Below are 288,358 nucleotides of genomic sequence, written 5' to 3'. Positions count from 1 at the left end.
TGCTTTCATTCTTTCCAAAGCATTTTAACATCTATTGTAGGGGATACAACAACCCTATGGAACAGACAAGCAGAAGTAGTGTTCCCATGTCACAGATGCAGAAATCGTGATCGATTTAAGAGCCCAAGATCAGATGGCTAACTAGTGACAGTGCCAGGGTTAGAATCCAGGTATGTTGACTCCCAACCAAGGTCTTAGAATATTGCTTAAGTAAAATATCAATTTCCTAGTTGGCAAAGGCTACTTATTCTCTAAAAATGCCAGTCATTTAGTCAAGTCTTAGAGAAATGACCTTTTGCTTAGAGCAGGCCTTGAGCTCCCCTTAAAGAGGAGTGGACCAATGGCCCCAGTCCAGGCCATGCTCTTGCTGCTTTGCAGGTTGGGCTTGTACTACAGCTTCTAGTTGTTCTAAATTTTTTCACCAAACAATTGTCACAGCCTGTGATGTTTCCATCCAAATCATTTTAAGGTCAGAACATGTGGGCTCAGTAGCACATTGGAAAGTGGGTACTGATGAAAGTGGGTACATCTCATCCTGCCTACGGGCTGTCCATCAAGGCTCAGAGTAAGCAGCAACGTACGTTTTTTTTTTGTTTTTTTTTGTTTTTTTTGCGGTACGCGGGCCTCTCACTGTTGTGGCCTCTCTCGTTGCGGAGCACAGGCTCCGGACGCGCAGGCTCAGCGGCCATGGCTCACGGGCCCAGCCGCTCCGCGGCATGTGGGATCTTCCGGGACTGGGGCAGGAACCCGTATCCCCTGCCTCGGCAGGCGGACTCTCAACCACTGCGCCACCAGGGAAGCCCCAACGTACATTATTGATTAGTCTTTCAAACTTTTCCACCAAGGTCATGGTCCACATCCCCATTAGTAAAGCTCCTCCGAGTGTCCCAGACCTTAGAAATGAGAGCTTCCTGGCTTTGGAGAAGACTGTAGTTATCTAGGGACATCACCCTTCCCACCACTCAGCAGACGCTCTCCCTCCCTGGAGGGATGACTCGCGCAGACAGCATGAGGCTGTTTTTGCAGGATCGATGACCTGAATACATGGGAGTAAAACTCCCCCAGAGAATTAGATTCAAGAGACTTGAAGCTTCCCAGGAATCTGAAAGAAATGGCATTTCAGTTTTCATGGCCCACTAGAGCCGGTTAAAAGGTCAGAAATAAAAGGTTATTGACCCGGGAGATCTTCCTGGGTGGAGAAGGGCACCACAACTGCAGCCCCTGAGTTCCTCCAACTCAGGGATCATAAAGGAGCTTGCAGGTCACTGACTCTGGAGAAAATCAAAGTGGGGAAATGATTGGAAAATCTAGTCTGCGCTTCACTGGATTTTTATTGAAGGGAGTTACTAGGGAATGTTCTGCTTTCAGAAAGAATAAGTTGTATTGGTTTGTTTTGAGTTTTGTATTCAAATTCCTATTCCCTTAATAACTTCTGCATCGGGGGAATTCCCTGGCGGTCCAGCGGTTAGGACTCAGTGCTCTCACTGCCGAGGGCCCGGGTTCAATCTCTGGTTGGTGAACTAAAAATCCCACAAGCCGTGCGGCCAAAAAAAAGAGGATACCTAATCATTTCTGCATTGGGACTTCCTGAGGTTCACACAGCTCAGTTCCTGGATTCCAAGTAAGTAAAGAATGGGTTTCTGGCTGGTTCTCTGTTATCTCTTAAAAATTACCCCCTTGTGGGCTTCCCTGGTGGCGCAGTGGTTGAGAGTCCGCCTGCCGATGCAGGGGACGCGGGTTCGTGCCCTGGTCCGGGAAGATCCCACATGCCGCAGAGCGGCTGGGCCAGTGAGCCATGGCCGCTGAGCCTGTGCGTCCAGAGCCTGTGCTCCGCAACGGGAGAGGCCGCAATAGTGAGAGGCCCGCGTACCCCCACCCAAAAAAAAAAATTACCCCCTTGCCTTGCAACCAGGAAACATAGCAAACATAAAATTCTCCTTAGCTTTGATCAAGACAAAATGCCAGTCATCTGAAACTGCATTTGACAGAGGGCATGTCCAATAGGAAGCGAACTAGTAAACTGGGTCGTGAAATTGGAGAAAAGGACAAAAGAAGAAGTTCACTGATCAAAAAGCCGTCACAGCCACTAAGATCCAACGTCTCCAGACGTGACACTGGACACCCTTTTGGAAAGATTAGCCTTGTGGAAAGTGCAGTTGTAGATTTCCTTAGCATGTTTGAAACGTTCTCCAGCTCAGAACAATCAAGAGGTCGTGAAAATGCCACTTTCCCTCGGAACTGACAGAACCTGGAAGAGCCCTGTTCCTGGTCATTGATTACACCCCGCCGGAGCCATTAACATGCAGCTTCACACTCTTCTTGGAGTTTGACACAGGCTGAGCTTGTTTTTATAGTCCCCTGGGGCAAAAACTAAGCAAGCACCACAGTAATTTCACACTTTGAAATGGCCCTGTCTCTCCTAAATTTCTCCCTCGGTCACCGTGCAGTACCTGAGCTCATAATCAGGAGAGAAACATGAAACACACAGCTCAGCAGCCAGTGCTCCCCATGCAAACAATGGGGCCATTGGTCATGGACAGTTGATCACCAACGGCTGGACCAGGACCAGCAAACAGCTATGCATAGGCCTCTAAGCAACCATTAAGTGCGGTGGACTAGGGACTGAGTCAGGCTTGAATCAAGTGACTTGTTAAAGGCTCTCAATCCACCATCAATCTCTAGGCTTATAGTTCCCTGTGACTTCTGATGGTTTCTGATCAGTGTGACATGTCCAAATTTAAGCTTTTCCCTTGGGTACACTAGAAATGCTGAGGGACAAAAATATACTGTTTGCATAGCACTATATCCAGGATAACAGTCACAGGGGTGTCATTCCTACAACGGCAAAACTAGGAAACGTTAGTAGGAGACAAAGCCACCAATGTGTATGTTTACAGCATTCCTTTCTCTCCTCCAAGCCTAAAAAGAAGTAGGTTTTTACCCCTCCAGTTCTGGTCTCTGCTTTTGTGATGCAGAATGAGAGAAATGGATGAAGAAACGCAGAGGAGAAGGAATGAAGGAGACAGGAAATAAAGGGGGAAGAGAGAGGCTGGACCCACTGGGTGTGGGAGAGTTTTTGCTTGTCGGTGCCTGGGGTTTTTTGGTTTTTGTTTTTTTATGGTTAGGAATTAAGCATGGGAGAGAGAGAGATGTGGGAGGTCCACTCCTTTCTGCAGAGTCCCCTAAGAGAGGCTGGAATGGGAAGACAAGATGTTGAAGATAATTTGGCATGAGTTAAGGGCATATTTCCTTCTGTCCTTTTGTGGTTTCTCCAGACACAAGTTAGAAACAAAGTCGCTGTTATTTACATTTTTTTTTTTTTCTGTTCGACAATTGTTTCTTTAAACCACCCTGAAACTGGACCACCTGAGGCCCCACTTGTAACAAAGTTATCCTTGAAACCAGCAATGGTAAAAGCGGAATTCAAATAGGACTTTATAATCATGGCCGCTTAGAGCCCCTTGCAGTTCAGAAAGCCATTTCTGCCAACTAGCCCTTTCTTACCTACTGATAAGGATGCCACCTGCGTGACTGCTAGCCCTTGATGTACTTGAAAGATAAAAGTATCCTGGACCGACACTGACCATAGCATTACACTGATAAAAGTGTTCAATCAAGCAGATGTCTGCCCTTGAGTAAACAGAAGATCTAGATGATGAACTGGAATTTTCTTTTCATCTGGATGTTTTCTGTGAGGAAGATGTGGTCACTGACATCTCAGGTGTCAAAACCTTGGTAGGTTTGATGCAAGGCATGCGGGTATCTCAGCAGAGAATAAGCTAAGAATAAAAGGACTAAGATGGATGATGAAATGGGTCCCTTGGGGGAAAAGATGGTCCACAGTCCAAATCATAGTATTCAGCAAGCACCGTGAGCTCAGCCTCGGTGCCGTATCTGGAGTATTTGACACGTGAAGTGTATCCTTTTTGAACACCCTCTCTCTCTTCAATACAACAAAATTATTCTTAGTGACAATCATGAAATAAACCTAAGAAGAAAAATGTCCGGAAAAGGAACAAAGACAGTGAAAATGCTTTTATTGAATTGCCTGTGCATAATCTTGCCGGTAAAAAATAAAAATAATAGTAAATAATAAAACACATTCAGGTATATAAAAGGGGAAAGCTAACGCATTAACGCTCTCCAGTTTACATTACTGATTTTTTGAAAAAAGAAAAATCTCCTACATACATAGCTGTCTGTTGCAGTAACGAATCTCACAGTTCACACTGTTTCACTGTTTAAAATTTTAAACACAAGTAAAAACTCCAAATGATCGTGTTTCTTCACGATCACGTTGATAATCACTGTGCCATCATTTTTATTTTGAATCTACTCTTTTTTTTTTTTTTTTTTTTTTGCGGTACGCAGGCCTCTCACTGTTGTGGCCTCTCCCGTTGCGGAGCACAGGCTCCGGACGCGCAGGCTCAGCGGCCATGGCTCACGGGCCCAGCCGCTCCGCGGCACGTGGGATCTTCGCGGACCGGGGCACGAACCCGTGTCCCCTGCATCGGCAGGCGGACTCTCAACCACTACGCCACCAGGGAAGCCCTGAATCTACTCTTAAACGCAGGAATATCTGGCCCTGCAGGGGTTAGAGAACTAACTGGTGCCCTGAGCTACCTCAAATGATTCTAAATTGTTACAAACTTAGGAAACAAGCATACCTCTGATTCCGCCTGTGTTGGAGGCCTACTGTATAACTTAGCAGTCCTCAGAATTAAATTCCATGTTTTCATGGAATGTGTAGTAAAGCACGCTGATAAAATATGTACTACAATTGTATTAAAATGTGTATTACAACTGTATTAAATGACGATGTGTATTAAAGGACAAGAATAAAATGTGCTCATTTGGCGCCTACATTATTAAGAGTCAATTGTTTAGAGCTTAGAAAATGTACCCCCTTGTTTTTTGCACCCTGGGGGAATTGCTCCCACTGCCCTGCCCTTAAAATGCAACTGTGCAGGCTCCTTCTGGCCTGATGCTGTCTGTTTTGATGAAAGGAGCCCAGCTGCAGGAATCTCAAGGTAGTTTCAAGATGAGGGAAATGAAGTCTAAATCAGAAACTGGACAAACACAGCGGAAGTCAGAAAGGATTACTGAGTGCTCATTAGGGGCTCAAGACTGACTCTACTCCTTACCTGCTCATAAGAATTGGATGTTTAATTTCCTGCTAAGTTTGGTCCCGAAGGCTCAGGACCAAGTGGGTGGGGCGGACATCTGGGGAAAGTTCTTTGATCCAAATTTGAGGGGGGTGGGACCAGGCAGAGTCAGCTTGGAATGGTCCTTAAGGGGGTGTTTTATCAATATCAGATGATAAAAGGAAGCCGGTCAAACTCTTCCAATCAAGCAAGTGTGTTCACAGTATTATTCCAAAGTGTGGTTATTTACAAAGTGCATGTTAATTTTGGGAAGTCCTCGTCTGTCTTTTTTCATAGAAGAATTGAAGAAATGAAAGGGATAAATAAAAAGATGCTACAGCACATCATTTATTTGACTGCTTTCCCTTGGGTTTCTGATGTGGCCACTCTTAAAAAGCTTTCCGGATTTCCCAAGTTATTATGTGACTGGAGTGCTTCAAAAATCGCCTGCCCAGCAGGTTCCTGAGCAAACCTTGATTTTTAATGATCATACCCACCATTTATTTATTGAGTACTATGTCCCAGGCACAGTGTTAAGCTACATCTACAAAAGTAATACTAATAGTTGGTCTTCTCGGTGCAGATTTACAAAGAGATAGTTCCCCATCACAAATAAGAACAGACAGAAAATAGCTCAGAGGAATTAGTCATCATCCAGCTGATAGATATAATCATACCAAAGTATGTCAGAGTCAGGAAATACCACAAGGTTAAGAAGATTACAAAGGACGAAGATGACTATAATTACCTACGTTTAACTGAATAGTATAATTGAATCACATAATTCTTTTCCACTATTTAAGTTCCTGGCTTAAAAGTCAGGACTGACCTATACACCGCTTCACTCTTGGCTGGTCAGAGACTCTGGGGGGAGCGAGGGGGCGTGGCATTCACAGCGGCAAATAAGGCTCTCCGAAAAGTCTGTGGTAAGTGAAGTCTCTGACATTGTCAACTACAAGAGGACAAGCCTTTGACTTCTCTGGGGTGTGAAGAATTCTAGGAAACAACTAGGAAAGCAACCATCTGTATGACCATGTACTGAAGCAGGGCTGTGTGTTAGGAAGAAAGCAGGATGCGGCAATAGATCTGATATTGAGTCTCCATTCACACCTAACTGGCTTGGGACCTTAGCAAGTCACAGTCTCTCAGATTCCTGTCCATGAGAAAATGACAATGCCTCTGTTCTGCTTGCCTCGCCGGTCACCTGTGAGGATGACATGGGTGGTGCACCTGAGCTCACCGGGGTAGGTCACAGAGTCTACAAAGGGAAGAGGCGTCATCCACATATGTATCCTACCTTCCATCCCAAACGCATGCTAATAACCACAGTTTTTCTAAGCGATGGATAATATTCAATTCAAAATACACTTCATCGTAAAAATTATTTCAGGCCATGCAATCTTTTTTTTTGGGGGGGGGGAATTGTCTTTTATGAGAAATGGTTTAGTCATTTTGCTGTCATCCAGTCTTTTTTTAATCTTGTTATTCCATTGGGCCAAACGTAGAAGCTATAAATTAGGGAAGCAATGGGAGGCTGAACAAAGTTCTTGCATGGTTTCAGTTCCACAGAGGACTCTGTGAGAATGATGCAGGTTTAGGACTGGGCGGAAGAGGTGGCAGTGAAGGAAATCCAGGGAGAGTGGGAGGGTATTTCCAGCTCTGTGAAAATATCCCGGCCAAGACACAAAGACTCAGGGCCTCAGATTCCAGGGTCAGCTCAAGCCGGCCCCCCAACTCAGTCCTCAGCTCTACTGCTCTTTGACAAGCATCTAGTTGGAAAGCCCATCCTTTGGGTCATAGGACTTGGTGCATTTTGCTGCAGTGCATGGCCTGGAGGGCAGTATCAACACCAGAGCATGTTTACTTCTGATGTGACAAGGCTGGCTTCGCCACAGAGTCGATGTTTGCTTGGGCCTCAAAGCTTATTAGGTAGATTAGGAGGCAATTGGCCTACCCCGTCAACCCCTCAGGTTGTCTCATTGTTGTGGTGTCTGGGCGCCTTGGTGTTTTGTGTTCATTTGTTTGTGTGGCTGGAGGGGTGTGGGTTGTAGAGCCTGTGTGTGGGAGGAATCTCTCCATCGATTATTTCAAATAATGGTTCATTTCAGATAAGCTATTTTTAATATAAAATGAATCTTCCACTTAGAAGGACTAGGCCATTAGCTAACTTGTATTTCTGGGTCCAGCACACTTCTTGTGAGAGTTTTGACCACGTTCACATTTTCTGATTTCCATTTTGCTTTGATACCATAAATATTATCTTGCCTGGGGATATACAGTAAACAACAAGGGCGAAATAAGTCAGATCACTAAACATGGATTCTCTGTCGTTATTCACTCAACATTATGTGCCCAAAAGAGGTGCCCCAGGATGGAACAGAAGCATGCATATATTTGGAGGAAGTCCTTGGCTTCCCCTCAACTCAATCTCCTCACCTTACTCACCAGGGGGCAAGAGAAAGCCCACTCACCCAGCAGTGACACGAGTGGACCCTGTGCCCGGAGACCACTAAGATCAAAGTCACCATTACAAAACCCTTTCGGAGATTCTTATTGGAAGGCTGGACCCTTTGAAGAAAAGCACAGCATCACTAAGAACCAGATTGTGTGTTTGAACCCTAGTTTGCCTAATCAGCTATTACCCTCAGGCAAATTCTTAACCTCTCAGTACCTCAGTTTCTCTATTTGTAAATTGGGGATAATCATGGTATTTTATGATACGGTTGTGAGGAGCCACTGATATAATACATGCGAAGCAATTAAAGCAGTACCTATGGGGCTTCCCTGGTGGCGCAGTGGTTAAGAATCCACCTGCCAATGCAGGGGACACGGGTTCGAGCCCTGGTCCGGGAAGATCCCACATGCCACAGAGCAACTCAGCCCGTGTACCACAACCACTGAGCCTGCGCTCTAGAGCCCGCAAGCCACAACTACTGAAGTCCACGTGCCCTAGAACCCGTGCTCCACAACAATAGAAGCCACTGCAATGAGAGGCCCGTGCACTGCAACGAAGAGTAGCCCCCGCTCACTGCAACTAGACAAAGCCCGCGTGCAGCAACGAAGACCCAACGCAGCCAAAAATAAATAAATAAAATAAATTTATTTTAAAAAACCCAGTACCTAGGTTATAGTAAATGCTCAATAACCATTACTACTTCTTCTTTCCTTCCTCCTCCTTCTTCTCATTATTAATATTATTATAAAAATACACTATTCAACAATGATAGCCACCCCAAAATCTTTTCTTCTTATCTCTCTAACCAAAGAGATTAAAACTAAAAGAGGTAATAATAGAGAAAAACAGGATTTCTGAGCTCATAGAAACAGTCAACACGGTAGCCATGATCTTAAAACGATGAGTGGCAAAAATCGGCCTTGTTAAGGCAGAGTTCTGAAAAGAGGATTTGCATCCCTGGCTTCGCCCCCTCTGAATCCTGACGTTGACTTTCATTGTCCTGGAGGAACTACCAACCTGGCACCTCTGTCGAGCCCAGGGTTTTCGATTATGAGGGCCCTTGACCTTGAGTCCATCTTCCCACCCTCAGATTTAGCTAATATGGGTGTGAGAGGAAGATTGATTAATTTTATTTAGAAGCAATATTAGTGTCAAGACGTCAGCCACACGCATGAACAAGTTTGCAACTAAAAAGATCAAGAGTAAACACAATAAAATGGAGAAAAGAGAGTCTTTCCAACAAATGGTGTTGGACCAACTAGACATCCACATGCAAAACAATGAATCAGACCCAGACCTCAAACTCTTCACAAAAATTAACTCAATATGGATCATAGACCTAAACATAAAATGCAAATCTCTAAAACTCCCGAAAGATAACATAGGGGAAAACTTTGATGACCTTGGGTGCGGTGATAACTTTTTGATATGAAACCGAAAGCACCATCTATGAGAGAGTTGTTAATCTGGACTTCATTAAAATTAAAACTTCTGCTCTGCGAAAGACATTGTCAAGAGAATGAAAAGACAAACCACAGGCTGGAAGAAAATATTTCCAAAAGGTACATCTGATAAAGGACTCATCCAAAATACACAAAGACCTCTTAAAACTCAACAATAAGACAAACAAGCTGATTCAAAAATGGGCCAAAGACCATAACAGATAACTCACCAAGGAAGATGTATAGATGGCAATAAGCACATGAAAAAGTGTTCCACATCATCAGGAGAATGCAAATTAAAATGACAATGAGCTACCACCGCCCACCTGTTAGAATGGTCAAACACTGACAACACCAAACGCTGGCAGGGATGTGGAACAACAAGAACTCTCATTCACTGCTGCTGAGAATGCAAAATGGTACAGCCACTTTGGAAGACAGTTTGGATTACAAAACTAATCATTCTCGGGCTTCCCTGGTGGCGCAGTGGTTGGGAGTCCGCCTGCCGATGCAGGGGACACGGGTTCGTGCCCTGGTCCGGGAAGATCCCACATGCCATGGAGCGGCTGGGCCCGTGAGCCATGGCCGCTGAGCCTGCGCGTCCGGAGCCTGTGCTCCGCAGTGGGAGAGGCCACAACAGTGAGAGGCCCGCGTACCGCAAAAAACAAAAACAAACAACAAAAAAATACTAATCATTCTCTCACCCGATGATCCAGCAATCATGCTCTTGGTATTTATACAAGGAAGCTGCAAATTTATGTCTACACGAAAACCTGCACATGGATGTTTATAGCAGCTTAGTTCACAACTGCCACAACTTGGAAGCAACCAAGATGTCTTTCAACAAGTGAGTGGATAAATCAACTGTGGTACAAACAGACAATGGAATATTATCCAGTGCTAAAAAGAAATGAGCTCTCAAGCCACAAAAAGATATGGAGGAAACTTTAATGCATGGGACTTAGTGAAAGAAGCCAATCTGGAAAGTCTGCATATTCTAAGATATACGTCATTATGGAAAAAGCAAAAACAAAAACAAAACCCTATGGAGACAGGGGTTAGTGGGAAGAGAGGAATGAATAGGCAGAGCACAGAAAACTTTTAGGGCAGTGAAATTACTCCGTGGGATACTATAATGGTGGATGTATATACGTTTGTCCAAACCCACAGAATGTACAACGCTAAGCGTGATCTTAATGTAAACTGTGGACTTTGGATGATAATGATGTGTCAATGTAGGCTCATCATAATGAATGTGCCACACTGAAGGGAGATCTTTTTTTTTTTTTTGGCTGCGTTGGGTCTTTGTTGCGCAGGCTTTCTCTAGTTGCAGCGAGCGGGAGCTACCCTTCATTGGGGTGGACGGGCTTCTCATTGCGGTGGCCTCTCCTGTTGTGGAGCACGGGCTCTAGGCGCGCGGGCTTCAGTAGTTGTGGCACGCGGGCTCAGTAGTTGTGACTCGCGGGCTCTAGAGCACAGGCTCAGTAGTTGTGGCGCATGGGCTTAGTTGCTCCCCGGCATGTGGGATCTTCCCAGACCAGGGCTCGAACCCGTGGGCCCTGCACTGGCAGGTGGATTCTTAACCACTGTGCCACTAGGGAAGCCCTGACCATCCAATTCTTCCATGGTTAGAAGAGATCTGCTAGTGCTGGAGGGTCTCCTGCAGAGGCAGGGGGTGGCTGTCTCCCACCGTGAGGACAAGGACACTGGCAGCAGAAGCCCTGGGAAGCACTCCCTGGCGTGAGCCCTCCCAGAGTCTGATGGGGGATCTTGACAATGGGGGAAGCTATGCATGCGTGCAGGGGCAGGGAAATCTCTGTACCTTCCTCTCAATTTTGCTGTGAACCTAAAACTGCTTTAAAAGGTAAAGTCTTTTTTTAAAAAACAATCAAAATTTCAACTTCACCTTTGAGCTAGAGGCCCTAAGCCAAAAGGCCTGCTCATCCCTACACTCTCTTGTAGGATCTATGCATATTCCCATATATATCATTCTCAAGAAAGTCTGTGCAGCAGAAATGTGCATAAAGTAGTGTTTCTTAACATCTTGAGCATAAAGATGTTTGAAGCAATGGACTCATTCTCCAGAAAAATTGTACATCACAAATTTGCATGAAATTTTGGAAAGCTATGCATCCACCACTCCCACAGCAATTCTCAGCCTCCAAGAGGACAGTGGGACCCGAGCTAGAAGTGGGAATCAGAGTCAGGGACATAAAGTACTTGCTGCCCCAGGAGAATGGGAAGCTAGCTCTCACTTGCACTCCAAAGTCTATCACCCCATCTTCTGTACTTGGTTGATTCTTCCTGGAAACCAACCATGAAAGACCTCAGCTCACAACAGCAATGAATTTGGTGGCTCCCAAGTTTTGGGAAAAGCCACACTGTGATCACCTAACTCTAGCCCAGGTCATCTCTGAGGTCCTTCTCGGGGACTTGTACCAAGGAGAGAGAACCTCCAGCAATCCCCTGCCTGCCCACCACAGAAGGCTTCAGTCACAGTCCTTGGAAACTTTCACTTTCACCCTATCAATCAAATTCTTATGAAACATGTACTCTGTCTCCAGCATGAAACTAGGTATTATGGGAAATGGGGCATTTCCCAAAAATGTCTCCTAATCTCGGCTCCTAATCTTGGGGGCTACAAAACAAATACATATTTTAAGAGAGAGAGAAACGATGTGGTCAGAGGTTCATCATGGTCTAAGACCAGAATATTTTCTAAACGTCAGTGTGCTGTATGAGCTGAGGGCCCATAGAGCATAAAAGGCTTCCAGGAAAAGGTGGGGCTTGCTCCAGGCTTGTTCTATGTGCCCCTGTAACAACTGTTCTCCTTAAAGTACACTTTCTTCTACCCACCTCCACCTTAATCCACTAGAATCAAATATTGTCTTAGCAACCTGTTTCCTGATTGACCCTAACGAGCCAGGCAGGTCAGGATGAATCCTGCTGCCGAAACTCAGACCTTTGGCTCTGGGCTGCCTTTATTCCATCACAGAGTTTCAAGGTCAGGAGGGACGCCAGAGGTCACCTAGTCTAAACTCTCTTCTGTTGCTTAGGAAAGAGACATCTGGGGACATGTTCTCCAAGCTTCCGAGGAGAGTAAATGTGGGAGCTGGGGGAGTCTGGTCAACGGTGGAAGCCCTGTGCCCACGAAGAAGCAGGAGCCGGCAGGACACAAAGCACACCTGGACAAACTCAGCGGTGCGCGAAGGACACAGTCAGCTCAAGGTTCAGGCCATGACAGCCGCAAATTGTGTGCCAATGGCCATCCATTGAATTACCCCTTCAACCAACCAAAGTTTATCAGACCATACGCACGGTAGTCATCAGTATGTGGATAGAAGAAGAGGGAAGAAATATGAGAAGATATCGTCAGAGGGGTAAGAAGAGGCCAGGACACAGTGATGTCCCAGCAGCCAGGAGGAGTTTCAATGGCAGCAGGCTCAGCAAATTAGATAAGGACTGAACTTTCCATTCAAGGTGGCAGTTAGGAGGTCAGAGTTGACGTTAGCAGGAGCAGGAAATGAAAGAACTGAGATGGAAGCCAGATTGCAGTGGCCAGACCAGCAATGAGAGTCAGAGGCCCCGAGAGGAGACCAGTTTTGGGGTCACTTGGTGCTAGTAGCCTGACTGGGGGTGGAACAGAATCAAGAAAGGTTCTTTATAATTAGAAAGTCTTGACCTTTTTCACAGGCAAAGCAGCAGGATCAGTGAAGTGGGATCGGTTGGGAGGCAAGAGAAAGAGGGAGGGTGCAGCTGGAGGGGGGATTTGCCTTAGAATGCATGAACATATGACAACAGAACATCATGCACCTCGGTAACCATCCTCTTCCCACACCCCATGCACAGATTTTCGTGAAAAAAAAGAACTCGTTTTGTATTTTTTGCCTCTTAAAAAACAGCAAAACGAAAACTCCCCCTCAGCAAGTGTGTATTCTCTGTCAGACTTGGTACTAGGTAACTTGACACTTTTACTGGGTCATTTCAAAGTCTCAGAAGCTCAGCTGGCTATAGGAGGTGAGATGCCAGTGGGGTGACATCTGGTCCCAGTTCTGTGAGACTGGAGTTCAGGGCATCAGAAATGCCTGTGCAGAAGGGCCCCGACAGAGCAGCAGCCCACTGCCATCTGCCCACTGAACGTTCCAGAATGGCAAAGACAGAATGACTAAGTCCCTGGCACACCTCCAATGACCCTCGCCTCCATTTGTCAACTTCTAAGTCAGGCAACGTGATCACAAAACATTCTCTTTTTTTTTCATCTTGTAGAGGAAAATAAAATATTCTCAAGTGTTCACAACTTGCTTATTCCGAACGCTTATTAAGCACCTATTATACACCAGTCTGCACCCGTTTGCTTTTACTGCATAACAATTCACCCTAAAGCAACAAGCATGTATTATTTTCCCGATTCTGCATGCCCAGGTAAAAATCAAGGATCCTGATGAAGGGACAGGGGTGCCACAGAGATGGGAGCGGCCATTTCTTCCTGGGGAGCTCAGGGAAGGCTCTGAAAAGAGCAGCACTTAATGGAGGTCTCAGACCTCAGACATGCGATAGAAGCTCGTTAGGCAAATAGGGGGAAAAAGGAGGTCATTGAAAGAAAGAGAAACGATGGGTAAAGTCAGAGCAAAGTGAAACAACGGTGAGTTTGGGGAACTGTGCAGAAATCAGTGTGAGTAGAACACAGGGTGAGGCAGGGGTAATTAGGAGATGACAGGAAAGGTTGGAAGAGTCAGGTCATGAAGGATGGTAAGCAACGCCGGTGTTGTCTTTGCTGAACTAAGGGAAAGACAATGGAGAAGGGGAAACATTTGCAAAAGCCACACTGAAGTAGCTTGACAATTGGATGCAAAAGGTCATCCAAGAGAGAGTCAATCTCAAGAGAGAGAGAAAGAAGGATGAGTCCCAGGTTTTGGCCTGTGTTAGTGAATGGACAGTAGCACCATCAGTCAGGGTGGGGACATGGGAAGAACAGGAGTAACGATGATGAATTTGCAGCATCTCTGCCACATCCTGGAACGGCTGTGCAATGGGTGGTGGTAAACATTGGTTTGGACTCCAAAGGAGAGTTCTGGCCTGGGGAATTCAATTCGCAAGCTGTCAGCATATGCAGTGCTTTAGGGATATTAAAAAGGATAGCGATCTTAAACCCGTGTTTCATCCCAGCTAGCAAAAAAATGAATAAAAAAGAAGAAAAGTAATTTCTTTTTAAAAAACGAACAATCATTTTCAAATGCTTTTCTCTCTCAGCAAAGGAACTAGCCAAGGGTTTGTTTCAATACCAAACAAAAAGAGGGAAGCGATCGGCTTTCTACATGAATGCAACGGGTAATTCATGAAGCTCTGAAAAATATAGCTGCAGTTTTGCCAATAATTTCCTGTGCCCATGTAAACAGTACCATATTCTCTGAAGCTCTTTCCCCCTTCAAAAAGGTAAACTGTGCTTTGCCACTAAGTAGGGACAGAACAAGTATGCAATCTCCAAATTCTTTCTGCTAAGACCATGTTCTTTCAGAAGAGTCTTCAGATATTAAACAGATGGTAACCACTTTGGTTACCTGCAGAACTGGGTAGGAACATAAGTCCAAGTGGCCAAGTATAGTGAGCTGTTATTACTTACAGAGCTGAGGACAACTGAGGAGGAAGAAGATGGATCCTAGTAACAGATTTCTTGCTGTATCATTTCCCCACATGGCAGGAATTCCGTGTTCCTGCTTGAGGAACATTTTGCTACTCCACCAAAAAGAAAAACAAAAACCGTCAGTTTGCATCATATAAATCTGGGGAATACTGGACACTAAATCCAGTGTCCAGTAGAGAACCACAATAGTGAAGAATCTTATTTAACTTTATTTTATCAGTGTTTCCCCAGATTCATTTGACCGAGGAAACATGGGCTCTGCAGAGCAACCAGAGTTCCCACTCGGCCTTTCTACCAACTCTGACATGGATTTGTAACAAGAGGGCGGTGCCTTCTCCCATCCTCATAAACCTGGGGACAGGATCTCAGCTCCAGCCATCTCTCCCAATTTAAATTCTGAATTTGAGTGGTCAGAACAGCTGTCTCCCCTCCCCCAAACCTGCCCAGCTCTGGGAGGGATCCCTATTGAAGAGGAAATCCACCATTTCCTGTCCAAGCAGCCCCTTTGGTGAAGTGGGCCTTTGACCTGCTGAATTGGAGGTCTGTCTTTGGGAGTTTTCCAGGACAGGGGAAAGACTCCTCTTAGAAAAGATCCTTTGTCCTTGAGCAGCACAGCCCGAGGGAAAAATCGAAAATGAACATAGTCAGATTTTTGTAGCCTTCTCTTCTATTTTATTCTGTATGTTAAGTCAATAGGAAGCACCGTTTTAAAAAAAAAATCCAGTCAGGAAAAATAAAAATGTTTACGACAGCATTTTTTCTCTTAGATATTATATCCCATTTTAAATCAGGAAATACAACATCTGCATCTGCTCTTAAGGATTCTCTTTTTATTTCCTCATCACCAGAGATTTTCTTTTCTGGCTAAAATGTCAGACACTATAAATTTGAATGCACGTAAGATGAGATCAGGGGAGCTGAGAGAAACTACTTAAGAAAAATGGGAAGATGGAGGGAATTGAGAAGGGGGTGTAAATTGGCATCCAACCTCAGCCATGAAAAATAAAGAAATAAGCAAATAAACCATTGCACTGACCTCGTTAGGAGATTCTGGGCGCTGGAGCAGTGGGAAAAGAGAAGTAGAGAGAAAGAGGGGTGTCTGGGTGAATCATAGAATGGGCCTGTGATGGGCAACGGGGTGTTGCAAATACTCTATGGAAAGCTGAGTTTTCATTTTCTCTCAAAACAATAAGATAGTTAGACCGCAACATTCTTATTGCATCACTTCCCCATGTGTGTAATGGAGGCTGGGAAATCATCTTTCATCTTTCTTTCTTAGGTCTTTGACTTATGCCTTCAACCTACACTATTATCATCCATCCTGTGCTTGGACCCAAATGCTACCTCCCAGGCCTGCATGGATGTCCCAACCCATGGGAGACCCCAGGTGCCACGACGGAGGAAGGAAGGTTAAATGAGTTATTCAACTCAGGAAGACTGTCTCAAGGCAGATACAAGTGTATAGGGTTTATATCAGTCAGTTACTATTGCTGTTACTGAACCAGACTTGGGTCCACTCGCCCTCATGCATAAAGCCAACCTCCTGACACCGGGATGCAGTGAAGGAAAGTGCCGCATTTATTGCAGGGCACTAAACAAGGAGTCCAGCTTGTTGCTCAAAATACCTGAACTCCCCGATGGGTTTCAGCAAAGCATTTTTAAAGCCCAGGTAAGGGAGGAGGGTCGCAGTGTATGTGCTCAGCTCATGCACAGTCCTCTGATTGGTTGATGGTGAGGTAACAGGGCGATGTTACAGGGGTTAACATTATCAGTCCTTAGGCCCCAGTAGGCCTAGGGGCTACTTGCCCATGGTCATCAAGTAGTTAAAGTCTTCCATTTGGTGGGGGTTTTAGCATCTGTAAAACAACTCAGGAAATGTGCATCAGATACTGTTATCTAGGTACTTCAGAGAGGAGCTACAGCAGAGGACATGGGGGAGGGGTCTGTCCCGGGAAGACCCCCATAGGGTCCTGCTTGGTTACATTGCTCTCAGCTGCAAGTAACCGATAAGATGGCTTAAATAGGAAGAAACCTAGAGGGAGGAAGTTGTTGGTTTTAGTCTAGTACCTTATCCAGTTAAGGTTAATGTCTGCAATTTTTATAGGCTTTCCTTTATGGTCATAAGATGATGGCCTGTGCTCTAGACATCACATCTACATTCAATCTTTCTCTTAGGGTCTAAGAAGGAGAAGGAAGTAGGTCTGGTGATGTCTTTCCCTTTTATCAGGAAAGAGAAATGTTTCCCAGAAGCCCCTAGCAAGCTTTGACTTTTAACTCATTGACCAAAACATGTGACATACCTTCAAGCAAGGCTGGAAAGGGGGCACTGAGCTTTCCCAGCCTCTAAAATGGAGGCTAAGTCAATATGCCAATAACATTTTTAATAAATAAATAATTTAATAAATAAATAAATACATTTTAAAAATGGAGGCAACAAGAAGATTGAGTAGGTCTATCGGCTCAACCGATGATAACTACCTGCCACCAGATTATTATCCACTAACTCTATTATTACTGGATGCTCATTCCTGAAATTTGATCAAAGACCCACCCCATCATGAAGCTCTTAAGGCCGCGTTCTGCTCATCACTTGACCACTTAGAGTTGAGCTATGGTGTAAGTGAACTGATGGTATGCAATAACTTTGTTCCCACTTAAATTAAAAGCTTTTAAATTAGTTGAATTTTTTTTTTTTAGGACCACTCATGTCTTCCAAAAACTCTCAAGTTGCTTTGGTTTACATCAAAGTCCTATCTAATTTGCTCCCGAGAGGAAACCTACCACAATAGTAAAGTTGTATATTTCCACAGGGATTTTCCCTAAACTGTTAATGAGTTGTGACTTCCTTATATGTACATGCAGAGGAGACTGGTACACTCCAAGCAGGTAGACAGAATTCGAACCAGATGGTTCAAGGAAAGGAAACTGGATTAGCACATCATTTCAGACACCTCCATGTGTTGACTGAAATCCATAAGGGGAATGACAAAACATGTACCTTATTTTCTAAACAAACTGTGCACCATATTGAATGTTAAGCATTAAACTGAGGGAGGGGTAGAGCAAGCTCTGGTTTTTCTTTCCTTGTCACTAGAGCCATAAGCCTAGTTTTGCCTGATTCATGTATCCAGAGCCGGGTGGCGGGGGAAAGAAAGAAGTGCATGGTTGGTTCATAAACTCATACCACTGAGGTGGTAATTCTATAGCACAGGCGTTTGAACAAATCGGAGGTGGCAAGGGTGTGTCTAATTTCCATGAGTTCCTGTATGGAAAGCAAATCCCATTTTGCTTGATTTTCCAGTTTAAACAATAAACCATAAGAGTCTCTCATCCCCCCCCCCCTTAAGCCAATTTCACTGAAACTGGGGCCGATGCAAATTAAGGCACTTTCCAGTATTCAGGCTCCCAACCCCCCACCCCCAGTTTAATTAAAGCCCACTTTGTTTGAGGAGTAAACTGGTATTTACACATCAGGAGAAAAATCTGGTTCCAGTAATTAAAGGGATTTTCTAAATCTTGTCCCCCATGTTAGAACACCCGTTTTAATAGTTAATTAAAGACTCCTTAACCATCCTCTGAAGGAAATTTGAAAAAGAAAAGATTAGGGACCTGCCACAAAGACATTACTGACAACAAGGACTGAAATTCTTTGTTAGTCCCTTTAAGGAAAACTAAGGTCTTCATTTACCTAAAATACTGTGGGTATGCAGACTTTTTTTTTTTTCTTTTACCTAAAGGAGATACTTATCTGCCTTTGTGAACAAGTACAATCTGAGGGTAACCCTGCAAGTTTCACAGCTGTTCCACAGATATAAGCCAGCTTGCAAGTCACCTGCATACCACCCCCATTGCAGTGAAGGTAGGTTGGGAGCACAGATGCCTTCTTCCTTTGGTCTCTTAAGGTACGGCTGGTGCCAAAATGGCAAACTCCATAGATAAGGCCCACCCCACCGCCGGCAACAGGGAAGAGCAACATTTCAGGAAGTTACTTAAAATCTATTTTGTCAAATGTGTCATAAAATATGTATTTTAATTACAATCAGTGCTCATCTTATTTCAAATTATAATGTGTTTAACACTTTCTACCTCCCCTGACAAAGAGTGAACTTCTTTAAATCCAGGATGAAAACTGTTAGATGTTAATTTAAATGTTTATAAGAGAGTACAGGGCTTCCCTGGTGACGCAGTGGTTGAGAGTCCGCCTGCTGGTGCAGGGGACATGGGTTCGTGCCCCAGTCCAGGAGGATCCCACATGCCGCGGAGCGGCTGGGCCCGTGAGCCATGGCCGCTGAGCCTGCGCGTCCGGAGCCTGTGCTCCGCAACGGGAGAGGCCACAACAGTGAGAGGCCCGTGTACCGGAAAAAAAAAAAAGAGAGAGTACATAGTTTTGAAAAACTCTTTTGGGAGTGCCCTAGCAAATGAGTTTTAAGAAATCCGATTTCCTTGGGATGTCAGTACAAGTTGGGAAGGGAAGCAAAGTGAGGGGAGGTTGGTCTCTGTGGTAAATTAAGTTTGAGAGGTGCTGAGTTACAGTGGCACAGGCCTCAGAACCTTTTAATAGGCTAATAGCGTTAGGATCCTCTCCAGAGAGCAATAACCTTCAGTTTTTCACAAGCTTTGACCATAGGAGAGGGGCGGTGGCACCAAAGGGTAACTTGAGAGCATTTTACACCTCGCCCCACTAACCTCCATCTCTCCAACCTCCCCCCCATAAAACATAAGCTAAGTAAATACATATCTTACTATAAAGACGAGCTTCAGGCAGTGGTGTGATGAAGCCTGTTCGCACGGGCTCATACCAGCAACTTGGGCATAACTGGCGATCAAAATGTGATCGGCAAAAAAAGTTCTGGAGCAGTAGGTCAAATCAACCCTGACCATATTTACATCATGCAGGAGAAGTAAACAGTTGAAGCACTTGCGAAGATAATGCCAGACCCCCGAAAATGTCTATGTATCAATACTTTCCTTAGAATATCCAGACGTGCACGTCAGATATTCTTCTGTTGAATTATCTGAAAACTTGCTTCAGTTCTTAACATCATTTTGTCTGAATATGTGCAGCCTCTGTTCATAGAATACATAGATCGTTTCTGATTTGGGCCTTATTAGTGGCATATTCCTCATACCAAAAAGTGTGTGGAAATAAACCAGTTAGCTAGAGGCATGGACCAGCGGTAGAGACAAACCATGATAAAGAACATCTTCCTATTTCATCAATTCATGCTCCACATCAAATCTTATCCCCTATGTGTATTTCACATGGTCTTTCTAGAATGCTTACAAGTATTGTCTTTGCTTTTCTCGAACAAAATTCAAAAAGGGTACTTGGTTATCCATCTAATGCCCCCAAACACCTCCAATTTAGTTAAATCACTGGATTAAAAGATGTCTTTTCAATCCCGAGGTTAATAAAAATCTCTTGTTTGATATCAATTCGACAAGATAACCTATTGATTGAACCTTTGACTTTTCAACTGAATATTTTGCCTTTGTGTCTGACGATGACATATGTCATTGTGCAAAATGGAAAGGCCATCTGGCAAGAGCTGTCCTGCCAGATAAGGAAGAATGCTGGCATTCTTACCGCAGGGATGCTCAATATCAAACTATGTTGAATGTTGTGAAAATGAAAGCTTCAACAAAAAGTGTCCTTCAGATGCAAGCTTCATATCTCCCCGTCACATCTGTGCTGTCTCTGCATGATAACGAGTGATTCTGACAGAGCATTCCCTTGCCCTCAGAGTCCCCAAAGAGCAGTGCAAAGGACGTGGATAATTCTCCAGTGCAGGGCAAGAAACATAGAATTTCAGAAATGAGGTGAAGGCCCTTTTCAACCTCCAGTTAGAAAATAAGCCACAGGGGGCTTCCCTGGTGGCGCAGTGGTTGAGAGTCTGCCTGCCGATGCAGGGGACACGGGTTTGTGCCCCGGTCCGGAAAGATCCCACATGCCGCGGAGCGGCTGGGCCCGTGAGCCACGGCCACTGAGCCTGCACGTCCGGAGCCTGTGCTCCACAACGGGAGAGGACACAACAGTGAGAGGCCCGCGTACCGCAAAAAAAAAAAAAAAAAAAAAAAGCCACGGGGATGTAATATACAGCGTAAGGAATATGGTCAAGAATACGGTAATAAATTTGTATGGGGACAGGTGGTTACTAAACTTATCGTGGTGATCATTTCATAATGTATGCAAATGTCAAAGCACTATGTAGTACACCTGAAACTAATAGGATGTCAACTATTTTTCAATTAAAAAAAAAAGTGCAATTGTCTCTGAACTTTCCTTCCTCACAACACATCATTACATTATTTTGTAATCATATATTTTCCAAGCCATCTGTTTTGTCTGCTTGACCAAGAGCATGTGCTGTGTGGCTTTACTTATCTCCATAGCCTCAAAGCCAGCACAGAGACTGACCCAAGGTGGGCACTCAGTAAATATTTGTTAAGTGAATAAATGGAAAGTTGAGTGAATGAATAATGAAGGAGGGAAGGAATTCGAGATTTGAAGTCCTGTCTTCTGGATGACACAGCGTGTTAACTCTAAGAACCATCCGAACAGCATCTTTTGGTCCAACTGTTTATCGTGACCTGTCTGCACCATAGTGTGACAGGCAACACCTGGCACGTCCAGGTCGAGGAAACTTGCTCTGCCCTTTATTTTCTGAACAGTTGGACTAAAATTTATTCAATATTGAGCTTTTCTAGGCTTAGGTGCAGTTTTTTGTGCTTCGACATTATTTAACCTCCCTTTTTTTCCAGATACTAACTATTATTTAGTATCATCGGCTGCTCTTGACTTTCCTTAAATGTGCATTTCTCCCCTATTTGTCTTCTCAGTCACTTTTAGAACACACCAATACTTCCTGTCTTTCCAGCCTGATATTGTTCTAATTAAATCTCTCCTTTGTAAAAAAATTTTATATCTTGTTTCCTTTATTTCTTTTCTATAATTTGTTCCCAAGGCCTTGACCCCTGAACTTACACTGAGTTTCCACAGCCACTTCCTCAGCTGGCCTGCCGGGCACTATCTCGAAAACATTCCTAGAATTGCTCCTTGCTGAGATCGAAACCCATGTGCACACCTAATCTCAACTTATCTTGACAGGTCCGATTTTTCCATACATGGTCCGCATACCTCCCTATTGTCTGACAGTCTGCAGATGAAAATCCCATGTCTGTTCCAAATCCAAGAAGTGCACGTATCACTTCCTTGGTTGTCCGCGTCTCCCGGGACATTTGGGGCTTCTCTAGGAGAGCTGCCGTCTTCAGATCTGATATGGCTCTTCAAGTTATTTCATTAGAGCCAGTGATCCCATGTGGAGACTTGTGTTTTATTTTGTTTCCCCCCAGCTCTGCTACTGACATGACAATAAGCTGGAGACAAGGTACTGAACTTGACTCTCTCAGTTGGTATAAAGCAGGGATTTAAAATACTTGGCATTCATCCATTTTGGAGTGTAGCTCTAAGGATAAATGAGTCTGTAGCTATACTCAAGATTTTATTATTATGGATCTCTATTAGCAGTCCTATAATTTTACTGATGTTGTTAATGGAGCTCATAATAATATAAGAAATCCATCAGCAGGCCTGGAAGCTCACTCAGACAGGCTCTACTACCACAGCCTTTAAGAATGATCTGCCCGGGGCTTCCCTGGCGGCGCAGTGGTTGAGAGTCTGCCTGCTAATGCAGGGGACACGGGTTCGAGCCCTGGTCTGGGAGGATCCCACATGCCGCAGAGCAACTAGGCCCGTGAGCCACAACTACTGAGCTTGCGTGTCTGGAGCCTGTGCTCCGCAACAAGAGAGGCCGCGACAGTGAGAGGCCCGCGCACCGCGATGAAGAGTGGCCCCCGCTTGCCACAACTAGAGAAAGCCCTCGCACAAGAAATGAAGACCCAACACAGCAAAAATAAATTAATTAATTAATAAACTCCTACCCCCAACATCTTAAAAAAAAAGAATGATCTGCCCACTGTGCTCCCTCCCTTCACTAAACCCCACTGAATTTTTTTTAGCACGTGTCAAACTGCCCAGTGATTAATTTTTATCTTATAATTTTCTGTGGGTTAGCTTTGTCCTAATGAGATTGTAAGACCCTTGGAAGTAAGGCTCAGGCTTGGGCTTTCTCCTGAACCTCTGCAGTACCAGCTTCAGGATGGGTCATGTAAGTTCTCAGTAACTTTCTTTTTTTTCAATTGAAATATAGTTACAATGTAGAGATTATCATACTCAGTGAAGTAAATCAGACAGAGAAAGACAAATACCATATGATATTACTTATAGGTAGAATCTAAAGAAATGATTCAAATGAACTTATGTACAAAACAGTAACACTTTTTGATTGGCAATATAAAACAAATTTCATCCTGAGGATTCTCTTCATCATAGTGAATAAAGGATGGCTTATGACTTCTAATGAGGTTGTGAAATTGAAAGATAAGTTCAATGCCTTTAAAAAAAATATTTCTCTGGGGGCTTCCCTGGTGGCACAGTGGTTGAGAGTCCGCCTGCCGATGCAGGGGACACGGGTTCGTGCCCCGGTCCGCCCCGCCCCACCAAGCCCTGAACAAAGTCCCCAATAATCCCGCTACTTGCAGCCAAATTTCCCAAGAGATTTCCCTGCTCCAGCCTGTCTCCTGCTTTCAGGAGTTGATGCTAAGTGGGAGCATCTCTCTTTTCAACTCACATTTTCTGGCCACATCCCTCTCCAGACTCCTCATTTTTATACGCCAACCCCTGAAAATGCCCTATTTATCAGTGACAATAGACCTGTAGCCAGAATGCTCCCCCAGCCCCAGCCCCATGTACTGCTATCGTGGTAGCACTCCTCTTGTCTGCTGCTCAAGGCAAGGAGGAAATTGCATTATCTGAGCGCCGTGGGTCTGGACTCCTCTGCTACAGGTGGGGAAGTAATGGTAAACGTGTAACAACCCATCTGCAGGAGGGAGCCCTGATTTGTAGCCTGGGCAGATGGTCCTGGTGTAATTAGCGCCACCATGGCCAATTGCAAGTTACGAATGTGACACCACTGAACGGAGCCGTAAAAAGCCGTGCTCCTCTGCACCAGTGAACAGGGTGGAACGGGCTCCAGTTCGGGGGAAGGGTAGGTAGTTCAGCAACTCCAAATGCTCAGCTCATAAAAAATAAGCATAACTTTGGCTTCTTTGTTTTGGTATCTCCCTTTTAAAATTTGACTTGGCTCCCTTTTTATACATGGAAGACTATTTACCCGGAAGGGTAGCAGAATATGCCATCCCAAAATATGCCACCCTCTGCCCAGGATTCATTACAGAAGGTCTGCCTCAGCTTGCAAAAGACATTTTTCTCCAATTTCTCCAGTGCAAAGCATGCAGGGTAATTTTAATAAAAGGCACTTAATAACAAATAAATAATACCTTAAGACCATTCATGCAGACACTTCCTGACAATCCCTGGAAGTGCTGACTAGCCTGTGAGCTAATTATCCTGTAAATTTCCTTTTCTTCCCCAGTGTGGAGGTGAGATCTAATTTGAAAGATTAAAATCTTTGCATGATTACACTATCTGGTAATTGCTAAGCTCTGTAGTTACATGCTCAATAGCTACTAACTAAGTGCAAAGAATTACAAGGTGATTTGTGCCTGTAAGATAAATTCCAAGAATTTTGCTTTTACAAAAGGCAAGGAAGTCCAGGTGGCAGAATAACAGATGTGCTAAGCGGAGTAATTGATCATGAACTTCAGGAAAGAGGGACTTAGGGGTCTCTGGATTCATAGAGAGGCCAAGTCGCAGAATGCCTTCCTGTGCATTTCTGAGGTTGTGCTAAACTTTATTTATGTAAAAGCCCGGCTCAAGTGGGTAACGTTATCTAAGGTGTATTTAGCCTAAGCTTCTGGAGGGTTCCGAATGTCTGCCCTTCTCATGACAGAGGACCCACCCTAACCACGCATTCATCACTTTTAAACACAAAAAGCCAAAACCAAACTTCTTGAACTCAATACTAGAGCAATGATATGAGATTGTGTGTGTGTGTATAAAATTAGAATTTTAAAGAAAGAAGAAGAAAAACTAACAAAGCCTTTAGCATTTATGTTTCTGACTCCACCACTATTTGATTTTGTGCCAGCCATTCTTTCTCTGCTTTAGTAGGTCACACCGGAAAATTCATTCATTAAGCAAATATTTATTCAGTACCCAGTGCATACCAAGCTCCTGTTCTTGGCACCGGGGACATGATGATAAATAAAATAGATAAGGACTCTGCTCTCATGGACTTAGAGTCCAGCAGGAAAGAAAGATTTACTAATACTTACAAGTATTCATTTCAATTACAAATACTTATAAGTAATACTTAGAGGTCCTGGGAAAGAAACGGGCAGCCCACCATGGAGAGTGTAGGGTCTATCCTAGATTAAGAGTTAAGGAAATCAGCTATGAGGAAGTGATGCTTAATCTGAGACCTTAAGATTGGGTCGGCATTATTAGCTTGGAGAAAGGGGAAGGGCAAAACCAGTCTTTTTTCCAGCCAAGTAATGCAAAAGGAGTTTTCAAAATGATTATCTTTTAAAGCTTTTCTCCCTCCAAACCTTGAAGCTCCCCAGCCCAGTTTGTTTGCTGTAGCTAAGATTTTTAAGATTTTTCTAGCTATAACTTCTAATGTTACTGGTAGCTGCAGGCATAATTCTAAAAGAACAAGAAATATCAGATCCGATGAAACCAGGCCTTTATGTAAACAGGCGATAATGAATCATTAGAAATTAAACTCAGAATGGCCTGGGAGTGGCCTGTTCCAGAATCCACTCTGTGGAGTATCCTGGAGTCAGGCCTCCCTGGTAAAGAGAAGGAAGGGGACACATGGGCAGGCCAAAGAAGGAGGGGCTGGTGGACAGGGACTGAGTCAATCTGGGCTCACACAGGACAGGGTAAATGGTGGTGGTTAGTCCACAGAACCATTTCAGGCAAACAGAAAGAAAAATGCAGAATACTTCCTTTCCTTGGAGGTTTGTTCACATGTGCAAAATGAGAAACATAACTAGATAACTGTCAGTGTTATGCCTCCTGTTTGATTGTAATGACTCAGCTTAAACCACGTCAACATCCAGCAGTTTTGGAAAATTCACCCATTTCCCTTAATGGTAGGACTTTTCATGTGATACCAGTATAGGAGCCTCACCACTCACTTATCTTGGCCTACAATCATAACGTGCTATTATTGATAGTTTTTATATTTATATCTTTAGAAGTAGTTTTTGTTTTTTTCAAGAAAATGAGAAGTGTAGGGAAAAAAGGAAATACATGATCCATCTTTCAAACCATCACTCAAATAAAAGTCATAGTTTACATTTGGGTATATTTCTTTTCAATCTTTCTCATCCATCATTTTCAGGTTTTACTTTTTCTTCTTTTAAATATAACCATTTAATAATCCACATATGGCTCTGAGAGCAGCTTAATTTTTATTTAACATTCTATCATAAACATTGCCCTCTGTTATAACTTTAGTAAACATTACGTTTAGTGGTTGCTCAATATTCCATCAAGTGGAGGTGCCACCAATCTTCTACTGTTGGACATTTAGGGCTTCCATAAGCCTCTTAACCTGACACTTTTTGAATAATGAGGACTATGTCCATAGTAAGGACTCTTGGATGTGGCATAACTGGGTCAAAGGTATAAACTTTTAAAGGTCCCTAAAATTTATTTCCAGGTTGTGTCTTAAAATATTGTCAATTTATCCTCCCGTTGACAATGTATGAAAGCACTTGTTCTACGACACACTTGTCAGTTTCCTCTCCCTTCCTCTCTTTTTCACTCTTAACTTTTAGTAATTTGTCAGCCAAAAAGAGTCACGGATGGTATCCTGTCTTTTTTTTTTTTAATATTTATTTATTTGGCTGCGGCGGGTCTTAGTTGCAGCACGCTGGATCTTTTTTTTTTTTTTAGTTGCAGCATGCAGGCTCTTAGTTGCAGCATGTGGGATCTAGTTCCCTGACCAGGGATCGAACCCCGGTCTGCTGCATTGGGAGTGTGGAGTCTTAACCACTGCACCAGCAGGGAAGTCCCAGTAGCTTGTCTTAATTTGCATTTCTGTGTGCTTGATCATTTTCCCATATTTTGTATTAGTTGTATTTTCTCTTTGATATGTTGTTCATTTGTGCTCTTTGTTCATTTTCAATTAGTCTTCTTTTATGCTTTGGGGGAAAAAATTGCCCAGTTTGAGCCTTAATATTTTTTAACATATTGAACATTTTCATTTTTGTGATGATAATTCTAAACTATGACCATAACACAAATAATGCAATTTTTATTTGAGATACTATTTAAATACCGCTAATTTTTGTCTCAAATTAATTCAACTACTCTGAGACTGACACTACAATGTATCTTTTTACTAGGCTTAAGTCTTTTCCTGCTTATGTTCTTATAGCTTGCCTCCTTACTTTAATGTATATAAACACACACACACACACAGACTCATACACACCATGTGCAGGCAGAGACAAAAAAAGGAGATAAATTTTAATTTGCTCTTTTTTCTTTTAGTCACCAGTCCAATAAAATATTTGGGTAAGTTATAGGTGTCAATTACCTATGATATTCTTGTCCTTAGAAGCATAGAAAATTGAGAATTGAATATAAAAAATTAATGAGAATCTTTAATTTTAAAAATAGATTAATCATGTAATTTACTTAAAAAAATAAGTATTTGAAAAATTGTGCATTAATTTCACTGAAAACATTTTTTTACAATCCTCTTTTGGAATTGACTTCCAATTAGTTTCTGAGCCTCCTTCATTTTTATTGCAAATGATATCACCCAGGTTGGTACAATTCTTATTCACTTATTTTGGTTTAACCTACTTTGGGAGGGTTCCAATGGTAAAGTTTCTCTCATCTCCAGGACTAGAGAATTACTACATCAGTCCATAATCCCAAGAATCTAAGTCCAAATCTGAAAACCAAAGTAGGAGGAGGTTTGGGGTAAGAAAATGTCCTTGAAATAAGCATAATGCTTTTAAGGGCAGCTACTATGAAGGATTCCAGGTTCATCTGCATATGTTGGTTCTGGCTGGGATCTCTGTGAGCAGGTGTGCCATGCACAACCTGTTCCACTGAGTGTGATGGCCCTACTTCTAAAATATGCATTTGAAAAAAAATCCATTTGAGTCCTCACTTGAAGCTCAAATACTCAGAATAGCTTTTATTATTTTTTCAAAAACTAAGAAAAGTTGTGTAAAATCAAGATTAAACTGTAATTAGTAAGGCTGCACCGTATCAGATTTAACAAGGTTTTGTTACAATTAACTGTGTACACATAATTTTGAGCACTGCTTTTTCTGATGAGACGTGAACTAGTGAAGTCTGTAAAGGTGTAATACCACGATTTAGAACATTATCACGCTGCAATCCTTGGCATATAGAATGGGGCTTATGTCAACATACACTTATTCAAAAATTCCTAAGATGCTCACTTTCTAAGGTAGAATCAGCAAGGTGATTGATTATTCATTTAAAAAAACACTCTTGGGCATCGCAGCAACAATGAACTAATGTCTTTGGTAGATCAATAATTTTTCACTCTAATCCCAAGAAGAAACCCAGTGCATCAAAAGAGTCATCAGGGGCTTCCCTGGTGGTGCAGTGGTTGGGGGTCTGCCTGCCGATGCAGGGGACGCGGGTTCGTGCCCCGGTCCGGGAGGATCCCGCGTGCCGCGGAGCGCCTGGGCCCGTGAGCCATGGCCGCTGGGCCTGCGCGTCCAGAGCCTGTGCTCCACGGCGGGAGGGGCCGCGGCGGTGGGAGGCCCGCGTACCGCATTAAAAAAAAAAAAAAGAGTCATCAGCAAAAACATAAAAAGTTATGTGCCAACTGTTTCTGGCAGCCCAGCGAAAAGGGGACAGAGCAAAACAATAAGAAATTTTTGCGATGTGTTGGGAGAGGAGCAGTAATGGAAAATATTCATAAACAAATGACTAACACTTGTCTGTGTGTTATTCAGGTGTGCAGATAAAACATATGCATCTCTTGCATGGTCTCTTCTGGATACAAATTACTCTAAGGCTCAGGCAGTCAGTTCCAGGGTCTTGTAATTCTTTATGCAGCCCGAGCCATCATGGGTATCAGCAGTTTTGTTGCATAAGCACTTTAAGATTAAATCCTAACATCGAAACTAGCATAAAATATTCTGTGTAAAATAAGTCACATCAGAGGCTTTCCTTTTCAATTTCCAAATTGGTGTTGCTATTATCTGGTACTTTGAATCAGCCTAGAAACATTTTCCCTTCTCTCTAATTCCATTTCCTTGGTGCTTGGCCTGACAGTCCCTTCAGGCAGGCTACTTCCGCTGTGTTTGTTGGGACAGACGTTTGATGCAGGAGGAAAGGAATATGGTGTCTGCCCCACTAAGAGTCAAATCAAGCACATGGGAAAACCACCATTTCCTTTGCTTGTATTTAAGTAGGTATGATAGATTTATTTCTCCTGAAATCGAGCTTTCCCACAGCAAGAAGCAGCGGAGCAGCCACAGTGGGCAATACAAAACCCTGCTAAGTAAGACTCGCACAGCCCTTCCTGGATGCTAGAAATCGATAAACCAGATTGCACCTTTGACAACCTGCTTGGGCTTCAAACACTTGAGGGAGACATCCCCGGGCCTTGTGGGAGGGCCAGGGAGGCCCGCCCTCAAGACCATGGGATCCCAGGTGTGACCTTGACTGCGTGTACACGTAGCCATGGAAGCTCTTTAATTTGGACTACTTTGCTGAAACAGGGACCGATCAGAGGTTGCCACATCTCTTGCTTTACAAAACCTTGAGAAGAGAAAACAGGTGTGTTTAGGCTAGAAGCAGAGGATTGACCAACTCAGTTCTCAAGGGAAGGGATAGTACCCTTTGGGGAAATATGGAAATCTGTGGGAGTATTTTTTTTTTTTTTTGCGGTACGCGGGCCTCTCACTGTTGTGGCCTCTCCCGTTGCGGAGCACAGGCTTCGGACGCGCAGGCTCAGCGGCCGTGGCTCACGGGCCCAGCCGCTCCGAGGCATGTAGGATCTTCCCGGACCGGGGCACGAACCCGTGTCCCCTGCATCGGCAGGCGGACTCTCAACCACTGCGCCAGCAGGGAAGACCCTGTGGGAGTATTTTTCATTGCTGATTGGGAGACACCACTAGCGTTCAGTGGGTGGAAGGTAAACACCTTGCTAAGTATGGGATTTGGTCCACATGACAAAGAATTTTCCCATATCCCTTCCTAACTTCATATGAATGTCCAATTATGTAAGTGAAAAACTTGATAAAATTATCTGAGCCTAAGGTCTAACTCCATTTAACCTGGAAACACAATGTATTTTTTCACAGATTTAATATACATTGAATTTTTCTAGAATGCCACCACGGTGAGCAAACACCTGTTTTGTTTGTAATTTGACCAAGACTGATCACCCTTTGAGTAAATCTCTGATGACAATGTATCAGTCTGCCTGTATAACTTCTGTATAGATACAAATATACTTCCCTGGTCCTTCTTTCAAAATGCCAAATACAAAGAAAAAGTGTTGACAATACTCAGTTGAGTGTTGTTTTCTCTTAAGCCCAATTCACAAGAAGTAGTTGTGGCTACACAGTAGAATTCAATTCCAATAGAATTGAACTATTTCCTAAAATCTTTTAGTTTTTTTTGTTTTTGTTTTTGCGGTACGCGGGCCTCTCACTGTTGTGGCCTCTCCCGTTGCGGAGCACAGGCTCTGGACGCGCAGGCAGGCTCAGCGGCCACAGCTCACGGGCCTAGCCGCTTTGCGGTATGTGGGATCTTCCCGGACCGGGGCACGAACACATGTCCCCTGCATCGGCAGGCAGACTTGCAACCACTGCGCCACCAGAGAAGCCCATAAAATCTTTTCGTTTTGCACACCAAAAATACATATGCTGGGCTTCTGTGGTGGCACAGTGGTTAAGAATCCGCCTGCCAATGCAGGAGACATGGGTTCGAGCCCTGGTCCGGGATGATCCCACATGCCGCGGAGCAACTAAGCCCGTGTGCCACAACTACTGAAGCTCACATGCCTAGAGCCCACGCTCTGCAACAAGAGAAGTCACTGCAATGAGAAGCCTGTGCGCCACAACAAAGAGTAGCCCCCGCTCGCTGCAACTAAAAAGAAAGCCTGTTTGTAGCAACGAAGACCCAACGCAGCCAAAAATAAATAAATAAATTTATTTTTAAAAAATATATATATATGTGTGTTTAATATGAGTTACTTTCCTATTATTTTCTCCTATCTATCACAGGCTGTGCTGGACCCCGTGTGCCCCACCCCAATCCCCACTCCATGGCTTCCTCAGCTGCTGGAGTGTGGACCGCTGACAGCCCAGAGCTGAGTGCCACCACCCTCTCCCAGCAATAATTCCAGAGGGCTGTCTCTGCCAGGGTCCCGCCCTATCACTCCTCCCTAGGAGCTGCCTACATCCACTGACTGGTTGCTGGGGGTATAATAAAGCTCTAATTTGGCACAGTTCTGCGGGAACACCCCAGCTCCAGAGCTCCCTGTGAGATCTGCTGAGTCATTGGTGGGATTGCATCAAGGCAGAGCCCAACCTCTGCCTCCGCCCAAACCTGCCGCCTTCTCTCTCCCACACGTGCTGATCCTGAGAGCGTGCCCCATGTACTTCCTCCCACCTAATGCCACCTCAGGTTCTCTTTCCCGGGCAACCTGAACCGTGACACAAGTAGAGCATTATAATGGCATTTGGATGTTGGGTGGTATGTTATCTGGCAATTTTAATTGAGGATAGTAAAGGTGGAAATTACAAAACATTTGTAATTTTTAAAAAAGAAGCACTGGATCTGATGGGCCTGAGAACCTCTGGACTAGGTGATCTCTTCAGGGTCCCTCCACCTCAAGACCCTTTCCTTTAGGGCAGGAACACTGGTTGCCCCAGAAGGGCTGCAAGTAACCCGGACTCAAAATGACACCTTCTGTAACTCTTTCTCACGCACTTGAATAGAACAAGTGGTCCCGTACAGCATCACTTCACATAAGCACCTTTTCCTCCAGATTACCTACCTACCAGGCCCTGTATCCTTCGGCAAGCTCTTGCTATTATATGATGCAACCAGCAACCCCCGGGAGCGCGTGCCCTTCCTACATTCCTGAAGCCTCACCTGCAAGTGGCCGGCGCCTCTTTAGCTCTCTGAGAGACACGAGGTGCCTAAGGAAATAGCAAACTGTCTCAACAGCATCAGGCACTTTGCCCTGTGAGACTTTTTTAGTTGAAATACAGTTTTAATTTAATTCTTAATATCACAGAACGGTGTTCTCCTTAAACTATCAACTGAAGAAGATTCACAAAGCCAGAGGAGAATTGGAGTGTGTGTGTGTGTGTGTGTGTGTGTGTGTGTGCATTAGCGTCTGTGCATGTGTGTGTCTGCGGATGCTCTATGTGTCTGTGTGGGAGAGAGTGCTTGCTGGCTTAAGGGGCGGCAGAGGAGGACAGTCCAAAAGCAAGATCGGTGAGCGCTACATTTGTTCCTCTGGTCTAACCTTCTGACCAGGCTGCCTCAAACCAATGATTCAAAGTCTTTGGAAAGAACTAAATTTTTCCTCACGCCAGGCAAGTGTTCCTTTATAATCAGTAAAGCCACAATGAGGGTTATTTACCTGGCTCTGTGACCTCATTCAAATTGACTGTTGACATAATTCTTCAGCGTGCCACAGGGCCATCAACTATCTTAGCTGTCAGACATTCCACACAGAAACACAGATCAGTGTCTGAAAGTGTGATCCCAGTTCCTCAGGGCTGGCATGCTGCCTCTAGGTTGGCTGCGTATTAGAGGCTGTCTTGTCACTCAGTATTTCTTAACTCCTTCACCTGTAATACTAGAATGCAGGTCAGAGTTTCCACCTCTGGTTCCTCCTAGGGGTGAGGTGATGATTAAAGCAATAATAGTTTTCAAGTACAGAGACATTCCAGATTAAAGACGCTACATAATGGAACACATTCTGCTTCTAATGACATAGACTGATGTAATAGCAAGCTAGGAAAATAAGATTAAGTCAGGCGTCCCTATTACAGCAACAATGCCATTTGCCTTACTCTCATGACTTAGGGCCTGCCTCAATATAAGAAGCCCTAGTGCCCAAGAAAGGAGACACCAGGTTGAGAAAGAAATGCTTTCATTCACTCAACTTCCATTTCACCAATCAACAAAGGTGTACAATTCTATTCCAGTCACTTAGTTCAAGGCTAAAAATCGAGTTGAGAAATAGATGGTCCATCTGTTTGTTCATCGTGTCATTTGTGCTTCAGAGAGAGCTTTTATTAAAGTATTCATGTTGCTCATGGATGGACCTAGAGATTACCATACTGAGTGAAGTAAGTCAGAAAGAGAAAGACAAATACCATATGATATCGCTTATATGTGGAATCGAAAATATGATGCAAACAAACATTTACGAAACAGAAACCGACTCCCAGACATAGAAAACAAACTTATGGTTACCAAAGAGGAAACGGGGTGGGAGGGGGATAAATCAGGAGTCTGGGATTAGCATTTACAAACTACTATATGTAAAATAGATAAACAACAAGGCCCTACTGTATAGCACAGGGAACTATATTTAATATCCTATACTTGAATTTTAAAAAAAATCATGTTGCTGTTAAGGGCAGGAAGACCACATAAGGTCTGCCAGTTAACCCAGACAGATGCATTGCACGTTCATTTTCTTCTCTCACATATACAATTGGCATACTATGCTGTGGCACGGCTACTCTGCTGCCCCACACAGCAGCTCTTAGCCGAACATCTTACATCCCAGGACAATGTTGATTGACATAGATCCTGGCAAATCACTGTTAGAGGTTCAGCAGTGCCAAGGCTGCAGACCACGATGGTGGTATCAAATGTCCTGCAATGATATCAAGAAAAGTGGTTTGGAGGACTGAGCTATTGGCCAACAGACTGTACTTATATAAAATGATGCTTATCAGAGATTGTATTAAGAAGTTCTGTCCATAGCCAAGCCACTGAGAATATATTTTCTGATTCCATTCATTCAAATATGTTTGAAGTCCCAGGTCTGAACTGGCAAAGGAACCCAAAAAAGGCAGTTAGAAATACAAGCGTTTATTAGGCAGCTTGGATTAAGGGGGCCAATAGAACGTGAAACAGAAAAGAACAAAGTCTGTTTCTGGTTGGGTATATCTGTTGTTGAATGATATATAAAACTTGGCCATAGGGCTTCCCTGGTGGCGCAGTGGTTGAGAGTCCGCCTGCTGATGCAGGGGACACGGGTTTGTGCCCCGGTACGGGAAGATCCCACATGCCGTGGAGCGGCTGGGCCCGTGAGCCATGGCCGCCGAGCCTGCGTGTCCGGAGCCTCTGCTCCGCAACGGGAGAGGCCACAGCGGTGAGAGGCCCGCATACCGCAAAAAAAAATAAAATAAAATAAAAAAACTTGGCCATAGTGCCTACTATATTCCGAAGGTCCTGATGCCCAGCCTGCTTCCAGAGGAAAAGAGAGCAAGATTAGAAGAATATTCACATGGAAAGAAGTCAATGACGTATTAAAAGAAAAATGCAAGTTGCAGATTCAGTTGTGTGCTTGACCCTCCTTGCTCCAGCCCATGACCAAATTTACCAGAATCCAAGCAAGCACGGTATTATGGATCGGCTGCATTTAGGCCACAGCACCTTAGAGGCCATCACAGAACGTTCACCCGTCAAGGATGACACCTTCTCTGTGGAAAGGTATGTCCCAAATATCAAACAATTCTTGCTTATCAGCTTTTAAACGTGAGTCATTCTTCAAGGCTTCCAAAAATTTGTTACACAATGGCTTAACTTGGCCCTACCTTGATTCTTATTTCTCAAAAGCTGGGTGGTTTATAAAAATTATTTCCCAGGAGCAAGCTAACATGTTCTCATCATCTTTCATTCAGGCCTTTGGTGCATTTCTGTGGACCCTCCCACCACAGGCGGCCCATGAAGACCCAAACCTCACCTCCAAAAATATTTTTTCAAATCCCCTGGAAAATATTCCCATCTGGAATTATGATTAACAGGTTAAATAACAAGTTGAGTATGTATTACTATTTAAATAAATCTAGTTTTGGGCATCACACTATACAGGGAACAGGCAGAGTTACTTAGATTTTTTAATTTTGGTAAAAAGAAGTTTGAGGGGCTTCCCTGGTGGCGCAGTGGTTGAGGGTCCGCCTGCCGATGCAGGGGACGCGGGTTCATGCCCCGGTCCAGGAGGATCCCACGTGCCGCGGAGCGGCTGGGCCCGTGAGCCATGGCCGCTGAGCCTGCGCGTCCGGAGCCTGGAGCTCCACGGCAGGGGAGGCCACGACAGTGAGAGGCCCACGTGCCGCAAGGAAAAAAAAAAAAGAAGTTTGAAATTATTTTTATCAAGCTGCCACATGAAAACCGTCCAGTCCACTTTTTTCTGGACTTAAAAAATTTCTTCTTCATCATCTGTCATTTCTCCTTCAGTTAAAATTCTAAGGATGAGCTTGTGACAAGCAAGGCCTGTGGCTGTCTGTGATTCCACTTTAGCTCCTTGCACCATTTCCAGCGGGTGAAGGATGGCACACTGACAAGGCTTAACTTCATCTCCTGCTGTTAACGTTTCAGCAGAAGGGGATCTTCTTAGTGGAAGCATTCGATAACTCTCCCATCACAAATAACTTTACCGTGTAGAAAGGGAGGCCCCAAACTTTTTTTTCCTGTGACTAATATGGTTTCTTCTCCTCCTTTCTTAAAATTTCTAAGTGAATCACAGAGATGAACTGAAGGCTGAAAACAATGTGTCAGCTTTTTAATAAACTCTGTCACCACAGAAAATTATGCACAGGCTGAGAGTCAGGATCCAAGGTTGAATATAAACCCCAGAGTGGTAATCAGCTCTGATCCCATGATATTGCGAAAGCTTTGTCTTTGGGGTAGAGAGAGAAAACCCGTGATGAGCACTGAAAGGGAACTTTCAGCTCTTCCGTGGGGCCCCAGTTGAGACCGCTTTCAGTCACCCCTGCCCCGTGGAGTTTGTCCCGGGCGCCCTAAGGCAGGATGGGAGCGCAGCGCACAAGACACTGGCATCCGTTAGTGGCAGCTTCCAAGGTGCTGTCCTCCGATCATCTTCCAATTCTATATCCCGACAACAGAAAACTGACCTTGAAGAAAAACACTTGCTAGGGGGTCAGGATATTTAATAAACAGAAGGTGACCAGTGTGGGCTTCCTGCTGCTTCTAAAGCTGTTAAGATCTTTGCAGGTGCATTCGATCATCATGCTGTTCCTGAGTAACATTATAGCCGGGGGGAGAAATAGGAGGAGAAATAACTGTGGAACTCGGCCTGCTCAGCATCTATTTCATAACCACGCTCAAAGGTCTCCACTGGAAAACCTTGAATAGATGCGATAGTCATGCTTTTAAAACTGATCAGAAAGGGATGGGATGTGGTGAAACCACGTTCTTGTAAAATGCACATTAAATGCCTCCCAAATCCTTTTTATTTATTTATTTATTTATTTATTTATTTATTTTTGGCTGTGTTGGGTCTTCGTTTCTGTGCGAGGGCTTTCTCTAGTTGCGGCAAGCGGGGGCCACTCTTCATCGCGGTGCACGGGCCTCTCCCATTGCGGAGCACAGGCTCCAGATGCACAGGCTCAGTAGTTGTGGCTCACGGGCCCAGTTGCTCCGTGGCATGTGGGATCTTCCCAGACCAGGGCTCGAACCCGTGTCCCCTGCACTGGCAGGCAGATTCTCAACCACTGCACCACCAGGGAAGCCCCCAAATCCTTTTATTCAAAACCCCCAGATAAAAGGAGTAGTCTCTTCTCAAAGAAACCAAGACTGCTTCTTCCTCAAAGAATAAGCTGTGAGAGCTGGTAAGACATTAGCAAATGGTCCATCTGAGGTTTGGTTTTGTTAACATGGAGAAGCGCCATTGCATTTAAGGCTTTGTTGTAGACTCTGCCCCTGGATGATTGCTGCTGCTATTAACCAGAGTGTTCTAATTGGATATAAGCTCACTTATGGGGCGGAGGGAGGAAGAGTGTTTGCCCAGGTGACTTGTAACAAAATGAACTAAGCAGATGTTAGGCATCCTGAAATTACCGCCAAGTTTTCACGAGTTGTTAGACACTGAGATGCTCTGAAAAGCCTGCCTAAAATTGCAGGTGTTTGTGAGCAGAGCAATCATATCACTCTGCTCAGGCAGATTGTTGCCAAATGCTAGGAAGTTTTCAAAACCATTTAGTCATCCCCCCAAATATAAAAAGGAAAGTGAAGAAACTATCCCTCTGAAAGTGACATACTGAAAGCTGGGCCACTGGGGTGATCTCATCCCTATTCCAAACCTTCCCTCACCTGCTCCTACACCTGCTTGGCCCACATGAAATCACAGGGCCACGGGGTGAGATAGCAGGTAGGGGGTGATTTCAATCTTAGCCTTCAGCTGTAACCCTCCTGAGTTAGTCGGGTCCTCCGAGAAGCAGACATCAAGACAGGAGGAGCCCAGCAAGAGACGTTCAGGAGAAAGGCCTGTGAAGAATAAGGGGAGACAACCAGAGAAGGCGGAGATGGCACTCGGACTGCATCCCAGGTCGGACACCTGGGAAGCAAGGCAGGAAGGAGGGAAAGCACTTTTCTAAACACTAACGTTTCCTGTTGGTAGTGGGTAGAGGGGCCGCCGTGTCAGATACCGGCTGCTCTGTCTACTCATCCCACTTCCCTTTCGTGCAGATCCTATCCAGTGTCGTAGGTTACCGAGACCGATGCTATGCCCATCACAGACTCTGATACCTCTCCAGGTCCACCTGTGAACACGGGTGTTCATGCGTAAGCCAGACCCCGGAGAGGGGAAGTGGGCAGGTCTTCTCCACTCTCTGTCTCTGCTTTTCCCCTTTCTGCTCCCCACTGAGGGCTGCTGCCTGGCCCCTAGTCTCCAGGTGCAATTACAACTTCCCCTTCCCACCTCAAGGGTGGCTCCTTTCCTCTCTGGTTCTGAAAGAGCCCCTACAAGCTTTCTCAGAGATGCAAAAGGAGGGTTCCTGCCCATCCCTTGCTCTCAGGAGGAAGGGATCTCCGCCCAGCCTGAGTAACTCACTGAATGTTGAATGTCAGAGCACAAGCAGTGCCAACCCAGAGGCCCCAGGACTCTGTGGTTCTCTGCCCTTGGACATGGTTCTTGGATGGCAAGAAAAGCTCTGAGTGCATTCAGAGGTTGTACAGGCAGTCACCCCCCTAGACCCATTCTCCTCACAGCCTTCTCTCTGGTCTGCTGGAAGCAAAGGGCACCCGGCAGTGTTACCTGCCTCCATGGTGCCTCTGTGCCCCATCCCGTTCTCCAGCCCCAGCGATGCCCAGGCGGAAAGGTGCCTCTTCACAGAAAGTTCAAGGAGCCTGCCCTAGGCCAGGCCAGCAAGGCCCACCTATGTCATCCGAGAGAGAAACATTCTGCTTCCCCCAGCTAACTTTAATCAGCTCCACCAGAGCTTTCTGAAAGACCCATTGTTTTTCCCAAATGGTTTGGTTTATCTCTGAACATTTCTACATTTCCACCTGAGATTATTATCCCTTCCTTCTCTGATTGTTTTTAAATTTTTTTCCTAGCCAATGAACCAATGAATGACGAAATGAATTTCTAGTTATATGGGCGTTTGGACACCCACACTGCCACGTATGAAGTTAGCTTTCTGCTCCAGAGAAACACCTGAAAGTGGAAATAAGAATATATTACAGTAATTAAATTTCAAACACAAAGTCTTGTGGAGGAAAAACATGTGCAGAAATAAAAAGCTCTGAATCAGCATTTACACTGTGAGTGCAGATACTCACTTCAAGGTATTTGCTAAAATACTGACCGTCATTAACCTGTGAGTCAGTCAATTCTAGCAGTGTGGATTCTAAGTTTGCCGTTTGGAATGTGGGACAAATCCTCCTAGCGACGATGTTATAATTGGTGGCTGGTTCCCCAGTTACCCATCATGACTCCACGTCCTAAGCCTCCGCTAGGCGGGCTGATCCTGGGTCCCAGGACAATGAATGCAGGGATGGGAGGAGGGTTTTCCTCTCTTTCCAGTACATGGAGTCCACCCATGGTAACAGTTTAAAAAATATATATATATATACTGTATACTTTATTAGATTTAACAATTTATTTGACATCCTTAAAAGACTCCTTTTGTTTCTTTTTACTTTTTGGCATTTAATAGACTTTCTTTTTTTATTTATTTTATTTATTATTATTATTTTTTGCGGTACACGGGCCTCTCACTGCTGTGGCCTCTCCCGCTGCAGAGCACAGGCTCCGGACGCGCAGGCTCAGCAGCCATGGCTCACGGGCCCAGCCGCTCCACAGCATGTGGGATCTTCCCGCACCGGGGCACGAACCCGTGTCCCCTGCATCAGCAGGCGGACTCTCAACCACTGTGCCATCAGGGAAGCCCATAGACTTTCTTTTTTAGAGCAGTTTTAGGTTCACAGCAAAATTGAGGGCAAAGTACAGAATTCCCACACACCCCCTTACCCGCTCCCCTGGCCAGCACAGCACACAACCTTCCCCTCTATCAACCTCGCCACCAAAGTTAGTCCGTTTGTTACAGCCTGTGTGTGTTAGGGACCTACAAGGGCACATCATCATCACCCACAGTCCATAGTTTGTTAGGGTTCACTCTTGGTGTACATTTTATGGGTTTGGGCAAATATAGAATGGCATGTATCAATGATTATAGTATCATACAGAATAGTTTCAGGGTCCTAAAAATCTTCCATGCTCTGCCTATTTATCCCTCCCTCCTCCTTAACTGTAACATTTTGAAGTAAAATATTGCCTTTCTCATCCTTCTCCCACCTGCTACTGACTCACCAACAGGCCTCCTGACTCCCAGTGTTCCCCTGGGTGTGTCTTTCTCTTCGAGCCCCCCTCGGGCAGCCACTCCCCCCAGGGTTCCCAACCCCCGGCCACCCTCAGAGTGGCCTGATTCACAGGAAGGGAGGAATGACTAACAGCCCCCCAATGGAGCTGAGGTATTTCCATTTTGAGAAAGGGTGCTGACTGACCCCCTCCACCTCTTGAATAGCTACACTCTCAGGAGGTACCAGAAAGGGATGTGAGGTGGACCACCACCCACCAGACATGTCTCCCCGGGGTTTCTTCTGCTTCTTCCTCTTTCTCCCTTCCTTCCCTTCAGAGCAGACACATGCGAGTACAATTCCTAGATCTGTTCTCTCAAAATGGTTCTCGTGGCAGCAACGCCTCGGCCAGAATGCGTGGAGATAGCTGAGTGGGACACCGGTGTTTGCAATTTAGAGTTCGCGCCTAGATTAGTTAGATCCTCAGAGAGAGACATTTTAGTCCTTCACTTTACAGGTGCCCAATTTGTGTCTACTGATTTCATCTTCTTTGTAGCTACAATATTAGCAAGTACCCTCAGCCCTTCTAGGATGTCCAATAAACGCTCCCAGCAGCATCTAAAAGCTGGGTGTAAAATCACTTTTCGTAACAAGACAAATCATCTGATAACCGAAGAAAAGGATTAGTGAGAGACTGGGCTGCACCTCCAACTGCCTTTCCTCGATGCAGTCCCCCATCTTTGTGCAGATAAAGATTATGGTTGCCAAGGAAACAGGACCAGAGAGAGAAAGATAGAAACTTTGTCTCATTTGGTTTTCCCCGGATTCACAAAGCAAGCTGGGTTGTAAGCAGAGCTGGATGAGATTATGGTAGATTTGTAATTTACTTAGTCAAATTGCTTTTAATTCCTAGTCATGCCTTAATGTACACTTTTTTTTCCCTCTGAAAGTTAGGTCTTGCACTTAGCGGTCCAAGGTTGGACAAATAACAGAGCTTTAAAATTCATTGTCTATGATTAAACTCAAATACAGGACAGATGGCTTGTCTAAGTATGTGTCAGACAGGCAAAGCACTTAAGATTTGTGACAGGCAAGACCAGGAATTAACTGCTAAGTTTTTGCATTTATCCATACATTCATGGGCACCATGAATACAACTATAAAACTCACTTTAGCGTTCTCACTTTATTCAAAATATTCCCAAACAAAGCCACGGCTCTCCGTTTGGCAAACCAGATGCCCTAATCTCAACCCCATTAACTCAAAATCCATTTTTCTCATACTATATGTATTGTGTACATTTCATCTTACTCTGACATTCAGGATGAAGATAACATCCCTTTGAAAGCCCAGCTTGCCCAGAACCCAAAATGTTGGTTCCCACCTCACTTTTATGAACCTTTTTGTTGAAATATTTAATTTTTTTATTGAACAAACATTGGCCTGTCAAAATAAACAAAAACCGACCAAATGAGAACAGGCAAAGGCTATATTTATTTAGAGCTTGCTATAGCAGGGGAGTCAGCCACTGTCACTTGGTTTTGGCAGAGACTCAAAGGCAGGCTCAGAAGTGGGAAAACTGTGTAAGTGGAAAAAAGGGAAGGTTTCAGATATGCCCTGATTGAAGGCTGGTGGCCTAGGGAAGCTGGAAGCAGGCTAACTAGAAGTAGGTACCCTATGTGATAGTTAGGGGGGCATATCTGATTTTTTTCTGGTTGGTCCCAAGTTGGAAGCAGTAACAAAAATTAAGGAAGCTGGAAGTTATTAATCAAGTCCTGGCTGTTTGGGGCCAATCGTTAACACGGTTATTGTTTGGCTTCCGGGACCAGTTGCTAGAGATAGTAATCTGACTTCCGGCAAGTCTGATTTGCAGATTGCAGGCTGACATCCTGGGCTGGTTACCGCAGATAATGGGGTTGGTTTCCTGCGCTGGTTGCTGCAGATTGTGGGTCAGAGTTCTATTTTTATTATGCTCTGGCCTTTGTCCATTTGTATGTTCAATCTCTCAGGCAATAAACATTGTATGAACAAAAAAGTACACTGAGCCTAAGTGTACAGCTTAATGAATTATCAAGTATAACAACCACCCAGGGCCCCCATTTATTTTAAAATTCTCCTCAATCAGAATCTTAGAAGCCTGTTGTCAAGGAACACTGTGAGTTGGAGGGCAGATTCTTTCCCTGTGCTTCTTTAGTCCTGGTGTCCAGGGGCGGGACACACCAGCTGCAACCTTCTCGGCCCGTGTCACAAAGTCAAGTCTTCCCAGACACAACGGACATGGGCAGCCCTGGGTTTCCCACAGTCAGGCTCAGCCCCATGAATCACCGTTCTCCACATTCCTGGACAGGTCAGAGAGTGTGCCTTGAAATCCAGGCTTCACCACTCCCTTGGGCAAGTTAATCTCTCCAAACCTGTTTCTTTTTTTTTTTTTTTTTTTGCGGTACACGGGCCTCTCACTGTTGTGGCCTCTCCCGTTGTGGAGCACAGGCTCCGGACGCGCAGCCTCAGCGGCCATGGCTCATGGGCCCAGCCGCTCTGCAGCATGTGGGATCTTCCCGGACCGGGGCATGAACCCGCGTCCCCTGCATCGGCAGGCGGACTCTCAACCACTGCGCCACCAGGGAAGCCCCAAACCTGTTTCTTAATCTACCAAATGGGGGTAATAATTGTGCCTGTTCTCAAGACCTCCCTGGAAGTCCAGTGGTTAAGACTCCGTGCTCCCACTGCAGGGGGCATGGGTTCGACCCCTGGTGGGGGAATTAATATCCCACACAGTGTGGCCAAAAAAAAAAATAGTGCTTGTTCTCATTGGATTGCTGTAAGGATCAATTAAGGCGATGGACATACAAACTTTTAACACAATTCCTCACACAGAATAAGCACTCAGATTTTGAGTTATTGGATGTTTAGCATGTCTAAAAATGACAGCTGAAAATTAGTGAGAAACTACTATGTGCCAGGCACTGGGCTTGGTGCTTAAATGTATATTATTAAATGTTTCTATTAGAGAATATTAATCATCCTTATTTTATAGAGGAAGGAGCTGAGGCTTACAGATGTTAAGAAACCTCTCTGTACTTATCTGCATTTTTTGTGAGAATTAAAAGAGATGAAGGACACATGTCCTTAGTGCAGTCCCAGCACATCGTAATCACTCAATCACCGGGGCTATTGTTTAAGCTGACCCTTGGATTATCCACTGTGACAGACCCTAGGCAGCAATTAACTGCCTAGCCAACGTCTGTTCTCCCTTTCACCCTTGCCAACAAAAATCACCTTTTGTGTGAGGCAGCATCATGCCTCCATAAAAGTACTTCTCTTATCAGGCTCCCTTACTTCTTCGGAAGTTCGTGAGACCCAATTCTGGCCAATGAGAGATAAGTGTCAGTCTCCTAGGTGGGCCTTTTGGGAAAACTGTTACTGTCCCAAGAAAAAGGAAGTTTCATCTGACACATACTTCTTCCCCCTTTGTCCCCATCTTTGCTGCCTAGAAAGCACATGGAATGCCATGAGGTACAGCTGCCATCCTGTAAGCGTGAGGACTAAAGGCCCATGCCCAGGATGCCAAGGCAGAAAGAAGAGCTGCAGACCCCTGATGGCCTTGTAGGGATACTGTCCCAGCCGTGGACTGCCAGCCTCCAAAGGGTTTCACCACTGTGGCTAAACCACCATGGCCAGGTTTCTATTACATGCAGCTGAAGGCAATCCAAATGAATACAGCCGCTGCTTGGGGTGACGTGAATCTCTGAATGAACTGAAATTTCCAAACAACTGAAAATTAGGAATTTGAAGTATCTTCTTTTAATCTGTCTACACATCCCAACTGAGATGATCAAGAAAAAAAACTCCCGAGAATGAAGAGTCGGTTCCCAATCATCTCTACGTGAATTATTCTCAACCCTTCTGAGGACTGGTGTCATATATGGTGTCATCAACAGGGTTTCCATGGGTCGTCAGCACCGTGCACCAAGGTGTCTGAGGACTCTTGTCAGAGTCATTTATTCTCAAAGCTTGGCTCTAGACCAGCCTCACCCAGCACAGGACTGAATGATGCTTCTGTAAAACCTGAGGCATCTGCTCTGGCATCTTGGTCAAAGTCCAAGGGCGGTAATTGTATTCTGCCTACTTGTGAGATCTCCTAGATTTCTAATTAGGTAGTATTTATGTTCTCTCCAAAAAAGCTTATGCCCAATGTTGCTCTGCCCATTAAAACAACAAGGGGTCCACCCTAAGTGATAAAGGAGCATCTCATTGTGACACGAAGCCGTCATGAGGTGAAAGCAGGAGGCTTCCTCTGGCTTTACAATGAGCCAGCTGGGATGGCGGCTTTCCACTTGGAAGAAGCTAAGTATTACCAGAGGGGTTAAACTTGTGGTTTTCTGTGCCATTTCAGAGAAATAATATGCACGTATTTCCACTCACTTGAAATGATTCTAAGGTCATGTCAGATGAAAAGAGGACTGAACTACAGCCCCTTCTCTCACAGCTTTCCTAACAAAATATATCCCACACGATGAGTATAGAAACTAAATTCCTTCTATATACTAAGTATGCTGTCTCATCATTGCATAGTACGTGACTTTATATTCTAAGCTATCAATAACCCTAACTGAGGTAGTTTTGGTTCGCTTAAATATTTTAAAAGGTCAAAAATTTAAATTATTTAATGTGCAAAATTGCTTTCATAAACGGACGTAACTAAATGGTGAAATAGAAGACATCCAAAAAAATTTGAAGGGCTTCCCTGGCGGCGCAGTGCTTGAGAGTCCGCCTGCCGATGCAGGGGACACGGGTTCGTGCCCCAGTCTGGGAAGATCCCACATGCCGCGGAGCGGCTGGGCCCGTGAGCCATGGCCGCTGAGCCTGCGCTCCACAACGGGAGAAGCCACAGCAGTGAAAGGCCCGCGTACCGCAAAAAAAAAAAATTTGAAATGCTCCTCTTTTGGATTAAACTAGAAAAAGCACAAGTTTTCAGTGCCTAAAATTACGTTGTATTCAAATAAAGACCCATATTCACGATGAAGAGAAAATCTCTAATAATTTATTTGACCTTCAGTTTCACATTGTGAAAAAAAAATAACAGTTTTACAAAACCTCAAAAATGTAGTAGCAAACAAGTACATATGAACACGAACACTTTACTTCTTCAACTTATACAGTTTTGTATGTGAACCACATATTCAATAGTCAAGAGAGGGATATTATTCAGCTCTAATCATTCTTATTCAGACAGGTGTCAAGCCCAGAGAAAAGGGGGCTACACAATTATACCAGAAGTGGAAGGCTGCCCTTTGTTATCCGTTTCCACAGCAACCAGTCCACAGAATAAGAAGAACCTTCTCTGTCTTATGCCAAGGTTTTTGTGTGCACTGTGCTGTGAATTGTATTTGCTTCAAAGTGTAGGACGTTTCACAGGGTGAGAATGGTCAAGTAGTGAGCCCAAATGCCTCCATCAATTCAAAGAGCGGGGAGTCCAGAAAGTTCCCTGCAGGCTGGGGGCCCACCCTGACCACAGCTCCCTCTGGCTCACACACAGCAATTAATAGAGAATTCAAGGACAGACCACAACTTTGAAACAACTGCAAAAAATTCACCCTGCTTTCAAAAGCCACGCAGTGACACCCACATGTTGGCAGATTTGCATCATAAACTACGGAGCTGTAACTGCTACAATATACTGCCAGGGTACAATCAGACGTTTGCATTGTTTAGAACAGGGGTCCCCAACCCCCGGGCCGTGGACTGGTATCGGTCCTAGGCCCATTAGGAACTGGGCCGCACAGCAGGAGGTGAGCGGAGGGCACGCGAGTGAAGCTTCATCTGCGGCTCCCCGCCGCTCCCCACTGCTCGCATTACCTCCTGAACCGCTCCCCACGCCTCCCACCCCGGTCCGTGGAAATATTGTCTTCCACGAAACTGGTCCCTGGTGCCAAAAAGGTTGGGGACCGCTGGATTAGAACACACCTAGAAGTGAGGAGCTGACTACCGCAAAGTATTAAGACCCTTTGATTCCAACCGTTCATTTATTTTGGTCCAACTATAACCCATTTATTCACGGCACGAACAGACATGTACAATTAGTCTAATATATTCAGGTGGAGAGAAATGTGAAGGATTCATCTGTCATTAGACGATGCAAACACACGATGTCAAAGGTTATTGGTCTTAAACCCTATTTTCTAAAATACGGTAATGAGAGAAACAGCAACGAAAGCAGTGCGAATTGCAAATGCTGAGCTTCCCCGGACACCTGTGAGGAAGCACCTATGAGTCTACCACTAATAACTATCACGGCACGTGTTTAGGAAACAAGCACTTGAACTAGCAAAGAACGTATTCACAACTGATTCCCAACTCTCCCAGAAAGCCTCTCAGCAAGGGCCACTGCTTACAATTCTTTGGTGTTTGGGGGCCATATGTGTCACTTTTGTGCACCAAAGAGTTCTTTTAGAGACTTACCTAAGAGGGAGCACTAAAGTATACATTGTACCCATGTGAATATTGCCTTGGAGAACTTTTAGCACTTGCTAAACCCTACAGCAGGAAGAGAGAAGGACACATCCAGGTCAAGTAAATCTGGTGAGTGAATTAATTTCCATCGGTGAGTGTTTCGTTTTCTCCTGTTAACTGTGGTTATGGCCAAGCATTCTCATAGGGTAATAAATAGATAAATAAATAAACTTTGGACAATGCCTTTGCCTGTACCCTATATACAGAACTAGTCCATAGCATTTTCCAGGATTTCAGGATATTACACAGAGGAGAAAAACAACAACAACAACAAAAAAACAACTGCCAAGCGATTTGGTCCTTTCCAAATTTCAGTAGCTGAGATTGAAGCGAGTGAATCGGACAGGAAGGAGAAGGGCAGAAAGAAGCCTTCTCTTGCCCCAGGAGCCATTGGCAGGACCACAGCCCACAAAACCCCAGTCAAAGTTGATGAGTCTGAGAAAAATGACCTTCATGCTTTCTCTACCTCTAGGATGTAACTTCAGTTTCTGTCTTGTAATCCTTCCCTGTCTTGACATTTACAAAATCCCACCCCCCACCCTTCCCAACCCACCCTCCAGTTATATTCCTAATTGTAACTCCAAAGTTTTCACTTTTGTGCAGCAGAGCACATCATAACAGCCACAAAATTGTGCAAAACGTACAACCATTCACACGCGTCCATACACGTGAAGACAACTGTAAGCATTGTTTCAGCATGCAGGCCTCAAACAATAAATAGCTAAATCTACAACAAATTTCTTACCAGCCAAGGGAAAGTTTAAAGTCACTTATAAATAGAAAAGAACATCTACCAAACAGCTACAACAATGTCCCCATTGTTCAGAAACGTTCCTGGGGAGCACAGCCCCTCGGAGATTATCGTGGAGTCCACTGGTCCTCACTCTGCAGCCAGCCCAGCAAGCGTCCCTCCAGGCCCCCCAGTCGGGCTTTCAATCTCCAACAGCAGCTGGTGTGGAGGCTTCAAGCTTGCTCCTCAGAGAGAGGTGACAACCATTTCAAATTTTACACATAAATGGTGGAACCCATGGAAATCAAATGCTGAATATGGTACAGCAAGGGAAAAGGGCCGGCTTTTCTCTCCCTTTGAGGGGCTGATTAATGCTGACATTAATCCACAATTACAAGACAAGGACTAGATCACAGGTTCGTTCATTCATATTTAAACCATGTGCCTCTTGCACTGAAAACCCCACCCCCCTCCCCCTCCCCCCTTCCTTCAAGTCCAGTTAGAAGCATTTACAAGGTGTGGTGTATTGGACTGTAGCAACTTCTTTTCCTTTTTCTTTTCTTTCTCTTCATTCAACTTGGCCTCTCCAAAGTAGAGATCCCATCTTGTCTCATTGAGGGATGGAGTCAGCTAAACTAGAGGAAAAGGAAAATGTTTTGTTAGTCTCAAAATCTGAAAAAAAATTAAACTTGGGACAGAGGTCAATATGGCTTCCAAAGGTCTTAATGACACATTCGGTAGGTGCATTCATGCATGCAGATGGCCCAACAAAAACCGTGGTATCCGAAGAAAGATCTTTGCTTCTTTCCTAAACATATATACGTTTAAAGTTCAAACCTATACATCTAGGTGCTGTTACGAGTTGCCTTCTTCTGCTTCCGACATTCATAATTCCTCTCCACAGTTAAACAAAGCCACGGTAAAGTGATCACCAGAGGGTCACAAGAGATTCCTTGGCCAATCCCCTCCCCGCACCCCCCCCCCCCCGCCCGCCTTGGGCCCATTTACCATAAAGGATTCCAAATTAAATTTATTCACCATATAGAAGGCAGACATATTAATCCTCTTATTTAAATGCATCTCTGCTATTCATTACGGCAGAAATCAGTCTCGCTTTCTTTCACATGACAGCATACCAGGCCTCACCAGCCCAGGGCTGGAGTTTATTCTCCAAGTTCATCAGTCCACACTTAGGAGACTCGGGCTGTGGTATGCAGTGTTATTAGCTACAGAATCAACCACCATCAAACGTGAATATAAATTCAAGGTGCCATAACCACGAAGCCTGCACATTTCATGGGACCTGCTGTTTCCCACACCACCCATCCTTCCCGTTTAGTTAAGTCTAATTTTACAGAAGGAGACTTTGCAGAGGGCTTTTGTCTTTCAGATGCTCACCCTGTCTGTTCTTGGAGCCCATTTCCAGCCCTAGCATAAGAGTCTGCAGCCCCAGTGCTGAAACTCGAAGTACAGACAGAGGGAATTCAGGAGGGGCGCTCATCCCTTGCACTGACTTCTTGCTCCTGTGTGTCCGGAAGTCTGATCCATTTCATTAGTTGTTTCTTTTGGCAGTTTCGTAACGGTGATTCAAGCTTTCAAGACATTCCTTAGACTACGGGTGTCATCGCCCACCCTCACCTCCTTGAAACCTCTACAGCAACATTAGGCCTAAAGAATGTATCTTGTGATAATATGAAATGTCAAGATGTTGCACACTCAAACAGAAAAACAAAAAACCCCCAAACAAAACCACCACTAAAAAGGGGGGCCGGGAACAAAGCAAACCAAAATCCAAACGCCGTCAAGTTGGGGGCCACACAGCACCATGAAAATGGAGCGAAATCAGAAGTAATTTCCTCTTTGTCCCTTCCCGGCAGCTGGGAGCAGCTGGAGAGAGTTAAAATCTCCTTGGTGGATAAGTTTTAGACCTAGGGAAACCTTTTGTTAACACTGTATTAATTCGGGTAGCACCTACATGTGGAGGGCGAAGCCAGGTCCCGGAAGCGTCCGCACCTCAGGACTGATACCTACACGGCACCTCTTTTAAGTCACTGCATCCGGCTCAAGTGTTTTAACGCTATCTTGTGTGTAGTAAACTTTAGAAATTTAAACCAACATTCTCTCCGTCGGAAACTCCAACAGTGGCTTTGATCAGCTCCACGCCACCCTTTAAAAAGGCGAACCTGGCCCTGTCGAATTTCCTTATTCTGTGCTTGACTCTCTGGCTAAGAGCACCAAGGGCAGAGGGGATGTTGTTTCGAATATAACCGAACACTTTATTTGTTCCATTTCCCAGGGACCGGACATGTGTGATTAGGTTCAAATACCCAGGAGAGGGTGAATTCGAGTGTTTGCCAACATACTCACTCTGGGCTGAGAGAGGAGGTACCAAAAATGAAGTATAAAGATAACAAGCTGATAATAGTCAAAGAAACCTCATTTTCGCATGACACACAAAGCTAATTCCACTGCGAGCTAAGGTCTAAATTGAAGGGAGGAAAGAAAACTAATACGAGTATTGAACACTTAATATGTACCAGGCACTGGCTAGGTATTTTCACGCCTTTCTTTTCTTTTTCCTCATTTATCAACTCACCCAAGTCTGAACTGGGACAGATCTCAAGGAAAGCACAATTCGAATCACTCATTTGACAAAGGAGATCTCTGAAGTGCAGAGAGGTCCAGACTCCACAGCTAGAAACAGAAATGTACATGTGGTCTCTCTCTTTTCTACCTATATGACATGTAGGATGCCAGCCACTTCCAAGGATGCCAGCCAGTTACCCTTTGGATGTACCGCCACCATCACTGGCAATTTTTAAGGCTCTCCTATGCAAATATAGTCAGTTTTGGACTAACACCCAATTTAGTGCACTGTTAATTGACGCTTTTGCCTAGAAGGTCCTTTAAACCTTCTTTAGAGTTGAGTAATGCATTCATATCGCAAATGAAATAACCCCTTTCAGAGCATTTGTTTATTCAGGATTATTGAGATGCCAGCAAGGCTGCAAAAACCAGTTTGTAGCCCCATTTGCTCCCCAGAGGACGGTTCTGACAGTTCCTGCTCCTTTGAAGGAGTCTCAGTCCAGGAAAACATTACATTACTAAGAACTGTACTAACTGTAATGGGCTGGAGGAGATAACTGAAGCAATGAAAGAAACAGAACGATTACATGTGAAAGGGAGGCCAGTTTTACTGGTGTTTCTAAATGAGCTGTAAGAGATGTGGAAAGAAAAGACAAATGAGTCCAAACCCCTCTTTGCTAGAAGGTCCCCTTCAAAGGTGTGAAACATACTAGGGAACACAGAACCAAACCTTTCCAAGGAAGGAGTTCATTTTCCCAGCAGTTCCTCCAAAGCAGATTTTTAAATTTTATTCTCTTATTATTAGTAATGAGCCCATTAGTCACCAAAACAAATCAGTCCATGTGTTCTGTGCTACACTTAGATACGCTTAAGTGATTCCGGGGCCAATCCTGAGAATGCTTTATTTTAACAGCAGCAAAGCGGCCATTAGCTTCCCGAACCCTGAACTGGGTAGGCCTATTAATTATTTGAGCCAAGAGTATTATATACTCTTAAGTACACAAGACAACCATTATGTACCCAGATATATGACACAGAAACACAACTTTTGTTCGCCCTGACAATGGGGTCAGCTTGACTGATTAACTCTGAAAAGCTGCAGGAAGGGCAGTTTAGATGGCTCCGTGTGTCCATACATCAGACAAGCTTATACAATGCAGGTGCAACCTTTTATAAGGACAGACCTAGACTTCTCAAAAGTTAATAAATGCCCTAAAGGGGGCTATTCTGGGGTGGGGGGGGGAAGAAGGAAAAACCTTTAAAATAAGCTAATGAATAATTCTGGACAGAATACAATGGGAATAATTTTCAGCATTCAATTTTTTAAACCCCACTTCATTCGAAAAAGGGTTTGAGGAAGTTAAATTTAAAAATCTACAATTATTTCCTGGGGTGATAACAATGTGAAGTTTATTAAGTAGCCATTCGGCGCGACCTCAAGTGCTTACGTTCTAGAGCCAGACTGCCTGGGTTGATGTCTTGACCAACCCTTCTGCCTGCTAAGCCCTATGACCTTGAGCAACTTACTTAACCCCTGTGCACATCAGGTGTTTTCATCTACGAAGTGCTCTCATAATAATATCCCACAGGGTTGTTGTAGGGACCCAATGAAATGATCCATGGGAAACACACAGCCCAGCTGCCGGCACACAGGGAGGGCTCGGGAGACAAGGTTCCCAACCTGGCCGTAATTAGAATCCCTGAAGAACTTTCTAAAAATGCTAATGCCTGGGTCCCACCCAGACCTAATGAAACCCAGCCTCTGGAGTGGGCAGGTTTCAAAGAGCTCTTTGGGAGACTCTGAGGCCCAATAAAGGCTGAGAAGCACTGCCTTATGTTGGGTTGCAGCTGTGGTCAACACAAGTGTTTAAGTTCCGGGGTACAAGTGCTCTTATTTGTAGTTCATGTAGAACCTCTATAAGATGCGCTATATATGGAGCCTGTTTCACTCATGTACGGGCTCACACAGCTAGCTCAACTATACGGATACTTACAGCTAAACTGGCTCTTACCTTACGCTCACTCTCTTTAGGATGCATTGTGTTTAAGAGGGCAGATGTTTCCAGGTGCTGACGAACGCAGTAGGGATCAGCGAATACGGGACCGTGGTTATGCTGTTCCACGCGTCCAACGTTGGATCGTAGCAGTCCAGAGTTTTGCATCGTTGAATGCCAAAGTACCCTCCAACCACGTAGAGTTTGTTTCCGGAGGCCACAGCGTGGCAGCTCATCCGCTTTGCTGTCACGTCTCCCACCTTGGTCCACTGGTAAGTCTCGCTATTGAATTTATAAGCAGAGCAGGCGGAGAACTCGGTATCTCCCCCCATAATAAAAATCTGGTTACCCAGCACAGCTGCCGCCGTGTAACGCCAGGGTTGGGGACAGGTGGCCGGGACCGTCCACCTGTTTTCGCACTGATCATAACACTGAACCTTGGGGAGCTTGTCATGACTGACGCTGGTACCTCCGAAAGCAAACAGCTTGAGCTTGGCACTCACCACTGCGGCATTGCTGACCCCTTCTCGGAGAGGGGCCACCATGGTCCATTTGTTGGTTGTGGGGTCATAATGTTCTACTTGCTTTAGAGAGACTGAGGGGGAGGCCGGGAGGCAGCCAGTGGCGGCAGTGTGCCCCCCGACCACGTACAGGCAGTGCTTCAGTTCAGCAGAGCCATGGCCAAACCTGGCAACCAGCATGGGGGCCGCCTTGGACCACTCCTCATGCAGGGTATCATAAACCCAGACATCTTTCGAGACTCCATTCTCAGACCCTCGCCCCCCAGTAATGTATACTTTGCAGCCGATTGCACAGGCACTGAACTCTTTTCTCGGGCTGGGGATGTCGGCCTTGGGAATGATCTCTTTGGCCTTCTGGTCGACCAGATACAGCTTGTCACACATGAAAGTCTGTCCTCCCAAGAGGAAGAGGGCATGGCCGGTTTTCCGGGGCCGGGCACAGAGGCTGGTCACCACGCCGTCGTTCTGCAGGATTTTCAGCTTGCACCTGATGGCCTCTTCCACGATCTCCTTGCTCTTCCTCTGCTTAGTGATGAGCTCCTCCATGGCCACATTCTCCATGAGATAGATGGCCGGCAGCAGAGCCAGCCTCACCGTCTGCAACAGCTCCGGGAGATAGCAGTAGCGCTTCTTCAGGTCGTAGCTGATCCAGTTAATTGCAGACTCGTACACAAGTCTTTCGTCTTCCGTCTCCAGCTCTTCACTGGACAGGAGCTGCACTACCATGTCCTGAGGCAGCTGGAGGAAATCTTCATTCTTCCTGATGGTCTGGAAATTGCTGAGACACATCCTCCAAGAGAGCTCGTACAGCTTGGTGCACTGGTGCGCGTCGGACAGCAGCAGCATGCCCAGGCAGTTGGTGGGGTGCAGGTTCTTTTCTAGGAACTCAGCGCAGGCATCCCGGATGTCTTGAAACTCCAGCATGTCGCCAGCTTCCAGGAGCGATTCCGCGTTTTCTTCATTGATGATGACCCGGGAGGAGTAAGCGTAGTCGAGGAGCAGCTCCAAGACTTCTGGGTGGATGGAGTTGTCGAAGTTGACTTCGCTGTCCTGGCTCTCCTTCAGGCCACCGCTGAACATGGCTTCAAAGTAGCGGCTGCACGCGGCCAGCACTGCCCGGTGACACGGGAAGGTCCTATTTCCGGCATGAAGAAGGACGTCGGTGAAGAGACGCTGCTGGCGTAACAGGTTCAGGTGAGTGAGGACACTGTCCGCGTAGGAAGACTTGTGGAACAGATAGATGTTAATGGAGCCACTGCTGGCCCTGGACTTGCGGTTCTCGTGCACGCTGACGGACATTTTGTTTCCACTCCTGAAAAACAAAACACAACTATTGAACCTGATGCTCTCAGTGTTCAGAACGGCCGAACCAAACCAGCAATTGTTTTGGACAGAGGAAACAGAACACTTTGCTGTTGGCCCTGCCACCCTGCTGTTCTGAATATTGGACAGTCAGGCCTATACAAAGTCAGAGACGGCTACCTACCTATAAGGAAAGACACTTATTATAATACTGTTGAGCTATTTAAACTATACACTGTTTAAAAAAAAACAAACAAGCACTGCTTAAGAGCAGGTTCATCTTGGAAAACCTGATTGCCAACTTGCAGGATATTGAAGTCCTTGAGAATGTAAGTCAGCAAAAGCCAAGAGGAGCAAGGTCTCATTCTCACAGCTCCCTGCCCTGGTCCAGCTGATTCACTGCTGGCCACCTGAAATGCCAGGCCTCCAGCTCTTGTAACGCCAGGATGGGCACAGGCTTTAATGCCCTATGCAAGCATCATAAAGCCATGTGTAAAACAAATACCTACTAATTAATTCCATTAAGAATTCCTTTGGTAAGACCCAGTGTCTTACCAAAGTAAGTGCAGTAAATGGGAAATGTAACATTAAAACCACAGGCTTAGGCCAACTTCTAAAATGACCAAACCTTTATTTATCATTACAAATAATTTGTAACCAGACACCTCTACCACTACAGCATCCTGAAAGAGCCCCAATATAAACACAACCATATACTGATCAGCAAGCTATCGTGGAAACAGGATAGATTCTGGCCACAGTCACCACTCCCCTTTCCTGCTCCGGACAGCTTCCAAAGTGGCGATTCGGGCACAGAAAGGGAAGAATATTTTGAGTAGCAAAGTCAGGAGTTCTGTTGTTCTGTTCTCCCTGCTTTAAATCAAATCTTAGAAAACCAGTTGCAAGAACAAAGGATGTATCCACCCATCTCTCTTGATTAAACAGGGCATCACCAGGACCATTCTTGTGTACCTGCAAACGCTGGCACCTGCATCTAGGGAGTCCAAAATGCAAATGTCGCTTTATCTAAATCAAAACACACACGTGTGTGTGTGTATGTGTATTGCCTGCCATTGTTAATTTAGGGCCACTCTAGAATTTATTTGCTGACTAGAGTTTTCCTCAGTATCTAAATGGAAATTATAGCAGAACCGAATGCTCTCTTTGGCTTTCCTCAGTAATCAAACTGTAGGCTAAAGATACAGGACATGCCTATCACCTGTCTTCAAAAACTGAACCATCTTTTTCCTTTTTCACCCTACCCTTCTGTTACTTCAAAGAAATAATAGCTTCAAGAACCTGCCTGTCAAAGGATTCCTAGGGAAACTGTTTATCCCAGGAGGGTAAACTGCGTGGTTACAGTATCTGTTCCAAACACGGAACAGCCAGTCCTTAGGGCAGAGCTGAAACCCAAGGCCTGCTTGTTTCCTTCAACCTGAGCAGCGGAGGCAAGGCAGGCGCAGAAAACAACAGAGGCAGGTACCTAACTTGCCTTTGACACACAGGCCTCATACTATTAGGAGTTGCAACTTGTTTTCTTTCATTTTGGGCATGTAACTTTTCACTGTGAGTAAACGTGACTTAGTGGAAGAAAATAAACAACAGAGTCCTAGGGCTCTGGTGTTAAGAAGCCTTTACGAAGCACCCATCAGTCTCCACAGTGACTTGGGCTTTGACAAATGGTGAGAAGGCAAGCATCACCGCAACCCTCAAGCTAAGCCTCTATGGTCTAGTCCATTTTACCCAATGCCCAATGCTCCTAAGAGCAAGTGGCGGGACCCTACGTGAATACACTAGGTTCTCCAATGTGTTAAAACAGTATTAGCATCCCTGCTGTTCTACTGCTGTAGTCATCACTTGCATTAGTACATTCAAGCTGAAATTCTTTGAGAAAGATTTTAAGCCTAAACCTCAAAAGATGGTATAAATATTCCTATGCCTTATACAGAAAGGTGCAAGAATTCCAAATGAGTAGCTATGCTTTTTTTTTTTTAAGCTAATGCTTCCAAAGCAACCTCCAAAGCTTCCTCCTGTGGATGGACCTAGAGATTATCATACAAAGTAAGGGAAAGATAAATACCATATGATATTGCTTATATGTGGAACCTAAAAAAAGATACAAATGAACTTATTTACAAAACAGAAATAGACTCACAGACAAAACAAACGTATGGTTACCAAAGGGGAAAGGGGGAGGAGGGATAAATTAGGAGTTTGGGATTGAAATATACACACTACTATATATAAAATAGATAACCAACAAGGATCTACTGTATAGCACAGGGAAATATACTCAATGTCTTGTAATAACCTATAATGGAAAAGAATCTAAAAAAGTATATATATATTATATATATAATATATATATAATGAATCACTTTGCTGTACACCTGAAACTAACAGCATTGTAAACCAACTATACTTCAATTAAAAAACAACAAAAAAAAGGGCTTCCCTGGTGGTGCAGTGGCTAAGAATCCACCTGCCAATGCAGGGGACAGGGGTTCAAGCCCTGGTCCGGGAAGATCCCACATGCCACGGAGCAACTAAGCCTGTGCGCCACAACTACTGAAGCCTATGCGCCTAGAGCCCATGCTCCACAACAAGAGAAGCCACCGCAATGAGAAGCCCCCGCATCGCAACAAAGAGTAGCCCCCGCTCGCAGCAACCAGAGGAAGCCTGCGCACAGCAATGAAGACCCAACGAAGCCAAAAATTAATTAATTAATTAATTAATTAATTTTTTTTAAAAAAGTTGCCTTCTTTCCGGCTAACAGTGAATGCAGCTCTGACGGAAGAATGAGGCTGCACAAGGTACATAAGCACCAAAGTGCCTGCAGACTGAGCTGGAATTACACCCACCCGGCCCGGAAGGCGTTTCCCTAAGCAGTGTAAAACAACACTCACAGCCAGGCTTACGCTTAACAAAACAGTTTAGAAGACCTTGGGATATAGGATCTGCATCTCTTTGCATCCTGTGTTTATGCTCCTGTATTTCCCAGGTAGGTTCATAAAGCCAGCAGAATAGAGCCTAGCCTGTCACCTTGGATGCCACCCAGATGGAGAAGTGTGTCAGTCAAAATCCAACAATCTTGCAGCAATATTTGATTAAAATAAAAGGTAAACTTGAAGACCCAAGGGAAACGACTTGCCTTCTAGTTTAAAATTATGCAAATGTGAGAACGTCAGCAGAAACAACGTATACAGCCACTAAACACACCTTCAACATGAAATGAATCATCCTTCTGGCATTTTATTAAGTCCCCAGAGAAATAATATTTGCATGCCAAGTTAAGTAGCAAAAAAACACACACATATACTTAACCTGCCTCTACAAAGAAGGGGAAAAGGGCTGCTATTACCAGTGAACATCAAAAGGGATTCTAGCTACAGTAACTTCAGTTCACTAATGCTCTTTAACCAGGCTCTGGGCCTCCAATACTTAGCGGCGTGTCACATTTCTTTGGGTTTTAAACCTGATCTCAATGCAATCAAAGGAGAAACTAGGCAGATTTTCTCGGACACTCATATTATTGATAACAACGGAACATTATAAAGAGATTGTTAACAAGAAAAGCATTTTACTATACAGTCCTCTATAACACCTGTAACGCTCTTTAACACTCTGGCCATGCCTGTGAGGACGACACCACACACACGCCAAGTTCAACGGTTCATCTCCACCCTGCCCACCAATTCCTCTCCTTCGAAACTAAGCATGGTAAGACTAAATACTTCCATGAGAAAAAACTAATTTTTCAGAAACCAGTTTTCATTCATTCCCTACAGACATCTGGCCGCAGTGAACGTGCCCTCACTAGGGGTGTCTGCGCGTGGCCCTATTGCTCACCGTGCCGGGTAGGGTGCAACGTGGACCAACAATCCCGCGCGCTCGACAATGCTCTTTCCGCTGGGGGGGAGGGGGGGAGGTGCGGGGGGGATTGATCGTATTCCGGCTCAGCTCCTAGCTCTCCAGCAGCTCGCCCGGGCGGCGCTCCACCGAGAGGAGCCCCCTCCAGCAATGCCCGGCTCTTCTTGCTGTGGGAGGGCAGCGGTGGACACCAGGTCTCCGCCCCGAGAACAGCTCCCCACCGCCGCCTAAGTCGGAGCTCCAGGCTCCGGGGCGCACACACACCCCTCGCGATCACACCCCGCAGGCCAGGCAGCCCCTGAAACCCGGCGGCGCCCGCAACAGGTCCGCGGCGGTAGGGGAGACTTACAACAGTGGCGACCAGCCACAGTGCACGACCGGCTGGGTTCTTGCCTCGGTCACCGGGTAGGGAGGGGACGGAGCGGACGTCTCAGCCCCAGGAAGCAACAGCGACTGACCGGGCGAAGGGAGCGCGCATGTAACTCTGGCTCGCGGTCTGGTTACCGCGGGCGGATCGCCGCGGCCTCACGATCCCCACGTCGCGGACTCTGCGCCCGCCACCCGCGGAGCAGCTTCCGGAGTGAGCTCCGGAGGCGAGAGCGAGCCCCCGGCTGCAGGCGCCGCTGAAGGAGGCGGGCTGTACCCTCGCGGGAGGGAGCTGGAAAGCGCCTTGCGCGCCGGCGGCCGCCTGGCGTCTCGACTCGGCCTCTGCAGCGCCACCGCCGTGCCGCCTCCTCTCCGGCTTCCCGAGCACTCTGCGCCCGGCCGCCCAGCGCCCGGCTATAAGCGGAGCGGCGGGGAGGGAGGGGAGGGGAGGGAGGGGAGAGGGCGCGTAGGCAAAAAGTGACACCAGGGGAGGGAGGGAGGAAGCGCGTGAATGCGGCCAGCGGAGAAGAAGGAGGAGGAGGAAGGGAAGGAGGACAAGAGTCGGAGGAGAGTGTGTCGAGGGAGTTAGTCGTGAGAGGAAGCGGGGGAGGGGGCTGTGGCGAGTGGAGAGAGACAAAGCGCACGCGGAATCTCAGCCAAGAGCAGCTGTAACCCTCGGGGATCGCGAATAAAACAAGTTTTCCTGCGTCGGTGTGTCTGCGTCTCTAGCCCAGCCAGGTGCTGAGGGATCCTCGGCCGGGGAGCGCAGCCCCTCGCTGTGCGCTCCGAGCTGCAGGAGCCCCCCTGATGCTCAGGACAGGGCGGCGAGGGGCGAGCCGGGTGTCCGCGGCACGCGCCGTGGGCACGCACAGCCCGCGCGCCGGGTGGGATATCTGGAGGGAGGACGGTGGCGAGGTTTGGACACCCCGGGGACACCGCAGGTTGGGCAAAGCCGGGCCGTAGGGTTTCTCGGTGGCAGTGGACCAGAAAGACTTTAGCCCCTGGCGCTTCCCGCCCCCTCAGTCCTCCCTCCCCACCCCCGGCGGGTGCTGCCCCCGCGGCTGGACTCTGCCCCACGCCGCCCGGGGCAGCAGCAGCAACCCGGCGCTCTCCGGCGAGGCGTGCACCACGTGCTTTGCAGCCAATCGCCGCCGCCGCTTTATTCAAAGCGACCCGCTCCTAGGAGCTGCCCAGCCGCCGCCTCTTCGTAGCGATAAAGCGTCAATCGCCCTCTCAGTCTGGGCCCTTTCCTGTCTTTTATCGCCGGGTCGTGTTAGTTAGGAGTTCAGCAAAGAAATGGTTCAGCACACACACGTTTGAAGCGCCCTTGTGCCACGAGAAGGGAAGGCGATTAGAAAACTAATCTCGAACGGCGATCACTATTTATGAAGCCCACTTTTGATCTTTGTACCAAGGGCTTGTCTTTCCACTGGGAGCTGAAATGCCTGTTTTTCTTTTTATTGGGTATTTGGAATAAAGTATATGAGGGAACTGTAGAGATTACCGATCCAGCTCCCTCGTTTTACAGGTTAGGAAACTGAGGCCCAGGGAGATGTGAATTGTCCAGCTAGAGGGCGCACAGCTACTTGCAGTGGCCCAGCCTTATAGCTGGAGTGGGGACCCACGACGGAGTTTTCTCTCCCCACTCCACCTCCCAGCTTTCTTTTAAATATTAGATGCAGAAATGGTTTAACAGGCAGAAGAGGCTCTGCCTGGCGCGCCCAGAGCCCAGAGACTGCCGAAACCAAGGCTCTGTCGGTCCTTTAATCCCACTTTCCTTTACACGCGGTCCCTTCTGGTATTCGCGCTGAGAAATTTCGCTCCTTGCAAACAAAGAAAGACAGTGCCCTCTGAAGTCCTTTGTTAGCATTAACTCGTCAGCCTCACCACGAGCCTTTACAAATCTGCTTCGTATTTTAACGCATTATGCAGAGTCTCGGCTCGAGACTGCTTCACAAAGCCGGAGAGGCCAGATCAATTCCCGGTCAGACCCACGTGCAGGGGTCTGCCTGCTGCGAGGTAAAGACAGGGGGAGCGCCGCGAGCCGACCCGGTTCCTAAAGATGTGGATAAAATCAGCGAAGACCAGACGGATAGAAACACCGTAGACGTCAGAGATAGGTGCTGAAAAGCCGGGTGAGGGAAACGTGAAGCTATTGCACATATGTCTTTGAAAAAACATGCTTCTGTAGCCTTCGGCAAGGAGTGGGGGGAAGGTGATCAGTGCAGCCCCCCAAGGCACCTCCTCCAAGCGCTTTGTCTGTCTGGGTTGTGGGTCAGAAACAAGCAGCTTGGTTCTGAGGACCAAATGTTAATGTCTTCCGCGGGGAGTGGGACTGGGGTGGCGTGGGGTGCTCTGTTTAAATTAAGAGATTAACATTTTTTTCTCATTAAGAAGTATTTCCTTCTTACTTAAATTACCTAACAAATCTGCTGGGAACTGCACCTAGATGACCCTGCCTAGGAATAAAACATGTCCTCAGTTCAGCTGGTTGGCTGGGGATTTTGCCACAGAAAGCCACTGAGCTAGGAACAGGCCATCTATTTTGGTTGCATCTTTACCACCCGGAAACTGCAGTGTCCTTAACCGAGGGGCCCGGGGGGGGGGGGTAGAACAAAGTTTACATGTCTTTGCAAATAGCTTTGCTAAGGAGGCAGGGCTAAGAGTGAACTCGTCTGGCCATTGTGTCATCATCCACCGATGCTAATTTCCTGTGTCTGTTCTACCTAACGTTGCCACCTTTCTACGCTTCAAGAAAAGAGAAGGAAAAAAAAGTTGTGGCCTGGAAAATCTTGAAAGTATTCAGTGACCACATACATTTGCTTCATCTGCCTTAGGGAGATAAGCAACATGGACGAAGGGAAAAGAAATTACTTCTTATATGGGTTATGAAAACTGGAAGACAAATGACCTGCTGCAAACCGTACGCTGGTTTGCTTGAACCGATATATGAAAAGTTTTCAGGCCTATGGGCAGTGGCTAATGTTTATTCCACAGCTGAAAGTGATTTGCAAATTAGCATATTACAATCACAGCAACTAAAACTGTTATTCCTCCGGCATCTCTCAGCCAAACCTAATTCTTATCACTTCACTTACAGGAAGAAAAGGTAAGTCTTGTATGTGTACAGGAAGAACTCTAGACAGACTTGTGATCAAAATGGATGATGACAGACGTTGTAGATATGAGTCATAAACAACTTGGGAAACACTACAGACATCCCTGTTGTACAATGGCCACCACCTCCCTCAAGATGTTAGGCCGGTCCCCTGGGCCCCTGGGAGCTGGTCTGCGCCTCTGCCTTGTGACACCAAACCAAGGTCTTGTTTTTAATGCTATTAAGAAGCTGTGCCCAAGGCTTTGGCCTTGTTATCTCCCTTAACGATGTTATTTTGTTAGGCTGAAAAATAAACAGCATGGGGTTAAATGTATTAGCTGCCTTCAAACGTAATTTATCTTCATTCCATCCTAATTTACACTCTGTCTGAATTAATGAGAATGATTTAATTAACACCGTGTGACCATAGTACCAGGGACAGGACAGCTCAGGGGATTAGACCAAACAGTGGCTAAGCAGCTGCCATCCTGCCTCCTGTGGTTCCCCGCACCCGAAGCCCCACCCGCATTTCAGACACATTCCCTGCCAGTCTTCCCAAAGTGTCCCTGTTTGTTCTTTGCTCGTCTTCCTGAATGTGTGACGAAGACGGCTCAGCTTTCCTTCCTCCTGTGACTTGCGAAATGGGCCTCAAGACTGTGGCCTGTCGTCAGTGTGGCCGAGAGCCTAACAGCCTGACAAAGACTTGTGCTCTTCCTCCCCTAGTGTCAAGTTCGTGCTGCAAGTGGATACCCAGCCAGGGACGACACGCCTCACCTTCCACCCCGCCCCCCAGCCCGCCGTGGCGCACACGCGCGCATGCGTGCTTACATCTTGGGCGCAACACCTGTGGAAGGAAAGGGAGGGAAGCAGAATGGGCAGGGGAAGAAGTTGAGCTGGCGTGCGCCCTCAGTCAAGGCCTTGGCCGACCCCAGGTGGAGCTCAAGAGCGGAAATGACCCCGCGGAGTTGTCCTCAGGTAAGGCGAGAAGGCCAGGCTTTAGAGGGCTGCTGCATTACCAGTTGCTGAATGCAGGCTGCCCAGGAAGGGGGCCACGGCCACGGTCGTGTTCCTCAGAGGCAGTTCTGAGGAGAGCAGAGAGCTGTGTGCCTTCTGCTGCCAGCACCCCCAGGGGCCTTCATTCTCCAAGGAGATTCTGAGGCGCTCAGTGCAATGCCCGCTTTGACCCTTCACCCTAACACAGAGATACAAACCTAGGAAAATGAGGCCTCAGTTCCGCCAGCAATCCTCTTTCAAAAAGAGGGAGATTTTTTTTTTTTTTTACTCTGGCTGTTTATTAAAAAGACAAGGATAAGAAAAAAGTAAGGTAATCAATACAAGAAGTCATCAGCATTGTCTAAGTCAGTAATTTGTCTCTCTGGGCACAAACAAGAGGTCTAAACTGGTAGTTGTCTAAATTTTGGTTTACCACCTGCTGCATTTATGTCTTTTTAACTGTATTTGTGTTAAACACGTCATGATAAACTTTGAGAGTATTCTTAGAATTGGATCCAAATTGGCATGGTCATTTTTTTTTTTTTTTTTTTTTTTGCGGTATGCGGGCCTCTTACTGCTGTGGCTTCTCCCGTTGCAGAGCACAGGCTCCGGACGTGTAGGCCCAGCAGCCATGGCTCATGGGCCCAGCCGCTCCGTGGCACGTGGGATCTTCCCGGACCGGGGCACGAACCTGTGTCCCCTGCATCGGCAGGCGGACTCTCAACCACTGCACCACCAGGGAAGCCCGGCATGGTCATATTTTAAAATTTTAGTTGCTTCCTAAATCCATTATATGTGCTACCACTTTATGTGTATTTTGTGAATTAAGTTGGATTATAGTGTGACTTTTTAATTTCCAATTCCAACTGCTCATTGCTGATATATAGGAATACAGGGGACTTTTGTATAACGATGTTTAATGGAAAGTTTTCTGTGACAGTGTATTTGTGTCCTTTCAGTGCTGAGCGCTACCATCGGGCTGAGCTCCTTTATTTGGGGTTAGAGCTGGGGAATTCATTCTTCCTTTGAGACTCTGTCACTTTCCACACCCCCAAGTGACATTGCAAGTGGTAGATAGTTTATTGGCTGCTTACAGGACTGCAGAGGGTCACATTTGAGGCACTTTTCCTTGGTATTCCTCGCTAAGGTCCAGTCATTAGTAAATCAAACCATTTAGGATGCTTCTGCTATTTCTATTGCAGGACCCTTCAAAACACTGATCTTCACAGCCTGTGGCTGGTTATATATTTTAGGGTCAGGCTTTTAAAACTGCATTTATTATTTTCTCTCTGATCACAAAAGCACTGCATGATAGAAGGTTGGAAAAAAACAGAAAAGTAAAAGAAAAAATTAACCATAAACCTACCACTTAGAGATAATGACACCTAGCATTTAAATTCTAGTCTTTCTGGGACTTCTCTGGTGGCACAGTGGTTAAGAATCCGCCTGCCAACGCAGGGGACAAGGGTTTGATCCCTGGCCTGGGAAGATCCCACATGCCACAGAGCAACTAAGCCCGTGTACCACAACTACTGAGCCTGCACTCTACAGCCCGTGAGCCACAACTACTGAGCCCACGTGCCACAACTACTGAAGCCCGCGCACCTAGAGCCCATGCTTCACAACAAGAGAAGCCACCACAATGAGAAGCCAGCGCACCACAACGAAGGGTAGCCCCCGCTCGCCACAACTAGAGAAAGACCGCACGCAGCAACGAAGACCCAATGCAGCCAATAAATAAATAAATAAATGTTCCTTTAAAAAACAAATAAATAAATAAATTCTAGTCTTTCTGTATCCACATAGTATTTTATTTTTAGCAGTTAAGTGGTTAAGGACAGAGACTCTAGAACCAAGCTGGAATTCCTGCTTTGACATTCACTAGCAAGGCTCCTTAACAAGCATATGGAAAGCGGGTAGAACAGAGCCCAGCTAGTGGTAAGTGCTATATAATGGCTCCTTTTATGATTGCGGTAGACTCTTTAAGGAGAATGATATTCCTGCAACCCCATAGCTATTTCCTAGGAACTCTCCTAAATAAAAGTGACTTGAATCCTTATTAAAGTTGCTGTTTCCACAATCTGCCCAATAGCACTGGATTAAAGGACACTTCTGGTCTTGAATGAATTTACATACTCTTTTGGAGTGTTTATCTGAGGCTCTGCTTCTCTCAAACCGAGCTTGTGCAGTGAAAGCTCATATTCATGGGAATCACCTTTGCTTCCTTCCACCTCTTACAGACACTGTCTTCTTTTTGTCCTGGGACCATCGTTCTTCAGTTGATGCTGGAGAAACAATTCTTTTTTTTGTGTGTGTGTGTGTGTGTGGTACGTGGGCCTCTCATTGCTGTGGCCTCTCCCGTTGTGGGGCATAGGCTCCGGACGCACGGGCTCAGCGGCCATGGCTCACGGGCCTAGCTGCTCCACGGCATGTGGGATCCTCCCGGACCGGGGCACGAATCCATGTCTCCTGCATCGGCAGGCGGACTCTCAACCACTGCGCCACCAGGGAAGCCCTGGAGAAACAATTCTTAATTCTCCATTACCTTAAAAACTAAGCTGCTGAAAGGGAAAAGTATTTAGGAAAGCACATTTTTAAAAAGCAGCTAGCTGTATTTGGAAGGCAGCAGGCCAAAACAGAGCATACGTGAAATACAGGTCCCTGCTTTTTCCTGCCCTGAAGAGCTGGTAGAGGGCACTGGGTAAAAGCTTACTCATATCTGTCAGAATCATACCAGGTCTCTGCGGGGTGTGGCCTTTCACAGCCCAGGGGCATCTGAACCATTTTCCTTCTCTTTTCCATAATTTTTGAGTGCACCAAGCCCCTGGATCTAAACTCTTAATTTGTTCTCAGTAATTACATTGAAGAATTGACCGTTGTTCCGAGCAGTGAAAATGAAGGTTTTGTTTGGCCTATAGGCTTTGCTTCCAGGGCAAGATGCCAAGTCTGAGCATGTCTGGGCATGAAGAAGGCCCCAGAAGAAGGGACCTTTGTGGCCCAAGAGCTCGTACCTTTGAATGAATGAATATTCAGAGGATTTTATGGCACTCTGTGAGCACACACTTCACTCAGACAGGAGTCTGAAATCAGGGAAGCTGCAAGTCAATGTTACGAGAATGAAGAAAGACTGAAAAAGGAGAGACATGCTGGTGAGGGTATTATCTTTATTTTTTTATTTTTATTATTTTTGCGGTACGCGGGCCTGTCACTGTTGTGGCCTCTCCCGTTGCGGAGCACAGGCTCCGGACGCGCAGGCTCAGCGGCCATGGCTCACGGGCCCAGCCGCTCCGTGGCAGGTGGGATCTTCCCGGACCGGGGCACGAACCCGTGTCCCCTGCATCGGCAGGCGGACTCTCAACCACTGCGCCACCAGGGAAGCCCGAGGGTATTGTCTTTAAGTTCTCATAACTGTTCCTCCTTGTGCTTTTGAAAATACAACCTGAGCAAGGATATGAAGTCACGTGCATTTTACGGTCTCAAGTTTCCCTTAGCCACGTAAGTCATTTTTGACAACAGTTGCTATAAAATCCCAAATAAAGTTGGAAGACTTGCTATTCCTTTATCTGAGGATATTTGGAAATATTGAACTATCAGGAGGAAATGATAACTTTAAAAAATTATGTATATTCACATAGTACTAAATCTATTTTCATACCCACAATTATCTGAGAAGTTGTGGTTCCATTCATTCATTCGTTATTCAATCTGTCATTCATCCAGCGAATATTTATTTACAGGCGTCGTATTAATACTGAAGGCTGGGGTATTCCCCAGTCCCATCAGGGTTTTTCCAGCCTTCCACTGTGATTTCACATCCTGTAGGCTTGGCTTGCCATCAGTGTTCTCATATTTGCATTTTGAATGTCTCCTCCCAACTCTGAAACCCCGGAAAGAAGTCATATAGGGAAACTTGAGAGGAATGAGGAGGAAAAGAAGAAAAGCACAGGCAGAAAAGGAGCTCAAGTTCTGTCACCCTTATTAGACCGTTAGTCTAGAAGAGAACCAGAAGAATGCAGAGTGCCTGGGTTGTGAAATGGTGGTCTCCAATTGCCATTTTTCACCCAAGGATTATAAATAAAGCCGTTATAGCCTCATTAAAACCTGGCCTGTTAAAAATGGTAACGTGGCTCAGAATGGCACCAGCCAGGAAAGGAAAAGGGAAACGTCATAGGCAGGAGGTGAGAGTCAACATTGCACCTCCTTGCTTTTCACAAAGGCTTTTGTTTTCGAGAGGCTCCGAGTTTTGCCACAGTGTGAGGAAACATCCCAGGGGTTCCCAAAACTGTGCATCAATTTCTTCTGCACCTTTTCTGGGTCACTTGTGATGCCCCCGATGAGCAAAAATGAGCAAGGTACACTCTGATTTTTCTGATGGTGGTGGGGCTCCAGGCAGATCCTTGATCAGTTTCATCTGCATGCCTTTTCTCTGTCTCACTTGTGTATTTTTAAAATGCCATATACAATGTTACCTAACTTAAACAAGTTAAAACTTTAAAAAGTGTCTCAATATTGTTTATATATATTTTCCTGCTACAGACAAAAGGTTGGGTTTTTTTTCACCCCTTGCTGGTTACATAAGAAAGGAAACTATCATCCCGGACAAAGCCAGGAATGGGACACTAGTGCAGGACAAAGATGCAGGGCCACAGAGCAGAATTTGAGTGAAGCAACAGTGCCCTCTTCTGGTTACAATGAAGAATCAGCCAAAATTCAAGACGATTAAGGCTTAGCGATTCTACTGTACAGCATAGTGCCCATAGGTAAAAATACTGTATTGTGTTCTTGAAATTTTGCCAGGGGGTTAGGTCTTACGTTAAGTGTTCGTATCACAAAATTATAATAATAAATAAAGAGGGCGGGAAAAAAAAAGAGGGCGGGAGGAAACTTGGAAGTGATGGATATGTCCATGACCTAGATGGCAGTGATGGTTTCATGGATATATACTTACTCCCAAACTCATCAAGTTGTATATATTCAAAATGTACAGCTTTTTGTACATTAATAATACCTCAATAAAGTGCTTTTTTAAGAAAACAAACAAACAAACACCAAGATATTGGAAAAGAGTGAACACAGCGTGGAGCCTTTGAGCAGCTGCATAGCCCTGAAGGTTATGACTCGAATGAGCACGGCCAAGTGTAATCTGGAGGCCAGTCTGTCTGCAACAATGTGATGCCACTCTTGTGCTCGACAGGCTGGCAAACAGAGGGCACAGTTGGGCCATCTGTCTCCCCAGCACAGACTGGGCGATTCCCACTGTCCAGTCCAGTGCCATTGCCCCTTCTGCACACAATGCTAATATAAGTTGTCCTCAAGGCTACTGGACAGGGACCCGTTTGTCCACGGGGATGGTCTTGGAGCTAATAAGAATGACGAGAATGCCTAGCATTTATTTTTGTCTTATCGTGTGCTAAACACTACACATGCCTGTCTCATTTAATCCCTGCAGCAACCCCAAAAGACTGAAAGTCTCAGTGGGTGAAGCCAGAACCCAAGGTGGGTTTTATCCCACTAGAGTTGCGCTCCTAACCACTGACCTACCCTGTCTCCTCTACTTACCTGATTAGCTAGGGCCCCTGCTTTTCCACCCCCTGGAAGGCCAGGTTTGGACCCCTGGCACATATGCAGAGCATTTACAAGAGGAGGAGAAAAAGTGACTTGTTTGGTTTTCTTTGCTTCACGTTGACAGGTCTGATAAGGAGGTGACAAATGAGAAGCTGGAATCAACTGACTAAAATTGCATGTTTTTTTAAAATTCATTTTTACCCTTTAACCACAGTTGATTAAACGTCTTACCAGATCATTCTTTCATTCTGGCACACTGTACCCACTAGAAATGGGTACATCAATTCACAAGCAAAATAATGTCCTAATCAAGTTGCTTTTAAAAATGTAGTTCAGGCATAGTTTCTTAACTATGGAACGAAACACTATTTCCCCAGCTATGATTAAACACCGAATATTGAGAGTCACATCTCTGCTCACTTCAGTGTCTGCAGTCCAAATATCTAGGGAAGCTCTGTGTGTGTTCCTGGAAGGATTTGGAGAGAACATGCAATGGAAAATGAAGGAAGCACTGAACTTCTTGGCTATATCCAACAACTGTGAGATTATAGTTAAAAACCTAAGATATGGGGCTTCCCTGGTGGCGCAGTGGTTAAGAATCTGCCTGCCAATGCAGGGGACACGTGTTCGAGCCTTGGTCTCCCTGGAAGAACACGTGTTCGAGCCCTGGAAGATCCCACATGACGCAGAGCAACTAAAGCTGTGCGCCACAACTACTGAGCCTGTGCTCTGGAGCCCACGTGCCACAACTACTGAAGCCCGCGCACCTAGAGCCTGAGCTCCGCAACAAGAGAAGCCACCGCAACGAGAAGCCCATGCACCGCAACGAAGAATAGCTCCTGCTCGACGCAACTAGAGAAAGCCGCGCGCAGCAGCAAAGACCCAATGCAGCCAAAGATAAATAATTAATTAATTTTTTAAAAAAAACCTAAGATATACAGATTATGCTAAAGTTTGAAATCCTTAGATTGGACAGTGGTTTACAGATGGGAAGGATGTTGTCAGTGAGGAGACATGGATCCTCCTTGAGAGTGTCACGGTGCTTTTCACTCCCTGAAGAAGCCAAACACAATAAACCTCAATTGTCTAGAAGCCAACTAGACATTAATAAAACTAGATGACTAATAAAACATCTAGAATGATTAATAAAACATTTTCCTGTGCTGAACTTTTAGAGGAAAGATGCTAAACACAAGAAAATACGTCCCTGTTGGAGCTTTTTTTATTATTTATTTACTTTGGGGGGGGGGGCTTTTAAAATTTTCTTCTTATTTTTTTTTTTAGCCGCACCATGCAGCATGTGGGATCATGTGGGATCTTAGTTCCCCCCACCAGGGATCAAACCTGGGCCCTCTGTATTGGGAGCGTGGAGTCTTAACCACTGAACCACCAGGGAAGTCCCTGTTGGAGCTTTTTTTTAAAAAGCAAGTAACATCTACCCAAGAAACAAATCAGTAAGAAATATCTCAAATTGAGAAATAAAAATGAACAGTATGAAGGCAATATTGACAGATGTGGGAAACAGCTGAAGAACAGAAAACAGAAACCATCCCACATGGCCACCTCTGCAGAGCGGGCTGGAGCTTGTGGGGTGGGGACCGGAGACACTGCCGTTCCTGTTGTCCTTCTGTGCTGATTATGCATCCACTAGTTTGGTTAATGTTAGGAATTTTTTTTTTTTTTTGCGGTACGCGGGCCTCTCACTGCTGTGGCCTCTCCCGTTGTGGAGCACAGGCTCCGCACGCGCAGGCTCAGCGGCCATGGCTCGCGGGCCCAGCTGCTCCGCGGCATGTGGGATCTTCCCGCACTGGGGCACGAACCTGTATCCCCTGCATCGGCAGGCGGACTCTCAACCACTGCGCCACCAGGGAGGCCCAATGTTAGGAATTTTTTAAAGTCAACAACAAAAATTAAAATGTTATTTTAAAAAAATACCCATTTATTATCTCACAGTGGGTCAGAAGTGCCAGCACAGAGTGGCTCAACTGTTTCCTCTGCTCAGAGCCTCCCATGGCTGAAGCTGTGGTTCAGCCAGCCTGAGCTCTTATCTAGAGGCTCTGAGGAAGATTCTCCTTCCAAACTCATTTCAGTTTGTTGACAGAACTCAGTTCCTTGAGGTTGTAGGACTGTGGTCTCCGTTTCTTTGACTCACAAACCCCTTCATCTTCATGCCAATGATGGTGCATTGAATCCTTCTCCTGCATCTATCTGTTTGCCTTTTCTGTCTGCCTTTTCTGCTTTTAAGGACTCATGTAATTACATTGGGTCCACATGGATGATACAAGATAATCTACCTATCTCAAAGCCAGTTGATTAGTAACCTTGATTATATCCACAGTGTCCCTTTTGCTACATAATACAACATAACCACAGGCATGACAATGGAGGGCAGAGGCCGTGGGGGCCAAGCTACTATAGAAGCTTAAATATCGAGATAAAATCAACAGTTCTTGGAAATGGATGAAGAAACAATAATTATATTCTTCTTCCTTGAAGACAGATGCAAGTGGAGAGAAGTTATAGCCCAATATCAGGTAACAGGCTACTGTTCTTTGTCAGCTAGTATCATCAGATGCTTTGTAGGTCTGGCACGTAACTGTAAGTGATGGGAACTGGATCAGAGCAAGAGTGGCCTGAGCTGTAGTCCCAGCCCTGTGGGTTGTTAAATACAAGACAACAGGCCCAAAATGGAATCACTTATGCTAAGCCCCACATCACCAAACCGAGTCTTAATTACAATTTTGGCTCTCCCAGAAATGGAATTTTAAACCAGTCAATCAGGAATGGCCCGATCAGCACTAGTTAGGTCACCTGCCTGATAGCCCTGTCATCCCCTAAAGGTTGCTATAACCAACCTGCTTTTTGCCTACTATAACTTGCTTGTCCTGCTGCCTTCTGCCTGTAAGGCTCTTCCATTCTGTATAGCTCCTTAGAGCTCCTTTCTATCTGCTAACTTGGATGCTGCTCAATTCAAACAGATTTTCGCTCAAATAAACTCTTAAATGTTTAAATATGCCTCAGTTTATCTTTTAACAGCGTCCTTGGGCTTCCCTGGTGGCGCAGTGGTTGAGAGTCCGCCTGCCGATGCAGGGGACACGGGTTCATGCCCCGGTCCGGGAGGATCCCACATGCCGCGGAGCGGCTGGGCCCGTGAGCCATGGCCGCTGAGCCTGCATGTCCGGAGCCTGTGCTCCGCAACGGGAGAGGCCACAACAGTGAGAGGCCTGCGTACTGCAAAAAAAAAAAAAAAAAAAACAGCGTCCTTGAGCAAGTCAGTCCATCTCTTGAGGCCCTGTTTTCTTAATTTGTAAAAGGAAGGAATTGAACCAGATAGTTTCTTCCAAAGAAATTCTATTTTTTTTTAACATCTTTATTGGGGTATAATTGTTTTACAATGGTGTGTTAGTTTCTGCTTTATAACAAAGTGAATCAGTTATACATATACATATGTTCCCATATCTCTTCCCTCTTGCATCTTCCTCCCTCCCACCCTCCCTATCCCACCCTCCAGGCGGTCACAAAGCACCGAGCCGATATCCCTGTGCTATGCGGCTGCTTCCCACTAGCTATCTACCTTACATTTGGTAGTGTATATATGTTCATGCCTCTCTCTCGCTTTGTCACAGCTCACCCTTCCCCCTCCCCATATCCTCAAGTCCGTTCTCCAGTAGGTCTGTGTCTTTATTCCTGTCTTACCCCTAGGTTCTTCATGACATTTTTTTTTCTTAAATTCCATATATATGTGTTAGCATACGGTATTTGTCTTTCTCTTTCTGACTTACTTCACTCTGTATGACAGACTCTAGGTCTATCCACCTCATTACAAATAGCTCAATTTCGTTTCTTTTTATGGCTGAGTAATATTCCATTCTATATATGTGCCACATCTTCTTTATCCATTCATCCTATGATGGGCACTTAGGTTGTTTCCATCTCCGGGCTATTGTAAATAGAGCTGCAATGAACATTTTGGTACATGACTCTTTTTGAATTATGGTTTTCTCAGGGTATATGCCCAGTAGTGGGATTGCTGGGTCATATGGTAGTTCTATTTGTAGTTTTTTAAGGAACCTCCATACTGTTCTCCATAGTGGCTGTACCAATTCACATTCCCACCAGCAGTGCAGGAGGGTTCCCTTTTCTCCACACCCTCTCCAGCATTTATTGTTTCTAGATTTTTTGATGATGGCCATTCTGACTGGCGTGAGATGATATCTCATTGTAGTTTTGGTTTGCATCTCTCTAATGATTAATGATGTTGAGCATCCTTTCATGTGTTTGTTGGCAGTCTGTATATCTTCTTTGGAGAAATGTCTATTTAGGTCTTCTGCCCATTTTTGGATTGGGTTGTTTGTTTTTTTGTTATTGAGCTGCATGAGCTGCTTGTAAATTTTGGAAATTAATCCTTTGTCAGTTGCTTCATTTGCAAATATTTTCTCCCATTCTGAGGGTTGTCTTTTGGTCTTGTTTATGGTTTCCTTTGCTGTGCAAAAGCTTTGAAGTTTCATTAGGTCCCATTTGTTTTTTTTTGTTTTTAAGAAATGCTATTTTTAATAAAATATAGAGTCAAAATAGAAATGGCTTTTCTTTTTAAATGTCCTACTGTTTGGACCATTTAGAATGATTTTCATAGAGCAATGCAAGATTCTCAGGCATCAAATAATATGACCATTCACAGAGAACTGCAATTTTTAGAGTGTTTTGTGCTTTATAATCCTCAAATGTCCTTGGCAACTAGACATTATGGTTATTGGGGCCCATTTTCCTGATGAGAAACTGAGTCCGAGAGAATATATACCTAGCCCAGGATCACATAGTTGTGAAGTGGTGGTGTAACAGCCGGCACATGGGTTCTTTTGACCTCCGTTAGACTACCTTTGTCTTTTTTCCACCATGTGTCTAGCCCCTAGCCCAGCACCCAGTAGTAAAACAATAAACATTTGTGGAATGAACAAATGAATAGTTTAACAAATGAATGACTCTCCCAACTATCTCACAAAGAAATAACCAAAGTATGCTCATTGCTCTGTACTTGCTAAGTCAAGAAATCTAACAAAACATTTAAAATAGATGTTCAACTTGGGCTAAGCCCAGATGATTCGTCTGACATGATCTGGAAAACCCCATTTCCAGAATATTTTGCCTAATCAGAGTTTCACTGGATGCCTCAAGAAATAGGACCACATTCAGAGCCATGAATTAGAGGAAAGTTCCCCCAAACCTCCAAAGAAGAACCGTCATCAGCATGTGATGAATGGACCTTTGCAAACAACTTGGGTTTCCTTGGAAGCATGGACCATTCCAACTGTTAACTAACCAGCATCTCTGTGCTTTTCCTCTCGAGATAAGAAGTGTTAAATCACCCAAAGAGCAAGCCACCCAAAGGGGAGGTAATTTATTTCTGCTCCTTGGTGATTAATTGGTCTGTACTCCTTGGTGCAAGAAATGATAAGACTTAGGTAATGGAAAACCAGAGCATATCTCCCGGTGGGAAAGCCTCACAGTAAGTCGTGGGTTGTTAATTCTAACATGCCAGCACAAATCCTCCTGGCCTGTGGTCTGGTAGGTAAGTCTATTCACCAGCTCTATGTAACAGTACCTTTATGTCAGACAAACTAGGAATTCCCTTAAAAGTCTAACCCTAACTTTTTTTGCTGGGTCTAATACTTAAGTCTGGAGTGAGGAGCCTACACAGAAATTAGTTTGAAGTCCACAGGTAATACAATACACATGGATCACCTATCAATAATAATTCACGTCCACTTACAGTCACACCACGGCTTACAGAGTGTTTTGAACGCTTAGTCATCCTGGGAGGTAGGTACTATCATTATCCCTGTTTTGTTAATGAGGAAACAGGGGTAACAATGTATTTTAATTTGCCCAAGAGCCCACAATTAGTAAATGGCAAACACCAGACCCCAGACTTTTTTACTCAGAACCTGTGTTCTTCCTAATCTGTGTGTCTACTGGTCAGCGAAGCCGCTCGCGCAACCAGCAGGCAGCTCGTGAATACAGAGTGGCTTCTTACCTTCCTGTGTTTTCTCAATCGGTGGATACAAAAATCACAGCACCTCTCATACTTGGGGACATTCTGCAAAATTTTTTACACTGAAATGGGTCCTTATACTTGGGTGGTAATTATGACTCTTAGGACACAAACTTAGAAGTATAAGAAATATATTTTTCTCTTTCTAGAATAGAACTTGATTTTTATTATAAGCCCCTAATCTGCTGGTTTGGTGAAAACTTAATCTGAGTCATTTCAGGGATTCCCTCCCTCACCACCCACCCTCCCACTTTTCCCCTAGGGCTGTGTCCAAGTTCCAAAGTGCTCTATAAGAGCCAGAAGGTCAAGGATAGAGGCCCATCTGGTGCCCTCCACCATCTGTCCATGGTACCACTGCCAGAACAGCCATCCCCCCTTTTGATCTTCATTAGGTGGTCACTGAGTCAGCCCAGCTTCCCTGACCCTGTGTCATCTCGCTGCCCTGTTCACACTGGAAACTCTGCCCTTTCAGCCCCAACACGCCACACAGCTCGCTTCCTCTGAGGTCATGTCACAGCCCCAGGCCTATCCCATCAGGAGTAAGGGGGAAACGCCTCCTTCTCAGGGAAGTACCCCCACCTACACAAGTGACGGTCTCTTTTTATGTCAATTATTTTTAATCCCCCCTTTGCCTTCCTAAAACAGAATTTGTAGACAACATAATCTATCAAATATAACTTCACAAAAACTCAATAAAATTCCTTAACTGTAACGTAGAGGAGAAACAAATGGAAAATTATAGTAAAATCATATACACTTAAATATGTAAGTGCCCTAGCATGACTCCACTAAAAGACATCAAAAGAAGTCAGATGGCCGAACACGTATGCAGAATCATTGTGAATAAGGGTCTCCAGATGTAGCCTGACAATGGACCTTATATTGGCCATTCAAGTACCGTGACTCACGTCAGCAACGTGATTTAACAAAATGATGATCAGCTCTTGCTAAAGTCCCAAACAGAACAAAGAGCTGTCTCTCAGTCTTCACAGTAGTCCCCCTCCTGAATAATCTGGTGGGTATTAAAACACTGCAAAGGTACTATGTGTTTATAAGTAAAGTAGGTAACATCCACTTCTGGCCAAAATGGAATCACAGGGACCAGATTTACCTTCCCACTTGAAACAGGTAAAACCAGAAAAAACATACAAAACAAGGGCCTTCAAGACCTCGGGTCATCAGGCAACGAAGGCCACAGGACCTCTAAGCACCTCCTCTGCCTTTGCTTGAATGAACAGACACACATTTACAGTTTACTAAGTGAGGCTTCCACAGGAACTGTGATGAGGTTGGTGGTGGCGTCGATGTAGACTGTTTTGGCTAAAAGTGATAGCTTTAAACCCTGATAAAGTCCCTGGAATTCCGTCATGATTGACTCATTTCTGTTAATGACTGATTTCTGTTCATCACAGTGGGATTGTGCACTGTGCTGGCCTGAGAGGCATGAGAAGACACAACGTTCATCACTTAAGCCAAAATCCACCCGTCAGCATTTATGGAGCCCCCGCTATGTGTCTGGTTCTGGGGGGGTCGGAGGATACACCTCCAGGGAGCTCAGAGACTAGCCTAAGCGTTCTAAATCAGCCATAAGGCCACCTCGTGCCAAATACCTCAGTGTCCTGTGCAACAAAAGATAAAGATGTCGCATATCCCGTGGACGCCCGCCTGGGCGGCTCCAGGGTGTAGGCGGCGAGCCCGCCCAGCTCTCTCCTGGTGAAGCAGCCTTTGCTCCCTGTGCCCCACTCAGACACGTGCCTCTGGAGCCAGGTGTGGCCAGCCATGCTAGTGCCCGGTGTGAAGAGCCAACACATCTTTGGAATCTGGCCAACTTGAAACATCCGCGCCCAGGAATTAGCAGGTATCGTGCACCTTCTATTTAATCCTCACACCAGCGCTTCTCAAACTTCAATGCGTGTACAAATCACTCATGGATCTTTTTCAATGGCAGATTCTGATTCAGAAGGTCTGGCGTAGGTGCAGAGATTCTGCTTTTCTAACAAGCTCCCAGGTGATGCCCGTGATGCTGGGCTGCAGGCCACACCTGAGTAGCGAGGCCTCACGAGATACAGCATCATGGAAGCCATCTGTAACCACAGAATCACGCAAAGACATTCCCGTGAGTTTTACAGACAGCTCTTCAATCCCCTGGGACTATGACTTCTTGGAGATGAGGTTAGCCTTCATTCCTTAGTTAAGGGGATCCGACACATAAATAAATACATTACATGGAATGTAAGGAGAATGACGGACTCTCTGGGGAGGTGAGGGAAGGCTTCTGGGAGGAGGTGATTTCTGAGCTGGGTGTGTAAAGATAGGAGTTCAGCGGGTGGAGAGGAGGGACAGCCATGGAGGGGTGAGTGCCTGCAAGGCACGCACAGCCACACTGAAAGGTTAAACTGGAAAGACTCCATGGATCATGTATTTCAGAGACAGCACACTGACTTCTGTGTAGGGAACCAGCTAGAGAGGAAGCAGACCAGGGAGATAGCTCTGCCCAGTGCAAGAGACAGCACAAGTCTGGACTAAGTAGAGAGAGCAGGGAAGCAGGAAGCGGGATCTTCATAACCTTTGGATGGGTGCCTGGTGCCTTTTACTGGGACAGTTGTGGATGTGGAAGGTAGGGGCACAGCTGTGCAGGTGCTGAGGCTGGGTGGGGTTGAATGTCCAGGAGACGGACACCAGCTATCTGACCTTGATCCCATGAGCACAGGAGCAGTGGTGGAGTCGGGGCACTAGTCCTCCCAGGGAAGGTGCAGGTGTGGTGAGGCACTGGGAAAGCCACACAAAGTGGTTCTTTGGCTCAGGGTGACCTTTCCCATTTCAACAATACCGAGTATCTATTAACATGAGGATATAAAATGATATGTTTGCTTCTGCCGGGCACTAATAAGGGCTGTGATGGGAATATCAATGTTATTTTAAGAATGTTCTAACCAATATCCAGGTAAGCATGGTGACACTAACCCTTAAAGTGTTGAACCTTTTTTAAAAAATTTTTGGATAGAATTTTAGACTACTGACGATCCCTCAGCATCTATAAGAATCACCATTCATTATCGTGTGGCAAAACCAGTTAGTTAGAACCAGTCGGCAATCAGTCTCTATGCTAATTCACACAATTAGGTACTGCACTATTATTAAATGCAAATGACTTGCAGCAATGAAAAAAATCAGTTTATTTTTAAGGGAGTCAAATCCAATTTTCACAGCAAAGCCAGTCTTCTACCAATGATTATTCTTGCTACTTTATGTGTTATTTGTCAGAACTTCTACATAATAGGTTCCCCCCCCCCCGCAATGGATATGCATATCTTACTGGTGTTTATTTTTTTAAGTTATACTTTCAATAATCTATTATGCAACTTGAGATATACAAGTTATAGTTTGGAAGAATTTATTTTGATTATTAGTAAAGAAAATTTATTCACAGGATTGCATACTCTGAAATATGAGAGAAGCAACGTTTTCTATGTCTTTCTTGACTTATGGAGGATAAAAAAGAGATTCCAGCAATTTGATAAAATTTACTGTACTCTGATACACACATTTTCTCTCTTCTGACCAAATCAGTCTACTACTGACATTTATGCACAGCTAAGCTGACAGTGTACAGAATCATTCATTTTAATTATTTCTTAAATTTATTTCACATCTATTTAGTGAGCACACAGTAGTATCCAAATTGGTAATTAAAGGAAAAGTGATCAGTTAAAATGATGACTGTCATTTGCATTATTTTTTACATGCACAGTAGCATTTAATTCTCAAGATTCTGGGTAGAAATTTTTTAAAATTATCTTCATTTATGGATAAGACTACTGGCACTCAGACAGATCAGTTGACTCATCTGAGATAACATGGCCTCCCCCAGTAAAGCCTTGCCTGAAACAAAAACAAAAACGAAACACAACAAAAAACATGGCCTCAATAGCAAATCTGAGACTCCAGCTGAAGTTACTTGCTGCGCGATGACAATTGCATAAATATTCTAAAGTGACCCACAGTGTTTTTTTCAATTGTTCAAGGAAAAAGACAATATTTAGAGTTGACTAGAAAAGGCTGTTGAACAGCTAGGTCATTGATCTCGTCATGGACACTATAAATAGAAATGAAACCTGAATAAAGCTGGGCCACGTTGGGGCTGGTCTTGGCACAGTGTCGTGTCCAAAAGAAACACGAATCCAGCTGCAAAAAGCCTTGCAACGTGATGTAAGGAGTCTCTTGGAGAAGCAGCATGACACTGGGGAGTTTCCCTCATCTCGGTAGCTGCTCCCCTTAAAATGGCTCTTCCCCAAAAGACCAACCTCCATACCCCCTCTCTGCCGCTGTGCTGCCCCTTTGCCGGCCACCCTTACCTCTCATGCCTTCCGGAGTTCATTTCTTTTCATGGTCATTCCACAGCCTTTCTAATATAAATCAGTGTAACACTTCAGCTCCCTCTAAGGCTCTTCTGCAGTTACCTCTGGTCAAGATGATGACCATGGGACCAGAAGACAACACAGAACTCAGGCTGAGGATGGAGACGCGGAGATGGCCGTGTGTGTGTGTGTGTATGTGTGTGTGTGTGTGTGTGTGTGTGTGTGTCTGTTACACGAACCCTTGTTGTCCCTGTCACGCAAACTTACAGTTGACATCCTTCAGTGGTTCCCGTCTCCTTTCTACAACCATGAGGCCTAGTTTATCTGGCTTCATCTCCGCTCCAGCCACACTGCTGCTTCATAGTTCATCACCAGCCACTCTCCAGCCTCAGGACCTTTGCACTTTACTGTCCTGCCGAGAACACTTTTCCACAGATACCCACATGACCAGGTACCTCCCTTTACTCAAATCTCTGCTCAGATCTCTCCTGATTAGTGGGGCTGTCCAGAGGCTCCTGATCAAAGATAACAAGCTCTTGTCTCTCCATCTCTTCACCCTGCTTATTTTTCTTCAGCACACTTATCACCACTTCAGGGCGTATATTTATTTATTATTTGTATCTTCCACTAGAAAGCAAGCTCCATGAGGGAAGGGACTTTGTTTTGTTCTCTGCCGAATCCTCAGCGCCTAGAATGTTGCATGGAAATAGTAAATGCTCAATAAATATTTGTTAAATGAATATAGAATGTTGCATGGAAATAGTAAATGCTCAATAAATATTTGTTAAATGAATATAGAATGTTGCATGGAATAGTAAATGCTCAATAAATATTTGTTAAATGAATATAGAATGTTGCATGGAAATAGTAAATGCTCAATAAATATTTGTTAAATGAATAGATGGCAATTATTCATCAAGATCTTATGAGAAGGCTAATAAATCCTTCACTTAAGGAAGAATATATCTTCCTTCTGAAACTTGACACTAATTGTGTAGTCACAAGTTTCCTAACGAATCTCTGTGTTCTATTTGCCCCCTTTGGCTTCTTTAGTTCCTGACTCTGTGCCTCACGTGTTGTGTGGTGCCTTCCACCCCCAGCCTGCCCCTCCCACCTGTTGTATATAAGGTCCAAGTTTTTCCGTCCAGTTTCCAAGTCAAGCCGCTTGGTCTCATTGAATCCCCGAAGGCTTCGTGCCCCCAGATCTCCAGTTCAGGTGTTCACAGACTCTGAACTAGTTAGAGCTGGTCATTTGCCTCCAGAAGCATCAACTATCTGTGAGTCCCCAGGGCACTGGTGTCTTGAAACACAGAAGACTCAGGAGCCCTGGCTTCTCAGCATCTCTGATGTCTGTGAGCAAGCCGCGGGGAGTGGTAGCTGGGGGCTCTGGTATGTGTGGCCCCCAGCGTCGTTAGGGCGTTTCTGGTGAGAAAGAAAATGGTTCAAAGCAACTGTGTGTGATCACCAGCACCGCTAACAAACTGCTGCTTCCAGGATGGCCCCATGCCTCTCTCACTTCGCACTTTCCTGGAGACAGCACCATGATGTCAACGACCAGCAAGAAGCAAAGCATCCTGCTAGTAAAGAATTTGGCTTTGCCCAAAGAGAGGTCTGGCCCTTGCCCCCTGCTTCTGGAAGGCAGTCTGTGTCATTCCTGATAGAAGTGTCTTTGTTTAGGGCAGAGCCTGGACACAGCAGATCTTGTGGGGTGGGGGTGGGGCAGCCACACCCCATAGTTTTAGGGTGGGAGCTGGCCAGGCCGGAAAGACCAACCTTGTGACTTAGGATAGGAGCTTTAGGTCACACGGTATCAGTGGACCTGGAAGCTGGGATCAACTCATGGGCAGTTGGTCAGTCAACCATGCCTACAGAATAGGGCCTCCATAAAACCTCCAAACATCGAGGCTCAGGGGAGCTTCCCTGGTTGGTAATATTCCTTGTGTTTTGTTGCACATCGATGTCAGGGTGGTAATGTGTCCTAAAGACAGAAACTTTGCTCTCAGCACCCTCTCAGACTCTGCTTTCTGTGTCTCTTCCTTCAGCTAATTTTAATCTGTAGCCTTTTCCTGTGGTGTTCCGTAACTGTGAGTATAATAGCTTTCAGTGGAGTCTGTAAGTCCTTCCTTCTAGTGAATTACCAAAACTAAGGGTGGTTTGGGGAACCTCCTCCCACAAACTGCAGTTGGTGTCAAAAGTGAGGGCAGGGCTTCCCTGGTGGCGCAGTGGTTGAGAGTCCTCCTGCCAATGCAGGGGACACGGGTTTGTGCCCCGATCCGGGAGGATCCCACATGCCGCGGAGCGGCTGGGCCCGTGAGCCATGGCCGCTGAGCCTGCGCGTCCAGAGCCTGTGCTCCGCAGCGGGAGAGGCCACAACAGTGAGAGGCCCGCATACCGCAAAAAAAAAAAAAAAAGTGAGGACAGTCTTGAGGACTGTGCCTCCAAACCTTGCAATTAGGCTAACTCTGGGTCCGTCTCCGTGCCATAAGGAGACTGACGCTTCTGCTGCAAGGTGTTTCAATTCAATACAACATGCATCCTCTCTTTTTCCATTTAGCTGTAACTTTTATATTTCTTTATATCATGTTTCAAAGCTTTCATAGAGGAAAGGGACTTCTAAAACAGGAGAGAAACATGTCTGGTCTTTTTTTTTTTTTTTTGTGGTACGCGGGCCTCTCACTGTTGTGGTCCCCCCCATTGCGGAGCACAGGCTCCGGGCGCACAGGCTCAGCGGCCATGGCTCACGGGCCCAGCCGCTCTGCGGCACGTGGGATCTTCCCAGACCGGGGCACGAACCCGTGTCCCCTGCATCGGCAGGCGGACTCTCAACCACTGCGCCACCAGGGAAGCCCCATGTCTGGTCTTTATGTAATATTTGCATCAGTAAGTCCCAAGATACTCTAAAAATATAAAATTTCAAAATGATTTCCCAGCACAGTATTACTTTTTCAGCATAATTCAATCACCTGCCTAAGGCCTCATAACACTCAGAGCAAAACTGAGAATGGAACGTGAAATGCCTGATTTCCCTCTGCCCAGCAGACCATGGTCAAGACCAGGGACACACTAACCTTAGAACACACTGGAAAGGACACGAGCCCCAGTGCAGAGCAGGTGAAGGGGCCGAGCCAGCAAGAGATGAGGGACAAATACAGAAATGCTGAAGTGGGAGCCGCAGGCAGTTCTGAACTCAAAGGGATCACAAGGTGATACATGAAGTTCCCACCAGCAGGCGATAAGAAAGCAGAAGGAAAAAAGGAGGGGGTGAAGAAAGACCCAGAGACACTTAGTAGATGTGAACACAGAGAGAAAGTGGGGAGGAGATCATAGAACTGAGGAATAAGCCCAGCTCATCCCTGTTCTAGGAAAAAGCAAGGATTGCGCCCAGTGCTTTCTCCCTTTATCTTTTCAGCCAGCCAACATGTAACACTAGGGGCTTTTAGCAGAACCTAGCATTGCCTTATTGTCAGCTGAACATGAGTGTTCTTCCTCAACCCCGGAAATTGCATTTTGATGAGAATAAATGGAATTCAAACCTTAAAATCCTGACAAATAGCTGGAATTTAGCACCATACCTCAGAAGTCAAAGAAGGCGCTTGCCTTAGAAATCACGTGCTTTTCCACCCTGAGGGGGAAGGGCGAGAGGGGAATAACCCTCTCTACACCCCGTCTATAACTGATGGAGTGGAGAAGAAGGGGAAGAGCCCAAAGGCGGAGAGGCAGTTGCCACATTACCTGAACAAGGAGCAAAGGGAGAAGGAGGCTCTGACCCTCGTCGAGGAACAAAGGGTCATTTGGGAAAGAAGCAAGAGGATAGGGCATGTGTGGCACAGAGACCCTCAGCCTGACAGAGCCCACTATCAGGTCCGACTGCAACCCCAAACACGAATGTTATGCCACTCAGTGTGCCCAGCTGTAAGTAATGAATGCTGCTTGGTCTAAGCCAATCATAGCAACCCTCTTCCTCTTACCAAGTGCTGGTTGCCCAGCCTCCCTCTTCAGCTAGGGTAGCTGTGTGACTCAGTTGGTGCCAGTAAAATATAAAAGGAAGCCTGCTATGAAGTTTCTGGGAAATGTTTTGCTTTTTTGTTAAAAGTAGACTCGTCCGCCATCTTGGACCTATTTTGTTCTAATCAGTTTATGTCGTGTCCTCGGGCTATGTAATTCTTTTAAAGGTTGTGCCCTGCCCCCTTTCCTCCTGATTCATATTGAATATATAATATTTACCAGAGTATGTTTTAATAATTAATACATGATATATTGTATAATTAATTTATATATCATATATATAATGATATCTATAGGTATTTGTTCTAATAAGTCATTAAAAATAAATGAATATTCTTTTTCTTTCATAAAAAAAAAAAAATCAATATGGCTGGCTGGATATGCAATATGGAAGCTGCAGCGGCCAACATGCAGCCGCAACGGACGGGACAGGAGAGTCACAGAGACTCCAGCCCTGACGACGTCAAGCCACTGAATTGAGCCAGCAGCTGCCCACCTGCGGACGTCATGGGAGGTAAGAAAAACCAGAACTTGTTTGCTTAAGCTACCCTCGCTTGTGTCTGCTCTTCCCAGCAGCCGCTGAGTGCAGCCTCAATACAAAAGTCTTATTCCAAGAAAACATCTTTCAATCTTGATAGCCTTTATAACTGGTAAAACCACAGTTTAGGGCTTCCCTGGTGGCACAGTGGTTGAGAGTCCGCCTGCCGATGCAGGGGACACGGGTTCGTGCCTCGGTCCGGGAAGATCCCACATGCCGCGGAGTGGCTGGGCCCGTGAGCCATGGCCGCTGAGTCTGCGCGTCCGGAGCCTGTGCTCCGCAACGGGAGAGGCCACAACAGTGAGAGGCCCACGTACCGGAAAAAAACCCCACCACAGTTTAGATGATCACAGGCGAAATCCTGCAAAAGAAATAAAAGGAAAACAGAAATTTGTCTTGGAGCTCATGGAATCCACCAAAGAGGCCTCTGATTCTCAGGGCTTCACACACTCCAGTTTGAGAACTGAACTAGGCCAGAGACGCCATTACAGCGAGGGTAACAAAGACAGGGCATTGACTGGAAGAAAAGGGTCAGCTCAGGAAAGTGAGAACATGGGCACTGGAACATGGGCCGGCCCAGCATCCCTCCGGCAGAAGGAAAATGACAGTAAGAAATCCCTTTTGTCTCGGTCTCTACCCTTCAGGCCAAACAGCAGTGGAGTGAACCGCCAGGAGCCAGGGAGCCTTGTCTGTTGGTGTTGACTGGAGGTCGAGGCGCAATCAGCCCGCCTCTGGCTCCCAGCACAACAAGCCCAGAGCTGGAGCAGAGGCCAATTGCGTTTGTACTGAGCATTCATTAGATCCCCAGAGCATTCTGGAAACTGAACATAAATTGAAGTTTACAGCCCTTGACCCCCAAGAGTTATCCTCTGAAGGAGCATGAGAATAAGGGAAAACCAACAGGGAGACAGAGGGGTGGAAAAGAAAAGCCAGAAAAGGAGCAGATGCTAGAAAAACCAGCTGAGGGCTCATGTCTTCCTCTAGTTTAAGAAGGCTTTTCTTTTTTTTTTTTTTTTTTTTTTGCGGTACGCGGGCCTCTCAGTGTTGTGGCCCCTCCCGTTGCGGAGCACAGGCTCCGGACGCGCAGGCTCAGTGGCCATGGCTCACGGGCCCAGCCGCTCCGCGGCATGTGGGATCTTCCCGGACCGGGGCACGAACCCGTGTCCCCTGCATCGGCAGGTGGGCTCGCAACCAGGGAAGCCCAAGAAGGCTTTTCTTTTTGAGTTCTGACTATATTTTGAAACTGACATATTTTAAAACTGAGTTCTACTTAAAGGAAATTTTATACATAAAAAAATGTTGAAACAAGATCATTCACATTGTGGATGGAGAGTTCATTTTACATACTGCAGAGGTTGTTCATAAAATGCACTCTCATAATACCTTTACTGCAAGATCTGAATTCAGCAGAATTCTTCAGTATCGTCTCCATGTACAATCATAATATCTTACCTGTGTGTAAAGCACTTCATACTTTACAGAACATGTCCACAACTTGTTTGCCCTCATGACAATTCCATTTAAAACTTATGATAACCCTATGATTATGAAAGGAACATATTTTTCCTTTCATAATTATGTTTTAGTTCAAAGAGGACATATTCATTTTAAAAGTGGGTTTACTTTTAGCTGAGTATAAAACTTATATGTGTTCATTGCACGAAATTGGAAAATACAGAAAAGTAGAAGGGGAAAAATTTACCATACCCCAAAGAAAACCTCCATGATTTTAAACTTTTCTTTCTTTTTAAATAATTTTTTAATTAAAATATTATTGACAGATAACATCATATTAGTTTCAGGTGTACAACATAATGATTCAGTACTTGTATGTATTGCAAAATGATCGCCACACTAAGTCTAGTTAAACTCCATCGCCATACATTGTTACAATTTTTTTCCTTGTGATGCAAACTTTTAAGGTCTACTCTCTTAGCAACTTTCAAATATACAATACAGTATTGTAAACCACTGTCACCATGCTGCACATTATATCCCCGTAAGTTTTTCTTTTAGTCTTTGTGCTGTGTGTGGTATTTTTCCATAGGCATAATAATATTGATTAGACCATTTTATTTTCTGCTTTTCTTTCACCTAACATTATAACATGGACATTTTCTCAGGATATTGTTACTCTTACTAAATATCATTTTTTAATGATTGCACACTATAATTTACTTACATGTTTCTGATAGTGAAATACTTTACTAAAATAAATACTTGCTTTGTTTTGAATTGCCCTATCAGTGTCATTTAAGCAAAAATCTCAATGAATTATGTCATTATAAGATCTTCCAAGCTAATCGTTCTCCCTACTATTGAGATTTTCCTGGTTTCACTCGCTCTCCAACGAACATCATTATGTGCAAATCTTTTTTTTTTTTTTTTTGTGGTACGCAGGCCTCTCACTGTTGTGGCCTCTCCCGTTGCGGAGCACAGGCTCCGGACGCGCAGGCTCAGCGGCCATGGCTCACGGGCCTAGCCGCTCCGCGGCATGTGGGATCCTCCCGGACCAGGGCACGAACCCGTATCCCCTGCATCGGCAGGCGGACTCTCAACCACTGCGCCACCAGGGAAGCCCTGTGCAAATCTTTTTATATACTTAGATGAATTTCTTTTAGGCTAAATTACTAGAAATGGAACTACTGGTCCCAAAGGAAAAAAATGTCTTAAGGTGCTTGATTGTAAAAATTGCTTCCCAAAAGTACAATAGCCATCTATACGCCAAAGTTTCCATTTAACCACACCCTCACAGCACTAAGCAGGTGTTTAAAAAAAAATTTCTTTATCAGTAAAAAATCATATCTCATTATTATATTAATTTACCTCATCTTTGATTACCACCGAAGTTGGTACATCTTTCCAGAAATTTATTAACTAGCTCTATTTTCTCTTTTGTGAAGGATTTGGTCCTAGGTCAGAAACGGGGAAAAAAATGCTAGCAGAAGTTAAACCATTCCCCCAAGACTACACAGTTATTAAAATGATTAAGTGAGGGATCCAGTTCAAGCATTTAGAGGCCTACTTAAGTAATTGCCCCTCCCACCACCACCAGGGTTTTTTTTTAATACCTCAAACCTAGTTGCAAATATTAGCAAGATAAGTACATTTTAAAGCACACACTTCGGGACTTCCCTGGTGGCGCAGTGATTAAGAATCTGCCTGTCAGTGCAGGGGACACGGGTTCGAGCCCTGGTCCGGGAAGATCCCACATGCCGCGGAGCAACTACGCCCATGCGCCACAACTACTGAGCCTATGCTCTAGAGCCCACGAGCACAACTACTGAGCCCATGTGCCGCAACTATTGAAGCCCGCGTGCCTAGAGCCCGTGCTCCGCAACAAGAGAAGCCACTGCAATGAGAAGCCCGTGCACCACAACGAAGAGTAGCCCCCGCTGGCCACAACTAGAGAAAAGCCCACGCGCAGCAACGAAGACCTAATGCAGCCAAAAATAAATAAATATATATTTAAAAGTTAGTTCCTTTAAAGCACACACTTCAAGCTTGTAGCATCTCTGCAGGTTTATCATTGAGTAAACTGAAGCCCACAGACTCAAGTGGGCATCTGTTGCAGACCTAGAGTCGGCTCTTCAACTGGAAAGAGGACCTGTTTCTAGTTGTGTGCTGTGTGACTTCTCTTAGGCTTAAGGCTTTAGGTGCTTACACAACAGAGATGTATATATTATGGTGAAATGTAATGGGCAAGCTAGGAGCAAACTGAGAAGAATTCATTTCTAAACAAAACTCTTAGGAGTCAAGGATTTCAGTCAGGCAGAGTTGTGGTTTGCCATCAGTGAAAATAGGTAAATCCTATTTTCAGGCAGAGCGATTGCCTAAGGAAAAAATTAAATATTGGTGAATTATCTGTGAGAGTAAATACACTTAAGAAAGACCCAGATAGAGAAATAACACAACTTCTGCTTTTAATTTTTAAAAAATGGATTGTTTTTAAATGGAATATTGAATCAGTGGTGCTGATACAATCCGTTAACCACTTAGAAAAGAATAAATTATTCCCTACTTCATGTAATATGCCCATTAGTTCTGGATAGATTGGTGTTACATATGAAAAGGAAGCCATTAAAGAACTAGAAAAGCACAAATTGAAGAAAAGCCTAAATCTAGGTTCTGATTTCAAGGTGGGAAAGCTTAAAAGCCAAGGAAGCCTCCAGAAAGGAAGAGACAGAGGAAAGAAGTTTCAAACTTCTAAACAAGGGAGAGGAAGGGAAGAAGACTTGGCAAAACAAATAAAAAGTTTCCAGCTCACCATCCAAGTTAAAAGGCAAATATCAAACTAGGGAAACAGTAGCAACTTAAACAGCAATCACAGGGTTAATATCTTTACTATGGAACTGTTACTAATGGGAGGATCCAGAGAGCATGGAAAGTAGAACATCCTTATTCTCATAGTGGGCGTGTATGACATACATCATTACACCCTTTCTGAAGAACACTTGGGACAGTATGTCTCAAGTAAAGTCTTAAAAATAAAAGCTCATACCCTTTGATCCAGCAATTCTACTTCTAGGAAAGAATCAGAGATCTGTGAAAAGATTTTTATATAAAGATATTTATCATAGACTTTTTTTAAAATTGAAGTCGAGTTGATTTACAATGCCGTGGCAATCTCTGCTGTACAGCAAAGTGACTCAGTTACACACAGAGACTTTCTTTTTTCATATTCTTTTCCATGATGGCTTATCACAGGATACTGAATATAGTTCCCTGTGCTGTACATTAGGACCTTGTTTATCCATTTTACATGTAATAGTTTGCATCTACCAACCCCAGACTCCCAGTCCATCCCTCTCCCTCCCCCGCTCCTCCTTGGCAACCACAATATCATAGACTGTTTATAGTAGTGAACATTTCTAAAAATTCTAAATGTCCCCAAGTAAACTAGTTCAATAAGAATGGTCTGGGCTTCCCTGGTGGCACAGTGGTTGAGAGTCTGCCTGCCGATGCAGGGGACACAGGTTCGTGCCCCGGTCCGGGAGGATCCCACATGCCACGGAGTGGCTGGGCCCGTGAGCCATGGCTGCTGGGCCTGTGCGTCCGGAGCCTGTGCTCCGCAACGGGAGAGGCCACAGCGGTGAGAGGCCCGCGTACCACAAAAAAAAAAAAAAAAAAAAAGAATGGTCTTTCCATCAAGATTCATATTTTAAAAGAACATTTAATACAAGGAAAAATGTTTGTGGTATTTGAAGTGACAAAACTATATAGAGCATCATTGTAATTTTATAAAATGAAAAATACTACCTATACACACTGTGGTGATAACTGGATACGGTTACAGATGATTTTTTAGTTTTCTTCTTGTACTTTTTAAAAATTTTTATTTTTTTAAATTGAGGTGTAGTTGATTTACAATGTTGTGTTAGTTTCAGGTGTGCAGCAAAATGTCTTCTCGTACTTTTCTGTGTTTTCCAAACTGTCTAAAATAAGTCTGTGTGTGTGTTTCTGTCTGTGTGTGTCTTTGGTGGTGTGGTGTACAGTAGATCTTTGGAATAGTAGCCCGGTGGACAGTGCTCTAAATATCTTCGTTTCCCTCCCCCCATACACACACACATGTTAAAAACATCTTGTTGGAACCCCACAAAGGCCTATAAAATGGAGACTACACAGGTGGGTTACCAGATAAGCTTTCTTAATGAGAAACTGGAAAGAAGTGAACAGCAGGTTTGAAGAAATCATTTTTTTCATAAAGCTGTAAATATTCCAGAATACAGATAAGAACATAAACGATGGCAAGATCAAAGACCCTCTGGAACAGATCCACTAGGAGAGAAGGTAAACTTTATAGACTGAATTCTTCTTCTTAAGCCAGTTCCCCGTGGGTGTCCAGTGTAATGACGGTTTAAATGATATCTGCAATTTTCTTAGCGATTGGCTTACTTTTCAAGTTTGTAAACCAACACATCAACAATTCCCAATCAATGGGATAGCATTTCTCCAGGGAGCTATGAAAATATACCTTGCATTTAAAGGTAATAAAAAGCATGACTAAACATGCCTCTGTTCTTCATAACACAAAAGTACCACATCTGGTCATTAAAAAAAAAAAACATGCATTATACAGAGTTGCAAGGATGCCAGATACTTATTACAGAGAACTGTTTTATCCATTTAGCCCAATTTTCCAGATGTTTTATTACTTGGACACAGGACAATTGTTGAAACTGGTTATTGAAGCCCATTGATTTCAAGGGGTTCGTCTGCAAGCCATAGGAAGTGTTTGAGGGACAAGTAATTTATGACAGGCCACAAGGCAATGCTTGAGGAGGGCTGCTGTCTCACTGGGTCACAAATAATCACAACAAAGGACAAACTACCCTATTTTGTTAACTACCAGCTTCATTTGCAAAATTTGCCTCTTAGGCCAGCACTTAGTTGTCATTTCACATGTAAATGTGATGCACATAATTGGAGCAATTTCCATAATAGTAGGTCAAGTTGACTGTGACAGTTTAGCTGTGATTGGAGGCCTGGTTCTCATTGTCTACCAGCAACAAAATACTCACTTGGACCAGTTGGAAGTCTTGTCCTCATAAAGACAACAGGATCAGGTTCCACCGGAGCAGGTGTGGCTTCCCCCAGCCCTTCAGCAGCCGGGTGTCCCTATTCCCGCCTCCCCCATCCCTTCCCAACACCCCACACAATCAGAACCTGCAGAGTACTAGCCTTGGGACATCCGTGGAGCTGGTCCTGGCAGCCACAGTCATTGCAGCTAATTAGAAGGCATCTCACTGTGGTCAATTCTCTCCACATGTCTATCAGCGTAGGGATTTGAGCAGGGAGCAAAATCTTTTTTAGCTTTGCATCTCTGAAATCACAGCCAGACACAGTCACTCTGTGTCTTTGCTTCACATACAGATGTAGGAGATCTCAGTGCATCTTGTAGGTATGTTTTCAGGCTAAAAGGGCCGTGTTGCAAATTACCCTAAGCCAAAGCATTCACGAGCAAGTAAGTATTGGGCAATTTATTTGTTGTTGTTTTTGGTATTATTGTAAATGCTGGTCACCTCTGGCATTCGAGAGAGTGGAGACTACGTCTTCTTGACAATTTTGCTGCCAGGTTGTTTATTGCAATGAAATGGAATCTGAGACCAAATTCTGCTAAGTATGTCAGTGTTTATTAACAAGCAGGTATAAAAATGATCATATAGTGCTCTCTCGTGAGTGGGGGAAATGTCCCCTCTCTCTTCAGGCATTCCAACTAGCTCTTTGCTTGAGAAGATTCACTCCAAGGAGGAACAATATTTTTTAGAGCAGGATTAGCCAACTTACTGGTTGGGTCAGGGGATGTGGTCACAGGGATGAGGAAAAGCGCAGAGTCAAGCAAACGTCTGAGGGTCAAGTACTGCTCCAAAGGCTTGGGCTGGGCTGGCCAGATCCTCATGTTACCCAGTCCAAGCTCACTCTGCTTGCCGCATGACAGGCCAATAAATCGGGAGACAAGGTGTTGAGGCAAAAAATACGACTTTATTTGGCTTTAAGCCAGCAGACTGAGAAGATGGCATACTAACGTCTCCAAAAGAACATCTTATGGGGTCTGGATGCCAGTTTCTTTTCTAGAACAGAGAGGGTGAGGAGGTCAGGAAGTAAAGTGAAAAGGCCATTTATCTCGCAAAACATCTCACAGGGCCTGCATCAGGGAGGGGATGTGTTAATTTCTTCTTTTCTGCAGCCATTCACAGGTGGGCAGGGTTCCCTGTGGCAGGCCATTATGTGTGATTATAATAACAAAAGCAACAAAAGCAAAGGTTAAAGTCAAAGAAACAGATCCTACCTGGAGTCAAATTGGCTCTTCCCTGTTACACTCATACTTGCTCAGGTGAGGGCAGTAGGGCCCAGGACAGTCTTTCTAGCCAGCCACAGATTTCAACTCTGCGTTTCAATGGGGAATCATTCCAGTCATTACTTCCACTAGTTAACCAACCCTCTACTGTTAGATTTCAAAAGCAATATTCAAATCCATAATTCTGGAGTGTATCTTCTTGATTAGGGTGCTTTAGATGCTCACTAATCATCCCCGAAGTGTGGATTCCTGATTAGGGGGCTTCAAATGCTAACTGGCCCCTCATGCATCACACTGTTTACCGTGGATAATATTAAACTAAATGATCTCAGGTTATATGACATCCACAATCCATAAGGAGTGGGTTGGGAAGGGAAAAAGCCTCCCAGAGAATGGACAACTTGTTCTGTTGCTCCACAAAGGGACGGAGCCTGGCTCTTTGATATTCAGCCATAAAATGCCTTGATTGTGATCTATTAGGAGGCTGGACCCAGCCCAGGCAGGGTTACCTGATGGAGATAGGGAACAGGTGCAGGGGTGGGGGAATGGAAATCCCAAGAGCTGTAGCAGTGTGCCTCATCCAGCAGCTTTTCTTTTTGGTTTGTTTGTTTTTTGTTGTTGTTTTTGTTTTGTTTTTACTTTTTACGTGGTGTATCTTTTTTTTTTTAATTGGGGTATTGCTGTTTTACAATGTTGTGTTAGTTTCTACTGTACAGCTAAGTGGAGTTCCCTGTGCTATACAGCAGGTTCTCATTAGTTATCTATTTGATACATATTAGTGTATATATGTTAATCCCAATCTCCCAGTTCATCCCACTCCCCCTTCCTCCCTTGGTGTCCATACATTTGTTCTCTACATCTGTGTCTCTCTTTCTGCATTGCAAACCAGTTCAGCTCTACCATTTTTCTAGATTCCACAAATATGCGTTAATATACGATATTTGTTTTTCTGTTTCTGACTCATTTCACTCTGTATAACAGTCTCTAGGTCCATCCACGTCTCTACAAATGACCCAATTTCATTCCTTTTTATGGCTGAGTAATATTCCATTGTATATATGTATCACATCTTCTTTATCCATTCATCTGCTGATGGACATTTAGGTTGCTTCCACACCGTGGCTATTGTAAATAGTGCTGCAATGAACATTGGGGCACATGTGTCTTTTTGAATTATGGCTTTCTCTGGGTATATGCCCAGTAGTGGGATTGCTGGGTCATAGGGTAGTTCTATTTGTAGTTTTTTAAGGAACCTCCATACTGTTCTCCATAGTGGCTGTATCAGTTTACATTCCCACCAACAGTGCAAGAGGATTCCCTTTTCTCCACACCCTCTCCAGCATTTATTGTTTGTAGATTTTCTGATGATGCCCATTCTAACCAGTGTGAGGGATACCTCATTGTAGTTTTGATTTGCATTTCTCTAATAATTAGTGATGTTGAGCATTTTTTCCATGTGCCTCTTGGCCATCTGTATGTCTTCTTTGGAGAAATGTCTATTTAGGTCTTATGCCCATTTTTGGATTGGGTTGTTTGTTTTTTTGATATTGAGCTGCATGGGCTGTTTGTATATTTTGGAGATTAATCCTTTGTCCATTGATTCGTTTGCAAATATTTTCTCCCATTCTGAGGGTTGTCTTTTTGTCTTCTTTATGGTTTCCTTTGCTGTGCAAAAGCTTTTAAGTTTCATTATGTTCCACTTGTTTATTTTTGTTTTCATTTCCATTACTCTAGGAGGTGGGTCAAAAAAGATCTTGCTGCGATTTATGTCCAAGAGTGTTCTTCCTATGTTTTCCTCTAAGAGTTTTATAGTGTCCGGTCTTACATTTAGGTCTTTAATCCATTTTTGTTTTTTTTAAACATCCGTGCCCATGAGCTTCTTTTTTTTTTTTTTTTAATTAATTAATTTATGTTTATTTTTGGCTGCATTGAGTCTTCATTGCTGCGTGCAGGCTTTTCTCTGGTTGTGTTGAGCAGGGGCTACTCTTCCTTGTGGTGCACGGGCTTCTCATTGTGGTGGCTTCTCTTGTTGCAGAGCACAGGCTCTAGGCGCGTGGGCTTCAGTAATTGTTGCTCGTGGGCTCTAGAGTATAGGCTCAGTAGTTGTGGCACATGGGCTTAGTTGCTCCGCAGCATGTGGGATCTTCCTGGACCAGGGCTTGAACCTGTGTCCCCTGCATTGGCAGGTGGATTCTTAACCATTGTGCCACCAGGGAAGCCCAAGAAGGGCTTTTAAAATGATAGCTTCTCTCAGCCCCCAGGAGCCTCCTGCTGTGAGAAATACTGAAATGAAGCAGGACCCTATGAGGCCTTCCCGGGACAGACACTTCCCCCTCATATCCTCTGCTTTAGCTCCTCTCTGAATTACTTAGATAATAGTATCTGATGCACATTTCCTGAGTTGTTTTACAGATACAAAACCTCTCACCAAATGGAAGATGTTAACTATTTAATGACCGTGAGCACATAGCCCCTAGACCTACTGGAGCCTGAGGATTCATAATATTAACCCCTGTGACATTGCCCTGTTACCTCACCATCATCCAATCAAAGAACTGTGCAAGAGTTGATAACATACCCTGCGACCCTCCCTCAGCTTGCCTTTAAAAATGCTTTGCTGAGGGCTTCCCTGGTGGCGCAGTGGTTGAGAGTCCGCCTGCTGATGCAGGGAACACGGGTTCGGGCCCTGGTCCGGGAAGATCCCACATGCCGCGGAGCGGCTAGGCCCGTAAGCCATGGCTGCTGAGTCTGTGCGTCCGGAGCCTGTGCTCTGCAATGGGAGAGGCCACAACAGTGAGAGGCCCGCGTACCACATAAAATAAATAAAATAATAAAATAAAAATGCTTTGCTGAAACCCTTTTGGGGAGCTCAGGTTTTTTGAGCACTAGCTGTCCTGGACTTTTTGCTTGGTGCCCTGCAATAAATGCTGCACTTTCCTTCACCACAGTCCAGTGTCAGTAGATTGGCTTTACTGTGTGAGGGCGAGTGAACCCACATTTGGTTTGGTACCAATACTATAACATGTATGAATCTTAAAAAAATTATGCTGAGTAAAAACCAGGACCAAAGAAGAGAACATACTGTATGGTTCTATTTCTTTAAAATTTTAGAGAACGCAAACTAGTTTTTGTTTACAAAAGCAGATCAGCAGTTGTGTGGACAGGAGGTGACGTGGGAGTGGGGTGAGGGTAGAGAGGGCAGGGGCAGGGGGCAGGGACTGCGGAAGGCAGGAAGAAACTTGCGGGGGTGATGGATGTGTCCATTATCTTGATTGGGGCGGTGGCTCCACTGTGACATCCCTAAAACTTACCAAACTGTACACTTTGAATCTATGCAGTCTATTGGATGTCAATTGTACTCAAGAAAGTTGTAGAAGAAAAAAAAAGAAAAAGAATCGCCCTCATCTTCTACCTGCTGATTCTTAATGAATAGATCTGGGCCTGAACTCCAGCATCAGTGTTTTTCCTAAGCTCCTAGGTGAGCCTGAGGCAGAGTGAGGTTCAGGACGGCTGGATATCTGAGCCGCTTCCTGGTTCTCAGATTCTGTCTCTTTGGAAAGGGAGAACTCCTTGGTGGATACTAGGAAAGTATTTGCCCGTGTGGAGTCTGGCACCTTGGTAAAACCAGCAAGGAACCCCTCCTTTGCTGTTGGTTACTCCTGCCTCTCTTCTCATGCTGGGACTTGGGGCTGATGAGGTCTATGTGGTTTGTTCTCCTGGAGGTCCCTGTCTGAGTTCCTTCTGCTGTCCTAACGTATGTGACGCTTATTCTCAGGCCGTATACTCTACCCCAACCCACTCTGGTCCCATGACACGATGAAGTGTCAAAAGGGGTCACCATGTGTCCCCTCATCCCCATGTCTATGCAGGCCATTTCAGGTACATGCCCCCTTGCTCAGATGGGGCAGTTCTCCAGGGGAGCCCATGGTTCCTTCTTCTAACCAGCACATTTTCAACAAAAGGAAGCAGTTCCTGTTTAGCGCTCTTCTGAAGGCTTCTAGCTGAATTTTCTGGTCTTCCACACACCACACCACACTTCCCAGAGCATTTCCATGAGCGCCAGCTGCCTGCAAGTCCTAGTGAGAAGTGAAGCCTCACTCAGTGTCAACTTCACATTTCGTGTGTGGGTCTCTTGCAATCTCTCAGCCTCCGGAGCTGCAGACCAGACTGGATGACTCTGGCAGGGAACAAACCAAATGCTAGTCCGTAACTCCCAAGAACTTGGCTCTTCCCTAGAAAACAAACTCCTCACCTCTCTCTAGACCTCTTCCTGTGGAGAGCAGGGCAGGTTAACATTCGGGTCTGGCGGCAGTGCCCTCCTAGTAAACCCTGCCCTGGGTAGCTAGTGCCATCTCTTCTCACGTAAGAGATGTTATCTGACAGGCCCTGGTTCATCTCCACACATCAAATCAAGTCCTTCGGTCATTACGTTTCTCATTTCCCCCCAGTTCAGATTCCTCCATCATAGCATCTCACATTCCATGACAAATTGGGGATGGTGGGAGGAGGGTAAGAAGGAGGCATAGGTGGGCTTCCCTGGTGGCGCAGTGGTTGAGAGTCCGCCTGCCGATGCAGGGGACACGGGTTTGCGCCCCTGTCCGGGAAGATCCCAGATGCCGTGGAGCAGCTGGGCCCGTGAGCCATGGCCGCTGAGCCTGCGCGTCCGGAGCCTGTGCTCCGCAACGGGAGGGGCCGCGACAGTGAGAGTCCCGCGTACCGCAAAAAAAAAAAAAAAACAAAAAAAAACAGTAGGGGTAGGAGATTAATTTTATTCTAGGGACAATGGGAAACAAGCCATTGACATGTATTGAGTAAAGAAGTGACATGACTTAGTTTACCTTTTACAAGGAAGACTTCGGCCGCTAGCTGTGTTTCCACACTGGTTGAGGTAAGGGTGAGGTCAGTGGTATAAGCAGCAGGTGGAAAGATCTTTCCAGGCCAATATCTAAAGGTCTGCCTCATTCTTTTTTAATTTCTGGGGGGAAACTAGGGGTCAGGAGGGATTATATTAACACCAGCGACAAAGGAATGAAAGGTCTAGGAACATGCCTAACGAGAAATAAGAAAGCCCAGGTAAAGTAGACTATGGGACTTTGGCGACAAGCATAAAACAACTTTATAAATTCAGAGATTATGTCTAAGTGGAAAGATTCAGTATTGCACATTCTCTCACGGAATATCTTCGGCCTAACTTTTTTTTTAACTATTTATTTATTTATTTGGCTGCACCAGGTCTTAAGTTGCGGCGTGCGCGATCTTAGTTGCCGGGTGTGCGATCTAGTTCCCCTACCAGAGATATAACCGGGCCCCCTGCATTGGGAGCAGGGAGTCTTAACCACTGGACCACCAGGGAAGTCCCTATCTTCTGCCTAACTTTTAACCTCCCATCTGTTCAAAACTCTGTCCTGAGGGGTTCTGATGGGAGGCTTTAATAATTAAAGCTTTATTGCAGTTATAGAAAAGTCCAGACTGAGGGGCAAATAAGCACCCGGTTATCTGGTGCTAGGGGTGGGGGAAGTTAGGTGTTCGTGGCGTGCGTTGTGCAGTTTCTCTAAGTCCAGAGGCCGGGAGGAGACCGCGAGCGCTGCAGGCACGAAGCCAGCGTCCCGCTCCGCGCCTGGAAGAGTCCGGGGTTGGGCTGGGCGGGGAGGGCAGCTGGGGCGGGGCGGGGCGGTGGTCGCTCTGGAGGCGGAGCCGGGGCGGAACACACAGTCAGCTGACTCTGACTCACGCGCGCGCGCGCCGCGCTGCCTGCTTCCCCGCCGGGGAAGAGAAGTCCGGTACCGGGGCAGCAGCTCGGGCATACCTGGCCGAACGCGGAAGAGAGCAGCTGAGCAGCCATGGAACATCGCGGGCTGGGGTGGCCGAGGCTCCCCAGGCTGCTGGAGCTGCTGGCGGCGCTGGCGGTGCAGGCAGTGCGCGCCTCCGCCGTCGCCGCCGCCTCGCCGGACCTGAGTCTTTGGCCCATGCCTCTCTCCGTGCAGACCACCCCGCGCGTGCTGCACCTCTCTCCCGACAACTTCTTCTTCGGCCACAGCTCCACTTCCAAGGCCGGCCCCTCCTGCTCACTGCTGCAGGAGGCGTTTCGGCGGTGAGTGCTCCCGACGGGCGGCCGGGCGGGAAGGGGACCCGGAGACCCCGGTACGGGGAGGGACAGACTACCCTGGGACGCAGTGCAGGCGCGGGGTGGGGGGGCGGGGCGAGAGGAGGAACACCTGAGCGCTTCCTAACCACCTGCACAGCCATCCAGCCGCGCTGGCGCTCTAATCTCCATTCGACAGGGGAGGAAACAGTCTCCGAGTCGGCCAGTGACCCCACCAGTCACAGGTCTAGAAGATGGCAGAGCCGGCTCGAACCAACACGAACTGAAACCCAAGCTCTTCCCTTTCCCCTCCTGTCTCCTGAGGAGCTTCCTGGGTGCTCTGGAACCCTGCTTTGAGTGCGGGATACTGAGTGGACGGAGTACGTTGCTCAGGGTCAGTGGCCGTGTTCGCCTCGGAGAGGAGAATGGGGTAGACGAAGAGGAGGGAGGGAAGCGGCAGTTTATTTGAAGGGAGTTCTGAGAGGAAGATGAGTGCTTAAAGCTTGGGGACCAGGGGTTCCCCAAAGTTGCTTGTCATTTATAGGCCATCTCTCCCCCTCCCCAAATCTGGCTACAATTCAGATGGCAGAAAGTCCGTAGGTTGGAGCACCGCCCAAACCTCCCCTTCCCTTCCCAAATCTCTATTCCATGCAAAATGCTGGATATTTTCACCTAACTACTTTGATATGGTCGCTGCGCTGCAGTATCTGCTTCTCCTTTTGTTTCCCAGAAACACTTACGTGCTTAACTCTCCCAGCATCTTGTTTCGATCTTTATCATCTCACATTTCCACAGCCCTCATGTCTGTAAACCCGTTGGCCACAGGGTGAATTGTGTAGTGAGGAGGGAGCCCACGGTGCTAGCTTTTGGGGTTTTTTTTGCCTTTTTAAATTGATGTAAAGTTGATTTACAGTGTAGTGTCACAACGCTAGCTTTGCTAACTACACCATGTACAAGACAGATTGCACTTGGGGAGGTGTTTCAGCAAGGCTCACTCTGCGACCTGTGTGGGCAGGACTGTCCTGAAGGTGTTCAGTGTCCCGAAGGATTGTAATTTGGTGCCGACAGTACTACCCCTTTTCTCCCTCAGATTTTGGCCGCCTCTGTTCCTAGAGGTCATTATAGTTGAATTGTGCCTGCAGGACACCAAGCAGCTGGTGGAAAGATGCAAAACTAGTTTAATAACACCTGCTGGCCCCAGGTAGGCCTGGAGCTTAGGCTTAGGTGGAAGAGGCTCAAGAAGTTGATGGCAGAGATGTTTTCTTCTCCTTCGGTTGTGTACAATTAAAGGGAGATTGTTACCCTCAGTTTAGATGCATACTCCAATGAGCCTTTGATGTTGAATCTGCTAACAGGTCAGAATGGCTAGAGCCTGGATGAAGAAGTAAAATCAGGGTGGTTGGTTGCCTTGGGGTATTGAGAAGGAAAAAGTACCCGCAGGCCATCTAATGGAAGATCATGACTAGGAAATCTTTTAAGAACAAACACACCATATTTGCTTTGGGACTCAGTTCATAAATGTGGATTTTCCTTCTGTGCCATCGTGCTAGTAAAGTAAGGACTCGGTAATAAGCTGAAGTGATAGGAGTATGGCAAGAAAGCGTGGAAGACTTAAGTTAACCACGGTTAGATAACCAGAACTTGAATCAGCTGTGAGATGGTTTAAAAACAAATCTTGGCATCTCAAGGCAGTGCAGGTACTTATCTGAGGATTGCCTAACTAATTCATGCCATGTGTGTGAAGCAGCTATTAATTATACCCTGCATTGTTAGGAAGCAGGTTATAAAACATTAGGCCTGTATGGGAATATATGTATACGTGTAGCTGATTCACTTTGTTATAAAGTAGAAACTAACACACCATTGTAAAGCAATTATACCCCAATAAAGATGTTAAAAAAAATAAAACATTAGCCCTAATGGCTAAGACTTGAAAGCATTCAGGTGAGCATTCTAGGAACTCAGGAGGGGCAGTCTCTACTTCAGGGTAAAAGCATGATGGGGTTGTTCCAGAAGCTCTAGGCCGTGGGGAACACACAAGTTTGTTCAGATTCTCTGGCTCCTGTCTCCTGAAGAGCCCAGTTTCTATCTCAAACCCTGCTTTGAAACACTATGCATTTTGCAGGCAGAGTTCTGTCTGTTTGGTACGTGGCTGCTTCCTCAGCTTCTAGAACAAGATCTATCACATGCTAGTTACTCTTTTTTTTTTTTTTAGTTACTCATTTTTTTAAATGAACAAATAGCTTTGCTCCCTCAGTTCCTGAAAAGCTAAATTAACCCACAGACCTTGCACACCGCTGCGCCAGAACCCTTTGAGCTTTCTGTTAGAGTTTTAATATGCAGAGCCAAGATTTTCCTTATGTGGGACAAGCCAGCACCTAACTCAAATCTCAAAGCCGCTGGCAGCTGTAATTTCCCTTAAAAATTGTTTTTAAAAATTGTGGTAAAATATACATAAGATCACTGTCTTAACCATTTCTAAGTATACAGTTTAGTGATCTTGATTTCCTTTTCAATCTGTCAAGGTTTTCCTACGAAAAAGGTCCTCAGCACCTTCATCTGTTCCACTGTCTCACTGGTTAACTTCCATACACTCACTTCCAAGTTCATCAGAACTCTCCCAGCTCTCCTTACGTCCCTGGAAAAACACAAGATGGTCTTACATATAAGTAGCATATACAACCTTCTGGCTTATCAGTCTATTAAATATCATAGGCTTTGAGGCCTGTGTGATCTTGTATCTTCTAGCACCTTCAAATGTTTATTTAATATCCTCCTTCTCTGCTATTCGGGTACCAGCAGAAGGTAAATTTTCAAGGCCCTAGTGAGAATTCTGTGGTGTTTGTGTATTAGCTAGGATACTTTTGTTGGAAGGTAACAGGAACCCTGACTCAGTCTGGCTTGAGCAAAAAGAAAACCTATTATCTCATGCATTATGGAAATATGAAAGCAGGCAGGATTTCAGGGCTAGTTGGCTAAGTGGCTCAACAGTATGATTAGGAAATCCCTATTCTTTCCACCTCTGCTCTGCCATCTTTGGTGTGGCTGCAGCTGGTCTAGGTATCACGTACAGAGAAAGTTTTCTTGTGGCTCACTTAGGAGAGGAAGCATCCTCCCCCCGTCCTCCCACCCCTGCCCCATCACTGGTCAGAATTGACTTGCACACCCAGGATTATTAGTTTGGTTATTGGTCCTTAATGGGGACTTCATAGGAGTCGCTTGGGATTGTGGCAGGGGGACTTTTAAAATCTTTGTGCCTGGATCGTGCTCTCGGAGATTCTGATTCTGAAGGTCTGGACATCAGTACTTGTTTGCAAAAGGCCCTCCATGTGATTCTAATGTGCAGCTTGGGGTGAGAGCCTCTAGTTGGACTGATATGGGGTAGCAGGGGTTTGCGGAGTCAACGACAGTGTCTGCTACCACATATGTATTTAAAACTTGGCTACAGTGCTTTAAAATTTTGTTTGAATTTCTCTCTCTCACAGATATTATGACTATATTTTTGGTTTCTACAAGTGGCATCATGGCTCTGCTGATCTTCGTGTTGGAGTGGAGTTGCAGCAACTTCAAGTCTCAGTTGTCCTGGACCCAGAGTGTGACACTTTCCCCAAGATCTCTTCGGATGAGTCCTGTGAGTACCTATGTCATGTGAATGTATTGTAAACAAAGCTGCTTGTCACAGGCTCGAGTGCTAGAAGCTGGCTCCATGCCATGAACTATTGTGAGCTCTTGACCAGTGAGTTTATAATTCCTATTTTTAAAATTACCATGAGGGGACTTCCCTGGCGGTCCAGTGGTTAAGACTCTGTGCCTCCACTGCAGGGGGCACAGGTTCGATCCCTGGTCGGCGAACTTAAGATCCCACATGCTGTGAGGTGTGGCGCAAAAAAAAAAGAAAATTACCATTAAAGTCTGATGGCAAAACGAATACATAATTGTTGTAGGAAATCTTTAAGTACAGTAAGTGAAGAGGAGGAAATAAATTACTCATAACCCCAGCACTCAGAGTTAACCACTGTTATTTCAGATTTTTTTTTGCAGTGATACATTTAAATATTTTACATAGATATAAATGGAAACATGGTAAACAATGGCATGAAAAAGGGGTAGTTCTGTACCTGTGGTTTTTCTGTTTTGCATAACAATCCATTACAAACATGTATTTCACTAAATATTTTTCTATGATAGCATTTTTAGCCTCTGAATAATGTTCTACCAACTGTACGGATGTGTCAAAACTTACCTGGCTTATCCCTGATTTTTGGGCATCTATGTAGTTTACTTTGAAGACAAGTCTGTGCTGATAGGCATGCTCTCTCTTTTTTTTTTTTTGGCTGTGCTGCACGGCATGCAGGATCTTAGTTCCCAGACCAGGAGCCGAACCTCTGCCCCCTGTAGTGGAAGCACGGAGTCTTAACCACTGGACTGCCAGGGAGGTCCTGGCATGATCTCTGTTTATAATTTAACTTGACACAAAGATAATGCAGAACTGGGAGGGGTGAAGCGTTGCATTTTCTTTTATATTTATGTTGTATTATATATGTTTCATCTTCATTTATATTGATTGACAATGTAATCAACATTTAGCTACATGATTCTTCTTGTTTGCCTAAAACATTATTCTCTAAGGCTTTTCCTAAATTGTTCTAGAAGGAATAAACAAATGGGCAGCCCTTTTCCGTAGAGTGTACTGACTGGGAATAATGTGGAATTGTATCAAGGAATCAAAGCAATCAATGGGTGATATAAGATTAGTGCAGAAAGAGCAGACTGGTGAGTCAGGTGTAAAAATAGAAAGGAAAATGCATATCTTAGAGAAAAGAGTGACTCCTTTGTTCTCAGACTGCCTCACAGACAATTAAGTACATCGCTTCATCCTCTCAATAGAGATGAGATTTCTTAATACATCTCTGAAAAATAACTTAATTTCTCTTCAATTCTGTAGCTGTTCTTAGAAGAGAAACAGGATGATTTGCCAACATCAGCCATGGGATTTTACTTGACAGTCAGCACTCAGACACTTTATTAATTAGGTTTTGCAATCTGAATTGAGAAATGGTCATTAAATTACCAAGGAATCTTTGCTGACAGGCAATACAATGACATATTGTAAATTCCAAAAAATGGAACATATCGAGGCTGGGGAGTTATAGCCTATCTTCCATTCAGCTTTTCAAACCCTCTTTTTTCTGAAAGGGAAGCTTCTGGAGACAAGCTGCCTGTGAAATTTTCTGGTTAAAGGATCAACTAGTTTCAAACTAGTTGATGATGATGATAAAAGTAACACACACAAATGGAAATAACAAGATATCAACCGTTGTCCAAGAGTATGAGGAAATCTTGGAGAAAGTGACAAGTGTTACAGCATCATCAATTAAAATAAAAATATGCATACCCTCAGAACCAGAAATAGACTAATTTCTACCGTAGAGAAATAATTACATACATCAAGAATGTTCCATGCAGTTTGCCTGCAATGATGAAGATCTATAAGCAAAACTAAATGTTCATCACTAGAAGAATGGCTAAATATATCTTGTCAGTTGACACTAGAGAATACTGTACAACAATTAAGAATAAAGAAGTGGAGTTATAAAGAACAGATGTGGAGAACTTGCGAAGATAAATTGCTGAGTTGGACAAAGAAATTTATATAATGTGTACAGGAGGATACCATTTATATACCAACATACAAAAGAAGGCACACATAAAGCAGTACTGTATTTTCTTGTTACATGTATGTGTATGAAAATGCCTAAGAAAAGGCCTGATATTTCCTCTGAGGAAAATAGGGGGAGTTGAGTGGTCATCTCAAAGGGGATTTTAGCCTTATCTGTAACATTTTATTATTATTATTTTTTGCGGTACGTGGGCCTCTCACTGTTGTGGCCTCTCCCGTTGCAGAGCACAGGCTCCGGACGCACAGGCTCAGCGGCCATGGCTCACGGGCCCAGCTGCTCCGCAGCATGTGGGATCTTCCCGGACAGGGGCACGAACCCGTGTCCCCTGCATCGGCAGGCGGACTCTCAACCACTGCGCCACCAGGAAAGCCCACATTTTATTATTTTAAAAAGAGGAACCCATTACTGTTATTTGTATGTACCCCCTTCAAAACCACAGTGTGGTGCAAAAAGTACAGAAAGGGATAACTGAAAAAAAAAGATGTCTCCTATCCCCTGTCAGGGAGGTAATCACTGTTAACACTAAGAATTTGGCTTTGAAATAAAAATTGAAATTCTATAGCTTATTTGTCCATATATTTAGAAACCAAAATCTCCTTCTAACTGCTCTATATCTGCGGTTTTTGCGTTGAGTTGAATCAGAATCCTTTTAAATATCAGCCCGTCCTCAGCTATTGGAAAATAATTGGCATGAGGTACATGCCACATGTTAATGTTTTTAGATAACTCTTTAGGCTGACTAATTCCAGGCTATCTCAAAACTGTAATGTGGCAAAAACTGGCTTTTAAACAGTGACCGGTGGAATGGTAAGCTCTATCTAGGTAGCTAACTAAGAATTGGGTATAGAGGGGAAGAATCGTGGTTAGATTGTGGTCATAATAGCTATAGCATTCTTAGCCTGGCCTTTAGCTAACTCATGACTCTGTTCTTCTGATGGCAAAGGCTACCTTGTCAGAAGACTGTTACCTGATTACTGGCTGTTGATAGAACGGTTTTCCCTACCTGTAGCCAATTATCGTGGGGCAGCCTGGGGTGGTCAGGGTGGTGGAGGAGGAGGATGCAGCCCAAATACGCTATTAAATCATTAACCTGCAGCCCTTGAATGTCTCTACCGTGGCCAAGTCTGCATCTGTCACACCCCTTTAGCTTTCGATCTCTCTGTGCTTTCTGGTGCTTTCCTTTATCTGTGGATGATCCCATCCCAAACCTCTCCAAAGACTAAGATGACTATTGGGGTAACCTCAGGCAGAGTATGATTTCAAGGATTGAGAGATTAGTGCCCCCTTTGCCCAGAAGCAGCTAACTGGAGCCCCGTTTTAGATGGATGTGAACTTTTTATTGAGTGGGACAAAGCTGAATTAAGCTATAGTGAGTTAAGAAGTGAGTCTTGGGGCTTCCCTGGTGGCGCAGTGGTTAAGAATCCGCCTGCCAATGCAGGGGATGCCGGTTTGAACCCTGGTCCAGGAAGATACCACATGCCTCAGAGCAACTAAGCCTGTGCGTCACAACTACTGAGCCTGCGCTCTAGAGCCCGCGAACCACAACTACTGAGCCTGCATACCACAACTACTGAGCCTGCATGCCACAACTACTGAAGCCCGCGCGCCTAGAGCCCGTGCTCCACAACAAGAGAAGCCACCACAATGAGAAGCCCGTGTACCACAGCAGAAGAGTAGCCCCCCACTCCCCGCAACTAGAGAAAGTCTGCACGCAGCAACGAAGACCCAAAGCAGCCAAAAATAAATAAATTAAAAAAATAAATATTTGGAAAAAAAAAAATTGAGTCTTAAGGAAGATTTAGGATAATGTTGGGGGAAGGTAGGTACAGGGCAAGTAAGGGAGCACAGGGAGGGAAGGGACAGAGTAGAGAAGACTCTCTGGCCTTAGAGGGAATGGAAGATTGAGTGATACTGGAGGCTTCACCAAGGAATTATGGGCACTGAGGAGTTTGCACTTTTGACTTAAATTCTTAGCTTAAGTAGGACCCTACTCTGTAGTGGGGTAGTTGGAGAGAATAACTCTTCCTGCAGGGGAAAATGAGGAATCATGGAGGTGACACCCAAGTTCCTGACTTGAGCAAATCAGCTGGTCGGAGTGTGGTGCGCGATGAGCCCAGAGCCCGACAGGTGAAAGAGGGAAGAGTGCAGAGTGGGGCATGTGGAGTTAAAGGAACCTATAGGACTTCTAAGTGAGGATGTACAGGAGGCAGCTGGAGAAACAGGTCTGGAGCTCAGGAGAAAAGAATGATCCAGAAATACCAATTATATGTTTAGGGAAATGTGTGTTATTGAGGGATTAAAAACAAACATTTTTTTCTTCCAGTTTTGAGATATAATCGACAGCACTGTTTAAGGTGTACAGCGTCATGATTTGACTTATATCATGAAATGATTATCACAGTAAATTTAGTGAGCATCCGTCACCTCATATAGATACAAAGTTAAACAAAAAAATTGTTTTCCTTGTGATGAGAACTCTTAGGATTTACTTTCTTAACAGCTGTCATATACTGCATCCAGCCCTGTTTACTGTATTCATCGTGTTGTGCATTACAGCCCTAGTACTTATTTATCTTATAACGGAGTTTGTACCTTTTGACCGCCTTCATCCAATTCCCTCTCCCACTACCACCCGCCTCTGGTAACCACAAACCTGATCTCTTTTTCTATGAGTTTGTTTGCTTTTGAAGTATAATTGACTTACAACACCATGTTAGCTCCTGTTACACAACATGGTGATTTGACATTTCGAAATGATCACCATGATAAGTCTAGTTACCATCTGTCACCATACAAGAAACATTTTTTTTTTCCAATACAGATACTTTACTTGTGAAAGGACCAGTGGCCTCGCTCACTGCCAACAGAGTTTGGGGCGTATTACGAGGTAAGTTCTATGTCATTGTTATTTTCTAGTAAGGAAATGTTTTCAGTTGCCACTTTGGGAAATGAAGCACAGCAAAACTTTGCTTCCTTGGGCTCTTTATAGAATGATTTGTTGGGTATTTCCAAAACAATGCCATTAAATATATACCACTTAAAGCATGGGAGAAAGATCATTTGACTTTTTAAAAATGCTTGAAGGTTATTACATTCATAATGCTGTAAGTCATTGATGTTCTTGGGACTATAATTTTTTTTTTTTTTTTTTTTTTTTTTTTGCGGTTCGCCGGCCTCTCACTGTTGTGGCCTCTCCCGTTGTGGAGCACAGGCTCCGGACGCGCAGGCTCAGCGGCCATGGCTCACGGGCCCAGCCGCTCCGCTGCATGTGGGATCTTCCCGGACCAGGGCACGAACCCGCGTCCCCTGCATCGGCAGGCGGACTCTCAACCACTGCGCCACCAGGGAAGCCCTATAATTTTTTTTTTTTAATTTATTTATTTTATTCATTTATTTTTGGCTGTGTTGGGTCTTCGTTGCTGCACGTGGGCTTTCTCTAGTTGCGGTGAGTGGGGACTCTTCATTGCAGTACGTGGGCTTCTCATTGTGGTGGCTTCTCTTGTTGCAGAGCACGGGCTCTAGGTGTGCGGGCTTCAGTGGTTGTGGCACACAGGCTCAGTAGTTGTGGCTCGTGGGCTCTAGAGTGCAGGCTCTGTAGTTGTGGCGCACGGGCTTAGTTGCTCCACGGCATGTGGGATCTTCCCGGACCAGGGCTGGTAGGCGGATTCTTAACCACTGCGCCACCAGGGAAGCCCCAGGACTATAATGTTTATAGAGTTATAAACGGCTCTGACCTGCTCTGATTAAGGAATTTTGTTTTATCATCACTTCTTGCTGCCTTCAGTAGCAAGCATGTCCCTTCTGCATTTGTTTATACATTCAAACAAAAATATACGCACGTATTTTTTTCTGAACCAACCTATTAGTGCAGAAGCATGAAAACAAAGAGAATAATCATTTTCCCAGTAAAACATGTCCAACTGTCCATGTGGTGGTGATGTTTTCAGCTTGATGTGGTAAGATGCTAGTGATATAGATGCAGCATAAATGCATGTGCCATCGCATGTGAGAGTCCTTCAGCTCAACTCGGTTCTTCTCCACTGTCTCCTCATGGGAGTTGTACTTGATCTCATCACCAGCTTTCATCTGAATGCACTGGGGAATGGGACGATTCTGCTTCTGTTTCTTGGCCAGGAATCATTTGATCCTAGGAGTGTTGTGAGAAGACAAGGTCAGGAACAGAGTCAACCATACACACCATGATGGCTGAGAAAAGAAGAGAACCCTTCCCCCATTTTAAATTCCTGTGGATTTAGAAATATAACAAAGTTTGCAGGAATAGCATGAAAAGATAAAAATATACTCTAGAGTGATTGGAGGTAGTGGGCAGAGAGGAACCTTAAAAGCTTTTCCTGTGACTTTCAGTCTGAACTTCGAAGTTTGGGCATGGGATGTTCATTTTTGCTGTTCAAAAGCTGCTATTACCTCTTCTTTCAAGTAGATAAGATTTTGTTGTACTGGCTTCCAAATTAGTATAGTTTTGAGAAAGGAGAGTAATTTTCTTTAATGTGAGCAAACCAACCAAAGTTATTAAAAATAAAGAAGGCTTTGGATTTGACTCAGGTGAGTGTTATCTAGAATAAAATGATCAATGTTACTGCTATGTGTTTTGTAGTCATAATAATAATGGTATGATTATAATCATTGTTACTGCTATATGTATTATAGTCGTAATAATCGTATGATTATGATCTTATTTCAAAATATGACATGAAAATAGCTATAGATGTTTGCCGCAAATGTAACTACAAACACTGTCATGTAGATCATCTATATATAATGTTATGTGATTTTAAGCTTCTGTCGGTCTGATGTGCCCGTCTTGTCTGGGGCCTGTTAGGGAAAACGGCTTTATTGATGTTTGCCCTGATCCACATCAAAATAATAGAACTTTTGAGAGCATTTTGTGAATCTAGTCCAGGAAGGCCTTATTTTCTGCTTACTGTCAGACTTCGAAAGTAACAAACGTGCTCTAAATGATAATTGAGTGTATTGCCACTTAACAGAAAATTCCAAAGTTATTCCTCCTGGTATGGGCCTGTATTGGGGGTGGGAGGGAGGCGTAGCAAAAATGACTTTGAACTTTTTATTCTTTCCTATTTCCTATTTTTTTTGAGGTATAATTGACATAACATTATATTAATTTCAGGTATACAGCACAATGATTTGATATTTGTATATAATGCAAAATTATCACCACAGTAAGTTCGCATCGTCACCACACATATTTAGAAAAATACTGTTTTTCTTACGATGAGAACTTCTAAGATTTTACTCTTTTTAGCAACTTGCAAATAGGCAACACAGTATTTATTAACTATAGTCACCATGCTGTACCTTACATCCCTAGGATTTATTTATAAACGAAAGATTGTACCTTTTGACCCCCATCACCCATTTTGCCTACCCCCTATCCCCGTCTCTAGTAACCACAAAGCTATTCTTTATATTTATGAGCTTGGTTTTTGTTTGTTTGTTTAAGATTCCACATCTAAGTGAGATCATTCAGTGTTTGTCTTTCTCTGACTTATTTCATTTAGCATAATGCCCTCAAGTTCCATCCATGTTGCCCCAAATAGCAGGATTTCCTTCTTTCTATGGCTGAATAATATTCCGTTGTGTGTATATATATATATATATATATATATATATATATACACCACATCTTTATCCATACATCCATTGATGGACAGGTTGTTTCCATATCTCGGCTATGGTAATGCGGCAATGAACATAGAGGTACATATATTTGGGGGGTTAGAGTTTTGTTTTCTTTGGATAAATACCCAGAAGTAGAATTGCTGGATCATGTGGTAGTTCTAGTTTTATTTTTTTGAGGAACCTCCATACTGTTTTCTGTAGTGGCTGCACCAATTTACATTCCCGTGAACAGTGCATGAGGGATCCTTTTACTCCACGTCCTCAGCAACCCTTGTTATTTCTTGTGTTTTTGAGAACAGTCATTCTAGCAGGTGTGAGGTGATATGTTACTGTGGTTTTTTGTTTTTTTGTTTTTTTTTTTTTTTTTGCGGTACGCGGGCCTCTCACTGTCGCGGCCCCTCCCGTTGCGGAGCACAGGCTCCGGATGCGCAGGCTCAGCAGCCATGGCTCACGGGCCCAGCCGCTCTGCGGCATGTGGGATCTTCCCGGACTGGGGCACGAACCCGTGTCCCCTGCATCGGCAGGCGGACTCTGAACCACTGCGCCACCAGGGAAGCCCTACTGTGGCTTTGATTTGCATTTCCCTGATGGTTAGTGATGTGGAACACCTTTTCATATATCTGTTGGCTATTTGTAGGTCTTCCTTGAAAAAATATCTGTTCACATCTTCTACCCATTTTTTAATTGGATTGTTTGTTTTGCTATTGAGTTGTATGAGTTCTTTATATATGAACCCCTTAACAGATATATGATTTGCAAGTATCTTCATCCTTTGGTAGATTGCCTTTTCATTTTTCTTGGAGGGGGGAGATAAAGGGCTGTCATTCATTCATTCATTCTGCACTGGGTCTTAGTTGCAGCATGTGGGATCCTCTTTTTGGCATGCGGGATCCTTAGTTGCAGCATGCAAACTCTTAGTTGCAGCATGCATGTGGGATCTAGTGCCCCGACCAGAGATCAAACCTGGGCCCCCTGCATTGGGAGCGTGGAGTGTTACCCACTGGACTACCAGGGAAGTCCCAGATTGCCTTTTCATTTTGTTGATGATTTCCTTTGCTGTGCAGAAGCTTTTTATTTTGGTGTAGTCCCACTTGTTTATTTTTGCTTTTGTTTCCTTTTGGTGTCACATCCAAAAAATTAAATCTTTTTTCTTTTTTTTTTTTTTTTTTTTTTGCGGTCCGCGGGCCTCTCATTGTTGTGGCCTCTCCCGTTGCGGAGCACAGGCTCTGGACGCGCAGGCTCAGCGGCCATGGCTCACGGGTCCAGCCGCTCCGTGGCATGTGGGATCTTCCCGGACCGGGGCACAAACCCGTGTCCCCTGCATCGGCAGGCGGACTCTCAACCACTGCACCACCAGGGAAGCCCAAATCTTTTTTAAATGTTTGGTAGAATTCACCAGTGAAGCCTTCTGGTCCTAGACTTTTGTTTGTTGGGAGATTTTTGATTACTGATACAATCTCCTAGTAATCGGTTTGCCCAGATTTTCTGTTTCTTCATAATTCAGTCTTGGTAAGTTTTCTCTCTCTCAGAATATATTCATTTCTTCTAAGCTGTCAGATTTGTTGGCATATAGTTTGTCGTAGTAGTCTCCTGTGATCTTTCATATTTCTGTGGTATGTTGTCACATCTTCTCTTTCATTTGACTTTGAACTACAGGCAAACCTTGGAGATATTGTGGGTTTGGTTCCAGACCACTGCAGTAAAGTGTCTATCTCAATAAAGGGAGTCACACAAATTTTTTGGTTTCCCAGTGGATATCAAGGTTATGTTTACACTATACTGTAGTCTTTTAAGTGTGCAATAGTATTATGTGTAAAAAAAACAAGGTACATACCTTAATTTAAAAATACTTTATTGCTAAAAAATATTGATCATCATCTGACAATGCAGAGTTGCCACAAACCTTTGATTTGTAAAAAATGCAGTATCTGTGAAGTGCAGTAAAATGAGGTATCCCTGTATTCTTTTTTTTTTAAATTTATGTATATATTTTTAAATTTATGGCTGCATCGGATCTTAGTTGTGGCACGCGGGATCTTCGTTGCGGCATGCGGGATCTTTCGTTGCGGCTCATGGGTTTCTCTCTAGTTGTGGCGTGTAGGTTTTCTCTCTCTAGTTGAGGCACGCGGGCTCAGTAGTTGTGGCACACGGGCTTAGTTGCCCCGCAGCATGTGGGATCTTAGTTCCATGACCAGGCATTGAACCCGCATCCCCTGCATTGGTCCAGTGGGTTCTTTACCACTGGACCACCGTACAAGTCCCTATGCCTGTATTCTTAGGTTAAAATTTTCCTTGGCAATATAGTTGTCAGCTAGAATGATGAATTTTGGTAAAGTCAAGGCCAGATAGAGGAGTTGGCCTGTAATATAGAGAACAATCCACTTGAGTAAAAAAATGGTCAGGAGATAGTCTTTGCAGGTATAAATAAAACACTGTAAGTTGGGCCTTTATCTATAGTTTCATGGTGTTTTCTGAGCCTCTTTGCCCTCTGTTAAGTTTAGGTACTTCTAAAGTGCCTATACTATTTTACGATAAAAGTTCTTTCTTACAGTGCTATAAATTTATTAAGGAACTGGCATTTTGTTTTATTAAATCACTATTTTGTGTTTATTCAGACAAAACCAAGGGTATGGGTACAATGAAGTAAAGCATTTTTATTAGATGGCACAGGGATTTTTTTAAATTGAACGTTGATTTTAGAAAATATGTTACAGGGTATATGTATAACATATTTAATTTTATTTGCCTTTTCTGCTTATGGTTCTGTGTACGGATAATACATCTTTTATTGTCTCTTTTATAAATTAATGCAATAAATTATAAATTTTACTTTCCCTAGGTTTAGAGACCTTTAGCCAGTTAATTTATCAAGATTTTTATGGGACTGTAAGTATGATTATTTTATGTTCCTAACATTATTGGGTAGATATAATACTATAGGAAAAATATAAACTTTTTAGCTATTTATTACTTCTTGAATGTTTTTTCTCCCCTAGTGTGTATCTTATCTGGTAAATGTATATTTCACACTTTTTGTTGGTTTTAAATTAATCTTTTATCCAATACTTGCATAGATAGGTATAATTTATTTATTACATAAATAAAATGTGTACAGATTTTATCTAAGACAAAATAAATAAAAATTTTCTTTTGTCTTTTAGTTCACTGTCAATGAATCCAACATTGTAGATTCTCCAAGGTTTCCTCATAGAGGAATTTTAATTGATACATCCAGACACTTTCTGTCCATTAAGAGTATTTTTAAAACTCTGGTAGGTAATTATTTTATTTTAATCCACTGTCTATTCTGAAGATGTGTCCTTTAATGTTGTTACTTTACGTTGGTTACATATGCTGTTGTGCAGGTTGGAACAGGGGATTCATTTTCCATATACTAAGTATAAGCACTGGGCTTTCTTCCCTCCCTCCCCTGGGAAGTATATTTCCTCTACTGAGAAGTGGAGGCTCCCTTAGGGAATCACTCTCTTGTTTTCATTGGGGTGGGAGAGGGGCTTAACCAGTATTCAGTCAGCATTGTTAAGAGAAAGACTCAGTTTTAATAGTGCCCACTGGCCCTCTGTGAATCATTTGTCAAATCATGGGTCTAGACTTCTGGTTAGGAATATATGGTCATTGTACCTCTAGTTGTTTTTAATTTTGTGATCTCCACTTGCTTTTTTTAAAGTGGCCTAGAAAGGAATCTGAGAGCAGCTTCATACCTAAGGAAGTGTTGCAAAGGAATATGGAACTTCAGGTGGTGGGAGCTTGGGGGCAAGGTAGACATTAACTATTTTCTCTTTTCATTGGTTCATCCCCACCATCACTGCCAGTTTGTAGGGATCGGGAGGTTTTCTGGCCATGTTTTTCTGCACCTTCACCTGATCATTTATGAACACACTATGTTATAAAAAAAATTATTTTTATGTTTACATTAAAACCCTGAATTTCTTTCTCCAAAAGACATTATTGTAATTTTTATGAAAGAAATATATGCTTAGTGTAAAGAGTTTGAACATAGATATGCATAAAATAAGTAGCGATCCCATAATTTCATTTACCAAAGATTGACATAAATTTTTATGTCCCATTTATCTCATTTTAAACTTAAAAAATGAATACCTTAACGTATAGTATGACTTCTTTTTTTTACGGAAATATAGTTGACATACAACATTATGTTAGTTTCAGGTGTACTAAATCATGATTTGACATTAGCATACATTATGAAACGATCATCATAAGTCTAGTATCCATCTCTCCCCATACAGAGTTATTACATTATTACATCCCCTTGATTATTTATTGTATAGCTGGAGGTTTGTTCCTCTTAATCCCCTTCACCTCTTTTCCCCCACCCCCTTACCCTCCTCCCTCTTGCCAACCACTCTGTATTTATGAATCTACTTTTGTTTCATTTTGTTTTGTTTTTTAGATTTCACATATAAGTGAGATCATTGATATTTGTCTTTCTCTGTCTGATGTATTTCACTTAACATAATATCCTCTAGATTTATCCATGTTGTCACAAAGGCAAGATTTCATTTTTTTATGGCTGAGTTGTCTCTGTGTGTTTTGATTGGAGAATTTAGTCCAATTACATTTTTTTTCAAAGAGCCAATCATCTTTTAAATTTTTTTAAAATATTTATTTGTTTGGTTGCACCGGTCTTAGTTGCAGCAGGTGGGCTCCTTTAGTTGCATCTCGCAGGCTCCTTAGTTGCGGCGCGGGACTTCTTAGTTGTGGCATGAGAACTCTTATTTGTGGCATTCATGTGGGAATCTAGTTCCCTGACCAGGGATTGAACCCGGGCCCCCTGCATTGGGAGCTCAGAGTCTTAACCACTGTGCCACCAGGGAAGCCCCAGTCCAATTACATTTAAAGTAATTATTGATGGATATGTACTTACTGCCATTTTGTTAATTGTTTTGGGATTGTTTTCATAGTTCTTTTTTGTTCTTTTCATCATCTTTTGCTCTGTTCCCTTGCCATGTGATGACTGTCTTTAGTGTTACGTTCGGATTCCTTTCTTTGTGTGTGTACCTATTAATAGGTTTTTGGTTTGTAGTTAACTGTGTGTGTGTATATCTATATATATAGAGAGATACACATATACATACATATATATGTATAGTTTTATATACATGATTAGGTTATATATACATGATTATTGTAAGTTGACGATCTCTTAAGTTCAAACATTCTAACAACCCTACGTCTTTACTCCACCTCTCACATTTAATGTTTTTGACATCATATTTTACATCTTTTTGTTTTCTGTATCCCTATGCTACTTATTGTGGATATAGATGATTTTTATTACTTTTGTTTTTTAACCTTCCTACTAGCTTTTTAGATGATTGACCTACTACTACCTTTACTGTATGTTTACCTTCAGCAATGATATATTTTCTTCTGTAATTTTCATATTTCTAGTGGTGGTCTTTTTTTTAACATCTTTATTGGGGTATAATTGCTTTACAATGATGTGTTAATTTCTGCTTTATAACAAAGTGAATCAGTTATACATATACATATGTTCCCATATCTCTTCCCTCTTGCGTCTCCCTCCCTCCCACCCTCCCTATCCCACCCCTCCAGGCGGTCACAAACACCGAGCCGATATCCCTGTGCCATGCGGCTGCTTCCCGCTATCTACCTACCTTACATTTGTTAGTGTGTATATGTCCATGACTCTCTCTCGCCCTGTCACACCTCACCCTTCCCCCTCCCCATATCCTCAAGTCCGTTCTCCAGTAGGTCTGTGTCTTTATTCCTGTCTTACCCCTAGGTTCTTCATGACATTTTTTTTTCTTAAATTCCATATATATGTGTTAGCATACGGTATTTGTCTTTCTCTTTCTGACTTAATTCACTCTGTATGACAGACTCTGGGTCTATCCACCTCATTACAAATAGCTCAATTTCGTTTCTTTTTATGGCTGAGTAATATTCCATTGTATATATGTGCCACATCTTCTTTATCCATTCATCCGATGATGGGCACTTAGGTTGTTTCCATCTCCGGGCTATTGTAAATAGTGCTGCAATGAACATTTTGGTACATGACTCTTTTTTTTTTTTTTTTTTTTTTTTTTTGCGGTACGCGGGCCTCTCACTGTTGTGGCCTCTCCCGTTGCAGAGCACAGGCTCCGGACGCGCAGGCTCAGCGGCCATGGCTCACGGGCCCAGCCGCTCCACGGCATGTGGGATCTTCCCGGACCGGGGCACGAACCCGTGTCCCCTGCATCGGCAGGGTGACTCTCAGCCACTGTGCCACCGGGGAAGCCCTTACATGACTCTTTTTGAATTTTGGTTTTTCTCAGGGTATATGCCCAGTAGTGGGATTGCTGGGTCATATGGTAGTTCTATTTGTAGTTTTTTAAGGAACCTCCATACTGTTCTCCATAGTGGCTGAACCAATTCACATTCCCACCAGCAGTGCAAGAGTGTTCCCTTTTCTCCACACCCTCTCCAGCATTTATTGTTTCTAGATTTTTTGATGATGGCCATTCTGACTGGTGTGAGATAATATCTCATTGTAGTTTTGATTTGCATTTCTCTAATGATTAATGATGTTGAGCATTCTTTCATGTGTTTGTTGGCAGTCTGTATATCTTCTTTGGAGAAATGTCTATTTAGGTCTTCTGCCCATTTTTGGATTGGGTTGTTTGTTTTTTTGTTACTGAGCTGCATGAGCTGCTTGTAAATTTTGGAGATTAATCCTTTGTCAGTTGCTTCATTTGCAAATATTTTCTCCCATTCTGAGGGTTGTCTTTTGGTCTTGTTTATGGTTTCCTTTGCTGTGCAAAAGCTTTGAAGTTTCATTACGTCCCATTTGTTTATTTTTGTTTTTATTCCATGTCTCTAGAAGGTGGGTCAGAAAGGATCTTGCTGTGATTTATGTCATAGAGTGTTCTGCCTATGTTTTCCTCTAAGAGTTTGAAAGTGTCTGGCCTTACATTTAGGTCTTTAATCCATTTTGAGCTTATTTTTGTGTATGGTGTTAGGGAGTGATCTAATCTCATACTTTTACATGTATCTGTCCAGTTTTCCCAGCACCACTTATGAAGAGGCTGTCCTTTCTCCACTATACATTCCTGCCTCCTTTATCAAAGATAAGATGTCCATATGTGCGTGGGTTTATCTCTGAGCTTTCTATCCTGTTCCATTGATCTATCTTTCTGTTTTTGTGCCAGTACCATACTGTCTTGATTACTGTAGCTTTGTAGTATAGTCTGAAGTCAGGGAGCCTGATTCCTCCAGCTCCTTTTTTCGTTCTCAAGATTGCTTTGGCTATTCGGGGTCTTTTGTGTTTCCATACAAATTGCGAAATTTTTTGTTCTAGTTCTGTGAAAAATGCCAGTGGTAGTTAGATAGGGATTACATTGAATCTGTAGATTGCTTTGGGTAGTAGAGTCATTTTCACAATGTTGATTCTTGCAATCCAAGAACATGGTATATCTCTCCATCTATTTGTATCATCTTTAATTTCTTTCATCAGTGTCTTATAATTTTCTGCATACAGGTCTTTTGTCTCCTTAGGTAGGTTTGTTCCTAGATATTTTATTCTTTTTGTTGCAGTGGTAAATGGGAGTGTTTTCTTGATTTCACTTTCAGATTTTTCATCATTAGTATATAGGAATGCCAGAGATTTCTGTGCATTAATTTTGTATCCTGCTACTTTACCAAATTCATTGATTAGCTCTAGTAGTTTTCTGGTAGCATCTTTAGGATCCTCTATGTATAGTATTATGTCATCTGCAAACAGTGACAGCTTTACTTCATCTTTTCCGATTTGGATTCCTTTTATTTCCTTTTCTTCTCTGATTGCTGTGGCTAAGACTTCCAAAACTATATTGAATAAGAGTGGTGAGAGTGGGCAACCTTGTCTTTTTCCTGATCTTAGTGGAAATGCTTTCAGTTTTTCACCATTGAGGATGATGTTTGCTGTGGGATTGTCATATATGGCCTTTATTATGTTGAGGAAAGTTCCCTCTGCCTACTTTCTGCAGGGTTTTTTATCATAAATGGGTGTTGAATTTTGTCAAAAGCTTTCTCTGCATCTATTGAGATGATCATATGGTTTTTCTCCTTCAATTTGTTAATATGGTTTATCACATTGATAGATTTGCGTATATTGAAGAATCCTTGCATTCCTGGAATAAACCCCACTTGATCATGGTGTATGATCCTTTTAATGTGCTGTTGGATTCTGTTTGCTAGTATTTTGTTGAGGATTTTTGCATCTATGTTCATCAGTGATATTGGCCTGTAGTTTTCTTTCTTTGTGACATCCTTGTCTGGTTTTGGTATCAAGGTGATGGTGGCCTCGTAGAAGGAATTTGGGAGTGTTCCTTCCTCTGCTATATTTTGGAAGAGTTTGAGAAGGATAGGTGTTAGCTCTTCTCTAAATGTTTGATAGAATTCGCCTGTGAAGCCATCTGGTCCTGGGCTTTTGTTTGTTGGAAGATTTTTAATCACAGTTTCAATTTCAGTGCTTGTGATTGGTCTGTTTATATTTTCTATTTCTTCCTGATTCAGTCTTGGCAGGTTGTGCATTTCTAAGAATTTGTCCATTTCTTCCAGGTTGTCCATTTTATTGGCATACAGTTGCTTGTAGTAATCTCTCATGATCTTTTGTATTTCTGCAGTGTCAGTTGTTACTTCTCCTTTTTCATTTCTAATTCTATTGATTTGAGTCTTCTCCCTTTTTTTCTTGATGAGTTTGGCTAATGGTTTATCAATTTTGTTTATCTTCTCGAAGAACCAGCTTTTAGTTTTATTGATCTTTGCTATCGTTTCCTTCATTTCTTTTTCATTTATTTCTGATCTGATTTTTATGATTTCTTTCCTTCTGCTAATGTTGGGGTTTTTTTGTTCTTCTTTCTCTAACTGCTTGAGGTGCAAGGTTAGGTTGTTTATTCGAGATGTTTCCTGTTTCTTAAGGTAGGATTGTATTGCTATAAATTTCCCTCTTAGAACTGCTTTTGCTGCATCCCATAGATTTTGGGTCGTTGTGTCTCCATTGTCATTTGTTTCTAGGTATTTTTTGATTTCCTCTTTGATTTCTTCAGTGATCACTTCGTTATTAAGTAGTGTATTGTTTAGCCTCCATGTATTTGTACTTTTTACAGATCTTTTCCTGTCATTGATATCTAGTCTTATAGCATTGTGGTCAGAAAAGATACTTGATACAACTTCGATTTTCTTACATTTACCAAGGCTTGATTTGTGACACAAGATATGATCTATCCTGGAGAATGTTCCATGAGCACTTGAGAAAAATGTGTATTCTGTTGTTTTTGGATGGAATGTCCTATAAATATCAATTAAGTCCATCTTGTTTAATGTATCATTTAAAGCTTGTTTTTCCTTATTTTCATTATGGATGATCTTTCCATTGGTGAAAGTGGGGTGTTAAAGTCCCCTACTATGAATGTGTTACTGTCGATTTCCCCTTTTATGGCTGTTAGTATTTGCCTTATGTATTGAGGTGCTCCTATGTTGGGTGCATAAATATTTACAATTATTATATCTTCTTCTTGGATCAAGCCCTTGATCATTATGTAGTGTCCTTCTTTGTCTCTTTTAATAGTCTTTATTTTAAAGTCTATTTTGTTTGATATGAGAATTGCTACTCCAGCTTTCTTTTGTTTCCCATTTGCATGAAATATCTTTTTCCATCCCCTTACTTTCAGTCTGTATGTGTCTCTAGGTCTGAAGTGGGTCTCTTGTAGACTGCAAATATATGGGTCTTGTTTTTGTATCCATTCAGCCAATCTGTGTCTTTTGGTGGGAGCATTTAGTCCATTTACATTTAAGGTAATTATCGATATGTATGTTCCTATTCCCATTTTCTTAATTGTTTTGGGTTCGTTATTGTAGGTCTTTTCCTTCTCTTGTGTTTCTTGTCTAGAGAAGTTCCTTTAGCAGTTGTTGTAAAGGTGGTTTGGTGGTGCTGAACTCTCTCAGCTTTTGTTTGTCTGTAAAGGTTTTAATTTCTCCATTAAATCTGAATGAGATCCTTGCTGGGTAGAGTAGTCTTGGTTGCAGGTTTTTCTGCTTCATCACTTTCAGTATGTCCTGCCACTCCCTTCTGGCTTGTAGGGTTTCTGCTGAGAGATCAGCTGTTAACCTTATGGGGATTCCCTTGTGTGTTATTTGTTGTTTTTCCCTTGCTGCTTTTAATATGCTTTCTTTGTATTTAATTTTTGACAGTTTGATTAATATGTGTCTTGGCGTATTTCTCCTTGTATTTATTCTGTATGGGACTCTCTGTGCTTCCTGGACTTGATTAACTATTTCCTTTCCCATATTAGGGAAGTTTTCAACTATAATCTCTTCAAATATTTTCTCAGTCCTTTTCTTTTTCTCTTCTTCTGGAACCCCTATAATTCGAATGTTGGTGCGTTTAATGTTGTCCCAGAGGTCTCTGGGACTGTCCTCAGTTCTTTTCATTCTTTTTTCTTTATTCTGCTCTGCAGTAGTTATTTCCACTATTTTATCTTCCAGGTCACTTATCCGTTCTTCTGCCTCAGTTATTCTGCTATTGATCCCATCTAAAGTACTTTTAATTTCATTTATTGTGTTGTTCATCATTGCTTGTTTCATCTTTATTTCTTCTAGGTCCTTGTTAACTGTTTCTTGCATTTTGTCCATTCTATTTCCAAGATTTCGGATCATCCTTACTATCATTATTCTGAATTCTTTTTCAGGTAGACTGTCTATTTCCTCTTCATTTGTTAGGTCTGGTGCATTTTTATCTTGCTCCTTTATCTGCTGTGTGTTTTTCTGTCTTCTCATTTTGCTTATCTTACTGTGTTTGGGGTCTCCTTTTTGCAGGCTGCAGGTTCGTAGTTCCCACTGTTTTTGATGTCTGTCTCCAGTGGCTAAGGTTTGTTCAGTGGGTTGTGTAGGCTTCCTGGTGGAGGGAACTAGTGCCTGTGTTGTGGTGGATGAGGCTGGATCTTGTCTCTCTAGTGGGCAGGTTCACGTCTGGTGGTGTGTTTTTGGGTGTCTGTGGCCTTATTATGATTTTAGGCAGCCTCTCTGCTAATGGGTGGGGTTGTGTTCCTGTTTTGCTATTTGTTTGGCATAGGTTGTCCAGCACTGTAGCTTGCTGGTCGTTGAGTGAAGCTGGGTGCTGGTGTTAAGATGGAGGTCTCTGGGAGATTTTCGCCATTTGATATTATGTGGAGCTGGGAGGTCTCTTGTTGACCAGTGTCCTGAAGTTGGCTCTCCTACCGCAGAGGCAGAGCCCTGACTCCTGGCTGGACCACCAAGAGCCTTTCATCCACACGGCTCAGAATAAAAGGGAGAAAAAGTAGAGAGAATTAGTAAAAGTATGAAGAGAGAAAGAAAGAAGGGAAGGAAGGAAGGCAGGAGGGAAGGAAGGAAGGAAGGAAGGAAGGAAAGAAAGAAAGAAAAAGAAAAGAAGGTAAAGTATAATAAAGTTGTTAAAATTATAATTAATTATTAAGAAAAAAATTTTAAAAAATACCATGGACGGATAGAACCCTAGGACAAATGGTGGAAGCAAAACTATACAGAGAAGATCTCACACAGAGGCATACACATACATATTCACAAAAAGAGGAAAAGGGGAAAATATCATAGATCTTGCTCTTGAAGCCCACCTCCTCAATTTGGGATGATTCGTTGTGTATTTATGTATTCCACAGATGCAGGGTACATCAAGTTGATTGTGGAGCCTTAATCCGCTATTTCTGAGGCTGCTGGGAGAGATTTCCCTTTCTCTTCTTTGTTCTCACAGCTCCCAGGGGCTCAGCTTTGGATTTGGCCCTGCCTCTGCGTGTAGGTCGCTGGAGGGCGTCTGTTTTTTGCTCAGACAGGACGGGGTTAAAGGAGCCGCTGATTCGGGGGCTCTGGCGCACTCAGGCTGGGGGGGAGGGAGGGGCACTGCGTGCCGGGCGGGCCTGCGGCGGCAGAGGCCAGCGTGACGTTGCACCAGCCTGAGGCCCGCTGTGCGTTCTCCCGGGTAAGTTGTCCCTGGATCCCGGGAACCTGGCAGTGGTGGGCTGCACAGGCTCCGCGGAAAAGGGGTGTGGGTAGTGACCTGTGCTCGCACACAGGCCCCTTGGTGGCAGCAGCAGCAGTCTTAGTGTCTCCTGCCCATCCCTGGGGTCCATGCTTTTAGCCGCGGCTCGCTAGTTGTGGTCTTTTCTGCTTAGAAAAGTCTTTTTAACATTTCTTGTAAAGTTGGTTTCGTGGTGTTGAACTCTTTTAGTTTTCACTTGTCTGTAGAACTCTCTCTCTCCTTCAACTTTGAATGATAGTCTTGCTGGGTAGAATATTCTTGGTTGTAAGGTTTTTACCTTTCATCACTGAATATGTCATGCCACTCCTTCTGGCCTGCACAGCTTCTTCTGAAAAGTCAGCTGACAGTCTTACGGGAGTTCCCTGGGAAGTAACTAGTTGCTTTTCTCTGGCTGCTTTTCAGATTCTCTGTCCTTAATTTTTGCCATTTTAATTGCAGTGTATTTCAGTGTGGTTGTCTTTGGGTGACCCTGTTTGATTCTCTGTCTTCCTGGACTGTATGTCTGGTGTTTTTTTCCAGATTAGGGAAGTTTTCAGCTATTATTTCTGAAATACATTCTCTGCCCCTGTCTCTCTTCTCCTTCTGGGACCCCTATAGTGTGTATGTTATTATCCTTGATGTTGTCCCAGAGGTCTCTTACACTATCCTCATTTAAAAATTTTTTCTGTTCAACTTGGCCGATTTCCACTACTCTGTCTTCTAGTTTGCTGATCTGTTCCTCTCTATCTACAAATCTATTATTGATTCCATGTAGTGTATTTTAGATTTCATTTACTATATTCTGCAGCTTTTTGGTTCATCTTTGTTTTCCAACTGTCTATTAAAGTTCTGTGTTCATTCATTCTTAGGTGCAGTGAGCATCTTTATGATCATTACCTTGAACTCTTTTTTGGGTAGATTGCTTCTCTCTACTTCGTTTAGTTCCTTTTCTGGAGTTTTGTCTTGTTCCTTTGTTTAGAACATATTCCTCTGTGTCCATATTTTGCCTAATTCTCTGTTTATTTCTGTGTATTAGGTAGGTCAGCTACATTTCTCAATATTGCAGAAGTGGCCTTATGTAGGAGATGTCCTATGGGGCCCAGCAGTGCACTCCTCTGTGGTCACCAGAGCCACCTCTAGGGGTGTCCCCTATGTGGGCTGCGTGGGCCCTTCTGTTGTGGTACGGCTGACTACTACGAGTACACTGGTAGGTAGGGCTGGCCCCTGGACCAGTTGGCTGTCAGGCCCCACCTCCTATGGTGGCTGCTGCCCTGTGGGTGGGCAGAGCTGGGTCTTGGGGCAGCTGGCTATGGGGACCAGGGTTCCTGGGACTGGTGCTGGCCTGTTGGTGGGCAAGTAAGCCCCTGGTGCTGATAGTCTAGAGGGAGGACTCCAAGATAGCACTTGACAGCACCACTGTCCTCGTGGTACAACAAGCTCCCTGAAGTGGTTCTCTCCAGTGTCTTTGTTCCCAGGGGGGAGTCCCAGTTGTCTCCTGCCTCTCTGAGAGGCTAGATCAGCAAGTGGGTCTGACCCAGGCTCCTTCCTTACAAATTACTGCCTCTGACTTGGGACTCAGAGCCTGTAAGGTTTTAAATGTGTTTTGTTTTGTTTTTTAATTGGAGGATAAATATTTTACAATGTTGTGTTAGCTTCTGCTGTGCAACGAAGCAAATCAGCCACATGTATACCCATATCCCCTCCCTCTTGGATCTCCCTCCTGCCCTCCCCATCCCACCCATCTAGGACATCACAGACCACCGAGCTGAGCCCTCTATGCTATACAGCAGGTTCCCACTAGCTATGTTTTACACATGGTAGTGTATTTATGTCAAACCTAATCTCCCAATTTGTCACACCATCCCTTTCCCCTCCCTATGTCCACATGTCTGTTCTCTATGTCTACGACTCTATTCCTGCCCTACAAATAGGTTCATTTGTACCATTTTTTCTAGATTCCATATATATGTGTTAATATATGATATTTGGTTTTCTCTTTCTGGCTTACTTCACTCTGTATCACAGACTCTAGGTCCATTCACGTCTCTACAAATGACCCAATTTCGTTACTTTTTATGGCTGAGTAATATTCCATTGTATATATGTACCACATCTTCTTTATCCGTTCATCTGTTGTTGGACATTTAGGTTGTTTACATGTCCTGGCTATTGTAAATAGTGCTGCAGTGAACATTGGGGTACATGTGTCCTTTTGAATTATGGTTTTCTCAGGGTATATGCCCAGTAGTGGGATTGCTGGGTGGTATGGTAGTTCTATTTTTAGTTTTTTAAGGAACCTCCATACTGTTCTCTATAGTGGCTATATCAATTTACATTCCCACCAGTGTGCAAAAGGGTTCCCTTTTCTCCACACCCTCTCCAGCGTTTGATGGTGGCCATTCTGACTGGTGTGAGGTGATATACCTCATTGTAGTTTTGATTTGCATTTCTCTAATAATTAGTGATGTTGAGCATCTTTTCATGTGCCTCTTGGCCATCTGTATGTCTTCTTTGGAGAAATGTCTATTTAGGTCTTCCGCCCATTTTTTATTTTATTTTTTGCGGTATGCGGGCCTCTTACTGTTGTGGCCTCTCCTGTTGTGGAGCACAGGCTTCGGACGCGCAGGCTCAGCGGCCATGGCTCACGGGCCTAGCCGCTCTGTGGCATGTGGGATCTTCCCGGACCGGGGCACGAACCCGTGTCCCCTGCATCTGCAGGTGGACTCTCAATCATTGCGCCACCTGGGAAGCCCCGCCCATTTTTAAATTGGGTTGTTTTTTTGCTGTTGAGCTCCATGAGCTGTTTGTATATTTTGGAGATTAATCCTTTGTCAGTTGCTTTATTTGCAAATATTTTCTCCCATTCTGAGGGTTGTCTTTTCGGTTGTTTATGGTTTCCTTTGCTGTGCAAAAGCTTTTAAGTTTCATTAGGTACCATTTGTTTATTTTTGTTTTTTCTTTCATTACTTTAGGAGGTGGGTCAAAAAAGATCTTGCTATGATTTATGTCAAAGAGTGTTTTTCCTATGTTTTCCTCTAAGAGTTTTATAGTGTCTGGTCTTACATTTAGGTCTTTAATGCATTTTGAGTTTATTTTTGTGTATGGTGTTAGGTAGCGTTCTAATTTCATTCTTTTACATGTATCTATCCAGTTTTCCCAGCACCACTTATTCAAGAGGCTGTCTCTTCTCCATCATATGTTCTTGCCTCCTTTGTCATAAATAAGGTGGCCATATGTCTGTGGGTTTATCTCTGGGCTTTCTATCTTGTTCCATTGATCTATATGTCTCATTTTGTGCCAGTACCACACTGTCTTGATTACTGTAGCTTTGTAGTATACGTTGAAATCGGGGAGCCTGATGCCTCCAGCTCCTTTTCTTTCTCAAGATTGCTCTGGCTGTTTGGTGTCTTTTGTGTTTCCATACAAATTGTAAAATTTTGTTCTAGTTCTTTGAAGAATGCCATTGGTAGTTTGATAGGGATTGAATTTAATCTGCAGATTTCTTTGGGTAGTATAGTCATTTTCAAAATATTGATTCTTCCAGTCCAAGAACATGGTATGTTTCTCTATCTGTTTATGTCATCTTTGATTTCTTTCATCAGTGTTTTATCATTTTCTGAGTATAAGTCTTTTGCCTCCTTAGGTAGGTTTATTCCTAGGTATTTTGTTCTTTTTGTCATGATAGTAAATGGGATTGTTTCCTTAATTTCTTTTTCTGATTTTTTTGTTGTTAGTGTATAGGAATGTAAGAGATTTCTGTGCATTAATTTTATATCCTGCAACCTTACCAAAATCATTGATTAGTTCTAGTAGTTTTCTGGTGGCATCTTTAGGATTTTCTATGTGTAGTATCATGTCATCTGCAAACAGTGAGAGTTTTACTTCTTTTCCAATTTGTATCCCTTTTATTTCTTTTTCTTCTCTGATTGCCATGGCTAGGACCTCCAAAACTACATTGAATAAGAGTGGCGAGAGTGGACATCCTTGTCTTGTTCCTGATCGTAGTGGAAATGCTTTCAGTTTTTCACCATTAAGAAAGGTGTTTGCTGTGGGTTTGTCAAATATGGCTTTTATTATGTTGAGGTAGGTTGCCTCTATGGCCATTTTATGGAGAGTTTTTATCATAAATGGGTGTTAAATTTTGTCAAAAGCTTTTTCTGCATTTATTAAGATGATCATGTGGTTTTTATTCTTTAATTTACTAATATGGTGTATCACATGGATTGGTTTGTGTATATTGAAGAATCCTTGCATTCCTGGGATAAATCCCACTTGATCATGGTGTATACTTTTAATGTGTTGTTGGATTCTGTTTGCTAGTATTTTGTTGAGGATTTTTGCATCTATGTTCATCAGTGATGTTGATCGGTAATTTTTTTTTATATCTTTGTCTGGTTTGGGTATCAGGGTGATGGTGGCCTCGTAGAATGAATTTGGGAGTGTTCTTCCCTCTGCAGTTTTTTGAAGAGTTTGAGAAGGATAGGTGTTAGCTCTTCTGTAAATGTTTGATAGAATTCACCTGTGAATCCATCTGGTCCTGGACTTTGTTGGAAGATTTTTAATTATAGTTTCAATTTCATTACTTGTGATTGGTCTGTTTATATTTTCTAATTCTTCCTGGTTTAGTCTTTGGAAAATTGTACCTTTCCAAGAATTTGTCCATTTCTTCGTGGTTGTCCATTTTATTAGCATATAGTTGTTTGTAGTAATCTCTTATAATCCTTTGTATTTCTCTGGTGTCAGTTGTGATTTCTCCTTTTTCATTTCTAGTTTTATTGATTTGCATCCTCTCCTTTTTTTTCTTGATGAGCCTGGCTAAAGGTTTATCAATTTTGTTTTTCTTCTCAAAGAACCAACTTTTAGTTTTATTTTTCTGTGCTATTGTTTTCTTTGTTTCTATTTCACTTATTTCTATTCTGATCTTTATGATTTCTTTCCTTCTACTAACTTTGGGTTTTCTTTGTTCTTTCTCTAGTTGCTTTAGGTGTAAGTTTAGATTGTTTATTTGGGATTTTTTTGTTTCTTGAGGTGAGATTGAATTGCTATAAACTTCCCTCTTAAAACTGCTTTTGCTGTGTCCCATAGGTTTTTGGGTTGTCGTGTTTTCATTGTCATTTGTTTCTATGTAATTTTTAATTTCTCCTTTGATTTCTTCAGTGATCTCTTGGTTATTTAGTAGTGCACTGTTTAGCCTCCATATGTTTGTGTTTTTTACAGTTTTTTTCCTGTAATTGATTTCCAGTTTCATAGCATTGTGGTCAGAAAAGATGCTTGATATGATTTCAGTTTTCTTAAATTTCCTGAGGCTTGATTTGTGACCCAAGGTGTGATCTATCCTGGAGAATGTTCCCTGTGCACTTGAGAAGAAAGTGTATTCTGCCACTTTCAGGTGGAATGTCCTATAAATATTAATTAAATCTGTCTGGTCTGTTGTGTCATTTAAACCTTGTGCTTCCTTATATATTTTGTTTGGACGATTTGTCCATTGGTGTAAGTGGGGTGTTAAAATTCACTACTCTTATTGTGTTACTGTCTCTTTCCCCTTTTATGCTTGTTAGCATTTGCCTTATGTATTGAGGTGCTCCTATGTTGGGTGCGTAAATATTTATAATTGTTATGTCTTCTTCTTGGATTGATCCCTTGATCATTATGTAGTATCCTTTCTTATCTCTTGTAACAGTCTTTATTTTAAAGTCTGTTTTATCTGATAAGATTATTACTACTCCAGCTGTCTTGATTTCCATTTGCATGGAATATCTTTTTTCCATCCCTTCAGTTTCAACCTGTATGTGTCCCTAGGTCTGAAGTGGGTCTCTTGTAGACAGCATATATATGGGTCTTGTTTTTGTATCCATTCAGCCAGTCTGTGTCTTTTGGTTGGAGCATTTAATCCATTTATATTCAAGGTTATTATTGATATGTATGTTCCTATTACCATTTTCTTAATTGTTTTGGGTTTGTTTTCTGGGTCCTTTTCTTCTCTCGTGTTTTTTGCCTAGAGAAGTTCCTTTAGCATTTGTTGTAAAGCTGGTTTGGTGGTGCTGAATTCTCTTAGTTTTTGCTTGTTTGTAAAGCTTTTGATTTCTCTGTCAAATTTGAATGAGATCCTTGCTGGGTAGAGTAATCTTGGCTGTAGGTTTTTGTCTTTCATCACTTTAAGTATATCCTGCCACTCCCTTCTGGCCTGCAGAGTTTCTCCTGAAAAATCAGCTGATAACTTTGTGGGGATTCCTTTGTATGTTATATTTTCCTTTTCCCTTGCTGCTTTTAATACTTCTTCTTTGAATTTAATTTTTGTTTGTTTGATTACGTGTGTCTTGGTGTGTTTTTCCTAGGGTTTATCCTGTATGGGACTCTCTGTGCTTCCTGGACTTGGGTGATTATTTCCTTTCCCATGTTGGGAAAGTTTTCCACTATAATCTCTTAGAATATTTTCTCAGACCCTTTCTTTTTCTCTTCTTTTTCTGGGACCCCTGTAAATCGAATGTTGGTGTGTTCAGTGTTGTCCCAGAGTTCTCTGAGATTGTCTTCAGTTCTTTTCATTCCTTTTTCTTGATTCTGCTCCTTGGCAGTTATTTCCACCATTCTGTCTTCTAGTTCACTTATTCGTTCTTTTGCCTCAGTTATTTTGTTATTGATGCCTTCTAGTGTATTTTTCATTTCAGTTATTGTGTTGTTCATCTCTGTTTATTTGTTTAGTTCTTCTAGATCTTTGTTAAACATTTCTTGTAGTTTCTCAATCCATGCCTCCATTCTGTTTCCGAGATTCTGGATCATCTTTACTGACATTACTCTGAATTCTTTTTCAGGTCGGTTGCCTATTTCCTCTTCATTTATTTGGTCTTGTAGGTTTCTACCTTGCTCCTTCATCTGTGACATATTTTTTTGTCATCTCATTTTTTTTTTTCTGGGGTGGGATTGTGTTCCTATGTTACTGGTTGTTTAGCCTGAGGTTTCCAGCACTGGAGTTTGTAGGCTATTGGGTAGAGCTGAGTCCTGGTGCCAAGGTGAGGACCTCTGAGAGACCTCACTCCAGTGAGTTATTCTCTGGGGTCTGAGGTCCTCTGTTGGTCCAGTGGTTCAGACTTGGAGCTCCCACCACAGGAGCTCAGGGACGACCCCCAGCTTGTGAACCAAGATCCTGCAGGCCATGCAGGGTGGCAAAAAAAAAAAAGGAGCTGAAGAATAACAGAGTAAAAAAGAAAATAAGATTAGAAAACTAAGAAATACGTTAGAAAAAAATAAACATACAAAAATACGGGTGAAACAACAACTGGAAAGTAAAAAAGCAAAAAAAGAGGAGGAAACAAAAAGCTGGAAAAGGCCTTGGCTGTGGGAGGCAGGGTTTAGTTGGTGGGCAGGGCCTATGCTTAGGACCCACTGGGCTGAAAAGGCCCTTCGGGGGTGAAGCTTAGGTTCTATGCAGCAGGAGGGGCCCAGGGGTGCCTCTGGCCTTGAGGGCGGTGGACCAGGTCTGGGACTCCAGCAGGCTCCCTGGGCCCGAGTGGGCAGGGGAAATGCCCGCTGGGCCTCCCCTGATCCTCTGGTCCTGGGGGTTCCCCCCGCCACCATCGGCCTCCTCTTCCCCGCTCCTCCCTCCCTCCCACACCCCTAGGACCTGTGAGGCCCAAGGAGGCCCTGGAGAACAGAGGACCAGGCCCAGGAGCCCAGCAGGCTTCCCAGGGCCTGAGTGGGTGGGGGAAACGCCTTCCGCATCTCCCCTGATCCTCCGATTCCAGAGGGCCCCTTCCCGCCTCTGTCCTACACCACTAGGAACCTCGCAGCCTGGAGGGGGCCTCAGAGAGTGGAGGCCCTGGCCCGGGAGCCCAGCAGGCTTACCCAGACCTGATTGGGCAGGGAAACACTAGGCACGCTCCCCACTGATCCTCCAAGCCCCTGAGGGTCCCTCCAGGTGTGGGAACCCCTGCCCTCTCCCATCCACCCCTCAGGGGTGCCTGTCCTGTCCGGCCTCCACTTCTCCTCCCCCCTCACTCTCCCCCACATGTCCTACCCGGTTGCTCGGGGGTTCCTCCCATCTCCTTGGGTATCGAGGTCCCCCACCAACATCTGCCAGGTGCCCTAGTTGTGGGGAGATGCGAACTCCTCGTCCTCCCACACTGGAGGAGGAATCTACATATGCTTTTTAAGAGCACAATCTGTTTCCTAAGCCTGCCAGCTCATCCATATGCAAGCCCTGCTGTCCTTCAAAGCCAGATGTTTTGGGGGGCTCGTTTTCCTGGTGTTGGACCCCAGGCTACAGAGCCTGATGTGGGCTCAGATTCCTCACCCCTTGGGGAGAACCTCTGCAACTGTGATATCCTCCCATTTGTGGGTCACGTAGTCTGGGGTGTGGGTCTCTCCTTGTGGTTTCTTCTTTATACTGTTAGTTGTGGAAAAATCTTTTCTGCTAGTTTTCAGGTGGTCATTCTCATCAATAATTGCTCTGTTAATAGTTGTAATTTTGGTGTGTCTGTGGCAGGAGGTGAGCAGGAGGGTCTTCCTGCTCTGCCATCTTGGCCACATCATAAGGAGAAGGGAGGCTATAAGTTTTGATTCTCTGATAGGGCAAGTCTCTCCCCTTACCATTTTTTCATCTTCTTCATATAGTCTTTTATATTTTATATGCATATTGTTTATTCCTCCAGAGTATACATAAAATCAATGTCAATTTCCCCCCAAATTTGAGAATTTTAATTAGAACTGTACTGTGTGTGTACTGAATTTCTTTCATCTGTAAGGAAGGGTTGGCACTCAAATCTCAGAATTGTGGGAATTACAAGCCCCATTTTTCCTCTGCTGCATTCCGAAACACAGTAGTAGTGGTAGCCAAGAGCTGTTTTCCATTCTTGGCTAACCCCTAAATACTTACTGGAAATTTAGAAGCTTGCTCCCTTCCCATAGGGCAAAGTTATTATAGCTTACTGTTTAGAATAAATAAGAATTCTGTATAGGCTTTTTGAAAAGCAACATGCCATGTAAAGAAGATAAGGAATTTATATTTCTTCACATCAACACATATTTCTTCACCCTTGTTGAAAAAATTTTAAAAGGAAACAGACACATTGGAAATAATCCTGGATGCAGATAAGTAAATTGGATTGTATAATATATCTGTGGTAATTTTTTTTTCCTTCTCTCCCCACTGGGTTTGTTCTCTTTATCTGTGAATCTGCTTCCATTTTTGTTATTCACTAGTTGTATTTTTTAGATTCCACATATAAGTGATATCATACATATCTTTCTGTCTGACTTACTTTACTTAGCATAATGCCCTCCAAGTCCATCCATCTTGTTGCAGACAGCAAAATTTTTTTTTTATTGCTGAATAGTATTCCATTGTATATATATACACCACATCTTTGTCCATTCATCTGTTGATGGATACGTAGCTTGCTTCCACATCTTGGCAATTGTAAATAATGCCGCTACGAATATTGGGGTGCATGTATCTTTTCAAATTAGTGTTTTTTTCAGGTATGTATACCCAGGAGTGAGTGGGGATTGCTGGGTCATATGGTAGCTTTATTTTTAGTTTTTTGAGAAACCTCCAAACTGTTTTCCACAGTGGCTACACCAATTTATATTCCCACTAACAGTGTACAAGGGTTCCCTTTTCTCCACACCCTCACCAACATTTGTTGTGTTCTTTTTGATGATAGCCATTCTGACAGCGTGAGCTGATAATCTCATTGTGGTTTTAAGGTATATACATTTTTAACATGTTTGCTTGCAGGATGCCATGGCTTTTAATAAGTTTAATGTGCTCCACTGGCACATAGTAGATGACCCGTCCTTCCCTTATCAGAGCATCACTTTTCCTGGATTAAGCAAAAAAGTGAGTTTTTCATGTTATTGTTGTTGGTATACAAAAAAAAATTTGGGGTATAGTTTCATTAGAAGTTTGCAGCTTAAATGTTTCTTCTTATGGATAGAATTGAAGTATAAAAGTTAGATATTTGGGGGACTTTCCTGGCGGTCCAGTGGTTAAGACTCCATGCTTCCACTGCAGGGGGTGTGGGTTAGATCCCTGGTCAGTGAGGCCAAAAAAGAAAAAAGAAGGTATTTGTGGTTTTAAATGTTTTTAATAGACTTCTGCTGAGCATTTTAGATCCACAAAACTGTTGTGGTTTTGTAATTGTTATGTTATTGTAAATGTAAACAATCTCTAGGGGCTATACAAATAAAAATTTAAAAACCTTAATGAATGTAGCAGACCTGAAGCATTCGTGATTAACATAAGGTTAAGTAATTATATTTACCAAGTAGTCCAACTGTATATTTGTTTCAAACAGAATTGTTTTGAATTCTATAAATGACAACTTCTTTTCTCTCCGAAAAACTATATGAAACAGAATCTTACAGATAACGGCTCCTTCTTGGAAAATAGTGGTGGTCTTAGGAGTGTTCAGATTCACTGTATTACAGACCAGGGAAGCTGGGAGTGAGCCTCGATACCATCTAGTTGAATCCCCCTCTAGTACAAGGCCAGTCACTGACAGCCAAGAGAAGCTGTATGTCTCATCCAAAGTTGTAGTTAGGAAGAGGCAGAGCCAAGACCCTAAATTTTGTCCTCTGGCCACAATTCCAGAACTTTCTCCAGGGCTTTGATGTAGTTTAGGTTGAAATCCTAGCAGCACTCCTGTTGTTGTTTGCTTTTAATATGGAAAACTTCAAACATATACAGAAGTAGAATTTAATGAATTCCCATTTCCTTATCAGTTAGCCTCAGTAATCAAGTAATGGCCAGTCTTGTATCACCTATACCCCCTCCATTATTTTGAAGGTAATCCCAGACATCGTATCTTATTGGTTAAAAAGGCCTGTTTAAAAAGTTATAGTTCGTTATCACAGCTAAGAAAATAGCAATAATCCAGATAGCCAGTCATTATTCATGTTTCCCCAAGTGCCTTTTTCAAGAAAAATTTATTTGCATTTGGATGCAAATAAGGTCCATACATTGTGGTCAGTTAATATGTCTGTTCTCTTTTTTTTTTTTTTTTGCGGTACGCGGGCCTCTCACTGCCGTGGCCTTTCCCGTTGCGGAGCACAGGCTCTGGACGTGCAGGCTCAGCGTCCACGGCTCACGGGCTTAGCCGCTCTGTGGCATGTGGGATCCTCCCAGACCGGGGCACGAACCTGCGTCCCCTGCATCGGCAGGCGGACTCTCAACCACTGCGCCACCAGGGAAGCCTTGTCTGTTCTCTTTTATATATAGCTGCCCATCCCTGCCCATCTCTTTTTTTTTCTTATAATTTATTATTTTCATTGAGGAAACTAAGCTCAGTTTGTCCTATAGTTTCCCACAGTCTGGGTTTTGCTGGTTGCATTCCCAGTGTCAATATGTTCTTCTGTCTCCTGTATTTACTGTAAACTGGTAGTTAGATCTAGTCTTGATTCAGTACAAATTTGATGTTGAGGGTGGGGGTAGGGCAAGACTACTTTTTAGAAGTTGAGCATTTATTTATATTTATATATTTATACCTTGAGAAATGTGCCATGGTAACACCTTTAATGGACCTTTATGTTTAGTTACCACCAATATTGAGTTCTAATTTTTCAAGGACCTATAGTAGGACCAAGGGTAATCTTTAAAAACAAAAAACAGGTCACTTATCAGAGCATCTCGGGGAATTTTTAAAGCTGACAGTAATTAAAGTTACTTTGAAAGACAACAGCTATGCTTTGTAATAATGTGTGAATTTTGATTCTAAAACTGACAAGGGCAGTGTATTCAGAATTTTCACTTCAAACATTTCTGTTTTGTCATACAGTTACATGAGGTTGAAACAGCCTGACGGTAGACATTGCTGAAACGAGGTGCTGGTAGAGAGAGACAGTCCTATCAGTAAATCTGGAATTAACCCAAAGTGTGCTGAGAGCTTATTAAGATACAGTAAACAAGTAATTTAAATGAGTCATCCAACATCACATAAGACTATTTTATACTTTGTAATAATTGAATAATCTGCCAGCAGATACTGAAGTACAAACAGAGCTGTAAACAGTTCATACATTTTAAGAAATATGGCTTTTACAGGGAAGCTATTCTTCGTCTCATGTTTATACTCCAAACGATGTCCGTATGGTGATTGAATATGCCCGATTACGAGGGATTCGGATCTTGCCAGAATTTGATAGCCCTGGACATACGCAGTCTTGGGGAGAAGGTAAGGAGCGTGTTTTATGAGTTGCAGAAAATGAACATTTGAGGTCCTGCATCTCATGACTTGGTGTTTGCTCATTTTGTTCTTGTGATTTGCACAAAGGTTGTGCAAACTATTGATAGTTGTAATTCAGTAACTATTATGTGTCTGTTGTGAGCAAGTCACTATCTAGGCATTGCCTAAAGTATAAACACAAGGGATAAAGGAAAACAAGAAATGATTATAACAAGTAGAATGCATAAGTGAATTAAACATTACATGAATGAAGTAACACTTAAAATGCTTTTGAGAGATCAAAGAATATATTCATGTTTCTGGTAGAGGGAATAACAGGAAAGGCAATTTAGCTGGAGTACAGTGCAGCAGAGAGTAGTTGTACTGTCGGGTGCTTAAGAACTGGCTCTGGAGCTAGATTGCCTGGATTTGAATCCTGCTTCTGGCGTTTATAAACTGAGTGACCTTGGGCAAGTCAGAACATCTCATCCTCAGTTTTCCCATCTCTAAAATGGGAGTATTAGCAGTAGCTATCGTGTAATTTTTTTTTTGAAGATTACAGAATGAATGTAAAGCACATAGCACCACACCTAGCATTTATAATTGTGCAGTAAGTTTATTAGAATAGACATGGAGTACAGTGGGAAATGAGTCTGAAAAAGTAGTGTAGAGGGCTTAGGTGAGGAATGTGGGATTCATCAGGACACACGGAAGCCAGTGAAAGTTACAGAGTAGAAGAGTGACATGATGGGAGCCACACTAAAGGGAATCCTATGTGAAAGTGACAGATTTGGAAGGGGGAGGAGATTGAAGGTCCTAGACCAGAATGGTGATAGCAGGGATGGAAAATAATATACAGAACTGAGAGACATTCTGGAAATACAACCCATAGAACTTGGGTAACTGACTGACTCCAGGAGGAGAGGGACAAGAGACTTATTAGGAGGATGGTGTCTTGCTTACCAGAATGTGAAAATCAGGAGAAGCTACAGAAGGAGCTTGGGGAAGACTATTTGGTTTTTGTTAGATTATATTTGAAGTGAAGCTAGAATATCTAATTGTGTCCAGCAGGGACTTTGAAATATGGTTTGAAGCTCGAGACAAAAGGATTGGGGCAAGGTTTAGATTTGGGAGTCATTAATATTTGAGATAATATTTGAAATGGGTAAAATCTCAGAGGCTGATGGAAAGGGAAACAGAAGAGGTGTACAGGGATAGTATTCAGGAAACAGTTCTTATTTGGAAGAAATTATAATAACTCTTAGTAAACACATTTATCTTTTTCTGTATAAAATCTCTTTTGGCTTCAACAAAATAATATAATCATGTGCAAAGCCGTGTCTTTGTGACTGAAATACTTCTTTAGAAAAGATTCTCTGTGTTTCCTTCCAGGCCAGAAAGACCTCCTGACTCCATGTTATAATGGAAAAGATCCATCTGGGGCTTTTGGACCTATAAACCCTATTTGGAATACAACTTACAGCTTCCTGTCTAAATTTTTCAAAGAAATTAGTACCGTGTTTCCGGATGAATTCATTCATTTGGGAGGAGATGAAGTAGATTTTGATTGTTGGTATGAAAATTTGTTAAAACCCACCTATTTCTAAAAACTTGTATCTGAAGTAGGTGTAGAGGTCTCCACATGAAAAGGGAAGATTTGGGGTAACATCTCTACGGTTTTAACTTGGCAACACAACTCGTGAGATGGTGGATTTCTGCAGAATGTCCATATGGGTGGTATGACAAAGTAAAAGCTTTTAGGAAGGAGAATTAAGATGCAGAAGGAAATGGGAATTAAAAAAAAAGACTAAAGAGTGAACAAGAATAGCTTTAGTGAAAGAGGGTAATGATTAAGTGGGAGAGATTTTTCAAGTAAAAGTCCTCTTTGCAAATAGCCTCAGATGGAGGAGAGAGGCGGGAGGTTAGGGAAAACCATTTTTCTAGGAAATCGGCTTCTAGAAAAAAATTATTTGCACTGGAAAGCTAAGATAACTTATAATTAAGTTTTTAGGTTTATTTTACTCTACAGAATTTAATAGTTTTACATGTGTATAAGATGTTAGGGATATATGCTGCTTTAAAAAGATTGGGTAGGGACTTCCCTGGCAGTCCAGGGGTTAAGACTCTGCGCTTCCAGTGAAAGGTGCGTGGGTTCAATCCCTGGTCAGGGAACTAAGATTCCATGTGCCATACGGCCAAAAAAAAAAGAAAAAGATTGGGCATATTGAACTTCTAATGAAATTTTGATCACTTTTTGTTTAAGGGCATCCAATCCAGAAATCCAGGATTTCATGAGGGACAAAGGCTTTGGCAGAAATTTTAAGAAACTAGAATCTTTCTATATGCAAGCGTAAGTTACTTTAAAGCCTACTTCTGTTTTTATTTCATCAATGCCTTTTGTAAAAGCTTAAGCTGTTATTTAGTACTACTTTATTTTTCATTTTCTCTCCACTCCTTGCCAAAGTATAGATGTTATATTCTTTGTTACACAAAATATAGATGAAAAATCATAAAGGAGGGAGCAATAGCCACTATTTTCTTTAAATCAATAACATGGTGACTCTGATCCTTTTGCATTAACTGTTGAAACACAGGATAACAGTCATCTGTTCTAAGAACTCAGCTCAGAGCCCTGGCTGCCCTGCAAAGTCTTCGTCACCATCCATCCCCTGGAATTCAGTCCCTTTTGTCAATGCCGGAGCATTTCTTTTACTTTATATCTGTGCTGTCTCGTGTGGTAGCCACAGCCACATGTGGCTGTTTGTATTTAAATTAGAATTGAAGAAAATTAAAAATTCAGTTCCTCAGTCACATTAGCCACATTTCAGGTGTTCAACAGCTAGATGAGGCTAGTGGCTACCATGCTGGAAAGTGCATATATAGAACATTTCCATCATTGCATCAGGTTCTAGCAGACAGTGCTGCTCTATGCTAGGGAGCAGTAAACTTGTTCTCTGAAGGGCCAGACAGTAAATATGAGAGATTTCGTCGGGCACATGTGGTTGCATACTTTTTTTGTGTGTGCATACTCTTATTTTTTTAAACAATGCTTTACAAGTGTAAAAACCATTCTCAGCTCGAGCCATACAAAAACAGGCTGCAGGCTATAGCTTGCCAACTCCTGCATTGAGCAAGTCCAGATTCTAGCCTTTTCCTGTTCAGCTTTTTGTGTGATACAGGCTAATTTTTTTATCCTGCAGAGCACCTGCCATTGTCTGAACATCAGGAAATATTTGTGAATTGATTGTCAACACTGTTGGAAGTTATTTAGGTGATGTCACAGGCTAGTTTCTTTTATTCTAAGATACCCATGAAATTACAAAGGTTGCTGTTTATACACTTCCCTAGGAGTTGTCCCATCTTCCTTTCTTTGGGGTATGCTTAGCTCATTCATTCTGCAATTGACTGTTGAACCCCTCTGCTGTGTCAGGTTCTGAGCCACGTGCTAGAAAGAAGGAACCACATGGGTCGCCACCCAGCTTTAGCTAGTTCTGCTGTAAAGCTGTGCTATACTGAGAGGCACCTCTCAGTGTTGGGAGTTCTTGGGATAAAAATGTGCATTCTTTACACATATTGGTAAGCTTGTGATCTGAAATAACTGTAATTTTTTTCAATGGTAGGGTTTTGGATATGATTTCAGCCATAAACAAGAGCTCCATAGTCTGGCAAGAAGTTTTTGATGATGCAAGCAAGGTGAGAAGTATTAAGACTGCATTTGGTTTTGATAATATGAGAGACTTAATACTTCCTTGGATGGAAGGAACCCTAATGAAGCTTCCCTGTAATGCTGGGGAAACGAGTTTACCTTTCCATTTGAGCTGTAACACTGAGACCAATGATAATGGTACTGATCTGATTTCTTCCATTTACTTCATTCTTCAGCGCCGCCACCTCCTTTTCTCCCCCATCTCCCCTCCTCCCCCGCCATCTCATTTTTAGTCACAAATTGAAGTACTCTGAAGACCCTTCCTTTATTCAGAAGGGCAGAACAAACAGATAAATAAGTCTTTACTGCTGTTAAGAGAGTTTTAAGTAAAATTGTCAATGTACACTTTCTATTTTAAATGGCGTTTCTCTCTGACATACTCAGAATTCTTTATTTTCCTTTGGGGGCAACTGAGAATTTGCAAGTCCAGATACTAGTATTATCTTTCCAGAAGGGTTGGTGGCATCCTCAGAGTTCCAAAGTAAGTACAATAGTGTGGTAGAAATGGGATGAAAACCTTTAATTCATTACACCTATATGGTATCATATGTAGACAAAGGTTAAATATCCAACCTTAAGGCTGATGAAACTTCTAAGTCCCTACAACAAATAGCATTTGATATTAATTCTAAGGAGAAAGGGGAAAAAAGAAAATGCTGCTTTTTTCAAGGATCTTAAAAGTTATTTTCTTCGCTACAATGCCTTGGACTTTTAATTTCATCTACTGTAGTTGCGAGACCTAATAATATATATTGTGATTTGTGACTTTAATAGCTCACGCCAGGCACAGTAATTCAGGTGTGGAAAGTGGAGGACTATACTCAGGAACAAAGTAAAGTTACAGAAGCTGGCTTCCCTGTGATCCTTTCTGCTCCTTGGTACTTAGACTGGATCAGTTATGGACAAGACTGGAAAAAATACTATGCCGTGGACCCTCTTAGTTTTGAGGGTAAGTGAAGCAACCATGTTACTTGATTTGTTAGGTTTTTTTCCCTACCCTCCCTCCAGGGAATCCTTACCTAGGTAGCATCTACCGACTATCCTCCCTTTTATGTTTGACCCTTGATTTTGTTTGTGTGTACTTAAACAGATCAATTACAATATGAAAGAAACCACATTCTTCCCTAAATGAAAGAACTTCAAAGTAGATTCCCTTAGATTTTTCTCTCCATTTTCACTGATAAGACTTGTTATCACTATGCATTTAAAGATGCCTGACTGCATTAACCTTGTATCTCCTACTCTGAGCTGCCTCTCCAATGCAAGACACCTAAGCAGGGATCCCGTCCTGTTCAGTGGCTTCCAGGTTCTGAGGAGGAGGCATCCTTGGGGGTGGGCATGTCTGAGTGGTGGGGCTTCAGACTCTCAAACCCCCTTCATTAAAAACAGTTCTACTTTGTCCATTTTTGTACACCAGACTTTAATATAAAATTTCCTTTGAGGAATAGTATTTTGCTGTTTAAAAGAGTTTCAAAACTGTAGGTCTATTAGGAATTGACATAACTGTTTCTCTAAAAAATCTCTAAAAAGCATTTTCTGAGAATCAAAAAGTCATAATTACTATAGATAGTCTCTTTAATAAAATGGTATCTTTACTACCAGACTGCCTAACTACTACATTAGTTAACATATGCTAACAAATACTGTGTGAACCATGGGGTCAGCCGTGGCAATAAAGTTGGCCACCTTTTTTTGTGCCACAGCCATGAACATCTCCTAAGGTCCTGATTAACAGGAGAGAAATGTTGCCCTAAGATAACAATAGAAATCAGCATTGCCTCTGTATATAGGCCTCAAGTTGCAACTACCTAACTTACATCAATGATTTTAATCTAGGTTCTCAGGAACAGAAAAAACTTGTCATTGGTGGAGAAGCTTGTCTATGGGGAGAGTATGTGGATGCAACTAACCTTACTCCAAGATTATGGTATGGAATTTAAGTGATAACACTTGAATTAAGGTGCCTGAGTTTTCCTTCTGTACCCAAGTTGGAAACCACTAGGAACTTCCCCAAGCATGTGGTTTGCTTATTTAAGAAAATAGAAAAGTACATTGGGGCACATGTGGTTTAAATTTTAGGCCTCGAGCAAGTGCTGTTGGCGAGAGACTCTGGAGTCACAAAGACGTCAGAGGCCTAGAGGATGCCTACAGGAGACTAACAGTTCACCGCTGCAGAATGCTCAGGTAAGACAGGTTTATTTTTCAAAAATGTATGTCACCTAAGAGGCTGTGATTTAATTAGGAGGAATTGGGAACTATTTCCAGTACCTATAAGGAGAAGATATGCTTGGACTTTAAACTGTTTTATAGATATATTAAATTTTGCTGTAACTTAGAACTCCATTATGAATCTCTTTTTTCAATAATTAGTGGTATGGTTTAGTGATTCTGATTTGAGCTATTAAGTTCCTTACAAGTTCCTTAAGATGGAGATGAGTTATATCAATCTAAAACATCTTTTGTTTGTACTTTACCTGTCGTACAGACGAGGAATAGCTGCAGAACCTGTCTTTACTGGATATTGTGACGAGGACAGAATGTAAAAATGAACTGAAACAAAAGAAAAATAGGGGAAAATGCCCACAATCATCTGTACCACGGTCAGCTTGATTTTAAAAATCATGTTTTTGAATAAAATCTTTTTATTGATTGAACCGCCATCTTATTTATACGTTATACATAGAAGACTGACATCTTTCCTGTGAGCGCAGCTTAAAATCAGCCAACCAAAAACCTCGTGATATCTATCTATCACTCAGTATATTCCAAAAGACTGAATCTTGACTACCGACAGTAATAACTTCCTAGATACACAATACAATTCAGGTGCATTAACCTTCAACATCAAAGCACGTTTCTCATTCTATAAAATAGAATGGGCAGCACCAAGTGTCACTGTCAGTTTCAAGTTCTACCTTTTCAGTTGTTCTTATGGAAAATGAAGTAGGTAGGTACTCCCGAGTTTCTCTCCAAGGACTCAGGACGAGCCACTTCTCTGGCTGAGCAGTGTACTTTGGTCTTGAGGATTCATGGCTTGATAATTAGACAGCTCTAAGGCAAAGGTAGCTGAGCCTGATGTTAACGTTCGAAGCACAGTTGAATAACCCTAATTAAAATAATTTTAAGTCAGTTATCTCTGCAAAGTTAAGCCTCAAGTCTCTTCCTGCAGAACCTTTGACCATTATCAGGAAAAATTTGGTAAGTATTGTGGATGACAGAAAACCAGTAGTGTGGGTATGCTTCAGAAGTATTCCTTGGTCCCAAATGGTAAAAAAGACTCTGCTGGCACTCATGTACCTGTCCTAGCAGGAGAGGCTGGTGGGGAGGAGAATGAAACTTGCCTCAAAGCCAGCAACAGAAGTAAGATAAGTGCTTGGGATGGAAAAAATGGTCATTTAGGCTGGTGACACATTTTGGTACAGCACACCTCAACCTCTGTAGAGGAATGGAAAGGGATACCACCCCCCCGCCCCATGCTGCCATAATCCCCTGGATTTCTCCAGCAATTTACATAAAGTATGTACATTTAGTCACAAAGTACCTACCATAATTTCTGCTAAGGGAACAAATCCAATAACAACTTTGTTGTCCTGACGAGTCTGGATTTCCTGAATGTTCCCTCTTCTTCGTGCTAGATCTGCTAGGACAGGACTGAGGTAATCTCTAGTCACTGTAACCTCAAGATTCATCAGGGGCTCCAAAATTTGCTTATCAGCTTTCTTCAGAGCCTAAAGAAATGAAAGAATATTAACTCCTCTTCCTTAAACTGCACAGCAAATTTCTGTTATGAAGGGAAGACTCATAAAAATTTAAATACTGTTCATAATCTTAGCCTAGAGCCTCTAGCAAAGAGACATAAGCCTGCTTTAACACTCTATAAGAAGTCCAAAATTTCAATATTTGCTTGTACATGCATGACAGTAGCATGTCCGAGACCTCTTGTATGGTGTGTTGCAAGGGAATCCTTGGCAAAATCTCATTATGTAGAGTACCTGTGAACATGTGCCCAGAGACAGAGGGAAACAAAATGGTTTTCCCCCTTCAAAGACTTATTTCTTCATATTTAAACCTCTTCTTTTGTTTTTGATACCTATAGTTACAGTCCATGCTACAAGTCAGGGCAAGCAGGAGGGAAATAAAGGATAGAGCTAAAAACACAGTAAGTTAGTAGAAACACATTCTCTTCTATTTGAAACAGACTGAAATGTAAAATTCTGAACAGATAACAAAGGCCAAGAAGAATAAGCACATGGAATGGAGAGAGCATGGAAACTATAAAAAGCTAAAACAGCATAGGGCAAATAGGAAGTGGACGAAAGCAGAGGTATAAAGACTTACTGGGGTCCTAGTCAGACGCTGTCTTTAGAGCATCATTCCATCAGGCCAATTGCTAAACGGATTTTGGAGGGCGTTTGTGAGCACCATAACTACTGATGGGTTTGATTTTAAAAGCTAACTCACTCACTTCTCCAGCCTGCCAGAGTTAAAAAATAACAATTTCCTATAAATTCTAAGCCTTTGTTTGGTTGTCAGGTGGGATGAGCAGTGTACTTTGGTCTTTATTACAACTTCCTCAGTTGTAATAAACTTAGCAGCAGAAACCAGATAGAAGAGCCAGGGCTCTGGAATGTACCCCTCACCTTTATTTGGCTATGGCTGATCATCTCTCTGCTCACCTGCCACCACTCACTTACGACCAGGCAGTATCTTCGCCTGTATTGTCAAGTAATGCTCTTCTGTCCCCGATACCTCACCACCTCCTCCCTCCCCCCCACCCCTGCCTCCTACTTTCACGATCATGAAAAATGGCCAGCAGTATATTCTCTTTATCACAGAAATTTCAAAAAACATAGCACACATATAGAGTAAAAACATAATCTCAGTTCTTCACAGCAGATTAAGCCTTTAAAATCACTATCAACCGAAACAACTCAACTATAGAAAAAGTAATAGTCCTTGAATGAAAACATTACTAAAAAATAATGACAGTCAACAGCAAACAACTAAATATATCCTCTGTATTTTTGCAATTCTTACCAAAGCTTTGTGCCACTTCACGCAATGTCTTTTAGAACAACACAATGGAGTGGGAAAAGGTTAAAAATTAAAGAGAAAAAAATGCTACAACTAAGGAAAGGACTGAGTTCTGTGTAACTGAACAGGAAGTACTGTGCTTGTGGGTCTGTCCTTAGTCCTCTTTTCTTTTCACAGCCTCTTCCTTGGCAACACTGCCTAGTTACAGAGCATCAAGAACAGCTTCTACATAGCTTCCTCAAAAATTCTAAACTTTATCCAAGCCATGGTCTGAGTGCTCCAGCCTTGTACTCCACTGGTCTGCTCTGGGATAGTGTCTAAATATCTTATAGCAACCCAATATGCCCCAAATGGAACTCATCGTTTTCTTTTCCAAACACTGCTGTCTGCTTTTTCCTCTTTCTGTTGATGGCATCACTACTCTTCAGTTCACCAGGACATGCATCTTTGATTTCCCTTTTTCCACAAGTAAGCTGTAAGATTTCCACTCCTGTTGCTGGTATCCTGGTTCAGACCTAGTCCATTCCCTGTCCTAGACTCTTTTCCTTACTCCAGTCCCTTCTGTATTCTAATGATTATACTGCTCTCTTCAAAAACTTTAAATTATTCACCACTGTTCTCAAAACAAATCTCAAACTTCTAGATGTAGTTTTTAAAGGTTTCTCTAAAGCCTGGCCCTGCCTTCTTTAATCTCCCCTTGTCTGGAATGCTGCCCACTGTGCCCAAATCTTCCAAAACATCACAGCTCAACAATTAATGAAACCATGTACAAGCCCCTGTTGTGTTTTGAAATAAAATGCTGACTCAAGAGTTAATGACTGGGAAATGTGAAGATGCAGAAACAAAGAACAGCTGTTGGGCTAGGGAACTGGTAACAATTTAGACTGTAATGCTGCCACATGGCAGAATCACCGAACTCCCAGTTCCCTGAAAGATATAAAGGCCTGACACACATTCCTAAGTTGTTTGTACAGGAAGCAGACCCCTGCCAGAGGAAAACTGCTGACCACAAGCACATAGACCCTAGACTGGTTGAAACCAGAAGGCTGACTGATGATGCTTGAAACTTCACCTTGATGCCAACCAATCCCAGAATTGTCCACGAGCTGATCACACCCCTGCTCCTTGAACACTGTAAAACTCCTCATAACCCCTCCAGGGTGGATCACACAGTCTTGAGGGCGTTAGCCCTCTGTGGCCCCCTTTGCCTGGCAAAGCAATAAAAGCTACTCTCTTCTACTTCACCCAAAACCCTGTCTCCGCGTTTCTGTTCGGCACCGGTGAAGAGGCTGAGTTTCGGCAACATAAACTTCTTTCCAAGAACCCTGCCCCAATTCCCCACGTCTCAGCTTTCATGGATCTCAGTCCATTCTATCTAATATTCTGGCTATTTGGCTATTTATTTCCCTTCTAAATCATAAGCTCCTTTAGGTCAAGAACAATGTATGCATCCTATTTGTGCCCCTCTCAGTGCCTGGTGCACTGTAAGCACACCACCAGTGGCTCAATAAATATATGAAGCGTCATTAACTTCTCATAGCAGAGAGAAGGAGCTTCCCCACTAGATGAAGTTTAACAGGGGCCACAGTATTTCCATTAGTAGTATTTAAAGTAATGAATTAAAACAAAAGGTTAAGTGTAAGCCCCATAAAGTTAATTCTTGTTCTCTACTATGATCTTAATAAAAAGGCTAACCAAGGCATATTAGATTTTGAAGGACTGGCCCATATACTGGGGCTTGGGGTTAATTTAGAAACCATTATTTCAAAACTAAAACCAATGTCAGGAAAAACTAAGAATTACTGGAAGGTAAATGTTCTCAACAATTTAATCATGACCACTTTACAGGTAATATTTCTAACTATATGCTTAGGCAAACAATATTTAAACAATTTTATTTTTGAAAGTGTAGTGTTTTTTCTTTTTAATCAAAAACTTTTTGTTTTCAAAAACTTTTTAAGAAGTATGAATTTGAACTTATCTGAAGGAGCCATTAAAGTTCAGCCTTCCTAAGTCAGGGGCTTAGGGTATTTAACTTTATAATTATGGATTCAAATAAGACTATAGAAGATCAGGTCTCAACCACAGTCCAAAACATTAGAAAATGATTATAAAGGCAAGCGTTTTAATGCAAAATCAGTCACCAACAAAACTATAGTATTCCCTATTCTTCTACTGAGAAGAATGCATGGAATCAGCATTCAGCACACTAAGGCCCTTGGGGGTTCATCCAGCTCTGGTAGATTACTGGGGCAAGGCACTCAAGGACATATCCCCAGGTAAACACAGAAGACCAGACTGCTTTATGCTCTGAGAAGGAAAAATGCTTATTTGATCTGTTATTCAACAGGACTTATCTGATTTCAGTGATCCTTGATTAATCTTATTAGAACAAACATGAACTCCAACATTGGAACCAATATTAGACCTTCAATGTCCTTTAGATTATAATCCATTTCGGGCCAAGCTGACCCCAGATATGTCTTTTACTCAAATCTACCAAGCTTGCCTCTTATGGCTGTGTATCTGGGATGGGGAAAGCAGAGACACCACTTAAAAAAACTTGCCTCTTTGCCAAAATCAGAGGATATTTAATAACTATCTGTGTCAAACAGTAATTTCTTAGATCCTCTTTTGAATAAAACCCTGATGATTAAGAAATCAGAGATTCTCCATGGTAAAAACTCTTGACTATAAGGCTCAGGATACAAAGACACAAGGTCAGGCACTGCGAGCACAGCTGTCTGTGGACTAGTGGTTTACTACTGTCCAGAGAGTCACCTTAAAGCAAAAAGGATTAGGACACTTCTATACCTTTTGTAGGCATCTTGAGACACAGGCAGAAATCATAGCTGTGGAGGTACCGGGATGAATTACCAATGAATGTAAAGTAATTGCTACATCTTGAACTGGGGATCCAAGCAATGGTCCTAGGTAAGGGGGAAAAGATTTTATTAGGACTCAGTATTACAGTGAGGGGTAAATGAAATGTGTAAAGAGATAGGCAGAGAACTTCTAGTTTCCTGTTCTGCATGTAAGGAACTTTGAAGTCATCACTTTGTTGTAAATAATAAGTAAAAAGCAACAATTCTTATTGAATTGGTAAGAGATGGGAGGACAAAGGGCAAACCACTGTCTCCAAGACTGGAGAGACAGGTGAGTGCGGGCAGTCACACCTGATCTGTAATTGAACTGCTTGAGGCTCGGTGTGGCCAAGTCAGAGTTAAAAACTCCAGGGGGGCCCAGTCTTGGGGATGGAGAGGGGCATAATTTTGTGAGCTCAAGCAGGTTCTCACAGTAAATACCAGAGATTCGGGGGAGGGGAAAAGAATCCATTCTGAAATACTCCAAGGCACTCTATTCTTAACAAGGCCTGCCCTCACGGGAAACTAGTTAATTAGAGCAAAACCTGCAGGGATATTATCAGAGACTAACTGACTTGAGGCAAGTACCCAATTCCAGTCTACTCTAGCCATCCTGTCCCACCTAAGGGGGGTGGAAAAAACTGAGAAACACTTGTGCAGCTCCGAGTGCAAAGGCACAGGCTGACTAGAAGACAGACCTAATCCTGGGACTACAGATGCTTCCCCTCCCCTTTACCTCACTACCACATTACTAAAGGCCGGTTTATAGCAGTCCCTTACCCAGTACATCACTTCTGGCTATCAAGAAAAAATTATGGGATGAATTGGGAGATTGGGATTGACATATATGCACTAATATGTATAAAACAGATAACTAATAAGAACCTGCTATATAAAATATAAATAAAAGAAAAAACAAGGCATATTGAAAGGCAAAAAGCACAATTTGAATTTGAATACAGAGAGCAAGCATCAGAACCAGATGTGGCAGGGACACTGAATGATCAGACTAAGAATATAAACAACTATGACTAATATGCTAAGGGCTTAAATAGGTAAAGTAAAGGGCATGCAAGAACAGATGGGCATGACAGCAGAGAGACAGAAGTCCTAAGAAAGAACCAAAAAGAAATGCTTCAGATGAAAAACACTGTAACAGAAAGGAAGAAGCCCACTGATGGTCTTAGATGGGACACAGCTGAGGAAACAGTCTGAGTTAGAAAATATATCAGTAGAAACCTCCAAAACTGAAAAGCAAAGTGAACAAAAGACTGAAAAAAAAAAAAAATCCAAGGCTGTGGGACAACTATAAAGGTATGACATATGCGTGATGGGAAGAGATAGGGAGAAAACACCATCAAAGTTAGGAGAGAAGAATGAAACAATTTCTAATATCAGGAGGGATTAAATCGTTGAGTGTGATACTAATGCGTACTCTGATTGGAGTACCTTACCTTGGAGGCACGCACTGTGAAGGCCATTTTCAATGGCCTCTCGTGAGGCCTGAGAAAGGTCTTTGGCAACACTTGCTGCATACTCGATGACTGGCAGAAGAGATGATGTTTCCAGTGATTTTGCTTCCAGTTCTACAGTCACAAGATGCCGTCTGTCTCCTAAAGTTCTATCTAAGGTATCTGTAAACAAATCGAATATAGTACCTCAGAGATTTGTTCCAGAAAGATGTCAAGGTACCACAACTGGCAAAATTACAATCAGCAAGTTCAAGGTCTCATGGAAGGTAAAGCGGAAGAAAATATCAACAATGACACTAAATACAGTATAAAAATGTCAGAGTAAACAGTTCTACCAAGAAAGCATCTGCTGGGACTTTCCTGGTTGTCCAGTGGTTAAGAATCCACCTTCCAATGCAGGGGATGCGTGTTCGATCCTTGGTCGGGGAACTAAGATCCCACATGTGTTGGGGCAACTAAACCCAAGCCCATGTGCTGCAACTACAGAGCCCACACACTCTGGAGCCCGCATGCCACAACAAAATATCCCGGCGTGCCGCAACTAAGACCAGATGCAGCAAAAAATAAATAAATTAAAAAAAAAAAGGAAGCATCTGCTTCTGTGTTTACCAACATTAAGAACCTGCTCTGGGGCTTCCCTGGTGGCACAGTGGTTGAGTCTGCCTGCCGATGCAGGAGACATGGGTTCGTGTCCCGGTCTGCGAGGATCCCACATGCCACAGAGCGGCTGGGCCCATGAGCCATGGTCGCTGGGCCTGCGCGTCTGGAGCCTGTGCTCCACAACGGGAGAGGCCACAACAGTGAGAGGCCCGTGTACCGCCAAAAAAAAAAAAAAAAAAAAAAAAAAAACCTGCTCTGAATCACCTATTAATATTGCTTTAGGACTTCCCTGGTGGTGCAGTGGTTAAAAATCTGCCTGCCCACATATATACAATGGAATATTACTAGCCATAAAAAGAAATGCAATTGAGTTATTTGTAGTGAGGTGGATGGACCTAGAGTCTGTCATACAGAGTGAAGTAAGTCAGAAAGAGAAAAACAAATACCGTATGCTAACACATATATATGGAATCTAAAAAAAATAAAATGGTTCTGAAGAACCTAGAGGCAGGAGAGGAATAAAGACGCAGACATAGAGAATGGACTTGAGGACACGGGGAGGGGGAAGGGTAAGGTGGGACGAAGGGAGACAGTAGCACTGACATATATGCACTACCAAATGTAAAACAGATAGCTAGTGGGAAGCAGCGCATAGCACAGGGAGATTAGCTCAGTGCTTTGTGACCACCTAGAGGGTTGGGATAGGGAGAGTGGGAGGGAGATGCAAGAGGGAGGAGATATGGGGGTATATGTATATGTATAGCTGATTCACTTTGTTTTAAAGCAGAAACTAACATGCCATTGTAAAGCAATTATACTCCAATAAAGATGTTAAAAAAAAAAAGAATCTACCTGCCAACATGGGACACGGGTTCGATCCATAGTCTGGGAAGATCCTACATGCCGTGGAGCACTAAGCCTGTGTGCCACAACTACTGAGCCTGCACTCTAGAGCCCGTGAGCCATAACTACTGAGCCCATGCTCCACAACTACTGAAGCCCTTGCATTCTAGGGCCCATGTGCCTCAACTACTGAGCCCACGTGCTGCAACTACTGAAGCCTGCATGCCTAGAGCCCGTGTTCCACAACAAGAGAAGCCACTGCAATGAGAAGCCTGTGCACCACAACGAAGAGTAGCCCCTGCTTGCCACAACTAGAGAAAGCCCGCGTGCAGCAATGAAGACCTAGCACAGCCAAAAAATTAAAAAAAAAAACAAAAATTACTTCAGTGTTAGGGTGTGTTGAGGCAGGTGATCGCACAAATTTTGTTATGCAGATTACACTTTTAAACATTTCTTATGTGACTGATATTCTTCTAAATAAAAAATTTTTATTTAAAAGTAAAACAGTACAAACGGTTATCTAATGAAAATTAAAAGGCTTCACCCTGCCAACCAACAAACTTAAATTTCATACACTCTTCCAGCAATATTTTATGTATTGGGTTTGGCCAAAAAGTTCGTTTGGGTTTTTCCATAAGCTGGTATGGAAAAACCCAACGAACTTTTTTTTTTTTTTAATATTTATTTGGTTGCACTGGGCCTTAGTTGTGGCAGGCAGGCTCCTTAGCTGCGGCTCACCGGTTCCTTAGTTGTGGCATGCAAACTCTTAGTTGTGGCATGCACGTGGGATCTAGCTCCCTGACCAGGGATCAAACCTGGGTCCCCTGCATTGGGAGTACAGAGTCTTATCCGCTTTCACCACCAGGGAAGTTCCCCGAATGAACTTTTTGGCCAGCCCAACATTTAATGTTTATGATTCTTCCCCCAAAACTAGTTATCTATTTGTAAAAATGAAAATAGACTCCCTCATTAGCTAACAACCAATAGCTGTCAGTGAAACCGAGTGGGGCCCTGTGGGGCTCCGAGGCATGGAGGCCCTTTTGTCCCCCATTTCTTGAAGGCAAGACTCCAGCCTCCATAACTTTCCTTAGTTCCAAAGGGCAGATTCGAACAGTTGCTAATCAAGGGAGGAAGCAGCCAAGAAACCACCTGAGGCAAGATTAAAGGGACCAGAGAAGCTCCTCAAGATTAGGAGACCACCTGAGATGAGATGAAGGGAGTGAAAGCCCTGTGTACACCCTGATGTTGTCAGAGACCCCACCTTTGAACCACTGTTACAAAACCCTCATCAAATCCTCCCAGGTTGGGACACGGTTTTTCGAGGCAGAAGCCTGCTGTGTCCCCCTTTGCCTGGCAAAGTAATAAGGCTATCCTTTTCTACTTCACCCAAAACTGTGTCTCTGAGATTTGATTTGGCACCAGTATACAGAGAAGTTGAGCTTTCGGCAACATCACCAATCTCCAAGATTTTACTAAGACAAAACTATGCTGTATTTATGTGAGTGACCATGGAACACACTGACTCATGGCCCAAGTTCAAAACTAAGAACTAATTATGCTCTATAATTCCTCTTCATAATTCCTTTTATATTATGAAATATAAAACTAACTTTTATATTATGAAATATTTTATACTTAAAATACATGCATAACCTAAAACCAAAATGAACATTCATAACCTAAAAACAAAATGAACATTCATGAAACCTAATACTACTAAAGAAACAGAACATTACCAGTAACCTAGAAGCCTTCTGAAGAAACAACCACTATCATGATGTTGTATTTAAACATTCATATGATTTTCTTTAGAGTTGTATCACAGATGCAGGTATCCCTAAACAATATAGTTTACTTCTGCTTTGTTTTGAATATGTTATTATACTGCATGTATTCAGCAACTTGCTTTTTTCTGCTTCACATTTGTGCGTCATCTGGGCTGACATCTGGTGATGTAGTACATTCTTTTTCACTGTTATATAGTATTCTGTTATATGAACAGAGTACAATTTATCCACTATGTCCACAAATATTTGGATTTTTTTCACCTAAAGTTTTGTTTTATTACAATGCTATTATGAAGGTTCTTGTATCTGTCTCTCAATGTACATGTGTAAGATTTTCTCTAGGGCATATACCTACTAGTGGAACTGCTGAGTAGTAAGGTCTGCACATTGTCAACTTCACAAGAAAGTTGCCAAACTGTTTTCATAGTGGTTATATAATTTACACTCCCACCAGAAGTTTTTGTAAAACTTTCCATTGCAACTTTCCATAAAACATCTCACCAACACTTGGCATTGTCAGATTTGCATTCTTGCCAATTTTGTTGGTATAAAATGCCATCTTGTCCTTTTAACTTGCATGATCCTAATCATTACTGAGACTGAGAATCTTTTATGTTCACAGGCCTTTGGGGTATCCTCTTCTGTGAAATGTCTGTTCAATCTTTTTTGCTCACTTTTCTACTTGGTTGGTTGTCATGTTTTTAATGATCTTTTGAAGTTCTTTATATATATTCTGGATACTAACCTGTCAGTTTTATATGAGGCAAATATCTTCTCTCAGCTTTTGGCTTGTCTTTTTGCTTTCTTTATAGTATATTTGAATAAATTCTTAATTTCAATAATATCAACTTTAGTAATCTTTTAGTTCATAGTTTCAACCTTATCTGGTTAGTAAAACAATTCTATATTGTCTTCCAAAAATTCGAAGGTTTCCCTTTCATAAAGTTTTGGGGTTTTCTTTTTTTCTTTTTTGCATATATTAGCATTTATTCTCTTTATTCTTTTGTGCTCAAAGAGAGATTTCCAACTCTTCTTTCATATTTAGGCTTTTAAATTCACCTGGAATTGACTTTTGTATACAGTATGAGGTAGGAATCTAAATCTTTTTCCATATGAATAATTATCCCAGGCCCCTTTATTGAATATCAGTCCACCCTTTCTCACTGAGCTGCAATATCACTGACGTAAATCCAATTTCCACATAGATATGAGTCTGTTTCTAGGCTTTCTGGTTTGTTCCACTGGTATATTTGTCTATTCTTAGCTTGATTTGTGTCATAATGACTATGGCTTTATAATAAGTATTAATGTCTGATACAGTTCTTTGGGTAGAACTGGTATGTTCATGGTATTTAGTCTTCTTATCTATGAATAGTATGGTTTTCCATTTAACTTAGGTCTTCTTTAATGTCTGTACATTTTGATAATTTTCTAGATGTACACAAATGTAATCTGCTCCTCCTCAGTGACGTGATCATTAGTGATCTGACTGTCCAGTCAGGGTGTGGTCTGATTGCTGCAGCATCTGGTTACTAGTTTTCACCTTGTAACTAATAAGCAATCTAGAGCGAGACACTTGAAGACCATGCAAATATGCTGCTCAACAATGTACTCAATATTAAGCATTCACCATATTACAAGATGACGATTTCTTATTCCAGCCCTCCTCCTCAACATCTAACAGTCAGCATTTGGCACTTCAGTGTAAGGAAGAAGAGTCTCTTCTTCTTGTTGATCTATCGTCAGTATGGACTCATGAGTTCCAACTTTTTCTCAGTGGTCTATGATTATTGTTCGTAATTATTTTGGAGTTCAAATTAACCCAGATTTAGCCAGTGGAGCCTCTTCGGGTTGGTTCCTGTGTCCTTATGACACATCCCCATTATTTTTTTGAGCATTTCCTTTCTTTCTCAGATAACATGATGTTCTGTTGCGTGCTTATTTTTGATAGTCTCCTATTTCTTACTAATACTTTCTATCCCCTTTCTTATTTCTTCAAAAATAATACTTATTTTATACTCAGCATATGATAATTCTAGTATCAGAAGCCTTTGCTGGTCTGCCTATGATGTTTATTGTTTCTGCTGCCTTTTTTGCTCCTTGTGCCTTTGCTGAAGGTTTTATGATTAAAAATAAATAATTTTTTTTTTTTTTTGCGCAGGGGCTTCCCAGGTGGCAGTGGGGGTAAGAATCCGCTTGCCAATGCAGGGGACATGGGTTCAAGCCCTGGTCAGGGAAGATCCCACATGCCGCGGAGCAACTAAGCCCGTGTGCCACAACTACTGAGCCCTCGAGCCACAACTACTGAGTCCTCGAGCCACAACTACTGAGCCCACGTGCCACAACTACTGAAGCTCATGCACCTAGAGCCCATGCTCCGCAACAAAGAGAAGCCACAGCAATGAGAAGCCCGCGCACTGCAACGAAGAGTAGCCCCCACTTGCTGCAACTAGAGAAAGCCCGCACGCAGCAACGAAGACCCAACAGAGCTAAAAATAAATAAATAGGTAAATTTATTAAAAAAAACTTTTTTCAATTGTGAGTTCATATTCCTTTGTGGGATTTTCTTTGAGGCCTGGATTGAGGATACATTTATCTAAAGAGGCCCTACATTTGTTTTCTCCAGGTTCCTTGGTATATTACCAATCCATAAGCATTTTACACTAAATTCTTCTCTGTTTGGAGTTTTTCAGGTCACACTGGTTCTATGAATTTAGGCTGAAAATGCTATCAGAAGCCTACAGTTACAAATTCTCAGAAATTTTGCCCCTTTGCCCCACAGTCAGTCAGACAAGTTTCCTTGTCCTCTTCTTTTATGGAGAGGATTTTCCTCATTACTTCCATGAGGATGTGGCCCTCAAGTTCTAGGTTAGACGTTACCACAGATTTCTCCAAGATAGCTAGTGGCTTAGGTGCTGGCTTATTTTCCAAGATTCCTGCTCCAGTTTCCTTTTTGGCCTCTAGAAATTTCCATTACATTCTAACCATCTCAGACATTAATTTAAAAGATGTTATTTATATTTTCCCAGAATTTTTGGTTTTTCCAGATATAAAGTCCAGAAAGAGAAGTCATCGTGTCATTTGCCCCTATATCCTGCTTGTTTAATTTTTCAAGTTTCAATGAAAAATAACCACCTGGCCTTTTTACAAATCGCTGAGTTGCTTATAAGTTCCTAGTTATCCTAAACATATCTTTTCTATATTTTTTCACAAACCTGCCCATGTTTTCTCCTTGGGGGGGGGGATAGGAATGATTGTCATGTTCTTTTGTTTAAGGGAACCAAATTGAAATTATCATATGTAGAAAAATCATGAATTCTTACATTTTGAGACAGAAATATAAAAAGTACACTTTCTTAAGAATATCATCAGCACAGGATTACCATACTTATTAAATAGTGGAAATTATTTTCCACTCTATTTTTGTTTTTTTTCTTTTTAAATTTTAAAATTTTATGTCTTATTTTATTGAGATATAATTGACATACAGCACTGCAGGAGTTTAAGGTACACAACATGATTTAAGTTACAAGATCATGAAACGATTACCACAGAAAGTTTAGTGAACATCCATCATCTCATCTAGACACAACATTAAAGAAATAGAAAAAAAATTTTTTCTTTGTGATAAGAACTCTTAGGATTTACTCTCTTAACTTCCATTTATAATGTACAGCAGTATTAATCATCTTTATCATATCATATATCATATCACTAGTACTTATTTATCTTATAACTGGAAGTTTGACTACCTTCACCTAATTCTACCTTCCCCACCCAACATTTCCACTCACTTTATGGAGTAAAACTGACACACCAACTTCAAATTGTTATACTCCTTCTGGTAGTGAGGACTGGGATGAGCTGTCTACTTCAATGGCTGATCCCACTGCACACCTGCTTGATGAGTGGCTCAGCCAATATATGTAATAAATGAGTTGTAATGAAACAGAGCTGTGTCTAAAACAAACAAATGCTAAAAAACAAGAAAACACACACATAAAACCTGTCCCCACTGATGGAAGACACTAGTGACTATGAACCCTGCCTTATGCAACTAAACTAAGAGATTCAGAAAACAGGTCCTGGAGAAAAAGAGAGCAATAGAACCAGCGAATTCTAAATGCTGTGAATTCGAAATGTATTTTTTACCTGTGGCACGAACTGAATTTAGGATGGTCTCTCGGTATGCCACCTGGAGGGGCCCTAGATAGGTTTCCAGTCCATATTCCCTCTTGATTCGGTCATGAATTATCTCAATATGTAACTCCCCCATGCCACAAAGGATAGTCTGGTTAAAAGAGGAAGAAAACAAAGATCAAGGAAAAAATTAAGTTTATCACAAAATACTAATAAAGGTATATCAATATATTTTATTTTTCATTACTTACAAAATGAATTTCTTCCGTAATTTTTTTTGGCTCCTACATCAAAACACTGCTTTTAACTTTTCTGATTGAAATAATAAATCAATTAAAAGTGAATCACTAGGCCAATCTCTTATTCTTTGATAGCTGAATTATCAGCTGGGTAAGTGGTATCTAACTAGAACCACACTTCCCAACCACAAAGGTAAGTTATGGCCAGTGAAATATAAGCATAAATGATGTTGGTAACTTCTGGGTTATGTCTTTAAGGGTAAATAAAGCCCTTCTCTTAATGAAGATATAGACAACCATCTTGAAATGTGAATGAGGGCAACATCTTGTGAATGGGGGGAATAATCCCTCCCCCAAACACTGCCAACCACATGGCTATTTCCAACCATCCTGGGCACCTTACAGTTTTGTGGGCAGTTGAAACTTCCAAAGTAGCTTGGAACTTTACGTGACAGAGAAACTGACTTTTATCTTCTTTGAACCAATGTTATTTTGGGTCCTTGTTAGAACAAATTTGCATCAAAACCAATCAAAACATGTTTTTGTTTTCAGAAAGCAACAATGGTTATTCCTGAAGAAGGTCTTTGTGTATGAGAGAATATAGTGCAAGGAATCCACATTTGCCCTATTTTATTCATATACCATCTGTGTGTAAGGCATTAACTTTACCCTAAAGAGAGATCTGGCCCTTGCCTTCAGCTACTGGGAAGTTATCTCTAGGCCAAGATGCTGCCTGATAGAAATGTCTTTGCTTGTCTGGGGCCTTTGTCCACCAGACAGTCTAACAATGTGATTTATGATGTGGCTTTGGAATAGCTGTACCCATTTACAACCTAGAGAGTAAAGGTAGTAGCCCAAACCTACAGGAGGCACTAGAGATTAAATGTCAACCACATAGACAGTATGTGATTATGCCCTAATAAAAACTCTGGGCATGGAAGGCCTGGGTGAGCTTCCCTGACTGACAATACTCTGTGCCAGGAGGATGAAGAAAAGCCTTGCATTTAGAACCTCTCAGACTTTGCCCTAGGTGTCTCTTCCTTTGGCTGGTTCTGATTTGTTTCCTCTCACTATAATAAAACTATAATTGTAAGGAACAACAACAAAAAACTATTTGGTGTATGAGGGCTATACTTTAATATAAAGTTAAAGAAGTAATTATTTGGAAAAAAGCCAGTTGTAGAATAATACAAATAGAATGACTTCTTATATATCTGTACATATATATTTGGAAACATAAATACTGTGTTTTATAACATTGCACAGCAGAAAAATGGATGTTTGGAAAAGTGTGAAAGGCTATTCACCAAGTTTTCACAGTGATTACCTATGCAGAAAAGGATAGAGAGACTGAAAGGGAGACTTTAATTCTTTACTTTGTACACTTGAATGTTATTTGCTATTTAAAAAAAAATATGTACTGGCATTTTTTAAATAAAAAGTTTGTTTTAATTGCTGTTGTAGCCTTCAGAATCAATTAAACTAAATTGCTACCTCATTTAGCTGGCATTTGGGAAAATAAAGTACTCCATATTTTTCAGATTAACTAAATCAGTTTATCCTTTTTAAAGGCAAATTTATAATTTTTTAAGGAAATTTTTCTAGAATTTTATATAAACTCTACCCTGCCCCCCTAAAAAGAAGATGCAGAATGAATATGTGTTCTTCTACTGTATTATATAATATACAGCACAGTCCTGTACCTACTTTAGGTCTCTATTTCCTCCCACATTGTTAGGCTGTAATCTATCACTTCTCACCCATTTTAGGTGTGTTATCATCATTAAAAGTATACCTAGGGCTTCCCTGGTGGCGCAGTGGCTGGGAGTCCGCCTGCCGATGTGGGGGACGCGGGTTCGTGCCCCGGTTCGGGAGGATCCAGCGTGCCGCGGAGCGGCTGGGCCCGTGAGCCATGGTCGCTGGGCCTGCGTGTCTGGAGCCTGTGCTCCGCAGCGGGAGAGGCCCGCGTACCGCAAAAAAAAAAAAAAAAAAGTATACCTATGCATCCTCCCTTTAGAAAGCTGCTTCTATAAGTTTTAGCATAAGAGCCTTAAGGTTTTGTCTTGGGGTTGAACTTTATTTCAAAATTTCACAAAAGGCTGTCTTCTGGAAGGTAGAAATGTTGGGAAGTAGTTTATATAAGGTATAATCATACTGAGGAATTAGGAGAATTTAGCTTGACAGTCAAAATATAATCAGAAATTTATATTATGAGAACCAAAAAAGGCTTTCTCTTTCAGGGGCATAGACCAATCAATGTTTTGGATATATGCACTTAAACACTCTCTCTCACACACACAAATTTTTTTTTTTTTTTTCACACAAATGTTTTTATTGAAAGATTCTGGGGATTAAATAATAATATGCATACTTGTCCAGAGTCAGGATCTAGCTTCACTTTCAAACTGGGATCTTCACGCTGAAGGCATTTCAATGCATGATCCAAATCTAGAGGATAAACAATAACTGTTATCTTTATGTTTCATTTTTTTTGATAAGGTACTATACATTCTAGTGGGAAAATAGATGAACAAGCAAATTTTGAAAAAGAAAATTTCAAACAGCCAGAAATGTTCTGTAGAGAATAAAACATGGTGATGAGATAGTGATGGGAGGTTACTTGAGATTGAGGGATCTGGGAAGACCTGTCCAGGATGATTTAGATAAAGACACAAACCAAAAAGAATGACATCGCAAGTAAAATCTGAAGAAAAAGAATTCCAGATAGAGGAAATGGCTGTGCAAGGAACAGCTTCTACTGGAGAAACAAGAAGGCTAGTGTAGCTGGATATTGGTGGACAAAAGGAAGAGTAGCATCAGATGAGGCGGGAGATGTGTGACAGGGAGCACACCATGTAAGGTATTGAAGGCCATGGTGAAGAGTTTGGATGTGCACTGGGAAGCCACTGAAGGGTTTAAATGGGACAGTAACATCATCTGATTATGTTCTGCAAAGGTTAAGGAACTGACAAAAAAAGCAAAAAAGACTTTAGAAACACATACAATAATAAGAAACTGGCAAAAGGAAGCTAAATTACATCATGAATAAAGAGATACTAATGTGATCACTCTATGATGAATTATCACACCAAGGAGGAAGTAAGAATACAGCTGACCCTTGCACAACATGGGTCTGATGTGGGTCTGCTTATACGTGGATGCAGAATCGGAGGACCTAAGTATAGGGAGGGCTGACTGTAAGTTATACTGGGATTTTCAACTGTGTGGAGGGCTGGGGCCCCAACCCTCCTCTTGTTCAAGGGTCAACTGTATGTTATTTGCATTAAATATGCCATCTAAAGTAAAGAGATACTTTGATACAATCAATTAACTGATATGCACATGCTCCCTCTTTAGACCTGCACTGTCCAAATGGTAGCCACAACCCATCTGTACAAAATATTACTAGTCTGAATTAACGTTAGCTGTAAGTGTAAAATTCATACCAGGTTTCAAAGACTTCACATGGAAAAGAAAAAAGAAAGTAAAGTACCTCAATAATTTTTATATTATGTTGAAATGATATTTTGATATACTGAGTTAAGTAAAATACATTACTAAATTAATTTTGCCATTTTAACTTTCTTTAAATGTAGCTATAAGGAAATTTTAAGAAGCGGGATGGAAAGACTGGAGCTTGGGTGCCTGATGACGTGTGGAGTCATCCTTGAACCCCTGGGATACCAATTCAAAGCATATTTTACAAGAGAAAGAAGTGAACTTTTGTCATTAAAGCAACTGCTATTTGGGGGTTTTATGCTCTATGTAAGCAAATCTAACAAGAAATGTTACAGCTGGAATCATGAGCTTTACTATATACTATACTAAGGAGTTTGGGTTTCTGCTATAAGTAATGAGAAGCCACTGAAGTATTCTGAGCCAATATGCTAAAGAACAAACTATTTATCACTCAAAAAGGTCAAATGACATTAAACACACTATATAAATATCTTCACTGAGTTCTAAAAGTTAAGCCAGAAAACAAGGAAAAGTTGATTTTTATAAATGGTGATGGGAAACTGAATCGGTTATGAATTGGTTACCATCTAATCTAATACACTGGAAGGGCAGTCCTGAGGTCAATTACTTAGAATCCCATAGATAGCACCACAAGAACAGAATAAGGAAAAATATGGTAAGAGAAAAATGGCAAAGCTGAAAGAAAAAAAATGAAAAGAGTTTGTAAAAATCAAAACAAATTAAAAAACTAGACCAATCATAAGAAATACCAATAAATGCTCATAAAATTGAACTCAGTGACATAAGAAACCTTTTGAGGTTAAAATGTAACTATTTTATCTAAATTATCAGAGCACTAATTAATTGATGCACCAAGATTATTTGTACCTGGCTGCTTAGCCACTGATGGAGGTTCTATGGTACAGAAGAAAACAGGTTCTGGAATCTCCACCCCAGCCAACAAAAGCCTCTCTGCTTCATCGTTTTGTCTATGCTTCTTTTCTCCCTCCCTTTCCGCTCGACGACATGCAGCTAAAGCACTGGACTTGGATGAGACAATGGTGTCACCAGTGGCAGTCTGCAAGCAAAGAAGATGCCTTGGGACAAAATAGGCTATTGGCAAGCACTCAGCTTCCACCAAGGACCACGAAAACCAAAGAAAAATTTTAAGGTAGCACTTCCTCTTCATCAGAACTTAAAAGAGAGACAAATTCATTAAGCTCATTATAACTCTGCATTGGTAAAGCTAATTTAAGTTGTAGAATTCTGTCCAAAATATTGCTGTAATAAGTTCTAACAATAAAACATTCATACACACAAAAAATACATTTAAAACTCATTTGGTAAAACAAATTCATCTTTGAACAAGAGACAAAAGAACGAAAGAGACAAAAATCCTTGCCCTTACAGAGCCTTCATTGGCAAAATATCTTCACTTTTTAACCTGATCAGTTATAAAGTTAGATTTAACTGTCTGCAATAATCAAGATAGGAAAAAAACAATGAAAATAACATTATTTTACATAAACTTAAAACATAAGTATATATCCATAGTGTGTGTATTTTACTTGGATTTGAACTTTATATGAATACAATCCATTCTGTAATTTACTTTTCTTTCTATTAAATGTTTGAGATTCAACCATGTTGATGAATATACTACAATATTCATTATTCCACTACTGATAGCTTTTGGATTGTCTATGGGCTTCTGCTATTACAAAATACCTACTTTTAATTAAACATTTAATCTGTTATTTCTTAGAGAAAAGATTTGGTCACTTACGTGTTTAAGCCCAACAGTCAAAGCAATGTTACCAGCAGTCAGTGAAGGGATTTCTACATGCTGGTCAGCAAATGGCAAAAGCAGACGACTTATTCTCTCCCTGTAAAACCATGATTTATATTAGTAAAAGTATATTTAAAGAAATGAGTGAAGTTTTAGAAAATAACCTAGGCTTCTACTTACGTGCAGTTTCCATTAATATTATGGATGGCCAATTGGCGTTTTATCATGCCTGAGTAAATGCGCAAAAATACCAGCGGGCCTCGTTGCTTGTCATGGAGAACTTTAAATGCCAGGGCACATAAGTCACCCTTATACCACTGCCTATAAAATTAAGGAGAAGTTCCAGAAAAGCCACTTTAAAATACACTTCCTATATATCTATACAGATCAGATCAGAATCACTGCATAAACCTAACCTTGATGTCCTCAAAAGATTCCTCATATCTTCTAGTTTAGCTACCAAGGCCAATTAAATAATGTATTATGTACCTCTCTTCCTCCACCGGCCTAAATTATTCATTGGAGATCTTACCATTAATTCCTCAAAACCAAAAACAATGGATTCTCTTCCAAATATTACCTCTATTAGCAAATAATTCTTGCCTAGATTTCCCTCCTCAAAAAATATACCTAGGAACATCACACCACTTCTTAAAACCCCATACAGGGTAAACAAATAGGTACTTTCCAATTATTGCTTTCACTCTCTCCTCCCACTTTTCTTCAGCTGCATAGCCATATAAATCTACACTATAAACTTGAACTTGTTTACACAGCGAACACTTACAGAATGATGTCCTTAAATTGGAGTTCATTACTAGGTTTCAGAAAGTTTGAATTGCCAAACTTTGCACATAGGTTCATTTTTCTGAGGAAATATGGAAATATTTCTCCATATTTTCATCAGTTTCAAAGGAGTTCATGATTCAAAGTAGGTTAGACACTTCTATTATTGAACTTCTCTAATCTTATTCCTGTTCCCTCCAAATTTTAATTTTATTTAACAAATCCTTAAATAGAGAGTTGATCATATGCTAGGCACTGTTTTATGTGCTTTATAAATATTAGCTCATTTGATTCTTGTAACAATCCTATGAGATAAGTCCTATTCTCTGCATCTTATAGATGAGAGGTTAAAGCAATTTGGAAGACCTGAGATTTAAATCCAGGCAGTACACAGTCTATGCTCATCTCACATCACCATAATGCCTCTCCAGTTGAGAGATATGGAAAGTGACTCAGGTCCTAGTTAATAGGATCAAAGTTCACCTCTGTTTGCCATTTGGCACAAAATTCACTGAGATTTTAGAGGATTTATTACGAAGGACAAAGCTGTTAGTGACAAGAGGAAAAAAACAATGGACCTTTCCTTACAGTTACAAAATATTATGAAAAATCTTGAAATCCAGAATAAATATAAATGTATCTATAGAATATTTATCAAACATCCCCAGTATACTACTTTTTTTTTTTAACTAAGATGGCAGAGTCAACACTTATACTTTTACACAGCAAAAAAGCCATAAATTCTTATTTAGCTCCATCTGTAAACACAGCAGGTTACAAGAGATGATGACAAATATCCCTTTCAAGTAAAAATTACTATGGCTCTATATTATATTATTTAGAATAATATTCACCAATGTTATTCAAAAACTGTGATTCAACTACTCTCTGTGAAACATGACCTATCTGTCTACCTGTCTTTTCAAGGCTATACGATTTTAATCTATGCACTTGCATACTTACAGAAATTCATAGTTGCGTTCTTCAGGTGAAGGCAAGTACATAGTAATAGCATCTAACAAGGGCTGGACCCCTTTGTTTTTCAGGGCACTTCCACAAAGCACAGGCACTGCTGTCTGAGCCAGTGTTACTCTGTGTACTGCAGTTTGTAGCTGTAAAGCAGAGATATAAATGTTTTATGTGTCGTATTCTGGTCTCGACCAAAATATCCCAGAATTAGATGCCTTCCCTAACCAACCACGTAAAATATCACTCCTCAGCACACTTCCATCATTCTTTATGGCCTCATTCTTCTTTATTTTTCATTGTAAATAACATTAATCACTACCTGGTATATTAGATATATATTTATTACTTTATTATCTGTGTCCCCAGTCACTAGAATGTAAAATCTATATAAGCATTATAGTAAGTCCCATAAAGATACTGTAAATCACAAGAAACTGGAAAAGTGCTTAAAATAAAGTAGGTGCATAAAAATATTTCTTGAATAAGTGAATTAATATACTTGTGATTTAACCTCGATAGTCTACTAGAGGAACTGGTTAGAAATTAGAAATATAAATGAGTTACAATTTCTTCAAATAAATTAAATCCACATTAAATAAAATCCAAAGGAAAATGAGGAATCAAAGTAGAAACAATTTTTAAAAGACCTCAAAAACCAAGAAAAGCTTAGGTGTGCTTGCAAGCTATTGATAAGAGAAACGGTGGGTTAATTTTAGATTGTAAGCTCTTTGAAAACAGAAATCATGTTATGTGACTATAGGGCACAATAAACATCACATTTAAGCATTCAAATACTAAACAAGAAAAAAATTCAAACTTACAGCTTTTCATTCAAAAGAAAAGAAATAATTTTTTCCACCTCTAACTTCAAATGGCTCAAAATTAATCTACAGATCTTGTGTTTTTCCTTACTTCTTTTCATGAAAAATAACAAGTGAATTGGCTGGGCTCATCTTGGAGCCCACTTAAAACACTACCACTTAAAAAACTTTTCATGGGGGAAGGTTCCTGGCAGAAAAAATAAAAAACGCCTTGAATAAATCTGTCGTAATTCAAATACTACCAGTATTTTACTGGCCTATTCTCTGGTTTAATATATTTCAAAAGAAAACCAAAAAAAGGGAAGACCTGGAATAAGTTTCCACTAACAATTAAAACAGATTCAGAAAAAATGTTCTGAGAAAAATGACCATTATAGTATCCAAAAGACCAGTAGATCAAAAAAAAAATTCTATCTGTGATTTCCCTAATACTACTTAGTGAAATGATCACAATGAAGGGAAAAGGCTGCAGTAAATGAACAATGTCTTCTAATTTTTAACAGTGTTCTCCTAATTTTTAAGTCTGCATTTTCTAATGATATGCAAAGTTGAAAAAAAAAACCCACCTACAATAGAGTAATCAAACCACATCCAATTAGTAAAACTTGGTCAAAGTAAATGAATAATAAAATTTACCTTTTCAGCCGGTAGCAAATCAAAATTCTCACTAAATTCTCCTAAAACCAAGTCAGCAAATTCATCATCCAAATCTGCAACCTATAAAGAAAGGCTTTAGTTCTGTAACTTGCATTCATCATCACAACTATTAACTTAAGTCTATACACCATAAATATTCATTACCCAAATATTTCAAGACAGCTACATGATCTAACTTATCCAGACCAAGGAACTCTTCACATCTTCTAAAGAGATAAAGAGTTTTTCTTTCAAAGGAAAGGAGATTGAAAATTGAAGATACGCTCTCATGAGTTTCCTAAACTCATGGGAAGCCAGAGCCAGACAGAGCACCTCAATGAAGTGTGCTACCTACTCAGTGCTCAAAAGAAATAAAAAGTCCACAGCTGATAGCCAATGATAATATATACAATGAATTGCTGTTTTTTTAAATAGATTTGGGGGGGGGGGGTCTTAGTTCATAAAAAAAAGTTTTATTTGGTAATCCTCTTAATATTTTGAATGTTCACCAGATCTCCAAGACGTTCAAAGTAAAATGACTGAACTTGTTTATAATCCTTCACTGAGGGAATAAATTTAAGTTGAGGAGGTAGTGGTATAATTTCAATAATAAAAATGTAATTATCTAATTCATGTTCATTTCATAATCATCTATGCTTATATGACAGGAAAATTCAACTGACAATAAAATTAACAAAAGAGTTTCAAAAGTTTATAATAGTAAAAGGGAGCAAAACGTTCAACCTTGGTGAGAAAAACACATTTTTAGCAGCTAACTATAGTAGAAATGTACCCAACCATCTTTCCAAAAAGCAGCAAATATGATGATTAAGCATAGCTTCTGGAATCAAACTGTCTGGAAATGGCTCCACTACTTACAAACTTGTTCAAAAAAGCTTTGGTCAAGTTACATCACCTCTCTTTGTCTTGGTTACTCATGGAGATAATACTAGTACTTATCCTATGGTGATACTGGGAAGTTTAAATAACCAATTCCAATTATGCTTCCAGAATATATAGTAAGTATATAATAAGCATTGTTTTCATCGCTGTTCACCTTTAGAACACAGGAAGTTGATTCTAGTCCACACTAATCTTATTCTCTAATTCAAAAAAAATTTTTTAACTTTGATAAAATATAACAAACATAAAAGTACCACCTTAACCATTTCTAAGTGAATAGTTAGGAAGTAGTAAGTATATTCCACACCGTTGTAAAACTAATCTCTAGAACTTTTTCATGTCACAAAACTAAAACTCTATACCCATGAAACAACTCTTCCTCATTCTCCCCTCCCCACAGCTCCTGGTAACTACCATTCTACTTCCTGTCTCTATAAAGTTGAGGACTCTAAATACTTCATGTATCTGTAAACTATGAAGTAAAGCAAATGAAAGATAAACACTGCAATCAAGATAGTGGTGATGGTGGGGTAGATGATTAGTGGAAGGGAGAGAGAAGAGCAGGGAGTAGCACAGGGAGATTCAAGAGTATTGCTAGTATTCTATTTCTTAAGCTGGGTGGTGATTACACTGGTGTGCACTGTATTATATTTTACATATTCCATATGTAATTTTAGATGAAATTTCACAATAAATATTTTTTAAAGTTTCTAAATATTTACGCAATTTTAAGCTCAAAGTATTCATTTTACTTGTTCAATTAAGGCATTCCTTGCTTCCGTTATCTCCTTCAGCAATTCAGGATCACTCATTTCCAAGAGGGGTTTTCTCTCAAAGTCTTTTCCATCATCTGAATTGGGATTCCAAAGAAGTTTTTCTTTACTTACTACATCCACCACTCCTTTGAAAGTTTTGCCTTCACCAATTGGTAACTATAAGTCAGAGTGAGATTAACATTTTATTAAATGATCATTAGAACTCAATTAGAATTGCACTGGTGATAGAATTTATCTTTCCCCACTCCCCCCCAAATGCCTCTTATCATTATTGCCATAATCTATACCTATTTTTATTTATATCCTAACTTCTTCCAAAAGGATTTGCGAAAGCTTCAAAAATGTATATAATATGCCACAATAAAATACGTTGATGAGGAAACTGAGAAGGATCTGTTCATATTAATAAACCAAATATTTATCAACCAACCTGTAAAAGCAAAGGCTTTGCCTTCAACTTCTCTCTGATGCTTTCAACTGCATAGTTAAAACTGTAGAAAGTAAAATCATTTAAAATGTTAAGATACTTAAAACAGGATTTAAGAATGTACTCTAAAATTATAACCCTCAATTGTTCCTGACGTTTACCATTTAACAGTTTTCCACAGGACAACATCTTGTCTAATCTTTTAACATTAATTTCAGATAATAGTGACTGAGTATCTACCATAATTCTGCCACACAGGTATTTAGGGTATTATTATTGTGAGCTTCATTTAACTAAAGTTTGAGGTTAAGTGACTTGATCAAGGTCACACATAATAAACTGGAGTAAAGATTCAAATGCAAGATTTGTGATTACAAGTCAAAGATTCTTTCTTCTAACAACTATTATTTGTTATCACACGACTACCCACTTTCTTCCAAGAGCCAGCCTAATTTTTCTACACTTTTATCTTAGGCATTGTTCGTATCATATGCTATGCTGTTCACTTCTGTGCTAACACTAGGGTCGGCTACCTATGGAACACATGACACATCTTTGGCACGTGGGCTGATTCATACACACATGCAGATCATTCTGTTCCCAATGTCTTTAAGAAGCAGCCTAGTATCCAGTCATCTCCCTCCCCATCATCACAGGTGCTGTCAGTCAGTATAGGCAGTATTTCCCTCAACCTCAAGGAACTCCAAACAGAAAAGGGTCAGAACTTAAGCATAGCACATTTTGAAGGCTGCTGTGCTTTTACTAATCAAGACAAAAGTCCTCTAAACCAGCAGCTTTAGAATTACTGTAGAGAGTTACAGAAATACAAAGCATACTATGTGATATCAGGAGAGACATGGTTTATGTTTTTTTATTGCCGCTCTCATACCACAGATCAGGATCTCTCCCTTTCACATTTCCCCAGTATCCTTTGATTCTTAATTCTTGCCCTTTCACATTTTCTCCAAATCCTTCATCATTCTTGATTGTCTGGATTCTGTTCTCAGAACAACGTATCCATTTTGGATTACCACTCTGTAAGTCTGCAGTATTACCACTACATCTCAGCATTAACTCTTTTGCCCTATATGCAGGTCTCAAAACATCTACATTCTCCTCTCCTAGTTTCCTTTCATTGAGAGCATTTTACCCATTAGCTAAAGAAAATCGGGGACAAGGAAGAACATCATTCTCTGAAGCAACTACAAGAAACAATTCTCTTCCCTCCCCCATTAGCAATGACAGGGAGCACCGTAACATTCAGCAATACACGGACTCGACCATACAGCTCTAAACAGAAGCAATGGATTCAGCAAGACATCACTCTGTCAGGAGCCTAGAAATCAGCATAAAGCCTCTCTACATTAGAATCAGAATGATTCATCATCTATCAGCTCTCTATTAATCCCACATTGTTACTTTACCTATGAATCAACTGCTCTGAAATTTTTTTTAAATGGGATTGAATTGGGATTCCATGGAATATTTATACCTTATAGGGAACAGCTGTTTATAAATTTAAGTTATAGTGCATTAAAAGCTCAAATCATATTCTTACTTTGATAAGCCAAAGAAACACACGTTAAATACCTTGCTCCAATTTTGTCCATCTTATTTAAAAAACAGATTCGAGGTATCTTGTGTTTATCAGCTTGCCTCCATACTGTAAGAGTTTGTGCCTAGAGCAAAGATAAGGAAAAAAACCCATATTTGACAAAAATAACTATGTTACTACACATGGAATAAGCATACCTAAGACTCTATTATAACATAGAATAGGGCCCTATTCTAGCATAGAATTAGCGCCATTGCACACATACCTCTGGACCCACTCTTATGCTATCAGGTTAAAACAGTTAAGAAAATGATCAAGCATGACTGAAGATTATGCTTCAAACTGAGAATACTTTGGGTGAACTAGGTTGCAACACAAAGGGAATTAACAACTGGGAAGTACTGGGAGTCACAGAAAGAGGACTTAACCAAGAATTACAAGACCTACTTTTTGTTTGGCTTCACCTTACTTAGTAACATCACACAATACTGAACTCATCAGTTTTCTGATCTGTGAAATACGGACTTTTGCCTTAATTAATTCAGACAGTTGTGATGTAAAAAGAATAGGAATGTACTATAAAATGCTAGTATGATAAAAATTGTGTATTTTTACTGTGAATGTTTGAACGTTCATATAAACTGAAAAGGATTTAAGGGGGGAAAAGGAAGCCAATACCTGTATTTCTAAGTTACAATTCTCATATGCTTTTCTATTTGGCTTTCTGGTTGTTGTTAAACAAGTAATTTTTAATATTTGGCTTCTTTTAATTCCACTTTCTGTACATGTTAAATATAAACAGTTTGCCTAGTACAGTCTAATAGCCCTGAAGCAGAGCATTAAAAGCCTAATGTGCTGACACTGTTAAAACAGAAGCCAGTTTGTCATTTGTTTTATTAGATAAAATTGATATACAATAAAATACAGTTGACCCTTGAACAATATAGGGATTAGGGGCGCCAACCTCTGCAAAGTCAAAAACCACTTATAACTTTACAGTTGGCCCTCCCTATGTGCTATTCCGCAACTGCGGATTCAACCAACCACGGATTATATAGTTCTGAAGCCCGTATTTAGAGGAAAAAATCCACATATAAGTGAACCCATGAAGTTTAAACCCATGTTGTTCGAGGGTCAATACAGATTTTCAGTTTATAGTTCAATGAATTTTAATAAATGCATATACTTGTGTAACTATTACCCCAATAAAGAGAAAGAACATATAGAACATTAGAGATTTTTATGTCCCTCTCCCCATAGCAACCTGTTCTGATTTCTGCCACCACAGATTCATTCTGCCTATTATTGAACCTCATATAAATAGCATAGCTTCTTTCACCCAACATGTTTCTGACATTCATTCATGTTGTTGGGCATACTGGTTCAGTGTTACTGCTAAATTCCTTTATATAAATGTACCAGTTTTTCTATCCACATGTGGATGTGCACTTGTGTTGTTTCTAATTTGGGACTATTATGAATTTAGCTGCTATAAACATTCTGAACAAATCTTTGGTGAACAAATGTTTTCATTCCCTTGGATAAAGATGGAGGAGTAGAACTGCTGAGTTATAGGACAAGTGTATATTTACCTTTATAAGAAACTGCCAAATAGTCTTCCAAAATGGTTATAATATTTTACAGTCCCACCAACAATGTATAAGAGTTCCAGTTACTCCACATCCTCAACCACGATTTGCTATCATTCTTTTTAATTGTAGCCATTCTTGTGGGTATGAAATGGTCTCTTCGTAGTTTTAATTTGCATTTCCCTAATGACCAATGAGACTGAGCATCTTTTCATGTGCTCACTGGTCATTCACATGTCTTCTTTGGTAAAGTACCCATTCAAGTCCTTTGTCTTTTTTTTTAATTGGGTTGTTAGTTTTTATTATTGATATGCAGTTCTTCATATATTCTGGATACAAGTCTTTGGTCATACACATGTACTGTGAAAATTTCAGCATATACTCCCTACGACAATAATATTCTCTACATAATCAACTATTATTGCACTCTGGAAGTTTAACAGTCATATAATATTTTATCTAACATTATAAATTTTCTCACAGTCTAAGGTTTGCCTTTTTTTTTTTTAAGTTTCATGCACATAATTTTGAAGAGGTCCAATTAATCAACTTGTTTTTGTTTTATGCTTCTTGTGTCTTCTCCAAGAAATTGTTACCTACCACTCCCTCCACCCACGCCGAAGTTGTTAAGATAATACTTTATTTTCCCTCTAGAAGGTATACGGATTTAGCTTAACACTATGATCCACTCCAAACTAATTTTTATGTGGGGGTGGGGGGATATATACTATAAATTTCCCAAGAACTAAACATATTAAAAAATAAAACAACAATTCCCATCACCCCACCTGCCAGCTAAAAGTCCATCTACTGCTTTAGCAAACAGTAGCCTCCTGTATCACAAATTCAGAAACTTCCTATTACAGCATATTTCAATCTTGTAAATAATGCAATCTGAATGATTGTCAAATTTATGTAAAAAAGTTATAATGACAGGAAGGATGCAACCATTAGGAAATGAAATGACTCTAAGAAATAGAAATAATAGGTGTATAATCAACCTCAGACGTCAGTGTCAGGCTTTATATCAAGCAAATATCACTGTCTGTCAGGGGTCCTCAGGTGGGGCTTTCAATAACTGTATTATTTCCCCTCGAACTAGTACAATAAGTATCCACTTAGTCTTCACCTAGATTCACCAAATATTAACATGTTACACTTGCCTTTTTTCTCTCTCTATAAAACATTATGTGTCTGGTGGCTGGGAAAATGTGCCACTTGGAACTACTATAAAGAGCATGATTAACTGATGGTTCCAACTGTTACCCTTCTAGATCTACCACCATGTATTCTCAAGGCGCACCTTCTTGGGGGCTGTTTCCAGCTAATGACTGAGCTCAGCAGAAGGACAAATGGAGGCCCATTCCCACAAGACATGGGTTCCTCTAACAGGTAACATTAGCTTGAGGACTCCCCATGAGCGAAGCCAAACCCTTTTGGAACTGTACTATGGCCTGAGACTCTTCCTGCCTAATCCCCCATCCTTCCCCCTCTCCTTCACAGGTGTCAGCCTGCCCTGTGGTCTGAACGCCCTCTCCCACTTCCCTCTTTTCTCCCTTATTCTTCGCAGGTATTTCCCCCCCGATGAATCTCCTATACATCTAATCCCATCTTGGCGTCTACTGATCAAAGTACCCAAACTAACACCATGTGTGTATGTGTGGGTGGATGGGAGCTGAACCATGAGAGCAAGGTGTAGACACCATGAGACTTTAATCCTAAATACTTCAGCATGCATTTCCTAAGAATAAGGACATTTTCCTACATAATCAATTACAAAGACCACATTCAGGAAAATTTAAGTTGACACAATACTTTAATATATATATATTACATATTCAAATTTCTGATTTTCCCAGTGATGTCCTTTGTAACTTTTTCTTTTTGATCCAGGATTCAGCCAAAAAGGATATATTACGTTTAGCTTTCTTGTCTCTTTAGAGTCCTTTAATCTAGAACAATTCCACAGCTTCCCCCCAACCCCAATTGTTCATTTTCCTTATGTTAAAACATTTTTTTTTGAATTTCTGAAAAGTCTTGGCCAGTTGTTTTGCAGAATGTCTTTCAATTTAGATTTGTTTGTTTTCTCATGATTTGGGCCAAACATTTTTGCCAGGAATACAACATAGGTAATGTTGTATCCTTCTTAGTGCATCATATCAGGAGGCCCATGGTGTCAATTTGTCCCATTTTGGGGGATATTGATTTTGATCCCTTAATTAAGGTATCGCTTTTCGTAATTTTAAGATTAGAAGAACTAATGTGGGTTCTATATTCAAGATAAAGCCAATCTTGAGATTATAAAACAAATGGAGTACCAGCTAAAGAGAGCATAACTGACCCCAGTAGCAACAATTTTATTATAAACCCACTTTCAGGATTTATTCACGGAGTTATATATTAAGTTTTGGGAGAAAATCCTTCATGGGTCGCTCACATTTCTGCATGTTTTGTCAGGAGAGGCACTGACTGCCTTTATTCTGGACTATCTTTTCAAAAATGTTTGTATAGCGAACAGTTTAGAAAGATATTGTATTTCCCTTCAGAGCAAAAGGTAGGTTGGCTTACAACCCTGGAAGATAATGTATTCCTTCAGAGCAAAGAGCAGGCACTTTTACTGCCCATCATAAAATACTTGCATTCTCTAAGCACAGGGTTCCACTGCAGCTGTCACCTGACTTCCCTTTGTCACTCTATGGGAATTAGGGCTTGAGGAACCAACACAAGGAAATGCTGATACTCTGGATATTGCTATTTTGGTGATTAATAAAGTCCTTCATCCCTGACTCAGAAATCTTGTGTCTTCTGCCAGAATCCATAAAACTACGGCAGACGAACTTGTTAGCTTTAAAGTAAGAATCTCAGCCTCTTCACAGTTCTCAAAACTTTCATATTTCCTACAGAAAAGCAAACTTTACTTTCCCTTTTACTATGAAGTATATTATATGAGATCATATATAGATATCTCAATATTCAATTCCAAATTCCTTTAACCATAATTGGATTTATATGAGCTTACCAAATAAAGGGTTATAGTTAAATCAATCTGACGCATTCTACTTTTTTAAAAAATCATGCTGTTCTATCTTCACTTTACTTTGACAATATTTTTTACCTCTACACCAGCAGAGGCATCAAACACAGCCACTGCACCATCTAACACTCTTAGGCAGCGCTCAACTTCCAAGGTAAAGTCCACATGACCTAAGAAAAGGATGAGAAATGTAACACCTAAAATCTTTAAACCATCACCACCACCACCACCACCACCACCACCACCACCACCACCACGTGATCCAGCAATCCCAGTTTGGGTACATACCCAGAATAATTGAAAGGATAATCTCAAAGAGATATTTACGCCCCCATGTTCAGAACAGCACTATTCACAATAGCCAAGAGGCAGAAGCAACCCAAATATCCATCAGTGGATGAATGGTGTATGTGTGTGCATATAAAATTTTGTATATATACAAAATGTGTTACTTATGGGCAATAGAATACTATGCAACCTTAAAAAGGAAGGAAGTCCTGTCACAGGCTACAACATGGATGAACCCTGAAAAATTTTGCTAAGTGAAATAAGGCAGTCACAAAAGGACAAATAGAGTACGATTCTACTTATAAGAGGAATCTAAAGAAGTCAATCTCATAGATCTACAAAGTAGAATGGTGGTTACCAGGATTCAGGGGAGAGGACAAAGAAGAAAAGTCGTTTTATGGGTATAGAGTTTCAGTTCAACAAAATGAAAAAGTTCTGGAGATCTATTTCACAATAATGCGAACATACGTAACACTACTGAACTGTACACTTAAAAATGGTTAGGACAGTAAATTTTATGATATATATATTTTTTACCACAATTAAAAAAACCCCACACATACACAAACAGAAAAGCCTCAAAATAATGCAGCACCTCTGCATTGCTGAAACAGCACTATACCTGGTGTATCAATTAGATTGATTCTATACCCCTTCCAATCGAATGTAACAGCAGCTGACTGAATAGTTATGCCTCGTTCTCGCTCTTGAGCCATGAAATCTGTCACCGTGTCTCCGTCATCAACATCTAACCAGGAAAAAAATGACATAGTTAGGCTTAAAAGTATATTTCATAGGTCTCTGATACCTACCTGACATAGTTTCAGAAAAACTGTTCATAAATATTTGGTTTAATATTTAGAGCCCTTAATCATTCTCTAAATAAATCATCATTCTAGAAAAAGATTTTTCAGCAGATGAGTAATTTTTCCATAAAAATAATCTTTCTGTAATAACTAAGATTAAAATCTTTTAATATTTTAATTTTACTGAACCATATACTTCTTCCATTTTTTTTCTAGTTTAACTTTCATTATCCCGTCCTTATCTGACGTTCCTCACACCTGATCCCTTGACAGGAGGCAGAGTAATGCCCTAAGAGCAGACAGACCAAATTTAAATCCCAACTTTATCACTTCTCTACAATCTTGAGCAAGTTACTTAACCTAGTTTTTAAAATATGGCTAATAAAGCCAACCTTGCTGGATTGTTATAAGAATGGAATGAGACTATATATATAAAGTACCTAGCTCAGTAAATGGTAGCTACATGGAATAAGGTAGAGACAAAATTCCTCCAAAGTTAAAGTCATCTTTTACAAACCTTTCTCATTACTAAATTTTCCTTTTAGGATTTATTTATACAAACATAAAGTCTTCTATAGTATAAAGTCATGGATAAAATTTATCCTGACTGCCAAAAAGGTCACTCAAATTACTCTGCAGGGCTTCCCTGGTGGCGCACTGGTTGAGAGTCCGCCTGCCGATGCAGGGGACACGGGTTCATGCCCCAGTCCGGGAAGATCCCACATGCCGCGGAGCGGCTGGGCCCGTGAGCCATGGCCGCTGACCCTGTGTTTCCGGAGCCTGTGCTCCGCAACGGGAGAGGCCACACAGTGAGAGGCCCGTGTACCGCAAAAAAAAAAAATTACTCTGCAGTAAAATTCTTGAATTATGCATTTTACTCTTACTCTTATTCAGTAAAAGAAATGACAAAGAGCTGATCTTTACCAATCAAAATTCAAGTTATCATGGCCTTATACTACCACTGCTTATGTCAGCATTAAACCTCTAAAATGCTAGCTAGTTACTCCATATCATTTTTGTGTGTGTATACGTGTGTATAAATATACATACACACACAAATGCACCAACAGAGGGGAAAACAGCAAGAAAAATGTATGTTAGCAACTCCACATATCAGTGTTAAAGAATTGTAGCAGTATTGCCAGTTATTCACCATATAACTAACCGAGAAAACAAGCATCATTAAGAAGACAAAGACCAAATAACTAACCAGAGGTTCTAAATAAGGCAGTAAGTTTCTAAGACACTCAAAAAATAAAAATTTGCACAAAGATAAAGATCTTTATTTCCTATTATTATTTTTTTAAAATATAAATTATTTATTTATTTATTGGCTGTGTTGGGTCTTCGTAGCTGCGCGTGGGCTTTCTCTAGTTGCAGTGAGCGGGGGCTACTCTTCGTTGTGGTGCACAGACTTCTAATAGAAGTCCTCCTATTATTTCTTTATGATTACACATATGTTTAATAAAATCAACCTTGGATCAACAAATTCTGCCACAATTTGGATAGTTTCTAGGCCTCTGGCCTGAACCAGAAAAGAACTTCAAAACATATCTTGTGTGTGTGTGTGTGTGTGTGTGTGTGTGTGTATACATGTGTGTATATATATGTATCATATATATATATATATATATATATATATATATATATATATTCCTAAAGTAGTCAGATTCATAGAAAAAGAAAGTATAAGGGTGGTTTCCAGGGGCTGGGCAGAGGGGGCAATGGGGAGTTGTTGTTCGATGGGCATATAGTTTGGGCTTTGCAAGATGAAAAAGTTCTGTAGAATAGTTGCAAACAATGTGAATATACTCAACACTATTGAACTGTACACTCAGAAATGGTTAAGATGGTAAATTTTATGTTACGTGTTTTTTTACCACAATTAAAAAATAACTGTTTACTTGAAAATTGCCTGCGTCCACCTCATCTGGACCCTCGACTCAAGGATACACTCGGGGGGCTTCCCTGGTGGCGCAGTGGTTGAGAGTCCACCTGCCGATGCAGGGGACGCGGGTTCGTGCCCCGGTCCGGGAAGATCCCACATGCCGCGGAGGGGCTGGCCCCGTGAGCTGTGGCCGCTGGGCCTGCGCGTCCGGAGCCTGTGCTCTGCAGCGGGAGAGGCCACAACAGTGAGAGGCCCGCGTACCTCAAAAAATAAAAATAAAAAAAAATAAAAATAAAATAAAAAAATAAAAAGGATACACTCAGGGAATATGAGGGAAGGATTCTAATCAGATTCGTGATACAAAAGAGGAAGCCTAACAATGTTCAGTGTTTTGCTGTCTGTTATTTCCCCATTTACACAGCAATAAATTCTATGAGAAATTCATGTGCTTATACATTTAGGAACCTATCATCATGAAGATTCTAATCGTGAGTGGTTTTCTCCTCTATAAACATTAAGTCTCAGCCAATTCCAAGGGTCTAGAGAAATAGGTCTCAATAGAGCACATTTCAAAATCACTGTGGAGCTTTTGAAAAAGACATTAATTTCTACTTCTGGTATTCTGGACCTGATGACCTCCATGTCACATTTCAAAACAAACTGTTTCACCAGAGATAAAGAAAGGCACTTCATAATGATAAAAGGGTTGATTCATCAGAGAAATATAACAATCATAAGTGTGTGTGAGTCAAATACAAGTTTCAAAATACGTGATGCAAAAATACAGACATCCAGGCCATACCCAGACATGTTGAATCTTAATTTTCAGAGTGGAGCTAGGGCACTGTTATTTAAAAACAAAACAAAACAAAACAAAATCTTTAAAAGTTCATGGGCATTAAATGTGCATGCCTGGTCAAGAACCACAGTTTTGGGACTTCCCTGGTGGTGCAGTGGTTAAGACTCCATGCTCCCAATGCAGGGGGCCCGGGTTCAAACCCTGGTCAGGGAACTAGATCCCACATGCATGCTGCAACTAAGAGTTTGCATGCCACAACTAAAGGAGCCGGTGAGCCGCAACTAAGGAGCCCTCAAGCTTCAACTAAGGAGCTCGCCTACCGCAACTAAGACCCAGCACAACCAAATAAATAATAAATAAAATTTAAAAAAAAAGAACCACACTTTTTGACATACTATAATAAAAAAGTAAATTCAAAACTTAGGTAAATTATACTACTACTGGGGGTTAAGGATTAACGAAATCCTTTCTTGTCCTGCATGGGAATTTGACCTCTGGTTAATTTTCTGGCTCTCTTCTCCTACAGCCCAGAAAACAAGTATGCCAACTGCATTGCTAGGCAACACACTTATGGAAAAAATAATTTCCAATTGGTAAACTACATCTGACCTGGGAAGAATAAATAATGAATTATAAATACCTGCTGAAGATACATAGCTTTAGGCTTCCCTGAGTGGGGTATGGCATGCCCCTTGTGGGAAACCAGGAAGATGACCCGCGGAGCTGTAACAAGAGATGCTCGTTCCTACGGGGCATGAGTCTTCTAAGCTAGGGTGGCTCCTGTGAATCTTGTTACCTTGCAACTAAGCTATCACTTTTGGGTGGCCAAAGAAGACAGTTCCCACACAGCTATGTGGACTGCTATAAGAACTTCTATAGAAAGAAACATCTATTGCTGGTAAGCTATGTTTCCTGTCTCACAGCCTTCTGAGTAGACCAGTGCCAACTATAGCCCAAGATAGTCTTGTGAGTCTGATTGTTTAATTGAACCTAAAAAGACCCTTTGGAGTACTGTAACTACCTTAACTTTATGCTGTGGTTCAGACAGCAGTGCCTCCATGCCATACTCAAGGTCTCTAGGTTGACTTCTTAATCAAAATATTTTCCATTGATGTTTTTTTCTAATGGGGCGGGCAGGGTGAGAGGAGGAATCCATTCTAACCTCCCAGTGATCTTGTGTATCCAGAATAATACAATATTCTTTCTGTGGTGGTAGTTTTTCCCGCATCAATATGAGCCATAATTCCAATATTACGGATTCTGTTTAAAACGGGAAAAATTAAAAAAAGACATGTATTATAAGGTGGACATTACTAAAATTGTAAAACCAAAATATCTATGCTGCACAAATTTCAAAGCTGGTTGGTATTTCAACAATTTATATAATGGTGTAAAAACTAGAAAAATGGAAATCATATCACTATCACATTACTCTGACAAAACAGCTAAGTAACAAAAGAGCTAACTACAATTTTGTGACTACCTTATATTAACTTCTATGAAAAGTGTGCTGTTGCTACATTAAAAATTTTTAGCATTGAACTGAGACAAGAAAATAGCTTTTAAGATACATACCAATATCTATTTATAGTTAATTAGCTAGGGCAGGAAGTTACAGAAATTAGAGCATTCACTAAATGCTGAATTAAGCCTATGTGAAAAACCTGTAACTTTTCCTGGCAGCCTATGGAAAAGACAATATCAATGACAGTACTTACTTAGCAATAGGAGGATTGATGATGGAATGAAGGGACTTGATATCATTTCCTATTAAACCTAATGGAAAGAGTGTTAAAATTCAACTGTTAAATTTAAAGAAAATTTCCTTTAATTTATAAATGAAAGAAATTAAAAGAATTTTAAGCAAATAGTAAAATTACTATTAAAGTAAATCCAATTAAAGTAAAATTCAAGCTAAATATAACACTCATTTACCTAAAATTTATTTTCTTGCAATCTCTAAAAAAACCTGTGGATGACAATAAAACAAGATAAAGTTTTTAAACATCAATTTCTAGATTATATCCTTAGAAAAATATAGATTTACCCCAATCTCTGCCACCTGCTACAATTCTATAATAGAATTCTATAATAAATAGAATTTCAAAAGTAGAATGTTCATAACAATAATCTTCAGACACTAGTAGATCTTGAACCAAAAAAAAAAAAAAAAAATAAGCACAGTCCTGTAAACCTACATTGTGAAGGCTTGAAGAGCAAAGAGTGATACTCATTATCAGCTGATAATGAGTTTTTGTACAGCTTGAAACCTACCTTCCCTCAGCAATTCCAAGGACATGATACCTATAAAGACAGCCTGGGAGGTATCACTGAATAGAAGCTATAATAATCTAATACTTGTAAAAGGCCAACTTGTAAAAACTAACAGTATTTCTGGAAAAAAAAAGTCCATAATGACTTACTCCATGCTTACCATTTATTCTATTAATACTAAAGAAACAATGAAGTTACATTTATAAATTTAATTTATACCTTCCTGCTATTTAAACCAGTTCTCCCAAATTTCTATAATAAATTATTATGACTTCTATTACATTTTGAAAACCTGATGGCAGTTTGAAGACTGAAAGATAATCTGTACTGCTATAGATAAATTTGTACGGGCAAAATATAGAAACCCAGATATACACCAATAATGCAGAACAGTAAATTCACATGCCTTTAACAAGTCACACAGCCAACTGGTATTTTTACTCCATTATTCTCACATGACAAAGATGGTAATGAGAACAGCTACAGAATGAAGCTACAGGTGACCCCTGAACAACACAGGTTTGAAGTGTGTGGGCCCACTTATCCAAGGATCTTTTTCAATACATGCATGCTACAGCACATGATTTGCAGCTGGTTTAATCTGCACACGGAACTGCAGATGCGGTGGGCTGACTACAGTTATATGTGATTTTCAACTGTTTGAGGGGTCAGCACCTGTAACCCCCTCATTGTTCAAGGGTCAACTGTAGTTTCACTAAGTCTCCCACGTGCTTGCTTACTTCAAACACAAGTAGCACATTCAGAATTACAGTACAATTGACCTTTGAACAACCTGAAGGTTAGAAGGGCCAACCGCTGTGCAGTCAAAAATCCAAGTATAACTTCACAGCCTGCCCTGTGCACACATCGTTCCTCTGTATCCTCAGTTTCGCATGGGCAGATTCAACCAACCGTGGATCATGTAGTACTGCAGTACCCATTTAGTGAAAAAATTCTGCATATAAGTGGACTCTTACATGGTTGAACTTATATCGAAGTTCAAATCTGTGTTCAAGGGGCAACTGCAGCCAATTCCTCAGCCTTCAGGCTTTTAATAGCCATATTACCTAATCTATTCCAGATAAATATTAAACCAAACTACTCGTAAGAACCCTCAAAATAAATTATCCTGTTAAACCTCTATTAACAGAAAATACTTCTGTATAAAAACCAGAAATGAACTAGGAAAATCAACATTTTACAGCAAGAGCACTCTACAAGTAGACTCACTGCTAAACCTCTGAGCCGACCCTTCCCTTTGCTCAGCTCATGAGGATGGACAGCAGATGAGGAACATAAGTCTACTGGTACTACCTCCTAGCATCTATCAGAATACTCCAACTCCTAATAATCTCAAGGAAAGAGCCAAGAAGTAAAAGGGAGCCACTGTTTTCAAAATGGTTGGAGACCCCTAATAAGGGAGAAGATTGCAAATGAGAGAGAGAGAGAAACAGAGAGAAAAGGGAGAAAGCAAGCAAGCAGTTTAAGTAAAACGAGAAGAACCTAACATTTGTACCTGGTAGGGAACTGTAATTTCTTCCAAGAAGCACATGTAGCCTTAATCTTTTTAGACTTGCCCTTATTTTTGAGGAACACATATTCTAGCGAGGAGAAAAAGAAACGTTAATTTTATTTTAGCATAACTCACTACTGTAGTTTTAACATCATAATTATGCTTTGAATCTCCATATAGTAGTCTCAATTTATTAACTCCAATTCTTTTAAAAAGTGACAACACATAATTACATTACAATAAAAAATAAGGATAAAATTAGTACTGCTTGCTCTTTTGAGCTGACCTTAGATGATGGCTCTCCTAGACATGCAGCATTAGCATCACAGGGATCTTATTTGAAAGACAAATTCTCAGGACCCACTACAGAGAAGAGAATCAGAAACTCTAGGGATAGCGTCCAACAATGTGTTTTAACAAGCCCTCCAGGTGATTCTGATAGCTGCCGTTTGAGAACGACCCTAAAGTTTCCAGAGAGCCAGAAAGGTTAAATAAGGTTGCTAACCCTGGATACCCCTTGGTTCTCCTTTAAGCCTATTAAGAGCTGGTGCGAGTCATGAACTCTGAAACCATTAGGTGTTTTCACCTAGATTTATAACAGCGGCTACATATTAGAATCACCTGGAGAGCTTTTAAAAAGGAAGGGAAGTTGGAGGAACTATAGCATTTTTAAAAGCTCCCCAGGTATCTTCTCCTAATATTCCCACATAGAGGTTGAATGTTCTCCATCGATTTATTCCTGGACCACTAAATACACATTTAATGGCTGTCAATATATTTGGAATTGTAGTTAGTGTATGTAGTGATTTTGGGCTGCCACAATCTGCCTTTCATGATGTCACAGAATGCATACCTGTGCCTTCTGTATTATTTCTACATTAGTTACCAAGTTTCTGGCAGTAAAACACTATTATTCTAAGCAAGTATATTAAGAGTAGAGACTCAAACTATTTAAATTTCTACTTCATAATGGCCAGGGTAAGACAGCATCACCTATCACAGGGTGTACAGTCTGAAAGCATCAGAAATGAAAACACTGAAGAAAAACTGTGCAACTCCTTGGGCTGCTAACGACCTCAAAAATGGAACACAGATAGTCTCAAAATGCTGCACAGGTGATTTTAAAGTAGCAAAATGAATTTATAGACTAATGATAAGGCATACTTCTTGTTGATTACAGGTTCCCCCATACCCCCTGTTAAGAAACTGTTGATATACTAGTACATGAGATACACTAGACCTTTGGGGAAGTCAAGTAACTGAAGCTGTTGAAGTACATTTAATTTTACAAGAAAAACTTACGTTAATGTGCAAGCTGGATATTTTCTTATGATTCACTGCAAATATCCTCAGATTGGACATCTTGGACCTCTAAGCTGTTATTCTCTGAAAAAGAAATATACAAAATTACAAAACTAAATTTATGTATTATATGTAAGACATATGTAAGTAAGGCAAATGTAATATATTAGGTAAAAATGTATTACTTTTAAAAAGTAGGAATAATATTTGTAGCTATCAAAAAGAAAATGTGCAATTCAGAAAATGAAAGCTCAAACTAAACATGAGAATATGGTCCCTTATGTTTTCAACATCCTTTAACTCTTCAAGAAAGATATGAAGAGGGACCTCCCTGGCGGTCCAGTGGTTAAGACTTCGCCTTCCAATGCAGGGGGTGCAGGTTCGATCCCTGGTTGGGGAGCTAAGATCCCACATGCCTCGAGGCCAAAAAACCAAAACATAAAACAGAAGCAACATCTTAACAAATTCAATAAAGACTTTAAAAATGGTCCACATCAGGGCTTCCCTGGTGGCGCAGTGGTTGAGAGTCCACCTGTCGATGCAGGGGACACAGGTTCGTGCCCCGGTCTGGGAAGATCCCACATGCCGCGGAGCGGCTAGGCCCGCGAGCCATGGCCGCTGAGCCTGTGCTCCGCAACGGGAAAGGCCACAACAGTGAGAGGCCCGCGTACCACCCCCCCCCGAAAAAAAAGGCCCACGTCAAAAAAACTTTAAAAAAAAAAAAAAGATATGAAGATACTGTAGGAAAAGATATACTGAAATTACAAAAATATATCATACCAACCAAAAAGCACTTTTATGTAAAAATAAAAAACAGAATTAAGTATAGAAAGGTAAGCATCTACATGTTAACTTGGTAATTTCTCACTGATAGTATAAGTTTTTGGTTTATTTGTATATTGATTTTCCTAATATATTGATTTACCATATTTGTATATTGATTTACCGTAAGTATGTAAATATGTATTTCTACCATGTAAAAAATATACAGAAGTAAATCCTCTTCTTCTATGATCACGGAAACTAAGCATCTTTAGTTTAAAAACATTTACTAAATATTCACGATGCATCAAGTACACTGTCAAAGCTATGAGAAATGCATGGAAGTATATGAGACTGAGGAAGGTGGGCAACAACAGAAAAGGTTAAACCACTGTGCACCATGTTATGTAAGAAGGCATGTCAAAACTCATTATTCCTCCTAAATCTGCTCCTTTCTGTATCTTAAGACAGAAACATTCACTACCCTTATTTAGGAAGTTACCAAGTCCTTTTATTTCCTAAATATATCTTGAATCTATTCCCCCTTCTTCATTTCCAATGCCAAAGTTCAAAATGTTTGCAAAATCATGCATGTTAGATCCATTCTAAAACAGAACAATGGATTCTACCATAACAGAATACAAAAAGCTCACTAATATGGTTTGATCCCACATTGCAACTAACCTTTAAGAAACCATCACTTGTCAAAACCTGGTATAACATCTAAGACGGTCCACAATTTTCTGAAAAGACTATTAAAATACTCCTCCTTTTCCCCACCACATATATGTATGCTGCTAGATTTTCTTCAGACACTTCAACCAAACATTTTACAAATATATATACAGTAACATAATAAATACAGAAGCAGATGTAAACTGTTTTCTGTTAAGCCAGGCATTAAAAAGACTTGCAAAATTGTAAAGCAATATAAAACACTCTTCAAACAAAATCATTTTTGTTTTTGAAAATATATTTTTCATAAAAGTATATTAATTACATTAATATTTAATGGTTTATTATTTTTAATGAATTATTAAAACATTTTAAAGATTTGTTTTCATTTCTGGTATTTGAATATAAATTACAACCCATACAAACAAAACTGTTCATTCGGACTCATTTTTAAGTGTGAAGGGTTCCTATAGACCAAAAATTTTTTAAACTTATTCCAGCACTGTGTTTCTTGAAGTGACTGCCCATGATTATTTTACGTTATAAGTAAAAAAACAAAAAAACTGAACAAATGTTAGAAACAATAGCCAACAAAATCTGTGATCTTGTAGTGTTGCTTATGATGAAATTATCTACATAAAAGTGTGAATTTAAGGAAAAATATTAAGTAATTAATAGCACAGGTAATTCAGTTGTCAGTCTTAAAAAAGTAGTACTCGGATCACTTAAGTGGGAAACACTTCTTGAATCCATTCTTGACACATACCTTTGAAGTAAACAACCTCATCTTGTCAATTCCCTACTTAAAAACCTGTAAAGGTTCTTAATACAACAAATTCTGTCCCTAACTACCTTCACAGCCTTGTACTCGCCTACTCCCTACTCTATTCCAGGAGCTCTAGCCAAAATTCCTCTAAAACACTGCGCTCTAACACCTTTGCATGTAATGGTGCCACTGTCTGAAAGCAGTCCTCAAATTCCCAAAGTCACACACCTGGCAAATTTCTATTCAGTATTCAAGCCCCAACTTGGAAGCCTTTCTTAATCTCCTACAAAGTTTTAATACTACCTTGTCTGTGTTTTCATAACACTTGGAACTTATATTTACTCATGACAAATATGGTATTTCCACGTTATCTCCACTACTGGGAGCTGCCCAAAAGGTGGGATTTTCTACCAGCAGCCTAGCACAATTCCTCAAACATTTTTTTGACCTATAAAGTCATTTAGGGCCTGCCACTGATTTTCTTCTTCCCCATGGCTCAATGATTTTCAACAAAAATGGTTTCCTACTGGTACTATCAAGTGAGTTATTCTACAAGGCCCAGACCTCCTTAGGCCTTGGACAACACATAAGTGTAACAAAGCAGGGCCCTATGGGCCCTTCCCAGAACAGACTCCTCTCCCAAGTCCTCTGTCTGCCCCTTGTCTGTAGAAAAACTTTAGCCTCCTAGGGCTTCCCCAAGTTCCAAAGAATAAATTTAATAAGAGAAGTGAGAAAGTGCAGAAATAAAACAAACAAGACAAAATAATAATAGTTTAGCCATTAAACAAAGTCAAGGACCTTTAGTTCCTCCTAAAGGGCTACAGATAATATTCTGAGCCATGTCCTTTGAGTTATTTTGCAGATACTGAAACCCCCACCAGGTGGAAGAAGTTAACTATATGCTGCCCACAAGCATGTAGACCCCAGAACTGTTGGAACCAAAAGGTTGATGATGTTGACTCCCGACTATCTCACCACCAACCAGTCAGAAGAGTGTCCATGAGATGATCACACACCCCACAATCCCCCTCCCTCTCCCTATCTTTAAAACCTTTCCCTGAAAGCCTCTGGGGAGTTTGGGTCTTTTAAGCACTAGCTACCTAGACTCCTTGCTTAGTGCCCTGCAATAAGTGCTGCAGTTTCCTTCACCACAACCCGGTGTCAGTAGACTGGCTTTATTGCGCTCAGGCAAGTGGACTCAAGCCTGGTTTGGTAACATAAGTACTCACCAAAAACTGTGACACCTGATGGTATAAAAACGGCAAGTAATGAGAAAAAACAGGTAAATACCCATTCTACATTATCAACAAGTTCACAACCAATAAACAAAAGAATCCATGGACTTTTTTTTTTTTTTAAAAAATCAGTAGACTATCACGCCTGTAAGGCTTAATACACAAAAACAGGAATCACGGGACACTAAAGTACAATCACAACATACATTAGCATAAAAGCACAAATGAAGATGATGTTGCTGATGATAAAGTAATGTAGGAAAAGAGATTCTAAAGCATCAAGTTAAAATAGTGTTTTCATATGGTATTTGTTACTGTACTTAGTAATTTTTCCTAAATTAGAAACTTCAATTTAGATTTGTGTCATATTCACTGTTTCTTAAAAAAGTATCGAATATGAATTAGGCCAATATGTTCATTATTGATTAACGTCAATCCCTAATGTCATCTTTGCTCTTTTTCTCTTTATATTGAATAGATCATCTCAAGCTATCTATCTAAACATTCATTTTCACTACAGAATTTATGTCACAAGTTCTAAAACAAGCTACTTATCTAAATTTTAAAAATTAGTTCTAGCCTTTAACTTCATTCAAGAAAAAAGCTTGGCAAATCAACTTTTACTCGCTAAAAAAAAATGCTCAGTAAAGATACTCTTAAATTTAAGTCACCTGGACTGAAAAAGCCCCTTCCAATTCCCTGTTCATCTAACATTCATTGGAGCAACACAAGGAGTTGATTATTGGAAACATGAAAATGAGTAACACATGATCCCTATCCTCAAGAAAAATATTAGGTTTAACAATCCTGCATATCACAATAACAAACATTTCATTCATAATACTTTCTGCATGGCTCTTACTACTGTACCTGTTCTTCCTCTTTAACACAAATAAGCTTCATTTTTTAACACCATGCAATTTATAAAGCAGCTCTCACATCTCCTGGCTTATTCTTCTAAACTATACCAATAAATACTGTCAAAGTTTCACACAGATCGAAGGAATACATTTTTATGCTTCTGACTGCCAAAATGCAAAGACTGGGTATCTAGTATATACTTGTAGATGTACCAAAGTAGTGGTGATACCCAACTTGGCTACTGCCAGTTACACAGGAAGAAATTTTTTAAGAGACCTTTTTGCTGACATCGATCAGTTTAGGCCATTTTTATCCCACCATCACAGCTGAAAGAACAAATGATAACCCACATAGCGATAACTTTGCCTTGTCTATTTCACACAAATCAAAATGTGACTATTGCTTAACCTCTAAAACATTTATTTTCTATTTCTGATTCAGAAGAGAAAAGGGCATTATGGCTTTGAGAGTTGTAAATGAAAAAACATGAGTTCACAATTTAAACAAACCTATTAAAAATTTCTATAAACTGACAGGAAACAGGGTAAATCTCACAATGTTAAGCAAAAGAAACCAACACAAAAAAGTTCATACTATATGATTCCAATTACGTCAAGTTTAAAACAGGCAAAACGAATCCATTCTGTTAGAAGTCAGGATAGTGTGTACCCTTGGGAATGACAGTTACTAGAAAAAGGCACGAGGAGGGCTTCTCAGGTGCAGGTAATTTCTTGATTTGGGTGCTGCTTATACAGGTATATTCAGGTTTTAAAGAATCCACTAGGAACGTTCATCTACAATATGCATTTGTCTGCCTGTCATAATTATAACACATCAATAAAGTCTTTTTAAAACTCTCCATAAACTTTTAATTACACCAGAAATGTCAAGTGGGCCCTTTACTTGTGGTGGAAAACGCCAGACTAGGCTTTACAGTCAGAGGACTTGCTGGAGCCCCAAGTCTTCTGTGATCTCTGACAAGTCACTTCAAATCTGAGTCTGTCTTTTCATCTATCACATCACAGGATCCACATGAGAAGTAAATTCAATTATCAACAAGAATATATTTATTGTGTGTCTACCACTGCCTTCTAAGTAATAGGGTTAAAAGTAGTGAAAAAAAAAACAATCCAACAATCCCTTCCCTCATCCTGTCCCTATCGTAATCAGTGGATACAAACAATAAACAAAATAAATAAAATACATAGCATCTCCTATGGTGACAGGTGCTACAGAGAAGAATTAAGCAGGAAAGGGGAACTGGGGCAGTAGTAACTATAAAAAAGGAGCTCATGGAAGGTCTCAATAAAACAGTGACCTGAATCAGGTGAGGAAGGCAATACCAGGGGGAAATGTATCCCAGGAAGAGAGATTACATAATTTACTGTACTTGAAAATATACAAACGCTAGTTAGAATTAGTTCGGGTTTTAAAGGAAATAAGTCCCATTAGAAGATGAAGCCTTAAAAAAAAAAACTGCCTCAAATCCAAGCTCTAAGACTTAGGGAGACGAATAACAATGACGTTCCAGACCGTGAGGGTAATTAAGGGAACTTCAACGACCGTACATTAAAATGTAAAAACCGACAGCTTTCCTCGCTACCACTAGAGGACCACTAGATGCAAATCCACTCGGCACCGTCCTGGGCACCAAAAGGCCTCAGGAATTTCAGAAATTAGTACAGAAAAACAGGACGTTGTCTTTCTTTTCTAACAGCTGTTAAGGCCCAGTAATTTACTTTCCTCTACAGTTAGTTTTCATTCCCCTGCATCCTTCTCAATTGTGCACACATTACACACGGTGACAGGAACCAAGACCAGTCGCTCTCGCCAAAGGCGAGACAGAAAGGCCCACACGTGGGCGGACACCGAGGTGATCGGGCGGGAGGCCCTGCAGTCCTCGTGCTTGCCTGACTGTAGCATCCTGTAAGGTCGCCAGTGGCCATCGTGGGCCTAGGCACGCAGGAGTCACACGGCACGGCCCCGTACCCACCTGGCACTTGGTCGCATTCCGGAGGCCGGCTTTTCCCCGCCGGGCTGGTGAGAGCCGAGGTGCGGGCTGGACCCAACAGTGCAAAGGCCTCACCTCGCGACGCCCTAACTCGGAGAACGCCCTACCCGTGAGCGGAACTTACGTTTTCTTCCCTCTGCCTCCGGCGACGCCGCTTTTCATCACTTCCGGCGGTGCCTCACTCAAAAGCCGCCGGCCAGCAACTTCCGTCCTTCTAGCTGAAAGTGGAGAACGGAGGCTCGGAACGGCTGTGTAGCACTTTCTCTGGAGTCGGTCGAGTTACAAGCGTCCCTTTCCTGCCGCGGGCGGCTTGGAGTCGGCTCGTGGGTCTCTAAGACCAGAAAATTGAAAGCTTCTTCGCGCCCCGGCGGCTGCACCCGGTGGCTCGGCGGCCGTCACCATGGTGAGAAGGTCGCCTCAGGAGCTCGCCACTTAGGGCGTCAGAGGTGGCGGGGCCCGGGGGCCCAGGGGCGCTGGGGTTAGCGGTGAGGGGTGGTAGGCGGAAGTGAAGTGCAGTTGAGGGAATGAGAGTGGGGTGCGCTCCGAGGAGTGAAAACAACTTCAGTCTCGGGCCATAGAGTGGGGTATTTGCCCGAGCACAGGCTTTTAGAGCCAGACAGGTTTCACTCTGTTAAATTCCTGGCTTCGCCCAAAGTTGTGTGACCATCAGTGCCAGAGCCTAGTGATAACTCTATACCGTAGAGTATAGAGGAAACCGAAGGTATGCCCTGCCACCGGCCAAGCAGCTAATGAATTGCAGAGCCGGGCTTATAGCCCAGATCTGACTGCCAGACCCTTTGTCTTCCTACCACATGTCTAATCTCTGTTTCTCTGCAAAGTGGCATTCCACATACCTTTTTCATGGTTGCTGCCAGGTGTATGTGATAGCAGTTGAAAACACCACACAAAATACCTAGTACCTTGTTGATTGTTACATAGCATTATTCTCCGTGCTGGAGTTGGCTTTACACCGTTGTTTTATTTTTGTAGTCTTAAAGTACAAATAGACTGGGGCCGCGTGTTGAAATAAAACAATATTGGTGTATAAGATAAAACAGGCACTTAAAAAGCAAAAGGGGATCCCATACATTGCTCATGAAACGCAAAATAGTACAGCCACCTTGAAAACAGTTGGGCATATGTCCACACAAAGACTTAAATGCAAATGTTTATTCACTAAGAACTGGAAACAACCCAAATATCCATCAACTGGTAAACAAATAAACAAATGGTGGTATATCCATAAAATGACTACTTGTCAAAAGAAATGAAGTATGGATACGTGCAACAACATAGGAGAATCTCAAAAGCCTTATGCTAAGTGAAAGAAGCTAAATGCAAAAGGCTACATACTGTAGATTCCATTTACATTTCATTCTGGGAAAGCAAAAGTAGGACAGTAGATATCAGATTGGAGATGGAAAAAGAGGATTGGCTTCAAAGGGGAACTTTCTGGGGTGTTGGAAATATTCTCAATTTTGATTGTGGTGGTTACAGAGCTGTGTAGCTTGTCAAAACTTACAACTCTATATCTATACCTAAGAAGGGCACACTTCATTGTATGTATGTAAATTATACTTCAATAAAACTGAGTAAAATGTTATTAAATTTTTAAAAAGTATGATGATGATATTGAAAGACCAGATTATCAATGTTCAGAAGAGAGATCCTAGAATCAGATCATCCCTTTTGTGGTCCAGTGGATTTTGGACAGTTCTCTTCAATGAACAGTAACTTTCACTGAGTTTATTACAGATGTAAATCCTGATGCCTCATATCATTCAGGATCAAAATTTATTTAACTTACATCATGTGATTAGGCTTAACAGTGCAAGAGTTATTTAATCAAGTGATCAGTGGATGACCTAGGACCTTCTATACTTTATATGCTACTCAAAAGAAAGTATTTTAGGGCTTCCCTGGTGGCGCAGTGGTTGAGAGTCCGCCTGCCGACGCAGGGGACACGGGTTCGTGCCCCGGTCTGGGAAGATCCCATGTGCCACCGAGCGGCTGGGCTGGTGCGCCATGGCCGTTGGGCCTGCGCATCTGGAGCCTGTGCTCCACAACGGGAGAGGCCACAACAGTGAGAGGCCCGCGCACCGCAAAAAAAAAAAAAAAGTATTTTAGAATAATTCTGTCAGTGATTTTTTTAAAATTAAAGTAACATTTCTTGCATCGTTATAGCCACAAAATGAATATATCGAGTTACACCGTAAGCGCTATGGATATCGTTTGGATTACCATGAGAAAAAGAGAAAGAAGGAAGGTCGAGAGGCTCATGAACGTTCAAAGAAGGCAAAAAAAATGATTGGTCTGAAAGCTAAGCTCTACCATAAACAGCGCCATGCTGAGAAAATACAAATGAAAAAGACGTAAGTGATCATTTATTTGTTGTACCAAGTTAGTCTTTTGAGTAATAATTATTAAAACCAATAATCCTGAATCTTTTTCATTCTTGATAGTATTAAGATGCATGAAAAAAGAAACACCAAACAGAAGAATGATGAAAAGACTCCACAAGGAGCAGTACCTGCATATCTACTGGACAGAGAGGGACAGTCTCGAGCTAAAGTACTTTCCAATATGATCAAACAAAAACGAAAAGAGAAAGCGGTAAGCAATAAAAATTGAAGTCTTTATTTTTGTTGCCGTTGTTCATGAGAATTATTTAAATACATATTTGAGGTTCTTAGTTGTTTCTTCAGTTAAATGGAAAAATGAAGTCCAACTATTCCATTATTTAGATGTTGAAGTCTTTGTAAGTTTCATTTTATATAAAATGTTTAAGTAATAAAAAAATGTGCTTTCTCACCATGAGAACATTCAACAGGATTTAAAATTTTTTTTAGAATGCCATGCGTCTTTAGTTTTAAAAAATTATTTAAAACAGGTTCTTATACTTGACAGCTCCTAATGTTGTGCTGTTGTGGAGAAGGATACAACTGCTTCTTGTTTTTGCTGCCGTGCAGTGCCAAAACTGGTTAAAAAGTAGAATAGTGGAAAGCATCCTAAGTGATTTGACTTAGATAAAAATAGAGCAATTAAAAAAAATAAATACTTCTGGGTTGCACTTGGTGTCAAATTAAGTTAAATTCTGCTAAAAGCAGAGAAAAAGACATAGATACTATTTTTAAACACCTGTGGATAGACTGACAGAAATCTAGGTATCAGCAGAATATGCAGTATCTGCATTTAAAGAACTTAGTCTCCAGATTGGATTTTTAAAATCTTACTGCTTATTTTTTGATATGTAAGTATCAAAATTAGAATGGTAGAACTTTAGCACCAAAAGAAACTTCAGAGATTATCTACTTAACCCCTCTTCATTTTACAGATGAAGAGACTGGAATCTAGGACGTTGTAAATCACTCTTCACAGGCGCTTATCTGTGAAATGGTAGAGTTGCTTCTAGAACCTATGCCCTTAGTGACAGGTCCAGAATTCTTTCTACTGCCTTGCACTGCTTCCATTTTTTCATGGAATCTGCATTCTAGGGAGGTACAAAATATGGGGTGATGATTTCGTCTTACTAGTAAATGTAATCTAAAAATCCATTCAAGGTAGAAATATAAAGATATGTTAAGAGGTGGAGACAGTTTACAATAATCAGGACATGGAAGCAACCTAAGTGTCCATCAACCGATGAATGGATAAAGAAGATGTGGAATACAATGGAATATTACTCAGCCATAAAAAGAAATGAAATTGAGTTATTTGTAGTGAGGTGGATGGGCATAGAGACTGTCATACAGAGTGAAGTAAGTCAGAAAAACAAGTACCGTATGCTAACACATATATATGCAATCTAAAAGAAAAATTGGTTCTGAAGAACCTAGGGGCAGGACAGGAATAAAGATGCAGACGTGGAGAGTGGACTTGAGGACACAGGATGGGGGAGTGGTGGGCTGGGACGAGGTGAGAGAGTGGCATGGACATATATACGCTACCAAATGTATAATGGCTGGCTGGTGGGAAGCAGCTACATAGCACAGGGAGATCAGCTCGGTGCTTTGTGACCACCTAGAGGGGTGGGGTAGGGAGGGAGACACAAGAGGGAGGGGATATGGGGATATGTGTATACGTATGGCTGCTGATTCACTTTGTTATACAGCAGAAGCTAATGCACCATTGTAGAGCAATTATACTCCAATAAAGATGTTAAAAACAAAAGGTGGAGACAGTCTTCCAGTTTTACCCTATTAACTATTTAGTAGTAAACTTAACTAGTTCCAATTAATTTCAGGAGACAGTGCAGATCTCTAGAAAAAAATTGAGCCAAAATGTTGGTTACACCAAAAAGTGAATCTACTACTTTGTACAACTAAAAAATATTTGACTTTTTATTCTCATTGTCTTTTACTAACAATATAAATTTTAACTGTGGCCTGTTTTAGGGAAAATGGGAAGTCCCTCTGCCCAAAGTTCGTGCCCAGGGAGAAACAGAAGTATTAAAAGTTATTCGAACGGGAAAGAGAAAGAAGAAAGCCTGGAAGAGGATGGTTACTAAAGTTTGCTTTGTTGGAGATGGCTTTACTCGAAAACCACCTAAATATGAAAGATTCATTAGGCCAATGGTAAGACCCTGCTAGAGTGCAATGTGGCTTAAATATCATTTCCTATGTTAAAACTGGATAAAGTACTTGACAGTTTCCTGAAATTCCTAAAACTGATAGAAAAGAACAGGTTGAAAGATGTTTTTAGGCTATTTTTGTTATTTTAAGTTATTGATGGAATTGGTTAGCACTCTTCCACTACTGTCAGGAATCTTCAGCTTCATAGGATATTTGAGATGAAAAAGAACTTTCATTACAGAGATTGTCAGTGAATCTTGACTTTTAAATATGACATATTAGAATCTTCATTTTCCACAGTCATTTTACTCATTGAACAAGTGATCTACTATGTGCCTGACACTTGTCTTTGAGAACAGTTAGAAAATGAGTACAATTGTTTTTTTCAAGAGTTAATTCCAGTTTAGTAAGGGAAGTATCTTAATGCTTTTGAAAATACTTAGTATGCAGTCATTGACAAAAGAGAATATTAAAATGGGACTTTAATTTCTGTTGACAGCAGTGATGGTCAAAACCAATCTCCTCTCCACCTCCCCAAATAAAATTGAAGATATATTTCTGCAGTATGTCTTTAAACAGAATGAATTAATCTGCCCACTGGATACCAGCCTGCTTACAAAAACAAAGGGGGGGAAGTTGGCAGTGTTACTCTAGCTCTCAACCTGAATAATTTTCAATGAATTAAAATGTTGTCAAACAGCCTGCTTCTATTAAAAAAAGAAGTTCTATTGGAACACAGCCGTGCCTGTTCATTTACATATTGTCTATGGCTATTTTTTTCTACAGAGTTTGAGCACAGTATTTGTAACAGAGACCATGTGGCCTGCAAAGCCTAAAATAAGAGCTTCACTATATGGTTATTCACAGAAAATGTTCACCCATCCCTGGATTCCATCATGGACTCCCCTTATTTTGACTGTATATTCATAATCTTCTAAATACATTTTGGTAATCTTAACAAGTTCTACAGGGAGAGAATATACTAGTCAAGGTGTTCTAGGCTTTCTGTAGTTTGGCAGATACGTTTCTTACTGTGAATTAATCATATGGCATTCTGAATGTTATGTAAGCTTGACAAATGAGTCTGTTACGAAGAATTTGATTTACTGTCATTTGCCCCCTTCCCCCCATACAGGGAAAAATCAAATTTAAAAGATTGCAAAGTGTTGTGGCTTCTAAAGTGCCTTCACCCCAGAAGACCGTATCTAGGTGACTGGGTGAATCTGGTCTCTGTAACAGAGATCTCTCTGGGCTCTCTCCAGTTTTTGACCAGTATTAACCATCAACGTAAAGAAAGCTGACAATCTTTCATCATGGAAGGTGGCTGAAGTATACAGACTTGGAATCAAGATACTTAAGTTTGATTCCACCCTCACACTATTTAGCCTGGGAACAAGTTATTTAACCTGCTGATCCTTGTTTTTATCGTTTAAAAAAAAAATAGGGAGAGTTGTAAGGCTATCATGTTTAAATGGTGCTGTTTGTGAGCTCTAGCATAGTGCCTGGCATGTAGCAAGTCCTCAGGAAGTATAGGTAACTGGACAGGAGAAAATCTGAATATGATGCTAGGTAGCTGTTCCATGGTGAAAACTTTTCAGAAGTATGTGTTTGGGTTTTTCCCCCACATACTTTTCCTGTTAACCATGAGGTTTTTAGTCTGTAGAATTAATTCTAAGTATTTTCTTCGATGCCTTAAGATTAGACACTCAATCCTTTTGGGGCAGGGTGGGGAGATGATTGGAAAAGATAAGCAAAAAGGATCAATATTCATCATTAACATTTTCGACTCAAAACATTGTGTTTGACTTACTAGGGATTACGTTTTAAGAAGGCCCACGTAACACATCCTGAACTGAAAGCCACCTTCTGCCTGCCAATACTTGGTGTGAAGAAGAATCCCTCATCCCCACTATATACAGCTTTGGGTGTTATTACCAAAGGCACTGTTATTGAGGTGAACGTGAGCGAGTTGGGCCTAGTGACACAAGGAGGCAAGGTCATTTGGGGTAAGTACAATTTTGAATATGGGGCTGCTAATGTTATAATCCTAAGATAGAAGTTTTTAAGTTGACATAAAGTATAGAGCAAATTTTAATGCAGTTAAACTTGATGTGAATCATATTTAAATCTTTAGGAAGAACACTGTAGAGAGTTATGAATGCAGTTCTTCTTTAGTTTACTGGTTTCAGTTACGTAAGGTTTACTACATTGCTAGATATTTTTTTGATGCTTTTTATTTAAAAAGATATGAGAAAAGCAGATGGGAAATTGTAACTGAAAAATATTGGAAGAAAATAAATTGCCCACAAATGGGGGAAGGGAGGCAGACAGCGAACACCGTAGCCACACTATTTCAGTAATAATTAAAGCCTGAAATATGTCATGCAACAATTTAAAATTTTTTCTTCATTTTCCTAGTTTTCTGCTTTCAGTACCCAGATACATTAATGTTCTTTTAAACTGTATAGCTTCTTGATTGAATCTTCAGTATGAGTCATTGGCACATACTTCATGTTAGTTGACCTCGGCTGTTTGTTTTAAATAAATTTATTTTTGGGCTGCATTGGGTCTTTGTTGCTGCGGGCGGGCTTTCTCTAGTTGTGGTTAGCCGGGGCTACTCACTGCGGTGGCTTCTCCTGTTGCGGAGCACGGGCTCCAGGTGCGCGGGCTTCGGTAGTTGGGGCACGTGGGATCAGCAGTTGTGGCGCACAGGCTTAGTTGCTCTGCGGCATGTGGGATCTTCCTGGACCAGGGCTCGAACCCGTGTCCCCTGCATTGGTAGGTGAATCTCAACCACTGTGCCACCAGGTAAGTCCCTTGACCTCGGTTTTAAAATAGGTTAAATTGATTTGAAACTTAGTTAATACATGATGCTTTTTCCAGCAAGAATCGTGTGGAAAAGGAGCATTGCTCAGGTCAATCCATAAAGGCTTGTTAATATAACATAGTAACAGAATGAAGCTAGCCACCATTTATAAAAACAATATTTATATAAAAATTGTATGGAGAACTCAAGCTTGGTCTTCAGTGATTTCATTTTTTAAAATCTCATTTATATACTATGGTCGTCCATTTTTTCTTTCTTAAAAGTGGTAATTGTAAATAATTTGGGCAAAGATTATATGTATTTTTTAAAGGTAATTTTTATTAGCTAACAAACATCCCTCCTTTTTGTTTTGTTTTCCTTAGGAAAATATGCCCAGGTTACCAACAATCCTGAAAATGACGGATGCATAAATGCAGTCTTACTGGTTTGACAGCAGATACATACAAATAACTCCTTATAATTATTGAAGACTACACACCAATCAGGAAACCATTACTCTGATATTTCTGAGTACTGCCAATCAGCCTTACATGTCTGCAGTCATCAAGAAAACTATTTATTCTATTGTTTAAAAAAAAAAAAGATTAAAATGGCCTAGTTTTACAAATTGGTCTTTTGCATCTGTTTAGCGTTTAGATATTCATCAAACTGCATGATTAAAAATCAATTATAGAAATATCCTACTTCATCAGTATCTGTATTAATAAGTGGTACTAAGCAGTGTAGATCTGTCATTATTGGAAAAGCCAGTGCAGTCGAAAACACATTTTATCAAAGGTTTGTGCACACTTAACTGTGAGGAATAAGCCAAGAAACTTTTTGTCACATCTAAGACCTTACCTCAGGTCTCCTCCTCCTCACTGTAGATTATTAATCCTAAGAAATGTAGCATTAACACAGCATTTTAATGAAAATATAAAGTATATGAGAAGGCATACTACACTATAAAGTTCAAAAGAACATAGATAAAACTTTTTACTTCTAATTATTCCTATAGTAAGTCAGGGAATTAGTATTTTAAACATTTTCCCCCTCTCATTCATCATATATAATGCCATATACTTGGAACTGTATTTTCTACTCAAGATAGATACATGAAAAACATACCAACCAAAATGTTCATACTTTTAGCATTTCCTGTATTCTAAACTTAGGGTAGTGTATTTATATTTTTAAAGTGGTAAAAATTTAAGTAATTCCAGGTAAAATAGTTTTAAAAAGAAAAAGGCTGCACTGATGTCCTTAAAGAGAAATTTATTTGCAGTTACTTAGATAATATTAAAAAGGTCGTGTTTTAGTCAAAAGCACATTTGTGATTTGAGTTATGTTTGTGACTTTGAGCTTTAGGGTGTCTATAATATTAATTTATAATCACATTAATTGTTTTCAATTCTGTTTATTTTTTTTTAAAGTCTGTCTTGAAAGTACAACCAATGTGATTGTGCCTTAAACGAAATCAGTGTCTAAACAAATTCAATATCTAAACACATCTTCACCAATGAACTTAGGGGAAAGGGAAGGAATTTCAAAACACAGACCAGGAAACAATCACAAAATATAGGTTTAATTACTACTGTTAAAAATAAAAAAAAAAAATTAGAAAAAAAGAAACTACCAAGAAAACAAACGTAAGTACTTGAGTAAGTCTAGCTATTCTGAATAATGTAACATCTTTTCTAAATTGTATAAACACAGTAGAAGTTTTAGAACACACAGACACTAAGGAAAAGAAAGGCTAGTTCCTTGGGAATTACTATCCAGTATGATACAATTACTTCAGGATAACAGAAGCAGAACCTTCCTTACAATTAGATTTTAACAAATGATTTTGCCGCTAATAGAAATGGGGAATGTGTGAATGACAAATTTTGGAGGGTGAAAGAAAAAAAATCTACTGAAGGTAAGCACTGGATACAGAACTGAGGTTTGCTTATTTTTCACAACCAAAAATAAGCAAGTTAAACTATCTGTACAAATAAAGCTTGATACTAAGTATGCAAACAGAAGCATAAACATTTGTAACTAATCACACCCATGAAAGACTGGGTTAACACTTCAAACACGGTATTGCAACTAGTGGACATACAAGGCAGAAATTTCTAAAATACTGTTACACAGATGAGTAATGTTAGTATAAATTCTTTATTTACATTAAAATCTGTTTCAGTTTGCTGGTGTGACCAAACCTTAGAAGGTATAATCCCTAAGGGTAAATCAGAATGTAAGAGCAGATATTTAGATACCAGGTAAAGGCTCAATTCGAGGCAATCATAAACCTTCAAGATATTTTTCTAAAGTCACTGAAACCATTTTAGGTGGTGGTCTGGTGGTCAGCTAAAAGTGAACCATTAATCACTAGTAGTTTTTATCCTTGCCATGATAATTTTCTGCACTGAATGGAAACACCATGAATAGAGACACATTTTAAGTAGTAGAAGATTGACATTCTGTCATGCTATTTGATTTTATAAAAAATCATAATAGACCCTCTCACTGTTAAAAGTTGTAGAGGAACTTTATAATAAATTCTTAAATATATTTCTGTGATGTCTAGCAATTGAATAAACTTGAAAGTAGAACAAAAATTTTGCTAATTGCTTTATATTACACAAGGAAATATATATGTATTTACACAAACTGAACTGAACTCCCTTCTCCACAAATAAGACTTCTAAACAGAAAAAAGTTCACAAAGGACTATAGAATGTGACTGGACACTTAACAACTAGACTACCTGGTTGAAATCAGATTTCAGTCCTCTGTCATTCTCAGAGTTTTTCTAATGCCTTTTGCAAAAAGTACAAGTAATGTGATTAAGTTTTATTTAGATTCCTTACTGAGGATAAATTGTTATAAATTCTACACTCACTCACTGAGCATAGAACTCATTGTTACTGAACATGAAAGTTAGGTTTTTTTCATGTGACCTAACTTTCCTCTACCAACTATAAACTCCAAAATAACATTTTCTGTCAGAGATAATATGGACAAAAATTGTGTGCTGAACAGAAAGTTTTGAAACTGCTTAAAATGCACCTACTGTTTAAACCAAACAAGTTTAACAAGTTTAAATTTATACTGCGAGTCCTTAGTGGTCATATAAATAAACGTTTCTTTTTTGTAAACCTCAGCAACTATATTCACACATCGAGTTGTCATCGAGTTAAACTACACCTTTTTAAAGAAAGTATTTTAAAGAGAACAATGAAGAATCCAAGTAAAAAAGTAGGTGTTAGGTTTTTAAATCTATTTTAAGAAATTAAAAATGGAAAGGTTAAGAATTTACTAAATCCTTATTTCCCTAATTGTGGTATTAACAAAAATTTCTCACAAAATGTATAAAACAGCATAAACATTCAAAAGATAACACTAATAGTCATACTTATTCTTTCACTTGATTAGCATTTGTTGGGAAAACAAATGGCCAAAGTGCTTAATTTTCATTTAGAATGGAATAATCTGGCCTAACTGACCAATAATTAAAGAAAATAGTAGAGGATACAAGTATTCAAAGTTTTACACGAATAAGGAGGGTTTGCTATTCTGTCTGCTAAAGAGTTTTACCTCAACTTTAAATCTTCCTAAAATGCCAACATCCCAAAATAAAATTTAGTATTATCTGACTGTAGACTGAATAAACCTTCAACATCAATCCTTAGCACCTCAAATAATGACACAAAGTCATAACACATTTTTTTTTCATGTAAGGACCAAGCAGTTTTAAAAACAATCTAAATGGCCTCAAAGCATTCTCAAACTTACATGAAAATTTGAGTACACATAATACTTCCAAAGAGTGGGACTGTTTTAAGATTCTCTTTGGATTCTAAGGATAACCATTTTGTTCATTTTTAAATAAATTATTATACAAAAATAAACAATTGAGGATGTTCTTTGTTTTTAGTTTACCCAGGCAAAGGCAACCACAATGTACACACAGGCTAGACTGTAACCTGTCCGCACAGAACAAATCAAGAGCGAGCAAGCCAAAAGGGACAAACGAAGCCTCCAATGTGATTTAAGCTCTTGTAACTATGGCTCCTAGAGCAGCTTATTCCTGCCATCTAGGTCTAAGATTGTGGGGCGCAGTTCCAAACCTACCAAAAATGGAAGCCAAGGGCATAAGCTGGCAGGCAGGCAAAAAGATCTTTTGACAGGAATCACTCCATGAGTTAGGGAAGTGGATGAAAGTGAGGGGAATATAATGAAGATTCTAGAATAAAGGCAGTGGCAGGATTAAGAAGAAGCCTTAGGAAGGGTTCTCACACTTCTAAAGTATACATGTTAACTGGGTGAGGACAAAAGTACAGTCCCCAGATTCAAATGAATTTTTAAATAATTATACGAGTGCCTACAGGCCAGAGTTAAATCCCTAGCAGTACTGTTAATATCAGATGTTATCAAGAGTGAACTGGAAACAGATTTTGTTTGTGCCTTTCCACAGACATTGAAGTCAAAGGAAGAAATTGCACCTACAACTAAGAACTAAGAGGCCAAAATATCACCTTCATAAACCTTTGACCATAAATTTCCAAATTTGTGCTCTCATGTAGTTGAAGTTGCATTTATCCTAATTTACTGACATTTTTGTTTAAGCATGCCTACATTTTAAAAAATGGTGATTAGTTTTGAAATTTAAATCTTCTAGAACCTTCACCAAGATTACTATTAAAACCCTTAGTATAAAAGATTTCTGTGATCCTTACAATTGATGGAAGCCCTACTACTTTCACATTTTTTAATTTATATTTTGTGAAATATTAATAGTTAGATATCCCCAATTGCTGAAGAAAATATAGTATGATCTGGTTTCCCAAAATCGAAACATGGTTAATAAAAATTAAAAAAATTGTATTTACACAAAATAGCCTGAAAAATTAAAAAGAACGGTGAATCCTAGGTCCTACAGGGGAGGGAAAAGCGGCATCATAAATAAGTTCAAATTGAAAATTTGGAGTTTTTATCCTGTGCCCCATGCTATTTATTAACTGCCATATTTTAAAAACAACAATTACGTTACAAAGAAGAGGATTTATCATCCACATTTCTTCCTCATTCAGGTCAGCTTGGCTTTCTTCTTCGCAGGTCCTTTGTGCCCTTTGGCCTTTCTTCTTAAATTCCGCCTGTCGACCACAGGCACTTCCACTTCTATCTCCTCTGAGCTGCTATCCACAGTCTTCTCTGTTGATTGCATCAACTGATCCAGTTGCTCAGAAGATGCTTCAGACTGCTCCTCTGACTGGTTCTTCTGTCCTGCATTCTGTGAAAATGGCACATCTTCAAGTTCAACCTCTATTAAAGAGCTCTGAGGAAGAGCTGGAGATGTTTCCTGGGGCTCAGCTACCCCCTCCTCACCCTGGTCTTCCAATGAGGCAGTAGTGTTGGGTGATACATTTTCAGGAATCGATTCTTCAGAAAATTCAGTTATCACGGAGTTTGGAAAACCACTGTCGGACCGTTCTTCATTTGGGATAGTAGCTACATTGTCTGAACTCCCAAAATGTGCTTTCTTTCTTGAAACTAGAGGCAGCCTCTCTTCAGTGTGCCCCTTGTCATCAGATGGGCCTTCATCTAGCAACATTTCTGAGTCAGTTACATGTGAAGTCTAAAAACAAAAAACCCGGTGAACAACTTTTGCAATATAGTTCTTACATAAATTATTCTCAGACACTAATATGCAATGACCCTCAACCACATTTTAAAGAATTCAGTACTCACTACTTTTGTTAATCGTGTGCACATGTTCTGAATACAGCTCAATTTCTTCGAAACTGTCTTACATGATAATTTGGATTCATTAAGTTCTTGCTTTAAAGATGCAATAAAAGTAATGATTTTACCCCAAAAAGTACTTAGGGCACAAACTTTATGTCAAGATTCTTCAAAACCATGAATCAACTCAGTTTTTAGTTTCCTGGTGTTACTGGAGCCAGAACCGAGAATCCTGGGACTTGACACTGTGCTACCCCACTGAGTTTGACTATTAGGTGAAAGGTGAGGGCAGCGAAAATGTTATTCATGTAATTATGTGAGACACTAATAAAATAATGCGATACAAGAGTTTTTTACCCTTAAATTGGAATATTCAAAAGTAGAAATTAAATTTCCTTTTTGATGTGGCACCTATATATACAATGGAATATTACTCAGCCATAAAAAAAGAATGAAATCTTGCCACTTGCAACAACATGGATGAGCTTAGAGGGGATTATGCTTAGTGAAATAAGTCAGACAGAGAAAGATAAAAACCGTATGATCTCATTTGTATGTGGAATCTAAAAAAACAAAACAAAATGAAAACAGACTCAGATAAAAAGAACAAATGGGAGGTTGCCAGAACGGAGGGTGTGAGGGGACTGAAAGAGGTAGGGGATTAAGAGGTACAAACTTCCAGTTACAAAATAAACCACGGGGATGTAATACATAGCATAAGGAATATGGTCAACAATATTGTAATAACTTTATGTAGGGAACAGATGGTTACTGGACTTACAGTGGTGATCAGTTCATAATGTATGCAAAAATCAAATCACTATGTACCACACATGAAACTAATATTGTACATCAACTCTATTTCAATAAAAATAAATAATTATATTTCTTTCAAGATATTCCATCAAGTTTTCCCCACTAATCTAATCTGTCTCCCTAATTAAAACAAATTAAAATGACAGTACTGGTCACAGACTATGTAAGTAATAGGTATCCAAATATTTGGTAAATAATGCTTTACCCATTTTTCTAAGCATTTCCTAAATCTACAAAGTGAAACTCATTTTGTTACTGTCAGTCAGACGAATGAAGTTACAAAGATTTGAATTTTAAAAAACATTACTGATTGCATCTTCTTAAAACACCCAATGTAGTAAAATTGATTTTTCCTGAAGGACTGTACATGCTAAAGTAGAGGAAGATATATATCCCACACTGCCCTAGCCAAGTCAGCAACACTGGACACTATAACTATAAAAAATTAGGATATTTCTCCATTACCTTATCCTGTGCAACAGCCTCAGGAGATTTTGAAGATTCTACCACCAGTGGAACAAGATTCGTAGAGTCTTCACTGGAATTAAAAGACTGCAATTTTAATTCTTCACCTAACACTTCGCTAGTGGAGTCCTCCTCTTCTGTTATAAGTGAAGTCTTAAGAGTATCATCCATTATCTCACCATTCATAGGCTCTGATTCAGATTCCTACACCATCGAGGGCAAAAAAAGTCAGGACAGAATTACAGATTAACTTACTTGTCATACAAGGTGGGTCCATTCTCAGTCGCCCTGTCATGCACCAGGACTCAAGATACATTCTACCACGTTACAGGACACAGGTTAAGGAACAGCAGAGTCAGTAAGAGAAAAGAATCCATAAGTACCCCAATTTCCCTCTGTTCTCATGGAAAAAAGACAGGACCAGGATGCTCTATGGACCCAGTGTGGGTCTGAGATTCAGTGAAGAGACCCTGCCTCCTTCTTTCTCTTCCTCCATACAGGGCAGTGACAGGAAGAACCTTTTCAGTAAAAAGCCACCAGAGAATGTCTAGATTTGGTGCCAGCTCTTTACAGAAAACATCAGCTGCTCGGCACTCGGAATCCTTGGGGCCCCTGGGAAGTCACAGTTTAGCATGCAGGGGGAGGAAGTAGTAGCAGTCTTGTGGGAAGCTGAGTTTGGGTACAGCTTCTTGCTGGGAGGAGAGAGCCCTCAGTCTTAGTGAGCTCATTCTCCTGTCAACAAAGGGTCATCTTTGAACAATGCTGCTCCTTAAATCACATTAAAATATGGAAAAGCGATTTGATAACACTAAGTCTCCAATTTCTGAAACTCCTCCTCCAAGGTTTATCAATTTACAAGATTTTCATTAACATCTAATATTTCTAATTAATCTTAATGACATTCTAATAATTAGAGATCATTTTATTTAATTATCATTTAAAAAATTAGAACACTGGGCTTCCCTGGTGGCGCAGTGGTGAAGAATCCGCCTGCCAATGCAAAGGACACGGGTTCGAGCCCTGGTCCGGGAGGATCCCACACGCTGTTGAGCGGCTAGGCCCGTGTGCCACAACTCTGAGCCTGCACTCTAGAGCCCGCAAGCCACAACTACTGAGCCCGCATGCTTAGAGCCCATGCTCCGCAGCAAGAGAAGCCGCTGTAATGAGAAGCCCATGCACCGCAACGAAGAGTAGCCCCCGCTCACCACAACTAGAGAAAGTCCACTAACAGCAACAAAGACCCAATGCAGCCAAAAATAAAATAAATTTAAATTAATTAAAAATAAAATAAAAATTAGAACACTGATGCACTCAAATGTTAAGAAACAGACTTGGCTGGATTATATAGAACCCCTGAAATCATATAATGAATGCTTTCCTAAGGGATACTGAAATCACAGACTTAGAAAAATTAATCTGGCCAGAGAGTATAAAGAATAAACTGCACACAGAAGGTAATTATAATAAAACTCACAAAAGGACCAACTACGGTAAGAGAAATGTTAAAAGGAAGGAAATGAGAAAGATATAGCAAAAGTTTTTATTAAAAAACCCAGAATTTTGGTGAGTAACTACAAGGGAGAAGCAACAGAAGAGAAAAACTCAGTCCTTCAAGTTCTAGGTTTGGGAACAGAATGAAAAATAAGAAATAGGAAAAAAGGCTCAATAGAGAAGTGATAGGAAAGAACAGATATGTTAAAGTTTAAGATGATAAAAGACATCTGTCTAAACAGAAATATTCAGAAGGCAAGTAATACTGAAGTCTGGATCAATATTGAAAGTCTGGAGTTATTGGTCATCCCCACAGACATGACCATTCAGCCATTAGACTAGATGCATTTTCAAAAGAGAAGAAAGTCAAGAACTGAGTCTTCTAGAATGTCCACAAATACAGGGGAAAAAACAGGAAGCAGAAGAGTCAAAAAGCAAATAAATAAAACCAAAACAAAACTTCAGAGAGAGGAAAACCAAGAAACCAGAACACAACAGTGTTAAAGCCAGGGTACTAGAGAATCCGGAGGAAGAGAGAGTAGTCAACCTAGGTAAGGAAACCCACCAGAATTGAGTGAAAGTGTCACATGTATTGTTGGACAAAAGAAACAGGTTACATGAAGGATGTACAGTATAATCTTAAATTAAAAAAAAAAAAAACAACCACAAAAATATACATTCCCGTAGACATCTAGAAGCATATAAATCCCTTTTTTAAAATATGTTTTGTGGCTTCCCTGGTGGCGCAGTGGTTCAGAGTCCGCCTGCCGATGCAGGGGACGCGGGTTCGTGCCCTGGTCCAGGAAGATCCCACATGCCGCGGAGCGGCTGGGCCCGTGAGCCATGGCCACTGAGCCTGTGCGTCCGGAGCCTGTGCTCCGCAATGGGAGAGGCCACAACAGTGAGAAGCCCGCATACCGCAAAAAAAAAAATGTGTTTGTTTCCCTAATTTTTACAAGAGAAAAAATGTCATTTAAAAATACAATTTCATGAAGTAGAGGAAACAGGAGCTAAATTGGAGCAAGTTAATAAATAAAATCAGTAATGCAGTTTCACTTGCTTAGCTCCTGGCTGGACTTGACAAACAGGTAAAAGATTTTTAAAGAAACTTAAGTATGTTTCAAAGAAGAAATAAGGAATCTGTAAGAGAGGAAAATATTGAAGATATTAAAGAAAAAGAAGGATAGGAAATAGAGAAAATGAAAAAAGAAATGAAGCCAGATAAAGAGTTTTTTACTCAGTCACAAAGGATTTTCCTCCTTGTTTTCTAGTTGTAAAAAAAATGAATTTAGTTATTTTTCTAGGAATTTGTAAATCAACTGTAGTCAAATACATATGTTTTTTCTGGACAACTAATTCTATCCTTCTAATCAAAATAGGGGTGCAATTTAGGGCTTGTTGGATATTAAGGCGTTCTAACTGGTTTTATAAGGTAGACCTCTTATAGTCACATTTGTCACCTCTTATGTTTAATTCTACAAATTAATTTGTATTTTAAATACACTGAGGGACATTACTAACTAAACATCCTCTATTTTATCTTTGCAATATGTCAAACTTTATAAACTCAGTTTGAAATATAAAATACTTGTAACTTTATCCTCTACTACCTGACCTTGCTTTAGACATATATGCTTTTTTTTTTTTTTAATTTATCTTTGCTGTGTTGGGCCTTTGTTGCTGCACGCGGGCTTTCTCTAGTTGCAGCAAGCAGGGGCTACTCTTCATTGCAATGCACAGGCTTCTCACTGCGATGGCTTCTCTTGTTGCAGAGCACGGGCTCTAGGCTCATGGGCTTCAGCAGTTGCAGGACATGGGCTCAGCAGTTGTGGCTCGCAGGCTCTAGAGCGCAGGCTCAGTTGTGTGGCACACGGGCTTAGCTGCTCCGTGGCATGTGGGATATTCCTGGACCAGGGCTCGAACCCATGTCCCCTGCACTGGCAGGCAGATTCTTAACCACTGCGCCACCAGGGAAGTCCTGACACATATGCTTTTTAACATTAAATACAATTTCTACTAAGAGTCTAAAATACATCGTTATGCTTTTCTAACAATATATGACTAAGAAAGTTAAATTTTACTTCCATTCATTTTATTTAATAAGTGAATCTCCTACCTTTTCACCTTCTTGCTTTTCCAGGCCTGGCTGGGTTTCTGGTGCTGGTCGAACATTTTTATCACTACTTTCATCCTCAAATTCAATCACACTCTGTTCAGGTTCTTCTTCCAAGAATTCTTCTGAGCTCTCTGATGTTCGTGCAGTAGACTCCAATCTACAAAACCAAAGAAAAACATTCTTACTTGTTTTATTAAAGATGAATATAAAATTTCAGGAATCTGTTAATAAAGTAACACTTTAGAGAATCAACTAAGTGTTGTTCAGACAACAACTTCAAATTTTATAGGTCCAAAACCAACCTCTTCATCTTCTTACAAGTTTGTTCTCTTTCCTACCTTGTTCTCCAGTTCGATCACCACCTTTTCAATTATGTAAACTAGACCTTTCTTTTACTCTATCTATATTGATTGGATCTTACTCTCCTAGAATGAGCATACATCTCAGCTTACCTGGGACAGTCCAGTTTACAACTTTTGTCCCAGCACTGGCATAATTACGGGCATCCCTCATTTTATTGCACTTTGTTTTACTGCATTTTGAAGATACTATGTTTTTACTAATTGAAGGTTTGTGGCAATCCTGTGCTAAGCAAGTCCACTAAAGCCATTTTTCCAACAGTATTTGCTCACTTCATGTCTGTGTCACGTTTTGGTAATTCCCACAATACTTTGAACTTTTTTTGTTATTATTATATTTGTTACAGTGATCTGTGATTAGTGATGGTTGATGTTACAATTTTAATTGTTTCCAGGTGCCACAGGTTACACATATGACCAATTTTTTTTGTAATGAATTTTTATATTGGAGTATAGTTTACTTACAATGTAGCGTTAGTTTCTGCTGTATAGAAAAGTGAATTGGTTATACATATACCTATGTCCAGTCTTAAGATAGCAAACTTAACTGATAAATGTTGTGTGTGTTCTGACTATTGAAACTGATTGGCCATTCCCCATCTCTCTCCCTCTCTTTGGGCCTCCCTATTCCCTGAGACAAAACAATACTGAAATTAGGCCAATTAATAACCCTGCAATGGCTCTAAGTGTTCAAATGAAAGGAAGAGTCACACGTCTTCTCACTTTAAATCAAAAGCTAGAGATGATTAAACTTAGTGAGAAAGGCACGTTGAAAGCTGAGATAGGTAGAAAGCTATGTCTCTTGTGCCAAACAGTTAGCCAAGCTGTGAATACAAAGCAAAAGTTCTTGAAAAAAATTAACGGTGCTACTCTAAGTGAACACACCAGTGATAAGAAAGCAAAACAGCCTTATTGCCGATATGGAGAAAAAGTTTTAGTGGTCTGGCTAGAAGATCAAACCAGCCACAACATTCCCTTAAGCCAAAGCCTAATCCAGAACGAGGCCCTAACTCTCTTCAATTCTATGAAGGCTGAAAGAGGTGAGGATGCTACAGAAAAGGAGTCTGAAACTAGCAGAGGTTGGTTCATGAGGTTTAAGGAAAAAAGCTGTCTCCGTAACAGTGCCAGGTGAAATAGCTAGTGCTGATGTAGAAGCTGTATCAAGTTATCCAGAAGATCTAGCTTAGATAATGAATGAAGGTGGCTACACTAAACAACAGATTTTCAATGCAGACAAAAAACCCTATTGGAACAAGATGTCATCTAGGACTTTCAGGGCTAGAGAAGAGAAGCCAATTCCTGGCTTAAACTTTCAAAGGACATCCAAAATATATAAACAGCTCATGAAGCTCAATATTAAAAAAAACAAACAACCCAATCAAAAAATGGGCAGAAGACCTAAATAGACATTTCTTCAAAGAAGACATACAGATGGCCAAGAGGCACATGAAAAGCTGCTCAACATCACTAATTATTAGAGAAATGCACATCAAAGCTACAATGAGGTATCACCTCACACCAGTAAGAAGGGACATTATCAGAAAATCTACAAACAACAAATGCTGGAGAGGGTGTGGAGAAAAGGGAACCCTCTTGCACTGTTGGTGGGAATGTAAATTGATACAGCCACTATGGAGAACAGTATGGAGGTTCCTTAAAAAACTAAAAACTGAATTACCATATGAACCAGCAATCCCACTACTGGGCATATACCCAGAGAAAACCATAATTCAAAAAGACACATGCACCCCAATGTTCATTGTAGCACTATTTACAATAGCCAGGTCATGGAAGCAACCTAAATGCCCATCAACAGATGAATGGATAAAGAAGATGTGGTACATATACACAATGGAATATTACTCAGCCATAAAAAGGAACGAAACTGGGTCATTTGTAGAGACGTGGATGGATCTAGAGACTGTCATACAGAGCGTAGTAAGTCAGAAAGAGAAAAACATCGTATATTAACGCATGTTTGTGGAATCTAGAAAAATGGTACAGAGGAACCAGTTTGCAAGGCAGAAATAGAGACACAGATGTAGAGAACAAACGTATGGACACCAAGGGGGGGAAGCGGGGGTGGGGGGGGCAGGGGCGATGAATTGGGCGATTGGGATTGACATGTATACACTGATGTGTATAAAATGGATAACTAATAAGAACCTGCTGTATATAAATAAATAAATAAATGTAGCACAGCCACAGATGTATCCACCCACTTAAAAAGTTTCAAAGGACAAGCTGACTCTCTTGCTAGGCACTAATGCAGCTGGTGACTTGAAGTTGAAGCCAGTGCTCATTTACCATTCTGAAAATCCTAGGGCCCTTAAGAATTATGCTAAATCTACTCCATTGTCCTCCATAAATGGAACAACAAAGCCTGGATGACAGCACACCTGCTGACAACGTAGTTTACTGAATATTTTAAGGCCACTGTTAAGACCTATTGCTCAGGAAAAAAAAATTTCTTTCAAAATGTGACTGCTCATTGACAATGTACCTGGTCACCCAAGAGCTCTGATGGAGATGTACATGAAATTCATGTTGTTTTCATACCTGCTAACACACCATGCACTCTGCAGCCCATGGATCAAGGAAGCATTTCGACTTTGAAGTCTTATCATTTAAGAATTACAGTTCATAAGGCTATAGTTGCCACAGATAGAGATTCCTCTGATGGATCTGGGCAAAGTCAATTGAAAACCTTCTGAAAAAGATTAACCATTCTAGATGCCACTATGAACATTCACGATTCATGGGAAGAGGTCAAATATCAACATCACCAGGAGTTTGGAAGAAGTTGATTCAAACCCTCATGGATGACTTTGAGGGGTTCGAGACTTCAGTGGAGGAGGTCACTGAAGATGTGGTAGAAATAGCAAGAGAATCAGAATTAGAAGTGGAGCCTGAAGATGTGACTGAATTGCTGCAATCTCAAGATAAAACTTTAATGGATGAGGAGTTGCTTATTGTGTATGAGCAAAGAGAGTGATTTCTTGAGATGGAATCCACTCCTGCTGAAAATGCTGTGAAGATTGTTGAAATGACAAAGGATTTAGACTATGACATAAACTTAGTAGACGAAGCCACATCAGGGTTTGAGAGGATTGACTCCAATTTTGAAAGAATTTCTACTGTGGGTAAAATGCTATCAAACGGCATCGCATGCTACAGAGAAATCGTTAGTGAAAGGAAGAAGTCAGCCAATCTATGTGGCAAAGTTCATGGCTGTCTTATTTAAAAAATGGCCACAGTCACCCCAACCTTCAGCAATCACCATCCTGATCAGTCATCAGCCACCAACATTGAGGCGAGACCCTCCACCAGCAAAAAGATTACGACTCATTGAAGGCTCAGATGACAGCATTTTTTTTAACCAATAAAGTATTCTTAAATTAAGGTATGTACTTTTTTTTTTAAACATAATGCTATCGCACACTTAACAGACTACAGGATAGTGTAAAAAACTTTTATGTGCACTAGCAAACCAAAATATTTAATTTATTGTGATGGTCACTTTATTGCGGTAGTCTGGAACTGAACCTACATCTCTGAGGTATGCGTGTATTAATAATGCCCCTTTCATTCTCAAAAATTTCAGTTTGGACAATAAACGACATAGTTTAGTTCTACCTGTGAAATGCCTTTCAAACAAATACGTAACTTTATTCCCATTCTCATCTTCCTACTTCAGGCCCAATTCTCTCTGGACACTGTAACTTCTTCCCAACTCATGTTCAGACTTGCAATATATACATTCTTTAGTAAGGTTTTCAGAACTATGTTTCTTTTTTTTTTGCCTGCATCCATGGCATGCGAGATCTTAGTTCCCCGAAGAGGGATCGAACCCAGGACCCCTGAAGTGGAAGCGCAGGGTCTTAACCACTGGACCGCCCGGTAAGTCACCAGAGTTTGTTTCTAATACACATATCTGTACCAGTGACAGTCCAGCTCAGAAAATTCTGATGGTTCTCTATGGCTTGGAGAATAAAGCATACCTCCTTTCAAAGCCTAACATGACCAGACCCTTATATTTTTACCTCCTACTCGATGCTACCATTTACCTATACATCAGTTTTCCTTACCAACACTCCTCCCAGCTTTGTGCCTTTGCTCATGTTACTCCTGCAGTCTAGAACTGCACGGTGCAATACAATAGCCATGAGACACTTGTCATTATTTACAGTAATTAAAACTGAGTGAAATTAAAACCTCAGCTCCTCAGTTGCACTAGCCATACTTCAAGTGCTCAGTGATGAGCAAACTGAGTAGTGGCTGCCATGCTGGACAGGGAAGGGCAGACAAAGAACATGTCCACCATGACAGAAGGTTCTTTGAACAGCTGTGGTGGAGACCAGGGGTGAGCAAACTTTTCCTTTAGGTTTTGTGGGCCATATGGTCTCTGAACAACTACCCAACTCCACCAGGGCAAAGCAAAAGCAACCATAATAAAAATGTGAACTAATAAGCACAGATGTGTTACAATAAAATTTTATTTACAACAATAGGTGGTGGGCCAGATTTGGCCTATAGACCATAGTTTGTAGACCCTCGAACTAGAAAAGAAAGTCTTCTTTCCCAACTCTGCTTGTTGAGTTTCTACTTATCTTTGAAGCCCTGGCACAAATGTCAAATTTCTCTATCCCCTCAATTAGAATCAATCACACCCTCCTTTGCATCCACAGCACTTTGCACTTCTATTATTATATCACAATCCACCTTGCAGTGCTCTTAACCTGTGTCACAGGTACAGATATGTGTATTAGAAACTTATAGACAGTCAATTCTTCAAGGGCAAAGATGAAGTTTTGTTCTTCATAGTGTCTGAGCACTTAAGCATTTAGTCTCACTGTTACTATTTTATGAAAAGCAAAAAAAAGTCCACAATAATTCTGAGATGTTCAATTTAAAAATTTACTGTTACATTCCCTTCTAAAAAGGGTATTACAACAAAATGTTGCTCAGTGAAAAAAACTATAATTATCTAAACTCATTACTCTTTTCACAAATTAAATATTTACTTAAATTTGACTTTAAAGTGATGAATTTTTCATTAAAATATAACATTTACATAATTATCCAAATTTAAAGTTACATACATAATGAAATTGGCAGAGTTACAGAATTCTCTACCTGAGTAGAATAATTTCACAACTAAAATGGCAACACTATGAATAGTTGACTCAGGAACAGTTAGCAGGACTATCAGAGCAAAAGCCTAATTTAACTATAATATTGAAAATCTTGCTTTCTTTAAGATTCAAAGGAAGATGGAGAATAAGGTTTTGATCCAAGTGTTCTGTTGATTCAGCTGGCTATTAAGTTTCTGGAGGAGTTGACAATACCATTTATGGCTATCACTAATTTGTTATATTCTATAACCCATTAAAATGAATTAGTTATAAAGTAAAATTGAGGGTTTTTTAAATTGACTAAACTTCAGCACTGCTAAAAACCATAGCTACTGTCAAATTCAAAGTTGACAATAATGACTCATTTGGGATAATATAATCACTAGAATATTCTCCTGGATTTTCACACAAGAGACTAAATCATGAGTTTATTCCACTCTCTTATTAGCAACTTCTCCCTATACCACTGTCAAAGTGACACTTACCAAGTGTAATCAATAATCTTGTGGAAGAACTCAAATACAAAGTTCTACACCAAGGTCATTTACTACACAAACAATAAACTTCACCTTAAAAACTAAACACTAATAATATGAAAATAAGAATAAACAAAATAACAAGAGTAAAATAAACAATACTTCACTTGTTCACTGAAGCTGTAGGTGAAGTCTGGGGAGTCTTTTCATCTTCCCCTTGAGAACTACTAAATTCAGAATCCTGAAACCGTTTTCCAATCTTTGGCCGCTTTAGATGACTACTTCGAGTACGAGTGGAAACAGGTGTTTTACCGTGACCTGAGGAAAAAACGGCAAAACTATAATTGATTGATTACGTATTCAAAGGATTACCTATTAAAATACACAGAAATGAAAAAAAAATACACAGAAATGCAAGAACTACGCTAGTTTACCTAAATCCCCAACATTACACACTTCCTCTCTGTCACTTCAGGTTAAGAAACCATGTCAGTGTCTTTCTAAACTATGAAATAACCTTGTCAGTATTCATTCCTCACATTTCTGTGTCACCTTGAGTTTTTGCAAAGTGTTTCTGCATTTTCACTTAGACCCTCTTCCAATAATCTTGGGAAATGAACAAGGTACACATTACTGTCCCTATGTTACAGGTAAGGAAATGAAAACAAAAAAAGACAAAATAGCTTACCTAACTGTTCACACAGCAAAAATCAGTGGTAAAAGAACCCAGATCTAGATTTTAGGGCTGGAGAAGTCTTCACTTTACTCTAAGGGACACACCCAGACAGACACAGACACACACACTTAATTCTAACTGTCTCAAACACTTACTAATAGACCAGCTGAATTTCTTACCTTCAGAAGTACTTGCAAAGGCATCTTTTAGAGAATCAATCTAAAACAGAGATACAGATTAAAACCACAAGTTTTAGGTCCTTTCCTCTCCCTATGGATCTACTTCATACAGTTACAAAGAAGATCCTTTTAAAAGTTTTTCAAATAGCACCTTTTGTACTCACTATTCATCGACTAAGAAACTCACTTAGGAAGTAAAAAAGTTATATTATAGCTTCAGTTTATTATGAGCTTAAGAACTTAGGAAGCCATCTAACATGCTATAGTGATATACACGGGGTTTCTGAATGTTCTGTTCTTGGCTCCCTTCTCTTCTCAGTCCTCATCCTCCTTCTATGTAACTGTATCTACTACCTTTACTTCAACAGCTATTTGCTGATGAATCCAAATATACAATTTAATCTCCCCAACTTTTTTCCTGATTTCCAAATGATGAATCCAGATATACAATTTAATCTCCCCAACTCTCGCCCCGATTTTCAAAGCTCTATTTCCAGTGAAATCTCTCTCCAGCGGATACTCCACCAATTTCACATCCAACTTGTCCCAAACTGAAATCTTACATTTTCCCAGTATTATCCTCTATCTTGGTTAATGGCAATAACAATTCAGTATGCCATTCCAACCAAAATCCTGTGGGGCAGTAATGCTTTCTTCTTGTCCCTCATTCAATCAACCACAAAGCCTGTCAATTTTGACTCTGAAGAATCTCTCAAAACTGTCCCCTCTTTTGTACTACCAATGCTTTAATTCAAGCATTTATCATCTTTATCATGAAGGTGTACACCTTATATATGTACAATTTTTGTCAATTATACCTCAATAAAGCTAAAAAAAATTATGTAGTTAAAATAAACAAACAAAACCACTTCCCCATGTGGCTACTGATTTAAAAAAAAAGATAAAAAAAACAGTTTAATATGAGAAATATTTTCCTTGAATTAAAATATTAAAGTAATATAAGGAATATGAATTTCTAAAATGAAAAAAAGTCTAATTTATATTGCCAACCTTATAATAAGGTGAAATCTTAATATGTTCTCATTAAAATGACACATTTTAAACTATATGGCTTAAGATAAAAGTAGATCATTGCTCTCACCACATGTATGAGAAGAGTAGATTTTTCTACTTTCCCTGGTCTTATGATATCTGACCAGGACTAAAATGAATTTGAATATATCTGAGGAATTTGGAATGCAGTATAACAGAACTGGGGCTTATTCTGAAGTCTGAAATTCCAAAGGTAGAAAAAAAAAACAAAACTGAACTCCTTATATATAGTTACTGTATCAATATTATTTATATTATCCTTAAAAATGTTTTAAAAAACTTTTACTCAAAATAGTCAACACTCATGCTAACTAAGACAGGAGAAAAGAGGCATAAATAGGGCTTCCCTGGTGGCGCAGTGGTTGAGAGTCCGCCTGCCGATGCAGGGGACACGGGTTCGTGCCCCGGTCCGGGAAGATCCCACATGCCGCGGAGCGGCTAGGCCCGTGAGCCATGGCCGCCGAGCCTGCGCATCCGGAGCCTGTGCTCCGCAACGGGAGAGGCCACAACAGTGAGAGGCCCGCGTACCGCAAAAAAAAAAAAAAAAAAAAAAAAAGGGCACAAATAATTCCCCAAAGCACTGTGTCTCTGAAATGTACATGCATTTACATAGACATATTCAACAGTCACTAAAAATATATTCAGATACCCGTGTACAAAACAAATATGACTGTATTAAATGCCACCACAACAAAACACTGCATAAAAGTAGACCTCTAGGACCCCATCAATGAACCTGTATTTTAAATAATATCAAGTAGTTTCTAGTAAAGTACCTGGTAAATCCTCTGGAATTCAGTAATGGGACCTGCCCTTCTACTTTCACGTTACCTAGTATTTGCAAAGTATATTACATTCTACAAAGACCTAACACATATAGCCACAGACTTCCCAAAGTAACTTCATAACCTTTGACCTACTACTAATTCCACTTCTAGAAATTTATCTGTGCAAGGAAATAATTACATTTGCTCAAAGATTCATGTATAAATGCATTCATGGCTGGGTCACTTATAAATATAAAAAACTTAAGTATAAATGTTAAGGAAACAAATGCTGATATTTATATATAATAGACTAGTGTACTATTTAACAACGATTTAAAACAGTAATGACATAGAAAATGCTTACAATATTATGTTAATGGAGAAAAGCAGTTAGAAGCAGCATAAAAGAATAAAAACAAAAATGAAACATATGCAGATACATGTTTCATAATATATATTAAGTACATATACAAAAATGTTAGTTGCTACATCTAAGGTAATGGAATTATAGCTTTTTATTTTCTTCTATATTATTTTGTGTATTCCAAATTATTTTTCAAAGAAAATTAAATCTTAGAAACCAACTAACATAAAATGCCAAGTAACTAACACAACAGAAGTTACATAAGTCTGTTGAATGAACAATAACATTAAAAAAGTTAAATATTAGTATTAGCTGAACCTCTTTTTTAAAAACAGCAAAATTATCATTTCCTACAGTAAACAACAGTATACCTACCGTTAGCTGCATCTCACTAGACAGACTGTCTTCAGCTCCTGCTTCATAGTCTGGAACAGATCCAAGACCGTATTCTCCAGACACAGGTCTTTTAGCTTCATTTTGAGAAACTGCTGTGTGTAAAAGAATTTTTTAAATTGTAAACCAGTTAGTGCCTGCTTTTAATTGTAACACTCTTTGTACTGATTTTTACAAAGCCCTAAAGAAGGGTGTTGAAAATCCAAGTGTGGGGTATCCCCTTCACCAATATCTTATAATGAAGCCTTGCAATTGTAAAGAGTCTTAAACAGTTATCTGTATGTAGTGACTTCAAGGGGAGATGCATGAAACTGGGTACTACCTTTGATCCACTGATGCCTATTCTATGCTGTTTGAGTAAACTGTGTTTATTTCTTATCCACCAATTCCTACTGGACTACTGGGCTACGTTCTACTGGACTACTCTAGGTCCTCTGACTATTAGTGACTCAAATGTTTACATATTAACAAAAATTCAAAGTTTAGAAAAGGAGGTCTGTTACTAGAGAGATCACATTACAATACACCACTATTCTGGACTATAAGACACAACCATAATTAGGCACTGCTTTTTTAAGCTGGACTTGTGTTCAAACTGAAAACATTCCTACCTGTAATTTTAAATGTTTCTCTTTGTAATGCTCTGGTGATTGGTATTCTCTGGTACCAGTGTCCAACACCTTCAACTTCCCAAAGCAGTTCATGGTCTCCTGGATATTTTTCAAAGTACTGGTTGCAAGCTGAAAAACACATTGAAAGTTTTCTAGAAATCCCCGAAATCAAACGTTTGGGCAAACAGAAGATGGAAAGTAAGCTGTTCAAGTCACTTAATGGGGCTAGCATAACTCTGATACCAAAAACACCAAGGAAACTCAAGAAAATTATACAGCAGTCTCATTTATGAATAAACAAAGATAAAGATGATAAACCTCACCAGTTGTGAAGGAAATATAAGATGAAACAGCAGGATTCCATTTTCACACCCATCAGATAATAACAAGCATCAGAAAAATAAGGGAAATGAAAACTCCCACACTGCTGGTGTGAGAACAATTTTAAAGTGCTTAGGCAAGTTGAAGAAAAATATTTTATGATCCAATTCTACTTCTAGGTATACACTGTAATGACTTAAACATATGCAGAAGAAGGCATCTATAATGATCATTACAGGACTGTTTTAGGCAGTACAACCTCGGTGCCCATCATTAGGGGATATATGAATAAATTAGGTATACAATAAAATACTATACAGCTACATATAATCAACAAACTACAGCTACATATAATCAACGTTGATAAATCTAAAAAAAAAGTCAGTAAAAAAACAAGTCAATATTACCTACAAAAGGATGTCATTTTATAAGTTTAAAAACACATTAAACAAAATGATGCAGCATCTAAAAAAAACAAAATAATGCCATTTGCAGTGACATGGATGGACCTAGAGATTGTTATACTGAGTGAAGTAAAACAGAGAAAGACATCATAAGATACCGCTTATAAGTGGAATCTCAAAAAAGGTACAAATGAACTTATTTACAGAACAGAAATAGAGTCACAGATGTAGATAACAAACTTATGTTACCAAGGGGGAAAGGGGTGGGGGGTTGGATAAACTGGGAGACTGGGTAGTGTACACTACTATATATGAAATAGATAATAAGAACATACTGTATAGCACAGGAAACTCTACTCAGTACTCTGTAATGACCTAAATGGGGAAAACAATCTAAAAAAGAGTGGGTATATGTATAACTGACTCACTTTGCTGTACAGCAGAAATGAACACAACATTGTAAATCAACTATACTCCAATAAAAATTAATTTAAAAAATAATAAAATAATTTTAAAAATGATACTGCCTCTGTGGAAAATGGTTTGACAATTCTTCAAAAAGTTAAACATAGAATAATAACCCAGCAACTCCACTCTTAGGTTTATATCCAAAAGAACTGGAAGCAGGGACTCAGATATCTGCACACCCATGTCCACAGCACCATTATTCATAGAAACACAGAAAGGTAGAAACAACCCAAGCATCCATCAATAGATAAATGGATAAACGAAATGTCACATATTTACACAATAAAAATCTACTCAGCCATAAGAAGGAATGAAATTTTGATATATGCTACAAAAAGGATGGAACTTACACATTATGCTGTGTGAAATAAGGCACAGAAGGGCAAATATTGTATGAATCCACTTATGTGAGGTACCTAGAATAAGCAAATTCATGACAGACAGCAGAAAAGAAGTTAGAGAATGAGGGGAGAGGAGAAGGGGGATTATTGTTTGAAGGGCACAGAGTTTAGAGTGGGGATGATGAAAAAGTTTTGGGTATAGACAGTGATGATGGGGACACAGTATTGGGAATGTAGTTAATGCCACTGAATTGTACCCCTACAAATGGTTAAAATGATAAATATTATGTTATGTATATTTTATGACCAAAAACTGTTGAGGAGACACTGCTCTGGGAGAGATCCCCGGTGTTCTCCTTACTTACTGCAAGTGGTAAGTTCTCCCACTCTACGGCCTGGTGTGTCTTCTGGCTCAACAATCACCAAGAGGCGAACCCAGTTTCCGGGCAACACCTCCAATAGCGCAAATGAGGGGAACTTCAGTGTTATTTAAATTATATTTTGGGAAGTGTGAAAATCTAAAGTAACTGTTTAAATAAGAATATATACAAAATAAATCTAAAATTATTATTTTTAAAAACTTTAAATTTCTTAAAATAAAAAAGCACAAGAAATAATGCTTTATAGTGTTTATAGACATAGACTTATGTGTGAAAACGTGGGCAGGAAGGATATACACCAACTTGAGGAACACAATTATCTCTGGGGAGGAAAGAAGAAAGGGGAAAGGGATTAGGGAGGGGTCCAAAGAGAACATCAACTGTATCTACGTGTTGTTCAGGTCTCCCAAAAAATAAATGAAAACAAATATGGCAAAATCTTAACATTTGTTAATCTGGACACTGGATATGTGGACACAAGGATACCATTTGCTCACTTTTCCCCCACATATTTGACAATATTTCTCATGTGTTCTGGTTGTAGTTCCTATACTTATTAGGAAGGGAAAAGCTGGAGAAAACCAACAGGCCACACCGAGTCCTCTGCCTGAAATAAAATAACTAAAATAGCAGAGGATACCTTACATAATACATAAGCACCTATAATTCACTTGGTATTCAATTTATTTATCATGAGAATCCTAAAAAAGGGTAATAAGAGAGTCTGCCTGCAGTAGATGTGTTTGCATTCCTCCCCAAATTTAGTAAAGCAATAATCAGACTTTAAGAGGAAAATCCATTTTCATATTTTCCAAGGGTATACAGGGTTCATTCCATTCTCATGTATGGGTCTAGACAGAAGCTGTGATTCAAGATGGACATGCAACACTTGGCTCTTGTTTTATGGATTTTTGGTATTAAAAGGGGGGAAAGAAACTTAGAACAAAAATATTTTTTCAGTGGAAATAAATATCTGATGTTAGGTTAAAATCAATGGTAAATTATATTTTATAAAAGTTTTCTAATAAATTACTTTCCAGGTTAAATATTACTTCATTAAGAAAAGAGTAGTGCTATGGACTTTACACAAATGCAAACATAAATCCACTAATTGCTTTTAAAACACCACAACACAATATATCCACACAATGACGTACTAAACAGCACTAAAAAAGAATAAATAGAGCTACATGAATCCACGGGAATGAATCTCATGATAAAGATGAATAGAAAAAGAAAACTACAGAAGAATTCATACAGTACATATTATTTATATAAAATTCTTTATTTTTTTTGCTGCACTGCGCAGCTTGTGTGATCTTAGTTCCCCAACCAGGGACTGAACCCCGGGCCCTCGGCAGTAAAAGCACAAAGTCCTAACTCTGCACAGCCAGGGAATCCCCTAAACTTTTAAAATATGATATAAAACAATATGACATTGTTGGAGGATGTATACCTATGTATTAAAAGTCTAAGAAATGCATGGGGAAAATAAATGCCAAATTGAGGATAGTGCTTATTTCAGGGAAGGGAGTAAGCTAATTGGATAGGACAGAAGTTCAACTTATATTGGCAATGATCCACTTCTCATGGATGGTACATGCTGGATGATACATGAGTATTTGTTACCTTATTCTTTATATTTTTTTGTATATCTGAAATTTCTTTTTTTTTTAAATTTAAAAAGCCACCACAGACAAATAACCCAAAGAAACAATGGTTAAAGGATGTAAATAGACATTTTTCCAAAGGAGGTACATAAATGACCAATAAGCACATGAAAAGATGCTCAACATCAAATGCAAATCAAAACTACAATGAGATGCCACTCCACATCCACTGAGATGGCTCTAATTAAAAAGACCAATAGGGCTCCCCTGGTGGTGCAGTGGTTCAGAGTCCGCCTGCTGATGCAGGGGACACGGGTTCGTGCCCCGGTCTGGGAAGATCCCACATGCCACGGAGCGGCTGGGCCCATGAGCCATGGCTGCTGAGCCTGCGCATCTGGAGCCTGTGCTCCGCAATGGGAGAGGCCACGACAGTGAGAGGCCCGCGTACCGCAAAAAAAAAAAAAAAAAAAGACAAATAATAATGAGTGTTGGCGAGGATATGGAGAAATTGTAACTCTCATACAATGTTTATGAGAACGTAAAATGGTGCGGTTGCTTTGGGAAACAGTTTGGCAATTCCTCAAAAGGTTATGGCCAAGCAATTTCATCCACGCCTAGGTATATACACCAGAGTAATGCCCACACAAAAGCTACACAAATGTTCAAAGTAACACTATTCGTAATATCTAAAAAGGGGAAACAATCCTAAAGTCCATCAACTGATGGTAGATAAACAAAATGTGGCATATCCACACAAGGGAATATTCCTCAGCCATTAAAAGAAAAATTGAAGCACTGATTCATGCTACAACATGGATGAACCTTGAAAACATCTATGCAATATGAAAGAAGCTAGACACAAAGGACTTACAATATAATTATATCATACAATTCCTTTCATATGAAATGTCCAGAACAGGTAAATCCATAAACACAGAAAATAGATTAGTGGTTGATTGCTAGGGGATAAAGGAATGGAGGAATAGAAGAGTGACTGCTAATTGGTACAGGTTTTCTTTTTGGTGTGATGAGAATGTCCTGGAATTAGACAGTGGTTATGGTTGCATAGCTGTGAATATAATAAAAAACCACTGAAATGTACACTTTAAGAGGGTGAATTTTATGGTATGTGAATTATATTTCAACTTTTTAAGAAAGTTACCACACCCCCAAAATGCCATTTATGTGGAGGTAAGGGCACATTTGCAAAATTAAGCCCTAGAGAGCCAAGGAATATAATTTACTTAATATTGATATATGCACATTTAAAATATCCTGCAGAAACAAGTCAGAAGTGACACTGAGACAAGTTTAACTTTCTAAAAACTTAATCCAATTACCTATGTACATGAGAGAGGTCAGTGGATACCGCAAGCCAAGTGCATCTTCTGTAAAGGAATCAACGAAGTCCTCCAGCATATGAAGCCCAAAGTCTTTGCCTCTATATTTCTTTCTTACGAACATTGTATCAAGAACTGGCAGTTGGTAGCTTTGGGTAAGAAACGAGGCACATATGCTTCCTGCAGTCATAAAACAGAAATCCGACAATTTTTCACATTTAAAAAGCCACATATGTATACACATTTAGAGAACATGAGTTAAATCTAAAATTGGTTAGTTTTTCTTACATCAAGAAAAATGTTAAAGACACACTTAAGTTTTATAATATAAAATGCTTTCCAGCTATTACGTATCATAATGTATACGAGATGATGAGAAGAGCTATTTATTTTACGTTTGCCAACAGTATCTCATACAAGATAAACAACTATTACCATTTGATGAACTATATACTAGAATACATATCACTGTCCATAGACTTGCACAGCTTTAAAACTCATCAACTATTAAAATTTCAAATTTAAAGAGTATTTGGTGATTGTATATAGTTTATATTATAATACATGAAGTATCTAATTCCAACCTTAGTAATGTGAAATATTCATCTTTTCCCTTTACTTTTTGCCTAGTGATTACAGTCTCATTTGTTATCTATTTAATGATGGCAAAGAAGTGAATTAGTTCTCCAAATTTTTAAGGACTATGGATTAGGACTAAATGGAAACATCTGTTTTAGAAATGGCTAAGTCAGTAATCTTTCTGCTGTGAATATATGTTTTAAAATATCTTGTACGTTTAAGGTTTAACAGGAGAAATGTTTGTAGTAGTAATTAAATATGTCTCTCCTTGTTACATTACAGAGCTATTCTGATTTGTCTTTTAAGAACCCTGATTTGGGTTTTGACCCTCCAAATAGATGTGTAAGCGCCTGTAATGTATCTTAAGATAGTTTATAAGTTGAAGGCATCATGGTGGGGCGGCCCACTTTCTATTAATTTTAGTATTAATTCATAGTTAGCTATCAGTCAACATTCTACTTTTTTGTGCCTCAAGTAAAACAATCTATTATTCTCAGTTACATTATTCACATGGTTTTGGATAATTATAATAACGTCGTTCAAGAAAGAAACAAAATTTCAGGTAACAAACACCCCACAAATTAACTTTACCAATCATATCATTTGATGAGGTGGTCAATATAACAAGGATTTTTTTAGTTCAACCAAATAATGAATTACTTATGATTAAATTGGAGAACTTCAATAACTTTTTGCAATAGACTCTAAGACTATCAACTAACTTAAATTCAGAATAGTTAACGCACATTGCTACGTACTTAGATCTTAACTGCTGACATTCAGTTCGGATACTGCTAAGGGTCAAAATGTCTTTATATAGTGATTTAGTTAACAATATTGTATTATATACTTTCAATTTACTGAAAAGGTAGATCTTAAGCGTTAGCACCTCAAGAAAAAAAAAAGAAAGAAAATGGTAACCATATGAGGCAATAAATATATTAATTATCTTGATTTTGGTGAATATATCACAACGTACATCAGATCATCAAGTTATACACATTAAACATATACAACTTCAAATTATCAATTATATTCAATAAAGCCAAAATAAATAAATAAATTTTTAAAGAATCTAACAGGTAGTCTCACCAACAAGCTACTGTGACCATTATCAGTTTTTAATGCCTTAAAATCAGGGTTTTCTCATAGTAACTGCTAGAAGTGATAATGAAATCAAAGGAGACATTACTTTAGAAGTAGCAGTAGTTCAAAGGACAAAGCAAAAATGAGAAGAGAAAGCACTATTTAGTTCTCAATGCCATCTGAGGATCTGTTGGTATTTACTATTATGCGTGCCTCAGAATACCAACTATATGAAGTAAATTTCCCACAAATTATTTTTTTTTCTGTTTTCACACAAACATTCCTTTAAGTAGAGAAAAGGTAAAGTCCAGCATCTAATAGTGTTCAAATGATCAATTTATGGAACTAATAGTGTTCACGAAGTGTAAAGTTCTACCATTTACTCACCATGTACATATTCATTTCAAAAAATCATGCTAATTCTCTTTTGCCTACACCTTCAATACTTATTTTTGTATTTGTATCAGGTTCTACCCTGATACAAAAAGCAATCAAATAAAGGGCAGAAAACCTCTGCCCTGTTACCAGAGATTCTTCAGACACATCAAAACAGCTGCAGTTAATAGCACAATTACTTAGTAAAGTAAAAACCACAACCTCCTAACTTAGATGAAGTTTTCATTAAAATAAATCTACTAATTGAAATAAAATTAAATTTAGCATTGCATATGGCAGCTTGAATATTTATATTCCTCAGAGGACCACTTTTGGCCACCTTCTTTTTCTACATGCTCTCTCTGGGTAATCTCAGCTACTCTAAAGCCGTCTACCATTTATCCAAATACTCATGACCACTAAACTTTTATTTCTGTAATACATGAGATTTACTACAAGATGAATGGAAGAGCTCATATAAATGTAAATACAACAAAAAACACATGATCATCTCCAAAGACAAAGCAAAATTCAGTACATTCATGATAAAAATACTCAACATCCTCAACCTGACAAGGGATCTATGAAGAACCCACAGCTAACAAACATCACACTTAATGGTGAAAGTCTGGATGTTTCTGCCTAAGATCAGGAACAAGATAAAAATGTTTATACTCGCCACTTCTATTCAACATGGTAAGGAGGTTCTAGCCAGGGCAATTAGGCAAGAAAGCGAAATTAAAGGCACCCAGATTGAAAAGAAAGAAGTAAAATCACATTCACAGATGACATGATCTTGTATACAGACCTTAAGATTTTCATCTTAAGAAAACCACTAAAAAATTATTACTATTTTTTAAATATTTATTTATTTGGCTGCACTGGGTCTTAGTTGTGGCACATGGGATCTTTGTTGCCAAGTGCAGTATCTTTTAGTTGAGGCATACAGGATCTAGTTCCCTGACCAGGGATCAAACCTAGGCCCACTGCATCGGGAGCACGAAGTCTTAACTACTGGATCACCAGCGAAGTCCCAGAAATCCACTAAAAAATTATCAAAACTGATTTTTTTACAAGTTCGGCAAGGTTACAGGATATAAGATCAATATACAAAAATCAGTTGGGGACCTCCCTGGCAGTCCAGTGGTTAAGACCCCAGGCTTCCACTGCAGGGGGCACAGGTTTGATCCCTGGTCAGGGAACTAGGAACCCACATGCCACGCAGGACAGCCAAAAAAGAAAAATCAATTGTATTTCTATACACCAGCAATGAACAATCTGAAAATGAAATTAAGAAAACAATTCCACTTACAATAGCATCAACAAATAATAAAATTCTTAGGAATAAATTTAACAAAAGTACAAAACTTGTATACTGAAAACTACAAACATTTAAAAGAAATTAAAGAACACTTAAATAGGGCTTCCCTGGTGGCACAGTGGTTAAGAATCCACCTGCCAATTCAAGGGACACGGGTTCGAGCCCTGGTCCAGGAAGATCCCACATGCTGCAGAGCAACTAAGCCCGTGCGCCACAACTACTGAAGCCTGTGCTCTAGAGCCTGTGCACCACAACTACTGAAGCCCATGTGCCTGGAGCCCGTGCTCCAACAACAAGAGAAGCCACCACAACGAGAAGCCCACGCGCCGCAACTAGAGAAACCTCAGGCACAGCAACAAAGACCTAATGCAGCCAAACACAAATAAAATTAAAAAAAAAAAAGAACACTTAAATAAATGGAAAGACATCCCATGTTCATGGTTCAGAAGACAACACTGTTAAGATGTCAATACTCCCCAAACGGACCTACAGGTTCAAAATCCCAGCTGGATTTTTTGCAGAAATTGACAAAGTAATCCTAAAAATCATATGGAAACGCAAAAAAAATACAAACAGCCAAAACAATCTTAACAAAGAAGAACGAAGCTGGAAGACTCACACTTCCCATTTTAAACCTTACAAAGCCACATACAGTAATCAGGCCAGTGTGATACTGGCACAAGAATAAACAGAGACCAACAGAACAGAAGTTCCAGAAGCAAAACCTCTTATTTATGGTCAACTGATTTTCAACAGGAGTCCCAAGGCATTTCTATGGGAACAGAACAGTCTTTTTAAATGAATGATGCTGGGACAACTGGATATCCCTATATGCAAAAAAATGATGTTGGACCCCTCCCCCTTTCCTCAGACCACATACAAAAATTAACTGCAAAGGATCATAAACATAACTTTAAGTGCTAAAACTATAAAATCTTAGAAGAAAACATAGAAGTAAATCTTCATCACCTTGGGGTAGGAAAAGCCTTCTTAGCTACAACACCAAAAGCGCTACACCACCAAAAGCAAAAGTGACACGTAAAAAGAAGATAATTGGATTTTATCAAAACTAGTGCTTCGAAGGATACCATCAAGAAAGTAAAAAGACAACCCAAAAAATGAGAGAAAATACTTTCAAATTATATATCTGATAAGGGACTTGTATCTAGAATGTATGAAAAATGCTTACAACTCAATAATAAAAACACAAAACCCATTTTAAAAATGGGTTGAAGGGCTTCCCTGGTGGCGCAGTGGTTGAGAGTCCGCCTGCCGATGCAGGGGACACAGGTTTGTGCCCTGGTCTGGGAAGATCCCACATGCCGCGGAGCGGCTGGGCCCGTGAGCCATGGCCGCTGAGCCTGCGCGTCCGGAGCCTGTGCTCTGCAACAGGAGAGGCCACAACAGTGAGAGGCCCGTGTACCGCAAAAAAAAAAAAAAAAAAAAAAAAAAAAAAAATGGGTTAAGGATTTAATAGACATTTCTCCAAAGACATACAAATGGCCAACAGGTATATAAAATATGTTCAATGTCACTAATCATCAGGGAAATGGCAAATCAAATGAGGTATCACCTCATACCTGTCAGGATTGCTATTATCAAAAAAACAAAAACAAAAACAATGAAGACAACAAATGCTGGCAAAGATATGGAAAACTGGAACCTTTGTATACTGTTAATGGGAATGCAAAATGGTGCAGCCACTATGAAAAACAGTATAGAGGTTCCTCAAAATATTAAAAATAGAACTACCACATGATCCAGAAATCCCACTTCTGGGTATATATCCAAAATAATTGAAATCAGGATCTCAAAGAGATATTAACAATCCAGTGTTCACTGCAGCACTATTCACAATAGCCAAGGTGTGGTAAAACCTAAATGTCCACTGATGGATGATGGATAAAAAAATATGGTATATATATGTACAAGAGAATAATATTCAGCCTCAAAAAAAAAAAGTAAATCCTGCAATATACAACATGGATCAACCTTGAGGACATTATGCTAAGTGAAATAAGCCAGTCACAGGACAAATACTGCATGATTCCAATTATATGAGGCATTTAAAATAGTCAAACTCACAGAAGCGGAGAGCAGAACAACGGTTGCCAAGGGCAGGGTGAGGGGGAATTGGGGAGCTGTTAATCAATGGGTTTAAAGCTTCAGTGAGGCAAGTTCCAGAGACCTGCTGTGTAACATTACACCTATAGTCAGCAGTGTTGTAATCTACAGTTAAAAATCTGTTGAGAGTAGATCTTATGTTAAGTGTTCTTACCACAATAAAGATTACAAAACATTTTTTAAGATAAATAATCTAGACAGAAAAGAGATTAGTGGTTTCCAGGAATTTCAGGGTAAAGGAAATGAGGAGTGATAGCTAATGGGTACAGAAATTCCTGAGGTGATGAAAATGTTCTAAATTAGACAGTAGTGATAGTTGTACAACTCTGTGAATATACTAAGAATCACTTCAGGGTGAATTTGATGATATATGAATTATAATAGGATGGATCTCAAAATAGCTGTTGTGAAAGAACACAGACTAAAAAAAAAATGTATATACTGTATGATTCCATTTTATAAAATTCCAGAAAAAGCAGGCTAATATATAATAATAGACAGCAGATAACTGTTTGCTTGGGGTCAAACAGGGGGAAGGAAGGATGGTTACAAATATGCACAAAGAAACTTTTGGGGGTAACAGATACGTTCATTATTTTGATTGTGGTGATAGTATCACAGCTGTATAAGTAAGTAAAAATACAACAAATTGTAAACTTTAAATATGGTCAAGTTTTTGTATGTCACTTATACCACAATAAAGCTGGGGGGGGGAAGATTTTTTTTAAAAAGGCCAGCTCGATTTAAAAATGGGCAAAGGATTTGAATAGACATCCCAAAGAAGACACATAAACAGCAAACACACACATGAAAAGATGCTCAACATCCTTAGCCATTTAGGAAATGCAGATCAAAATGACAATGCCATCACTTCACACCTACCAGGTTGGCTATAGTCAAAAACATAGATAGGGCTTCCCTGGTGGCGCAGTGGTTGAGAGTCTGCCTGCCAATGCAGGGGACATGGGTTCGTGCCCCGGTCTGGGAAGATCCCACATGCCGCGGAGCGGCTGGGTCCGTGAGCCATGGCTGCTGAGCCTGTGCCTCCAGAGCCTGTGTCCGCAACGGGAGAGGCCACAACAGTGAGAGGCCCGCGTACCACAAAAAAAAAAAAAAAATATATATATATATATATATATATATATAAAAAAAAAAATAAGTGTTGGCTCACAATGCAATGCTTAAATGAAATGCTTATTTTTTCACAATTTTCTGTGCATCTATATACTTTTGCTGAACAAAAAGAATCATTGCTTTATATCATGTTTACTTTTTCTTAAATAGTCTATTTTCCCATGTCATTAAATATTCTCTGAAAGCATTTAAAAAAGTATCGGCAAGGATGTGCAGAAACTGCAGTCCTGGTACATTGCTGGTGGGAATGTAAAACGGTGCAGTTGCTTTAGAAAACAGTCTGACAGTTCCTCAAAAGGCTAAATTCAGAGTTACCATATGAACCTGGAATTCCACTCTTAGGTATATAACCACGAGAAATAAAAACCTGTACACAAATCTTCATAGCAGCATTATTCATAATGGCAAAATCATAAAAACAACTCAAAAGTCCATCAAATGATAAAAGACAATATTAGAATATCCATACAAGGGAATACTATTTGGCCATAAAAAGGAATGAAGTGCTGATTCAAGAATGGATGAAACCTGAAAACAGTATGCTAAACAAAAGAAGTCAGATGCAAAAAACTATTCTGATTGTATGATTTCATTTACATGAAATGTCCAGAACAGGCAAATCTACAGGGACAGAAATCTATAAGCAGATTAGTGGTCGCCTAGGGCCAGGTACCGAGGGCGGGGAGGGAATGGAGAGTGACTGTTAACGAGTACAGGGCAGGGTTTTTTTTGTGGTGACAAAAGTGATCGAAAATTGGTTACAGTGAAAGTTGTACAATTCTGTGAATATACTAAAAAAAATTGAATTGTATACTTTACATGTGTGAATTGTATGCTATATAAATAAACCTTAATAAAGCTGTAAAAATGTAAATAAACAAAATTTATACATGTGACTCCAATAAACCATTTATAATTAGGTTTTTCATATACTCCCCAAACCTGCTTCTCCCCTCCTGTTTACTGATTTTTCAGTAAATCTCATCACCATTCTACCAGTGGCTCAGAGCAAAACATGAGATCTCATCCCTGACTCTTCCTTCATAGGCCATGTACAATCCATCAGAAATACTGCAGCAATAACTTCATAATTTATCTCAATTATGGTGACTCCTACCTCCTTCTTCCTTGCCCGAGCCACCATCACCTCTCACCAGGGTTTTCTGCAATAATAACCTCTTAACTAACGTAGCTCCTAACCCTGCCACCTCTCTTTCTGGTTTTCTACACAACAGAGCTACCTTTTTTAAAAGGCCAATCAGATTGTGTCATGCCCATGCTTAAAATCCTCCACTGGATTCCTATTACCTACAGAGTGAAATTTAGACTCGTTCCTTGGCCTACTGGACGTGTCAGGATATGTGCCGGTCTCTCTCCATCCCCATATCACTCACTCCCTCTACTCTGGCCGCACTGGCCTTCTTGTTCTTTCTGAAACACCCTGAACTTTCTTCTGCCTCATGGCCTTTGCCTTTCAGTTCTTTGCCTGAATACCTCTTCTCTTGAAACTTCACATATCTCATCATTCCCTCACTTCCTTCAGAGGTGCTTCCCCGACCACTCTATTTAAGATAGGACCCCCCAACACACACTCTCTATTCTTTTAATCTACTTTTTCTTCACAGACCTGAGAGCATATCGCCTATTTGTCTATTCATTGCTATCTCCTCCTCTTAAATGTAGGTTCTGTGATGACAGTTTACTTACAAAAATTGTATTACTATCTCTCAATTTCTCCATCTTGCTCCTTCTTCTATTCACCCTCCTCCCCTTTCCCTCTCCTTCCCTATCAATATGGCACAAAAAATAACTTTTGAATAAATGAATAAATTTCAACAGTACCATTCAGGATCTACGCATCACATTCAAGAACAGCTATTCTGCTGCAACTGAGTAACTCTCTCTTTTCATGGAATTACCATTTCTTCTTTGTCCAACCAGTAATGTGTCTTTCCTGACCTTCATAAAACCTTCATAAAGCCATCAATGTGTGACTGTCTCCACAGAACACAACATAAAGTGAATTCTAAACAAATAATGTGATTATCTTTGTCATACACCACTAGGCAAGTACTCTCATTACAGTCGTCATGCTTTATAAATTGGTTAACATAACGTTAGCTGTTTTAACAAACCAAATCTGGAAAGCTTAACATTAAAAAGTTCCATTTTTGTTTAAGTAATAGTCTCACATAGCTGTTGCTGGGTAGTGGACGGCTTTCTGACTCACAATCATCCAAGAACTTTTTCAGTTACCTATTGTTGCCTAACAAACCAGCCCAAAATGTACTGGCTTAAAACAAAATTTATTATTTCATTATTTATCACAACTCTCATATGGTATCAGATGGGCCACCGGCACAGCTAAAGGTCCAAATGGCTTCACTCCCACAGCAGTAGCTAGCCGGCTGCTGACTGGAATTGCAGCTGGCCTTGCCAGCTGGGCACCTCAGTTCAATGTAGTTGCTTGAGCTTCCCCACCACGTGGCGGTCTTGAGGTAGGTGTGTTTCTTCCATGGTGACTAGTCTCTAAGAGTACCAAAGTGGAGGCTACCAGGCTTCTTAAGGTTTAGGACAGTGTCACTTGTGCTGCAGTCTACTGGTTAAAGCAAGTCACAGGGCCAACAGATTCAAGCAGGCTACACAAGGACATAAATACTGGAAGCACGGTTCACTGGGGGCCCTCACAGTAACACAGGAACTCACGTTCCTTCTATCTTGTGGCTTCTCCATCCCCTAGCTCTTCAGAATCTTTTGCATTTAGCAGACAGATGAGGAAAAGGAATGCATCTTAACCACTCTGCTCTGATGTCATACATATCATTTCTCTCATTACCAAGGGAAGAATTAGTCACACAGCCCCACCTACTTGTGAAAGCAACTGAAAAACATAATCCCTGACTGGACAGTTGCTGGCCAATGACAAGAATACAGAAGAGGAAGCACAAATATTTGGTAGACAGCTAGCAGCCTCAGCTAACTTTCTGCTTTCTCTTTTCTCCCAGTAGATTAACACTTCCTTTTCAACTTTCAGGAAATCAACTTTGCATCTCAGCAGATAGTACCTTTTGCTGGCAGACTCCTTTCACAGTTATGTTTGCTTATCTCAGGCTATTTTCAGTAACTTATAGCCTAACACCAATATTGACAAATACACATACTCATGTTACACAATAGTTTTGACTGACCTCATTCACATTTTAAGATTACACTAACTTCTGTGGCCCACACAAATATCCACATCTCCCCCGTGTGGTCCACCTTACATTTCTAACTACTCCCCCATGTGGTCCACCTTACATTTCTAACTACGTATCTCTTATATGTCCCATAGGAACACTGAACTTTACATATCAAAACTGAACTCAAGTATTACCAAATCCACTGCTCGTATATTCCCAATTTTAGTTAACAGCTTCCCACCTAGGCACCCGAGTCAAAACCCTGAAGATTCATCACTGGTTCCTCCCCTCCCCTTCCCATACACACGCACTGCAGTCACCTCACTCTGTCCATCCAGAAATCTCCCTCAAATCTGTTTCCTCCTTTATCCCTATTGCCTCTTTCCTAGCATTGGTCCTTCCTTCACCTGGATGACTGAAATAGCTCTTTTAATCGAAGTCCCTGACTACAGAACACAATTTCTTTATCCATCACCAAGTGCTACAAAAATTATCTCCCTAAAATATTTAACCATGATGCCCTTAAATAAAATTCTTTGATCACTTCGTGCCAATAAGATGAAGTTCCAATGTTTAGTATGGCATTTAAGAACCTTCACAAGGGGACCTCCATCTTTACCTCTCCCCACCCTACAATCCTTTTAGTCCCACCAGCTTGCTCAAGGTGGTGTTATAAATACACTTTGAACTTCCATGATTCTGTTCCTTCTTTCACATTTATATTCCATTCATCTGTTTACTAAGAATTTTCCTTTTCTTTCCCCTTCTCTGCCTACTGACATCCTACTTATCCTTCAAAGCCACTTTTAAATATCTCTTTCTCAGTGACACCTTCCTCCAGGCAAAATTACCTGCCCCATTCTTCCATGACTACTACTGTTGATACCTCAAATACAGTACTTATCAAACTGAATTTTGATTAGGTAACTAGTTTTCTGTCTCATCCACTAGACTTTTGGTGCTTTGAAGGCTCACCCCATGACCAGTCATTTTTGTGTCTCTACTGAGAATGGAATCAGCCCTACCTCCCCAATAAACAGAAACCTTATTGGGAAGTACATGCTTTTTAAGATGGCTAAAACTTGACCTGAAAACAAAGTACCCACCTCATTTCCCAATGATACATTTCAGGCAGCCACAGAGTACAGTGGGACTCCCCCATGCCTTTGCTCACCACCTTAAGAAAAGGATTAAGCCTAGACAGTCTCAACGCCCTAAAATATAACCTCAACCCTTCTCAAACACAAACTTCCACTATGTTTTGCCTTTAGCTATATGTATTATCAATACTTATCATTTTATATCACAGTTTTGTTATTCCTTAAATAATCTTAAAACAGAAGGGCCAGATATCTGAATTTCAGTGAACAGAAAGTGAGTGATCTGCCCAAAAGAGGAGGTAAGATCATAGCTATAGCTCTCAGTAAAAAAGTTGGAAAGTCATAAGGAAAGCTAACTACCAAATGAAGAGAGGAAAGAATGCTTCCACTATAAATTATTTCAAATGGAAATTACAAAAACCAAAACTATGTCTCCTGGTATTGATCATAATTCCCTTTAGAAGTGAATCAACAAAACTGATTTTAAAGTAGTTGTTGATTAGATTCTGCTTCTGCCATATGGTTCGTGTGCTTTTCCAAAACATGAGTCTTCAAACTGGACCAGGGTGATTCACAGTTGAGGCCAAATAATATTTCCAGGGCTTCCCTGGTGGTGCAGTGGTTAAGAGTCCGCCTGCCAATGCAGGGGACACGGGTTCGTGCCCCGGTCCGGGAAGATCCCACATGCCGCAGAGCGGCTGGGCCCATGAGCCATGGCCCCTGAGCCTGCGCTCCGCAACGGGAGGGGCCACAACAGTGAGGGGCCCCCGTACCGCAAAAAAAAAAAAAAAAAAAAAAAGTCCAAAATAGCACCTAATGATAGTGGCCTCCATTTTGTTTTTTTCTCAGCTTGTCTACACTAAAATGTGATATCTGATTTATACACATTTATATCTTTTGTATTTTTTGACATAGGACAGTTAACAGAACTTCCACTGAATTAACAAGTGGTTTTCTTATTTTTCATACCTGTACGAGATTTTTTCCTTAGCAGGTTTCTAGTTAGCACAGCCCTTTTAACAGGGGGACATGATCATCATAGGCCCTGTGAGGATTTATAAACTTCATCTAGTTTTGCGGTAGACACTGATTAGACTCTGGGAATAGTTCCTTCTCTAATCATGTTTACTTCTTACTTTTAATCAAAGTTTTACATGTACATTGTTAGCGTCCAACAGTCCTCTAAGATTTGTTGGGGAAAAAAACGTCCTGTGACTGCCTCCCTGATCCACACAAACAAACACACTTTCCATCGCCCAGAAACGCACACTTTGGTCTTTTTCGGTATTAACCCCCATAACTCTAAGTAACTTACTACTTCTTGCTTTTTCCATTTTAGGCATAATCAACTGGCTTCCCAGTATGGAAGATGAGAATTTAGCTTCTATATACATGTACATACCCTACTCCCAATACACCATCACCATACTTCCTCTACATGCCCTGCCCTATTACCCCAATACAGTAATTTATAATTTTGGCTAGGTCAATTTTCAGCATTTACATTACACACACACACACACACACACACACACTCTTTTGATAACTGAGCCATGTAGTATATCATGATTGTTTTCCTTTTCCTGCACTACTTTTTTTTTTCCTGCACTGCTTTTTGATTTGCCTTAATAATGGTTTATCACTCATTATTTAGTATTTACCTCTAACTTACCCCCCAGTCTCCCACAACTGTAACACTTACGTTGGTAAATGCAAACACATCAGGTATTCCATATTCTTGAATCAATGACCCAGAGCTTTCTGACTTACTACAATCTAGATTAGTCAATCTCTAGAAAAGTGCTGTCCAAAAGAACTTTCTGCATTGATGGAAATGTTCTATATCTCTCTGTTCAATGTGGTAGCCACTAGCCACATGTGGCTACTGAACACTTACACAGTGGCTAGTATGACTGAGAAACTGAATTTTAAACTTTATTTCATTTTAATTAATTTTCATTTAAATAGTCACATAAAGCTAGTGGCTACCAATCTGGACAGAGAAGCCTCAGAACTATCAAACAGCTGTGATGTGGGGATATTTCTCTCCTTATTTTCCTGATCTGGTATCATTCTTTCCTGACTTCCTTCCTTATTTTAGTAGAGCATAAATTCTGTTAGCTTCCTGGAAAATGATGCATGAGAGGTAAAAAAAAAAAAAAATTTTAAAAAAAATTTTTTAAATTAACCATGTAGAAATTTCCTTCTGTCACTCTCATACTTCATTCATTATTTGGGCATAGAATTATATTGGAAATCACTTCCTCCCAGTATCTTAGAGGCACTGTTCCACTTCTAGTGTTCAGTGCAGTGCTGCTTTTGAGAAATCTAATCATTATGATTCTTGATCCTTTGTATAAATTCCCCCTCTCACTCTGTAGAGGATTACAGAATCTTTTCTCTATCCCAGATGTTCCGAAATTTTGCAACAATCTACCTCAGCGTGGGCCTATTTTAATTCATTCATTGTGATGGATGTTCAATGGGCCTTTTTAACTTGGAAATACATGTGCTATAATTCTGAGACTTTTCTTGAACTACTTCATTGGTGATTTCTTCCCCTCCAGTTTCTCTGTTCTCTCCTTCTGAAACATCTATTATGCAGACTGCTCCTCTAATTTTATCTTTTCTTTCCTATTTTCCATCATTTAGGGTTTGTTGTTGTTATGATTGTTCTCCTTTCTAATCAACATCAACTTTATCTCCCTTATACTGAGTTTTTAATTTCCAAGAGCTCTATGGATATTCTTTTAATATATCTTGTTCCCATTATGAATGTACTAACTACTCTTACGTTCCACAAATATTGAGTTGTTTTGTTTGTTTTTGCATTGTCTGTCTCTTCCAAATTGCTTTTATTCTTTTTTGGTTTTGATCTCCATCTTTTGTATCAGTGACTTTTCCTAACTAAGCTATTTGTTCATAGTTAAGAATGAAACATTAGAGACTTCCCTGATGGTCCAGTGGTTAAGAATCCGCCTTCCAATGCAGGCGATACGGGTTCGATCCCCAGTTGGGGAACTAAGATCCCACATACTACAGGGCAACTAAGTCCGCACACCACAACTACTGAGCCCACGCACCACAACTAGAGAGCCCATGTGCTGCAACTACTAAGCCTGTGCACCATATTAGACAGCCCAAGTGCCGCAACTACTGAGCCCGTGCACCACAACTACTGGGCATGCACACCACAACTAGAGAGCCCACACGCCACAACTGTTGAGCCCGTGCACCACAACTAGAGAGCCCGCAAGCCACAATTACTGAGCCCACACACCACAAGTAGAGAGACTGTGTGCTGCAACTACTGAGCCCACATGCCACAACTAGAGAGAGCCTGCATGCCGCAACTAGAGAAGCCCGTGCACCACAACGAAAGATCCCACGTGCTGCAACAAAGATCCCATGTGCTGCAACTAAGACCTGACTCAGCCAAATAAATAAATGAATATTTTTTTAAAAAAAGAACGAGACATTAAAAAGTTGATCAGTGTGTGAGGTGGGGATTGCTGACAATGACTGGAACCTTTCCCAGGGGAACCATTTATACTGGTATTTTTAGAATATTTTTTCTCTTGGCCCAGTCAAATTCCTCAAAGAGTACTTTTTTGCTCATGTAACCATTAAATAATATTGAAATAGATGGCATGTATTCACACATTTTGGTAACATTTAAAATTTCCATCTTAAGTTTCAATAATTACAAAGAATGTAATTTCTAACATCTTATAACATTAACTTTTTAACAACTATTTATCATAAAAATAACTTTAGACTTACAGAAAAGTTGCAAAAATATACAAAGAGTTCCCACATACCCTTCACCCAGATTCCCCTAATGTTAACATCTTACATAGCCAGAGTACTATTATCAAAACCAGAAAATCAACATTAATAAAATACCATTAGCTAAACTACAGGCCTTATTCAAACTCTGCCAGTTTTTCTACTAATTTTTCTGTTTCAGAATCCAATCAAAGATTCCATATGGTATTTAGTTTAATGTCCCAACTCTGATCTTTGATAATTCCTCCACCTTTCCCTGTCTTTCATGATCTTGATACTTTTGAAGGTTACTGATCAGTTATTTTGTAAAATAACCTTCAATTTGGCTTTGTCTAATGTTTTCTCAAGATAAAATTGAGGTTATGCATTTTGGGCAAAAATACCTCAGAAATGACATTATGTCCTTCTCACTACATCATAAATTGGGGTCTCTGATGGTGATGTGTCTCATTGCTGGTGATGTTAACCATGATCTATTAGTTAACATGGTGTCTGCCAGGATTTGCTATGTAAATTTACTATGTTTCCCTTTTCAATTAAACAATATTGATTAAAGAAAAACACTATATCACTACTCTTTTAAATGCATCAAATGGACCCTAAAAACTATTATCAATTTGATTTGATAACTGTCATCATCCATTGAACAACCTGTTCCTTTACTATTGAACTAACCACTCTTAACACTCAAAAAGCTTACATTGTTCCTTCTCCACCCCTGACCTTCTATTTCTATAATATTTATACTACAGACTATTACCCTAATGTAATATATTTTTATACTTGGATTATATATTGATTATCTAATAATTCTTCTCTGCAAAAACGTATCTGTATATAAAAATATACATTTTTTAAGTTTCTTGTGACCATAAGATTCTAAGTATCAATTCAAAAGAAATTCTGAGTTATCATTATAATTAATATTAGTATATGATGGATCAAAACACAAGTATATTATACATTTGGAAAACTATTATACATTGGGAAAACTAATTATTCAGCAAAAAATAAAGTTTTATTGAAAATACATCTCAACGAAATACATGGAGCTTACCTTTTTTTTTTCAGTTTATGAGTCCATGAACAAATATTACTACCAGAATGTGACAAGGTTCAGCATTAATCCTGTTCCTATTTTTTATTTTTATAGATTAAAATGCTTAATAACCATAGAAGGGACCAGAAAATCTTATTATAGTGATGTTACTCAATTCTGCAAGTTCCCTTTAGAGTTATGTACCAGATATTACACAATGACCTACTGTTAAAAACTATTTTTAATGATCTGACATCTACCTAACCCAAGAAACAAACAAGCTACACATCCCTCATAGTAATCTCTTTATTTCGGGCAAAAAAAAAATTTATATACTTTCTTGAATTTCATTATACTATAATAGGATTTGACCTCATAAACAAATATATATATTTGTTTATATATATATATAAACAAAAAGCCTCTTATATATCAAGGCTATATTTATGTTCCAACTAATATCCCTATATACTGATTTGCTATTTTATTTTTAAAAATCATAAATAGGGCTTCCCTGGTGGCGCAGTGGTTGAGAGTCCGCCTGCCGATGCAGGGGACATGGGTTTGTGCCCTGGTCCGGGAAGATCCCACATGCCGCGGAGTGGCTGGGCCCGTGAGCCATGGCCGCTGAGCCTGCGCGTCTGGAGCCTGTGCTCCGCGACGGGAGAGGCCACAACAGTGAGAGGCCCACGTACCGCAAAAAAAAAAAAAAATCATAAATAATAAGTGATATCATAAGGCTTTTATTCAACTACAAATGTATTTAATAAAGATCTTATCTTTTTGCTTCTGGTACAGTTTTTTCCTGATATGTACATTAGGAATACTTCTATCACAAAGTGTTTCAGTATTTGTTTTGGACAATTTTTTTCAAATTATTTTATGTTTGGGTTTACTTTGTAGAAAAAAACACTGCCAGACTGAATTAGATGGTTACTGATCCAAAGGCTAGCATAAGCACATCTAATGCCATTGTTCTCTGGCAGATGAGAGCCAGAGCTTAAAGCAGGAAAACACTGAAATAAATAGTAAGGAAGTAAGGCAATTAGTAGAGAAGTATGGAAAGTGCTAAAAGGGGTAGACAAGTAGTACTTGGAAGCTCCAGCATATAAAACTGAGCTGACTAACAGAAAAAGTAAAAATAGAAGCCAGGTCCCAAAGGAGTGGAGGAGCCCCCAAAACACAGAAAGCAAAGAGGAGCCAATGCCTGGAATCAAATACTGATCAGAAATACTGAGGGGGAATGCTATGTCCTTTCTTAACTGTATGTCTTTCATCTACACATGCTCTAAATGAGAAAGCATAAACTCTTATGTACTTCAAATGTCTATGAGCTACTTTCAAGTAGGAAACCCCGCTGCAGCCAGCGTGAGCAGCAAAAAGCCTCCAATTCCATAGGAATTACTTGTATAAAATAAAGCATAAAGTAATTAAACCATATTCCAGCCTCAAACTTATGAGAACATTTTAAAAACAATAAAGTGATGCCTTTTATGCAATGCAGCACTAAGCTTCCATTTAACAAACATTATTATTCTGCCTCTGTATGATGATATCTTTCTGAAGTTGTGTAAATTACTGGTTCTACTTCAAATTTATACAAGAATAAAATAGCATATTAAGGGAGAGTTAAAGTATTTACTAAACAGCAAAAACATTTAAAACTATAGATCATAGTTTTTTTATTGAGAAAAAGTGACCTTCCTTTTACTGACTATATGTACTCATCATACTCATCATGACTGATGTTCTCATCATAAATGTGTACTAATTATACTATTAAGGTATTAGTCACAACTGTCCTTCAAATTAGCAGGAAATTTGGTATTATCTTTAGACTGCATCTGACCACAAGAGCTAAATTTGGGAAGTGTGAAATATTAAAAAGACAAAAATAATGTGAGTACTCTCTGTGAAAGGTGTTTTGGCCAAGGTACAGAACAAGGCTGCCTTTGTTGTGTAGTGGTTGTAAGGTGTGGGGTATATGTGTACATGGAGTAAGCAGGTTTGATTTTTCTGGCTCCAGTAGCTCTAGGGAACTGAATGAACAGGAAAACAGGTAAAGCAAGATGAAGCTGCACTAGTCTTTCAGGAAAAGGGTATAGTTGGGTCTTAGGATCAGAAATAAAAACTTTACAAGATTGACTATTTCAAAGCTGTTTGGATTCTCTAAATATATTAAAGTACTTTGCTTTAGCTGCTTTACTATATCAGGCTGAATCAGCTACACTAGAAGAAAAAGGCTACGCATTTGGTCCACAGGTAGACAGGGGATTTAAAACGAGCCAGTAATAGTGATAGCAGCAGGAATCAAAGTAAAACAAAGACCTTTAAATAAAGGGAAGGAAACGAGAGGGAAAGAAGACAAGGCTCAACATACAACTTTCTGTCCACATACGTGGAGAAATTTTCCACTCTGTTAAATGTTTACTTTTTTTTCAAAAGACTTTCCTAACCAATCCTCACTTACATAGAATCAAAGTACTCCCAAGAAATACTGAGTAAAATCATCTCAATTCGTACTCTAGATACTAATTTAAAAGGGACATTGATACAGTTGGGGTCCAAAAAGTGGGTTTACATAATATATATTTTAAATAACTTTTAAAGACTCACCTGTAGGCTTAACTGAATAAAACCCAATGGCCTCTCCTTTCTTCCACAGAATCTTAGCATAATCAGTACTGCTATGACACAGGAATGGGATCTCATTTCTCTCCATTTCCTGCTTTCTATAAATAATTCGATTCAGAACATACAGAACCACTCTCTCCCCAAGAGTTCTCACCTACAAAGAGATGAGACACCAGGCACAACAGTTAGCATCAACTCAGAGATGCAGTTTACCTTGCTCCCTGCTTCCATACCTTGTACTGACATTCAAGGCACTTTGAATACATTCAGAATGATTTGTAAACCATTTTATTATCACAAAGATGAGACCAGTCATTCATACCAATAACAATCCATTTCTATGGACACAAATTATGCATGAAATAATGCCTCTCAGCAAAATTCTAAAACAGGCAAAACAGGTTTCCAATATACCAATCCCCAGCATCTCCACGATAGCAGTCAGTGCTCTTTCTGCTTCCAGCTGCCCAGATCCCAGGTCTCCCCCACTCTAACTGCTGCCCCCCACCATTTCTAGTGCTTCTTTTCCCCCCATTCCAGCCTACTCATTAAAAAAAAAAAAAGAAAGAAGGAAAAGAAAGTGAAAAAAGCTTCGTGTTATGCCCTGAAGACTTTAAAAACAATGATTATCTCATTTGATGAGCAAAGCCATAATTATGCTCTTGGGAAAGGAATCTCTCTCATCTTTTCTAGGTAAAATGGTCATTTAACAGTCATGTCTTTGTTGTCGAACTATAAGGAATACCTGTCTCCCCCTACACACATACACACATAACCCTCTGCCAGACCAGATAGGCAATGACAGGGGCACCAGGGCAGTCTGATGAAAACAAAACTTGGGGCAATCACAGAATGGAAACAACCTCACTTCCTACAGGCAGGTCTGCACGGTCACAGGGACACCCTCACCAATTGCCTGACATTGAACAGTGGGGTTTTCCCCATAGACATCTGTCACTGCTAAAAACAAGAGTCTATCCATGAAATCTATCCCCCCTACCCCACCCCAAGTCTCCTTAAAGAAAAACAAGAATGTCCTCTAATTAGGTGAGAGGAGAGAAAAAGCATTAGGCATACACACACTACTCTCAAAAACCTCCCCAGTAAGCAATTTCCAATACCGAACACCACATGAAATGACAAAGCTCTCCAGCTTACAGGGTATCCCACACCTTCCTTGAACAGCTCTGACCAGAATGAAATTCTTTGATACTGAGCTGAAATCTCTTTCCCAAAGACTATACTTTGATATTCTGGATCACATAGTCTACAAATATTTGAAGACAGCCATGATATTCTCTTAAATTTCCTATCAAAGCTAAACAGAGGAAAAGACTAATCTAATATGATTTGGGGTACTCTTGCCATTTCAGTCTTCTCCCTTCAAATTGCTTCAGATCCCTAACCTTTTTTCTTTCTCTTCATGTTGGGCATGCAGATATTACAGGTATAAACATCGAAGATATTGATAAGATAATGGGGCTTTTCTGTATAAACTTAAGGTTTTTATTAGCTTTTTTGCTTTCTTTGATTTTACTTCTAATTAACTAAAGCCCAATCTCTTTCATATGTGCTGCTGTTTTAGTATGGTCTTCATGGTATACAGTAGAGTTAAATTTTTGAACCCACAGATACTACTTTACCTTTCTCACTAATTTATTTTCATCATGTTAGATCTTTCTCTTTGTTTCTTAATTCTGCCTTTATGGATTAGTTCTCCCATTCAGCACTGTGGCATGCAGAATTGATAAGTATGCCAACTATGTCTTCTTCTAAGTAACTGATAAAATGGTGACTAAGACAGAATAAAGGACCCAGTTTTACAGCGTGCTGCTGAGGACCTCCCTTCCACTACACTGTCTGGAACACTGAATAGACCACCCAAAATGGCCCTACTGATAAGCAAGTTTACTGGTCAGTCTCTCCTAGAGACAAAGAACTTAAGCAACCACACAGAGATAATAAGCTTTTTCCCACCCAAAAAGAAAAATCAGAAGCTAAAGTTGATATGGGTAACTACAGCTTAACTAAGCCACAGGTACTCATTTTTCCTCCCCCAATTCTCGGACACTTTCACATAAAATCAAGGAAGCCCAATCTAAGTGCCAGTTTCACCGTTAACAATGGAACTCTAAGGGTTTAATATAACCCGGTACACTAAAATGGAGAAAAGCTCAATAACTTCAAAAACTATCACTGTTTATGGGAAACATATTGTGAAATGGCCTCCTAAACACTTTTAAAACTACAGGATCTTGTTACCTGCTTAAGTCCCTCTCTAGAAGGGACAGATGTTTTCACAATATCATCAATAGCCCACCACTGATCAGCAAGGTAAAGTGCCACAGCTAAAAGAAAATAAATGATTGTTAACATTTAAGTCTTAAAATACACGATATTACTATTTGGTAAGGTTTTCAAGGATACCCTTACATATACCCATAGTTTACAATACAATGTGGGAGCCCCATTTATATCATTTTTATTGTATTTCACTCACTAAACATTTAACTATAAGCAACTGAGAATTTTATTTTCCTGAATTTACAGTTTGAAATAAGTTTTCTTTTTAAAAATTCCTTCATGTAGCTATCTTTCAATAAATTTCTAATTGTTTGAAAAAATTCCTCAATTTACAAATATTAAACAAAACAGAGACCTGTGAGTGAATCCTCAGGTGCAAAAAGAGCAAGAACTTTCTGGGTCTGATCTCCACCGTAGAGAGGTACATAGCCTACATTTGACAGGCTAATAGGAATCTGAAACGACAATTTATTAAAGATTAGTGAAGAGTTGGTAAGAAAACATCACACAAAAACACCATGCTTCTATCAAAATGTCAAACGTACGTTAACGCTAATTATATAATTTCATTTCATAGGAGATATTTCTAGTCTTAAAAAAAAAAGAGCAAATCAGATAGACTTCGCTTTTGCAGGAATTTTATTAACTTAGGCGAAAAAATGAAAGTCTATTTCAATAAATATTATTGCGCTCTAGCTATGCATATGAATAAAAACAAAAGCATGATATGATCCATAAAGTTGTTAAACTTTATCATCTGTTATTTAGACCACTTGAGGGAGAAAAAAATTCCATTTTCTAGTAAAAACCACTAGGGTAAATTCATTTTTCCAGTAAGATATATGCAATACTTTAAATTTTTTCTGCTTTCATTAATCCAACGCTAATTCCCTACTTACACACAATATTGCCATTCAGAGAATTACAAAATATTGATGTTGGAAGAAACTTTAAAGAATTCTTTGAATAAACATCATCTTCCAGAAGAAAAACCTGAGGCCTAAAGAGGTTAGAGAATTTGCCTATCATCAAATTCACACTAGAATTCTAATAATTTCATGTCTAATGATCTATCAAAATATATCTCAGTTTACTAATTAGAAATTTTATTTTAATATTTTGGGAAAAGGAAGATTTGTGACACAAAAACGTGTAATGTAGTGTTTTGCTGACATTTTTTATTAAAAAATTTTCTAAAATAACAATTTCCACATCTAAAGTAGACTTAATTGGGTTAGCTCAAATATGGTAATCAGTCTTAGCAAAACTAGTAAACTACTTACATATAATTTTAAAGGCACAATACAAATAATAAGCAACTACCTGTAAAGTTAGTCTTTTTAAAACTTGATCACGCTGCTGTACTAACTAATCAATATTTATCCATTTTACTGAAAAGTCTTCTGGTAAAATTTTCAAAAGTGATTAGTTAACACTTTAAAAGATAATAAAAGGATACTGATTTCATGGATAAACTGAAAAGATCGATAAATCACTGCAGGATGCCTTACCGTAATATTGAGAAGAGAAAAACATTCAGGATTTTCAGGGTCCCCACACCTGAGATCTGACATGTAATCTTCGGCAGAATTTTCCATTTCCTCATGACTGCAATTATCCAGCATATCCACAGGGAATGCCATCCTCTTTAACAAAAAACATGGGACAAAATGTTTCAGAACATGAAAGGCTATCTTCCTGTACTGAGAAAAAACTTTTTATTGTAATAGCGCAGCATTTTATTGTAAGGAGACTTCTTTTTCACTATGCCAAGACAGACTACAACTTAAGCCTGCTAATCTAAATGTATGTCAGAAAGAAAACTTAAACACTCACTTGTATTAAAAACAAGCAATGAAATAAGAATTAATGCACATGCACCTACGGTCAATTAGTCTATGACAAAGGAGATAAGAATATACAATGGACAAAAGACAGCCTCTTCAATAAGTAGTGCTGGGAAAACCGAACAACTACATGTAAAAGAATGAAATTAGAACATTTTTCTCACACCATTTACAAAAATAAACTCCAAATAGATTAAAGACCTAAATTTAAGACGACAAACCATAAAAGTCCTAGAAGAAAACATAGACAGAATACTCTTTGACATAAACCGTAGAAATATTTTCTTGCATCTGTCTACTAGGGCAAAGGAAACAAAAGCAAAAATAAACAAATGGGACCTTATTAAACTGAAACGTTTTTTCACTGCGAAGGAAACCATCAACAAAATTCAAAGACAACCTACTGAATGGGAGAAAACATTTGCAAATGATATGACTGATAAGGGGTTAATATCCAAAATATATAAACAGCTCATACAACTCAATATCAAAAAAAACAACCAATTAAAACACGGGCGGAAGACCTGAATAGTCATTTTTCCAAAGAAGACATACAGATGGCCAACAGGCACATGAAAAGATGCTCCACATCGTTAATCATCAGAGAAATGCAAGTCAAAACTACAATGAGATATTACCTCACATGTCAGAATGGTTATCATCAAAAAAACCCCACAAATAACAAATGTTGGAGAGGGTGTGGAAAAAAGGGAACCCTTGAACACTGTTGGTGGGAATGTAAATTGGTACAGCCAATGTGGAAAACAATATGGAAGTTTCTCAAAAAAACAAAAAATAGGGAATTCCCTAGTGGTCCACTGGTTAGGACTTGGCACTTTCACTGCCGTGGGCCTGAGTTCAATCCCTGATCGGGCAACTAGGATCCCACACGCCTCGCAGCACGGCCAAAAATAATAATAATAATTAAAAATAATTTAAAAATAAAAATAGGAGTAACATATGATCCAGCAATCCCACTCCTGGGCATATATCCAAAGAAAACAAAAACAGTAATTCAAAAAGATTCATGCACCCCACTGTTCATAGCAGCACTATTTACAATAGCTAAGATACAGAAGTAAACTAAGTGTCCATCAACAGATGAATGGATAAAGAAGATGTGTTAATATATACACAATGAAATACTACTCAGCCATTAAAAAAGAATGAAATTTTTTCTTTTAAAGAATAAAAGAAAAAGAACAACATGGATAGACCTAGAAAGTATTATGCTTAGTGAAAGAAGTCAAACACTGTATGTTATTACTTTTATGTGGAATCTAAAAAATAAAACAAATAAATGAACATAACAAAACAAACTCACAGATATAGAGAACAAACTGTTCATTACCAGTGGGGAGAGAGAAACAGAGAGGGGCAAGACAAGGGTAGGGGATTAAGAAGTACAAACTACTATGTATAAAATAAGCTTACAAGGATATATTGTTCAGCACAGGGAAATATAACCATTATTTTATAACTTTAAATGGCGTATAATCTATAAAAACATTGAATCACTATGTTGTACACCTGAAACTAATATTGTAAATCCACTATACTTCAATTTTTAAAAATGAATAATTCCTTAAATTATAAAAATAAATATTTATAAGGTATAGGATATAAACACACATACATACAAATATATCCTCATATACCTCCCAACACAAAAGTCATTGTAAAAGGACACAAGGGAACTTTTCAGAATGATAGAAATGTTTACAACTACATTGTAGTGATGGCTGCACAACCCTATAAATTTACTAAAAAAAAAACACGGAATTGTACAGCTGTAATCGGTAAATGTTACAGTATGTAAACTGTATCTCTCATGTATACAGCTGTTAAAAAAAAAAAAAGCCAGCACCTTAATGGGGAAAACTCTAAAGACTTTTTCACTAAAGTCAAGAAAAATAAGGACTTAACTAATAAATAACATTAGATAGGTACTTGCTAATGCAATTAGACAAGAGAAAGCAATTAGAGGTGTAACAATTGGGGATGTGCATGGCTTGGGGTGAGGGGAGACTATCTCAACCTCAATTCGCAAATAATAAATTTAATTGAAAAACCCAAAAGAATCAATGGAAAAATTATTCCAAACAATAAGAAAATGTAGTAAAATGGTAGGACATAAAATTACATACAGAAATCAAGCCCTCATATATATAATAATAATCAGTAAGGAGAAATAATAAATAGAAAAAAATGAAGTAAAAATAGAAAAGACAACCCCATTAACAATGGCAAAGATAAAAATAGACTTAAATTCAACAATAAACAATATAAAACTTATATAAGAAAAACTATAAAACAGCATGCCTGAAGGAAGCAAAGTGAACAACAGGGAAGACAAACCACGTTCTTGGAAAGGAAGATTCTGCATCATTAAGGTAGCAGTTTCCTCTAAGATAATCTGTTAATTTAATGCAATCCTAATGAAAACATCTCCAGGATTATTGTTTCCTGAAGCAAGACAAGTTGATTATAAAGTGAATTTGAAAGAATAAATAAGAATATCTAGAAAAATCCTAAAAAGGCAGAGCAATGATTGGAGAAAAGTTCAAACCCTCTAAGATATTAAAGCACGTTATAAAACTTCTATGATACAAGCATACATAAAACTTCTATGCGATACAGGCATATAAACAGACAGACCAATGGAGCAAGATAAATATACCCTAATGCCTATAGAAATTGTGTATATGATTACAGAGCTATTTCAATCAATGGGAGAAAGAAGCACTTTTTAATAGGTAGCATTGTTTCACTGGCCTTACAATATGTTTAAATGAGAAATTAATTTTGCCCATTTTTAACTTCTTATATCTGAAATCATATAGTATGCTCTCTATTGCATCAACTCTTTTCACTCAACATTATTTCTGTGAGAAACATAAGCAGTGCTGCATCTATCATTTAATTTGTTCCCTTTTATTGCTATGTAGTATTCCACAATACACATATACAGTTTATTTACCAATCTACTGCTGATGGGCATTTGGGCTGCCATGAGCATTGCTGCAGGAATATTTCGGTAAATATATGCACTCACTTCTGTTTTTTCCCCAAGGTATAAAATATTTAATAATGCTTTGTTGATTTATGTTTTTTTAAAATGCACTCCTCTGTGATAGGCCTGCATACCCAGACTTATCAATCTTACTAAAAGTAAAACAAGCAGATATTGTATGTAGTTTGATGTAATGCAACAAGAAAATTGGATCCAAATCTACCTATTAGACAAACATGTGAAACGATGTTTAAAGTATGCGGCCGGCCAAATGTAGAATAACTCAGTTTCTTCAATATATATACAGAATAGAGTTTAAAGAAAAAAGTGGAAACTAATGTAAATTAAAAGAAACTTAAGAGACATACTGATCAAATGCATTGTGGAGAGCATCCTGATTTGTGTATTCTTGAAAATTTCCATGAGAAAAAGTTAAAAAAAAAAAAAAACAACTTATGAGCTATGTCAACTACTGATCTACTAGTTCTTAAAGGAGGTACAAATAAAGCTGGTAAAGATTATCTTGTCTTAAAAGTTACCTGCTTTGTATTTACCCACAATAAAAATTGCAGAGCCGAATAGCTATATCTGTCAAAAACCTCAATTTTAATTTTTAAAAAAATGTATAAATGGAAAGGCAGGAGAAAATAAATTGAAAAAATAAAAGTTACTTTTCTCGAAGGTGACCTTCATCAAATCTATTTTAACACAACAAAAGTATTAGTAGACAAGAAACTGAAAATCTAATGGAAATATGAGATAAACACAAAAAAGACAGGACAAACATATATTGTAACAGTTATACATAGTTAAAAATATTTTCATGAATTTCGAAGATATGATAATGAGAGGAAGTTACTTTTTTACCGTAATCTGAAATCTTGGTGCTAAGAACTTTAAAACTTGATATACATATGATTGGGGCCCTGATTTGTATATATAAATTTATATACATACAAATATGTATTTTTTAATTACATTGATTTTTTAATTTTTAAAAATCAAAACCTAGAAATAGAACACATAAATTCAGCCCATCTGTTAGTAAATGTAAATGTCTAAATAAAAGGAGAAAGCAAGAAAAATTTGTGAACGATTTATGAAAGCAATACCACAGAACTTCCAGCCAACTTACAAAAAGGAGGAAAAAAAGACTGAATTTCAAGAGAGAACCATCAGGAGCTTATCTTAAAAAGATGTTATACTTAGAAAAGGATCATAAAATAAAACAGTAGCTCTGCATTGAAGGACGCTTATTTGTTAGTGTGGCAAATCTTTATAACTCTATCAAAGTCAATATGCAAAAGCAAACTAAGGAAATACAACATTATGTTCTATAGTCAGATCTAACAATTGTAGTGAAGATTAAGATTTAGACAAAACTAAAAACATGAAACAAATGGTCAATAGTGGGTGAAAGAAGCATAATGAGGATGCTAGTTAAAAGAATGTTAGTAACTGTTTTTGCTCTTTTGTAGACAAGCTCCCAGCTTTGTATCCAAGTAAAACATTCAAAAACATTTAATATACTATAGAAGCTCAAAAAGTATTAATATAAAAGCATTCCTGGGACTTCCCTGGCGGTCCAGTGGGCTACCACTGCAGGAGGCGCAGGTTCAATCCCTGGTGGGGGGGGCAGGGGACTAAGATCCCGCATGCCGTGGCCCCCCCCCCCAAAAAAGTATTCCTCTTAAACCAACTCAAAAGACTCTAGAATATTAGCTACCAAAACAACGTATGAATGAAACATTTAAAATTTTCATTTGCTAAGAGTAATCATGATTTAAAGGATAAAATGTAAATTAATATTTGAAGACTGCTGCCAAAAACTTGGTCTACAAAAGCATAGTTAATTACAATCCCATAAAAATAATACAGTATTCTAGACAAAATGGACCCGCAAGGATGAGACTGGCAGAATAGCAAGTTTATCGGGGACTGGTTTTTTTAATCTATTACTAAATTAACTTTCTTAGGGACTTCCCTGGTGGCAGAGTGGTTAAGAATCTGCCTGCCAATGCAGGGGACATGAGTTTGAGTCCTGGTCCAGGAAGATCCCACATGCCGCAGAGCAACTAAGCCCATGCGCCACAACTACTGAGCCTGTGCTCTAGAGCCTGCGAGCCACAACTGCTTGAGTCCACGTGCCACAACTACTGAAGCCCGCGCACCTAGAGCCCATGCTCCGCAACAAGAGAATCCACAGCAGTGAGAAGCCCACACATCACAAGGAAGAGTAGCCCCCACTCGCCACAAGAGAAAGCCCCCACACAAAAACAAAGACCCATCGCAGCCAAAAATAAAAATAAATAAATAATAAAAATTTAAAAAGAAGACACTACTACAGATCAAAGGCAAGTATAACATGACTAAACTCAAGTGTAAAAAGAGAAAGTCATTATCCTTCATTCTTAAACCTTTTTAGATTGAGGTTTTTAAAAAGAAAAGAAAAATAATCTCTTCTGGGCTATTTTTTATTATTAAAGATTATATAGGGCTTCCCTGGTGGCGCAGTGGTTGGGAGTCTGCCTGCCAATACAGGGGACGCGGGTTCAAGCCCTGGTCTGGGAGGATCCCACATGCCGCGGAGCAACTAAGCCCGTGAGCCACAACTGCTGAGCCTGTGCGTCTGGAGCCTGTGCTCCGCAATGGGAGAGGCCACCACAGTGAGAGGCCCGCGCACCGCGATGAGGAGTGGCCCCCGCTCACCGCAACTGAAGAAAACCCTCGCAAAGAAATGAAGACCCAACACATACAAAAATAAATTAATTAATTAATTTTAAAAAATTATATATACAAACACAAAATGAAACAATCCTATTTTCCTGAAATCCAATCATTTAAATACTCTGAAATTTACATAAAGAGCGTTACTGGAGGGAAAAAACTTCACTTAATTAGAGGTTGTGATTTTTAACAACTAACTTTTATTAAGTGCCAGAATGTGTCAGAACTGTGCTAAAAGAATGCCATTCACTCTCATTCAAGCCTTGTAGCAAAGATATGTGGTGGACCCGACTAATATTCTTATTTTATAGAAAAGTAAACCACCTTGGAGAGGTTAATCATTTCCCCAAAGTCACATGGAGAGCGGGTGGCAAACCTGAGATCCAGCCCATCCTACAGACAGAGTTAAATACTGGGTACTGCATCACATTCAAGGCCCTTTAAGAGCACGTTTTATAGTGAAAAACTTTAGACTTGGAGCACTAGAAATCTGGCAATTTCCAGATACATTTGACTTGATTTTAATATTGTTGATCTAAAGGACTTTTTTTTAATCTTTGTTTTGAGATTTGGAAGCATAACTAAACAAATCTGTAAATCCATCATTTTTGTGGCAGCAAAGCTAGTTTAAAATGAATGTATTTCTTCTTCACTATAGAAGGAATTATTTCACTCTTTTCTCTCTCATCTCACCTCCAGGGCATCTCCCAACAAACTTAAAAGTTGTGATTTCTGGGGTTTCCCTGGTGGCGCAGTGGTTAAGAATTCACCTGCCAATGCAGGGGACACAGGTTCAAGCCCCGGTCCGGGAAGATCCCACATGCCGCGGAGCAACAAAGCCTGTGCGCCACTACTACTGAGCCTGCGCTCTAGAGCCTGCGAGCCACAACTACTGAGCCCGCGCACCTAGAGCCCGTGCTCCGCAACAAGAGAAGCCAGCACAATGAGAAGCCCGCACACCACAATGAAGAGTAGCCCCTGCTCACCACAACTAGAGAGAGCCCGTGTGCAGCAGCAAAGACCCAATGCAGCCAAAAATAAGTAAATAAAATAAATAAATTTATTATTTTTTAAAGTTGTGATTTCTGAATATAGTTTTAAAACAACTGCAAGGCTTCCCTGGTGGCGCAGTGGTTGAGAGTCCACCTGCTGATGCAGGGGACACGGGTTCGTGCCCCGATCCGGGAAGATCCCACATGCCGCGGAGCGGCTGGGCCCATGAGCCATGGCTGCTGAGTCTGCGCGTCCGGAGCCTGTGCTCCGCAACGGGAGAGGTCACAACAGTGAGACGCCCGTGTACCGCAAAAAAAAAAACAACAAAAAACAACTACAGCATCAGTTTTTAATATTAAAAAAATTAGAAAATGTTTCCCCAATTCCAAAAGCCCAGACACACACCTCTTCTAAAATATTTTTGTGTTTTCAAATCTGTCCTTAAATCTGTTACGTTTATTACTGGTCATTCTCAGTGCTAAATTGTATTGGCTAAACAATCACCAATTAATATTTAAAGAAGATGAAAGAACTAGCAATTATTATAAATCGGTAATAGCAGGTAACATTTACTGAGAAATGACCACACACCAGACTTTAAAGGGACTGTGGCATGTAATACGTAATGAGGCACTTCTATCAGCCCCATTCTATAAAGAAATGGAGCTTTAGAGATTAAGATTTGATCAACGTCATACCACTAATGGAGCTAGAAGAATACGAATCCAGACAATCAAATATACATTCCAATATAATTATTTGTACTCAATATGCAAAATCAAATATCATAGTCTTTGTCATGGTTATAAGAAATTTCCTTTTGCAAAATATCACAATAATTACCTTGTTATTAAATATTCTATTCACATATTACACCAGAAAAAGTACTCGCATTGGAATCCTGTGACCTTGATTCCCGGGTCAGCTGTGCTAACCAGCTCTGTGATCCTAGGCGAGTTACTTACCGTCTTTAGGCTTCTGTATTCTCATTGATAATGTGATGCAACTGGACAGGATAATCCTAAGGACCTTTCACCTCTAAATGTTTTTAACAGTTTATTTAAAAAAATAGCGGTTACTTAAGACTGTGTAAACTACTAGCCTTAAGCTGGTTCCACTAGTTCAGGGAGGCAAGAGAAGGGTAATAAGGTTCTGGAGAGAAATATAAGTTGCTGTGAAAAAAATCAGTCACTTCTCTCTCTTTTTTGTTGTTTTTAAGCTTCTGTTCTATGTTACATAACTGTAAAGCTGTCAGATCAAATTCTGTCAAGTACTTTATGCTCTGCCCATGAGATGACCCAAAAGGCCTAACTAGATTCTACATGAATGAGAAAGCTTAATGTCGCCTTAAGCGAACTAACTCATCAAAAAGTTTACGCAGAATGGACAATGAAGTGTAAAAAGTGTCCAAATTAATTTATAAATTAAGCAAATGGCATGCTCATTAATCCTAGATAACCTGTAAAAAAAAATTAATGCTCACACCTCTTACGTAAGAACTCTAAGATGCCCACCAGCTATTTTACACCCATCTTTTAATAATTTCATCCTTTTCTCCTGAAAAATTATCTATTTGCAAGAATGAATGCTCTTAACAAGAAAGAAAATATAAGAGTTAAAAACCGTACTCCTATTATTGTGATTTTTTTCCCCTATTTAAGGTTAATTACTGGATATCAACTATACTCTTAAAACAGGGAAATATATTTTTTAACTTTAGTCCCTAAATAATTTCAAGATTCTTATAGATTATTGCTATTATCTGGGGGCTTTAGGAGGAGAAGAAGATCCAAAAAATTACGGAAATTTTAGAGCTGAAAGAGTTCTTAGAGAAAAAACAATTATCTCAACCAATCCAAGGCATGATCCTACCTCTCTCTCCTCATTGTTCCCCCAACACCGAAAATAGCTTAGGTGTCCCAGCAACATAATCCGCAAGGCTCTCAACCTTTTACACAAAAGGCCTGTTTCTGGACCTTATTATGATTCTCCTCTTGATTCTTCCCTTGTCTCTTTCTAACATCATAACCTTGCCTAACGAACCTAACCCATGTACTACATCAGCTCAACTGAACTCTCTCCTACTCACCTTTTATCCTTCTATCCCTCCTACCCACACAAGGCCCTAGTTCCTAGGTTAATCCTTCTTTGCTTTTAGAGCTGAGTTTTTAAGTATGACAAAAATGAAACCACTGAACAGACTGCTACAACTATCAACTCTCAAGTGGGCTCAACACTACTGAGAAATCCTTTTCTATCTTCTGAGAGAGGAAAAAGATTTGATTACATATAGGTAAAGACTACCTATAAGTTTATGGGTAATGGGGCAGGAAGTTAAATGCGGTTCATACCTGTAACCTCTTTTTATTTCAAGTAGAAAACAAAATCATCTTTTGAAATAATCATCACTGAACCAACAGTGGACTACACACCTGGTTCTATTTGAAACATTTCACATGTATCCCTGATAGAGTTTTTATCCCAAACCCATGAAGTGGATAATTTATCTCATTTGTCAGATGAGGAAATTAAAACACATAGCAGCAGAGTAACTTATTCAAGGCACACTATAGTAAGTGGCAAAGCTAGAATCTGAACCCAGGCAGTCTAGCTGTGAGGCCTATCCTTTTAGTTACCACGCTATGTCTGAAAGCACAGCGCCTTAGGACCCTAAGATGGTATAAGATTGCTTATACATATCAAGAGAAATCTTAACAGTTTTCTTTCTAAAGGTTTAATTCCTCTCCATATCCAGAAAAATGGTCCTAGATCTAAGAAAACATTTAAAGATGAAGGTACTGGGTACCTGGTATGTTTTAGGGCTTACAAAAGCAAAATCCAGTCATATGTCATAGAATTTTGTACACGTGAAAGGTGGAATATGTAGAATACTAGTTAAGGGAGTGTGTTCTTGAGCCAAACTGCCAGGATTACTAGCTGTGTGACCACAGGCATATTACTTGAACAGATAGAGAAAAAGAAACTCTGAGGAAGGAATAAATTGCAAGGGTAAAACTAATAACTTTGAATACATAGTAAAATTTTTACATCTAAAAACAAAAAATTCAGAGGCAAACGTTATATAACCAATATGACCCACAAGAGTTAGGTTGCTTAATACAATGGTTTTTAAACTAAGATGCAAATAAACAAGCAAGTGGCATGGCCAATTCATAAAACAGGACAAACACCAAAAATGCTCAACTCTTAATTTCTTTTTAAAAAGCCTATTGCATGTATTTTTAAAACTAATTTATGAAAAATATTGGTATATACTTGCATGTTTATACAGAAGATGATGTGGAAGGGCATACATTGTATTGTTATTGTTAACAGTAGTTATTCTTGATGAAGGAGGAAGGAGGGACCCAAGGGAAGAGACATGCGGGGAAGAAAGGAGATTCCATATAGAGCCTCTTCCTCAATCGTTTTTGTAGTGCAGTCTCTCCTGGATGCATCCGATTGACAAAATTTAGGTTACATGCCTGCATCCTACCTCCAAGGGAGACAGAATTTGATATGGGGGTTCTACCTTGGGGAGGCAAAACAGGGCTCATAGGGCTGAAATGAGACTCCTAAGCAAAATGAGTCAGAACAAAATACTAAATGACCACACCCAGGAATGGATGCTAAATCCCTTTCTAACTACATATACACTTGCAGCAAGATATAGAGAGCTACTTACACTCCTCAGATACATATGCAAAAGCCTAACAATAAATTAATAGGTGATATTTCCACTACTGGGCATATCCCCTGAGAAAATCATAATTCCAAAATGGTCATGTACCACAATGTTCACTGCGGCTCTACAATAACCAGGACATGGAAGCAACCTAAGTGTCCATCGACTTATGAATGGATAAAAAGATGGGGCACATATATACAATGGAATATTACTCAGCCATAAAAAGAAACAAAATTGAGTCATTTGTAGTGAGGTGGATGGACCTAGAGACTGTCATACAGAATGAAGTCAGAAAGAGAAAAATAAATGCCGTATGCTAACACATAATATGGAATCTAAAAAAAAAAAAAATGGTTCTGAAGAACCTAGGGGCAGGACAGGAATAAAGACGCAGATGTAGAGAATGGACTTGAGGACACGGGGAGGGGGAAGGGTAAGTTGGGACAAAGTGAGAGAGTGGCGTGGACATATATACACTACCAAATGTAAAATATCGATAGCTAGTGGGAAGCAGCCGCATAGCATAGGGAGATCAGCTCGGTGCTTTGTGACCACCCAGAGGGGTGGGATAGGGAGGGTGGGAGGGAGATGCAAGAGGGAGGAGATATGGGGATATATGTATAGCTGATTCACTTTGTTATAACGCAGAAACTAACACACCATTGTAAAGCAATTATACTCCAATAAAGATGTTAAAAAAATTTTTTTAAGTTATACAAAATTTTTTTAAAATGTGCTTATAACTGAAGCTTCCACTTGACTGACTACATATAGTACTACAGAATACACGTGCCTCTAGAACATGTCAGCTATTCTAGTCCTTCATGACCCAGCTTACCGAACGCTGTTTATCTCACAGGAGCGGTGGTCTACAAACATCAGGAAGGGCAAAATAAGAACTACTAAAATGAATACACCATAAAGTTTTGTCCTTCATTTCAACATTAGACAATCTATTTTTTTTTAAACCTGGTTTCTTTACCATGGAACAGGTCTGATTTAATAGTGCTTAAAGTTAACAGGGGTTTGGTAGAAAACCTCAAGGACACAGGCAATTTTTAAAAACAGGAGTCCAAACAACATGCATATTGCTGTAGATATCTTTAACATAAAATATCACAGGTTTGTCTCATTTAGAACCACGAAGATGGATATTTTCTTTTTTTTTTTTTTTTTTTTTTTTTTTGCGGTACGCGGGCCTCTCACTGTTGCGGCCTCTCCCGTTGCGGAGCACAGGCTCCGGACGCGCAAGCTCAGTGGCCATGGCTCACGGGCCCAGCCGCTCCGCGGCATGTGGGATCTTCCCGGACCGGGGCACGAATCTGTGTCCGCTGCATCGGCAGGCGGACTCTCAACCACTGTGCCACCAGGGAAGCCCTGGATATTTTCATTTTAAAGGAAATACTCAGAACAAAAAGCAAAAACAAAACAAAACTTGGTGCTTAATTTTGGCATATGATTTATGAAATATTCTGCTGAGTCACAATCAGCACCACCAAAACCACCCCGCCCCACCCCTAGTATTTTCACTGCACAACAAATAAATGTAACCAAGGGCCGCTGCTATCTGCAGAGTATCACCCCAACTTGGAAAACCAGCCGCCTCCAGCCCACAGGCTAACCACTCCGCTCTACCTTCCAGGCTTCTCCAACTCTGCACGTAAGACTCATGGCCCCATACACCTGCTCTTGCAATTCTCGTGCAAACTCTGGTGTGTATGCTTACCCAGGTCAAGTGAAATTGTTTTCTTACCTTTCACTGGCAGCAGTCCCGGGAAAAAAGAGATAGTAGTAGCCTTCCTCTCTGGCTTCAATACATATTTACTACATAAATGAATGACTGAACAAAGGTTTGTATAAATAAACCACACACTGGTGCTAGGAGCAAGAGCTGCCACAGATGAAACACGTGAAGTTCTGCTGCTAAAGGAAGAGCAATAGAGAGTCTCTCAACAGGCAAAGATAGACGTGAAGACCCTCTAGTAAAGCAACTATACTCCAATAAAAATTAATTTAAAAAAAAAAGAAAAGAAGAAAGGAAGACCCTCTAAGAAGATGGGAATGCTAAATGGAAGCCAGAAAGCATGCTGAGAATGGCAAGTAGTTGGATTCACCAACAGAGTTAAGGTATATAAAAAGTAGTAGTGGTAGGTACACTAGGAAAATAAATTGATAGAACGTAACAGGCCAAGAATACCAGACTAAAGAGTTTGGACTTTATCTGGCACACAGAAGGAGGCAATTTAAAGATCCTGAGCAGAAAAGAGACATCCAAGGCTATGCTTGAAGACAGTTTATCTAGCAGCTGTGTGTAGGATGGATTAATAGGTAGAAATGAAGGCAGACAAGTTGAGAAACTCATGAGTTTCTCGTAAGTTCCTTGTGCATACTTCTTTTAACATACTTATCACATGAGAGTGTGATTTACTTTTCTTCGTCTATTCTACCAGGCTCAGAACTCCAGAGAAGTATAATCCATTTTTCCAAACATATAAAAAGTAGGGATGAATCAAATGATCTCTGATGTCCTTTCTAACTAGTAACTTAGGTGTCTATGTTCGATTACTTAGAGAACGAAGATAGGAAATAATTTACAAAGGGGTGGTATCATCAAATTCATTTATAACCACTTTTTATAATTCAAAATGTTTTCTGATGATGGAAGATCATTCATCGCTTGCTTACCTTGCACAAGGCATTATGTTCAATACTCTACACATATTATATCACTTACTCCTCAAAATGACCCTATGAGGCAGGTATTCATACATTCTTCCAACAAGCCTCAGGTGTGAAAAGGTTAAGTAAGTTGCCCGAGTTCACACAGCTAGTAAGCGGCAGAGTCAGTCTCTAAACCTAGGCAATCTCTCTCCAGAACCTGGATTTAACCAGGTTCCCAGGTCAAGACAAAAGGTCAGTATAACCCATAATGTATCTAATCATACAATTATCATAGAATATATCAAGCATATTGTTCAGTTGCTCTTTAAGTGTTAGATTTTTTAAAAATCTTGCAGTATCCTCTCTTCAGACTTTAGATACTTGAAAAATTTGAAGAGTCAATATGCAGATGAAAACTTTAGACTTTTTCAACATATCTCTAAAGAGTAAAAGAAATGGGCCTTCCCAACAATAAATTCTACCCACAAATGTATCACGCCGCATGAAAACACAGACCAACCAATTAGCTGATCAGAGTGCTGTTAGTGACAGCTGATACATTCCAACTCTGGTTGGAGTAACATCTCTCTGCCCTGTTGTAAATAAAGAACATCCGTGCGCCAGTTCTAGAAAGGAGAGCCAAGAGCTTCTAGACTTCAGTTGAGTGGTTATTTGTGTATGAAACTGTAAAATCATATGAATCATTTTATAAAACAGAACTATGCTTTTTGTTGTTGTTGTCGCCATTCTGAGAAGCTACTCAGATACAAAAAGTTAGTATTCTCCAAACAAAATTTACTCAGAATCACTTCCATTTCTTTTTCACGGTTTAGAAAAATTTATCAAGAAATCTCCTCAGCCTTGAAATTAATTTCAAGGACTTTTAGATATGCATTAACTTACAAAGCTAAATATCAAGACTTCTAACATGTGGTGGTTGTTTGCTAAATATAGCTCTATTTTCCACTCATGATTAATTAATAGAAAACAGATTCTTAGTCTGGGATCCACAAAAGCTATAAAGAGGACTACATGAATTACTTTCAATTTTTCAAAAAACACGTATTTCCCCTACATAATACACAAAATAGTGAAAACCAAAGATTTTCTTGGTTTTAACTAGAATTCTACCAACTCAACTCATTTTGGTTATACTTTATCTCAGGTAAAGCAAAAGCTCTGACAAGTGGTAGAGAAATCACAATTTTAAAAAAGTAAATCAGTGCTTTGAAATGTACCTCAAAAAAGTGCTGTACGTGGCGCAATGTGGGGAGAAGAAAATAAAAGGGAGAAAAAGATTAGAAACACTGAACTAGATACCAAAAAAAACAAAAACAAAAAACGATCCTAATCTCATAGATGATAACATTAGTTGTAGCTCACCTTTAGGAACATTGTAACATTTACCTCTGCCAACATTTTGAGATAAGCTCTGTTACAACTACTCTTTTATAAAGCCAGGGTTCAAACTTATGTCTATTTGGTTTAAATTGTGGAATTATACTGCCTCTGAATAATAACTACTGTTAACTTAAGAATCAGAATAACTTCATCTGATATATCAGGGGCTGGCTGATCTAAACCTGAAAGCATTGTTAATACGTATAAGACTTTAGAGGGACTTCCCTGGTGGTCCAGTGGTTAAGACTCCGTGCTTCCACTGCAGGGGGCTCAGGATTGATCCCTGGTGGGGGAACTAAGATTCCACATGCCTTGCCATGTGGCCAAAAAGTAAAAATACTTCAGACTAAAAAGTTCCTTATCAGTACAGTTTATTACTTTATCAATCATTGTACAACAAACAGTCAAGCTCATTCACTTCTTCTCCACGGCTATTCATTCTTAAATTGGCTTCTCCCCTTATCGCTATACTTATATTACTTTTCTTAAGGCCTCCAATAACCTCTCAATTCCCAAATTCAAGGGATTATTTTCATTCTCACCCCTCTTGTCCTTATGACAGACCAGATCCAACTATTTTCTGCCACTTAAAAGTTTCCCTCCTTCCCTGGACAACACTCTCTCTCAATTCTATTTTTTAGCTTCTTTCCCTCAGTTTCTTTCAGCAACTGAACCCTCTCCTCTGCACAATCCATAAATGCAGGGGTCCCCCAACATGCAGTCTGGCACTTTTTTTTCTTTCTTTCTTTCTTTTTGCGGTACGCGGGCCTCTCACTGCTGTGGCCTCTCCCGTTGCGGAGCACAGGCTCCGGACGTGCAGGCTCAGCGGCCATGGCTCACGGGCCCAGCTGCTCCGCGGCACGTGAGATCTTCCCGGACCGGGGCACGAACCCGTGCTCCCTGCATCGGCAGGCGGACTCTCAACCACTGTGCCACCAAGGAAGCCCTGGCACTTTCTTAAAGAATACGATTTACTAAGTTGATTTGTTCCCTATACATATTTGCAAAAATCTTTTCTGCATTTAGATTTTAAGGAATTTTTAACATTTTAATCCACAATACTTCACTAAACTATAAACACCATGAGGGTGGGGTCTATTTGGTTTTGTGGTCCATAACATAAGACACTCAGTGTTTGCTGAATACATGAAAGCTCCCTTTGGTGTAACCTAGAACTAACATCTCATTGGAGCAGCTGGTAACTAAAATCATGCTTTTTTTTTAAAAAAGTATGTGCTAAGTCACAAACTTTCTGGCCCAAAAAATAGGTTGGACTAGATGAGTAGATTCCTCCTACAGAGCAGATAAACCTTAAGGTTTCATATACCAGCTCTAAAATTCAATGAGTCTAACAATTATCAGCTGTTCCCAGATTATCTTTAAATCATCACACCTCTTCCTTAATAAATACAACCTTGAGTAATTTTGTTGTTGTACTAAAGAATTGTGAAATACCCCTACTACCAATGAAGCATGCCAAATTTAGTACTTTAATTTCAGGGTTAAACATACAAAGGATCAGAAGCCTAAAGGTGTGTGAAAAGAAAATCACTGTAAACACAATAATCGTGCAATTCTTTTTTTCAATTTAGAATCATAAAATCTTAGAAATGGGAATAAACATGAAAGTTTTAACTTCCTACTCAACCAACGATCCTTTCTACAGAATCCATGATATTTTTTGAAAACCTGCCCGAATACTCAATCCTTTTGTATTCTAATTAACTCTAAAAAGTAAATCTTAGGCATATGACTGAACCTAACACACACAGAAGGCTTAAAAAGGGTTAGTTAGGTAGGAGATAGGTAGAAAAATGTTAGGTTTTTCTTTCTCTTTTCAATTTCTCAACCATTGGTATGATAATGCTCAAAATCTCAAGCCACATTAAAGATAAAAAAGCACACCAAGATCACTTCCAAACTCAGGTTAATTAAATTCAATAGTACCAATGCAGTACTGACACGTGTATTAAGAGAATCAGTGTAAAGATATAGGGATTGTGTTTGACTATGTGCTGAACTTGCCGGCAGGAACAAGCTCAATCCCTTGGGACCTAGCACAGGTCCAGTCAGGACACACGCAATCCTTAGCAGGCAATCTTTACTTCCTTAAGTTCTCTGAAACAAGACATCTCTCAGCTCATCTCTTGATGTCCAAGGTCCCTTTCACCTCCATAATTCTTCCCACAGAACATGTCATTAAGGAGTGGCATGACACTTCTGCTAGGGATGGTACATGATATGGAATCATGTGTTTGCAGAGATACTAAGTGAAAGAGTCTTCAACTAATCAGAAAAAAAGTTCAGAGTAATTTAATAAAGAGGATGACTCTCAAAAGCATCTAACTATAAAATATTTTGTTTTCTCCAAATCAAAGTTAAGCCTTTTGTTTGACATATATTGTATCTTTATTAGAGAAATGATACCAGTTGTAATGATTCGAATACTATTTCAAAGGTCAGTCTCATTTGGAACTTGTTAGAACCTAAAATCCACAGGTAAAGCGTCTTAGGTTATAATCACTCAAGCAGCAGACCAATGGTGCTACTCATATAAGCTAAGTTCCCTAAGCCAATCCTCATCATAAATTCAAAGAGAGGAGTTCACTGTGACAGCTACAAGCTTTCCGTGAAAGGCTCTGATAGTTTACCTTTATTTGTACTGGAAGTCTTATCACAAACGGACTTTTCGCAGGCTCCTCTCACCACCACATTCCCTGGGCTCCCCCCACCAGAAAAAACAAACAACAACAAACAAGCAAAGGTTTTTAAAAACCAAAAACTTAGTCTCATCCACATACCAAAAACTTAATCTTGTCCATGTTAGTCACTAAAAATCGTTCCTCTTGAAGGAGAAAAGCAAAATACGGTTTGCAAAAATAACCTACACATCTTTTGTACATACACACATAAATGCAAGCAGACGATACAAGGCACATCAAACCCAGATCCATTTTAGTGAATTCCCTCCAGGGCCCAAATGTGTGTATTATGCAACTGCCACCATTCCAGACTTTAATCCCTGTCTGTGATGCAGTGATAAAATACAGATGACCGGAGTATAATCTACTAGGTACGTACGTATATTTGCGAGGAGACAAGTTAAAACAAGAATTACCAAATTCTCTGGAACCGTGAAAATGACGGAAGGTGTAACAGTTCTAAATCACAACTTTTCCTTTGGGTAGTCTTTTAGCAACCTGTCCCTACCCCCCTCAAAATCCTCACACGAGAGCGTTTTCATTGAGGTTTTGAAACGATATCCCAAAAGACGAAGGGGTAGTGGTTATTTTAGAATCTACTCCAGGCAAGACACTCATACCACTTTCCAGAAGCTGAAAAGCCAGTGAGATACTTGACCCCCTCTCCCAAAGGGCGATAATGGGAGTAAATGTAACCCAGATCCCTGAGCCATAAACAAACCAAAGCTTCACCCACTGATTTCCTAGGGCACAGGCCTCGAAAAATTGCATAATGGACAACTAAGAATTAGAACAAAATTGTAATGACCTACATTCTAGAACGGAATCTATACAATACCTATTCCAAAAGCGGTTAAAGGTAAGAGCAGCGGTCAGAGCATCCGTGGCTGAACCCGAGTCCAAACGCTCCAGCCCCACCAGCCACCAAGTCCGCTTCCCCCACGCCGAGGCGACCGACCGGGCGGACAGGCTCCAGGTGGGAGAGGTGGGAGGGGAGGGGAGGGGAGTAGAGGGGGCACAGCAAGCAGCAGCTGGGGAACGGACCGCGGCGGGCGGAGGAAGGAGAAGGAGGCATTCCCTCACACAAAATGGTGGCGCTGGCGCGGAGGCCGGCGCACCTGGGGCGTGCCACACGCCCCTCGGGGGAGCAGGCCAGTTACCCGCAGCTGGACGCGCGCCCCGGGCCCGGGTGGCCGACGTGGGCCTGCGTCGCGCCCGAGTCCGCGGGGCAGCCCGCAGCTCTTGGTCCAAGTCACCGCCCGCGCACGGGGGTGCGGGGCCGGGGCCGGCGGGGCGCGAGGCCGGACCGGGCAGCCTCGGCCTGGGCCCGCGTCCCCCGCCCGGGACGGGCCGCGCACTCACCTCCGACGCGCCGCCGGAGCCCGGGAAAGGAGGCGGAGCCGCGGGAATGAATGAAGCCGGCGGCGGCTCGCTGGCGACCCCCAGCCGGGCCCGGGCCGCGCCGCTCGCGGCTGCGGGGGCCGGTACAGCCGCCTGCCCCTCGCCCGGGACGCCCGGCTCCTGGTCGGCGGGTCGGCCGCAGCCCACCGTGCCCTCCGCCAGCGTGACGCACTCGCGCCGCAGCGTCTCCAGCCTTTGCAGCCGCGCGGCGCCCGCGCCCACCGCGAATCCCCCCGCCCGCCCGCGCCGCGCGGCCCCTCCTCAACGCCCGGGACGCCGCCCTGCCTCCCGCCGGGCTCGCCGGTTAGGCGGGCGCCGGGCAGGTGCGGGCTTGGCCGGCCGGAGGGCGCCACGCGGCCGCCGCCCCGCCACCCGCGCCCCCTCTCCCCGCTCCCGCCGCCGTCGCTAGTCAGAGCGCGACGCCCCAGCTCAGGCAATGGCCGGGTATTAAAGAGTGACCTTGGCTTAGGTATAAAAATAGGTGCGGGTAAGCTGCGGGGACCACGACGCTGAATTTGCGTATTCCTTTAATGTCAACATTCGCAGGATCCCGTTTGCACGCCCCAAGGAGTTCTCCTCTAGCGAGGGGCGGGACCTCCGGGAATTTATCCAGGGTGGGCGAGGCCTGCCGGCCTCGGACAGGGATGCGGAGGGTGCGGATGAAGTCCACAGGCCCCCTCCGGCCACCTCCCTCCGAAACCCACTGCCACACTGGAGGATGGAAGGCGAAAGGAAGTCGAGAGGCCCCTTCACAATTTGGACAAGCCCAAGTGCCCAGACTTCCATCTTGAGATTACAAGGAACCACCAGATTCCTGCGTTGAGCCTTTCTCTTTCAGAAACTAGCACACGCAAAACTATCCCTAACCCAGGAGGACCGCGCTCCACCCTCCTTCGCTTCCTCTTCCTATTCATTTCCCTTGCTTTAGCGCCCAGGGCCCTTTTGCTAATTACACTCCCAGGAGAGAAAGATAAACTCTCAAGTATTTAAAGCATGGTAGATTTCTTTAAAGTAATGCATGCCACGGTTTAAATATGTTTAATAAGTGAACTGAGGAATAGTATTGTATTTGAGTAATTTTAAGACTTCCTATTATCCATAAACTCTGGAAAATAAACTCATCATTCAAGAGGCGTGGCACTGTTTGTAGCTCATCCAGTACCTTTGAAATTGCTTCTTTAATTCCTCAGAAATATTTAGCAATCATAGTACCGACCTTTCATGAAGTTACTAACGATCAATGAGATCAATAAATACTTCAAAGAATACTTGTTGATGCAGAGATATTTGGCTCAGAATTTTTTCATCAGATAGAATTTTCTACCTTCAGTTGCTCGTAAGAATCAACCTCACATCTGTAATGTTTTTTTATTTGTAATATATAATTAGCAGAAATCTTAAATGTTATACATAAAGTAGTTACCATTTTTGTGGACCTTAACAATGAACTAGATTTAATTGAGCAGGAATTTTGAATAGCTGGGTTTTTTTTTAATTTTTTAATTTAATTTTATTTTTTTATACAGCAGGTTCTTATTAGTCATCCATTTTATAGACATCAGTATATACATGTCAATCCCAATTCATCACACCACCATCCCCACCCGCTGTGGCTTTCCCTGCTTGGTGTCCATACGTTTGTTCTCTATATCTGTGTCTCAATTTCTGCCCTGCAAACTGGTTCATCTGTACCATTTTTCTAGGTTCCACGTATATGCGTTGATATGCGATATTTGTTTTTCTCTTTCTGACTTACTTCACTTTGTATGACAGTCTCTAGATTCATCCACGTCTCTACAAATGACCCAATTTCGTTCCTTTTTATGGCTGAATAATATTCCTTTGTATATATGTACCACATCTTCTTTATCCATTCATCTGTTGATGGACATTTAGGTTGCTTCCACGTCCTTGCTATTGTAAATAGTGCTTCAATGAACATTGGGGTGCATGTGTTTTATCCACAGCAAATCTTGAATGAAGTTATATAACTCTGGAATTTATATTTCTAGGGCTGTATGTAAGTGGGAGTCCCCAGGGCAATTCCAAACAATTGCCACTTGGGAAGATGTTCTTTTGGCTACCACACTACAGGTGTTGAAGCCTTGGGCCATAGAGTAAAGCTAGCCAATGCAACTTTTTACATTTGAAGTGCATGAATGTGATTGGCTTTTAGCTATTATTGTAGTCAGTGGCTACTTGTGCCTGGGAAGCCTGTCTTTCAAATGTCTGGCCACTCTGTTAGGAATCAAAGCCACACTCACCTAGCCCTATGAAAGAGAGGGTCCAGTAGCCTCTCATTCAAGCAGCTAAACCCAGCTCTCTTCCTGCAGCAAGGGTCTTTCCTGCAGAGACCTGCTGAAGAAGTGCTGTCTCCTACCTATGAGGAGTGTCCTGTGAGGAAGCTCTGGCTTCGTTCTCTTTACCTGCAACATGATAAGGCTTTGAGTGTTTTAAGAAAAAAAAAATCACCATTTACGTTCCTCTTTGGCTGAGATACATGAAATCTTGCTTCTGTGTTTACCCATATTCTGAAAATCCATGTGCTCTTAGTGCGCAAAGAATTAAAAAAACAAGTCTTTATCAGATTAATACATGCTGTAAGTCACTACCAAATAATTTGAAATATGCTTTGACGCTTTTGTCTAAAAAGTTTTGCAGCAAGTAAAAGGATTATTGCTTTGATCTTTGTTGTTGCATATGCTTGCTTTAATTATTATTTTGTTAAGTTATAAGCAGAAAGAAACATGTTGAGTTCTTACTGCATTGTTAGTATATGTCAAAAGTAGAATGAAACCATGTTAAGAGAGACTTGTTACAACACTGGACTTTGGAGACTGCTGATACAAATGACCCAGAAAAGAGCCCTTAAACTGTACTGGAAAAGAGAAATTCCTAATGGCTAAAATAATGGCTAATGTTTTTGATTGTTAACAAATTGCAAGGCACTCTACTCACTTCTTTGTGGAAATTAACTCATTTAATTCTAGTAACCATCCTTCGAGGTATATACCAATGTTATCCCTGGTTTACCTACAAGGAAATTGAGGCACACAGAGAAGCTAAGTAATTTGCTCAGGGTCACACAGCTAATAATCCTGGCAATTTGGCTCAAGAGCACACTCCCTTAACCAGTGTTCTATACCGCCTTTCATGGACACAAAATCTTATGCCATATGATTGAATTTCACTTTTGAAGCCCTAAAACATACCAAATACCAATGCCTTCATGTTTAAATGATTTCTTAGATCCAGTAGTATTTTCCTGGACATGAAGAGGGAATTAAACCCTTGGTTAGAAAACTTGTAAGACTTCCTCACATATATATTAAGCAAAATTATATAATCTGTTAGTTTTTGAAAAGCAAAAAAAACCAAAACAACAACAACAAAAAAAAAACTTTTAAGGTTAATTGCTTTCCAAGTTTTTTTTTTTTTTCAGGTTCCAGAGAGCAGTTACAAGTTTTATTTACACATGTATTTAGAGAATGGAAGAAACACATTTCCTGAGAAAAGATTCATCACCATCTTTGACCCTCCATTAGACTTAGATGGGTAGAATTAGGATCCAATGTATACAATACACATGTTTTAAATTCATAAAATTACAATGAAAAGGTTTTCATGACTGAGGTAGCCCAGGGACTTCTAGATCTAAAATATTAGCCAGTTAGTTAACTAGTTAGCTAATAGTGTCAGCCATGGAAAATGGGAAGCGGGAAGGTAATCTTTCCTACTCACCCTAGAAGAATGCTTTATTTTTTCCTCAGGTATATAAAGTATGTCACAGGAATGCTTTAATTATTTTTTAACACTTTTATTGGGGTATAATTGCTTTACAATGGTGTGCTTTAATTATTAAAAGCAGTATTTTGTTGGGGTTTTCTTTGTCAAACACTACTACTATCTGAGGATTTCAAATTCCTGAATGGTACTATGCACTGAGAAAAAGAAGAAAAAAGAACCTGAAGAACAAGAGAAATAACAGGTTTGAGAAGACCAGTTACATTTCTTCTTCTGGTTTGGTTTGATCTAATATGAGATACAAATTTAAGCACAGAGTACTTGGTAAGTTTAGGCTCAGTTTAAGAGAAAGAAGCTGTGGTATTTTTCATATTACTAAAGAAAAATTACATATTTATATCCATATATAGCAAGATGCCTAGTTAATATCCATTTTCCCCTTCTCTCTGCCAGACCCAATTTTGTTCAGGGTGGCAATGTGTCCAACCAAAACTATTTTCCTTCCCAGACTCCTCTTGCAGCTTATGATCATTTTGGTCAATGAAATGTAAGCAGAAGATTATTTGGTATGGCTTTCCAAGAAAGCTTTTTTTTTTTTTTTTCCTGATAAAAGACACGCTGAGCTATCCCTTTGCCTTTTGCCATTTGTGCTTTTTTCTCCTTCCTGCCTGGAAGAAGGCCTTACCTCTAGGATCAGAGCAGCCGTCTTGTAACCATGAGCTGACCATGAGAATGAAACCCATGTATTAACTATGCCAGAGTCAAGATATAGTAACATGGGACAATCATGACGTGATGGAACTACCACACCAATTCCAGACTGCCTACCCCCAGTCTTCTTGGTCACTTGCCAACAAATGCAATCCTCACTAAAATTCAAAGTTAAACACTGTCTCCTTGCTATGGCTAGAAAAAAAAGAACACACTTCTATAATATGTATACTATACTTTATAGATGCTCTTCTATGATTTTGCTGCTGTCTTAAGGAACTGCATTTTGCAGAAATCAGTGCTCTCTGTGACTTACCTACCTAGTATTTGATGAAGAAAACACACTACTCCCTGACCATGAAAAGAATATCTTATACTTGATCATTTAGTGCATTTGATTTTAAACATTTCACACATGACCTCAGTAAGTCTGGAATATCACTGTGAGGAAGGATAAGAAGTGGCTGTAGTAGTCTAGAAACAAGTTACTGGCCAAAGTAATCGCCATGCCAAGTGTATAAGGAATGTACAGAAAAGTATAATTATGTTTTTCATTTTTAATTAAAAATAAGTAGAAGAATCAAGGCATCAAGAGGGATCCTAAGATGAGAATAAGTAGTCTATACTTCATAGAAAGCCACCTGGCAATACGTATCAGAAGTGATGAAAGTGTGAATGTTCCCCTTAATACTTAAGGAAACTTTTAAAAAGAAGAAAAAATTAACTACAATCTAATGTTTTTTATTGAGTCTATTTCCTAAAGTGGCTATTGAATAAACGACAAGAAAATAAGTAAAAATTTCAAAACAGTGAAAAAGAAGTTATGTGCATGATGTCACTAAAGCATTTTTTTAAAGCCAAAATGTATAAATAATACCATGAATGTCTAAAGAGGTATATTAATATTAATCAAAGAAATACAAAAAAGCTTGCCTATCTTATTGCAGGCAATAAGAGGTATTATTTTTAATCACTAATAGCAACCACAAAGCTTATTGAAACAGCTACTCACTCTATAATAGGTTGACATGCAAATGGACTGCCCATCTGGAGGCAAAGTATCATGGTCACCGTTGTCATTGTTGCCGGGTTACGTTTATTAAACACTTATGTACCAAACATTGTACTAAATGTTTTACTTAAGTTGTCTTGTTTAATCCTCACACTATCTATTTCAGGTAGATACTATATCCTTATTTCAAAGATGAGGAAACTGAGGTTTAGGGAGATGAAGAAATTGACCCAAGGTGGTAGAGCAGGAATTTGACCATTGTCCTGAATTATACTAGACTTTAAATGCTAGACTTTAGACTTAACTATACTGCTTCTCAGTTAGTATATATCCAAGCTTCTAGAAAATATTTATATTAACACCCTCTCACCCAATATTATATATTTATTAACTGAACATTTGTCTTTTGAAAAGTCTGTTATGCCAGGCACTGTGCTGTATAGACCCTGTGATGTGACAAATGGGACAGGCAGAGCCAACAAGAAATGTGGATGTCCCTGTAGAACAATGGTTTGCTGGCAGAACTGAGAAGACAACTAGTGCTTTTAGCAGAGTGCAGGGTGTCAAGAAATGAGACCAGAGAAACAGGCAGGACCAGTTATTCCTCTAAAAAGCCCTGGTCAGCCATGGTCAGTATGGACTCCCTCCCAAAGGCGAGGGAGAGCTGTTTAAAAAGTTTAAGTTTCAGAGTGACACATGTTAGCAAATTTTCTCAGGCTGCAATGGGGAAAATGAAATGAAGAAAATATGACTGAGGCAGGGAACCAGTTATGGAGCTGATTAATTAATCTGGGTGAGAGACGGCAGTCTGGTCTAGAGGTCACAGTGAGGATGAAGAGAAATAAATGAATTCTAAAGCTCAAAGGTGGGAAGTGGAATCAACAGGACTTGGCAAAATGTGCAAAGTAATAGAGAAGAGAAGCAAGACAACCAGGCTAGATATCGGTGCTGCTTACTAAAATAGGCATCACTAGAGAAGGAGAATTTAGGAGGCAAAATCATGAATTCCATTTTGGCTATGTTGAGTTTTCTGTGCTGTGAGACATTCAGGTGGGAACATCTGAAACAGATCTTTAGGAACTGGAGCTCAGGGTTGTCGGGGACAGGGGGCAATTTCCCTCTCTATCCCTCTTGAGTTCTTGTGGTGTAACGAAGCAGGATCCTACGGGGTCTTCCCAGAACAGACTGCGCCCTCCCATTCCCTCTGCTTTAGTTCCTCCCTGAAGTACCTAGATAATAGTATCTGATGCACATTTCCTCAGTTGTTTTACTGAGATGCTAAAACCCCCACCAAATGGAAGAAGTTGACTATTTGATGACCCGAACCTACTGGAGCCTGAGGATTGATAATGTTAGCTCCTGTGACATCAGCCGGTTAACTCATCATCCACCAATCAGAGAATTGTGCATGAGCTGATCACATACCCTGCAACTCCCCTCCGTATCTTGCCTTTAAGAATGCCTCCCTGGACTTCCCTGCTGGTACAGTGGTTAAGAATCCACCTGCCAGGGGACACAGGTTCAAGCCCTGGTCCAGGAAGATTCCACGTGTCGCGGAGCAACTAAGCACATGCGCCACAACTAACTGAGCCTGCGCTCTAGAGCCTGCGAGCCACAACTACCGAAGCCCACGTGCCTAAAGCCCGTGCTTCACAAGAGAAGCCACTGTAATGAGAAGACCGCTCACCCGCTCACCGCAACAAAGAGTAGACCCTGCTCTCCGCAACTAGAGAAAAGCCCCCGCACAGTGACGAAGACCCAATGCAGCCAAAAATAAATAAATAATTAATTTAAAAAAATAAAGAATAAAAATGCCTCCCTGAAACCCATCAGGCAGGTTGGGTATTTTGAGCACTAGCTGCCCTGGACTTTTTGCTTGGCACCCTGAAATAAACGCTGCACTTTCCTTCACCACAACCCAGTGTTGTTACTGGACACAAGTTCATGTGCCCCATGCACAGTGAGGCCAAACACACCAAAATGTGGGAGTTTGGAGCAGAGAAAGGTTTATTGCAGGGCCAAGAGAAGAGAATGAGTGGCTTGTGCTCAAAAACCCGAGCTCCTCGAGAATTTTTGGGAAAAGTTTTTACAGGCAAAATTTGGGGTGAGGAGGGTGTGTGATTTTCTTCTAATTGGTTCGTGGTTGAGGTAAAGGGGCGGTGCCCCAGGAATCTTGTGCTCAGCCTGAAGTTACCATCCTCCACCTGGGTGGAGGCCTTAGTTCCTGCAGAAAACTCAAAGATATTGTATATTCCTTGAGGAGGCACCAGGATCCTGCACTATAGTTTCTTGACTGTTACTCCTTTGTTTCTGCATTTCCTTACTTCCCTGATTAGCAACTGTTTGAATCTGCTCTTTGGAGCTCAGGGAGGTCTAGGAGGCTGAAGCCTTTATCCTGCAAATAAGCGGGAAATGGGACGCGGGACACGGAAAGTCTTTTGTACGTGGGAGGGCCCCGCAGGGTTTCAGTGTCAGTAGACTGGCTTTACTGGGCACAGGCAAGCGGACCCGCGTTTGGATCAGTAACAGTGGCTGGACTAATATACAAGACAGATGAACAAGAGAAAAACCAATTAAATTTCTTGCACATAGGAGATCATAAAATGATGCTCAGAGAGTGACCAAAGGCGGGTAGCTTTGATATTTTTTCACACAAAGAAACAATAAATTTGTGAGGATTTGACAGGACAAAGAACCTTAGGTTTGGATGCTTAATTAGTAAGGAATTTAAGCAAAGTTTGGGCTTGGATAGTAAATTAGTAAAGGAGGAATAAGGTTTATTTATACAGGCTTCTCAGCCCCGAATGCCCTACCTCTGGTGATAAGGATATCTTTCTACCTCCTGGCACAGGGAAGGCACCTTTCACATGGGAGATTTATTTCCCGCTTTCAGGGGGACAGAGAGGAGGGTCAAAGTGTCTCTACTGCATTCGCTGTTTTTTAAGTTTCTTTTTTTTTTTGGCTGTGCCTCGCAGCTTCCTCCCCAGCCAGGGAGGGATTGAACCCGGCCCCCCCCCCCCGACACCCCCCCACCCCCCACCCCCACCCCACCCCCCCCCCGCAGTGAAAGCGTGGAGTCCCAACCACTAGACTGCCAGGGAATTCCCTTAGGTAACTTTCATTCAACATAATCAATATGCCACTGAGGCTTGTTGATTATTGAGGTGGCCTGCCCTGGGCCCCAACAGGGGAGACATCTAGACTGAAGGTATAGATGGGGAGTCATTGCATAGGGATGGAAGTTGGAGGAGCCATGGGATGAGTGAGCTTACTGTGGGAGACTGGGAGGAAAAAGCACAGGCACAGGAAAAACCTAACAGAGACCAGGAGAAGGTCCTACATGGGAAGCAGAGACGTAGCCAGAGAGGAGAGGGCAAATGTGGGGTATTGAGGCCCAAAGAAAGGAGTTGAGTCATCAGTGGAGTTAAACGCTCCATTCAGAATTTATCCAAAGGAACTAGTTAAGGGTGAGCACAAAGAGTTGCAAACAAGATGATTTCGATATTGTTTGTAACAGGAAAATACTGGTGGTGGGGAAGCCCACCAAAGAGTTGTTACTGAAAGTGTTGGTACCTCCATACAGTGGAATGTGCTGTAGTCTTTACATCGCCTTTCTGAACAATATTTATGGACATAGGAAAATGTTGGGTAGCAAAGACATCGGTCTAAAGAGTATGATACCACTTTTGCTTTTAAAATTATGCTCAATTATACAGATATATTCAGAGAATGTATAAACCATAAGGATAGATATTGAAATGTTAACACCAAAAGTTGGAAAATGAATTCAAAAGGGGAAAAACTGGGTAGTGGCATTACTGAATAGGTAATTTATATTTTTTATATTATTTTTTCATGATAAACATATAGTCCTTTTATAATAAGAACAAATTTAGTGGGGTTTTGGTTAAGAAATGTGTGGCACATAACCCATAACATGCAGTGATTAAGTATTATATTTATAGAAACTAGATATCAACATGGAAAAATATGTGTGCTAGAACATTAAGGGATGGCAAGTTAAATTACTTTTATAGAAAGGAGCAGGACAAGAATTGGTAGAACCATCAAAGACAAACAAATCCACACACTAGTTAAAGGGGATAAAGACAGATTTTATTCAGTAACTACTGCCGCAGGGGAAAGAGCCAAACTCAATTCTGATTTGCGAATTGGGCATTTTAAAAGGAGAATTAGGGATTAGGGAGGGGGGAGCAAAGCAGGGAGGGAGAGGCGAGCAAAATTAGAAAAGGGAAAAGTTACAAAAAGCGGGTAAGGAGGTTGGTTAACGTGAATGTGAATGTGATTAGGCCTTCTGTGTCTGCTAAGTGGAATTCATCCAAGTTAGACATCTGGTGTCCCCCAGAGACTGGGAGGCAGAGGCCCTATCATCCTGATGATTAAGCTTCAAAGAAATGGCTTTCAGGTCTTTGAAAAAGACATTCTTGGGTTGTAGGAGGCTCACATATATCTCAAAGGGACAGAAGAAGAATTTACAACTGTAACTTTTTTCAATAAATGCTCTGAGAATGGGACGTCAAGGGCCTATGGTCCGGTGTTGGCTGGAACAAACAGTAATTCCTTTGTCAGCTGAGAGCTTTTCCAGACAGGAACTTAAGGGGGGGTGGACGGTGGGTCATGCCAGGGCCTTAGGCTGCAAGAAGCTGGCTAGAGTTTGGTCAAGTCTCTTAGGATGAGGGTTTGGATGGAGTTATTCGTACCCAGAGTTTTTGCAGTTTTCAGGACCAACGTGTCCAAGATCAAAAAGAGGGGACAAAAAAAAAGAGGTGACAGATCAAGGAGAGGCTGTGTAGGTCCTCTTCCTACACAACTGGGTAAAGGCCTCTGCCCCATCAGTCTCGTAATAAATGAGTCCCATACTTTAATCCTTGCCCACTCCCCAGCAGAGTCGATTCCTAGCTGAAGAGGGACCCTGAGAATACACACTATAATGTCCTTGCTCCATGGTCTTTATACATGCTGGGCCTGGCACAAGGCCACACACCAGAGGGCACGAGAAAAGGCTAAGGTCCTACCTGGGCTCTGTGTGCCATACCAAGTGCCTTAACTCCATCAGCCGGAGGATGGGGCGCCTTTTTCTTTCCTCCTTTTTTTTTTTTAAATTAATTTTTATTGGAGTAGAGTTGCTTTACAATATTGTATTAGCTTCTACTTCACAGCAAAGTGAATCAGCCATACATGTATATATCCCCCCCCCCCCATTTAGGACAGTACAGTGCATTAAGCAGAGTTCCCTGTGCTATACAGTGTGTTCCCGTTGAGGCAGGAGATAGATGGGCTCCAGGCTAGACATTTACAACTAGCCTCCTGTTCACACCTCCTGGGGTGAGAAGAAGATGAGCTCCAGGCTCATTACCAGCCCCCTGTTTACATTTCCTGAAGCAGGAGACAAATGGGCTCCAGGATTACATATTTATGGCTGGACTCCTATCTATATTTCAAGATCTGTACCTTGATATAAAAACCAGCGACAGGAATAGGGTAAATAACCGGACATTGGGCATTTTTATGGCAGGGATAGAGTGGGACTAAACCCTGTTAAAAGATCAAGCGTTCACACATTTCCCATCCTTGGAGCAAGGGAGGCACTACACATGCGCAAAAGCCTTCATGGGGTCAAAAAGGCAGGAGATGCCAGACCACAGTAAGTCCTACTATCTCTTCCCAGACGCCTTTGCAGTGGGATCCATCTTAACCGAGGGGTGTGTGCGCACCCAGGGGAGGGTCCAGAGGCAAATTAGCCATGGGGTCAAAACAATACGATTGGTCAAAAAGAAGACAAAGACTCGGAAGACTGCCCCCTTATAAAGGACTTAAACTCCCCAGAAGGGCAACTCTGGGGACTCTCTCTCCCTGAGTTCGCCCATGCGTCTTTCCACAGGTACTTTGCTTTCCCAATAAACTTTTCTACTTTTCTCTTTACTTTCTGCCTCCTTGCCTGAATTCATTTTTGACAAGGTGGGCAAGAACTAGGGATCCAGGCCCTAGCTGCTGGCCCCTGTGGTCCAGTGGTTACAACTCCCGGCCCGGGAACTAAGATCTTGCTTGCAGCTACTGCTCCCTGCTGCTGGCTGCAAGCTCACACTTACTGCTACCTGCAGCCGAAATCACTGTCAGTTGTCTGTTTTATACATAGTATTAGTAGTGTATATGTGTCAATCCCAATCTCCCAATTCCTCCCACCCCACCCCTTTCCCCCTTGGTTTACATACATTTGTTCTCTACTTCTGTGTCTCTATTTCTGCTTGGCAATTAAGGTCATCTAAACCATTTTTCTAGATTCCACATATATGCGTTAATATACTATATTTGGTTTTCTCTTTCTGACTTACTTCACTCTGTATGACCGTCTCTAGGTCCATCCACGTCTCTACAAATGGCCCAATTTCATTCCTTTTTATGGCTGAGTAATATTCCATTGTATATATGTACCACTTCTTCTTTATCCATTCCTCTGGTGGTGGACATTTAGGTTGCTTCCATGTCCTGGCTATTGTAAATAGTGCTGCTATGAACATTGGGGTGTACATATCTTTTCAAATCAAGAGTTTTCTCTGGGTATGTGCCCAGTAGTGGGATTGCTGGGTCATATGGTAGTTCTATTTTTAGTTTTTTAAGGAATCTCCATACTGTTCTCCATAGTGGCTGTATCAATTTACATTCCCACCAACAGTGCAAGAGGCTTCCCTTTTCTCCACACCCTCTCCAGCATTATTGTTTGTAGATTTTTTGATGATGGCCATTCTGACTGGTGTGAGGTGATATCTCATTGTAGTTTTGATTTGCATTCCTCTAATAATTAGTGATGTTGAGCATCTTTTCATGTGTTTGTTGGCCACCTGTACGTCTTCTTTGGAGAAATGTCTATTTAGGTTTTCTGGGGTGTCTTTTCCTAATTTGTCTATTCTGGAAATAATTAACCTTTTTTTAACCAAACAAAGTGTTCCTCTACACTAAGGTGATCCTAACAGTTTTAGGTGAAGGATCTTTGATACTGGAAAGCAGATCTAAGATAATTTGGGATTGGGAATTCCCTGGCAGTCCAGTGGTTAGGACTACATGCTCTCACTGTCGGGGGTCTGGGTTCAATCCCTGAATCCCTGGTCTGGGAACTAAGATCCCACAAGCTGCACAGTGCAGCCAAAAAAAAAAAAGATAATTTGGGATCACCCTTTATGGGACCTTATAAACAGACATTAACTCATTTTGTTTTTTGTTTGTTTTTGTTTGTGGAAATGAACTAGGATTTATTTATTGAATAAGTTAATACCTATGTTGTATTATAGTTTCTGGATGCTATAATTGAAAGCCCACTTCATACAAAGATATAAGGAGCACATATAAAAATGAAAATTTTATATAGTTTTGACCTTTAAATTAGATATGTTTACTAAAACTATAATGTGCAAAAATATACAAAAGAAGTGACTTGATAATTGTGTTGAAGACGTCCATGAAATTTTCCATAATCTGTATACCTATATATGCTCCATGGATTAAATGATGGACATAAAATTAGTGAATAATCACTAAGTACCTTTCATTAAACATACATTTCTTTTTTTTTTAACATCTTTATTGGAGTATAATTGCTTTACAATGGTGTGTTAGTTTCTGCTCTATAACAAAGTGAATCAGCTATACATATACATATATCCCCATATCTCCTCCCTCTTGCATCCTCCTCCCACCCTCCCTATCCCATCCCTCTAGGTGGTCGCAAAGCACCAAGCTGATCTCCCTGTGCTATGTGGCTGTTTCCCACTAGCTATCTATTTTACATTTGGTAGTGTATATAAGTCCATGCTACTCTCTCACTTCATCCCAACTTACCCTTCCCACTCCCCATGTCCTCAAGTCCATTCTCTACGTCTGCGTCTTTATTCCTGTCCTGCCCTTAGGTTCTTCAGAACCATTTTATTTTATTTTTTTAGATTCCATATATATGTGTTAGGATATGGTATTTGTTTTTCTCTTTCTGACTTACTTCACTCTGTATGACAGACTCTAGGTCCATCCACCTCACTACAAATAACTCAATTTCATTTCTTTGTACGGCTGAGTAATAGTCCATTGTATATACGTGCCACATCTTCTTTATCCATTCTTCTGTTGCTGGACACTTAGGTTGCTCTCATGTCCTGGCTATTGTAAATAGAGCTGCAATGAACATTGTGGTATATGACTCTTTTTTTTTTGCGGTACGCGGGCCTCTCACTGTTGTGGCCTCTCCCGTTACAGAGCACAGGCTCCGGATGCGCAGGCTCAGCGGCCATGGCTCACAGGCCCAGCCACTCTGCAGCATGTGGGATCTTCCCGGACCAGGGCACGAACCCGCGTCCCCTGCATCGGCAGGCAGGCTCTCAACCACTGTGCCACCAGGGAAGCCCCATGACTCTTGTTTGAATTATGGTTTTCTCAGGGTATCTGTCCGGTAGCTGGATCGTATGGTAGTTCTATTTTTAGTTTTTTAAGGAACCTCCATACTGCTCTCCATAGTGGCTGTATCAATTTACATTCCCACCAACAGTATAGGAGGGTTCCCTTTTCTCCACACCCTCTCCAGCATTTATTGTTTGTAGATTTTTTGATGATGGCCATTCTGACCAGTGTGAGGTGATACCTCACTGTAGTTTTGATTTGCATTTCTCTAAAGATTAGTGATGTTGAGCATCCTTTCATGCATTTGTTGGCAATCTGCATATCTTCTTTGGAGAAATGTCTATTTAGGTCTTCTGCCCATTTTTGGATTGGGTTGTTTTTTTTTGATATTGAGCTGCATGAGCTGCTTATAAATTTTAGAGATCAATCCTTTGTCAGTTGCTTCATTTGCAAATATTTTCTCCCATTCTGAGGGTTGTCTTTTCATCTTATTTATGGTTTGCTTTGCTGTGCAAAAGCTTTTAAGTTTCATTAGGTCCCATTTGTTTATTTTTGTTTTTATTTCCATTTCTCTAGGAGGTGGGTCAAAAAGGATCTTGCTGTGATTTATGTCATAGAGTGTTCTGCCTATGTTTTCCTTTAAGAGTTTTATAGTGTCTGGCCTTACATTTAGGTCTTTAATCCGTTTTGAGAAAGACATAACTCATTTTAAATGAAAATGAATTACAGCACATTATTTTGGGTTTTGGTGGCACATTCCACACTCTGAGTACACTGTTGTGCAAACACTCAACTAACCAAAATGTATAAAGTACCTACCCTTGTGTTTACTAAAGATGGAGAGGCATTACAATCCCACCCTGCCATTCACCCTCCTCCCCACCCCTCCAATACCCCCCAGGGCCTTCCCAGGACAGACCTCCTCACCCATGTCCTCTGCTTTAGCTCCTCTCTGAAGTACCTAGATAATAGTATCTTATGCACATTTCCCAAGATGTTTTACAGGTACTAAGACCCCCACCAGTTGGAAGAAATTAACACATCCCCTCTGGAACCAGGAAATATGTGCAACAAATTATTGCCTTTTACTTTACCTCACCATCAACCAATCAGAGGATTGTGCAGAAGCTGACCACACACCCTGGGACCGACCTCCCTCCCCTTGCCTTTAAAAACGCTTTGCTGAAACCCACTGAGGAGTTCAGGCTTCTTGAGTATTAGCTGTCCGAACTCCTTATATGGTCCCTTACAATAAACGCTGCACATTCCCTCACCACAACCCAGTGTCAGTGGATTGGCTTTACTACACATGGGCAAGCGGACCCAAGTTTTTTTCCACTAACACCACTGCCAGCTTCATTTACTGATTTTTTAAAATATTGCAGAGCAGAAGGCGGCAATATTACCAATTGGCTTTTTTCATGTCAGCTTAGTTACCAGAACGAGGAATTTGCTCAACAGCTAAATTCTGTCCTACTGTTCCTAATGCTGGAACTAAAAATGCTTTCAAAGTAAAAATTTGCATGTGGAAGCAATAGACGTTGTAATCAAGAAACCATAAAGCAAAGAATCCTTTACCCCAACTTCAAAACCAAAAATCAATCAATAAAACAAACAAACAAAACCCCACGAAACTCTGAACTAGGATGACTAGGAAAAAAAAAAGAAGATCAGGCAAAACTCTTGATTTCTTTTATATACTGGAAAGGAGCAAAAAGAAATGAACTTTCAATCCAAACAAAGGCACATCCGGCTATGAAAGGCATGTCCTGCCAAGGATTAGAAGAGGGACAGTCTTCTGCTTCCCCCACATCAAAGCTAAACAATGCACAGTGTCTCTCAATGTTTCAGCTTGGCCTTGGTTTGAAAATGCTATAGTGGAACTGATCAGCACCAGGGTGTGGGCTGGGCTGGAACTAGGCCTTCAGTGTGCAGGCTCCCTGTGCGCCCCAGCTTCAGTGTTAAAATGCAGAATCCTGAGTCTCTTCTCTCTAAACATTCCAATCCCGGACGTCTAGAATGGGACCAAAGAATCTGCATTTTGAATAAGTATCATGGGTATCACCTTTATTAAAACTCTGCAGAGGGTGAGATTATTCACGCAACAGAGAAACTAAGATGAGACAAAGTGAAGGGATTTAAACTTCTGATATTTAAGTTTGAACTAAGGCATCACATTTATAGGAAAGGGCATAAGTTCTCTAATGTTAATCGTACAGTTTAATGAATTTTTTTTTTTTTTTTTTTTGGTCCACGGGCCTCTCACTGTTGTGGCCTCTCCCGTTGCGGAGCACAGGCTCCGGACGCGCAGGCTCAGCGGCCATGGCTCACAGGCCTAGCCGCTCTGCTGCATGTGGGATCTTCCCGGACCGGGGCACGAACCCGTGTCCCCTGCATCGGCAGGTGGACTCTCAACCACTGCGCCACCAGGGAAGCCCTCAATGAATTTTTAATATGTGGGCACCTAGATAACTACCACCCAAATCAAGACAGGGAACATTTCCAACATGTCAGCAGGCTCCCCCATGCCCCCTCCCAGTCAATACCTCTCCCCAGAGGTAACCATCATTCTGACACCTGACGTCATAGATGCCTGTTTTTGAAATTCATGTAAATGGAATAATGTAGTATGAACTTTTTTTGTCTGACTTTTTTGCTCAGCATTATGTGTGTGAGACTCATCCATGTTGTTGAGTGTAGAAGTAGCTTCTTCTTTTTGATTTCTGTGCACTATTCTATTGGATAAAAATGCCATCATGTATTCGCCCTTCTCCTGTTGATGGACATCAGTCATTTCAAGTTTGGCATTTCCATCTTATTGTGTAGTGGTTTGATATGATTTCAAATCCACTTGTTTATGACAAAAATGAAATTGTTAAGAGTGAAGTTGTGGGGCTTCCCTGGTGGCGCAGTGATTGAGAGTCCGCCTGCCGATGCAGGGGACACGGGTTTGTGCCCCGGTCCAAAGTTGGCCGCTGAAGTTGTTATTTTGATATCAAAGTGAAATCATATGTCGGGATGTCATCATCCACATCTGGGGCTGCTGATAAGCACTCAGTAACTCAGCTGCTGAGGGGACCCACTGGAGGCTGATTAATAAGAACATATGAAGAAGCAACTATTATGAGGGGACATTTAGGCTAAAAGTACCTACAGTTTGTGAGAACTATCCAAGAGTGTTAGGTATGGGTAAGGCCACCCTTTGCTGATCTAAATAGCCTTTGAAGATCTTAGGGCATTAGCTCCTGCCATGGTAAAGGTAACTTTTATCCACAGTGGCAAAAGCCATGCAGTGGCCCAAAGAAGAAGATCATCTTGCCTGCCAACACCAGCGCCATGGTTCCCTAGCAATGTGTTCTAGCACTAGGGGACTTTTCACTTTTGTTTTGCTGGCAGCTGGAAGTCAGCTCACTGTTGGCTAAGCTGCCTCTCCCGAGAACCAACTTGTATAAAGGTATACCTTGAACTAAATTTGGACTTTATTTCTTTTATCTCCCTTGCCTGGAACAATAGTATCTTTGATCTATCATTTGTTTGGAGTATGTTATTTCTTATCTTTGTTTCTTTCTTTTTTTTTTTTGATGTGGACCATTTTTAAAGTCTTTATTGAATTTGTTACAATATTGCTTCTGTTTTATGTTTTGGATTTTTGGCCACAAGGCATGTAGGATCTTAGCTCCCCAACCAGGGATTGAACCCGCACTCCCTGCACTGGAAGGCGATGTCTTACCCCCTGGACCTCCAGGGGAGTCCCTGGAGTATGTTATTACTTTACTGACTTATTAAGAGACGTTATCCTGTATGCTATTGGCTTGCAAAATTATTATAATTCCTACAGTAAACGTGTGTCAAATAGATACAAAAATATCGGCAAAGACAATCTCAGTCTCTGAGCGTAGTTTGCCACCACCCCCAAACAAAACATGTATGAATTTTAGAATCATTTTGTCCATTTCTGTAAGAGGCAATTGAATTCTTGATACAGATTGCATTGAATCTGTAGGTCAATTTGAGGAGTACTGTCATCTTAATATTATGTGTTTCAGTATGTATACACTATGTATCTTTTTATTTCTTTAGATCTTAACTTTTTTTTTAAACATTGTTATAGTTTTCAGTGTACAAGTCCTATACTTCCTTAGAGAAATTTATTTTATTCTTTCGGATGCTACTGTACATGAAATTGTTTTCTTAATTCAGTTTTCAGATTATTCACTGCTAGTGTATAGAAATAAAACTGATTTTTGTGTACTGATCTTATATACTGCAACTTTTTTTTTTTTTTTTTTTTTGCTATGTGGCTTGCAGAATCTTAGTTCCCAGGGATTGAACCCAGGCCGTGGCCTTGAAAGTGCCAAGTCCTAACCACTGGACCACCAGGGAATTCCCTCCTGCAACTTTAATTTGTTTATCGGCTCTATTATTTTTCTGGATTTTTTTTAGGGTTTTCTACGTAGAAGATCATGTCATCTCAAATAAAAATAATTTTACTTCCTCCCTTCCAATCTTGATTCCCTTTTTTTTCTTTTTCTTACCTAGTTGCCCTAGCTAGCACCTCCAGGACAACACTGAAGAGAAGTGATGACACCAGATATCTCTGTCTTGTTCCTGATCTTAGGGGGAAAGTTTCCAGTCTTTTCTCATTGAGTATGATGTTAGCTGTGGGTTTTTCATGGGTGCCCTTTATCAGGCTGAGGAAGTTCCCTTCTATTTTGCTGAGTGTTTTTTCTGATGAAAGGGTGTTGGATTTTGTCAAATGTTTTTTCTTTGTTGAGATAATTCTGTGGTTTTCCTTTATTTTATTAATATCATGTATTATGTTGATTGACTTTCATATGTTGAATCAACCTTGCATTCTTGGGATAAATCCCATTTTTGCACCTATGATCATAGGTGATATGGGTCTGCAGTTTTCTTTTCTTGTGATATCTTTGTCTGGCTTTGTTATCAGAGTAATACTGAACTCATAGAATGAGGTATGAAGTATTCTCTCCTATTTTTTGGCAGTGTATGAAAAGAATTATTGTTAATTCTTAAAATGTTTCATAGAAGTCAGCTGTGAAGTTGGTGCTTCGGCTTTTTGTGTGCGTGTGTGAGTAGTTGTTGATTACTAATTCAATCTCTTTGCTTGTTATTGGTTGATTCAAAGTCTCTATTTTTTTCTTGAGTTGGTTTTGATAGTATGCTTTTAGGAATTTGTTGATTTTATCTAGGTTACCTAATTTGTTGGCATACACTTGTTCAAAGTATTCCTTTATAATCCTTTTTATTTCTGAAAGGTCAGTAGTAATGATCCCCTTTCATTCTTGATTTTAGTAATTTGAGTCTTCTCTTTTTATGGTCAGTCTATCTAAACCTTTGAAAGGATTTCAGTCTAAAATGGACCACAGGGGACTTTCCTGGAGGTCCAGTGGACAAGACTTCATGCTTCCAAGGCAGGGTGCACAGGTTCGATCCCTGGTCAGGGAACTAAGATCCCACATGCTGTGCGGTGTGGCCAAAAACAAACAAACAAACAATAAAATGGACCTGAGGTATGAAAGGGAGACTCTCACTCATACACCCTCGGAAGAATGAAACATAAGAACTGAGTGACTACAAAATATTGGCTATATTCCCCCCTGTTGTACAATATATCCTTGGGGCTTATTTTATAAATAATAGTTTGTATCTTTTTTTTTTTTTTAGTTTGTGTCTTTTAATCCCCTACTCCTACCCTGCCCCTCCCACTTTCCCTCTCCCCACTGATACTGCTAGTTTGTTCTCTATTTTTGTAAATCTGCCTCTTTTTTTGTTATATTCACTATTTTGCTGTATTTTTTATTTTTTATTTTATTTTTATTTTTTTATTTTTATTTTTTTGCATTACGCGGGCCTCTCACTGTTGTGGCCTCTCCCGTTGCAGAGCACAGGCTCCGGACGCGCAGGCTCAGCGGCCATGGCTCACGGGCCCAGCCGCTCCGTGGCATGTGGGATCCTCCCGGACTGGGGCACGAACCCATGTCCCCTGCATCGGCAGGCGGACTCCCAACCACTGAGCCACCAGGGAAGCCCTGCTGTATTTTTTAGATTCCACATATAAATGATATCATACAGTATTTGTCTTTCTCTGTCAGACTTATTTCACTTAGCATAATACCAATCAAGTCCATTCATGTTTTTGCAAATGGCACAATTTCATTCTTTTTTACTGCTGAGTAGTCTTCCAGTGTGTGTGTGTGTGTGTGTGTGTGTGTATCACATCTTCTTTATCCATTCATCTGTTGATGGACATTTAGGTTACTTCCACATCTTGGTAATTGCAAATAATGCTGCTATGAACATTGGGGTGCATGTGTCTCTTATAATTAATATTTTTGGTTTTCTCAGATATATACCCAGGAGTAGAATTGTTGGGTCATATGGTGGTTCTATTTTTAGTTTTTTGAGAAACCTCCATACTGTTTTCCACAGTGGCTGCACCAATTTACATTCCTACCAACAGTGTAGGAGGGTTCCCTTTTCTCCACATCCTGGCCAACATTTGTTATTTGTGTTCTTTTTGATGATAGATCTTTCTTCTTTTTTAATGTACATATTTGTTTTATAGGCTAAAATATAGTTTATCCTGGAGAATATTCTATGTGCACCTAAGAAGAATGTGTATTCTGCTGTTGTTGGATGAACTATTGGGTGACCCATTCTGTATATGTCTGTTAAGTCTAGTGGATAAGTAGTGTAGTTGAAGTCTTCTATTTCCTTGATGATTTTCTTTTTAGTTACTCTACCCATTATTGAAAGTTGGGTGTTCAAGTCTAACTATTATCACTAATTGTCTAATTCTCCATTTAATTCTGTCAAGTTTTGCTTCATGTATTTTGGGGCTCAGTTTTAGGTAAGTATTATGTGTATAACTGTTACATCTTCCTCATACTTTTATCACGATAAAATGTGACTTTTTAACTCTAGTAACACTTTTTGGTATAAAGGTCTACTTTGATATTTATATAGCCACTCCAGTTCTCTTTTGCTGTTTGCATGGTATATTTTTTCCATTCTTTTACTTTCATCCTATTCATATCTTTGATGAACAATATCTTTTTATATGCTTATTGGCCACTTGACTATCCTCTTTTGTGCTTCTTCAAGTTTTTGCCTAATTTTTTCGTCTACCTTTTTTTCTTTTCCTTATTGATTTGTAGTTCTTTTTTTGTTCTGGATATAAGTGCTTTGTAGGATGTATTATTGCAAAAGTCTTCTCCTAGTTTGTAGATTCTCTTTTCACCCTTTTAATAGTGTTAATAAATAGTTAATGAAGTTCAATTTATCAAGTTTTTAATTTCTTTTCTTTTGTATCCTTTTAAAGAAATCTTTGCTTATTTGGAGTGGTTTTCTTACAGAGCATTATTATGGCTATGGCTGACTAATACATAAAATACTGCCAACTTGCTCTCCAAAGCAGTTGTACTAACTTATACTCAAATCAGCAGTATTTTAGCACTGCATTGCTCCACATCTTCCTCTTGTCAGACTTTTAAACTCTTGACAGGATGATCGATGTAAACTGTATTCTTACTGTAGTTTGAATGTGCGTTTTCCTAATTAAAATGAGATTGAGAATATTTCCATATGTTTATTGGCCATTTGGATTTATGCTTCTCTCTATTGACTACTTCTTATATATATTCTTCTGTATGTTTGAAAGATCTAAGAATAAGCTAAAAAAAAAAGGGAGGTGCAGAACAATAGATATAGGTATACACACACGTGTGTGTGTGTGTGCTTACATATATGCAATACACATATATCTGTATTTTTTTTGTTTGCTTGTTTGTTCTGTTTTTTTTGTTTGGCCATGCCACGTGGCATGTGGGATCTTAGTTCTCCGACCAAGGATTGAAGCCGTGCCCCCTGCAGTGGAAACGCAGAGTCCTAACTACTGGACCGCCAGGGAATTCCCAGTATGTTTTTATATAAACAGTATATTTTTGAAAAATAGGAAGCAATAAAGTTGGAAGAGTTATTTAAAAGACATTTATAGTGAACTGTAAAAGCAAAATGACAAAATGCATGATAATCTGTCAAACTTATGGCAAAGTTTTTAAAAAAGTGAAATGAGAATAAAGCTCCTGACGTGTGTGTATGGTAAGCAGGTAAAGGGATGGGGGTGGTGGGGCTTAAACATTGTTAGAATCTTGGTGGAAATGAGGAAGACCCAGAGAGTCAGCCAGATGGCCAAGTGAAATTGATCTCAAGTGAATCCATGTGAAGTCTTTCATCTCTCTCTGGTAAAGGAGTTCAAAGGAAATCCTTTGGGGTTGGACTAGCTCAGTAAAACTTCAACCCTGGCTGCGTGCTAAGATCACGGGAGGAGATTTAAAATAAGGGCCTTAGCCTCCACTTCAGAACAATTGAATCAAAATCTCTGAAAGTAGCTCTGGAAACTTTTCTTTTTTCTTAATTGAGGTATAATTGACATATAACATTATATTAGTTTCAGGTGTACAACACAATGATTCATTGTTTGTATATACTGAGAAATGATCACCACAATAAGTCTAGTTAACATCCATCACCACACATAGTTACACATTTTTTTTCTTGTGATGAAAACTTTTAAGATCTACTTTTAAGATCCAAGCAACTTTCAAATATACAGTACATGGGAACTGTATTTTAAAAAAATTTCCCCTGGTGATTCTTATGGGCAGGAAAGGTTGAAATTCCATAAAGTAGACACTGATATGCAGAACATCAAATTACACTGTTTAGAGGCACATGAAAAGATGCTCAACGTTGCTAATTATTAGAGAAATGCAAATCAAAACTACAGTGTGGGGGCTTCCCTGGTGGCGCAGTGGTTAAGAATCCGCCTGCCAATGCAGGGGACACGGGTTCAAACCCTGGTCCGGGAAGATCCCACATGCCACGGAGCAACTAAGCCCCCAAGCCACAACTACTGAGCCTGCGCCCTAGAGCCCGCGAGCCACAACTACTGAGCCTGTGTGCCACAACTACTGAAGCCCGCATGCCTAGAGCCCGTGCTCCAAAACAAGAGAGGACACTGCAGTGAGAAGCCCATGTGCTGCAACAAAGAGTAGTCCCCACTCCCCACTAGAGAAAGCCTGCGCACAGCAACGAAGACCCAATGCAGCCAAAAATAAATAAATAAAATAAATACATTTATTTAAAAAAAACCCTACAGTGCAGTACCACCTCACACCAGTTAAAATGGCCATCGTTAAAGTCTACAAATAACAAACGCTGGAAAGGGTATGGAGAAAAGGGAACCCTCCTACACTGTTGGTGGGACTGTAAGTTGGTGCAACCACTGTGGAACAGTATGGAGGTTCGTCAAAAAACTAAAAATAGAGTTGCCATATGATCCAGCAATCCCACTCTGGGGCCTATATGCAGACAAAACTCTAATTCAAAAAGATACATGCACCCCTCTGTTCATAGCAGCACTATTCACAATAGCCAAGACCTGGAAACAGCCTAAATGTCCATCAACAGATGAATAAAGAAGATGTAGTACATAAACGCAATGGAATACTACTGAGCCATAAAAAAGAATGAAATAATGCCATTTGCAGCAACATGGATGGACTTAGAGATTATCATTACCAAGTGAAGTCAGACAGGGAAAGACAAATATCATATGATATCACTTATATGTGGAATCTAAAATATGACACAAATGAACTTATCTATGAAACAGAAACTCGTGGTTGCCAAGGCAGGGGGGTGTGGGAAGGGATGGATTGGGAGTGGGATTAGCAGATGCAAACTATTATATATTGAATGGATAAACAACAAGGTCCTACTGTATAGCACAGGGAACTATATTCAATTATCTATATTATCAGTTATCCATATTATCTATATTATTATATTCAATTAACTATATTATCCTGTGATAAACCATAATTGCAAAGAATATGAAAAAGAATGTATATATAACTAATCACTTTGCTGTACAGTAGAAATTAATACAACACTGTAAATCAACCAGACTTCAATCAAATTTTTTCAAAAGCTGAAAAAAAATTAAACTGTTTAGGAAAATAAGCTTTTATTTTTTGCTATGTGGTCATTACAGTCAGGTTTTTTTTTAATTGAAGAGTAATGAAATTAGGAAAAAATTGTAGGTTTATCATAAGCCACATCAACAGAAGAAGAGAAGGAAAATATCACTTTAAAATGGTTTCTATCTCAAGACCTGGTTCTTTTGAATGATTTTCATTCAAGGAGCATTTATTGAGAATCTATGACATGCAAAGCCCTGTGCTAGAATTGTGAGATTTTTTTTTTTTTTAATGGCTAGAGAAATGGCTCTGACCCTTCAAGTTGTTACAGTCTGGTTCAGAGATATAAATAACTAGTGATAGAACAAAGCAGAAAGAAATGCCATCCTTGAAGAAATAAAGTGCCATGGAAACATTGAGGAGGTGACTCTGGAAAGGAGACTGGGATTGGGGAGGCTTTATGGAGAAGCCAGGATTTGAACTCGTCCTTGGAGGATGAGCAGAATCTCAGTAGGTGGAGAAGTTGTGATGGGAGACAGATTCCTGATTTGGGGAGGAGCAGAGCAAAGGCTCAGCAGTGAAAGAGTGTGTATAATCCACACATCATCCTCTCCTGGATCTGCTGCAACGGCCTCCTGACTGATCTGCAGCCTGTACCCGCTCCACCCTCTGCAGCCCCCCATCCCTACCTCACACCACTGCCACAGCCCTTATTTCCACAGAACACTGGGCATTTATTCTAAAATGTTCATTATTAGCCTATATCTACATAATCCTTAAATTTTTATGCTTTTGAGACTTTTATATTACAAAATCAGTGTATGCTCTTGTATCAAATTCAAATAATCCTAAAAGGTATAAACAGGATGTGAAAGTCCCCCCTCCAATCTGCCTTCAGAGGTAACCATTGTTAGTAGTGTAGGTAGGTATCCATCCAGTTTCTCCATCTCTCTACCTCTCTCTCTCCAACTGTTTGTTTCGCTCTCTATACAGAATATAGATACGTATACACACATTGCATACATACATATAAATATATTCTTTATATATACATACCAGACGGTATATGTATAACACACCATATGTGTGTGAATATAGTAAACTAAGCAATTATGTATACATTTATATACATATTTGATACATTTATAGAGAATCTATCTAATGCCTCTAAATAGTGTGTCTATTTATCTATACATGCACATATGTGTATGTGTGTGTAGGAGTGCGCGTTTGCTCTCAGATGTGTAGGGCTTTTTGGACTAATCCTTTGCCTAAAACCTTTTGCTGGGCACATCACAGACCAGGTTAAGTCCCAGCGATTAGCAGGTTTTCCCAAGTCCCACGTGGTCAGGTCACTGTCTACCTCACTCTGCAGCCACTTTTCAGAGGGATGTACAGTAGGGAGCAAAAGGAAGAGTGCTCCGCCTGAGCACCTTCTTCAAAACGGGGGTCCTTTCAGCAATTATTTTTCAAGATTAATATGTTAACATGACTTGTTATGGCAATAATGAAAAAAGTTTAGGGGAAGCAGTGTGAAAGCAGAGGGGTAAACGTGCAGAGAGGAAGTGACATGCCTGTTTAACGTGCTCCCTCGCTCCTCCCAAGACACAAAGCCCTCCCCCTCCAATCTGACACCTCCGTGTTCGGGTTTGCCCTTGACACTACTGCAGTCACACTGAGAGCTCTAGAAACTGCTCATAGGTCCTTCAACAACCCAGCTGTTACCCATCTCTGTGTTTTCACACATTTTCATTCCTCCACCTGGAATGCCCTTACCTGCCACAGTCTGCCAGGCAAACTCTAATCATCTTTCAAAACTCAGCACACGCAAGGGTGTTTTTTCTATCTCGAGGCCACAGTGAGATGTCCCTTACCCAGTGGTTTAGAAATAAGGCTGCCACAGAATAAAACAAGCAAACGTGTACACCGTGGATGTGATTTGCCCTCTAGAGGTAAAGCAAGCAATTGTTTATAAGTATGTGACTGAAGGATTTAGAGACTCTCCAATTAAAAAAAGAAAAAAAAAAGTGTTGGGTAATCTGAGGGAGAAAATATGGGAGAAAAGAAAACCCTGTAATTTAATAAACAGAAAGACAATTAATTGTATTTGCCCTGTTCACAGTAAGACCGTGTGAAGAGAAGGGTCTGGTAAACCCAGGAAGCAATGAGGAGAGGGCTGGGGGAGGTTCACAGAGACACAGTCTGGCAGGTGCCCATCATTAATGTTCGCTGCTGTGAGGTAGTCTAGCAGGTGAATCAATTACACTTTATCTCCTATCAGTAGAAATTAAGACAGTTTCCAATAAGTAGCCATTATAAATACGGTTCAATGGGCATTCTTGCCCATGTCACCTTATGCTCATGGGCTTGTATTTTCAAGAATATATATTTAGGAGTGAGATTACTGAATCTTAACTGTTGAGCCTGTTCAAGCTTACTGGATAAGGTCGTACTGTTCTTCACAGTGGTTGTGCGAATTTCTGCTGCTGCCACCAGCGTAATGATGTTCCAGTTCTTCTACATTCTTACCAGCACTTACTGTCAGTCTTGTTTGCAGGTTGGATGCCCTGGGAATGCTGTCTCATCACTGTTCTACTATGCATTTCTCTGATTACTATTGAGATTGTGCATCTTTTATGTTTTATTGACCGCTGGGTCTCCTGTTCATCCCCTTTGCCCATTTTTCCATTGGGTCATTTTTATTCTGTTTATTGTTTTGCAGATATTCTCTGTGTGTGTGTGTGTGTGTGTGTGTGTGTGTGTGTGTGTGTGTGTGTGAGATATTCTCCTGGTCCATGGCTTGTTTTTCACTTAAAAAAATCCTTTTTGCCTCAATTTCCTCATTTGTTAAATGAAGGTAATATTATTAAGCAAGAATGTATTATTGTTATTAATAATATTATTATCAAGCAAATATGTAACATATTTAGAACAGTGCCTCACTTCTAGGAAGCACTCTATTAATGTTTATTATTATTATTATCAGTGTCTTTTGATGAAAAGTTTAAATTATTTTTATAGTATCTTTTGATGAATAGACACTTTTAGTTTTAATGTCTAAATTTACTAATCTTTTCTTCTACGGTTTGTGCTTTTTGTGCCTACTACTGGCTTTTTATAGTTGTTCTCTGTTTTGCCCATTCTATGAGTGTTTTTACAATTGAAGTTTCCCCTAAAACACTCTGGTACCCATTATAATTGGGAGAATAAGGAGAACACTTAAATCATTGTCTTTTTGTTTTAAGGGTCGGTAGGTTTTCCTTCTAGACACTATCATGAATACCAAAAACATGCTTTAGTTCACTTAGTTCACTCTATAAAAGAAGACTTTTATCATGGCATCTTATTGAGCATATAGTAGTGGTTCTTACATGGTATTTACATTTAAAATTTTTATTTTTTGTGATTTTTTTTTCCATTTTCTTTCCTATGGTTGCTATTTTTCCTCAAATGTTAATATTTTACATATATGCCAGAATTATTCTTTCACTCTCATAAAACTTACTAGATTCCAACAAATACATGAATGCTTTACCAATGACCATGTCTGTTCAGTGAACTGAGTTGATTTGCTGTTCTGTGAAAGAAAACCCGACATATCACATTAGCTAGGTATTGTAGTCATCTTGCAGAGTCATTCTCCATGATTAAAATCACTTCCAGGCCCCTTTGTGGTCGATTATTCCCTTCTGCTCTATTGAAGACATTATAATAGTTTTTGGGAAAGTTTCATGGCCACAAAAGTAGTAGCAGTCACTATTCAGTGGAGATGCTGGTAAATACAGAGCAGCACTGTCCAAACTCGTGATCAAGATGGGCTATAAGCCACAAAATGTAACTTCACAGGACAACTTAGATAGCGAAAATAAATGCTGGGAAAGTTCCAAAGCTGCTTCCTGGAGAAAAGTCTGCTTTGCCTAGATACCCCTGGGATTCTCTTCCATTTGGAGTTCCTCAAAGACCATATATTGAATTTTCTGTCATCCAGTTTGTATCAGAAATCTAGCCCAAAGAAATGATACTCAGGGAAGATCACCTCTAGTTTTCCAAATTTTGGGGGGTCATGAAATTCTTTCTCTAAGACCATATTATTCAGAAGCTACTCTGGTTGAAGTGGGAGGAGAACATTCAGAACTTTAGTTTCTTGAAAGAAAGGAACTTATATACTTATTTCTTTCCAATAGTGAGAGTCATATATTAGAACATATGTCCTTTGTTTCCCTGGCCAGGAAGCTTAATGCCCAATTTAAATTTCAATCATATGTTAAAATGGCCACACTACCCAAAGCAACCTACAAATTTTTTTTTTGGCTCTGCCACATGGCTTATGGGATCTTAGTTCCCTGACCAGGGATTGAACCCGGGCCCACGGCAAAGAAAGCACAGAGTCCTAACCACTGGACTGCCAGGGAAGTCCCAATCTACAGATTTAATGCGATCCCTAACAAATTACCCATGACATTTTTCAAAGAACTGAACAAATAATCCTAAAATTTATATTGAACCATAAAAGACCTAGACCCACAATTGCCAAAGCAATCCTGAGGAAAAAGAACAAAGCTGGAGGCATAACCCTCCCAGACTTCAGACAATACTACAAAGCTACAGTAATCAAAACAGCATGGTATCGGCAAAAAACAGACAAATGGATCAATGGAACAGAATAGAGAGCCCAGAAATAAACGCATACACCTATGGTCAATTAATCTTCAACAAAGGAGGCGAGAATATACAATGTAGGAAAGACAATCTCTTCAGCAAGTGGTGTTGGGAAAACTGCATAGCCACATGTAAATCAGTGAAGTTAGAACACACCCTCACATCATACACAAAAATAAACCCAAAATGGCTTAAAGGTTTAAATATAAGACATGACACATAACTCCTAGAAGAGAACATAGGCAAAACATTCTCTGACATAAACTGTAGCAGTGTTTTCTTAGGTCAGTCTCCCAAGGTAATAGAAATAAAAACAAAAATAAACAAATGAGACCTAATCAAACGTACAAGCTTTTGCACAGCAAAGGAAACCATAAACAAAATGAAAAGACAAACTGGGAGAAAATATTTACAAACAATGAGACCGACAAGGGCTTAATGTAGTGGAATAACTGAGGACATGGAAAGGAGACGTGACCCATGAGCCCCCCCTCCCCAGCAAACTGGGGGCTGGCGAATAAGCCAGACCTGCAAGCAGTCCTGATTGCTTTGAGCCCCACCCCCCCCACCACCCCCCCCCAGCAAACCGGGGGCCTGCGAAGAAGCATTGAGTGCTCTGGGCACTGATCAGTGAGATGTCCTCAGTATAATCAGAATGGTGGGAACGCAAGGAAATGTCCTTGTGCTACTTCAGTATAATCAAAATAATGGTGGGAACTTTGTGCTGCTTTTGCGCTCAAGGACGAAGCATGGCATGTTTTCAAGAAAGCCAATTATTGCTTGTATAATTAACAAAAACATAGGTTGCTGCTTTGGCATTTCTGAAATGTTAAGAAAACAAGTCTTAAAATGTAAACGTAGATAATGCTTTAATAAAAGCTACCACAGCAGGACAGATGGCGCTGTTTTGCCTGAGCGAGCGGCAGCCCTCTACTGCTGTGCTTCGGCACAATTCATCTCGTGTGATGAGCTTACTTTCGACCCTGTCATAAGATAAACTACAACAGCTTAATTTCCAAAACATAAAATCAGCTCATATAACTCAATAACAACAACCTCCCCAACACAAAACCCAATCAAAAAATGGGCAGAAGATCTAAAGAGACACTTCTCCAAAGAAGACATACAGATGGTCAATAGGCACATGAAAATACACTCATCATCACTAATTATAAGAGAATTGCAAATCCAAACTACAATGAGGTACTACCTCACACCGATCAGAATGGCCATCAGTAAAAATTCTACAAATAAATGCTGGAGAGGATGTGGAGAAAAGGGAGACTTCCTACACTGTTGGTGGGAATTAAGTTGGTGCAGGCACTATGGAAATCAGTATGGAGATTCCTTAAAAAGTTGCCATATGATCCAGCCATCCCACTCCTGGACACAAATCTGGACAAAATGATAATTTGAAAGGATACATGCAACCCAATGTTCACAGCATCACTATTTACAATAGCCAAGACATGGAACGTGGAAACAAACTAAATGTCCATCGACAGATGAATGGATAAAGAATATGTAGTGTGTGTGTATGTGTGTGTGTGTGTGTATATATATATATATATATATATATATACACACACACACACACAATGGAATATTATCCAGCCATAAAAAAAAATGAAATCTTGCCATTTGCAGCAACATGGATGGACTTAGTATTATTCTAAGTGAATTAAGTCAGAAAGAGAAAGACAAACAGCATATATCACTTATATGTGGAATCTAAAAAATGATACAAATGAAGTTATTTATGAAACAGAAACAGACTCACAGACATAGAAAATAAACTTATGGTTAGCAAAGGGGAAAGG

The 288,358-nt window shown here is 40.7% G+C and overlaps 5 protein-coding genes across 22 annotated transcripts; 2 read left to right on the top strand and 3 right to left on the bottom strand.

The window, feature by feature from the left end:
* Positions 1-44,536: 44,536 nt before the first annotated feature.
* On the bottom strand, positions 44,537-58,344 carry ENC1 (ectodermal-neural cortex 1). 2 transcript variants are annotated; one of them, XM_049707695.1, is made up of 3 exons: positions 57,380-58,344; positions 51,356-53,170; positions 44,537-47,387 (listed from the first exon to the last, which is right to left on the bottom strand). In XM_049707695.1, exon 2 carries the CDS (start codon positions 53,155-53,157, stop codon positions 51,388-51,390), a length of 1,770 nt encoding a protein of 589 aa, XP_049563652.1. In that variant the 5' UTR covers positions 53,158-53,170; positions 57,380-58,344; the 3' UTR covers positions 44,537-47,387; positions 51,356-51,387. The 2 variants fall into 2 exon arrangements, with proteins under 2 accessions (XP_049563652.1, XP_033285908.1); XM_033430017.2 differs by having other exon boundaries at positions 44,537-47,392; positions 57,380-58,339.
* A 37,193-nt stretch (positions 58,345-95,537) lies between these two features.
* Positions 95,538-154,067, top strand: HEXB (hexosaminidase subunit beta). Of its 4 annotated transcripts, none has more exons than XM_049707699.1 (14): positions 95,538-95,890; positions 99,367-99,512; positions 104,384-104,449; positions 110,063-110,109; positions 110,385-110,495; positions 128,994-129,095; positions 131,298-131,427; positions 132,811-132,991; positions 133,682-133,768; positions 135,039-135,111; positions 135,899-136,073; positions 136,961-137,051; positions 137,204-137,308; positions 149,897-154,067. In XM_049707699.1, exons 1-14 carry the CDS (start codon positions 95,640-95,642, stop codon positions 149,910-149,912), a joined length of 1,581 nt encoding a protein of 526 aa, XP_049563656.1. In that variant the 5' UTR covers positions 95,538-95,639; the 3' UTR covers positions 149,913-154,067. The 4 variants fall into 4 exon arrangements, with proteins under 4 accessions (XP_049563656.1, XP_033285921.1, XP_004270861.1 ...); XM_004270813.4 differs by lacking the exon at positions 149,897-154,067 and adding an exon at positions 137,610-137,778 and having other exon boundaries at positions 95,539-95,890; XM_033430030.2 differs by lacking the exons at positions 128,994-129,095; positions 149,897-154,067 and adding an exon at positions 137,610-137,778.
* GFM2 (GTP dependent ribosome recycling factor mitochondrial 2) lies at positions 137,749-184,165 on the bottom strand. Of its 7 annotated transcripts, XM_004270811.3 has the most exons (21): positions 184,010-184,165; positions 177,718-177,801; positions 176,419-176,503; positions 174,347-174,404; positions 173,791-173,888; positions 169,758-169,883; positions 168,929-169,017; positions 164,260-164,348; positions 162,673-162,733; positions 162,219-162,398; positions 160,564-160,644; positions 159,101-159,249; positions 157,532-157,672; positions 157,349-157,448; positions 156,451-156,640; positions 154,475-154,551; positions 151,877-152,015; positions 144,477-144,656; positions 142,973-143,088; positions 138,670-138,852; positions 137,749-138,230 (listed from the first exon to the last, which is right to left on the bottom strand). In XM_004270811.3, the coding sequence occupies exons 2-21, from the start codon at positions 177,775-177,777 to the stop codon at positions 138,102-138,104; spliced, it is 2,331 nt and encodes a 776-aa protein (XP_004270859.1). In that variant the 5' UTR covers positions 177,778-177,801; positions 184,010-184,165; the 3' UTR covers positions 137,749-138,101. The 7 variants fall into 7 exon arrangements, with proteins under 7 accessions (XP_004270859.1, XP_033285909.1, XP_033285910.1 ...); XM_033430018.2 differs by lacking the exon at positions 157,532-157,672; XM_033430019.2 differs by lacking the exons at positions 177,718-177,801; positions 184,010-184,165 and adding an exon at positions 174,564-174,597 and having other exon boundaries at positions 176,419-176,498.
* Positions 184,166-184,271: 106 nt separating this feature from the next.
* NSA2 (NSA2 ribosome biogenesis factor) lies at positions 184,272-192,032 on the top strand. The gene is made up of 6 exons (XM_004270814.3): positions 184,272-184,430; positions 186,212-186,399; positions 186,490-186,640; positions 188,422-188,601; positions 190,412-190,604; positions 191,788-192,032. The coding sequence occupies exons 1-6, from the start codon at positions 184,428-184,430 to the stop codon at positions 191,853-191,855; spliced, it is 783 nt and encodes a 260-aa protein (XP_004270862.1). The 5' UTR covers positions 184,272-184,427; the 3' UTR covers positions 191,856-192,032.
* Positions 192,033-192,968: 936 nt separating this feature from the next.
* On the bottom strand, positions 192,969-258,587 carry FAM169A (family with sequence similarity 169 member A). Of its 8 annotated transcripts, none has more exons than XM_004270815.3 (13): positions 258,462-258,587; positions 239,081-239,215; positions 237,925-238,024; positions 237,528-237,613; positions 235,248-235,419; positions 216,903-217,082; positions 212,039-212,167; positions 211,410-211,522; positions 208,851-208,890; positions 208,163-208,313; positions 202,026-202,182; positions 198,419-198,622; positions 192,969-197,030 (listed from the first exon to the last, which is right to left on the bottom strand). In XM_004270815.3, the coding sequence occupies exons 2-13, from the start codon at positions 239,210-239,212 to the stop codon at positions 196,482-196,484; spliced, it is 2,013 nt and encodes a 670-aa protein (XP_004270863.1). In that variant the 5' UTR covers positions 239,213-239,215; positions 258,462-258,587; the 3' UTR covers positions 192,969-196,481. The 8 variants fall into 8 exon arrangements, with proteins under 8 accessions (XP_004270863.1, XP_033285915.1, XP_033285919.1 ...); XM_033430024.2 differs by lacking the exon at positions 258,462-258,587 and adding an exon at positions 257,964-258,096; XM_033430028.2 differs by lacking the exon at positions 258,462-258,587 and adding an exon at positions 257,964-258,096 and having other exon boundaries at positions 211,410-211,519.
* Between the last annotated feature and the right edge of the window lie 29,771 nt (positions 258,588-288,358).

This window comes from Orcinus orca, chromosome 3 (assembly GCF_937001465.1).
Source record: "Orcinus orca chromosome 3, mOrcOrc1.1, whole genome shotgun sequence".
NCBI lineage: Eukaryota > Metazoa > Chordata > Mammalia > Artiodactyla > Delphinidae > Orcinus > Orcinus orca.
The sequence above is the reverse complement of the archived record's forward strand: the minus strand, read 5'-3'. Positions and strand labels throughout refer to the sequence as shown.

What these genes read in the sequence shown, in the direction of transcription:
- ENC1 (XM_049707695.1), bottom strand. Translation starts at nt 53,157, where the DNA reads ATGTCCGTCAGCGTGCACGAGAACCGCAAGTCCAGGGCCAGCAGTGGC.
- HEXB (XM_004270813.4), top strand. Translation starts at nt 95,640, where the DNA reads ATGGAACATCGCGGGCTGGGGTGGCCGAGGCTCCCCAGGCTGCTGGAG. An exon ending in AGAGTATTTTTAAAACTCTG is followed by an intron (nt 110,496 to 128,993) that starts GTAGGTAATTAT and finishes GTTTGCTTGCAG; the next exon opens with GATGCCATGGCTTTTAATAA. An exon ending in GGACCCTCTTAGTTTTGAGG is followed by an intron (nt 136,074 to 136,960) that starts GTAAGTGAAGCA and finishes ATTTTAATCTAG; the next exon opens with GTTCTCAGGAACAGAAAAAA.
- GFM2 (XM_004270811.3), bottom strand. Translation starts at nt 177,777, where the DNA reads ATGTCCAATCTGAGGATATTTGCAGTGAATCATAAGAAAATATCCAGC. An exon ending in CAAAGCCTTTGCTTTTACAG is followed by an intron (nt 162,399 to 162,672) that starts GTTGGTTGATAA and finishes TCTGACTTATAG; the next exon opens with TTACCAATTGGTGAAGGCAA. An exon ending in GAACGCAACTATGAATTTCT is followed by an intron (nt 157,673 to 159,100) that starts GTAAGTATGCAA and finishes TTAATTTTATAG; the next exon opens with GCAGTGGTATAAGGGTGACT.
- NSA2 (XM_004270814.3), top strand. An exon ending in AAAATACAAATGAAAAAGAC is followed by an intron (nt 186,400 to 186,489) that starts GTAAGTGATCAT and finishes CATTCTTGATAG; the next exon opens with TATTAAGATGCATGAAAAAA. An exon ending in AGGAGGCAAGGTCATTTGGG is followed by an intron (nt 190,605 to 191,787) that starts GTAAGTACAATT and finishes TGTTTTCCTTAG; the next exon opens with GAAAATATGCCCAGGTTACC.
- FAM169A (XM_004270815.3), bottom strand. Translation starts at nt 239,212, where the DNA reads ATGGCATTCCCTGTGGATATGCTGGATAATTGCAGTCATGAGGAAATG. An exon ending in CTAGTGAGATGCAGCTAACG is followed by an intron (nt 208,891 to 211,409) that starts GTAGGTATACTG and finishes TCTCTGTTTTAG; the next exon opens with ATTGATTCTCTAAAAGATGC. An exon ending in AGGCTGTTGCACAGGATAAG is followed by an intron (nt 197,031 to 198,418) that starts GTAATGGAGAAA and finishes TTTTGTTTTTAG; the next exon opens with ACTTCACATGTAACTGACTC.